Here is a 288358-nt window from a genome sequence, read left to right as displayed (position 1 = left end):
ATTTTTTCTATTAGACTCAAGTGACCTTTTCAAAACACACCCCTGAGCAAATTTCACAATAAGGGTCTCCCATTTACATTCTAATACAGCATATATTCACCTAATAACAAGGAAAACCAGTGATTAAACATTTGGAAATGGATTCTATATCACTGCTGGGCATGACCCATCCCTTGACGCACATCCATGATAGACTTTCAAAATAAGACTCCTGGGACTCTACAAAATAAAAGCCTCTTCCTTATACACACTTATTCATGGTGGCATATGGCTCATAGCCATGACCCAAACTAAACCACTTTCTTTAAATTATACTACAGGGCCTTTTCACAAGAAATCTCATTGTGCATTTCTGAATAAAGCTCTTCTATTTCCTCTGTAGTAAAGCATCTGCTAACCTTGTAAAATGCAGCCTAAGCCTGCCAATTGTGCTTTCATCACTATATTGCTCTTAGCATGTGGGCTTAGCCCACAAGTGGTGCTTTCATCCCTACATTGGCTAGTAGCATGTGGGTAGAGCCTGCCAATGGTGATTTCATCAATGCAATGGCTCGTAGCAGACGGGCAAAGTCCACCAACGGTGGTTTCATCACTGCGATGGCTCGTTGGAGGCAGGAGCAGCCCGCCAACTGTGCTCTTTATCCTGCAATTCAATATGTACAGCCCAAATAACCCTTGTGCTTCATGCGCTGTGCATATCTATTTCCCAGCTTTCAGCCAAAGTGGCGCACAGCTCTCTGTGCCCATAGGCTTGCCCTCTTTCCTTCCTTCAGCAGCCCTCAAAGGCATAAGCAGTCGGTCTGGGGAGCCCCGAAGTCACTTGTCAGGGCCGTACTGGCCGGGTTCCCCGACAGGGCAGTAGGTGGCCCCCCTCAAAATTTCTTTAGAAATTTTCTAGTTGTAACTGATGTTAACGTCTTATTTTATGTTTTGGAAATGAAGTAAAGCTACCAATGGATTGGTATCTGCAAATCTTGTAAATTGGATAAATTAATAAGTCTATAACATTTAGTAGTTCAAAAACCATTTCAGTTGGAAGAAAAAAATATATTTTCAGTTGGCGATTGACTGGAAAGGGACATTTTGAATGGCTGCTACTTTAAAGGCTGACTTGTACTCAGAAACCAGGGCGTCTGCGTGCTCTTACCCCCCTATCCAACAGGGGACAGTCATGTCGTTACACACCCACCAACAGGGGACCATCCGGGAAAGAGATGACATTTTTTAGGTCCCAGAGGATCAGGAAGAACAGAAACCTCATGAAAACCTGAAAATCTTTTTCTTTTCATGACTGCATATATAAAATCAAGAATATGACCTACAAACAACATATCATTATCCTCATTAACTCAGAAGTGTATGAGACAATCATTTTTATCTTATAAAGTATTTTTAATTGCTTTAATAATAATTGAAATCATACTTCCTTCAGTTATTTCTGTCACTTGAGCTTAAGGCAAAAAACTTTTGTAAATTAAATGGCAAATTTTCTTTCTAGCTTTCAACATAACCTTTAAAAAAAAAAAACCCTTCATTTGAAAATATTTTAATGATGGTATATTTCTGAGCACATGGCAAAATTACTGAATAATAACACTACGCATCACTTACAATCTTACAAAATAAGATTTAAAAGAAACAAAATAGGTTTTACAAACAGAAAGACTGACAAAGAGAGCTAAGTATTAACATACATACTAGAAAAAGTTATTATGTAGAGTGTCTGATCTTTGTAGACAGACAGATAGATAAGTGGCATTTAACTCTTTATAGGTGCCCAGCACACTAAAGCTTCCAAGACACAAGAAAAACATATACAAACAAGCTGACAGACATCAAAATACTTTGAATATACATGTTATGAACATCCAATACTATAAAGCAGGGGGGCCCAACCTTTTTTAAACCAAGATCTAATTTTGAAGCTGATGTCATGCCGAGATCTACCAAGCCAAACACAATGGATGGGCAATAATGTTTTTTATTTGCACAGATGGAGAATAAACAGTAAGTCCAGCAAACAAGGAAATTATCAATTGTGTCAAAAAAAATAGTTTGCAAAAACAGAACTTAACAATCTCATAAGAACTTCACAGAATATCTCTCTCTCACTCACTCACTCACTCACTCACTCATTAGACTCACCAAAACTACAGAAAAGAGCAGTCATGGTCTCCAGACCAAGGCTGTGCAGTCAAAAAAAATCTAAATAAACCAGTTGATACACACACACACACACACACACACACACACACACACACACACACACACACACACACACACACACACACACACACACACACACACACAGTCCAGTAGATATGAAGAAAAAAAACAAATTTAGAACTGTAAATTTACAGTCATATGTTTATATCACTATTTTTATATGTATATATATATATATATATATATATATATATATATACATATATATATATAAAAAAAAAAAAAAAATATATATATATATATATATATATATATATATTTTTTTTTTTTTATTATTTTTTTAACTATTTTACAAGGCTGCACTTTAAAAATAGATAAAATATTCCAGAGATCTGTTCCAAACTAAATTTCTGTTTGTTTTACACAAAAATGACAAATAAAGTCTGTCTAAATCTAAGATCACTTCAAAGCAGGAAGAAGGAGGAGGGAAGTCCACTATTTCAGAATGATAAACTTCACTGAGCATTGGCATTGGCAAAAATACTGGCAGATGGAATAAAATGCAACAGGAAGACAGATAAAAATTGGAAAATACTAAGAACAAATTATGTGGATGTGAAGATGTAACATACAGCAGAATGAGTTGTTGACTGTTTCAGAAACTCTTTAATTTCGGGTAAAAGTTCCACAAATCTTTCGAAGAATCTGCCACGGCTCAGCCACCTGACGTCGGTGTGCAGCAACAGATCAGTGTGGTCTGCAGCTGCCTCCTCGAGCTGGGCATGGAATAAACGCCTCTGAAAACTCCTGGCCTGAACAGAGCAAGCGATCTTCATCGTAACGTCCATGACATGCTTCATATTTAAAATATTGCCGCACAGCTGTTGCTGGGTGATGCCGCATTAGCTCCAAAAATCCGGGAAAGTTTCAGACAGCTTGAACAGAGCAACGAATGCAGCAGTGCGCCCAACCATAGATGGAGCCCCATCAATTCTCTTTCAACATTCGTTTGGGTATCTCACTATGGGACACGCCCCCAGCGCTGTCTCCAGAAGCACTATAACATTACGCCAGTCCTGACTGGCTTAGAGAGGTGACGTCTGCTACTGGGGGAGGGACTTATCCCCAGTATAGGAAGCTGACGTCACGCTGGTGATCCTCAGTCTAAAACCTCTTCTCGCTCCCAGAATCTTACTTGGACGGCTAATACAGCAAGTTTTGAGCTAGCTTAACTGTTCAAAGAGCGAGCTAACAACTTGGTCAACGAACGCTACTCAGTACAGTATTCGACTGTTCCGAGTTCTCTTTCCACTGCTGGTCTGTCACCAAACAGCAGCAGCGGAAACTAGTCACCAAACTAGCTGCTTTCTAATTTTCGGAGCTTATGAGGCAGCTTGAACTTGTTCTCACCATGGACAAGAGCTTGCACATGCGGCAACCTTATAGCTGGGGCAGACACCCACCTTGTCTGCACTTCGTGTCTGGGGCTGCAACATGCCCGGGACGGAGTAACGTCGCCAGCTAGCTGTGAGCACTGTGCTCGGCTCTCCCTCAAATCCTGTCGGCGCAGGCTAGCGTGCCAAGCTAGCCTGTCGGAGGTGGACCCTGTGATGGAGGTAGCCAACCCTCCACCACCGGTGCTCACTTTCACCGAAGAGGGAGAGCCCCTATTCACCGGACCCAGTTGGGCGGACCAGCTCGACGCTGTCGCGCCACTAACTGACCCGGAGGAAGATGAGGCCGCCCTCCAGGATCTTTGCGACCCTGCGGGCGCAGAATGTAGTTGTTTAAAATGTAATTCTAAAGGGACACTGATACACTGTATGTGGGAATGCAAACAAATTAAAGCATTTTGGACAGAGGTGAAAGATATAACTGAAAAAATTATTTTAAAACAAGTCTCACTGGATCCTAAGTTGTTCCTGTTAGCTTTATACCCTGGAGAACATAACTTTAGTAAATCAGAATGTACTTTTATAGATATAAGCTCGTTAGTTGCAAAAAAATGCATTGCTTTAGCTTGGAAGAACATCAGGAGACCTAACGCCACTCAGCGGTTAAAACAGATGTTGTCTAGTTTGCCGCTAGAAAGAATTAACATATATTAAGAAATCCAAACGCTATCTTTTCGAGAGGATTTGGGGGCCTTTCATTAATTTTACTTTTACTTTCTTACATACCCCTCGTTTTTGAGAAGCTGTGTGTGTGTTTTTTTTGTTTTGTTTTTTTGTCTCTCCTTTTCTCTTTTTCCCCCTGAGTTGAGTAAAATAACTGCTGTCATGCCATAACTACAAAGAGAACTTGTTCAGATAATGACATGTTTGTATTTTCAAAATGAAAAATCTCAATAAAAATATATTGGTAAAAAAAAAACAGTAGGGCAGCACCCACTGGTGTGCTCAGGAGCAGACCCAGAGATAACCGCCGACTGCGGTTCAGGAACTGAGGAGACCACCGACTGTGGCTCCGGAATAGGAACAAAGGAGCCCGCCGATTGCGGCTCCGAATCAGGAACAGAGGAGCCCGCCGACTGCGGCTCCTGGACAGGAACAGAGGAGACCGCCAATTGCGGCTCCGAATCAGGAACAGAGGAGCCCGCCGATTGCGGCTCCCAGACAGGAACAGAGGAGACCGCCGATTGCGGCTCCCAGACAGGAACAGAGGAGACCGCCGATTGCGGCTCCCAGACAGGAACAGAGGAGACCGCTGATTGCGGCTCCGAAACAGGAACAGAGGAGACCGCCGATTGCGGCTCCCAGACAGGAACAGAGGAGACCGCCGATTGCGGCTCCGAATCAGGAACAGAGGAGACCGCCGATTGCGGCTCCCAGACAGGAACAGAGGAGACCGCCGATTGCGGCTCCGAATCAGGAACAGAGGAGATCGCCGACTGCGGCTCCCGGACAGGAACAGAGGAGACCACCGACTGCGGCTCCCGGACAGGAACAGAGGAGACCGCCGACTGCGGCTCCTGGACAGGAACAGGGGTCTTAGGAAAACACCGAGCGGACTCAGGGGTCTTCAGACGGCTCTCTAGTTCCTGCAAGATGCGATTCGTTTCCTCATAACATCTGCATGACCGACGGATCAAATCCATCCAGGGTGGTTCCGTTGGGTTAGTCCGTTCGTCCTCCAATATCCTCAGGAGTGTGTCTACTGGGCTAGTCTGTTGGCAGGATTGTTCTGTCATGATCAGGTTGTGTTACTAGCCCAAATGCAGAACACACACAGAGGCAGAGGGAAAGTCCAAAGGTTAATTGTGTACAGACTGGGTTCTTCCTGGAAGGCAGAGAGGACGAACAGGTTAGGTTCAGGTTCCAGGGGAAGTCAGAGAGTCAGACAGGCAGGCTTGCTCAGGCTTGCTAACCATAAATGGATCAACAATCTGGCGAGGAGTGAAGCTCTCCTCCAGCTTAAGTAGGACCTCTTAATGAGTCGATGGGGAACAGCTTTCACAGATGAGCACAAGCTCTCAGAAAAGGATCTACGGCGCCCTCTGGTGGGCAAACCTCTGGATCCCAACAGGTATGGAGGAACAGCTCTCCCATGTATGAAAATAAATACATAAATAAATACATGCTCAATAAATAAATAAGCATTTAATTAATTACCCTCAAAATACAATGAATAAATATGTAGGTAGAAATTAAATTATACAGTGAGACATAAATGTATATATATCTCTTAATTAGCTTCTTTATTTTTTCACCTTTTTTGTAAACAGTTTCATTTGTTACTTGAATCGACTGTTTAATTGAGGTCTGAAGAAGTTTTCTCTAAGGGAGACCCTAAAGAAATAAGATGCCTTTTGTAGGGTTTTGTTTTCCCTAGAGATGTCCATTGAATGCAAACTCATAGCCATGTCTCGATGTGTAGAACACTACACCGTACCTTTAATTTGGTTCTAATAACAGCAGATTGTTTATTTTTGTGTCTACTAGTAATTACTTTTGTTTATTTTATTATGCTGATCATAAAGCAATGTTTACACAGTGTTATGTCATTGGCTGATCTTTAATAAATATTTTAACCAGTGCATCAGACTAATTTTGAATTGATATTAGCTTGGTACAACGTTAAGTAGCTGCTGATGTAGTTAAGCTACTTTTAACACATTAGTGTAACTTAGCTTGCTATAATTCTTTAGGTGGTAGCTTTGGTGTAGTGAAGCTTAATTTATTGTTGAGTAACTGATAGCTTAGCTCACTACACTGGACAAGTAGCTTGCCTAACACTGCTATCTCATTATCTCTTCAGATTCCTCTTTGCGCTTTAGAGTCCCTGATAACAACCTAGCAACCGTGGCAAACCATGCCCAGCAATCAGCATGCATAAAAAAAAAGGTTCCCTGCATACTTTTTATTTTTCATTTTATTATTATGAAAATACACATTGGCCTCTCGTGATCAATGATTTGATTAGTGTTTTTTTAAACTTTCTTTTTGTCATAGCCATAAATAGGTCTACATTGTATAACTTCTCACGATCGACTGAAACTCCGCCCACGATCGACTGGTGGACCGCGATCGACTGGTTGGGCACCTCTGCTATAAAGTATTTTAGTAAACAAATCATTTGTCAACCTCAAGTACAAAAGACATTAAAACAAAAAAGCGAAATTCACTCTCAGTTTCCCCCAAATCACAGAAAAACATCTTTGGTCTTCCTCTGGGACTGAACGATAACATCCAGTCTTCAAAGCCAAAGTGTCAGGTCTGAACTGGGCACACATGGACCGTCATTTTTTCATGATGCATATGGGTCAAGACCATATAGGAAACTTTAGTAAAATATAAGTACGTAATTTTTGTTTATATAAGATATCAATTGCTCACTAAACTTCAAAATAAAGCCATTTAATCTGTTCAATATTACATCTTATCTTAGCCTTTTTAGGAGTATTTCTATGCATATATAAGGAATATTACAAGGCTCTATACTGAGCTTTTTCACTGGGAAGTTGTTGACAGTAACCCCAGACTCCAGAACCATAATCTAATCTGGACAAAGACCTATGCAACTCAGTATACACCTTATATCAATCAATCAAATTTTATTTTGTACGGCCCATTTCAACAACAATGCATTTCTTGGCAATTTCTTTAAAAATGATTAAAAGTCAAATCTTAAGTCATATTATGTTAATAGAGCTTTAAAGTACGTTTCATTTTTGGTTTTTGCTTTTTCAATGTGTGTGTGTGTGTGTGTGTGAGTGAATGGTTGTGTGTCTCTGTGTTGCTCTGTGATGGGCTGGCATCACTGGCGTGTTCAGGGAGTGGCCTTGGGTGGCAAAGGCCACCCCTGAAATCTGATTGGCCACCCCAAGTGCCACCCCAAAATTTTAAAATATGATTGGCTATATGCCCAGTCAGAGGCGGGCCACTGCACTGAACGTAAAATGTGCTCTTGTTTTGATTTGAAGTTGAAGAAGATGCGAAGAAGACGTTGATGAACCTACAGGTGAATACATTCTCCAGTCTATCAGAAAGCAGCACGTCTCTGGCGCGACGTTGGGAAATATGTGAGTAGCCTACATTTTACTACACTTACTGTGCCTGTAGTTAGAAGCTGTAACGGTAATAAGCTAAACATGCTAAACTGTCTTGTTTTATTTGTTTTATTGTAATTGGCACACGGCTGTCGTCTCCTCATCTCGTTAGAAAACACTGTTTTGACTGTCAACGATGCTAACGCTAACATTTAGCTATTCTGTACTGAGTAAAACTGTTATATTAGACCCCTATAACATCATTTACATGTCATTTTCATTCTTGTGTGTGCACAATTATTTATTGTACAACATACTGTATAAGAATGTCGTGCATTATGGGACTATTACAGTATGAAAAGAAGTCAGAATATTAAAGATTTCTTCGCAAGGAAGAAATCTAAGATAGAGCCAGAGCAGGGGCAGAGCAGTCAGTCACAGGATGAGAGCCAGCCTTCAGCCTCAGCTGTACACATTGGTATGTGAAATCCTGATAGTTCAAGTTTGTTCTCATGTTTGAACTTACTAATTTGGTTTGATTGTACCATACCTCTTAGTTTACTTAGGAAAGGCTGATTGTATTATCATTCTAATCACAGCTTATGTATTATTATAGAGTCACCCTCAACATCACATACACATCAGGGTACGTATGAATTTACCTTCTTTAAAACATTATGTGCATTGATTCGAACTGAGATATTTCAAATATACTACAGTGTCATATGCTGTCATTAAGTGTGTAGACAATTTTTAAACAATACTGGTGTGAAAAGCCTAAATGTGACAATTTGAATTATAATGAACTGATAAAATCTCTGTATTGCTACAGGTGTGTCCAGTGCTGAGGTTCTTGCAGGCCATCCACAGGGGGATAGTGGTGTGGAAGCCTCTTATAGCCAGCCGGGACCTATTGGTATGTCTTAACAATTCATTTTTCATATGAAGTATAATATACTTAGGCACATTTTCATTCTAATGACAACCTATGTGTTATTGCAGAATCAGGTGAAGATTCTTGTGATGAGGGCCCTTCACCATCACACATGCAGCATAGTATGTATGCTTTACCTTTTTTTAAATTAAAGGTATACTATGCAACCGGTGTTGATTTTCCAGCGAGGCTCCCCCCAGAGTGCGAAAGTAAAAGTGCACTGTCGTAAATATGCACAGCTGTTCTCCTGGTTTCTCCATCAAGCCAGGCGCGGTTGTTTTGAGCTTAGCAGACAGGCGAACGCAACCAATGACTAAGCATCTGACGCGCGTGACGCGCAGCAAACGCGCTGCTGCTCGAGATGGAAGAATTTAATTTTTGCTGCTCGACGCGCCGCGTCAACCAATCAGAGAAGCTGATTTGGGAGCTGGCTGGGAGAGAGACACAGCGCTGAGGATCAGAGCGCTATGATCACTCCTCTTAAACGCCTAAATTAACTTAAAATGCAGAAATCTGCCGGCAGAATATGTTCGCTTTTATTATCCTGCTGCCTGCAGTTTGGATTATTTAGATGAAAAACACCTACCAGCTGCCGCGGTGAACCGCGAGGAGGCGACCCGGCCAGAGGCTGCTGATGAAGGGATCCCTACTGTCGGCGCACCGCTGGTATGTGGGGGTCTGAGCGGCTCTGACAGAAAAAATATAGTAAGGCAGGATGATAATCTGAATGAACTGACTGCACTGATTACGTTTTCAGGTGTATTTTCTCACTTAAAAACATATTAAAACTACTTTATTCCCACTGATCACAGCAAATATAGCTGCAAGGCAGAGAAAGGATAGTGAAGCTCCGCCCAACGCGCCTCAGACACACTTTTGCACCGCGCAGCCAGAGCAGCAAAGCTGCTTCAGCCGCGCGTCAGAACTAACTGGTACAAGCAGCAAAAAGGAAGCAGCAGACGCGATTTTGCTGCTTTTGCTGCGTCCGGTGTGAAAGCAGCGCTGCACAAAGATCGCCACTGTGCTAGCAACGAGCATGCTTTTATCTGGGGGGTGTAGCAGTTCTCGCCGTAAAGCAAGACTGACTCTCGCGAGACTTCTGAGCCTGTGGGTGCGGGTCGGTGCTCCTGCAATTGCAAGTGCAGTAATTCCCCCACAGACCACCAGGGCGGCCGAGAATACCTTTGTTCAACCTGAAATGACTCATTTAATCATCCAAAACGTTATGGAACACATTAATTAACTGAAAAATGTTGCATAGTGTGCCTTTAACATCACAGTATCTGCTTTTATTTAGATCAGGATAACAATAATACTGGTGTTTAAAATCTAAATGTGGCAAGTTGAAATATATTTAAATTAATAAAATCTCTGTATTGCTACAGGTGTGTCCAGTGCTGAGGTTCTTGCAGGCCATCCACAGGGGGATAGTGGTGTGGGAGCCTCTTATAGCCAGCCGGGACCTATTGGTATGTCTTAACAATTCATTTTTCATATGAAGTATAATATACTTAGGCACATTTTCATTCTAATGACAACCTATGTGTTATTGCAGAATCAGGTGAAGATTCTTGTGATGAGGGCCCTTCACCATCACACATGCAGCATAGTATGTGAGCTTTACCTTTTTTTAAATTAACATCACAGTATCTGCTTTTATTTAGATCAGGATACCAATAATACTGGTGATTAAAATCTAAATGTGGCAAGATGAAATATATTTAAATTAATAAAATCTCTGTATTGCTACAGGTGTGTCCAGTGCTGATGTTCTTGCAGGCCATCCACAGGGGGATAGTGGTGTGGGAGCCTCTTATAGCCGGCCCGGACCTATTGGTATGTCTTAACAATTCATTTAAGTTAGTGACTTATGTGACACTAAAAGGTCCTGATTCCCATACATTTGTCACTTACAGATATTTCACAGTCAAGAGCAACAGGACCCACTCAACCCCAGTTAAAGCTGTATCCAAAAACCATGCAAGGGGAGAAGAGGAGGGCGTTCAATCCATCCTGGTACAACAGGTTTTCATGGCTTGAGTACTCAATAATGAAAGACTCAACGTACTGCTATGCATGCAGGCAGTTCTCTTTGCCTAGCACGTCAGAATCTGTGTTCACCTCAGAATCCGGCTTTTCACATTGGAAAAAAGCAATGTATAAAGATGCTGGCTTTAAGTTGCATGAAAAATCAGATTCTCACATTACTTCCATGTTAGCTTGGAGTGAACACAAGAGGGCTGCACTTACAGATGCTTCTGTATTAAACATGATCAACAAAGAGTACAAAAAGAAGGTCGAAGAGAATCGCAGTTACATTAAAACTGTTGCAGATGTATTGCTTTTGACAACCACACAAAATATGGCACAAAGAGGGCACTGTGAGTCTGAGCAGTCTGACAACAAAGGGAATTTCTTAGAAATTCTTGAAATGATTGCTAAACACAATCCTGTGGTAGCCAAAAAAATGAAAGCAAAAGGCAATGCCAAATACATAAGCAATACCATACAAAATGAAATTCTACAGTGCTTAGCCAGTATGGTGCAGGATTCCATTGTGAAAGAAGTGAAAGAGAGTGAGGTATTCTCCATCATCGCTGATGAAACCAAAGATCTCCAAAAAAAAGGAACAGCTGTCATTAGTACTTCGATATTAATATAATGGGGCTGTGCATGAAAGCTTCCTTGAATTCCAGCACGCACAAAATCTAGATGCTAAGGGGCTTAGTGACATGATCATCAAGTGCTTAGAAAGCTATGGCCTTCAGTACAAATCGAACCTTGTTGGACAGGGTTATGATGGCGCCTCAGTAATGAGTGGTAAACATTCGGGTGTGGCAGCCAGAATCAAGACAGAGGCTAAAACTGCGTTTTATGTCCACTGTAATGCACACTGTCTAAACCTGGTCTCGGTTGACACTGTGAAATCAGTTCCAGAGGCCGATTGTTACTTTTCGCTACTTGAGAAGATCTATGTATACATGTCAGGCTCTTATGTGCACCAGAAATGGCTTACAGTCCAGAAAGAGATGTATGGTGGCACACCTAGAGAGTTACAAAGATTAAGTGACACAAGATGGGCATGTAGAGCACTAGCTTGCAGGAATTTGATGGATAGATTACCAGCTGTGTTGTGTGTTCTTCAAAATATAAGTGCAGAAAATCACAGAGACAGGTCCATTGATGCTAGAGGTCTGCTTGCACAGATTGACCTCACATTCATAGGCCTCCTTGCAACCTTCCGAAAAGTTTTCGGTGACACAAAGCTGCTTTCTGACCTGTTGCAGTCACCCTCAGTTGATTTAGCTATGGCAGCAGACATGGTGGAGTCACTTCTTGATACTTTTCATGAGTATAGGACTGAGGCATTTAGTGATAAACTGTGGAATGACATAGTAGAGACAGCCAAACACTGCAACATAGCTGTTGAGAATGTTGAGAATAAAAGAGCACACAAAGTCAGCACCAAACTTTGTGGGTCGTATGTGACATGCACTATAGGCCTGTACAACAGTAATGCAGACAAAGATGCATTCAGGCAGAAACTACTCTACCCCATCCTTGACACCTTAGTTGCTGAAATAGAAAGAAGGTTCTCAAAAATGAACTGTTCAGTAATGAGAGGTATACAGGCCTTAAATCCTAAAAGCAGTACATTCCTTAAAGATGATCAGGTCTTTGACTTTGGAAAAATATATGAGTGTAATGAGGAAGATCTTACTCATGAGCTTCACCAGGCTAGAAGAATTTTGTCAAGGAAAGCTGAGAGTGGGACAGCACAGTTGGGAAACATCTTAGATTTAACTGTGTTTTTGGAACCATACCAGGAGGTGTTTGTTGAGCTCTTCAGGCTATGCAAAATAGCTATAGCCCTCCCAGTCAGCAGTGCTGCATGTGAGCGAAGTTTTTCAGCTCTAAAGCTCATTAAAACTCATTTGAGGACAACTATGCTAGACAACAGACTAAGCCATTTAGGTTTGCTAAGTATTGAGTCAAGAAGAGCGAGGGCACTCCACATGGATGATTTTATCACAGTGTTTGCAAACAAACACAAGAACAGGCGAATTGCACTGTTTTGACCCTCCTGTTTTCCTTAGGTCAGGGAAGGAAGAAGGGAGTAAGGGAGGAAGGAAGGAAGGAAGGTTTGGTTAAATAATTTGTTCATAGGCATATGTATTTTAAATATGTTTGCACTTTATGGGTGGACTGTGTTTTTTTTTTTTATGTGCATTGTTTACTTATGTTGGCATGGTAAGGTAAGCTATATTTGTTTTGTACAGTCTGTACCTCTACCAAGTTTTGCACAGTTTCATCAAGCAAATATCAATATATAAATATACCAAAGTCTAGGTGTGGGTGTGTATTTTCTTGTGTGCATGTGTGCGTGCATATGTGAGTGTATATGTCTGTGCGCAGGCGGTCCTGCTCATACTTCATGCCACCCCTGCATAAATCAGTGCCCCACTGGTGCCACCCCTATCAAAAATGTCTGGACACGCCCCTGGCTGGCATCCTGTTCAGGGTGGACCCCGCCTCTCGGCTGTTGATCGGTCTTTGTCAGCCACGTGACTGACACGCCCCCTAGCGCCATTTTTGTGGTGAGCGGAAGAAAAACAAAACAGCAGAAAACAAGAGGAGAGCGCTGCAAGCCAGCAGCGAGGATTATCAGTTAAATGGAAAAGAACAAGAAAACTGAACGGATACCCTACCCAGACAAACTTTCTAAAGCTGCTAGGGAACGATATTATATATTATTATTACAGTGACAAGGCAGATGTTGTGGGCAGTTGCACAGATCGCTGCAGTTATTAGAGTAGTTTGTGCTGCTCATCAGACTGAACGGAAAAACTCGTCCGAATTTTTGCACATTGATAAGTTGCACACTGTATTTGCTGTTCACTTTACCCAGGCCTGTTTTCACTGGGATCTGCAGTCTTCTTCACAGATATCACCTGTTAGGTCATATCTCTACGGAAGACCACAGTGAAAACAAGTCCAGGGAAAATGAAAATCTTCTAATTTAATCTAAAGAGCAATCTGCTATATACGAGGGAGGAAGACAAAGTAAAACATTTGAAGCTTTGCACTGTTCTGCATTATTTATGTATTTGAGGTTTTGTATTGCATTTTCATAAATTCTCTGCTTGATTGAAAAGATAATAACAACGCTTGTTTCAAATTTCAAACTCCACTCTTTATTGTACACACATTTTTACAACTTCAGAAACATTGTTAATATTTGAAGTGATGGTGAAACTTATATTTGTTTTGCTGTTATTTTTCAAAAGTAACTTCAAAAAAAGCAAAATTCTATTTGTGTGAAAAGAAGAATAAAAAAAGAAGAAGAAAGTTGAAACAGTACTTGATCTGGCATTCATTTATTAGCTGGTTTCTCTGTGAAAATTTCAAAACAGTCACTAATCACTGTGACTCTATGTCCAAAGGCCTCCACAAACGGATGAGGCATAATTTTGTGCAAGATGTCTCTATCTGGCCACACAATTGCACGCTTTAGATTTGCATATAAAAATGACACCATTTCATTGAATGTTCTGTACACTGTCTTTGGTGAAACACAGAAGAGATAAGCAAGGTGTTGTGAGGGCAGATCCAATCTCAGACGCATGAAGGTTAACAGAAGCATTTGAAATGGACTGAGAATTTTATTTTGAGCAGACATGAGAGGCAGCATAAAATTAAACAAAGCCATAAAGGTCACCAAGTTTGGTAGACCCGTATAGTACTGGACTTTTTCATTAGTGTCTCCAAAGAAGCCATCAGAGATCCGCAGCTCATCAAGTTCACGCCGCAGCTCTCTGTTTTCTTCCAAAAGATGGTTCATCTCTGCACACCTGAGCACACACAGGTTACATTCTGTCTGTCCTTCCTGACGACCACCTTCTGTGTCATCCTTGGTGTTTGGCCGGCCAACGTTTTCAGCAGCCTTCTGCGTGTCAGTCTGTTGCTGGTTAGGGTTCACTGTCGCCTCATGTGTTACTTCATCCTGTTGCTCAAGGATTTCATCAGCCCGATGGAGCCCCGTTTCAGTTGCTTGCAGGGCATTCTTTTTCAGCTTTTCCCGATAACCACGTCTTAAAGAGCGGTCTGTGTCTGTTGGTCTGATGTCAGTGTGGCCCAGATGCAGGGATGGAGCCCAGTCTGGGTCAGTCTCCATCATCTCATATGCGGGTTGACCTGCAAAGTAGATGAAAGGTTGAGTGTTTTACACATCTATTCAAAACACTATATAAAGCACCTAAATAACAGAGCCCATTAGATTAGATGAGTTATAAAATAAGATATGCTTATGTTTCCCACAGTGGGGAAATTTGCTATACCGAAACAGCACAAGTACATCGGACTAGTAAGGCCAGAGGTAAATAAATAAACTGAAAAGCTTACAGACGAACAAAGGATTATAATATACTTAAGTAGATTGCACAGGATAAATAAATACAGTGAGTTGGCTGACGAGTGGGTATGTACAGTGTTTTTATATGTACAGTGTATTTACATATATTTATTCATTAAAAAAAAAAATTGTATTGCAGATTGTGTAAATGATTATATACAGAGAATGCATTATTTATTAAATTTTAGCGGTCTAAAAAAGAAATAAACAAAACAAACATCACTTTCCGCTTCTCTTCCACAGCATGTTTCAGTAGGTTTAGATGAACTCCTGCAACTTTATAAGCAAACCATTTCAGCGTGTTGATTTCTATTAGTGTATATTTATAAGGACTTACCTTTTTGAAAATGCAGAGAGCAAACACGAGCATGAGGAGATATTTTATGGAACGTGATGTCTTTCCTTCTTACAGCAGCGACCCATGCAGCCCGACGCCTCTTTGTTAAGTCCTCTGTCTGCGGTCCGTATTTTTTTTTCCAAGTGTGGAATACGAAAAACCGTACCAGCACCCCTCGGGACCCCACTTGGGATAAAGCGTGTCCATTTATGATGGATGGATAATAAAATATTATTAATTATAATATATATATATATATATATATATATATATATATATATATATATATATATATATATATATATATATATATATATATATAAAAAAGAATAATGAACACAATTCTGGAGAAAATAATGACAAAATCTCTATTTCAGTTTTATTTCAATAACAAATACCATATTAAAAATCCATTTGCTTGTTAACATTATCAGTCTTTTAGATACATTAACATTTTTTTTCAAATTATATTTTAAAATAAATAAAAATAAATACATAAGTAAACATACTCAGTAAAAATCATTTTTTACAAAGTCAATCCATGTTATACATACTGATGAGCAGCGATGTGACACCAAACACTTTCTCTTAGTTTTTTTTATATTTATTTTAAAAAATATGAGTAGAATTTTTGGAAAGGTTCCTCCAGTTTGTATTAAGATCAAAGTAATGCTTCACCACCATCTAGTGGCGGTGGACGTCATTGGTGTTTCAGCAGCATGTAGTCTAGTTGCAGAGCTGCATGCATGTGGGGGGGATAAAGGGCAGCTCCCCTAAGTCTGCTCAAAGGAGATACGACTCCAGAAAAACGGAACATTTTAGATCCAAGCATCTTTAAAGCAGTCAGTCAGGTTCTCCTCCACCCATCTAGGAACAAATGAGGGGTGGAGGACAGCCTGTGTTTGAGTTATGGGCGGTCCTAGACAGGGGCCAGCGGGGGACAATGCCCCTGTGGATCATGTCCTGGCCCCTGTACTGAAGACATAATACTCAAAGAAGTTCTGATGATGATCTGCGCTGGAACAGACAGGGCTACTGATAGGTCCTTTGGATCTATCACATTTTTTTCTTTACAAATTCAGTTTTACTAATTATTTAAAAACAATAAGATTATAGCTTCAGTGGTACTGAGATAGGATCCCAGTTTTCATCTGCTAAATGTTTTTTTCAAAACAAATAAAAAAGAAAATGCTCTAATTCAGATTGTATAGAAAACTGTAATTTTAACTTAAAATATATGTATATGTGAAATTCCTAAATTCGGAATGTATATTGACCCAATAAGAAATAAAATTTTAATTAAACTTAATTGAATAGCAGTTTGGCTTCATGCAGCCATCTTAATATATTTTAATCCCTTGCCATGTTTTTTTACTTCATGCTTTTCTGTACCCCCATGAAAACACTCCTCCTGGCCCACTGGTACATTTGGTCTAGAACCGCCACTGGTTGAGGTGCTTGTCAAACACAGTAGCTGAAGCATAAAGGAAGACATACTTTACTTAGATTGGGACACTATCAACGTGAAATTCTGAAAAGAAAACACTGAAGGAGAAGAAAAGCACAGTTGCTCTTGTCAGAATAGTAGAAATATTAACATCATTGTAGTCAAGGAATGGTTTCCATAGTGTTTTAAAGGAATCAGACAGGTGAGAAAGTCCACAGGTATGTATTATTAACCTAAGCCAACCCACCACTCACAGACCCTTACCTAGGATCCACTGCTGAAGAATATTTTTCCTGGCATAAAATGTCAAAATACTGTAAAATTTCTTCAGAACTGCACCAGTTATGTGGCACTGGGGAGACCCAAAGAGGGAAACTGGGTCAGGTTCAAGTTCCTTATGTAGAACTTTCTGGAATTCAAACAAGACATCAGCTGTGGCGCCCCCAGGGTGGCAAGGCTGTGCAATGCCCTGCCCCGCCAGCGTAAATAGTACCATCAGTTTAGCATTTTATCCCGTTATGCACAGCCAGCGACGTAACATTAAAATTGGCACACTAAACCAAGATATTAGTAGGTTTTTATTTAAGTCTTTATGATTTCCACAGGCAGGTTTAGCACTATGGCGTATTAAAACCCAGACATTATGGCTTTAAGTTTCAGTGGCCACCCCAAGATCTTTATTGGTCCCATCTGGCCCCCCCATGAAACATCTTTAGAGGCGCCACTGGACATCACTCCAGTACTTTTAAATTGGAACAAAAACACTGAGTAAAATTAGCAGTTTCTGTCTTACATTTAAGACAAAACGGAGAGACATCCTTCGATTCAGTTCAGTTTATTTCTATAGCGCCAATTCACAACACATTTAATCTCAAGGAACTTTACAGTTCAACCAGATCATAAAGTTAGATTGATTCAAAGTTTTCTGTCTAAGGAAAATTAGTTGATTGCATCAACTTGAAGGCAATTCCTCACACTAAGCATGCTTGTAGCGACAGTGGAGAGGAAAAACTCTCTTATAACAGGAAGAAACCTCCAGCAGAACCAGACTCAGTGCGAGTGGCCATCAGCTGAGGTCGACTGGGGTCCAAGAAGAAGTTTTTAACCACAACATACTCTGTGCAGTATCTTAAATTTCATTACTCGATTACAATCAGTTATTTTCCTTACATTATCCCAATTCTCTTTACTATATATCGGTGATTCTTTAACTATGGCCACTATTGGCCTTGCAAACTTGAAGAGAAAAGTACAATAAAATATAAATTCTTACAATGTAATCGGTTAGCATAACTAGTCTAGTTTGAAGATTCATAAGATAACACACTGATTTTTTAAGACAAATTGGTGTTTTTTAACAGATTTCCCAACTTGGCTGGCAGATATGTAATTTCTATCACATATAAATAATATTATATATAATATAAATTTGTCATTTATTCAAAAATACTATGATACACATAATGTTTTTCACTAGAAGAACAATTTCATATATAGTTTTAACTGTTTATGTCTTTATTGTAAATTACATACATTTATAGATTAGGTAAATTAATTGTGATGAGGACAAGACGCGAATCTAAAGTCCACCATATCCTGAGATATACAGTGCCCTCCACAATTGTTGGCACCCCTGTTTAAGATGTGGTCGAGGCCTTCAAAAAATTCTCCTTTTTTTTTTAAACAACAAAGAACCCAAATGCAAAAAAAGGGGAAAAATCCAACCTTTTATTTAAGTACATTACTTCGGTGGTAAAAATAAAATCATACATTTAGAATACAAAAAATGTGAAATCATGTGTTCCACTCAATAACTAGAAATGTTGGTTATCTAATCTCCATAGTTACTTCTAATCCTTACACCGGTGAGGATTCTCAGACATTCAGGTCATAGTCCATCCTGTTGTAAGAACTATGACCTTGCTTCTATAACCTTACAAGGGGAAGGAATAAAAAAAATTACTGGACTTTGTTTTAGACTTGGACTTTGTTAAAAAACAAAGTCCAAGTCTAATGGACTAAAGTAATACCATAATATTAGTCAGTGCATTTGTTACTTCAAGGCTGGACTATTGTAATTCTTTACTATCAGGAAGTCGACAAACTGTAGTTAGAAGCCTTCAGCTGATCCAAAATGCTGCAGCCAGAGTTTTGATCAAAATTAAGAGAGATCATATCTCTCCTATCCTGGCATCTCTTCATTGGCTTCCTGTTAAATCCAGAATAGAATTTAAAATCCTCCTTCTCACATATAAAGCCTTAAATGGCCAAGCTCCATCTGATATCAGAGATCTGATTGTTCCTTATGTTCCTAACAGAGCACTTCGCTCTCAATCTGCAGGTTTACTAGTGGTTCCTAGAATTTCTAAAAGTAGAATGGGAGGCAGATTTTTTAGTTATCAGGCTCCTCTCCTGTGGAACCAACTACCAGTTTTAGTCCGTGAGGCAGACACCCTGTCTACTTTTAAGGCTAGGCTTAAAACTTTCCTTTTGGATAAAGCTTAGAGTAAGAGTGGCTCAGGTTATCCTGAGCTATCTCTATAGTTATGCTGCTATAGGCTTAGACTGCTGGAGGACATAGGGACTCCTACTTCATCATTCTATCTCTATTCTCCCATTCTGCAGAATCTATTAGTTCAATCTCTAACATTCTGCTCTCTCTGCTTTTTCTCATGGTAGCTTCATCTGGTCTGTTCCTGTTTGTCTGTGACTCAATCCTGGAGAGAAATATCAGCTGTGCTGCTGTCACCCTAAAGTAACAAATGCATGGACTAGTTTCTCAGCATCACACCTGGACAGGATATTTCTAATTTTTGCAATATTCTGCAGATGAAAGAAGGAAATTCTAGAAACCTCTTTGATATGTGATTTAAATGACAGGTCCTGATAAAAAATAACACCAAAATGTTTTACTTTATTATCTGAAATCAGTTTAATCCCATCCAAATGAAGTGACTGGCTAATCAGCTTATTTTTCAAAGACTCTGGTCCAAAGACTATAACTTCTGTTTTGTCTGCATTCAGAAGGAGAAAGTTAAGAGTCATCCAGGTTATTATGTCTTCAAATTTGCCTGTAATCTATATAAAGGGTTAGTTTAATCTGGATTAATATACAAATATAGCAGAGTATCATCAGCAAAACAGTAGAAATTAATCCCATGCTGTCTAATAATTAATCCGATTGGGAGCATATATGTAGTAAAGACAATTGGTCCTAGCACTGATCCCTGTGGTACTCCACAGGTAACCCTTGAGCATCAGTAAGATTTTTTGACTTTCACCAGAGCTGTTTCAGTGCTATGATGAGCTCTAAAGCCAGACTTAAACTCTTCAAAAAGTTAATTATGGTGTTAAGTGGTTGCACACTTGTTTGGCAACTACTTTCTCAAGAATGTTAGATAAAGGAAGATTGGATATAGGTCTATAATTGACCAAGTCATCTGGGTCATGAGACAGTTTCTTAAGCAAAGGTTTAATTACAGCATCCTTTAAAGCCTTAGGTACATATCCCTGTAACAAGGATAGATTAATCACATCTAAATCACATCTGTTTTGGGTGTACTATTCCTTTATTGAGGAGAAATATGCTGCTCTTGCTTTACAAAGGGTCCTCTTATATAGCAGTAAACTATTTTTCCAGACTAGGTAGGATTATCCTAGGCCTGTGGACTCCGATTTTCTCCTCAGTGCCAAGCATTTTTCTTCAGAGTGCGTAGCTCTGCATTAAACCAAGGAGCCAGCTTTCTATTTTTTATGTTTTTCGTTTTCAAAGAGGCTGTGTTGTCTAAGGCAGTACGCATAGAACTAGCAACCCCTTCAACAAAGTCATCAACTTGTGAAGGGGAATTAACTAAGCTTTTGCCCTCTGCAGCACTGCCTAGCAACACAGAGTAGAGAGAAAGTGAAAAAGGATACTTAAAATGTATATCTGCACTATCTGATAATGATCTGCTAAAGTGAAACCTTCTTTTGGGGGAGGAGAACTCTGATAAAGTAATCCTGAAGGTTATTAAAAAGTTTTTAGAGAGGACAGGGTTGTGAGGAAATACTGTTATTTCTTCACATTCAATGCCATGTGTCAGCACAAGGTCCAAAGTATGAAGATGAGAATGTGTGGGACTATTCACATTTTGAACAAAGCCAATAGCATCTAAGATGGCATTAAAGGCTGCTCTTAAGCTATCGCCTTCAATGTCAGCATGGATGTTAAAATTTCCCACTATGATGACCCTGTCAGTATTTAATACCAAATCAGAGAGGAACTCTGAAAACTCATCTAAAAATTCAGAGTAAGGACCTGGTGGGTGATACAAAGTTAGGAAAAGAAGAGGTTTTCTTGCTTTGAAATTTGGATGAGGGAAACTAAGGGTTAAATATTCAAAAGAGTTGTAATTATTAACTGCCTTTGGAGTAATCAGTAAGTCAGACATTGTTACTGCACCCCCTCCTCACCAAGAACTTCTGGGTATGTGAAAATTTAAATAACTAGAAGGAGTTGCCTAATTTATTCTCACATGGTCCTCTTGCTGCAGCCAGGTCTCTGTAAGGCAACATAAATCAATGTGATTATCACAAATCAAGTCATTAACTAACAGACTTTTTAATCTTATGTTAAATAAACCATATTTAATCGTTTTAACTTTTCCCCAATTGGAGTTATTTTAATTTTAATTAGATTATCATGATTTACTCCTTTAGGAATCTTTTCTAATTGATTAGATTTTGGTCGTGGGCAAGACACTGTCTGGATAGTTTAAAGAGTAGGTAACAGTGGAGAAGATGCAGAGACATGTGTTAAACTACGACTCTGCTTCCTGGTCTGCCGCCTGGGTTGTCAGGGTTTTGGAGGGCTAATAAATTTGGCCAGATTCCTAGAATCTGTGCTCTCTTAATCCTCTACCATGATAGCCGGCTCGGAGCTCGTCTGCCTGGCTATGTGTTTCCTGGATGGAACCGCCTATGGAGCTGGTCGACAGTTGCCTTTTTTATCTCTGCTTCTTTTTCTATGTCTGCTTCTGTCTCCTTGAACCCCAGTCGGCCTCAGCAGATGGCCGCTCACACTGAGCCTGGTTCTGGTTCTGCTGGAGTTTCCTTCCTGTTCAAAGGGAGTTTTCCTCTCTGCTGTCGCGAAAAGCATGCTTGGTGGAGGGATTGCTGAAGTCCTTTTAAATGCAAGTGAATATTGTCACTCCAAGCTAAACTAAGAGGGACAGGTCTAAAAGTCAATGACTGGAATCAATTATCTGTCTTTTTTCCTTGACAGACACTTTGAACCAATCTGGCTGTAGTGCATTGAGAAGACATGTTGGATAAAAATTATCTGAATTGAATTTATGTAGATACACAGTTTTGGAATCTTTTTGGACTAATGGTCTCATCTTTCATCCAGTAACAAAACATGGGTTTAGGTCCTTATGCAGATACAATTCATATTTATCTTCTTTCCTAGAAAAATAGCTGCTTGTTGTGACAACTTACCTTGGATCTATTTCCTGTTTTTATCCTGATAAACCAACAGTGTTATAAATATGTTCCTCTAGTTATATTGGAACAGGATCACAGGTTTCATCTGTTATGTCTGGAAGCATCTTAACATCTTACAAGCAAATATTGCCTTGTTTGGAGAAATGCTGCCCCCACCTGGCAAACTAAATCTAGGACCTCTGAGGTCTCAAAGTGTTTTAAGAGCAGTCTTCAGTGTTAAGCATCTTGAACTTATATGTTCTCATGCTGCAATGTCAATAGAAGATGGCCGAATAGTTTGCACTCTTTACTATAGATGTATAAAAGATATGCAGCATCTTCCCACTAAGAAAGAAGGTCCTCGCTGGACCAATCCATAGTGCCAGCATGCTTCAAGTCTGCCAACCATCATTCCAGTCCCAAAGAAGCCTCAGGTCACCTCATTCATTGATTACCGGCCTGTTGCACTGACTCCCATCATGATAAAATGCCTCGAAAGGCTGGTTAAAGAACACATTTTCTTCAGTCTGCCCCCAACATTTAACCCGTTCCAGTTGGCCTACCGACGAAAACGCTCCACTGAGGACGCCATCTCCTCTGCTCTTCACCTGAGCCTGGCACACCTTGAGAAGAAGAACACCCACGTGCGGATGCTGTTCCTGGACTTCAGTTCAGCTTTCAACACCATCATCCCACAGCATCTGATGGGCAAACTGGAACAGCTGGGATTCAATACACCCCTCTGCTATTGGCTGCTAGGCTTCCTCACCAACAGAACTCAGTCAGTCTGGGTTGGACAGAACACCTCTGATGTCATCAGTCAAAGCACAGGCTCCCCTCAGGGCTGCGTCCTAAGCCCCCTGCTGTTCACCCTGATGACACATGACTGCGTTCCCAGGTTCTCCACCAATCACATCGTCAAGTTTGCAGACGACACCACAGTGGTGGGCCTCATAAGAGACGACAACGAGCAGGACTACAGAGAGGAGGTGGAGCCGCTGGTGGTGCAGAGACAACAGCCTGATCCTGAATGTGGAGAAGACGAAGGAGATTATCTTGGACTTCAGGAAGAACCAGCCTAACCACGCTCCACTGCTCATCAACAGCTCAGCTGTAGAGGTGGTCAGCAGCACTGCATTCCTGGGGGTGCATCACAGACACCCTCACCTGGAATGTAAACACCACCTCACTGGTCAAAAGGGCACAGAATCGCATGTACTTCCTGTGGAGGATGTGGAGAGCCCACCTGCCCCCACCCATCCTCCCCACCTTCTACAGAAGCACCATAGAGAGCGTTCTGACCAGCTGTCTCACTGTGTGGTGTGGAGGCTGCACCGCCTCAGACTGGAAGAAGGTGAGGAGAGTGGTGAGAACACAAGATAAGATCCTCAGGGCTCCTCTTCACTCCATAAAAGACATTTCATCCCAGCGCAACATTACTGTTTAAGTCTGATAGTGGCCTTTAGCTCATCTAATATGCTTGCATCCTTCTGTCAACATTAAGCTTTCTGTATGGAAATGTGAGTTTGCTGACCAGTGAAGCCCAGTAAGGACATGGTCTTTAAAATGTGTATTGGTACTTGTGGCAGTGCTAGCAGCTGCCAAGTCTTGCTGGAATTGCTGCTAGACAACTCAGCTTTCATTTAGCTTTAAAAACATTAGACCAACAGCAGACGACTACATGCATTTCTAAATAATCATTGACTGTTTGAAAACACTTGACCTTAAAAAAACAGGAATCTGTTCCTGTTTACTTGTTTAAGATCCCAAACTCTGGGGGCCTTTATTGCTAATTACTTTTATGTGAAAGGTCGACTATGGGCCGCTATTCAAGTCTGTTTCCTCCATAACACGGGTCAGAAGTAATGCAAGGGATGCAATACTTGTAGGACATGTTCTGTCTACCACAGAAGGAACTCTAGAAATCACAGCCAAGCATTGAAACCTTCCCTGAAGTCATCCGTTCTCCTAGTAATGGGGTTAGCCTTTTCTCCATTTTCTAGCCCACTTTTATCCTCCTTTGGGCAGTGGCGCCTCCAGAAATGTTTCATGGGGGGGCAGATGGGGCCACTAAAAATCTTGGGGTGGCACACTGAAACTGAAAGCCATAATTTCAGGGTTTGAATATGCAATTGTGGTAAACCTGCCAGTAGAAATCATAAAGACTTACGGTAAGTAAACACCTACTCATATCTTGGTTTATTGTGTGATTTTTAATGTTGCGTCACTGGCTGTACATAATGGGATGGAATGCTAAACTGATGGTACTACAATTTACACTGGCCAGTGGGGCGGCCAGCAGGGTGGCCCTTGGCCACCCTTTTGCGCCACTGCCTTTAGGAAAACTTTAATTTGGGGTGCTTTTACTATTAGCGTGCTCTAAACTGTAGATATTCTAGTAATGTTCAGTAATGCAGTTGCAGTTTCCATTAGTACAATAATGTAATTAAAGTCTCAGGTGAATAAGTTTGTTCTGGAAATAGCTCATTCAGAAACACGTCTTTTTCTTCTTTGCCAGTTGTAACATCTGGGTGTTGATCAGCTCATCCCAGAGCATTTGATAAAAACACTGACCAAGTTTTGCATGATTTCAGTGATTCTTGCATGTAAAAAGCTATTCAGGTGTGAATTTAATTCAATTTTTAATGAGATGTAATTTTGCAACTGCTTTTTCTTTCAGACAATAGCAGCATATCTACCAAGTTTTTTTTTTTTTTTTAACAGAGACCCCTTTCAACAGAGAAGGGCTGGTTATACTTCCGCAGCAGTGTGTCGCAGTGAGCTTGTTGCAGGTATGATGCAGATATTTTTGATTTATGTCCAATATTGAAGCGTGGTCTGCGCTATGTTATTCCACGCCACAACGCAAGAGGGCCAATCAGGAACTAGCTGTGGGTCTGAGTGGGATCCAGGTGGAAAAAGGGTCCCAGCGTTCTCACACATCTCGCTCTTCTAGCTGGTTCATCTTCCAAGTCGTCTTCCACAATGGCGGTCATACAAACTAAACAAGCCGGTAAGGTACCAAACAGGAAATATGCATAGTGTAGAGGGGATGTAGATTTGACCAATCAGAGGCCTCCTGTCTGTGGTCACCTACAATATTGGAGAGCTGCAGCAGAGTGTCTGCGGAAGGGGCGGGGCATATCTGCAGTAACTGCAACACACATGCAGACGACCTGGTTTCTCAGTATAAACTAGAGACTGACAGGAGTGGATTTTCACTCCTGTCCCGTCCCACTCCCACAGAAAAAAATGGTGTCCCGTCCCGATCCCGGGCCAGAGTAGAAATCTAAATCCTGTCCCATCCCACTCCTGGTGAAATTACTCCCACTCCCATCCCGCTCCCATTCAGAATGACTTCCACTCCTGCACCACTCCCATTCTTGTTTTTGAGCACGGGTGAAAAACTCAGAGCGGAAGTTACTATTGTTTTGCTCCCGCTCCCGTCTGCTCCCGTTAATGTTTAATCCTGTACCGTCCCAATCCCGTGATCGTTACTAATACTGACTCCCATCCCACGGGAATCCCACGGGAATCCCGTGACCCGTGGGATTCCCGAAAAAATGTCAGTCTCTAGTATAAACCTGCCTTTAGCTGTGGTTTAAATGCTTCATTCTTCTGCAGGCCCCAAACAGGGAATCCTAATACAGGTCATGTAACTTAAAAACAAAGATATTTCATTGAGATCATGAGAGAGATGCAGGACACCCACCCTGACTCGAGCCTCAGTGAGGTTGGTCCAAACAGCAATCTCTTCTCTGGTGCTCATGTCTGGGTAGCGGTTTCTCTGGAAGGTGGCCTCCAGCTCCTGGAGCTGTTGGCTCGTAAAGTGAGTCCTCTGCCGTCGCTGCTTCTTTTTCAGAGAGCCGTCGTCAACACCTGGCTCTTCCAGCTTATTCTGTTGGGATTTCTCAGTGTCTGCAGAGAAACAACAGGAAGGCAGTTTGTTTACGTCTGTTACTGTGGAAGGAGAGATTTAAAGAAATGGCCCAAACCATGCTAGATTAAACATTGATTTTCTCAGTTATCAGTGACGACAGAGATCAGCTGTGAGCCACTGCTTAGCTATCTATAGAAAAAGACAGATGGGTAAATCATAGATGTCTAAAAACGTCTAAATTGCTGGTTTTGTCCTCAGAGACTGGCTGATATTGTTGCTTTTTTACTGGCAAACATCTAGCGCAGTGATTCTCAAATGGGGGTACGCGTACCCCTGGGGGTACGTGGAGATACTGCAGGGGGTACGTGAAGCTTTTCAAAATATATTTTAATAATCAGTAGGCTCCTCATAATAAGTCTTGGGAGAAATTATTCTGTAAAAAGTTCGATAGAATATAAATGTGTGTTCATGCACTGCATTTTATATTCAGTATTTAGTTTCAATATCCTTTAAAATAAAACGGACCCCCCACCAAGTTAGTTTGACCCACGGACCCAGCGCACTTGTCAACGACCTGTCGTTAACATGGTTACGCTCTAACTATGGAGACGTGGCTAAAGCGTTGCAGCAACGCTGCTGAAAGTGCAGATGAAGTTAAAAAGAAGGCAAAACCAGAGCCAATGAAGTACAGAACGTACATGGAGAAGTATGCTTTAATGGGATTTACGTCCACGATCTCTGACCCCCCCCAGGCACTGTGTTTTTTTTGCGGGGAGAAATTAGCCAACGCTAGCATGAAGCCAGCGCACCTCCAGCGGCATCTCACAACAAAACATGGATGTCACGTTGGTAAGCCACCGGAGTTCTTCAGGAGGAAACTTTCTGAGTTCAAGTCATCCCAAGCCACAATGCGAAAAGCCTCCACTACATCAGCCAAAGCCCTGGAGGCTTCTTACGCGGTGTCTTTGCTTGTTGCTAAAGCCAAAAAACCGTTCACCATAGCGGAAGACCTACTGCTCCCCGCTGCTGTTGTATTGGCCGAAACTATGCTGGACAAAAAATCAGCGGATACATTAAAAACTGTGTCGGTTTGCCGCAGAATAGATCACATGGGCACAGACATTGTCGAACAAGTTGTGGAGAAACTTGGCGACTCATTTTCACTGCAGCTGGATGAATCCACAGATGTGAGTGGAAATGCGCAACTTGTTGCATTTGTAAGATACATTGACACAGACGACATCTGTGAACACATCCTATTCTGCAAAGAAATGGAGGGGCGAACAACCGGAGAGGACATTTTTAATGTCGTTAACATGTTTTTCACTGAAAACGCTATCAGCTGGAAATCCTGCAGCAGCGTCTGCACAGATGCGGCTGCATCAATGACGGGCAGCGCGAAAGGGCTCATAGCGCGGATTAAAAAAGAAAATCCCCTCATCAAGTGGACGCACTGTGTGGTACACAGGGAAGCGCTAGCGTCCAAGAAAATGAGCCCTGTGTTTCACGATGTTTTGAACGACAGCATTAAAGTTATAAACTTCATCAAGTCAAGGCCAATTAACGCATGTTTGTTCCGCAGCCTCTGTGAAAATACGGGAGCTGAACACACTGAACTGCTCCTGCATACTGAAGTGCGCTGGCTGTCTCGTGGAAAAGTACTGAACAGGCTATTTGAGTTGCGAGCTGAAGTGCACACCTTCCTGAAAAAGCACGGATCTCCCCATGCCACCTTGTTTGAGAACACGGACTGGCTTGCTAATCTTTGCTATCTGGCAGATATATTCAGGAAACTGAATGAACTGAATATGTCCTTGCAGGGCAAGGGCACCAGCATCCTGAACCTGTATGACAAGGTGGGTGGTTTCCTGAAGAAAGCAGAGATGTGGAAAAGGGCATGTGATTAGGAGGATTTCACCTGCTTTCCTCAGCTGGATGCTTTTCTCTGCAGTGAGGATGTGGCGACAGCTTCGGTGAAGTTAGTCATAGTGGGACGTTTGGCTAACTTGATCAGTGGTTTTCACTCCTACTTTGCTGACATGGATGAGAAATCTGCACAGCTGGATTGGGTGATTGTCTGAAGCAAACAGAAGCAAGCTTCCTGTCAGTCATCAGGAAAAACTAATGGAAGTAGCATCTGACCGTTGCCTGCAGATGAAGTTTGGTGCATCCACGCTCACACAGTTTTGGGTGTGTGTGATGCAGGAGCACCCTAAGCTGGGACAGAAAGCTTTGGAGCAGCTGCTACCCTTTGCATCCACATATTTATGTGAGGCCACCTTCTCTGCAATGATGCTGATCAAAACAAAGCAAAGAAACAGACTGTGCCTGGAGAAGAGCTTGATCACTGCAGTTGCCTCCCTGCCAATAAGAATGACAAAGATCCTCAGTGAGGTGCAAGCCCATATTTCTCATTAAAATGTATTGAGTAATTTTTTTCCTGTTCATAAATCACTGCCTGTTACATACTGTTCAAATCAAATCAAATGTTCAATGCAAAGTGATTAAAGTGCAATCTTCTTTTTTTTATCCTAAAAGATGTAACCTTTATTTTTTTGTAAGCAAATCTTTATTTAAGTTAATTTATTTTGTAAACAAAATATAATTTATTTATAATTAAGTTATAGATTTATTTCTGTGAACACATTTTAGTTATTTATGTAAATATTCAATTTTGTACCATTACAGAGACCATTATAAATTAGCAGCGTTAGCAGCATATTTCAGTTTTGACTGGTTTTATGCCTTCCTGGTGGTCACCGTCTTCTGTTTTTCTTTTTTTTTACATGCAATGGTTGGAGTATGGATCAGTTGTTTGGCTTTAATAAATAAGACAGTGATTTTACAGCACTGTACCTCTTTTTTCTTCCAAAAATGTTTTGCCTGTGTCAGGGGGTACTTGACTAAAAATATATTTTTAAGGGGGTACATCACTGAAAAAAGTTTGAGAACCACTGATCTAGCGTATTTGATTATATAATTTTTCTACTTCTTTCACAGTAATATATCATTAGATAATTATCTTTTAATATTGACAGTTGTGTTTAATGTTAATTGTTATCAATCTGTATAACATTTAAATTGATATCAACTTTAAAGTAGACATTTTGAATTGAGAAAGTTTCCTGGATTGGAAGCTGTTTTTAAACTTTTTTTAATTTTGTTGGAAAAACTTTAACGTTAACCCAGAAAATCTGTCTTTTTTTCATGTGAAAAATTTTTTGGATTGTATATCATCTGTGCTGCTGCCCTCAACACCTTTGTTTCTAGATGATGGAGATCGTTTTTCAGTGTAGTCCTGTTTCACTGACTCTGACTAGCTGGATGTGCTCTCCTCATCCTCTGACATGGGTGCTGGCTCGGAGCTCGTCTGCCTGGCTGTGTGTTTCCTGGATGGGGCCGCCTTTTACAGTTGCCTTTTGTATCTCTGCTTCTGTCTTCTTGAACCCCAGTCGGCCTCAGCAGATGGCCGCTCACACTGAGCCTGGTTCTGCCGGAGGTTTCTTCCTGTTAAAAAGGAGCTTTTCCTGTCCACTGTCGCTACTAGCGTGCGAGATTGCCTTTAAGTCGATGCAATCAACTGGTTTTCTTTAGGAAGAAAACTTTGAATCAATTTGATTGTCTGATCTGGTTGAACTGTAAAGTGCTTTCACTGGAAAAACGATCGAAAAATTTCTTAAATTAAATGTATTTATCCTTAATTTGAGTAGGTGATAAGATAGTTTGATGATGGAATGACTATTTTTTACTCTTAAAATAAGATAATTTGATCATATCCACTTGAAATAAGACAATGCAATTGTTTTTTCTTATTTTAAGTGTAAATTGTCCATTTGGCAAAGTGTCTCTTTAATGTACTCAATCCAAGAACAAACAGACTTATTTGAAAAAAAAAAATATGACATCTAGATTTCAAATTTTTCCAGTGTTGAAATTACATGTTGTGCATTGGCACTCTATAAATAAACTGAATTGAATTGAATTCTGAAATCCACGAAATATTCCTGTTGCGGTGTCAGCTAGGTTTCTAGAATCCTAAAAATCTGTTTGAATAATCCTACACTGACCTAGAGAGGACCAAGGATTCACTTTAACCTCAGGAATTGGTTTCAACAGCCTGCAGAAAAAAAACTTATTTTTTTAAGAACCTGCCTGTAATTGGATCCTTCTCATCAGAACCCACATAGCCTCACTCTACAGGGATGACATAAACATGAGAGCTATATATGAAGCTATTATTAAAAACCATAACACTTCGTATCAGAGCATAGTGAGCAGCGCATGGACCCTAAATTGTTCAGTTTGTGCTCAGCATAGCAAACTATGACACTCAAGTTAGGTTCATCAAGCTCCTAATTCAACCCATTTCATTCATCGTTGCTTTTATTGCTCATAAAACATGAGTGACTGATCTCCTCAGTATGATTTAATTTCTTGAAAGGTATTCTTGGAGGAATCCTGAGGGTCATCTGGTGTGGTTCTGTCATCATCCAGAGAACAGGTGCAATAATGGGGCATAAAGCTCTGTCTGTTCTTTCCCTCAGTCCCTCAGACATTCCTGACATGACCAGGAGGAACATTCCTGTTTGTTCCCACTTTAAGGAAAGCTGTGGACATAGCTTAACACATACCGTAATCACCATTAGCAACAGTAGCTCTCCGCCTAGGGACGTCATGGATGAATTTTGTTCAGTTTGGTCCAAATCAGCTGCCAATTTTAAAACTTTAAGATGTTATGAAAGCTCAGATTTCATGCATCCAGCTTCATTAGAAATATTTTTTATTATGTTTCCCTCAAAAACATGAGAAGAACGATTAATTTATTCTCAGTCTGAAGGATGAGGAAAGGATGAGGAATATTAGACTGAAAAGAAAACAAACATCTGAAGTTTTTTTTCTGAGGGACGCAGACCATCCATTGGCGCCTCTCCTCAGGTGTTTCAGTAACAGAAACAGTTTTCTGTTGAATCAGCGAAAACACGGAATAATGTTATTCCTGTATGGAACCAAATGCTGCAACATGAACTCCTCATGTATTTTAAGATACTGCATTTAAATGGATCCATGATCCCATAGGATGTCATAAATAGGCCCAACCCAACATTATGAGGCATATCAAATTCAATTATTAATATTTTTTTTAATTATTGAACTTTATTAATCTCACATTGGAGAAATTTACCTCTGCAACCCATTTGCACTCTGAAATTAACCCATTGTGTGTCGCCTGGGGAGCGGTGTGGGGTTAGGGGTCTTGCTCAGAGGGCTGTGGGGATCGAACCTTCTCAGAGCACAAGCACACTGCTCTAACCACTAGGCCAACATCCTGTTACTGGACCCAACAGGATGCATGTTTTCTCTGACTCAAGGCTTATATCCAGTGTTTGAAGTTTGTCTTTTTATATCTGTACCCTCTTGATATTTGAGGCATGTAGCAAACCTAGGGCTGCCCCTCCTTAAATGTGGAACACACGCTGTGCGCCGGGCCTCATCTTCCAATGGAGACACATTCTGCTCAAAGGATGAACATGTGTGCTCTGTAAAGCAAAGGAGACTAAAGAAACCATTTATAATCTGACATTCAATGATTGTCAGCACTTGACATCAGACCGATCAGATGTCAAGTGCGAGTGCAGGCAGGCTCTCTCTTGCAGAGCTACAGAGGATGAGATCATCATTTCATCCATGCGACGTCATGAATCTGGCATAAGCGAGAGAAAACACAAGGAAACTTGTGTTTTGCTTGAAGGTGAGAATGTTGTTGCACACCTAATTTTCCACTCTTTAGATAAAATCTCTATTTCTGTCTACACTGCAGTTTTGTTGTTTCCTGCAGCCCTGATTAACTTTCATTGAATGCCTTCTTAAACCTCTGTTAAAAAAAGAGGGGTAAAAATTACTTTCAATTCAGTTAATTACTATGACTCCAATTCACATTATGTCATCTCAGGTCACTTTACAGAGATGATTGAACCAGATCATCCAGTCAAACTGATTACGTTTTTTTATCGATTGATTGATTGATTGACTTTATGGATCTCACTGAGGAGAAATTTACTCGTTCCATCAGCTCAAATAGTCAAAAGAGAAGAAGGAGGTGCCAAAGGAAGAAAAAGGTGCATGGGATATATACAGTATATACAGCGCGTCCATATATGACAGCTTTTTTTTTGATAGCAGGATTATATAGAGTTATTGCACAGGGTGTTTACAAGGGTATTTATATAGATGGATATTTATATATATAGTTATTGCACTGGGTGTCAAATATAGAAAAACAGGTTATCGCAAAGAGTGTCAAATAGTATTTGCACATTAATATATTGCACAAGTTATTGCCGTTGAAGTGTTGCATTGTAGAGTCTGGTGGCAGCAGGGATGGATGACCTACGGTAGTTCTCCTTTTTACAAACAGGGTGTAAAAGTCTTTCACAAAAGGAGCTGCTCAGTTCCTCTACAGTATGGTGCAGAGGGTGGAAGGTGTTGTCCATGAAGGATGGAAGCTTGGATAGCACCCTCCTCTCAGCCACTTCACTGAGTCCAGAGTGCAGCATAGGACAGAAACGGCCTTTCTCACCAGTTTGCTCAGTCTCTTTCTGTCCTCCTCTGCGCTGCCCGGGGTCCAGCAGATGAGAGCGTAGAGGTGGGATGATGCCACCACAGAGTCATAGAGGGTTATAATCAGGGGCCTGCTCACTCCAAAGGACCTCAGCCTCCTCTGGAAGTGGAGGGACTCTGGACGTTCTTATACAGAGCGTCAGTGTTATGATTCCAGTCCAGTTTATTGTTGACGTGAAAACCCAGGTATTTGAAACTCTCCAACGTTTCTTTCTTATGCTACGTTCACACCGGACGCAGATGCTGTGCACGCACCAACCTGTTATGTCAGCTCTGTGTTCTCCTTTCCTACATTCTCAATTTTATATTGTTTTTTGGATTTTTTTTCTATTGGTGAATACCTTATCTGATATTCTGAAAGAATGTACACAGAGGAAGCCAAATTCTGGGACTATAATTCTGAACTTTCTCCTTCTTTCCGCACTTTTTGTTATTATGTATTTATTATTATTTGGTCGGCAACTCTTAACCCATTGTTTACACCCTGCTCCACAACGTGCTGCACGACCAGACATCCATGGCAGAATCAGCGGCTGGCTAGCTCAAGTGGTAAGTCACCCGTCCTGCAAACGGGAAGCCTGGGTTCACTGGGGGGAATAAGCTGCCACTGTGGGTCCTTAGGCAAGACCCTTTGGGGAGTGGTGGCGGCCTAGTGGCTAGGGCATTGCACTTGGAATCCTGAGGATCTGAGTCCGAGCCCTACTCCCACAGACTGCCCTCAACCCCACACTGCTTCCCAGGTGCCGCACAATAGCAGCCCACTCATCCTCAAGGGGATGGGTCGAATAAAGAGAGTTAATTTCGTTGCTCTGTGCTTTTGACAGTATACTGACAGTAAAAATAAAATTTCTGACTTCCGGAAGCAAATGGAGTAGACGGGTGTGTCAGAGCCTCTCTCCCACCTTAATTTCAAAATTCTCCGTTCAAAACTCGTTAATCTGCTCACTATTTAGATAAAATAATTTATGAACGGAAGGAGAAACATGTCGAGCCACAAAAGATCGACAAAAATGCCCAAAGCTCAGGATAAAAGTGCCCAAGCAGCTCAGGCTAACATGTGTCTGAAGCAAGCTAGCGACAACGTGGCTAGTTCGGAAGCTGAGAGCCCTGGAACGAACATGGACTCGGAGGGAATAATTAAGGCTATCGACGATTTGAAGACTGCTTTAAAGGGTGATAATGCAAAGCTGCAACAAAATATTGACCATCTGGGTCATGAGATCAACGGTAAGCTAGACAATATTGCTACCGAGGTCCAGGGCTTGACAGAGCGGGTTGACGAGGCGGAGGCCCGCGTTCATCAAGTGGAGACCTGGGCAAAGGAGGCAACCGAGGCGCTGTGCTTTTGCATCGAACAACAGAGGAGAACACAGCTTAAGGTGCTTGATTTAGAGTCTCGCTCCAGAAGAAACAACGTCCGTGTATTTGGGGTACCAGAGGGAACGGAGGGGAACTCAACTACACAGTATATCGAGACGTTTCTGAGAAGCCAGTTACAACTACCGGAGGACCTGGACTTGAACATACAGCCCGCACATCGCACTCTGGCAACTAAACCCCCACCCGATTCACCACCGAGGGCGATTATTGTCAATTTTTTGGAATTTTCCACAAAGGAAAAGATCTTAAGAGAAGTGTGGAAAAAGGGCAAGATCCAGGTGGGCTCTTCTATTATTCACTTTGACCACGATTATGCACCTCAGATAGTGAAAAAGCGCAGAGAATATAACGTTATCAAGAAAGCGCTCAAAGCGAAAGGCATCCGCTTCCAAACACCGTTTACCAACATGAGGATCCACTGGGAATCAGGAACCCGCACATATGCCAGCGCTCGGGAAGCCTACAACGAGCTGAAGAGACGCGGAATCCAGTCGGAGGAACCCGTAACAGCTGATGGTGGATCCAGAGCGGAGTGGAGTCTCCGGGAGCTGCTGGGCTGGCAGCCGGCGGATAGCAGCGGCGCTGCGGTTGCGCTGAGAGCCAAGAGCAAACTGCAGGATTTCCAGCGGAGCATAGTCGAGTGAAAATAGGCAGAATAACATAATATAACGCAGCATTATTTCGACTGGGCTCTGATTTACTACTTGGTGGGAGAGGACACTGTTTTTTTTCTACGTTGGACTAATAGGATGGACGTGTTTTTTCCTAAAGGCGCTTCTACTGTCCTTTTTGGGCCCTCTCAGTTTGAGAGGTTTAACCCTCGACTTGCCAACGGGGTCACGAGTGAGAAGAGGGAGCTTCTCCTCACCTTGGAAGTCAGTTTGTTAATGTTTTGTTCTGTTATTGTTCGTGTTCTGGATTCAGGGGCCAAGTCAGTCAAGGTATTTCTATACATTACTGTCATATAATTTAAAAATTGCTTCCTTGAATGTAAACGGTTTGAATAATCCAGTGAAAAGAAAAAGGGTCTTAGCTAAATTGAAGAAAGATGGGATACAAATCGCTCTTTTACAAGAGACACACATGTCTAGACAAGAATACGATAAGTTTAAGTCATTCGGTTACCTGAACACGTTTTATAGCTCCTGTAGAAATAGTAGAAAGAGGGGGGTGATCACCCTAATTTCTAATTCATTGAATTTTGAATTGATATCTGAGAAGAGAGATAAAGAGGGCAGATTTGTTATAATAAAAGGGAGAATTGATGATGTTGTGGTCACAATTGCTAATATATATGTACCGCCAGAGAGCGACAGGTCTTTCTTGAATACGTTCTTTGACACCATTATCTCATTTAGTGAAGGAGTTCTTATTTGTGCTGGAGATTGGAACACAATCCCTAATTATACCCTAGATACAACAAGCCATAGGAAACAAAAATCTGGTCGGTCAAAAGACCTAAATATCCTAATTAGGGAGATGGGCCTGTTTGATGTTTGGAGGGACCTTCATATTAAAGAAAGAGAATTTACTCATTACTCTTCTACCCACAAAGTCCACTCCAGGATTGACCTGTTTCTGATGAACACCATTGATAGATCTAAAGTGAAGGAATGCTTAATTGGAACATCGGATATTTCAGACCACAACATTATATATCTGACCATCGGTTTGTATAATAGGCCTAAAACAACATTATGGCGTCTAAATATAGGCATTCTTAATAATGAAACCACAACAAAGGAGATTAGAAAAGAAATAACGGAGTGTGTAAAAGACAATAGTAATGGGCAGGTAAATCCCACCTTAGTCTGGGACACTGTCAAAGCAGTAATGAGAGGGAGACTAATTTCTAGAACTGCTTATCTGAAAAAAATAAAAAGGTTAAAGCTACAGTGTGTAATAATTACAGGGATATACAGTCAGAAATGTAATATATTATACATAATTATGTTATTTATCATCATCTACGAGCTCAGCCTCTTAACCTTAATATTTGCGTTGCCTTAGAATTCGTTATTTATAATTACATAGGAGCGGGTCTCGCAGCCATGGAGGCAGACATCTTTGCGCTACGGCAGCGCACAGCCAACAAACTTCACAGCCAAACGTCACAACGATGTAGAAAAAATAACGGGTATATTTATTATCTTAAGTCTACATGAAATCTATACCCTACACAGACAAATGAAATACCATCTGTAAAATTATCTATGTAAACAAACCTCATCACTTGAGAAGGTAGGTGATGCGGACGTCGTGGAAGACATTTTGTCCCGTAACGCTCGCCGTACTGTTGGGGGGGAGAAGCGGTGGGGGGGAGATGTTCATGTTGCTGCGGTCTGCAATCTGGACACTAGATGTCGCTGAAAATTACACACTGTAGCTTTAAAATACGATGAATTGGAAAAAACATTGAGGAATTTAGAATTAAAACAGCAAATGACTAATAATGGAGGAATTTCAGAACAAATAACAAAAACTAAAAACAAAATAAATGATATGATACTTGAAGAACTTGAGGAAAAATTACGATTCTGCAAACAAACATTTTATGAATCAGGCCCAAAAGCTACACGGATCTTTGCTAGACAACTTCGTAAACACCATTTGAAGCATTCGATTACCAAAATTAGAGAACCATCAACTGGTAACTTAACCTATGACATGGATAAAATACACAAGACCTTTCAAAATTACTTTAAAACACTATATTCTGCTCCAGGACCAGTTAACGTAACCTCTATTGATGATTATTTGGCAGCCTTGGATCTACCTTCACTTGGTCTAATCCAAAACAAAACTCTATCTGCTCCCATTACGCAGAAAGAATTAGATACAGCTATTGGACAATTGAAAAGTAATAAGTGCCCAGGCAGCGATGGATTTCCAAATGAATGGTACAAGACATTCAGGAAGGAGCTTTCCCCTGTCCTGCTTGAATCTTTGAACTGGACATTGAGCAGAGCTGAGATCCCACCATCTTGGAGAGAGGCTGTAATATCTGTCCTCCCTAAAGAAGGGAAAAATGTTGAATACTGCGAATCATATCGCCCAATCTCAATTCTGAATGTCGATTATAAAATTTTTACATCAATAATTTCTCGGAGAATGGAGTGTTACTTGTCAGACCTAATACACGAAGACCAGACAGGATTCAGCAAAGGACGACAAACTCATGACAGCATAAGACGAACATTACACATCATAGACCAATCCAAAAAGCAGGGCCTCAACGCCGCATTAATTAGTCTAGACGCAGAAAAGGCCTTTGATCGGGTCAACTGGACCTTTCTATATAAAGTACTAGAACGCCTAGGCTTTAATAACCAGTTTATTAGGTGCTTGCAGTCACTTTATGATAAACCACAGGCCAGGGTCAAAATCAATGGGCACCTAACAAACAGCTTCCAACTATACAGAGGAACCCGTCAGGGATGTTGTCTAAGCCCAACGCTTTTTGCAATATTCATTGAACCCTTGGCACAGGCCATTAGTGTCATGATGGGCACTAGGGAGTCAAGCCCAAGATGCAGAACACATACACGGGAAAACTGGGTTAAAAGTCCAAAAGAGTTTATTAAGAACACTAACATGAAAGTGACATGGGAACTGGTTCAGTCGGGGGGGCTGGTTCACTGGGGTCCGAGCAGGGAAAGGGAGATGGCTGGTAGCTGAGCTTCCAGCTCAATGCAGGGAGACAACGGGGAAAATCCACATGGGAACCTCTAGGGGAAAACTCCACAGGGAAGTCAGCAGGTTGCATCCACATAGGATTCGTGGGTTGGCTCACCAGGGCAGATTAGCTAGTAGCTTTCCTAGAGCGTCAGGCTTGGGACTGGCTTCCTATGATGCAACTCTCCCAGAGCTGCAGGCTAGAGACAGGTTGCCAGAGAGACAGTTCTTCCAGAGCTTCACAGGGAAACAGGAGGTTAAGCTCTTCCAGAGCTTTCACGAGGAGACAGGTGGTTAAGCTCATCCAGAGCTTTCACGAGGAGACAGGTGGTTAAGCTCATCCAGAGCTTTCACGAAGAGACAGGTGGTTAAGCTCATCCAGAGCTTTCACGAAGAGACAGGTGGTTAAGCTCATCCAGAGCTTTCACGAGGAGACAGGTGGTTAAGCTCATCCAGAGCTTTCACGAAGAGACAGGAGGTTAAGCTCATCCAGAGCTTTCAAGAAGAGACAGGTTTCCTGTGAGGCAGAGACAAGGAAGAATTAGAATCTGATCTCTCAATGGAGATAACTAAGATTCATCTGAAACTGAGGTTCAGGAAGCTAACCAACTAAGATCAACACTGCGGCGTGGGATCAAGGTCAGGCAGGAGCTTATAAAGGAGAGGTCTTCTAATGAGAGGATTAGGAACAGGTGTGCAGGAAAGTTCCAGCTCCAGAAGACCCACAGCGCATCCTGCTGGAGACAGAGGGTAATCTCCAGATCCCCACAGTAACTCCAAACCTAAGGGAAAAACAAAGAGAGCAGAAGAGGATCCTCGGCGCCCTCTGGTGGGCAAGCCTGAGGATCCCAACAGAGCCCCCCCCTCAAGGGCGGATTCCAGACGCCCCCTGAAAAAAAAAAGTCCAAAAAACAACAAAAAACAACCAACTCAGGGTGGGCGGAGGGGGCACTAGGGTGAGGAGGGCCAGAGACAACAGAAAATAGTCCAGAAAACAAAAAACAACCCACCCAGGGCGGGTGGAGGGGGCACTAGGGCGAGGAGGGCCAGAACCAACAGAAAAAGAGGTCCAACAAACAAAAAACAACCCACCCAGGGTGGGCGAAGGTGGAAACAGGCCAGGAGGGCAGAAAACAAAACCAGAGTCCAGAACAAAAAACGATCCACTTATGGTGGACGAAAACAAATGAAAACCCAAAAACCTTCTTGGGCAAAGTCTCTGGTGGGCAGCCGAGGGGCCGGCAGCAGGACTGAGTCTCAGATGACCGGCCAAGGGACCGGCAGCGGGACAGAGTCTCAGGTGGCCGGCCGAGGGACCGGCAGCAGGACACAGTCCCAGGTGGGCTGCCGTGGGGCCGGCAGCAGGACAGTCTCAGGTGGCCGGCCGAAGTACCGGCAGCAGGACACAGTCTCAGGTGGCCGGCCGAAGTACCGGCTGCAGGACACAGTCTCAGGTGGTCGGCCGAAGTACCGGCTGCAGGACACAGTCTCAGGTGGCCTGCCGTGGGGCCGGCTGCAGGACACAGTCTCAGGTGGCCTGCCGTGGGACCGACGGCGGAGGCGTAGTTGCTGCTCAGGAGGTCGACCGTTGAGATGAAGGTGGAGCAGCGTCATAGGGGGACCACCGCCGGGCCGGAGACACGGTTGAAGTTCAGGAGACCGGCCTACGATCCGGCAACGGAGCAGAGTCTTAGGTGACCGGCAGCAGGGTTGAAGGCGACGCTGACACTCTGGGGGTCTGCCACGGGGTCGACGGTGAAGATGATGCTCCGGGGGTCTGCCGCGGGACCGGAGGCGAAGCTGACGCTCTGGGGGTCCGCCACGAGGCCGGAGGTGAAGCTGCTTATCAGGAGGAAGACGCCCAAGCTTCAGCAGGTACCCCCACGGGGTACCCCGTCCCCTCCTCGGCAGCTCAGGAACAGTCTCAGAAACGGCCGCCGACTGCGGCTCAGGAGTAGGCTCTGAGGAGAACGCCGACTGCGGCTCTGGTGGAGGCTCTGGGGAGACCGTCGAGTGTTGCTCTGAAGGAGGCTCTGGGGAGACCGTCGAGTGCGGCTCTGAAGGAGGCTCTGGGGAGACCGTCTAGTGCGGCTCTGAAGGAGGCTCTGGGGAGACCGTCGAGTGCGGCTCTGAAGGAGGCTCTGGGGAGACCGTCGAGTGCGGCTCTGGAGGAGGCTCTGGGGAGACCATCGAGTGCGGCTCTGGAGGAGGCTCTGGGGAGACCATCGAGTGCGGCTTTGGAGCAGGGGAGCCCGCCGATAGCGGCTCCCGGTCAGGAACAGGGGAGCCCGCCGATTGCGGCTCCCGGTCAGGAACAGGGGAGCCCGCCGACTGCGGCTCCCGGTCAGGAACAGGGGAGCCCGCCGATAGCAGCTCCACCACAGGAACATGCGGAACCACCGAATGTGGTTCAGTCTCTGGTGCAGGCGATACCACCGACTGTGGTACAGCCTCAGGAACTGGGGGGGCCACCGACTGTGGCTCCACCACAGGAACAGGAGACATCACCGACCGTGGTTCAGCCTCAGGAGCAGGTGGGACCACCGACTGTGGGTCCACCTCTGGAAACGGAGGGACCACCCAAGGAGGTTCGAGTTCAGGCTCAGAGGTGGCTTGAGGCGTAGGTGGAGGGCTCTTGGTGATTAGTGGCCTCTGCTGAGGGAACCTTGGAGGCACATTTTCACCAACACTAATTTCAGTCGCCCTCTTAAGTGTATGCTCAGGGGTCTCAGGGCGGCACAGAGCAGGCTCAGGGGTCTCTAGACGGCACAGCGCAGGCTCAGGGGTCTCTAGACGGCACAGAGCTGATTTAAGGCGACGCCTCTTTTTACGCCGAGGGATCTTTGGAACTAAACTGACGGGTTCACTGATTGAATCTGGCGACAAATAAACCGGTTGAAAAGTAAGAGTACCAGAAAGAATGACATGATCAGAGGCTAAGGGATCAGGCACGGAGTCGGGTTTAAAACTATCCGGGTAAATAACTAATTCAGGATCAGGATCTGGCTGGCGTGGAACTCTAACTGATGGTCTAATCTTGAGTCTTTTAATAGATGGGATTAAATGGTGGTCTAGGACATGGGAACTGAGGCTAACCCGGCGCGGAGAAGAACTCAAACTGATTTGTGATGCTGGATCTAATCCTATGTATTAAGGAGAATCAAATTGGATGCTAATCCGTATGGAATATGCAACAACCAGGATGGGTGTCGGTCAGGACACAGGAATGAAGAGCAAGAGTTGGTTTCCTTTGCAACAGGCTTCACTAGCTGTGCACTTTATTGTGAACTTCGTGTTGGAACAGTTCTGAAACAAATAACAATAATAAACAATATATTTAAATATCAGGTATTTAAACAGAGTTTGATCAATAAGCATACAAACAGGCTATACATCATAATTATCCCTTTTCAGTCAGGACATCTATATTCAGCAGCTTAGGTGATCCAACAGCACCATCTACTGGTTCAACAACACATCGCAGAGGCAGGTGCTCTAATACAACATGCCGTCTCTCCCCGCTCCCCCCTCCCTCGCGGAGAAAGAAACCGTACATGCGCTATGGCTGGCGACCGTGATACACGTAACTAAAAAAAATGTTTACATCAAGTGTGCTTGCTTGTAGATAATATAAACAAATAAATTAGGCTTTCAGGAAGAAGTAAGGGAAACATTTAAAGCAGATAGAAACAATCAGTACTTACTTTTTTCATTCACTCAACACCGGAAGTATCACAATAAGGCACCCGCAGGGAAACATAGATGCGACACTGGCTCAACTGACAAGCTGCCAACGGAACGAGTCAAAAATAAGAGTCCCCAAAGAAAACAGAACAATAACTTTGCAGTAATTCTTACACTCTGGAATATTCAGCAACACACGAAGTAGAAAATACAGGAACTCGCGACCGCTCCCTAGCGGCAGGAAGAATTAAACATTTACTGTGTCTTTTGAATCCCAGCCTTTTATACAGCCGCCCCCAAATGTGCAGGGCACATTTGCACGAAATAAAAGGCTCACTTGGTTGTAGAATGGCCAGCACTCGAAGGCGTTTCTTCTCCTGAAGGGAGAGCAGGCAGTGTTACAAGCCGGGCTACTGGCCGGGTGTAAATGTGTCCCTTGATGTCAATGTCAGCTGATCTGATGCGTCCATCATCGCTGCGATGAACCATGATGACACGCCCAACGGGCCATTGAGCTCGAGGCAGATGCGGTTCTACTAACATGACAACTGCTCCATTGAGTAGATCGGGAGGGGACGATTGCCATTTCTGTCGTGTCTGCAATCCAGGAAGGTATTCTCTTACAAACCTGGACCAGAATTGATCTGCCAAGATCTGAGAATGTCTCCAGCGTCGCCGACTTAGAATCTCAGATTCCGGGTACACCACCAATGGGAGTGAGCCATCCGGCCGCCCCATGAGCAGACTGTTTGGGGTCACAGGGTCAGGGTCTGCTATATCCGTTGATACGTAACCTAACGGCTTCGAATTTAGGATGGCCTCTACCTCCAACAGCACTGTAAGTAACACTTCTTCTGGGACAGGCTGAACCCCAACACATGTGTAGAGAGCAGACTTCACTGACCGTATTTCTCGCTCCCAGGTGCCACCGAAATGGGGAGCAGCAGGAGGGTTGAAGTGGAACTTTATCTTCTGACAGGCCAACTTCTGTTGTAATACAGGTACCATAGCTCTGAAAGCCTCCCTAAGCTCCCTTTCAGCACCCTTAAAATTGGTCCCCTGATCTGACCAAAGCTCTGAGGAAGTTCCTCTCCTAGCAATGAATCGTCTCAGGGCCATTAAATAGGAGTCTGCATCCATGTTTGGAAGAAGGTCTAAATGAATTGCTCGGGTGGTTAGACATTTGAAAATAATGCCCCACCGTTTCTCCTGATGTCTGCCAACCTTCACCATCATGGGCCCGAAACAATCCACGCCTGTGGAGTAAAAGGCCGGTTTATGTAACCTAAGTCGAGCAGCAGGAAGATCTGCCATCCTCGGAATAGAAGGTTTACCTCTCCACCGCTGACATTCAACACACGCTCGCTGATGCCTGCGGATCGCTTCACGACCTCGGAGGACCCAGTACGATCTACGCATCTCAGCGAAAACCCGCTCCGGACCAGGATGACACAGATCCCCATCATACTTTTGGATCAGGAGCTGGGTAGTTGGATGGGAAGGATCGAGAACCACAGGGTGAAGAGACAGGTCTAGGCTTTCAAGCCGGCGAAGACGGCCGCCCACTCTTATCAATCCAGAGGTCGAATCAAGTACAGGGGCTAAGGTAAGTAAACGACTTGAGGGTGACACTGGTTTCCCGGCAGATAGCAGCTTGTAGTCCTCAGGAAAGGATTGTCTCTGAGCTTGCTGCAAAACTCTGATTTCAGCCTGCTGATAGTCTTCTGCTGTGAGGGAGCTACTGAGGGCTGATTCTCCCTTAAGTCCTTTTGCCGTATCATCCACAAGTTCCTGCCAGGAGCCGTAATTCTTCTTTCCTGGTTCGTCAGGTGCAAGTGATGTGGCTATGACGCCACAAAAAGCCATCTTTTTTATCTCAGCTTGGTCTTCTTGCTGTTCCATGCTGGGCATTACAGGCCAGCTGTCTGGGCTCTGTAAAAGGAAAGATGGGCCCTGGGACCACCTGTTTGGATCCTTAAGCTCTTTCAGTGTTTTACCTCTCGTCAGGTCATCGGCAGGATTTTGGTGTGAATCCACATAACGCCAGTGGTCATCCTCTGTCAGCTCCTGGATCTCTGCCACCCTGTTTCCAACAAACACTTTGTAGCGGCAGGACTGGGAATGAAGCCAGGTGAGCACAGTAGTGGAGTCTGACCACAGAACGACACGGGCTATCTTCAAGGTAAGCTCTCTCTTAAGGAGACTGTCTATCTGAGCAGCTACCAGGGCTGCGCACAGCTCCAGGCGAGGAATAGAGTGGACACGTTTTGGAGCTACCCTGGATCGAGCAAAAAGGAATGAGATATGTATTTGCCCCTGTGGATTCTCCAACCTCAGGTAGGCAACGGCTCCATATGCCTTCTCCGAAGCATCTGCAAAGATGTGTGCCTCGTATGTGACACCCTCAAGGTCAAAGGTAGGGGGCACATAGGCTCGAGGATAAGCAAGGAGAGGCAAATACTGAAGCTCATCTTCCCAAATGGACCAGGCCTGGAGTAGTGCGGCAGGTAAGTTTGGATCATCCCAACTTCTTTGCTTCTCCCATAGCTCCTTAACAATACACTTAGCCCTAGTTGTGAAAGGCAACAAGTAACCCAAAGGATCATACTGTGACGCAAGGACCTTGTAGATGTTCCTAAGGGTAGGGGCAGCATAAGATACTGGTCTCTGTTTGTAGCTAAGAGAATCTCTCTCCCAGTTCCAACTGAGGCCAAGCGTGCATTCCTGTGGGTTGACTTTATCTTGCGCCAGCCACATGTCTAGGCTCTGCGATCTGGCATCAGGCGGTAAATGGTTAAGGACATGGGGCTCATTACTGGCCCACTGCCTCAGGTCAAAACCTGCAGAGGACAGGAGACTTCTGAGATGGTCCACCAGTTGTTTAGCTTCGCTGGCTGTGCACACACTCTGTAGACAATTGTCTACATAAAAGCAACGTTCAACAGAGAATCTCAGAATATCCTCTGCATGGCAATGGTCTGCAACATGGCGCTGCAGGGCATATGTGGCACAGCAGGGACTACTGGTGGTGCCAAAAGGAAGGACTTGCCACTCAAATACTCTAGGGGGCTCATCCAGCTTTAGATCACGCCATAAAAACCTCAGCAGGGGCCGATCTTCAGGTAGGAGACGAACCTGATGAAACATCCCTTTGATGTCCCCACTGACGGCAATGGCGTGTTCGCGGAATCTCAGTAATACTCCGACCAATGAGGCCCCCAGGGTGGGGCCTGGTAACAGGTACTGGTTTAAAGACTGCCCTTGGTATTGGTGAGAACAGTTAAAAACCAACCTATTCTTACCATTGTGGGAGACTAGGTGATGTGGAATATACCAACACTCCTTGGAGGGTTCTTCTTGGCTTACTGCCTTTACAACTCCAGAGCTAATGAGCTTCTGCATTTCTGTTACGTAGATCTCTGCTTGATCAGGATCCTTCAGGAGCCGGCGCTCAGTGCTACGCAGTAGAGACATCACTGACTCTTTGGAGGCTCTGAGTAGGGGCATGGCTGCATGACGTAGTAGTGGGGTTGCATACCTTTTGACTCCGTCTACCTCAGTACGGACCGTTTTGGTTTCCAACAGGGAGATCGCCTGATGATCCTGTTTTGATCGAATCACCTCTCTCTCAGGTCGGTGAGGCACAGTGTCGATCTGCCAGAGCTTCTCAACATGACGATATAACTCATCTATCTGTTGGGGTGATGAGGTAAACAAACACTGTACTGCATGAGCTGGCCGCCCCATCACACTTATGGGACCTTGAAGGGTCCAACCCAGCCTCGTATGAACAGCCGCAGGCCCCCCACGTGGCCCAAATCGGACTGGTTCTACAGGAGTTATGAGATGTGCCTGATCAGAACCAAGGAGGAGCCAAGGTTGTGCATCTTTTAATGCAGGGATGGGAAGACCGCTGAGGTGCTTGTATTTCCTCTGCAGCTGTTTTATAGGATACGAATGCTGAGCTAAGCTCAAACGGTTGGCAGTAAAGGCACCGTTAATCTTGAACTTAACCTGGGGTTCAGAAGCTGAAGAGACATGGAAGGATATTTTGTGTCCATGGAGCACCTGAATATCCTGCCGAACCGTTCTCAGAGGAAGGTTTTCAGGGATGCCCTTTAATCCCAATAATTTGGCTGCAGTTGGTAATAACATAGATCGCTCTGACCCATCATCCAAGAGTGCAAAGGTGCTTAGCCTGCGGCCTTTGTGGTGTAAGAGTATTGGGATGACTTTCAACAGAACTCGATTTCCTGCAGCAGGCCGGTCAAGGTAAAGGGATTCTGAGGCAGAGTTAGTTAAGCAGCTCTCCTCTTTCTTAGCTGTTTCCTTGGTGGATCTCTCTGGCCTTTGATTTATCTCATGAAGAGCTAAAAGGTGTATCCCTTTACAAATACTGCAGGGCTTCTTCAAGGTGCATTGAGCAGCCTGATGGTTCGGTGCACAACGCCAGCATCGTTGGTTGACCTTAATCCACTCTTTGAGCTGCTCCTTAGTAAGTTTGGCGACTTCTTCACACTGACTTAAGTAGTGTTCTTTACTTTGACAGTATGCACAGAAGGCTTTAATCACAGGTTTCTTCTTTACTGAACTTAGTTTAGCTGTGGAGCCATCTGTGAGAGGTTCTTCCAGGCCATGTAAAACAGTCACCTGCTTTGCTGACCGAACATCAGGCCTGTTAGGTTGTCTGTCCTTGCTGTTCTTAACTCCAGCCTGACTGTCAAAGCTTAGACACCATGACTCATAGTTCAGCCATGCTGACAAATCATACAGTGTGTGAGATGTCCCGGGCTGCTTAAACTGGTGGCGTCGAAAGTTTGCTCTCTGCTCTGCAGGAAGTTTGCTCAGAAGGCGAGCGACATGGGAGCCACAATTCAATTCAATCTCCCCTTCTGGGCCCAAAGTCTGCAGTAAACCAACCAGTGACTGGATCTGCAAGGAAAACCTCTGAAAGGCTGAAACATCTCCACGCCTCACTTCAGGTGCTTCAAGAACTGTAGCTATTTTTCTTAGAGCTAGCTGATGAGGCTGGCCAAATTTGTCATACAGGGCTCTCATAGTATCACTATAGGGGGTTGTTGAATTGAGATAAGCATCAGCTATTAGTTGGGCTTCCTCCAAGTTTAGATGATCCACAAGAATCTGATACTTAAAGAGCTCTGTAGCATCTGCAGGGAGCAGGTTTTCTAAGGCGATGCGAAGTCTGGCAAACTCACTTGGATCTGGATGGCTAGGTATTGTAGGTTTTTAGGTATTGTAGGTTTGGGACCTCTATAAACATGTTCTGAGACAGAATCTCTAACAGGAATGTTAGGAGGAGGTGGATTAGATAGAGGCCTAGTGTGTGCTGGAGGACCTTGTGAGCTGAGAGGGGTAGGATCAGAGTGAGAAAGCGCCTGCATGGGCTGAGCTGGGAGATGAGATAGGATCTGGTTGGAAGGAGTGGGATACTTAAACTGATTAAGCGGTGAGACAGATCTGGGAGGCTCCAGAGAAGTCTCAGCTTTGTTCTGCTGATACTGAGGAGAACACCTATTATGTGTATCTCTCCCTACCAGATTAAGACCACTTACACTAGTAGACAGCTCGTCATCTAGTGCTGGCCAGGGAGGAGGATCAGGCCAATCCTCCTCCTCTTCTTCCTTTGGCTGGTTTGGAGTGCTGTAGTAATGATCTGGGGCAGCAGTGATCCCCAAGGGTCTGTAGCTGCTAAAATGGGAAGATGAACCAGAAGGCTGAGCCATATTTTCTTTCAATAAGCGAGCTTCTGTGATTTGCTCCTTCATCATATTTCGGGCTTCTTTCAGTTCTTTCAGGGTGGACTGCTGTGATTGAAGCAGCTTTGCATTCTCCTCTTGCAGAGCTCTGATGCTCAGGAGAGAAGAGGAGTCTTGATAGTAGCCCCCATGGAAGGACGGAGGAGCTCTAGGTTGGGCTGCTTCTAGAGCTGAATAGCCCATCTGAAGGTGGCCTGGGATCAGCTGAGGTACAGCTGGATGTATAGCGTTTCCATAGAAACCACTTAACAGAGGCTGAGAAGGAGAAAAGCTAGCTGGAGGAGCTGAACCATCTGGAGGAAAGAGTCCATCCTGCTCTGGATGAGGTAGTGTTGGTCTCCCCAGTAAAGAGTCTCCAGCATAACCAACCTCAAAATCCTGAAACCTGGTAGGTCGACGTCGCTCACGTTTAGGTCTGGCACCAAGGTAAACCTCTTCCTCTGACTGCATCTTGAATGTTGCATCCGGCTCGAAGGACCAATTTTAAGGAGAATCAAATTGGATGCTAATCCGTATGGAATATGCAACAACCAGGATGGGTGTCGGTCAGGACACAGGAATGAAGAGCAAGAGTTGGTTTCCTTTGCAACAGGCTTCACTAGCTGTGCACTTTATTGTGAACTTCGTGTTGGAACAGTTCTGAAACAAATAACAATAATAAACAATATATTTAAATATCAGGTATTTAAACAGAGTTCGATCAATAAGCATACAAACAGGCTATACATCATAATTATCCCTTTTCAGTCAGGACATCTATATTCAGCAGCTTAGGTGATCCAACAGCACCATCTACTGGTTCAACAACACATCGCAGAGGCAGGTGCTCTAATACAACATGCCGTCTCTCCCCGCTCCCCCCTCCCTCGCGGAGAAAGAAACCGTACATGCGCTATGGCTGGCGACCGTGATACACGTAACTAAAAAAAATGTTTACATCAAGTGTGCTTGCTTGTAGATAATATAAACAAATAAATTAGGCTTTCAGGAAGAAGTAAGGGAAACATTTAAAGCAGATAGAAACAATCAGTACTTACTTTTTTCATTCACTCAACACCGGAAGTATCACAATAAGGCACCCGCAGGGAAACATAGATGCGACACTGGCTCAACTGACAAGCTGCCAACGGAACGAGTCAAAAATAAGAGTCCCCAAAGAAAACAGAACAATAACTTTGCAGTAATCCTTACACTCTGGAATATTCAGCAACACACGAAGAAGAAAATACAGGAACTCGCGACCGCTCCCTAGCGGCAGGAAGAATTAAACATTTACTGTGTCTTTTGAATCCCAGCCTTTTATACACTATGGCTAGATTAATAAGATCCTCGAGGCTAGGTGGCTCGACGTGAAAGAAAGCTCGGTTCTGACCGATTCGTTTAAAGCTACAAGGAAAGCTGACTTGAGTGCAGACTCGTTCCACCCGGAAACGGCTGCTCTACTCAGGAACTCGGAAGAAAATTCAGCTATGGACCTATTACCCTGTTTTGAATTCAGAAGGTAACTAGAAACGGAGAAACTAGAGGACTGTGTAAAGGTTTTTTCTAACTCTCGGATGAATCTTTCATATGTGCAGTTTGTTCTGGTTATAAGCGGAAATTTGGTCTCCGCCCATTCAAAGGCTTCACCAGACAGAAAAGAAATAATAAAGGCTAACCTATCCTTATCAGAACGAAAATTAGAAGTGTGAAAACTAAAAAATAACCGACACTGAAATAAAAATCCTTGAGCTTACTTGGGTTGCCAGAAAATCTCTCAGGTAGAGGAGGACCGGGTGACGAAAACGATGGGATGAGTTCAGACCAGAAAGGAGGGTTATCATCTTGACTCGGAGGTGACGGATGGAATTCCGGAAGTGACGAATCCGGAACCGGAAGTTGAACTGGCGCCATCTTGTGATTCCCACGAAGCTTGTGGGATCTTGAAACGAGTGTTTACTTAGAGTCAAACGGGGATATATAACTCACGGAGGGACTGAGTTTGATCAGGAGTAGGAGCGTCCTGTTACTCAGAGCTACGACGGAGGTGATCTGCTGGGCTTTGTGTTTGGCCGCAGTGTTCTGTCATGATGGGCACTAGGGAGTCAAGCCCAAGATGCAGAACACATACACGGGAAAACTGGGTTAAAAGTCCAAAAGAGTTTATTAAGAACACTAACATGAAAGTGACATGGGAACTGGTTCAGTCCGGGGGGCTGGTTCACTGGGGTCCGAGCAGGGAAAGGGAGATGGCTGGTAGCTGAGCTTCCAGCTCAATGCAGGGAGACAACGGGGAAAATCCACATGGGAACCTCTAGGGGAAAACTCCACAGGGAAGTCAGCAGGTTGCATCCACATAGGATTCGTGGGTTGGCTCACCAGGGCAGATTAGCTAGTAGCTTTCCTAGAGCGTCAGGCTTGGGACTGGCTTCCTATGATGCAACTCTCCCAGAGCTGCAGGCCAGAGACAGGTTGCCAGAGAGACAGTTCTTCCAGAGCTTTCACGAGGAGACAGGTGGTTAAGCTCATCCAGAGCTTTCACGAGGAGACAGGTGGTTAAGCTCATCCAGAGCTTTCACGAAGAGACAGGTGGTTAAGCTCATCCAGAGCTTTCACGAGGAGACAGGTGGTTAAGCTCATCCAGAGCTTTCACGAAGAGACAGGTGGTTAAGCTCATCCAGAGCTTTCACGAGGAGACAGGTGGTTAAGCTCATCCAGAGCTTTCACGAAGAGACAGGTGGTTAAGCTCATCCAGAGCTTTCACGAGGAGACAGGTGGTTAAGCTCATCCAGAGCTTTCACGAGGAGACAGGTGGTTAAGCTCATCCAGAGCTTTCACGAGGAGACAGGTGGTTAAGCTCATCCAGAGCTTTCACGAGGAGACAGGTGGTTAAGCTCATCCAGAGCTTTCACGAAGAGACAGGTGGTTAAGCTCATCCAGAGCTTTCACGAGGAGACAGGTGGTTAAGCTCATCCAGAGCTTTCACGAAGAGACAGGAGGTTAAGCTCATCCAGAGCTTTCAAGAAGAGACAGGGTTCCTGTGAGGCAGAGACAAGGAAGAATTAGAATCTGATCTCTCAATGGAGATAACTAAGATTCATCTGAAACTGAGGTTCAGGAAGCTAACCAACTAAGATCAACACTGCGGCGTGGGATCAAGGTCAGGCAGGAGCTTATAAAGGAGAGGTCTTCTAATGAGAGGATTAGGAACAGGTGTGCAGGAAAGTTCCAGCTCCAGAAGACCCACAGCGCATCCTGCTGGAGACAGAGGGTAATCTCCAGATCCCCACAGTAACTCCAAACCTAAGGGAAAAACAAAGAGAGCAGAAGAGGATCCTCGGCGCCCTCTGGTGGGCAAGCCTGAGGATCCCAACAATTAGAGAGGATAATGGGATAAAGGGAATTAGTTTTGCAAATACTGAACACAAAATTGCCCTTTTTGCAGATGATGTAATCACATACCTCCAAAAACCAGATATAACGCTCCCTAGGGTTATGTCAGCTCTAACTGAATTTGGTCAATTATCGGGCTACAGTCTAAACATCACAAAAACACAGATCCTGGCAATTAACTACTCCCCTAGTAAATTTATAAGAAAGACCTATGGACTTAAGTGGGATGCCAAAAAGCTAAAATACCTGGGAGTATTTGTTTCTCAAGATTTGGACGAGTTATTTAGTTTGAACTTTGATAACCTTACTAAAAACATGCAAAAAGACTTGACAGCCTGGTCAAGGTTATTGTTGGACTTCACAGCTAGAATGGAAATAGTGAGGATGAATCTGCTTCCTAGATTTTTATATCTTTTCAGGTCATTGCCTATTAGAATATCTAACGCACAGTTCCATGCCTGGGACAGATTGATCTCCAGATTTATTTGGTCCGGAACCAGACCAAGAATAAAATTTAAAATACTCCAAATTAATAGGGACCAGGGTGGTCTGGCCCTTCCAAATCTGAGGGAATACTATTATGCATCTCAGATGAGATTCATGGTCTGCTGGTGCTCCCCAGAAATGGAGACTGGATGGAAACAGATAGAACTAAGGCAGGGTGGGGCCCAACCCCAAACACGTCTGGGAGGTAAAATAGTCACAGACAAAAATGGGAATGGTATAGTTGAAGGCACATTGTTAATCTGGAAGGAAGTGGTTGATAGATACAGATTAGCGGATGTCACTGGACTCCTGATGTGGCCCTCCTGTAACTCGAACTTTCGGCCAGGAGAATTAGATTCTTCTTTTTTGGGCTGGAAATATAGAGGACTTGTGGCTTTGAGCCAGTTTGTAGAAGGTAACACCTTCAAAACATTTGAGCAACTGAAAAGGGAGTATAATCTTGAGAACAGAGATTTATTTAAATATTTCCAGGTAAGGCATTTTTACAATACGAAAATAAAAAAAGGTGTTCCTCCAGAAGGTAATACTATTGTGAACATTTTTACGAAAGCTTATACTCACCTCCCTTGTAAAACTGTTTCCAAACTATATAAAGGGTTGCAGGAACATAATGGAAATAACACCTTAAACATTAAGTCTAAATGGGAAAGAGAATTGGGAGTTATAATTACAGAGGATTGATTGGCTTTCAATGTGTGTGACACAACAGACATCTACTAGTTCCAAAAGATGGAAGGAATTCGGATGGAAGTGCTTAATTAGATACTTTATTACACCTCAAATTACTAGTAGATATAGAGGAGAAGAACAGCAATGTTGGAGACAGTGTGGTCATCAGAACGCCAATCACTCTCATGTATTTTGGTCCTGCCCAAAGTTGGCAACTTACTGGGATGGAATCTGTCAGACAACTGGGATAATTTTGGGGTATGCCATCCCCAATGACCCTAGAATTTTTCTGCTGGGATTGATGTCTGGAAAAGTGTTTCTAAAAGAAGATCAGTACCTTTTTAGAGTTCTGTCAATTGCAAGCAAAAAAGCAATTACACGGTCTTGGCTAAAGAAACTGCCACCCCAGCTGGACCACTGGCGAGATGTCGTGGAGAAGATTCACTCTATGGAAAAACTGACATATCTTTTACGTATGAAAGGTCATTCATACAACAAACGCTGGTCTAAATGGCTGACGTACAAGAGCAAGGAAGCATAACTAGGTGTATCATCTTGTAATGTATTATTTTGTTTCTGTCTTTCTACTTATCTAAGTATCAGTGCCCCAAGTTCTGTGTGTGTTGTATGTTTTATTGTAATGAAAAATGTTAAATAAAGAGTATAAAAAAAAATAAATAAATAAAATTTCTGCAGGAAAAAAAATCCTGGAGACGCTGCAAGGGTGGGAGGTTGAAAAGGAGGAAAAGATATTTACCATTGGTCCCAGTGTCGCTGCCCCACCTATCTTATGATCCCTCTGGGTTTTTACTGCGAGGCATTCCCAGTTGGTCTGGCAGAAGGCTTCCATGTTGTGCCGGGTTCTGCCAGTGCTTTCTTCTCAAGAGGTTGCTCATGATGAAGGTTCACATGAATCTGCACTTTGGACATGCATGCGGCGCAGTGGTTAGTGCGCATGACCCATGTACGGAGGCCTTAGTCCTTGACGTGGCCGACCCGGGTTTGAATCCGACCAGTGGTCCTTTGCCGCATGTCTCCCCCCTCCCATACCCCCTTTCCTGCTGGCTACTGTCGAAAAAACAAGCGACTCAAAAAAATAAATAAATAAGAAAAAAGAACCTGCGTCTTATTCTAGCTGGCATCCATCTTCGCTTCTTTCCCTGTTTCACCACCAGTTGAAACATCAACTGGTGGTTTCAACATCAGCACTGAAATTTTTTGAAGAAAAAAGTGGAGAGCACTGATGTTTCCCACCGAGTTCTCTGTGCATTAAAAATGCTGCAAAAGGTTTTTTTGTGCTAAATATATTTAATAAGACTAAAATGTGTCCAAGATTTTCTTTAAGGTTTCTCCTCTTCCTCAGTGTGTTTCAGGTAGAGATGGCAAAAGTACTCACTTTCTGTACTTGAGTAAAAGTACAGATACTTGTGTTAAAAAATACTCTGGTAAAAGTGGAAGTACTGATTAAACTTCTTTACTCAAGTAAAAGTAACAAAGTACAGGCTTGTAAATTTACTTAAAGTATAAAAGTAAAAGTAGAAACCACTTTTTTCATGCCGTTGCCTACATTTTAAATGGATGTCTGCCAATAGGACTAGATCTCCGTTGTGTTCATTTTCAATCATCTCGTCGTCCATGCTACTATGCTAACGCCACCGCCACCAAGCTGCAAATGAATACCGCCGAATCTGTCGATTCATCTCGTAGTGGTGCGTCAAATGCAACGTAGATTCCCATCCAATTAGATTGAATTTGGTATCGATGACGTGAAAAATAATAACGGTAACTCCATTGAAATGATTCAAAACTAAAGTAACGAGCCAATTTTTAAAAATGTAAGGAGTAGAAAGTACAGATATTTGTGTAAAAATGTAAGGAGTAGAAGTAAAAAGTCACCATAAAAATAAGTAGTAAAGTAAAGTAAAAATATCAGAAAAATCTACTTGAGTACAGTAACGAAGTATTTGTACTTCGTTACTTCCCATCTCTGGTTTCAGGCTTATTGTCCTTTGCTCTGCTTCACAAGTGAGGTGAAATATTCATTCACTCTTACACAAGAAAAATGGTGGAAAGAAATGCTTCTGGTGGAAAATCCCCTCAGTTTGAAAATAAAGTGGCCCGTTACCATCTATTTCAGGAGTATGACAGATATAAGAGCAGCAGAGAGAAGCTTTCTGGCACAATGATGAAGACATTAATGACAGATTCACCTTTAAATCTAACCTCTTTGTAAAACAGCCCCCAAATCATCTAGATTTAAAAAAAATTTAATTCTAAAGGGAAAGCTGTTTATATCCTGAGACAACAAACAATTTTTGTTCCTATATTTAATCTTATTCATTAAAGCTACAATACATTTAATTCAGAGATTGAATCAGGGGATGAAGCTGAATGTGGATCCACTAGTGGGTGCTGCTGTTGGTGAGAAGTATGGTGTTCACTTCCTCTTTTGACTGCTCACCTACATTCTGTGGTGCTGCTCATGCTCGGTCCCCTCCTTGATCAGAGATCATTGTTCATGGGAACAATGGTGACATGTTTAGCTGCATATATAGTGTCATGATGGGTGCACGGAGAGTGACCCAATTATGCAGAACACCACTAGACGGACACAGGAGTAAAAGTTTAACAAGTTTATTTGGTCACAAGCACACTGATATGACTGGTTCTGGTTCGGGCCTGGAAACTGGTTCACCGGAGTCTGCGTAAGAGACAGTTCAGTTAGCGTTGCACTTTGGAGCTTGCTTTCTTGATTGTTACTGAATGTACCTTGAGGGTTCTTATAGATAGCTTTGAGAGGGTCACTGTTGGATCTGGAGAGGAGTTGATCAGCAGAGTCCGCAAGCTGCTTCAGCGTCTTACTTCTATTTTTGAGCAGACCTTGGCTTTGAGTTTTCCAGCTCTTAGTCCTGAGCTGCATGGAAGTTCACTGTGGTTCTTCAGGTTTGGCTCTGAGGGTAGGCTCGGCAGGCTAGCTCTTCCTGAGCTCCACAGAGGAGAAACTGGTTTCCTGGAAGACAGAGACAAGGGTTAGAATCCAGGTTGGATTCAAAAGTCACAAAGATTCACTGAGAGTCTAGGCTTAGGCGCTGACCAACTGGATCAACACTGCGGCGTTGAGGCAAGGTCTGAAGACAGCTTAAGAAGTGGATCCTCTGATGATCTGATGGGCTGCAGCTGTGCAGAAGGCTCACTCAGGAGGATCCACGGCGGACTCTGCTGGAGAAAGATGGAATTTCTCCAGCTCCCAACAGTACCCCCCCCCTCAACGACCGCCCCTTGGCGGTCCGGAAGAGGTCGAAGAGCAGGAACGCTCGTACTCCTCGATTAGGGCAGGGTCGAGGATGTACGAGCCCGGAACCCACTGGCGATCCTCCGGTCCGTAGCCCTCCCAGTCGACGAGGTACTGCCAGCCGCGACCTCGTCAACGGGAGTCCACTATGCGACGGACGGTGAAGGCGGGATGACCGTCGACCTCCAGGGCGGGTGGTGGGGAGTCGGAAGGTGGGCACAGAGAACTCGAGACGACAGGCTTCACTTGGGAGACATGGAAGGTTGGGTGGATTCGGAGAGACTGAGGCAGTTGAAGACGGACGGCAGATGGATTGATGACCCGGGAAATCTTGTATGGACCTATGAACTTGGGTGAAAGTTTTCGAGACATTCCCTTGAGGGGAATGTCTCGAGTGGACAGCCATACCTCTTGGCCTTCAGAGTACTCGGGGGCGGGACGTCTCCTGGAATCTGCAAAGCGTTTGTTTGTCTCAGATGAACAGTTGAGGGTTGCGATGGTATCTCTCCAAACTTTCTGACAGCGTCTGATGTGGTGGTTGACTGACTGGACCGAAATCTCTCTCTCGTCTGCGGGAAAAAGTGGAGGTTGATAACCGAGACTGACCTGAAAGGGAGATTGTCCAGTGGAAGCAGATCTGAGGGAGTTGTGAGCATATTCGATCCAGGTTAGATATTGGCTCCAGTCGACGGGATTGTTGGAGGTGAGGCAACGAAGGGTTGATTCCAGCTGCTGGTTCATCCTCTCTGTTTGTCCATTGGATTGAGGATGATAGCCGGATGTCAGAGAGGATTTACAGCCAAGTGCAGAACAGAATGCCTTCCAAACTTGGGATATGCACTGGGGACCCCGATCCGAGAGGATCTCCTGGGGGATACCATGTAAGCGGAAGACATGTTTGACTAAGAGCTAGGCTGTCTGGAAGGCCGTGGGAAGTTTCCTAAGTGGGATGAGATGACAGGACTTCGAAAAACGGTCAACAATGGGGAAGATTGTGGACATACCTCGAGAAACATGGAGGCCGGTGACAAAGTCAATCGCTATATGGGACCATGGACGCGAGGGAACCGGAAGTGGCTGTAGCAGGCCAGAAGGAGGTTGATGTGAGGCTTTATTTCGGGCACATGTGGAGGAAGCCAACACATACTCCTTGACATCTCTATGGAGGGTTGGCCACCAGAAGCGTCTTGAGATCAAGGCGACGGTTCTACTGACCCCCGGATGGGCGGAAAACTTGGCAGCATGCATCCATTGGATGAGACGGGACCTGACAGAAGATGGCACATAGGTTCGGTTAGCTGGACCGTTACCTGGATCAGGTTCTGTAGCCAGGGCGGAGTTGATTAGATCAGTAATCTCCCAGGTAACCACTCCTACAGTGCAGGAAACAGGAAGAACTGGTTCAGGCGTCTCAGGTTGATCGACGGAGTAAAGACGAGAGAGAGAATCGGGTTTGACATTCTTGGATCCGGGTCTGTAGGAAATAATGAGATTAAACCGTGAGAAGAAAATGGACCACCTGGATTGACGGGGATTGGCTTGTTTGGTTGACTGGATGTAAGCCAGGTTCTTGTGATCCGTCCATACAAGAACCGGGTGCTCAGCTCCCTCCAGCCAGTGTCTCAATTCCTCCAGCGCCAATTTGATGGCCAACAGCTCACGGTCTCCCACATCGTAGTTCTGCTCTGCGGATGAAAGTCTACGAGAGAAAAAGGCGCATGGATGGATCTTTTGATCCGTGTCAAGTCTCTGGGATAGGACCGCTCCAACACCAGAATCTGAAGCGTCCACTTCGAGGATAAACTGTTTAGATGGGTCAGGCTGTATTAACACTGGTGCTCTGGAAAACAAAGACTTCAATTTCTCAAATGCAGATTGTGCCTCTGGTGTCCATTGAAAAGTGCGTTTGACAGAGGTCAGTGAGGTTAAGGGAAGAGCTGTCTGGCGATAGTTCCTGATGAATCGACGATAAAAGTTTGCAAAGCCCAGGAATCTCTGTAGCTGTTTGCGGTTCTCTGGAACTGGCCATTCTAACACAGCTTTTATTTTGTCCTCAGATGGTTTAACCTGGCCGCCCTCGAGCACAAACCCCAAAAAGGTGACTGAAGACTGATGAAATTCGCACTTCTCTGCTTTTACGAACAGCTTGTTGTCCAGTAGTCTCTGCAACACAAGGCGGACATGTCTTTTATGTTCAGAATGGTTCTTCGAGTAAATGAGTATGTCGTCAATATAGACGAACACAAACACATTTAAAAAGTCTCTGAGGACATCGTTCACGAGGGCTTGAAAACAGGCTGGAGCGTTAGTTAAACCAAAAGGCATCACCAAATATTCGACTTGACCCAAGGGGGTTTTGAAGGCTGTTTTCCACTCATCTCCATCTCGGATCCTAAGAAGATGATATGCATTCCCCAAATCCAGTTTTGTGAAAACAGTAGCCCCTTGAACAGGTTCGAATGCTGAGGCGAGTAGAGGAAGTGGGTACTTATTCTTTATTGTAATTTGGTTCAAACCTCTGTAATCGATACATGGTCTCAGGGAACCGTCCTTTTTGCCAACAAAGAAGAACCCGGCACCCAATGGAGAGGAAGATGGGCGGATTATTCCAGCAGCTAAGGATTCATTAATGTACTTCTCCATGGTTTCTCGTTCAGGTTTGGAAATGTTGTATAATCTGCTGCTAGGTAGTGGTGCTCCAGGTAATAGCTCAATGGCACAGTCATATGGTCTGTGTGGAGGTAGGGACGTAGCACTGACCTTACTGAAGACAGGAGCCAGGTCATGGTACTCGGAAGGAACAGAAGAAAGGTCAGGAGAGTCCATCTCCCCCCCACCTCTAGGAGACCCCACCAAGGGGGCAGCCGAACGGAGGCATGTTTCATGGCATGAAGTAGACCATGATTCCAGGTGACGATCAGTCCAATTAATGTGTGGATTATGTTTCTCCAACCATTCGAAACCAAGCACCAGGGGAGAGCATGCGGAGGGAAAAACAAAAAATGTTATTGTCTCTCGGTGGTTACCTGACAGAAGTAGCTCGAGGGGTTGAGTTTGATGGGTGACTTGGTGGAGTCTTTTCCCATCAATGGCAGAAACACAAAGAGGTTGAGCCAGAGGAATAGTTTCTATCTGTAGTTTTTGGACGAGGTTCAAATCAATTAAATTTCGTTCACAGCCTGAATCGATGAATGCAGAGAAAGAGAGGCTTTGATTAGCACAAAACAACGTGGCTGGAAGCAACAGTCGAGGAGATTTTTTAGTGTTAGTTTGGCCCGCCAGACTCCTCAGATCCTCTGGGGGGCCCAGGCTTTTGATTTAGCCGGGCAGGAAGCGATGAAGTGTCCACTCTCACCACAGTAGATGCATAATTTACTCAAAAAACGTCTTTGTCTTTCCTCTGGGGTGAGCCTGGTGTGTCCCACCTGCATGGGTTCGACATCTCTTTCACCAGAATGAGAGGCCTGAATAGGCAGAGGGAGTGACTGGGCCTTAGGTCTCTGTATGGGCAGCTGCTCTGTGGGGGAAGAACAAACAGTCACGTTATGTGAGGCAGAGGAAAGTGTCCCCTGACTTCTTGATTTAGAACTGTTTCTAGCACGGATTCTATTATCCAATCTGATCGTCAAACGAATTAATTCTTCGAGGGTAGCTGGTTCGTCGAGAGTTGCGAGCTTATCCTTAATGTGCTCATTTAATGCCATAAAATAGGCTCCTTTCAGAGCGCTTTGGTTCCATCCGGAAGCTGCCGCTTTAACCCGGAAGTTGATGGAGAATTCTGCCACAGAAGAATTTCCCTGCTTTAGATTGAAAAGAGCTCGAGAGTCAATAGTTTGATCAGTTTCCTGATTGAATACTTGGGTAAATTCAGAAATGAAGTCAGAGTAATAGCAATTGGGGCTATCATCGGAGGCAAATCTTGCCTGAGCCCACTCCAAGGCTCTTCCTGTAAGCTGAGAAAGGATGAAAGTTATCTTTTTATAATCCGTGGAAAAACTGCCTGGAGAGTTCTGAAAAATTAAACGACATTGAAACAAAAATCCTTTGCAGTCTTTCATGTTACCAGAAAATCTCTCTGGAAGACTTGGGCGGAACTCGGATGACGTCACTGCTGGTGACCTCGGAGGAGGAACTGGACCCGGAAATGGTTGAGGTGCCGGTGCAGCATTAGCGCTGTTCAAGTAGTTAGCATAGCTCTGAAGCATATGATTATGAGTATCAACCAAGCAATATAACTCACGGAGCGTTTGGGTTTGTCCTTGAATTTGGGCATCCTGCTCCTCCAAGCGACGGGTGAGGTGATCTGCTGGGCCTTGAGTTTGGCCGCAGTGTTCTGTCATGATGTGTGCACGGAGAGTGACCCAATTATGCAGAACACCACTAGACGGACACAGGAGTAAAAGTTTAACAAGTTTATTTGGTCACAAGCACACTGATTTGACTGGTTCTGGTTCGGGCCTGGAAACTGGTTCACCGGAGTCTGCGTAAGAGACAGTTCAGTTAGCGTTGCACTTTGGAGCTTGCTTTCTTGATTGTTACTGAATGTACCTTGAGGGTTCTTGTAGATAGCTTTGAGAGGGTCACTGTTGGATCTGGAGAGGAGTTGATCAGCAGAGTCCGCAAGCTGCTTCAGCGTCTTACTTCTATTTTTGAGCAGACCTTGGCTTTGAGTTTTCCAGCTCTTAGTCCTGAGCTGCATGGAAGTTCACTGTGGTTCTTCAGGTTTGGCTCTGAGGGTAGGCTCGGCAGGTTAGTTCTTCCTGAGCTCCACAGAGGAGAAACTGGTTTCCTGGAAGACAGAGACAAGGGTTAGAATCCAGGTTGGATTCAAAAGTCACAAAGATTCACTGAGAGTCTAGGCTTAGGCGCTGACCAACTGGATCAACACTGCGGCGTTGAGGCAAGGTCTGAAGACAGCTTAAGTAGTGGATCCTCTGATGATCTGATGGGCTGCAGCTGTGCAGAAGGCTCACTCAGGAGGATCCACGGCGGACTCTGCTGGAGAAAGATGGAATTTCTCCAGCTCCCAACATATAGTTGTCAAACAGTGTGTGTGACCACTTACACCATAAAGAACTCTTGGTCTCTTGACCCAGATGACTTGGTCAATTGTAGACCTAGAACCAATCTTCCATTCCTATCTAAAATTCTTGAGAAAATAGTTGCCAAACAAATGCGCAAAAACACCAACTTTTTGAAGAGTTTCAGTCTGGTTTTAGAGCTCATCATAGCACTGAAACAGCTCTGGTGAAAGTCACTAATGATAGGTGCTAGGACCAATTCTCTTTACTATATATATGCTACCAATCTGTTGAATTATTATACATCATGGGATTAATTTCCACTGTTATGCTGATGATACCCAGCTATATCTGTCTATAAATCCAGATGAAGCTAACCCATTACATAGATTACATTTCTTGAAGACATAAAAACCTGGATGACTCTTAACTTTCTGCTCCTGAATGCAGACAAAACAGAAGGTATAGTCTTTGGACCACGGTCTTTGAAAAAGAAACTGATTAGTCAGTCACTTCATTTGGATGGGATTAAACTGATCTCAGATAAATGAGTAAAAAATCTTGGTTTTATTTTTGATCAGGACCTGTTATTTAAATCCCATCTCAAAGAGGTTTCTGGAATTTTCTTCTTTCATCTGCGGAATATTGCAAAAATATTCTACTTCTACTGAAGTAGAAGTATAGATGCTGCAGTTTAAAAACACTCTTTTAAAAGTTGAAGTATTAACTTGACCTCTTTACTCAAGTAAAAGTGAAAAAGTATGTGCTCCAAAAACGACTTAAAGTATAAAAGTATAAAGTAACCTTTAAAAAATAACAGCCAGATGCCAATATATGAATTGAAAGCTCAATTGTTCGACTATTTGGAAAAATTCTCTGAGATAGGACCAAGGATGAGGCAGGTCTTGTTGGTCTCCATCTCCAGATACGCTCTCGCCTGTGTCGGACCTTTCAGACATTTCAACATCTTTTTCTGAATCCTACATTGTAGCATGGCATACAAGGGCTGGCCGATAATTCAATAACTATATATATCGATCGATAGACGTGTGGCGCAATAGAAAAAAAAGAGTGTCGATAAAAGTTCGATAAAGAAACACAGTTTTCCTTCCTTCTCATTGTAGCCTATCATGTAGGTTTATGCTAGTCACTACTTCCTCCCAACCAATAGCAATCGCGGACCCAGGCTCGCCATCATAAAGACCCGCCCTCTCAAACCACAACACAGAGCACATGAAGATGTCGCAGCAAGGAGAGGTGGAGGAAATTGTTCCAAAGAAGGGTTTTTGTAGTTCGCCAGTTTGGCAGTATTTCGGTCATGGCAAGTTGGACAACCAAATTTTATTTTATTTTTTATCATCTCAGCCGCTCACACCGCAGGAGTACGAGCTGTATACGCCCCGGCGCGGTTCTCCTCCGATGAATCTTCGGGAATTTCGGGGAAAAAAAAAAAAAAAAAAAAATATATATATATATATATATATATATATATATATATATATATATATATATATATATATATATATATATATATATATATATATATATGAAATAAAAAAAAATAGCAATTGCCAAAAATGGCATCCCGCCCTATCTCAGAGGAGTTGACAGAAAATGCAAATTCTCACTGTAAAACTATGACAGCGTAATTCTCGCTGTATGATCTAAAACCTTATTTGGAGCTTTTAAACAGGCTTTTGAAAAACTTTGATATTTTGCTGATGTAATATTATAGATTTTTTAGAATAAAAAGCAGATGCTAGCAGATCTAACAAGAAAGTAAATAACTTCAAAATTGTAACAATCTTGGTTCTTTTGGTTTTCTCTAAGATTACAGTTTCATGTTTATCCATGTTTTCTTTGTTTTCTAGCTTTATTGGTGTGTTGTGGATTTATTTTAGTTTCTTAGGTCTTTCTTTGCTTGTCCTCTGTATCCCCCTTATGTTTTCTTTTCCCTTGTCTTCCTCGTCAGCTCAACTCACACCTGCTACCAATCAGCTCGTTAGTCCTGCCTTTTTCAGTCAGCCATAAATACACTCCCTGCTCAGTCCCTCAATGCTGGTTCCTCGTCTTACTTCATCCTACCCTGGCTCCTCATGATTGTTTTCCCCTGATGTCTCCATAATTCTGGTTTTTGTTTAATTCTTATGTTGTTTTGATTAACATTTTTAAGCTGGATTTTTTGATTACTGTTTGGCTGCCTGTTATGCTTTCAATAAACCTTCAAAGATCTCACCCCTGCCTCTCAGCTTCTGCTTTTGGGTCCTCACAAAAACCTTGAAAACAAACCCTGACAAAAATAAAACAAGCAAATCCTAATCGGAAAAAAGACATGAAATTAACTTAAAAAAAAGGAAAAAAGTCCACATTACCACATTAAGATCTCACTATTGAGTGGTGAGAGCTGGTGTTAATGCTTTCACAGTCTTCAATAATGTTTCATGATCTGCTGTGATAGCTGGCCTTAATTACTCATGCCGTTCACCTCCTTAACTCTTTCCAGTTCCTAATTATCGCTCATCTCATCCACCTGCCAGTTGCCCTTATATTGGGCTCAGTTTCAGCTATCATGGCCAGATCATTAGATGTTGTTTTCTGTTCAGTCCGTCTGTACTCTTTATTCCAGGGTTCATATCCTGGATCCTAGCGGCCAGTTCAAAGAGGGTTTTGTGTCTGTCTCGTCTCCTGCTCATCCACTGTTCCTCCCCTGCTGAGCCCACTGGGTTTTTGGCTCTTTACGCAGGGAGGATCAGTTTTATTCCAATAAGCCCGGCTCCAAGGAGAATACCAATTTAAAGGTCCGCTTAAGTTCTGGTTCCATATCCTGTCTCTTCTGCCCTCTACCACTGAGCCTGCCCATCTGCAACTGATTCTGTCTGCTCCTGTGCGTGTCCGCCTGGCCATGCTTCCGGACTCTTTCGGACTCTGTACCTGCCTGGGAGCCCTAGGATGCCTGGAAGCCTGGACCCTACCTGTTCTGTCTGTTCCTGCCTGTTCTGAATCCCTGTCCAGGATGGGCTTCCTGCAAGTTCTCTGTGGTTTCTGCACCGGGGACACTCTGGGTGACGCATGCCGCGTTAATCTCAGTCCAGCGGCTGGATTGCGCCCCTTTCCAGGGATGGACTGAACTGTTGAACCAGTTAAGTGACTCACTGAGATCATCATCTTCTGTCAGATGATCTGACAGATCACTTACCTATGTTTCTCCCACAGAGTGTCTGAGATTGGGCGGTGCCCCGTTCCCCTTCTGCAGCATCTGCGAGCCGCAGATCCTAGCAGCTCCACTTCAGTTTCAGTTTGTTTATGTTTTTATATTAAACGTTTTGAACTTTCCTACTGACTGTCTCACTCTGAATACTGGGTCCATCTGTCCCGTTTTATGACATAATGGCTCTAAGTTTATTCTCATATATGTGCAAAATGACTGTTATATTCAATGCCCACCCCGGGACGGCAATTAATGTTGTGATTTTATGTTCAATGCCCACCCAGGTAGGATGCCATATTAATATCGTGGATTTATATTTTATTCAATTCTATTCCGAGCCAGCTGGGAATTTTCATTTCTGACACTTCAAGATGTTTATTGCCCTCCCCGGTAGGGGTGGCAAATATCTTTTTTAATCAGATATTATTTTGGCTGTTATATATTGTTTATGAACACACGCCCTTCTACCTGTGTGTTAGAACAATGAATGAAAGAGTGATTCGAGCACTAATCATGGTCAAACAGTTAATTCTGCACATACATGGAATAAATTCACCACAACTTCTGTTCAAAATATGAGTTTATTAACAAAAATCATTCAGCTCCAAATCAAACATATTTCAGTATAACACTCTTAACTAAAACTAGTGAAACTAAACTACTATGTACAAAGAGTAAGGGGAAACATGGTTGAAAACCATATTACAGTTTAAGATGGATTTTGTGTTTGAAAACCAAAGTTTATCTGGAAGAATTTGGGATATGATCAAATTAGCTTTTCACTAATTTAGGGAAATTGGAATGTTTTCAGACCAATTCACAATGTAAGTCAATGAGGTGAATAAAACATTATTTGGCCAAATAATGCTTTACTAATTTATTTGCTTAATCAGGAACCAATAACCTTTAGGTAAAGATTCTTGTCCCTCTTTGAAATAGCTAGCAGCGAATAGACATGAGGATTCCAGTGTAAGACTCTTGGTCACACTTGGTAATCGAAATGTAACGAGCATATGAGGAACACGTTAACACTAATGTTATATCAGTATTTAAAGCCTGAATTTAAAGCCACTAATGTTATATCAGTATTTAAAGCCTGAAATAAAGCTTGTCCAAGCTTCAACAGCTCAAAACATTTACTATAAAATAGCGTGCAGTCCATCCTGTTAGCTTTGTCTTTACTCATCAGTAAACACATGAAATGATCAACATCATCAAAAGACATTGTTTGTTCTATCCCTAATTGTGCCAGACCTGCAAGCCTTTTTGTCCATGTCCATTGGAAGGCTTGGGTTTCAGCCAGCAGCAGCTTAGCAGTTAACAGCCACCATGGGTTGCTTTGTCTCAGGCTCACACCAGGGGCCCTTCTCATCCTGTCTGGCTCTATAAGTTCTGAAACTCAAGAGAAATGTGTTGCAGAAAGTCACTTATGCAGCAGTTTGGTTCTGAAAGGTCACCATGATGACTTATCCTTGATGATTCTGGAGACCTGGGTCCTTTTGAGCTTGGTCTCCATTTTGACCCTGCTGAAGTGGACCCCAGCTTCTTGGGAAAGAGAGGAGGGAAAAAAGAGAACATTCTTTATGTGTTCTTTGGTTTTCTCTGTCATGTCAAGATTAAACATGGACACTGGTTCCAAATGTCCAATAAGAATGATCATGGCACAACAGGCTCACAAGGTTCGTCCAACACAAGGAGCTCAGTCATCCGTCCTCCCAGATGACTGAGCTCCTCACCCTATCTCTAAGGGAGAGCCGAGGCACACTGTGGAGAAAACTCATTTCAGCCGTTTGTATCCGGGATCTCCTTCTTTCGGTCATCGCTCAAAGCTTATGACAATAGATGAGGGTAGGAACGTAGATCGACCACTAAATCGATACTTTGCTTTTTGGCTCAGCTCTCTCTTCACCACAACAGACTGGTACAGTGCACTCTTCACAGCAGATGCCACACTAATCTGCCTATTGGTCTCCTGCTCTATCTCCACTAGGGGGAGTACATCATCCCCAACCCGGAGAAGGCATTCTACCCTTTTCCGGCTCAAGAAAATGGTCTCGGATTTGGAGACACTGATCCTCATCCCGGCCGCTTCATACTCGGTTACGAACCGCTCCAGTGAGAGTTGTAGATCACGCCTTGGTGAAGCCAATAGAACCACATCATCTGTGAAGAACAGTAAAGCAATCCTAAGGCCACCAAAACAGATCCCTTCAAAACCTTGGCTGCACCTAGAAATTCTGTCCATAAAAGTTATGAACAGAATCAGTAACAAAGGGCAACCTTGTCGGAGTCCAACCTTAACCGGAACCGAGTTCAACTTACTGCCCGGCAATGTGGACCAGGCTCTGACACCGGTCATACAGAGACCCAACAGCCCTTATTAAAGTTTGGTACTCCATACTACCGGAGTACTCCCCACGGAACCCCCCAAGGGACATGGTCGAATGCCTTCTCCAGATCCACAAAACACATGTAGACTGGTTGGGCAAACCCCCATGCACCCTCCAGGATGCTGCTGAGGGTGTCGAGCTGATCCAGTGTTCCACGGCCAGAATGAAAACCAAACTGCTCCTCCTGAATCTGAGATTCGACGGACCTTCCTTTCCAGAACCCCGGAATAGAACTTACTAGGGAGGGTTAAGAGTGTGATTCCTCTGTAGTTGGAACACAACCTCCGGTCCCCTTTTTTAAATAGAGGGACCACCAGCCCAGTCTGCCAATCCAGGGGAACTGCCCTCATGTCCCTGCAATGTTGCAGAGTCGCGTTAACCAACAAAACCCCACAACATCCAAAACCTTAAGGGGCTCAGGGCAAATCCAATTCAGCCCTGGGGCCTTGCCACCAAGGAGTTTTTTGACCACCTCAATGACTTCAGCACCAGAGATGGGAGAACCCGAGCTGAAGCCCCCAGGCTCTGCTTCCTCAATAGAAGACATGTTGGTGGGATTAACGAAGTCTTCAAAGTACTCCGCCCACTGACATGCGACATTCCGAATTCAGCAGCACACCACCCACACTATAAATAGTGTTGGTACTACACTGCTTCCCCCTCCTGAGACTCCTGAGATTGTGGACCAGAATCGCTTCAAAGCTGTACAGAAGTCTTTCCCCATGGCCTCTCCAAACTCTTCCTACACCCGAGTTTTTGCCTCAGGAATCAGCCGAGCCAACTGCCGCTTTGACTGCTGGTAAACATCAGCTGCTTCTGCGCATAAGCACAACCAACAGTCAGAACCCGTCCCCCCACACGTATGCTGAGGGTTGCAACCCTCTCATTCAATAGGGTGAAACACAACGTACAGGTACCAAGATGAGGTGCAACAAGGCCAATTATCTCTAGTCAGAACCTTTCAACCTTGCACACTAATTCAGACTCCTTCCCCACTAGAGAGGTGACATTCCATGTCCCAAAAGCCAGCTTCTTCAGCCAATGATCAGAACGCCAAGGTCCCCGCCCTCGACTGCCACCCATCACACATTGCACCCGACCCCTTTGGCCCCTCCTACAGGTGGGGAGCCCATTGGAAGGGAGACCCATGTTTCCTCTTCGGGCTGTGTCCGGCCGGGCTCCATGGGTTAAAGCCTGGCCACCAGGTGCTTGCTAGCGTGCCCCAACTCCAGGCCTGGCTCCAGAGTGTGGCCCCAGCGAGGAAACACTAGGTCTATTTATTTTATTCATGTTAAGAGGTCTTTAGGATGAGACAAAGACTAATTGTGCAATCATGCCACGTACAACGTCAATAACTGAGGTTTGGTATGCCGTAGACGCATTAATTAAGCCGTTAAGTTAAATAACAAGCGGCCAAGCTCCATCTTATATCAGATATGATTGATTCTTATGACTTAACAGAGCACTTCGCTCTCAATATGCAGGTTTACTAGTGGTTCCAAGTATTTCTAAAAGTAGAATGGAAGGCAGATCTTTTAGCTATCAGGCTCCTCTCCTGTGGAACCAACTACCAGTTTTAGTTCGTAAGACAGACACCCTGTCTACTTTTAAGAGTAGGCTTAAAACTTTCCTGATAAAGCTTGTAGTTAGAGTGGTTCAGGTTATCCTGAGCTATCTCTATAGTTATGCTGCTATAGGCTTAGACTTCTGGAGGACATAGGGACCCCTATTTTATTATTCTGCTTCATTCTATCTTTATTCTCCCACTCTGCAGAATTTGTTATTTTAATCTCTAAAGTTCTGTTCTCTATGCTTTTTCTCATGGTAGCTTCTCCTTGTCTGTTCCTTTTTGGCTGTGACTCCATCCTGGAGAAAAGTGTCAGCTGTGCTGCTGCCATCAACACTTTTGTTTATAGATTTTCGACATCGGCCTGTTTTTCAGTGTAGTCCAGTTTCTCTGACTGTGACTGGCTGGATGTGCCACCTTCGTCCTCTGGCATTGGGGCTGGCTCGGAGCTCATCTGCCTGGCTGACTGTTTCCTGGATGGGGCCTCCTTGTCCAGTTGCCTTTTGTATCTCTGCTTCTGTCTCCTTGAACCCCAGTCAGCCTTGGCAGATGGCCGCTCACACTGAGCCTGGTTCTGCTGGAGGTTTCTTCCTGTTAAAGGGGAGATTTTCCTCTCCACTGTCGCTACAAGCACGCTTATTGTGAGGGATTGCCTTCGAGTCAATGAGTCGATGCAATCAACTCGTTTTTCTTGGATAGAAAACTGCATCAATTTGACTGTATGATCAGGTGAACTTTAAGGTGCCTTGAGTTTATATGTATTGCAAATTGGCGCTATATAAATAAACTGAATTGAATTGAATTGAATTAAATGCCAACTTCCACACCCCCTTTTTAGTTGTGTACAAGGTTGTAGGCAGTTCTTAGGCCGAGATTGATTTAAAGAAAACTTAGCACCCTGAACCTAAACAAATGCTGAGTCCATTAGGAGTAAAGGATAGCGATTCTTGATAGTGATATGGTTGAGACCTTGATAGTCTATGCATGGTCTCAGGTAACCATCTTTCTTGCCTATAAAGAAAAGCCAGCACTGGCAGGTGAAGAGGACTGATGAATAAAAATTACTCATTATAACTTTTCATTGCCTGCTTCTCAGGGGATGAACAGTAGCGGTGACCCTGGAGGGTGATAAAACAGGTAGCAGGTCAATGGCACAATCATAGGGCCTATGGTGATAAGGAGGAGTAGTCTGAAATTTTTTGCAAACCTTTAAGTCATGATAAACCCAAGGAACTTAGGACATGTCATGATGGGTTCTTTTAACCTCATTCATAGGGGCAGATGAGGTACAGGGAGCGGATAAACGTGGCAAAACAAGTACTAGACCATCCCAAAATTGCCTTTGTCTGCCAATCAATATGGGGTTTATGTTGCTGTAACCAAGTGACATCAAGGATGACAGGGATGGTAGAAGAATGAATTATATTAAAGGAAAGCTCCTTCAGACTGTTTCCCCCAAGGGTCAGACCAACCTTCTCTGCTACCCGTTGAGATTTATTGAGGTTGTGCCCATCCAGGGCCAAAATTTTTGAGAAGCGTGAGCGGGAAGTAGCTTTTTATGGCTCTTGGTGAATTATTTATCCATAATTCTTTGTACGCTCCCAAGTTAATGAATACTGACATCTAGTGGTATAGGAGACAAAAAGATTAGCTGTAAAAATCAGTGTTAGGAGTGTAAAAGTTGGGAGAGACTGAATATCAACTATAGCTCAGCAGGTATCTCCTCCTATCTACTGAGCCTGATCTTTTTGTGGACACCTCAAGGCTCTATGTCCCATCTGTCTACAATTGAAACACAAGTTCTGCTGCCTTCTCTGGTTGTGTTCCTCCTACATAGCTGCAAAGGTTCAGGATCAGAGCGGCTGGTTACAAGAGAAGAATCAGATTTAAATTCACAGGTTGAACTGACTCATCTGGAAGAAACCAGTTGTGCTTCATTGTGATGTCTCTCTCTCTCCCTTTCCCTCTACTATGCCCAAATCATTTAAGCAGCTAAATCTTCCAAATCTTTCAGCGAATTAGGTTAATTATGAGTAGCAAGCTCATCCTTAATATTCTCATTCAGACCTTGCATGAACTCACCCATCAGTGCTTCTTGATTCCAAGAACTATCTGTTGCCAGAAGATGAAAATCAACTATGTATGCTGTCACTGACCTGGAACCTTGTTTGAGGGAGAGTAACCTCCCTGGCAGCCTCTCTTTCAGGGAGAACCAGGTCAAAAACTGACAAGCTACTTGGCAAAGCTGGAATAACTGGAAACAGATGGGAAGTTATTCTGTCAATTGGCTGTGCCCTACTGTTTAACCTTGACAGAGAGAAAATACTTAAAAAAGGCAACCTTTGAGCATTCTGTAGGGAAAGATTAAGGGGGGAGGATCAGCAAAATGCATCTCGCATTGGGTGAGGAAAGTTCTACACTGTCATGATGGGTTTTAGGTTCCTAACCCACATCCAGAAGACACACAGAGTCAGGAGGAAAGTTAGACTGTTTATTGATAAACACGAGGTTCAGACAGGTGTTGGAAACAGGTTCGGGGCTGGTAACACAGGATTCTCTGTCCAGAGCTTCACGCTGAGCGTCAGAGGGAGAGTACCGGTTGGGTCCAGAGACAGAGGATTTGCAGAGCGCTTAGCAGCGGCAGGAACTGGCTTCAGAGTTGTGTGGTTCATACCTTGAGTGGGTCTCCAAGTTCTCTCCAGAGAACTGGCAGGGAGATGCAGGCTGAGGTTCTTCAGGTTAGGCTTCTCAGAGCAGGCAGGCAGGTTTCCCAAACATGAGCTCCACCAGAGCTCCAGGTTTCAGTCAGGATCTTCCTAGAAGAACAGAGAGGACAAAAACTGATCAGGATCTGGTTCTAGGTTTCAGGGGAGTCAGAGAGTCAGACAGACTGGTTGGCTCAGGTAGGCTACCGTGACTTAAACAACACTCTGGCAATGAAGGGAAGCTCAGCCGCTGCTTATAAAGCTGATCTCCTGATGACCAATGGATCTCAGGTGTGGTCCTCAGCTCAGCTCCAGGAGACCAAGGGGCGCCCTCTGCTGGAGGAAGGGGGACAGACCTCCAGATCCCAACATACACCAGGGGTGGGCAATTCCAGTTGCTGACTTTTAGATTCATCTTTGGTCCAACACACCAGAATAAAATGGCTTAGTTACCTCCTCAGTTTGCAGTCATTTCCTCCAGAGTCCTCTCAATAATCTCATTACTTGATTCAGGTGTGGCCTTTGGTTCAACAAACCTGAATCAAGTTGCAGGATTCTGGCCCTAGGGAACCGGAAATGCCCACCCCTGTTCTACACTGATTGAGTTCACCTCTAAAAACCTCAGGAGGGTTTAGATGAGGCAGCCACGGGTAAAACAGGAGGAGGGATGTGCTGTGGAGGAACCTGGCCTTGGCTGAAGTTAGACAGTTTATGTAGCATTGAAATTATCTCATTCATCCAGTGGCACCTCCATAAATGTTTCATGGGGGGGCTAGATGGGGCCACTAAAACCTTGGGGTGGCACACTGAAACTAAAAGCCATACTTGCAGGATTTTCATCTACTATTGTGGTAAACCTGCCTGTAGAAATAATAAAGACTTAAATAAACACCTACTCATATCTTGGTTTATTGTGAGATTTTTCATGTTGCGTCACTGGCTGTGCATTATGGGATGAAATAGCCAGTGGAGTGGCCAAGGCATTACACAGGGTGGCCATGGCCAACCCCGGTGGTACCACTGCATTCATCCCTGTACCAAATGTACCAGTAGAACTGTTAACAATGGCCAGTGTTGGGATCTGGAGGTCTGTCCACTTTCTCCACCAGAGGGCGTACGAGATCTCCTGGAGCCGGAGCTGATTGCACCACCTGTCGCTCGTCTGCTCATCAGGAGATCCGTATTTAAGGAAGCAGAGGACTTCTCTCCAGTGCCAGAGTGTTTGCCAGTAACAGTTAGCAAGCCTGGGCCAACCTGCCTGTCTGAACCTCTGACTCCCTGAAAGCCTGAACCTGACCTGATCTGTTTTCACCTCTTTGCTTCCTAGATTGAGCCTGCCTGAAACCTGAAACCCTGAAGAGTATCTCTATCAGAAATCTGCCTGTCCGTTCTCTGAAGAACCCTGGAGAATTATTCGTGTCTAAAGATCTGCCTGCCCACTCTCAGAAGAAACTGGAAGGAAAACTCAAATCTGTTATCTGCCAACACTCAAACCAAGCTCTGCCTCCGCCTAGCCCTCAGCCTGCCGACAGCCTCTGGACCCTCAAGGTTCCCCCTCACTCGTGACCAGTCCTGGATCTGATAACTCTGTGTGCTTTTCAGAACCCACTCGTGACCAGACAAATTCCCCTCTGGATCTGTTCATTCATTGTGCTTAAACATTTCAATAAATCTTTGAACTTTTCTCCTGCCTCTGAGTGTTCTACATGTGGGATAGGCACCTTAAGCCAAACATGACAGCAAGCCATTATTATGGTGATGGATACATTTTTGGCTAGATTTTACTGAATGGTATCAGACTTAGGACCCAAAATTCAACCAGACACAGTGGTCAGCTGTTAAAGGATTTATTCACTGAGCTCTGAAGGCAAAGCAGGGAACTGATCAGCAACAGGTGTGGGAACCTCTGGAGAGGAGAGATAAGGTTATTGGCTGAACTGTCCTTAGGTTTAAATGCATATATAATAAAATAAGCCACTAAGCCTCTCAAAGTCTCAAGGGAGGGAAGGGGAGTACATGTGGCCTCCCTGATAAGTCTGAGAGAGACTTGTATGGAAACTGAAGCACAGTGATGTGCAGAGAGTCGCTAAGTAAAAGTTTAACCACTTTGGATTTCCAAGGGAGAGACTTGGTTTGTTAATCCACTAACCTAAACAATAAATAAACAATAAAACTCTGTGAACATTCTCAGTCATTTAGGTCATGGTCATAGGCAGCTTCCACACGGAGGTAAATGTGTTTTGAGATTGAACGGAGACATACCTCTTCTATAGGCCTCCTCCTGTTTGAACCTTACAGACCCAATCACATGGGAAGTAGTGTAAGGAAGCCTTTGACTTCATACATATGTGAAGACGACGGCTTGAGGTGGGACAGTGGCAGGGGCTTCTCCAATGTTTTCGGTACGTGGGTTAAAGGCTGATTTATACTCAGAGAACAGGTCATCTGCGTGTGTGTTGCAGTTAACGCAGATATGCCCCTGCCCCCTCTGAAGACACTCTGCTGCACCTCTTCGAAATGTAGGTGACCGCAGACAGGAGGCCTCTGGTCAAATCTACATCTGCTCTACACTATGCGTATTTCATGTTTGGTACCTTACCGGCTTGTTTTGTTTGTATGACCACCATTGTGGAAAACGACTTGTGAAGATGCTAAAAGAGGAAGGTGCGCTGAATGCTGGGACCCTTTTCCCACCTGGATCCCCGTTCTTTTTTACCCTCATGTCCCTCCGCTGTCGCATAAACTTGCCCCCACTTCCTCACCACGTCGGCCGTTTCCAGACCCACAGCTAATTCCTGATTGACCCTCTTGCATTGTGTTGTGGAATAACATATCGCAAACCACGCTTCAAATCAAAAATATCTGCGTCCTACCTGCGACAGGCTAACTGCAACACACTGTTGTGGGAGGATAACCAACCCTTAAGTGGTGTCAGTCAAAGGCTTCCTGACACTACTTCCCATGTGATTATGTCTGCAAGGCCCAATCAGGAGGGGACTAACAGAAGAGGTTTGCCTGCACCCAACCTGTCACAACACATTTTCCTTCTTGCAAGGAGAAAATCAGTCCGATGGCAGAGACTTTTTCGAGAGAAAAACAGCCATCCACTGGATGGAAAATCTTGCTGGCCTTTTGCGTTCAGTTTACACAGTGAACGAGTTATCACTCAGGTTGGATTCACTCTTCTTTCAGTAGCATCCAAATGAACAGAGACACATTTATTTGGTTGGTGATTAATAACGTTGCTAAAAGCCATAGCCTAGATCAGTGGTTCTCAAACTTTTTTCAGTGATGTACCCCCTTAAAAATATATTTTTAGTCAAGTACCCCCTGACACAGGCAAAACACTTTTGGAAGAAAAAAGAGGTACAGTGCTGTAAAATCACTGTCTTATTTATTAAAGCCAAACAACTGATCCATACTCCAACCATTGCATGTAGAAAAAAAAAGAAAAACAGAAGACGGTGACCACCAGGAAGGCATAAAACCAGTCAAAACTGAAATATGCTGCTAACGCTGCTAATTTATAATGGTCTCTGTAATGGTACAAAATTGAATATTTACATAAATAACTAAAATGTGTTCACAGAAATAAATCTATAACTTAATTATAAATAAATTATATTTTGTTTACAAAATAAATTAACTTAAATAAAGATTTGCTTACAAAAAAATAAAGGTTACATCTTTTAGGATAAAAAAAAGAAGATTGCACTTTAATCACTTTGCATTGAACATTTGATTTGATTTGAACAGTATGTAACAGGCAGTGATTTATGAACAGGAAAAAAATTACTCAATACATTTTAATGAGAAATATGGGCTTGCACCTCACTGAGGATCTTTGTCATTCTTATTGGCAGGGAGGCAACTGCAGTGATCAAGCTCTTCTCCAGGCACAGTCTGTTTCTTTTCTTTGTTTTGATCAGCATCATTGCAGAGAAGGTGGCCTCACATAAATATGTGGATGCAAAGGGTAGCAGCTGCTCCAAAGCTTTCTGTCCCAGCTTAGGGTGCTCCTGCATCACACACACCCAAAACTGTGTGAGCGTGGATGCACCAAACTTCATCTGCAGGCAACGGTCAGATGCTACTTCCATTAGTTTTTCCTGATGACTGACAGGAAGCTTGCTTCTGTGTGCTTCAGACAATCACCCAATCCAGCTGTGCAGATTTCTCATCCATGTCAGCAAAGTAGGAGTGAAAACCACTGATCAAGTTAGCCAAACGTCCCACTATGACTAACTTCACCGAAGCTGTCGCCACATCCTCACTGCAGAGAAAAGCATCCAGCTGAGGAAAGCAGGTGAAATCCTCCTAATCACATGCCCTTTTCCACATCTCTGCTTTCTTCAGGAAACCACCCACCTTGTCATACAGGTTCAGGATGCTGGTGCCCTTGCCCTGCAAGGACATATTCAGTTCATTCAGTTTCCTGAATATATCTGCCAGATAGCAAAGATTAGCAAGCCAGTCCGTGTTCTCAAACAAGGTGGCATGGGGAGATCCGTGCTTTTTCAGGAAGGTGTGCACTTCAGCTCGCAACTCAAATAGCCTGTTCAGTACTTTTCCACGAGACAGCCAGCGCACTTCAGTATGCAGGAGCAGTTCAGTGTGTTCAGCTCCCGTATTTTCACAGAGGCTGCGGAACAAACGTGCGTTAATTGGCCTTGACTTGATGAAGTTTATAACTTTAATGCTGTCGTTCAAAACATCGTGAAACACAGGGCTCATTTTCTTGGACGCTAGCTCTTCCCTGTGTACCACACAGTGCGTCCACTTGATGAGGGGATTTTCTTTTTTAATCCGCGCTATGAGCCCTTTCGCGCTGCCCGTCATTGATGCAGCCGCATCTGTGCAGACGCTGCTGCAGGATTTCCAGCTGATAGCGTTTTCAGTGAAAAACATGTTAACGACATTAAAAATGTCCTCTCCGGTTGTTCGCCCCTCCATTTCTTTGCAGAATAGGATGTGTTCACAGATGTCGTCTGTGTCAATGTATCTTACAAATGCAACAAGTTGCGCATTTCCACTCACATCTGTGGATTCATCCAGCTGCAGTGAAAATGAGTCGCCAAGTTTCTCCACAACTTGTTCGACAATGTCTGTGCCCATGTGATCTATTCTGCGGCAAACCGACACAGTTTTTAATGTATCCGCTGATTTTTTGTCCAGCATAGTTTCGGCCAATACAACAGCAGCGGGGAGCAGTAGGTCTTCCGCTATGGTGAACGGTTTTTTGGCTTTAGCAACAAGCAAAGACACCGCGTAAGAAGCCTCCAGGGCTTTGGCTGATGTAGTGGAGGCTTTTCGCATTGTGGCTTGGGATGACTTGAACTCAGAAAGTTTCCTCCTGAAGAACTCCGGTGGCTTACCAACGTGACATCCATGTTTTGTTGTGAGATGCCGCTGGAGGTGCGCTGGCTTCATGCTAGCGTTGGCTAATTTCTCACCGCAAAAAAAACACAGTGCCTGGGGGGGGTCAGAGATCGTGGACGTAAATCCCATTAAAGCATACTTCTCCATGTACGTTCTGTACTTCATTGGCTCTGGTTTTGCCTTCTTTTTAACTTCATCTGCACTTTCAGCAGCGTTGCTGCAACGCTTTAGCCACGTCTCCATAGTTAGAGCGTAACCATGTTAACGACAGGTCGTTGACAAGTGCGCTGGGTCCGTGGGTCAAACTAACTTGGTGGGGGGTCCGTTTTATTTTAAAGGATATTGAAACTAAATACTGAATATAAAATGCAGTGCATGAACACACATTTATATTCTATCGAACTTTTTACAGAATAATTTCTCCCAAGACTTATTATGAGGAGCCTACTGATTTTTAAAATATATTTTGAAAAGCTTCACGTACCCCCTGCAGTATCTCCACATACCCCCAGGGGTACGCGTACCCCCATTTGAGAATCACTGGCCTAGATTACTAAATTGGTGAAAGACAACTGGATTTTTAACAGCCTGATTCAGGAGTCTAACCCTTTTAGCAAAGGGGCTAAAACCCTGATCAGTAAGGAAGTTACAGTTATAATCATTCAACTGATAATAAATAACTAGCTTTATCCTTGATTTGAATGACCTCTTAATTAACTAACTTCCAGTTTTAGTTATTTAATATATTCATTATCTTCTGTTAAGCTGAATGGCACAACACATCCGTTCGTCCATCCATCATCCATCCTTCCCCCCGTCCGTCCATCCATGATCTGGCCATCCATCCGTCTGTCCATCCATCTATCCATCATCCAACCTTCCCTTCGTCCGTCCATCCATCCATCCATCCATCCATCCATTCATTTGTCCATCTATCCATCGATCATCATTCCGCCCATCCATCCATCAATCCATCATCTGCCCATCCATCCATCCATCCATCCATCCATCCATCCATCCATCCATCCATCCATCATCCAACAATCAATCCATCCATCCATCCATCCATATCCATCCATCTATCCATCCATCCATCATCCATCCATCCATCATCTGCCCATCCATCCATCCATCCATCCACCCATCATCCAACAATCAATCCATCCATCCATCCATCCATCCATCCATCCATCCATCCATCCATCCATCCATCCACCCATCATCCAACAATCAATCCATCCATCCATCCATCCATCCATCCATCCATCCATCCATCCATCCATCCATCCATCCATCATTCATCCATCCATCCGTTCATCAATCCATCCATTGTCCGCCCATCCATCCATCCATTCATCATCTGCTCATCCATCCATCCATCTGTCCTTCCATGCATCTGTCCACCAATCCATCCATCCGTCCGTCCACATCCATTCATCATCTGCCCGTCCATCCATCATCCATCCATCATCCAACAATCAATCCATCCATCCATCCATCATCTGCCCATCCATCCATCATCCATCCATTCATCATCTGCTCATCCATCCATCCATCATCCAACCTTCCATCCATCCGTCCGTTCATCAATCCCTCCATTGTCCGCCCATCCATCCATCCATTCATCATCTGCCCATCCATCCATCCACCCATCATCCAACAATCAATCCATCCATCCATCTGCTGGTCCATCCATCATCCATCCATCCATCATCCAACAATCAATCCATCCATCCATCATCTGCTCATCCATCCATCCATCATCCAACCTTCCATCCAGCCGTCCGTCCATCCATCCATCATCTGCCCATCCATCCATCCATCCATCATCTGCCCATCCATCCATCATCCATCCATTCATCATCTGCTCATCCATCCATCCATCATCCAACCTTCCATCCATCCATCCATCCATCCATCCATCCATCCATCCATCATCTGTCCATCCATCCATCATCTGCTCATCCATCCATCCATCCATCCATCCATCCATCCATCCATCATCTGCTCATCCATCCATCCATCCATCCATCATCTGTCCATCCATCCATCCATCATCTGTCCATCCATCCATCCATCCATCCATCCATCCATCATCTGCTCATCCATCCATCCATCCATCCATCATCTGCTCATCCATCCATCCATCATCCAACCTTCCATCCATCCATCCATCATCTGTCCATCCATCCATCCATCCATCATCCATCCATCCATCATCTGCTCATCCATCCATCCATCCATCCATCCATCCATCCATCCATCCATCCATCCATCCATCCATCCATCCATCATCTGCTCATCCATCCATCCATCATCCAACCTTCCATCCATCCATCCGATGAATAATTTCCCTGTTCTGGTGTGTCTGCTTATCTACTGGAAGTCAGGATCACATTACATGTAGCTGGGTGTGTGTGTGGGTGGGTGGGGGCTGTGATGGGGTGGGGTGGGTCTGGTCTGTGTGGGTGTGGGCTTCGGGTTCAGGTCCCCTGACGCTCCTGGGCCCCTGAGAAACTCCAAACAGTGTTCTTGTAGACTCCCCCTCCTGACGTCGCGTCTGCAGTCCTCCCCTCAGCTCCTCTGTCTGCACACCGAACCGGACCGGACCGAACCGAACCGCTGGGAGACTGACGGCTCTGCTCGGCCCCCGGCTCTTCGTGTCCTGCTTGATTTGAAACTTTCTCTCCAGTCAGGAAGGACCTGGGTGGGAGGTCGCTGCTGCTCGGAGTTTTTTTTCTGAATCCAAAGTTTTCTCTTCTCGCCTAAAGTGAAAGCGCCGGAACAAACGGACTCCTCCGAACTTTCTTCGGTTCCGGATCGCAGTGGACATGGTTTGGGTCAGATGGGGCCTCCTGCTCTCCTTCGGCTTGTTTCTCTCGCCTGTCTGTAACTCGGCGGAGCGACAGCAGAGTCGGAGCGGCTTCAGGAGGCTGTATGTGCTGCAGCCCGCTCCCGGGCCGGGACCGGGACAGCGGCCCGGTTCGGCTGCTGGGGAAGGCGCAGTGCGCCTCAGCTCCATCTCTACGCGCCACGGCCCGTTTGGAGACAACTTGGCATACAACGTTGAAGTCACAGGAGAGTTCGGCGGCCAGGTTCGCAACCGCAGGATGGGGAACCCAGCGGCTGCAGCCCCTCAGCAGCAGGACCAGAACCAGAACCAGCTCATGAATCTGTCCGGGTAAGAGGAGCTCCAGAACTTCCCTGGAACATTTTACCATCCAATAAAAAGCATGAAACGGTTCCCATGAAGTTGGGTTCCCACTGAAGCAGAGCAGGGAGGAAGTCCAAAACCCCAGAACCCTGTTAACATGCGGAAAGCTGTTTAAGTTAGAGAAGCTGAGAGAAGGAGCCTAATAAACACCTTCAGGGTCACCAGGTCAGATATCCTTCTGCTCAGAGCATCACACTGATTTGCAGGTGATGAAGATTCTCAGTCATCCAACTTATAGACATTCCAAAAAAGTAAAAAAATAATCCACTGAAATGTGTTTCCATATGATGGAGTATTAGGGTCAGGATAGAGATTTTTTTATTTTTTATTTTGGGAATAAAGTCATGAAATTAAGAGAAAAAGGTTGTAATATTACGAGAATAAAGTCTTAATATGAGAATAAAGTCGTGTTATTACGAGAATAACGTTATCTTGCGAGAATAAAGTCATACCATTACGGAAATGAAGTTGTTATATTACGGGAATGAAATTGTAATGACAAAGTTTAACAAAGTTGTAATATGACAAGAAAAAAGTTGTTATATTACGAGAATAAAGTCATAACATTACGAGAATAAAGTCGTAACATTACGAGAATAAAATCGTTATATTAAGAGAATAAAATCGTTATATTACAAGAATAAAGTCGTAACATTACGAGAATAAAATCGTTATATTAAGAGAATAAAATCGTTATATTACAAGAATAAAGTCATAACGTTATGAGAATAAAGTCGTAACATTACGAGAATAAAATTGTTATATTAAGAGAATAAAATCGTTATATTACGAGAATAAAGTCATAACATTACGAGAATAGAGTCGTAACATTACGAGAATAAAATTGTTATATTAAGAGAATAAAATCGTTATATTACGAGAATAAAGTCATAACATTACGAGAATAAAGTCGTAACATTACGAGAATAAAATTGTTATATTAAGAGAATAAAATCGTTATATTACGAGAATAAAGTCATAACATTACGAGAATAAAGTCATAACATTACGAGAATAAAGTCGTAACATTACGAGAATAAAATTGTTATATTAAGAGAATAAAATCGTTATATTACGAGAATAAAGTCGTAACATTACGAGAATAAAATCGTTATATTAAGAGAATAAAATCGTTATATTACGAGAATAAAGTCATAACATTACAAGAATAAAGTCGTAACATTACGAGAATAAAATTGTTATAATAAGAGAATAAAATCGTTATATTACGAGAATAAAGTAATACGAGAATAAAGTCGTAACATTACAAGAATAAAATTGTTATATTAAGAGAATAAAATCGTTATATTACGAGAATAAAGTCGTAACATTACGAGAATAAAATCGTTATATTAAGAGAATAAAATCGTTATATTACGAGAATAAAGTCATAACATTACGAGAATAAAGTCGTAACATTACGAGAATAAAATCCTTATATTAAGAGAATAAAATCGTTATATTACAAGAATAAAGTCGCAACATTATGGGAATAAAATTGTTATATTAAGAGAATAAAACTGTAACATTACGAGAATAAAATCGTTATATTACGAGAATAAAGTTGCAACATTACAAGAATAAAGTCATAACATTACAGGAAGAAAGTCGTTATATTACAAGAATAAAAAGTCATCATACAACAACCCATTTCAGAAAGAAAGCTTCGAGATTCGACCAGCAGATGACGGCAGACCAGCTCCACCAATCAGCAACCAGAGTCCACTTTGACATCCTGCCATATTTGATGCTGGTGCTAAAAGATTTCCTTATTTGTCAAACCAACGCCAAAGTTTAACTTCACATAATGCTCAACATTCCTCATTTTAGGGAAGAAAGTGCTTCTTGTAATAGTTGTCATAAAATACAACTTGTTTCTCGTAATTTTAGGACTTTAGTCTCTTAATATTATGAATTTATTCTCGTAATTTTATGACTATTCCCATTGTGACTTTATTCTTGTAATGTTATGACTTAATTCTCATAATTTTATCACTTTATTCTCGTAATGCTACGAGAGTGTTTTAATGGACGCCTAGAATTCTGATCCTACTAGATCTCCCACTGGCCGTCAATTTTTCCCATTAGAACTTATGAGTAGTTATGATGTCATCAACTGAAATGGATCTAGTGTGACATATAAACCCATTGTGGATATGTAAACCTTAAAAAACGTCCAATAGTGTATGCTATTATTATTTGTGGTATAAATATGTATTGAAAATAGATCAGTAAAATAAATAAGTCTGTTTTACCACACAGGTTCAAAGTTTGAAATTAGAATTTTATTTACAGAAATCGATCAATTCCCCTCGGACATTTCCCCCAGACCAATCAGTAAACATGTCTGTTGAAGCACATATCATCATCAGAATTTCATCAGAGTATTATATCTTTGGTACAGGGCCCAGGACATGATCTAGAGGGGCATTGGCCCCCATCGGCCCCTGTCTAGAACCGCCCATGGTGATGAAGCAGTTACACTCCTCACCAGGAGGTGGTAGTAGTGCAGCTGAAAGTTGTTTGCATACAGCCTTTAAAGGAGAAGAGGAAATCAAACTGATTATGTTGAAAAGAGCATTTCAAAACCAGATAAATCATCAGATTATTAGCTCTATTTTGGTCTCCTTCTCCTCAGTTAATTGCAGTTAGTGATCAGCTATTAAGCACATTACTGCCACCAACTGGTAAGGAATGTAACGGCTTCATCAGAGGTTTTAACATTTTAAATTCTACTTACAATATTTTCCTTGCAGCCATAGCTGTCTCTCTTCCAAGAGCAGAAAGAAGTGTTAGAGCTTTCTTTCAGACAGCTTTCAAGCTTTGGTCAGCAACAGGTGGGGGAGGGACATATGTGTAGTTTTCTTTTCTGCATACAGCTGGAGAACCGCCAGCCACTTCCCCACTTTCTCAAGCATTTCATTTTGTAACCACAACAGCTGCAGCCAAGGGGAAGCAGTAAAAATGTGAAAAGCAGCTTCATTCAGCATTTGGGTTGTTCTTTTATTTCTGATATATACTTTAATTCTGCGTAAACACAGGAGGTCATTCCTCTCATCCCAGGGCAGCGAGGCATACTGAGATGCTAACATGAGGTCTTTGAGACCGTGTGCTTGGGCTGCAGCTGCAGGTTTGGTCACGGCGGTCGGTGCTCAGAGTTTGGCTGCTGCTGCGGTGCGGTGCTAATTTAAACTAGCTGCCACGAATAGACGTGCTGCCAGAGGACTACATGGCGCTCAGCCCGCACAGCCGCACACAAACCATGACGATATGACAACTGCCTTTGGCACACACTCTCATTTCTATAGATTTATGAATACAGAGCTAGTTTCATTATCATATATTTTCCTTAAAGGAATCCTCAAAAGCAAAGCTACGAAAAAACTGTTTTCCTAAGTTTGAGTTTCTAAAATTCAGAGACTGTTTCTAGTGATCAGAGCTTCCCATAAAAGTCCGCCTGTGACCCCAGAATTAACAATGATACAGAATGGGGACCCCTTTATTCATAGACAAGCATGCTTAGTGTGAGGGATTGCTGTAGAGTCAATGTGTTGACACAATCAACTGGTTTTCCTTAGAAAACTTTGAGTCAATCTGACTGAATGATCTGGTGAACTATAAAGTGCTTTGAGATGATGTGTTGTGAATTGGTGCTTATAAAGAAACTGAATTGAATTGATATAGAATGAAGTAATTATATTATTTTTAAAATAAATTTTTAACTGACATTTAATTGTTTAATTTTGATTGTTTATTTGGATGTTTATTTATTTACTTGATGTGAATTTTCAAATTTAAAGTCATAGGGAAGTCATATTTAAATGTCAAATCATTCTGGTTTAAACATGTATATAAATGTACTCTTTTTTTAGACCATATCGTCCCAAAATTTTGAGAATTTCTATTTTAAAATAAATCCTGTCTTAAAATCTGTGTTCTTTTTCATTATCTTATGCAGGCCAGTTAGTTATACGTCAGCCTGGACACCTAAATTCGGCCAATCCTATATCAGGGGTCATCTGTCAATCAAATTTTTTCAGTCATAGCATCTTGATTCATATGTGGCGGCTAATATACGCAACAGTTGAAATAAGAAAAAAGAATAATTTCCTTTCTCATTGAGTTCCGTCCCAGTGTTGACGGGGATGGACGTCTGTGTCTTCTAAATAAAAAATGGATGATGGAGGAGACTCATCAACGACCTCCGACACTAAACTCTCCTCCTCTTGCATGTTTCCTCTGTCCATAGCGTTCCTTGACAGCGTCGTTTCTAAGTCACCACTTTAGTGCTACTTGGTCCCAATGGAATTTCCCATTGGGAACCTACTAGCACTAAGTTGCTAACTGGTTAGCGACATGCTTCAGACAAACCGGCCACAATCAAACTTGCTTGGGAACCTTCCGCCACAACAATCCCGCCCCCTTGATAAACGACCAATAACATTCACTTTATTCACCCGTGTAAAGGTGGGTACCACTCAAGAGAATTCGGAAATGCAACGGTTGGAATGACCGCTTCCCTACGACTTTAATTGTAAATTTAATGTTTAAATAATGTAATAGATTAATATCACAGGTAGGGATGGGTATTGGCAAAGAAGTCACGATTCAATTCGAATCATGATTCACATGCCACAATGCGATTCTATCACGATGCATCACGATACTTGAAATATTGCGATGCATTGCGATATTTTCACTGAACACTGTAAGAAAAGGATACAGCCCTTACCAGTGGCTGACTGGCTGGTATGATCTGGATAGTGTCTTCAATTGATACATAACTGAAAGCAACTGAATTCATACATAGCTGTATTTATTAAAACGACTTTTGGAGGTGTTGCCATGAAAACAAATACTGGACAGAAATATTACTATTACTGGCATGGACACACTGACAAAAAGATCTTAGGATTCATCAAACTTAAAATAACAAAATAAGGATAATCAGTGCCGCTTACATGGCCTCAGTGGTCCTTTAAACCAATGAAATGAAAACATTCAAATGTATATTTCCCCTTTTGCAAATGACGTGCGTCATATTAATTTAATTTTTACCTTCTTTGTTTTTAAAGCCTAAATGCATCCAAGCATCTGACTTGAAATGTGATGGAGCCGGGGGGAAGAATTTTCTCAATGTCCTCCATGTTTTATTTCATATGACTCGTCTCAGTATCCCACGGCTGGACATGCTTGTGACACCAGGCAGCGGGCGTCAACACATCCGCAGCGACATCTACTGGACTGGAAGTTGTATTCCACTTGGTTTGGCTGATGTGCGCCAACCATTCATGTATTTTATTTGTTCTTTGTTTTTTTGTTTTTATAATCGATTCTTGCCTTCAAGAATCGATGCAGTAGATCACAAAAATTAGAATCGCGATGCATCGTCATGACGATTATTTTGCACACCCTTAATCACAGGTGGAGATATACTATTACTTTCCAGTTATTTCTTCCAAAATCTAACAGTCAGCAGTGATGGGAGTAACGGCGTTACCTTTTTTTAGTAACGAGTAATCGAACTAATTACTTTGACTGTAACTAAAACACAGTTACCATTGCAGACACCCCGTTACTGCATGTTACTCAGGTCGCACAATGAACCTTTTTTCATGATAGGACTCGTGCGCGCCTTGTCATGATAGAGGGGAGGATGAGATTGGCTGATGTATAGTGAGATTCCGTCTGTCAGTTGGGTAGGTGGGTGTTTCTGCTGGCGGGTGTTAACGTACAGCACACACAGAGAGATGGAGAGTGAGGATGACTCCAGCAGCAAAACAGCGTTTTCAAGATGGAAATACTGGTGTTACGTCGAGCTGCGTTTCCCCATCAGATACGGTTTCCCCTGCATCTCCGCACAGCGCAGGCGGCACGATTCACCACGCAAGCGACAGGAAACGCGCATGCTCGCTAAAGGCGCGCCACAGTCGCCCTGTGCTCGCGCCACAGGAGAACTATGGAGAGCGTGAACGATCAAATGATAGCCTATATGGAGAAAGAGAGAAATCTGGATGGATGGAATGAATGATGGATGGATGAATGGATGGATGGATAGATAGATAGATAGATAGATAGATAGATAGATAGATAGATAGATAGATAGATAGATGTTGCAGTATCTATAGCAACCCAAACACACAGGATTTCAGAATTAGACATCTCCAATTATTAATTTCATACACTAACCAGATCTGAATTTCCTGTTAAAAAACTTCACACCCATAAGTAGAGGTAATGCAGCCTGATGATATTTACACCACATCAGATACCTAAACCCCATGTTATGCTAAAGTCTCTGCAGGTTCTTGTCTTTGTCGTCCGCTCTATTCAGCTGGCTTTGAAACATACCGCAAGAAGGTGGGGGCTGGGTGGTGAGGGTTACGGGGGCGAGAAACGCAAAAGTAACGCAATAGTTACTTTTACTAGTAACTAGTTACTTTTATTGTAGAGTAACTAAGTTTGTAACTCAGTTACTTTTTGGGAGAAGTAACTAGTAACTATTACTAATTACTTTTTCAAAGTAACATGCCCAACACTGACAGTCAGTAACTGAGTTACATTATGAAAGGAACTTATCAGGGTGACTAATACCTAAAAAGCATGTTATCAAACATGTAAGAAAATGTAACATTTGATCCCCAATTCACTGAACATGAATAATTCTTTATAATGAAGCTGAATAAAAGATTAAAAACATGGACACCCAACAGAGGCTACGGCAGACATGAAGCCTTGTGAACTGATCCCAAATTTGACTTAGAATTAAAGATGGATTTATATCCACAGTTTTAAAAGTAAAACAATTAAACCATTTAGAAGTTGTAGCACCTTTGGTATAAATGCAAAACAGCTGAATTATTGAGATTGGTTGAAGTTATCTTATTGTGTCATATGGGCTACCTCTGATCCACATACATTGTGTCAGAACTCAAACTAATCCATTCTGTCTCCATTTTCCATGAAAACAATTTTCAAGAATTGAAATAGAATGAATCAGAGAGTAAAAGGGCTCCCTATGTCCTCGAGCAGTCTAAGCCTATAGTAGCATAGCTAACCTGAGCCACTCTATAAGCATTATCAAATGGAAATTTTCAAGCCTAGCCCTAAAAGTAGACAGGGCGTCTGCCTCATAATAACACAATTTACAGATATAGGAAAGTGTGAGTAGGCGGCTGAAGCCTTGTTAATGAAACTAATGAAGACAGGAAGTGGAACTTTTAGTTGTGTCAAGGTAGGGAGGGGTCAGCTGCAATCCTTCCTACTCGCCTCTGAGTCCTGGCAGGGAACACTTCCTGAAATCTATGAAAATTTCAGCCAATCACCCTTTCTGTAGAGGGAATGATATGCCGCAGTGTTCCCTGGTCCCTCATGGTAGGGGATGGAGGGGAAGAGTATGGTTTACCTGATACCAGAATATTAGTACAACATTTTGGCCCATTTCCAGTACTCATACTAAACCTTATGTATGAAGTTTGCACCTGGAGGAATTGCACTTAAGCATTTGAGAGCACAGGTCACAAGTGTTCAAAATCTGGAGAATAGGGATGGCCCCTGCACCCCGCGATGTAAAAGAGATATCGAAAGTGACAGGACCAGTCCCTGCTTTTGCTTTTTTTATTTTATTTACAAATATATAGTAAAATGTGAACTATTTTAATAATTACTCTTGAAACCACATATTTCCTTCAACACAGGCCCTGGAGCAACCTCATTTTCACAATAATCGAGTCAAACTCACACAAAAATATTAGCCATGTAGAGACACATCCTAATTAAGGAGAGATGGTAGACAAACATTCATTAGAATATACAAAAAACATTTATTAAAAGATGGGGGCATAGGTGTTGCTGGGTCAAAATGTTTGAAGAATGTAAAAGAAAATAAGGGAATGTTGATTTGGTGTTATCAGTTGGATGCAGAGTCTGTGACTTGATTTAGAGTTTTTTCATACAGTTAACCTGTCTGATGGAGGCGGGGAAGAAGCTGTTGCAGAATCTGTTGGTCTTGCAGTGAATGCTGCGAAGCCTCTTCCCAGAGGGCAGCGGGAAGAACAGTCCATGGTGGCGGTGTGAGGGGTCATTGGTGATGTCACTGGCTTAGGACATGCAGCGCTGGGATGAAATGTCTATAATGGAGGGAAGAGGAACCCCTATGATCTTCTCAGCTGTTCTCATCACTCTCCTCACCTTCTTCAGGTCTGAGGCGCTGCAGCCTCCACACCACACAGTGAGACAGCTGGTCAGAACCCTCTCTATGGTGCTTCTGTAGAAGGTGGTGATGGGTGGGGGCAGGTGGGCTCTCCACATCCTCCACAGGAAGTACATGCGCTTTTGTGCCCTTTTGACCAGTGAGGTGGTGTTTACATTCCAGGTGAGGGTGTCTGTGATGCACCCCCAGGAATTTGATGCTGCTGACCACCTCTACAGCTGAGCTTTTGATGAGCAGTGGAGCGTGGTTAGGCTGGTTCTTCCTGAAGTCCAAGATGATCTCCTTCTTCTCCACGTTCAGGATCAGGCTGTTGTCTTTGCACCAGTCCACCTGCTGCTCCACCTCCTCTCTGTAGTCCTGGTCGTTGTCGTCTCTGATGAGGCCCACCACCGTGGAGTCGTCTGCAAGCTTCACCATGTCATTGGTGGAGAACCTGGGGACGCAGTCAGGTGTCATCAGAGTGAACAGCAGGGGCCTCAGGACGCAGCCCTGAGGGGAGCCTGTGCTTAGACTGATGACATCAGAGGTGTTCTGTCCAACCCGGACTGACTGATGTCTGTTGGTGAGGAAGTCTAGCAGCCAATAGTAGAGGGGTGTATTGAATCCCAGCTGTTCCAGTTTGCCCATCAGATGCTGTGGGATGATGGTGTTGAAAGCTGAACTGAAGTCCAGGAACAGCATCCGCACGTGGGTGTTCTTCTCCTCCAGGTATACTAGGCTCAGGTGAAGAGCGGAGGAGATGGCGTCCTCAGTGGAGCGGTTCCATTGGGAGGTAAACGGGAACGGGTCAAATGCCGGAGGAAGACTGGAGACGCTGTGTTCTTTAACCAGCCTTTCGAAGCACTTCATCATGATTATAGTCAGTGAGACAGGCCAGTAGTCATTAAATGAGATGACCTGAGGCTTCTTTGGAACCGGAATGATGGTGGCAGACTTAAAGGAGAATTCCGGTTTTTAACACTTTTAGCCCATTTTCTGTAGTGTCCAGGATGAAATAGAATGATCGACAGCAAAATTTTGACAATTGGTCCTGTCTCTGCTTTTTGGCTCATTTAGAATCCACCCCTGGCTGCTTCAGAATGGCTTCCATACTGCATGTCAGATAATGTCCTTAAAACAACCTTAAACGTTCTTTTTTTAAAATATGCTACTCACCGGGTCGTCAGCGCTGTTCAATGACGTTCCAAAAAAAGTTTCGTAAAGAAAAAACGTTCCTGTAGTGTTTTATTTAGCATTTTGTACTCCGACGTCGAGGTGCTAACGTCTCTGTTAAACACTTTAAAAAACTCTGAAAATGGAATACGAAAGGTGGATTCTTGATTCTCGACGTCGGAGTACACAGAGTGAAGCGAAAAGACTACAACTGTGTAAACAGGCCCCATTTCCGTTTCCGGTGGCAGGGGAATATTGACTATTCCAACAGAACTCAACGTGCTTTTAGTGATTTCCGAAACTCACCATTCATCCAGGGTAGTTGGTTGGCCCAGGTGGTGATGTTCTTTGTGATGCTGAACTCATCAATGCATTTGTTGATGTAGGCTGACACAGTCATGGCATACTCATCCATATTTATCTTGTTGTCATAGGTTGCTGCAGCCTGGAAGATGTTCCAGTCAGAACATTCAAAACAGTGTTGGGGTTTCTCCATAGCCCCCTCAGTCCACACCCTGATCTGCTTCACTGTTGGATTTGCCCTGATTAGCTGGGCTTGTATGCAGGAATTAGCATGACAGATAGGTGATATGATGACATCAAATATGCTCTGAATGCATCTTTGATGTTAGAGAAGGCTAAATCAAGAATATTCTGAACCCGAGTTTCAAAGTCCACATGTGGGTAAAAATGTGGGTGCACAGTCTTTAAGCTAGCCTGAATAAAATCCCCAGCGATGATGAAAATGCACTCTGTGTATGAAGACTGAAGCACAGAGAGTCTGGTAGAGAATCTTCATGGCCTCTTTTGTTTTAGCGCTGGGGGGTACATACTAGGGCTGGGCGATAATTCATTAACGATATATATCGATCGATAGACGTATGGCGCAATAGAAAAAAAGAGGGTCGATAAAAGTTCGAAAAAAAAAGAAACGCAGTTTTCCTTCCTTCTCATTGTAGCCTAGCATGTAGGTTTATGCTAGTCACTACTTCCTCCCAACCAATCACAATCGCGGACCCAGGCATGCCGTCACCAAGCGCCGCCCTCTCAAACCACAACACAGAGCACATGAAGATGTCGCAGCAAGGAGAGGCGGAGGAAATTGTTCCAAAGAAGGGTTTTTGTAGTTCGGCAGTCTGGCAGTATTTCGGTCATGGCAAGTCGGACCAAAAACAAACCACAGTCATCTGGAAAATGTGTCGGGAACCAGTGAAAACCAAGTCTGATAACACAACCAACTTTTTTTTTTTTTTATCATCTCAGCCGCTCACACCCGCAGGAGTACGAGCTGTGTAGGCCCCAGCGCGGCTCTCCTCCGAGGAATCTTCGGAAAATATATATATATTTTCAGTTCTGGGCAGTTTCCCACATAGTTCTAACAATTGAGATAAAAATGCTGAGGGGCCAGCAACTTCAAAGTAATAATTCAGGTTAAAGCAGGAAACGGGGGCAGCGGCGGTGGGGGGGCATTTATTTATTTGTTATATTTATTTTGGTCACTTTTCTGGTCACTTTAATTTATTCTTTGTCAGTATTTAATAACATAACTCAGGTCTCTTAAGTGATTTTTCTTTAAAACAATTCTGTTATGGTTAAAAAAGTTGGTTAAATAAAGATTTAATTCGAAGTCTGTGTTTGTGTTTTTTATTAAAATTAAATCATTTAGCAATATTATAAAAAGTCCAGGCAGAGCTGCACATAAAATATGGTTTCAAATTTTTTCAATAATTATCGATATCGATCAATATGCTTTTTTTTTTATCGATAAGCTTTTTTTCTATATCGCCCAGCCCTAGTACATACTGTTAACAGCAGTAATGCTAACCATGGTAAACTCTCTGGGCAGATAGAACGGTCTGCACTTAAATGTCAGAAAATTGATGTCTGGAGAGCAGAAGCTGGCGACTGAGCTAGCATTTTTACGTCACAGCCTACCTCCTCTAGTCTTACCGCTGAGTTCGCTATTTATATCGGCACAATATAATGTTAGCTCCTCCAGGCTAATAGCATTGTCGATGAATGAAGCCATGACTCAGTCAGGGTGATGACATGTCAGTTCCTAATAGGGATGCACGATATTGGGATTTTGGCCGATATCCGCTATGCCGATATTTTAAAACTCATGTAGCCGATAACCGATATCGATACCGATGTTAAAGCTGGACAAAAATAAGTAGTCATTGAAAATAGCAGTTTTGTTATCCATTTCTGACACTTTGAAAAATAATATACTCAAATATATTTTCATATGCTGATATCAAATTGATTTTTAAAAACGTGGTATCGATGTATTTTACTTTCAAAATCTCGTGAAATTTCATCGTTCTGTTACAAACTCTCGTGATATTTTGCAAATTCTTGTGAGATTTTGTTAGTAAAATAGATCGATACCGCGTCACTATATCAACATATAAAAATATGGCAAAATTTCGTGAATTTTCGGGGGATTTCGTAGCATAACGATGACATATAGCAATATTTCATTAGTAAAAGATTGATATGGTGTTTTTAAATGGCAATATATCAGCATATGAAGATATTGTGATATTTTAATGTATCAATATTTTTTCCCTCGTCTTTAGAAGTTTTTAAGTCTGTAAAAAAGAAGTTTTTGAGGAAGAAGAAGAAGTATGTAAGTTTTTTGTTTTTTAGACTTTAGAAACTCAGAAGCTGATCAAATATCGGGTTAAATATCGGTGGGGTGGCCGATTTCCGATATTCAGTTTTAAGGCCGATACTGATAGTGGGCCGATTATATCTTGCATCCCTAGTTCCTAATCTTCTTTTTGAAGAGAGTTCGAGTTGGAGATCGGAAATGAAAAATTTGTATTGGGACACCCCTAAATATTATTGAAGCTTGATATTAATAAATGTTGCATTTTTTTCTATACAAACTCCTTATCAGTAATTGTTGAATAGAAAAGATTTTCTTGAAAGACTAATTATTAAACCATACATTTATTTGCAAGTATGTTTTATAAATAGTGTATTTTGAAAGGTTAGAAAAACAGTAATTAATTTAAACTGAGTGACCTTGATCATTTACATTAAAGAGCTTTGGAATAGCTTTGGATATTTAATTGTATTTTGATTCAGTTTATGTAAGGTTATGTTTATTTAGATTGGTTAAGATTCGGGACAAATTATGCCCAATGTGAAAAAAAAACAAGCTTGTGGAGAAGAATTATGGATTGAATATTAATTTAGGTAGAAAAACCCCATCTGTGATTGAAAAATTATATACAACAGGGTTTTAAGCAAGATCAATTGTGGAGGCTTTTTGCTTAAAACGTAACATGCAGTAATTATTTGTGGGCAATGCACCTCATTGGTAGCATGGGGGCGGGGCTAAAGACCGCCTTGAAGGATTGGGACACATCACACACTAAAACCCTCCGTGGGAACACATATGTTGGTATGCAAGGGCACCAGTGCAAGTAATGGGCCTTAGTTTTTGGCATATGGAACTAGTGCAGTTATGGTGCCCAGGAAGTGGAAGGAGTCCATAGCGGCGACTGAGGAGTTACACAGGATTATGGGGGAGGGTTGTAGATTAAAGTAAATATCAAAAAAGAGGTTAATATAAATTGTAATCACAGTTTAAGACTGGCTGGAAATGTGTTCAGTATTTTGACTCTACCTGATTCTTCTTTTTCTTGCAAAGTGCAAGTGTTCATAAATTTGTGAATAAAAACCATCGGCTTCTTCTCTCCTTTAACTCCGTATTGATATAGGTAACTATGAGCAAAGTAAGCAAATTACAATAATGTAGAATATGCCTTTGGTTTCTTTAAGGCTTTAAGCTTTATGGGGGGTGGGGTCCCGGTTGAAAGTCATGAACGCTGACCAGTCAGGCAGAGAGTTATCCCCTTGAACACGGAGCCAAGGCACATGATCAATGGGAGGCATAGTGACAGGACCAGACTGCCACAAATCCTAATTCCCAACATTGTTCTCCATAACATCCTTTTCAACAAACTCAGAATCAACAAGTGTTCACAGATATTCAAACCTTCAAAGTGAAATGAAATAACATTATAAGTTTCCCCAGACTCTCCTGCATCTGCATTACATGAACAACAGTAATCTTCAAACTTTTAGGACATTTGATATGGAAACACATTTGAACTTTGGCAATTATGATATTACAAGGGCTAAATATTCAGATTTATTTCATATTTCATAATATTACATTTCACAAGAGGGTTTTGTGTTTTTACTATTTACCTTTAATACTAAAAATCAGGCTGCAACTAAGGATAATTTTGAAAATTGATTAATCTGTCGATTCTTTTTTCGATTAATTGCTTAATGTTGGCCTAGTGGGTTAGAGCACTGCACTTGTGCTCTGAGAAGGTTGCAAGTACCTGGTTCAATCCCCACAGCCTCTACTCTTTGTGCAAAACCCTTAACCCACACTGCTCCCCGGGTGCTGCACAATGGCAGCCCACTGCTCCCCAAGGGGATGGGTTAAATGCAGAGAGTAAATTTCTCTAATGTGAGGTCAATAAAGTCAAACTATTAACTGTCTGGGCAAATAATTTCATCTTCATTTCTAATAATCGGATAGCAAAATGTTTCTTGAAGAACAGTGTTTACCAAATTTAACCATGTGAAACGAAAACTTTTCCACTTGAGTTTTTGATAGAGCAGATTGACAGAGGAAAAACATGTTTTTTAAATCTTTTTCTGCTTGTTTGTTCACTCCATGTTTCTTCCAAACTAACAGGAGCAATAATCCCATCATCACTGCTGGTTTAACATTAGAATAAAATGGTCGTACTTCTGATCCTACAGAATTTATTATTCCTTTAATGATTGGCCTCAGCAGATGGCCGCCTGATTCTGCTGGAGGTTTCTTCCTGTTCAAAGGGAGCTTTTCCTCTCCACTGTCGCTACAAGCATGCTTAGTGTGAGGGATTGCTGTAGAGTCAGTGAGTCAATGCAATCAGCTGGTTTTCCTTAGATAAAAAACTGAATCAATCTGACTGGATGATGTGGTTGAACTGTAAAGAGCCTTGAGATGACATGTGTTGTAAATTGGCGCAATATAGATAAACTGAATCGATCAAATTGAATGAGAAATCCAACCTGTCAATTCATGGCTGCTCTACAGTCCCTCTGACTCTGAGGGGCTACAAGATATTCCCATTTCTGTGGCTTTGCATCACTTTATTATTTAAACCAGTGGTTCTCAAACTTTTTTCAGTGATGTACCCCCTTAAAAATATATTTTTAGTCAAGTACCCCCTGACACAGGCAAAACATTTTTGGAAGAAAAAAGAGGTACAGTGCTGTAAAATCACTGTCTTATTTATTAAAGCCAAACAACTGATCCATACTCCAACCATTGCATGTAGAAAAAAAAAAGAAAAACAGAAGACGGTGACCACCAGGAAGGCATAAAACCAGTCAAAACTGAAATATGCTGCTAACGCTGCTAATTTATAATGGTCTCTGTAATGGTACAAAATTGAATATTTACATAAATAACTAAAATGTGTTCACAGAAATAAATCTATAACTTAATTATAAATAAATTATATTTTGTTTACAAAATAAATTAACTTAAAGATTTGCTTACAAAAAAATAAAGGTTACATCTTTTAGGATAAAAAAAAGAAGATTGCACTTTAATCACTTTGCATTGAACATTTGATTTGATTTGAACAGTATGTAACAGGCAGTGATTTATGAACAGGAAAAAAATTACTCAATACATTTTAATGAGAAATATGGGCTTGCACCTCACTGAGGATCTTTGTCATTCTTATTGGCAGGGAGGCAACTGCAGTGATCAAGCTCTTCTCCAGGCACAGTCTGTTTCTTTGCTTTGTTTTGATCAGCATCATTGCAGAGAAGGTGGCCTCACATAAATATGTGGATGCAAAGGGTAGCAGCTGCTCCAAAGCTTTCTGTCCCAGCTTAGGGTGCTCCTGCATCACACACACCCAAAACTGTGTGAGCGTGGATGCACCAAACTTCATCTGCAGGCAACGGTCAGATGCTACTTCCATTAGTTTTTCCTGATGACTGACAGGAAGCTTGCTTCTGTGTGCTTCAGACAATCACCCAATCCAGCTGTGTAGATTTCTCATCCATGTCAGCAAAGTAGGAGTGAAAACCACTGATCAAGTTAGCCAAACGTCCCACTATGACTAACTTCACCGAAGCTGTCGCCACATCCTCACTGCAGAGAAAAGCATCCAGCTGAGGAAAGCAGGTGAAATCCTCCTAATCACATGCCCTTTTCCACATCTCTGCTTTCTTCAGGAAACCACCCACCTTGTCATACAGGTTCAGGATGCTGGTGCCCTTGCCCTGCAAGGACATATTCAGTTCATTCAGTTTCCTGAATATATCTGCCAGATAGCAAAGATTAGCAAGCCAGTCCGTGTTCTCAAACAAGGTGGCATGGGGAGATCCGTGCTTTTTCAGGAAGGTGTGCACTTCAGCTCGCAACTCAAATAGCCTGTTCAGTACTTTTCCACGAGACAGCCAGCGCACTTCAGTATGCAGGAGCAGTTCAGTGTGTTCAGCTCCCGTATTTTCACAGAGGCTGCGGAACAAACGTGCGTTAATTGGCCTTGACTTGATGAAGTTTATAACTTTAATGCTGTCGTTCAAAACATCGTGAAACACAGGGCTCATTTTCTTGGACGCTAGCTCTTCCCTGTGTACCACACAGTGCGTCCACTTGATGAGGGGATTTTCTTTTTTAATCCGCGCTATGAGCCCTTTCGCGCTGCCCGTCATTGATGCAGCCGCATCTGTGCAGACGCTGCTGCAGGATTTCCAGCTGATAGCGTTTTCAGTGAAAAACATGTTAACGACATTAAAAATGTCCTCTCCGGTTGTTCGCCCCTCCATTTCTTTGCAGAATAGGATGTGTTCACAGATGTCGTCTGTGTCAATGTATCTTACAAATGCAACAAGTTGCGCATTTCCACTCACATCTGTGGATTCATCCAGCTGCAGTGAAAATTAGTCGCCAAGTTTCTCCACAACTTGTTCGACAATGTCTGTGCCCATGTGATCTATTCTGCGGCAAACCGACACAGTTTTTAATGTATCCGCTGATTTTTTGTCCAGCATAGTTTCGGCCAATACAACAGCAGCGGGGAGCAGTAGGTCTTCCGCTATGGTGAACGGTTTTTTGGCTTTAGCAACAAGCAAAGACACCGCGTAAGAAGCCTCCAGGGCTTTGGCTGATGTAGTGGAGGCTTTTCGCATTGTGGCTTGGGATGACTTGAACTCAGAAAGTTTCCTCCTGAAGAACTCCGGTGGCTTACCAACGTGACATCCATGTTTTGTTGTGAGATGCCGCTGGAGGTGCGCTGGCTTCATGCTAGCGTTGGCTAATTTCTCCCCGCAAAAAAAACACAGTGCCTGGGGGGGGTCAGAGATCGTGGACGTAAATCCCATTAAAGCATACTTCTCCATGTACGTTCTGTACTTCATTGGCTCTGGTTTTGCCTTCTTTTTAACTTCATCTGCACTTTCAGCAGCGTTGCTGCAACGCTTTAGCCACGTCTCCATAGTTAGAGCGTAACCATGTTAACGACAGGTCGTTGACAAGTGCGCTGGGTCCGTGGGTCAAACTAACTTGGTGGGGGGTCCGTTTTATTTTAAAGGATATTGAAACTAAATACTGAATATAAAATGCAGTGCATGAACACACATTTATATTCTATCGAACTTTTTACAGAATAATTTCTCCCAAGACTTATTATGAGGAGCCTACTGATTTTTTAAATATATTTTGAAAAGCTTCACGTACCCCCTGCAGTATCTCCACGTACCCCCAGGGGTACGCGTACCCCCATTTGAGAATCACTGATTTAAACTATATAACATTAAATTTTGCACCAAATCGTCACAAAATACAATTACTGTGTAATTAACGTGTTCAGTGGAAAGTCCAACATCAAACTGCATTTCAAGTTTTAAACTGCGTGTTACTAAAAAACCTGCCAAGAGCTTTCCTCTTCTTAATTCTGCTGTTCTTCGTGCCTCCTCTGCTCCTTTATTCTCCATCTTTCACACCATTGACCCAGCCGAGTGCACTGGAAAGTTAAGTCAGGAAGCACAGAGGAAAAAAAAAAAGCTGCCAGTTTAGGTGGAGGCAGCCCAGAGGCTTAACCATGAAATAAAAGAATAAATAAAATAAATAATCAACGGCCTCTGTGGCCACAAAATGAGACCGGCCCACCAGAAATTGTCCAGATCCTCCCGACCAGCCACTCTGGGCCTGGTTTCCGCATTTATCTACATTTTGGATTTAAGCTCATTAGGTAAGGTAGTTTTAAAATCCCATGTGCGTATTATGTTAACTTAGGTTAGGTAATCTAAGTCTGTAATTATAATAAGGTCAAACTAATCTACTAATTTTCGTCGCGATCATTGAGTCTGGAAGCGGCCATTTTTTGCCCAAATATAGTAACCCCTCCCTCCTGCCATCTTCCAGCAGTGACGTCACGGTGAGGTAAGCCTAGCGCCATTCTCCCCGCTTTACAAGCAAAATCAATGGGAACTACTAGACACATCTGCAATCAACAACAATTATTGAAGATTTCCAGAGGACTTCACCATTGAAATTCACCAGAGCTATAGTGAAACTGACAATGCCCACGTGCATGGCAGCTGGATGCTGGAATGCATCGGGTAAAAGTGAAAAAAAGAGTAATTTCACCTTTTTGATTCTTGATCCTGTGTGTCACAGTAAGCTTGTCCCAGATATTTTTGATCTATGTCCAATATTGAAGTGTCCCAGCGTTCCTACACTCCTCACTCTACTAGCTGGTCCATTTTCACGAGTCGTTTTCCACAATGGCGGTCATACCAACAAAACAAGTCGGTAAGGTACCAAACAGGAAATATGCATAGTGTAGAGAGGATGTAGATTTGACCAATCAGAGGCCTCCTGTCTGCGGCACTGTCTGCGGTCACCTACAATTTTGGAGAGGTGCATTGGGGGGGACACATTTGCATTCAGCGCTACACTGGTTTTTGAGTATAAATCAGCCTTAACTGTGACCGCTCTTCACTGATGATCTATCTGTCCAAAGTTACCAATCGTTCAGTCACAGTAAGGGAATTCACAGGACAGGGGGCCGTTCTGCATCAGAAAACCCTTTCTCCTCTAAAAGGTTGTAAAAACCGGCGTGACCGCTGGGAAATCCCGCTCTCAGCCAATCAGAGCAAGAAGATACCGTTTAGACTCTGATAATTATCTGATAATTATCATTACCTGCTAGTTTAAGGAGCTTTGAAGCCAATCGGGGTCTAAGTCTTTCAATAGAAGCAAATGTTGCATAAAACCTGATCTTGTGATTCTGGAGTAAAATGTTTCCATTTTTGTTGGTCAAAATTAAAATGAAACAAGAATAAAATCCTAATCAGTAAAAAGTCAAGCATAAACCTCGTCAGACTTGAAAACAAATGATGAAGATAACTGAGCATAAAAGCTGATTTAAACTCTCCCAGCGTCTCTAAATGATCAGAGTCTCCACAGCCACCCGGGTCTCCATGTTGTCTGATGGTGTGTAGTTGTTGGTTTTACAGGGTGGTCCTCAGTGTGTGTTCTCATCACAGTCCAACAATCCGTTCCTGCAGGATCCTCCGACACACAAGAGAGTCTGATTACTGTTCTTATCGAGATCTGCACTGCCTTTAGTGACTAATTCATAATTTACTGTAAGACCTAAAAACCTTTATCTGACGTTTGAATGTGTGGTCGGCAGAATGTTTCTTGTTTTAATGAGTAGACATCAAACATGTCTTACCTTTCACTGCCTGGCAGGTGAAAGTTCTCTGTAACAGAATATAATCATCATGCACATCCTATGCAGGTTCGTGCTCATTATTCTATAAACTCAACATCATTACTTTTAATACAGATAAAAAGTGATTAACAGCTTGGTGCTGATTCTCCCCTCAACAGCCTTAGTAGCCTGTTTTACATAGATCTGTGTGAGCGGATCTATGTGTGGGAATCTGCTCTGTTCCTGGGAAAGAAGGTTTGATCCTCTCCAGCACGCCAAAACAGTTTAACGTCCCTGTTAGGCTGAGTTAATCATGCAAGGTTTCCATTGATTCCTCTGCTACCACAGCAGCTTTGAATCATGGGAGGTTTGGGCCCAGATTGTCACCACCACAATGTCTTTACCGGGGTTACTGTAGCCTTCATATTAGAGGACTGTACCCCAGCTGGGTTCTCTGTTCACAAAGCTCAGCAGTTCACAGCTCCATAGAATCGACTCCGTCTCCTCTATCGGAGCATCCAGCCACAGTCCAATAAAATGGTCATTCAATGTGCTAGAAAATCTCTGCTGCATCCTGTGTTTATACAGCAACTGCTCAGTGTAATAGCCCTGATAAAATGCTTCACTTTGAAGGAGGAGTCTGATCACTGAGTCTGGGAGCGGCCATTTTTGTCCAAATATAGTGACACCTCCCTCCTGCCATCTTCCAGCAGTGACGTCACGGTGCGGTAAGCCTAGCGCCATTCTCCCCGCTTTACAAGCAGAATCAATGGGAACTACTAGACACATCTGCAATTAACAACAATTATTGAAGATTTCCAGAGGACTTCACCTTTTAAATTCACCAGAGCTATAGTGAAACTGACAATGCCCACGTGCATGGCAGCTGGATGTTGGAATACATCAGGTAAAAGAGAAAAAACATTGTTATTTCAGCTTTCCTGTCTGGCAATGTGGCAACAAAAATACATGTAAGGGCCCAAAAGATTTTACTTTCACAAGTGGAGAAGCACAGCACAAGAACAGCAAAACCAACGGATATAGTATAAGAGATACAATAAAGTAAAACCTTGATACTATTGCTGAAGTATCAAGGAGTAGTATTATTTAATATGACAAAAATACTGTGGAAGCTGAAGATGTAAATATGGGCTTTCTGTATGGAAATGATTCCTGATCCTCCACGGACGGGTTTGTCGTTGGATTGCCAACTTGAAGAGGGAGGATTTGCCATCGAACCTCTGGCCAGAGCAAAAACACGTAATATGTAGCCAACATTTGGAAGAAGAATGTTTTCAAGATGACTTGGATAATAGCGCGTTGTGACAAACACCAGATACAGCACTGGGACTTGATCAACAGCCGATACCGCACCGTGACGTCACAAACCAGTAGGTGGCAGTAGTGTTCTTTGACAAACATGGATGCCTCAAGTAAAACACATTCAAAGGAAAATTGCTCTCAATTAAAAACAAATGTTAAAAACACAAATGTTTTCTTGTTATTCTTCTGTTTCACCATCAAACTTTCACATCGCAGTACCTTTGTCATCTCAGCATCACCTTTTCAATTATTTTTGTTAATGTGGTAAAGCTCATGCTCTGCTTTTCACCATCATTTCTCAGTTTTGATACCATTTTTGACACCATTTCTTCTTCCTTTACGATTTTTTTCCTCATTACTCTCTCTTCTTCTGAATTATTCTTCTCCAAAGCCCTGAACATAATGGCTGCGTAAAACTTTTTAATCTCTGATCCAATTTTTTTCCGTGTCACCCTGACTGCGTATAGAGAAGCTTGACTAGGCAGGGTGAGCAGATCTGAGCAGATTGTTTTTACTTCCATCTCTGTGTTCCACACACATTGAAACAATTTCCCACATTTGACTTGGACAGATTATGAAAAGTAATTAAAAATGAATAAATAAAAAACACTGGTGCATTCTATAAATCAAAGCTCTACTTAATGAGTCTTTTCAGCATCTAAACCCAAGCCAGAGAATGTTCATAAATTAAAAAACAACATGACATCTACGTCTGAAGAAAAGAAAAACACAGCAATAAACGCTGTGGGATGGTTTCTATGCTGACTGAGGCAGAGAGGTGATTCTCAGAGAGAGAACTGGGAAGTTTATCAAAGTTTTTCTTTCTCTTTTTTCATAAAGAGATGAGAGAGATACGCTGCATTTACCTGCTCTGTCTGATCCTCGTTATTATGGTTTCTGTGAGGCTCAAAGAGGATCACTACTTTATCCGTTTTCTGTCCTCCTGAACTCCTATCATGGGGAAACTTTTCTATTTTAATGTTTCATTGGTTGTTTTTGCACTAATAGGTCCTGCTTACTATAAACACGATGCTTGACTCCAAACTGACTGTTTCCCCGTGAGATTAACAGATTTTATTTAGTATTTTCCCCAAAAGTCAATGTGTTTTTCTTTGTAATCGTGTGTTTCTTCCTGTCAGACCCATGAAGTTGCTGCTGAATTGCTGCGTAGTCCGACTAAAATAGAGTCCTGAATCTTTAGACACAATGCAGGCAGTTTTCATTTCTAGAGATCATCAGGCGAGACTGACTTTGCCAAATAGTAGGTGTGTGTAGAAACGTACTCTATAGAGTCCTCCTGGTCATGTTTAGGTAGGGTTAGGAATTATTGAAGAGCAGGTGACCTTAAATCTGATTTCTTTCCAAAGCTCCAACTGTGGTAGAGAAGGTAGAGAATGAAAACTGCATACCTGCATGTTCCACTGAGCTGCCACTGAGTTTCCTGTTTGCATCGATCCAACTTCCTCTGCTTGTCTTTGCAGTGTGAATGTCTGTGGAGGACAGTGCTGCCATGGATGGAGTAAGACTCAGGGATCGCAGAGATGCACCAAGCGTAAGTTTCATCAGATCCTTCTTCATTTGTTTTGCACCATTTGTTTTAGATCAACCAAAGCAAAACGTTTTTGATGTGGAAGACATTTTTGATGTGCAACTCACAGAACACAATTTGTGTATTGTACTCAAGAATTTGAAGAGGTGTAACTTTTTTTTGTAAGTGGGACAGATAAAAAAATTACAATCTACAATTACAAAACACCGAAGTTACAATGCACAAATAGTTTTGCAACAATAGTTCTGGACCATTTAAAGCAAAACTGAGAATGTAAGAGGTTTTTGATTTGCAAAATTGTAGAACAGAATTTGTGTACTTGTTCTTAATTTTTTTTTTTACAAAACATTACATGTAACATGAAATTGTCTAGCTATTAAACCTATTAGTTGCCATGAATTTTATAGAAGTTGCAGAAAAGGAAAAAGCAGACCAAATAAATATTTTGGACTTAGGACTCACTTTACTGATTATTTCCTACGAGAATTTATTTGGAGTTGTTTATGTTTCCTAAAGAATTGCCTTAATAATAAGGTAATAATCTCTGCATTAAGGCAGGACAATATATCAATGTCCTTTCATTTAATATTGATGATGTGACTTTTAAACACATTTGCAATACGTATGTACATATGTTTAAATCAATATCTACATATTCCAGTCTATGATTACAGCTTTTTTCACTGATTTGGGTTCAAGGTTTTATTTGCTTTTGTTGTTTAAAGCCAAAATTTCCTAAATCTTATGTTAGGGAAGTTTTATAAATGTGGCAAAGTAATTTTCAAAAGTTTTTACAGGCAGCTGTTCTTGGCTGGTTTTCTGGGGCTTTGATGTTTTTTATATCAAAGACTAAATGACATAATATTAACTTAAATTGAGGAATGTATCAGGAAATAAGTTTTGGCCATATTGTCTAGTCCTACCCTGTATGACTTGTTTCACCTATTCCCATTGTATCATCCTACAGCTGCTTTTCCAAGCAGGCTTAAGGCTGATTTATACTTCGAAACTAGGTCCCCTGTTTAGGTGTCGCAGTGAACAAAAAGCCGTCCCCGCCCCCTCCGCAAACACTCTGCTGCACCTTTCCCAAATTGTAGACCGCAGATAGTGACAGACAGGAGGCCGTCTTGTTTTGTTTTTATGACCTAAATAGCAGAAAACAACTCATGAAGATGGACCAGCTAGAAGATCGAGGTGCACAAGAACGCTGGGAACCGTTTTCCACCTGGATCTCCGCTCATTTTCGCCTTCAGATCCCTCCGTTGTTGCACAAACTCATCCCCACTTCCTCGCATCCTCGTCCGTATCTAGACCCACAGCGTATAGCGCAGACCATGTGCTAGCTGTGGGCATAAATCAAAAATGTCTGTGTCAAGCTCACTGTGACACACTGCTGCAGGAGTATAACCAGCCCTTTAGAGCAGGATCAATACCTTTAACAACAGTAATGCATTAATTATGGCCTAATCAAAGCACAGACCTGAACCCAACATTAAGTCCACCTAGTCTGTGTTATGATTTAACTAAGGTCTGACCCAAAAAGCAGAAAAACAATTACAGAGAGAAACCAGGGGAAAATTTTAACAGGTTTATTGAGGGGATTGTGGAGAATCCAGTGTAGCTCTGAACACTGCTCAACCGGAACTGGAAAGTGAGGGGAAGACACTGTGGTTAGTTCAGGCTCAGTGGGAATCTTGATTCTCGAACTTGAAGAGGAGAAATAGATTGTTGACTCATGTTTCCAGATAAGTGGTTGACTCTTAACTCCAGTCGGTGTGGGGTGTTCCAGTGTTTGTCTCATTCGGTGGAGGGCAGACAGGGTTTACCCAGAATATGTTTGTAGGTGAACAGAGAAACTGACTGCCACTTAGATTTCCTGCGGTACTTGAACAGATTGTGGTGCAGATTAATCCCTTGCTCAGTGCGAAGCTCAAACGATCTCTTGGAGGAAAGTAGATCCAAACCACCAGTTTGAATCCTCAGCTCAGTTTGAAGCTCAGTTGATCCTTCCAGGGAGAGAAGGTCCGAAACATCCAGTTTGCAGGATGACTTCCTGTCGAGAGGCAAAGACAAAAACAACAAGGTTAAGAATAAGGTTGACAAAAACTCAGTTTGACTCAGCAAAACTCAGCTTGGCTAGAGTACCCAAAACTGGCAAACACTCTGGCGTCGAGGTAGTGGCAGTCAGCAGCTTAAGAACACTTCGTTAATGAGGTAACCCTCCGCAGGTGTGTGAGGAGGCGAACCAGGACCAGGCGCCTCCTGGTGGAGGAAGGAAGACAAACACAAAAACACAAACCACACTGACAGGAATCCCAACAGTCTGTCTACGCCTCATCTGCTTTGCAAAAAGGACTAGGCAAAGATTTTAATTTTAATGGTGGTGCCCGTCTTTACACGAGTAAATAAAGTGAATACTTGTCATTTATTAACGGGGTGGGAATGTTGTGGCGGAAGGTTCTCAAGCTTTTTGATTGTGGCCGTTTTCTCTCCCTCATTTTTACCAACATGTGGACTTTGCAACTCGGAGTTAAAACATTTTAGACCTGGTTTACTCTAATATCAAAGATGCCTTCAGAGCAGCCCCCTGCCCCCACCTCTGGTCATCAGATCATCTCTCTGTCATGTTTATTCCTGCATATAAGCCCCAGCTGATCAGGGCTAAACCGACAGTTAAAGAGGTCAGAGTGTGGTGTGAGGAGGCCATGGAGAAACTCCAAGACTGTTTTGAATGCTCTGACTGGAACATCTTCAAGGCTGCAGAAACATATGACAACTTATTGAATATTGATAAGTATGTTATGATTGTGTCAGCCTACATCAACAAATGCATTGAGGACGTCAGCATCAAAAAGAACATCACCACCCGGACCAACCAACCACCCTGGATAAATGGAGAGGTTCAGGTTATTATCTTCCTACGGGCGATCGACTTGAAGGCACAAACTAAACTGTTCATAATTTATCATTTATGGTACGCCAGCATTCATAACATGTAGGTGAATCACTATCAATAAAAAGCATTAAATTAGAGTTACTCATCCCTGTATAAACTCTGTTTTAACTCCACCTTGTTTTTCATAATTTATTGTGATTTTTTGTCATATCTTAAAAATCACCTAATTTTGTGGCCTCGTTAGAGTAAAGAAGAGCTTTATGCATATATTTGTAATGCAACTGTTAGCTGATGTGAAATAAGCTTTTCCTACAACCAGGACTGTGATGAGACAGAAATTCTCTACAGGCTCCCTTTTTGGGGGATTTATCTGAGCTCTTGGGGGCCGACAGTGACTCAGATAATAAGGAATTCGATACCTCATATACTGATGTCATATTTTTCCCCTTCTACCTACTTTGAATTCAGCAAACATCTGTCCTCACTGCATGGAAGGTGAAACAGGCTTTCAAAGTCTGAGCATCTTCGTTTTTCTAACAGGCTTTTTAACAAGCTCTTCTACCAAGGCAATGGCATCACAAGGCTCGGATGGTTTGATGTATTTTCTGTCCTAAGCACACAAGGAAATTACTTTAACCCCCGTCACCAAGCAGAGGCTGCACTCAGTCAGAGAGACGAGAAAAACTGAAGCCCAAAACAAACAGGTTAAACCATAAGAAAAGTCAGATGTCTGGGTGATGACGCCTTTACATGCCTTAGGTAATGTGTTTTACTACTTTGCCAGTAAAACCTTTTTGCATTTTTCTAAGCTTCTATTTACATTGACTTGTTTGTGGAGCGATCCAACTGTTGGTATTATCTAATTTGAATTTCAAACTGGTGAATCTGTTATTCGACCTTGTGATTTAGTGATTTGTATCATTTAACATTTATACTCTCAAACTTGTTTTTTTTTAAATCATAAATCTTCTCATAAAATTTTGATTAGTGCTCGTTCATTTGTGATTCAAACTTGTGCGTTTTTTTTTTAGCAAACTTGTACAGTTGTGACCCTTTCTCCTAACTGTATACTCGTAAAACTGTTTCTTACCTTTATACTTCTAAGTTGTATATTTTTTTAATTAAATTTCTGTAGCCAGGCATAATCTGTAAAAGTGTAATGTCACCAATGAAACAGCATCTAACAAGACTTAGAAAACATTTATTTTCATTTTGTACAGATCTCATGACATTTCCATTCCTTAAAGTGCAGCGGTGATATAGCTGTTATCTTTGCACCAGTCCACCAGCTGCTCCACCTCCTCTCTGTAGTCCTGGTCGTTGTCGTCTCTGATGAGGCCCACCACTGTGGTGTCGTCTGCAAACTTCACCATGTGATTGGTGGTGAACCTGGGGACGCAGTCATGTGTCATCAGGGTGAGCAGCAGGGGGCTCAGGACGCAGCCCTGAGGGGAGCCTGTGCTTAGACTGATGACATCAGAGGTGTTCTGTCCGACCCGGACTGACTGATTTCTGTTGGTGAGGAAGCCTAGCAGCCAATAGCAGAGGGGTGTATTGAAGCCCAGCTGTTCCAGTTTGCCCATCAGATGCTGTGGGATGATGGTGTTGAAAGCTGAACTGAAGTCCAGGAACAGCATCCGCACGTGGGTGTTCTTCTCCTCCGGGTGTACTAGGCTCAGGTGAAGAGCGGAGGAGATGGCGTCCTCAGTGGAGCGGTTCCGTCAGTAGGTGAGCTGGAACGGGTCAAATGTTCTTTGACCAGCCTTTCAAAGCACTTCATCATGATTGGAGTCAGTGCGATAGGTTGGTAATCATTGAGTGAGGTGACCTGAGTCTTCTTTGGAACCAGAATGATGGTGGCAGACTTAAAGCATGCTGGCACTATGGATTGGTCCAGTGAGGTGTTAAAAATGTCTGTGAGGACACCAGCCAGCTGATCTGTTCACTCTTTGTAGAAATCTAGAAAGCATAAATAGCATTATCTCCTTCAGGGTTGACGGTTATTTTGCTTAATTAATGTGTTACAAAAATCAGTTTGCATGTATTTAAGTTCAGTTGGAAAAAATAGAACCACAAGGTAAGAAATCAGACAGAAAAGTGGGAACTGGTCCAGACTCTCCAGTAAAACATTAGCATCCTCTAAGCCAAGCAGTTTTCCTAGAGGAAAGGCAGACTTCCAGGAGGTGTTGCGGCTGTGGACCTCCTCAGAGAGCTCTGATGTGTCATGGCTGCATTCTGTGGCTCCTCTGCGTGAAACTAATTCTGCCTGCAAACCCAGGGTGGGGTTTCATTTCTAAATTGTAGTGGAACTTCCAACCAGCTTGTGGAGGTTTCTGCTGTTTAACGAAGGAACGCTCAAGTATTTGTTTTACACTTTGAGTTGTGAGGCTATGGTTCTGTTGTGGGCAGCCAGCCAGGGGGGAACAAAACGGTTGTTCTGGGTCTCAACATGATCTTCAGCTGATGTGCCATGAGTGAACACAGCCTGAATGCCTGTAGCCAGATGACCTGCACCCATGCAAATCAACCAGTCTCCATAGTGTGGAAAGACTGGAGGAGATTTCTACGTTTTTGGCTCTGATCAGGGTCACGTCTCTGAAAAGGAGGAGCTGTGGGAGGAAGTTTGCTCCTATGCCAGATGGCTCTCAGCTGCTAGTTATATTTCCCTTCATCAATCATTTTCACCAATCTCAATTCCACCAATTAGATTAACAAGCACAGTGTGTGTGTGTGTGGGGGGGGGGGGGTTCCTCAGGGGCCTTGTGGAAAGAGAAAGGGCCAATCTCTTTAAGTCATTTCTCAAACATGTAGGAATACCCCTTTTTATAGTTGCTGATAGGAAGTGTGTTCAGTCTTCATTAGAAGAGTTAGGCTCTGGGTGGAGAGCATGATCCCTGGCTGATAAAGGATAGCACAACTTTACAAATTTGCACAGACTGTAGCTATATGCCTGTTTTATTGCTTTATTCCAGTATATCACCCAAACACTGCCTGCATATACTCGTATATGTTTGAGTGCAGCGTGCAAACGTCTGCCCTGCCGTCTCTGGAATCGGCTTTGTAGTTGAAAATGGATGCCCCTGTAATCTGCCTGGGGAGAGTAGTGCTGTTAGTAATTACAGGCTCCTTTGCTAGTCTGCCATGACACAAAGATGCACACATAAGCCCAAGATTTCATAACAGGCACTTCATAGCTACAATCAGTTAATTGCAGTTGTTATGATCTCCTGTAAGGGCGGGTTTAAATGCGGCTTTGAAGCTGTGAGATCCGTGCGTTTCATTGATTGGCTGATCTGGAGTCTTTAGGAGATGTTTGCAAAAAGAGGTTTAAACTACACTGATACAACTTAAATGTTTTATTCTCCTCTGTTGTTCACTTATAACCCCAATAGATGACATACAGTAGGAACTCTTATACAAATATTCAAGGAAAGATTATTTTATTTAGCAGTCTAATTCAGTTAGTGAATTGCATGTAGATAAATTGCTGTTTTCAAACTTTGATTTTCCATCTTTAACCAAATAAAAAATAATTTAACCCTCTATAGGGCAGTTTTATGTCAGTTTTATGTTGCGAAAAAAAGTTAACCTTTGCAAATGCAGATCTATTTCAACACATCATATTGGTTAATATAGCAGACAGACAAGCTAACTCTGTATCAAAAAATAAACAGAATTTAATGAACTATTTTTTTGTGTATAAGTTAGGGATTCCTTTTGGTAGAAATTAAAGAATGTTTAGTTTCACCGATTGTAAGCTGGAAGAAATAGAATCTTGATTGTTAGACAGAAGAAGGATTTTTACCAGAGGATGATCAGCCACATATAGTTTATTAAGTAGTGAGAGCAGGAAGAGCCATACTGCTGAGAGCGAACCATCAGCGCACGTGCAAAGACGCATTTCTGCACACGCACATATGGAAGATCAGAGCAGTTTGTCAGAGTTCAGCGAGTTCCCGGATAATTTTCTCGGACTCTGCCGCCACTGCTGCTTCCATGATCAAACTGTGCCGCCGCAGGATTGGCACCGCTGGGTAGCAGGTGGGCGGCAGGATCAAACAGGACGCAGCTGCGCGGCTGATACTGTTTAGCAGATTACAGCACAATGATGCATTTAAAACGTCTGACCAACGACCCGCAAATTCTTGTCTTGTCTCATTGACTAAAACTCAAACCTATGATTAGTCATGTTTTCATCATCAAAGATCCAAGTTTAGCTCGTCAGTGTTCGTTATCGTCATAAAAAAAAGGAAATGATTTAATCATCCTCATCGTTGAAGAAAACAACACTGCTGGGAATCCCGTTCAACGGCCGCCTCTGGCCCAGTCGCCTCTTTGGGGGTTTCCGCTGATGTTTGTTGCAGCTGGAAGGCGTTTTTCACCCACATAATCCAAACTGCAGACACCAGGGTAATAGAATGAATGTTTTGCTGGCAGGTTTTGACATTTTAAGTTAATTTAGGTGTTAATAAACTTTTTCAGAGGGGTGATCATAGCGCTCCGCATCAGCGCTGCTGTGTCTGTCTCCCTGCCAGCTTCTCTCATTGGTTCATGTGGCACCTCCAGCAGCAAAAGTTAAATTTTTCCAACTCTTGCAGCTGCCACTTCTGAAGCATGTGTTTCACGTGTCAGACGCTCAGAAGCTCATGAAGGGCCGATCAAAACGCGCTGCGGGACCTTCTGCTGCACCTTGATGCGTATCAACCATTGACCTGGCATGTAAACTAGCTGCTTCTGCTGCGTCTGCTGCTTGCAGTCTGAACGTAGCATAAGGTGCAACTAATACGTCAAGAATTCTGCTGGTATTAAGATCAATTAGTTTGTAAATACAGAACATCCATTCGTCACAATGTGTTGTGGTTTTCAGTAAAAAGGATACTTTAAGTAGAAATTAAGAGTCACAGATTGTAAAGGATGCATCAAATAATTCTGATACTGGTCTAATCGTATTTTTCTCTCTCTCTGTAGCAAACTGCTTCCCTTCCTGCCAGAATGGGGGAATGTGCCTGAGGCCGCAGCTCTGCGTCTGCAAACCAGGCTCAAAGGGGAAGGCATGTGAACAGACCACGGTGGCGGTGCCCTCCAATCCGGTGATTCCTGGGAGAGAAACCAACGGCGGCCACACTAATGGAAACAACGTGGTACCGCAGAGGCCCATACCTCAGCAGGTGCCCATACCTCAGCAGGCGCCCCCTAATGGTTACACCTCTTCCAATAACTTGGCCCACATGAAGCTAACGGTCAAGGCGGCCCCCCAGTTTGTGAGACCCCATTATATCCAGCAACATATCCAGCAGCAGTAAGTACTGGCCTTTGGTTTACGCTTTACTCTGTCATGTTTGCAATTAAACTTTTGAATCAAGCTCTAAAAGTTACTTTGAAAGCTGCTTTGTCTCTAAAGTCAATATATTTTTTATTTAAACTATGGACCAAATGAGATTTCTCTGGCTCAAGGAAGAGCAGCGGAGACGAAGCTTTGGTAAATCTGACAGCAGATCTGGGTGAAAAGGACAAGGGTCCGACCCTCTATATAACGAACAGCAAATCATCGTCCTTGGTAAAATCCAGGTTCAATATAGTTTTCCTGGACAAAAAGCATTGGCAAGCCGATGGAAGCTCCTCTTATTTGATGAATAACGTAGAACATTGGGTGGCGAGCCAGATCACAATTGGATTTGGGAATTTTTTAAAGGAAAAGTCTGGTCATATGCAGAACTCAAACTTCTGAAAGTACTTTAAATATGAAATTATTACATCCTGTTCAATAAATGATACGTTTTTTTTTTAATTGAGAGTATCTTCATTTGAATGTGCTTTACTGGAGGCATCCATGTTTGTCAAAGAACACTACTGCCACCTACTGGTTTGTGACGTCACGGTGCAGTATCGGCTGTTGATCAAGTCCCAGTGCTGTATCTGGTGTTTGTCACAACGCGCTATTATCCAAGTCATCTTGAAAACATTCTTCTTCCAAATGTTGGCTACATATTACGTGTTTTTTCTCTGGCCAGAAGTTCGATGGCAAATCCTCCCTCTTCAAGTTGGAAATCCAACGATGAACCTGTCCGTGGAGGATCATGAAAATTTTTTTTCACTTTTACCCGATGTATTCCAACATCCAGCTGCCATGCACGTGGGCATTGTCGGTTTCACTATAGCTCTGGTGAATTTCAATGGTGAAGTCCTCTGGAAATCTTCAATAATTGTTGTTGATTGCAGATGTGTCTAGTAGTTCCCATTGATTTTGCTTGTAAAGCGGTGAGAATGGCGCTAGGCTTACCGCACCGTGACGTCACTGCCGGAAGATGGCAGGAGGGAGGGGTTACTATATTTGGGCAAAAATGGCCGCTCCTGGACTAAGTAAATGTGACGAAAATCAAAAATGATTACTTTTATTTTATTACTGATTAACGCTAAATTCATGAAATTATTGCGAACGTATTAGTTTTAAGTAGAAATAATGATCCACTGATTATTCCTTGCTTACCGGACCTTTCCTTTAAATACGTTACCTCTTGCTTTCATTGAGCATAAACCTTAGATTCCAGCATGATGTCTCCAGAAGGATTGTAAATACTACAGATAGCAAGGCAGTCTCACATCCGGTCCAGCAAGACACTCATGAAGAGCCCTTTCTCAGAGAATGCAGGATGCATGTCAACAGGCTGCAGCTGACGTCTCTTTCTGGGCTCAATTTATAAAAGGCTTGTCTGTGTCCCTGAAACCTGACTCCACTCTGAGCAGTATGTTAATGTGCACCATTAGGCCAGAAGTGAAAGATAACAGCTGCTGTTCAGTTAATAGTTTTGCATTATTGAAATAAGGAGTTCTGTTTGTTTTCAGATTGGAGAAGTGGATTTAATTTTTATTCAACACGTTTAATTTGATTCAGTAAAAAATTCCGATCTTTTGGCTCATTTGTCTCCGGTTCTTTATCCTGTTCCAAAGCTAGTTACAGTTTTTCATCATCTTCTTTCCAGACACCCAGGAGAAACAAAGTATGTTTTACTGAATTATGAATTTTACATTTTTTCCTTCAGTTTCAATAAGGATATTATAGTTCTTATTACAAAAAATAAACAAAGAAAATTTTTGTTTGGCTACAGATGTTCTGCAGAAAACATTTGGACGATGTTTTAATCAAACCAACATTTGTTTTCCTAGAGGAAAGGCAGAAACGTTATTTTTGTAAAAATAGTTAAAATAAAATAAAACTGACAATATGCTGGTCCTGTCACCATGCTTATGACTGATGCTGCCTCCTGGCTACTTGGCCACAGGGACATCCTTTGGGCTGATTCTCCACTGGGCAATACTTTGACCTGGGAGTTTGTGGGATCTAATGCCACTCTGGCCCTCTGTTGCCATCCATCCTAAACTCCTTGTTGCAGGTCCTCAGTCCATTGCAACATTAATTCACTTAAATTCTTACCTCAGTGCTTTATTTCCTAACGAATAGTGGGATAGATTGATGGTTCAATTCAATTCAGTTTATTTATATAGCGCCAATTCACAACACGTCATCTCAAGTCACTTTAAAGTTTACCAGATCACCCAGTCAAATTGATTCAAAGTTTTCTATCTAAGGAAAACCAGTTGATTGCATCGAATCATTGACTCGAATGCACTCTCTCACACTAAGCATGCTTGTAGTGACAGTGGAGAGAAAAAAACTCCCTTTTAACAGGAAGAAACCTCCAGCAGAACCAGGCTCAGTGTGAGCGGCCATCTGCTGAGGCCGACTGGGGTTCAAGGAGACAGAAGCAGTGATACAAAAGGCAACTATTAACCAGCTCCACAGGCGCCCCCGTCCAGGAAACACACAGCCAGGCAGACGAGCTCCGAGCCAGCTCCAATGTCAGAGAATGAAGAGAGCACATCTGGTGCATAGCGGCCGCTACAGGGGACAGCTGTTTAGAAGTAATTGTTTCCTAAATGTCCTTAGAATGCTCTCTACTGCTCCCCTCCACTGAGGTTAATTTAGTGGCAAGTTGTTGTAACTACAAGTTATTGTAATCGGAGTCCAAGATGGCCAGCAGACAGACACCCTCAATGACCACTCCTGGAATATCCTCTCAATCCTTCTAAACGAGGAGAATCATAGAGCTAAAAAAAATATGCTGATATGCAGGAGTATCTAGGTAACAATATTATTAACTTACAGGTGCTGGTCATAAAATTAGAATATCATGAAAAAGTAGATTGATTTCAGTAATTCCATTTAAAAAGTGAAACTTGTATATTATATTCATACATTACATACAAACTCATATATTTCAGATGTTTATTTTGTTTAATTTTGATGATTACAAATGACAACAAATGAAAATCTCAAATTCATCATATCAGAAAATTAGAATATTGTGAAAAGGTTCAAAATTGATGGCCCCTGGTGCCACACTCTAATCAGCTAATTAACTCAAACCACCTGCAAAAGCCTTTAAATGGTCTTTCAGTCTAGTTCTATAGGCTACACAATCATGGGGAAGACTGCTGACTTGACAGTTGTCCAAAAGACGACCATCGACACCTTGCACAAGGAGGGCAAGACACAAAAGGTCATCGCTAAAGAGGCTGGCTGTTCACAGAGCTCAGTGTCCAAGCACATTAATAGAGAGGCGAAGGGAAGGAAAAGATGTGGTCGAAAAAAGTGTACAAGCAAGAGAGATAACCGCACCCTGGAGAGGATTGTGAAACAAAACCCATTCAAAAATGTGGGGGAGATTCACAAAGAGTGGACTGCAGCTGGAGTGAGTGCTTCAAGAACCACCACACACAGACGTATGAAAGACATGGGTTTCTGCTGTCGCATTCCTTGTGTCAAGCCACTCTTGAACCACAGACAGCGTCAGAAGCGTCTTGCCTGGGCTAAAGAGAAACAGGACTGGACTGCTGGTGAGTGGTCCAAAGTCATGTTCTCTGATGAAAATAAATTTTGCATTTCCTTTGGAAATCAAGGTCCCAGAGTCTGGAGGAAAAGAAGAGAGGCACTTCATCCACGTTGCTTGAAGTCCAGTGTAAAGTTTCCACAGTCAGTGATGGTTTGGGGTGCCATGTCATCTGCTGGTGTTGGTCCATTGTGTTTTCTGAGGTCCAGGGTCAACGCAGCCACATACCAGGAAGTTTTAGAGCACTTCATGCTTCCTGCAGCTGACCAACTTTTTGGAGATGCAGATTTCATTTTCCAACAGGACTTGGCACCTGCACACAGTGCCAAAGCTACCAGTACCTGGTTGAAGGACCATGGTATCCCTGTTCTTAATTGGCCAGCAAACTCTCCTGACCTTAACCCCATAGAAAATCTATGGGGTATTGTGAAGAAGAAGATGCAATACACCAGACCCAACAATTCAGAAGAGCTAAAAGCCACTATTAGAGCAACCTGGGCTATCATAACACCTGAGCAGTGCCACAGACTGATCGACTCCATGCCACGCCGCATTGCTGCAGTAATACAGGCCAAAGGAGGCCCAACTAAATACTGAGTGCTGTACATGCTCATACTTTTCATGTTCATACTTTTCAGTTGGCCAACATTTCTATAAATCCTTTGTTTTTATTGGTCTTCAGTAATATTCTAATTTTCTGATATGATGAATTTGAGATTTTCATTTGTTGTCATTTGTAATCATCAAAATTAAACAAAATAAACATCTGAAATATATGAGTTTGTATGTAATGTATGAATATAATATACAAGTTTCACTTTTTAAATGGAATTACTGAAATCAATCTACTTTTTCATGATATTCTAATTTTATGACCAGCACCTGTAGTTTGGAAAATTTTATTTCACAAAAGTAAGAAAATGCGATTAACCATGTTTCCAACACAGTGTAAATTATGAATTGCTGACTATATTTATAACATGAGTCATGTAGTTGATTTATCTTTCATTATAATTTTTTTCCTTGCAATTAAATTCATTTTGAGTATGACTGTTATTTTTAAAAATTTATTTTTTAATGCAGATCATTTTTAGTTTGTGTCAGTAAAATTAGAATTATTCTCATTCTTTTAGACCACAAGTGCAACAAAGGATAAGGAACACTAAAGAATAGTCGAGGAAATCCCCTCTGACTCCTCTGGTGAGCGGCTGCCAGAAAACACTAGAAATATTGGAGATACGGATGATGAAGGAGATGCAGACAGTCAGGATGATGAAAGTCAAGAGGATGAGGGCCAGGATGATGAAGAACAGGATGTAGAGGGATGTCAACACGATGAGGGAGCTGAGAAAAATGTCCACATGGTGCTTGCTTATATGTCTGGAAAGTCCAAGACAATAAATTTGATGGAGACTTGCCACTTGCCAAGGAGAGTAGATCTTGATGGAAGAGAACCATTTGATTTTTTTAGGTATTTGTTCTCTTTAGATCTCATAGAAGGGATTATGCATAAAACCAGCATGTAAGCGCTACAGAAAGGGAAAGAAAATCTTGCAGTGACAATCAAAGAAATGTTAATTTTTTCTAGGGATTGACATGGTCAAGGGGTACATTTGGTATCCTAGGACACGGGTGTACTGGTCCAGTGAGGAAGGCCTTCGTCTTGGAATAATTGCAGATGCTATATCTGTAAACAGATATGAGCAAATTCTGAGTTATCTGCACTTTGTGGATAACTATACCCAGCAGCCAGCAAACACAGACAGGCTCTTCAAAATAGCACCAGTGCTAAGTACTCTTCAGGAAACATTCCTGATGGCAGCAAACCCTGAAGAATACCAATTGATGAGAAAAATAATTCCCTTTAAAGGCATACTGTCAATCAAACAATACATATCCCAAAAGCCCAAAACCTGGGGCGTGAGAGTGTGGGTCAGGGCAGGGTCCTCTAGCCTAGTGAGACCATCCTGATCTCACGAGCTTTCAAGGTTTCACTCGCAGATCAGTCTGGAGACTCTCCGTTAAAGAAAATTTGGAGCCGTTCACCAAACGAACGTCCAATCAGCGTTGGCTTTGAGGCTGGTTGAGGTGTGACGCAACGAGAAGCGCGACAGTTCAGTCTAAAGAACATGGCGGCTTCAGCCGATGAAACTAGCGTTAGCGTGGCTATCGAGCAAGTTTTAGCGGAATTACAGAGTATTTCTTCACTGAAAGAAGAGCAAAACACTGCTCTGGAGGCTTTTCTCAGAGGAAAAGATGTTTTTGCTCTTCTCCCGACTGGTTTCGGCAAGAGTAACCTGGCTTGTGGTTGTGTTTTCGTCGTCGCTCTGTTAGTATGTCATGCTTCGTTGATCTGATTGGTTTATTTGGCCCGTCTATCACCAACATAGGCCAATCAGCTAACCAGTCTTTTCGCCCCTTCCCAAAATTACTTCAGCGGAAGGTTTCCAGATGGATATGCGGAGCAAATCCATCTGGCGGAGTCAGGTTAAGGGTCCTCAGGTTATATGTACAAATTTGAAATATACCCAGTCTCAGCAATTATGGGTCAGAGCAGTGGTTTGGGAATGGCTGGGGACATAATGATGCACCTTTTTGATGTCATAAAGCATAAAACCAAAAGATGATTTTTGAAGACTTCTTCTGCAGCGTTCCACTCCTTGAGGCCTTGAAAGATCGTTGCATCTATGGCACATGTACATGCAGAGCAAACAGAGTGAAAGGAACAAGTCGGAAACTTAAGAGTGAAAAACAAATGAAAAATGAAGGCAGAGGAGCCTGCTCTGTTGTCAGCACAAACAGTAACATCACTGTCACACGTTGGCTTGACAGCTGGTCATCCACATGGCATCGACCTGTGCAGGTCAGTCCCCTGAATGGATGAAGAAAGAACAAGCCAAGATCAGTGTCCAAAGACCCTTCTGGGTGGCCCTTTATAACCAACACGTGTGGGATTGATCTCGTCGACCAGTGTGTTGCAATGTATCCCTACAGACCTAGAAACAAGCGGTGGTACATCAGAGTGTTCTTTCATTTTTTGGATGTGATTGTTGTAAATGCCTGGCGACTCTACCTGATGTCTGGGTTGGAAAAGATGAAACTCCTCATCTTCAGTGGAGCCCCACCTCCAGCAAAGTGCAGATGTTTGACCAAAGTACCCAGTAAAGTCAGGTTGAGCGCAGGAAATCACTGGCCCAAGCTCACCCTAGTCAAAAATACAAACAGATGCCATGATGCTGCATACACAAGGAAGACCAAATACATCTGCATGCAGAGCCATGTAGCACTGTGCCCTGGGTGCCATTTTTCATGTAGCCTAGGAGTTAGGAAAATGCGTTAGGAGAGAAGTTAGAAGAGGAGTTGTGTGATTAAGATTATTCTCTTAGTTTGGATTACCAGAAGGGCTATAGAATGCTTGAGTGAATGAAATTCAATTATTCTTCAGTTAAGTTTATGCTGTGCTATGTTGAGAGCTGAAGCGCATGTAGTCCACTGTGGTGGACATTTCTGTAACTTCCTGAAAAAATGTAATTTTTGAAAAAAAAAAAAAAAAAATCATGTTTGTTTTTTCCATGCCCTAAGAAGAGTAACATAAAAAAACACTTGACTCAGGAATTCATAATCATGCATCAGAGGGTTAACCCTTTATAGGGTGAAAAGCTTTGAAAATTTCAATTCAATAGTGTTATTGGAGTCCAGGACAAGACCTTATTACCATTGTATCATCCCAAAAATATGGATATTTTGATGGCAAAAATTAATGTCAATGTAATAACAAGAAATGCCAACTTGCCCGAATATATTATGAAAAATAACAAAAGTGCTTCTAAAAGAAATTTATAAAACACTTTTTTGGGGGGGACAACCTTAGAGGCATTAATGCTGATACTGGCACTGACATTTTTTAGTTTATAAACCTAAATATAATTGTTAACCAGACTGTTGGGAGCTGGAGAAATTCCCATCTTTCTCCAGCAGAGTCCGCCGTGGATCCTCTGAGGGAGCCTCATGCACAGCTGCAGCTCGTCAAAGATCATCAGAGGATCCACTATATAAGCTGTCTTCAGACCTTGCCTCAACGCCGCAGTGTTGTTCCAGTTGGTCAGCGCTAAAGCCTAGATCCTCAGTGTATCTCCATGACTTTGAATCCGGTCTGGATTTTAACTACTGTCTCTGTTTTCCAGGAAACCCGTGCCTCCTCTGTGAGATCTCTGGAAGACCTAACCTGCCGAGCCGACCCTCTGAGCCAAACCCTGAAGATTCACAGAGAACCCCCAAGCAGCTCAGGACTAGAGCTGGGAAATCTAAGCCAAGGTCTGTTCAAGCTAAGACGTGAGACGCTGAAGCAGCAAACGGACTCTGCTGACAAACCCCTTCTCCAGAACCAACAGTGACTCTCCCAAGTTTAACCTGAAGAACCTTCAAGGTACAATCAGTGAACCAGTGGAAATCAAACCCTGTCAGCAGTCACTAACTGTGCTGTCTCTCACGCAGACTCCGGTGAACCAGTTCCCAGGCCCGAACCAGAATCAGTACATTCTGTGTGTTTTGTGCTTTAATAAACTGTTCAACTTTTCATCCTTGTGTCCGTCAGTGGTGTTCTGCATAACTGGGTCTCCTTCTGTGAACCCATCATGACACAGACTTATTAACTTTCAAACTTTTCAATTAGCTTTTTACCTTTTTTTTCTTGACTTTTTAACTTTTTTCAATTTAATTTACAGTAGTTAATATATCATTCAAGGGCCCAGCTAATTGGTCAAATGCCAAAATAAGATGTGCACCCATGTAGCAGCATCTTTGCTGAATGGCTGGATATAGATCTTAAGTATGAATAAGTGAGCCAATTTCTGCTTTGCAGCGATTAGACATTGGATCACTATTTGGATAAAACTTAGCTAATTTTCCTGTGGAAATATGTAGACCGTTAAGAACCTTGAATTGTAGGAGCCCATGCCTGGCACAGATAGATGACGAGTGTACCCTTTGCAACATACAATCCCAAAGATCAGCTGAGATGTTCATCGCCAAATCTTTTTCCCAGTGTGATTTTATAATGGAGAGAGATGGAGATTGTAAATCCAGTAATAAACTGTAAATTTCTTTAATCACCCCCTTTTTGTGAACATTTATATCCTCTAATGCGTAATTTAAAATAAAACTACAGAAGTGGAGAGAACCGCGGCAACCAGCATACCTCGTAGGGTAATGGCAGCGTGGTCTAATCCTAGCCCGTCTGTAGCAGCTCTCTCTCAGCATAGCCATACGTGAGGGACCGCTGGCTATGATGACGATTTTTTTGTCTTATTTGGCAAAATGTTCATTTGCTTTATGTTTATCTGACTGTGTTAACTATTATTCATATTCAATAAATGAAAAAAGTAATTTATTAATTATTAAGAGACTATTAATAACAGGAGGTGAAATGCAGCTCCAGAAAGAGCCAAGCGTGTGGTGATGTCATCAGTACGCTTCTGTTCCAGTTGACCCAGATTTATGCTGCATGCTCCTGTTCTCCCAGAGTCCACACTTTCCTGTGTTCTTCTCAAGAACATACTTGGCGAGAACACAAGTCCTTACTTCTAGTGAATTGAGAAACGGACATAGACAGGTATCAGGTATTACAGACTAACCAAGAACTCAAACGACCCCCATTCCAAAGGGGTGGACCCGTTGGTCCGGTTCAATTTGCATGTTTTCTAAGCCAAAACAAGGCCTTGTGTTGGTCCACTCTATAAAGCCTCAAACTCAATGCTATTTCTGACACTTTGGATTGAAAAAGCTTCCTGGATGGGAAGAGAAACGTCTTAAAACCTGGAAACAAAGTCCAGTGGATTGTTTCCTTTGTCAACATTTTTTTCTCTACCATTTTATTTTTAAAAACTTGTCTCCATTTTTCCTTCACTAAAACAGTGGGCAACTCATGATACATATCTCCTAATTCTTGTACTTCCAATATTAATGTATGTAAGACTACAGCTCCCAGAATCCTTATTGGTTCTTCTGCTATGTGGATGTATTATTGAAAGATGTATCTTTTTGAAAAGATTTGTTGCTGTGACCTTTAAGTGATTTTTTTTTTTTACTTATAATTGTTATTATATTTGATAACTTAGGCCCTTTCTGATCTTGCCTGTCACAACCAGAAGCAGACTTGCAGAGTTAACGTGGGTTTGCTATTTGACCTTCAGTTTATCTACAGGCTCAGTTCTTTGGTCCACTTTCTTTTTTTGCTGACAATTCTGTCCTGTGACAAAGAAACAAAGCAAGTTTAAAAAAAAACGTGAATAATTTGGCAGCTCTTGAGATGGTGTTTGAGTGGAAAATATGCGTGTAACACTCGTGATATTGTTTGGTGAATAACATGAACTGTTCAATTCATTCGTGCTCAACTTGTTTTTTCCAGAATCCATCCTGCGCCAATACACCCTGGACAGAGTCAGCAGTACGTCATCAAGCCTAAATACTACCACACACACACCACACACACACAGATGCGTGTTTATCCCCAACCTGAGCGGCCAATCCCTCTGACAGTGGGACACAACTCCCTCCATGGTGAGTAGCTCCAAAAGCTTCAGCTTTTCTTTGTTTTACAGTTTGGATTTCATGTTGAAAAACTAACCAAAAGATTTTATTAAGGAACTGCAGGTCATGAGGGCAGATTCTCAGAATTCAGTCCTTTTGATCGCTCTACAGGAATGATGACAAGCATTTTTAGTTTGTCTTAGACTGATGTTTATAGATCAGACTGCTAAAAAGAATTACAGACTGAATCAATGAACACCAACATTGCCAACTAGTGTATTAAAAATTTAACCCAGCTCCAAAAAGACGATGTTTCTTATGGAACATATACATATATGTGCAGAGTACATATGTACATTTAGCCACTCCCAGGCACAAATACTTACTTATTAATACCCAGAACTCTAAGCACTCCTTCTAATTTTTTACCCACCAAGCTGTGGCTGCCCCAGAACCACAGTGTCGCCTTTTGTTCCAAAAAACTTGGCTTATTGATTGTAAAAGCAAAAACAAAATAATTACTAAAAATGTCTTGCAACTTAGCAGAAACAAAAAGCAACTATTTAATGTCTGAAGCTCTAAGACAGTGTTAAAAAAATCATTTTACAAAACCTCCCGTCCACACCAGACATTTACCAAAAAAATGAATAATTCCACCACACCGGGTGCTGGTGGAATTATTCAATTAAGGGGAGGGTCTAAGTGTGAACAACTAAACAATTTTAAATGCTGTGATTTTTTGTTCAATGCCAATCCAGGTTCGAGGCCACATTAATGTTGTGGATTTATATTCTATTCAATTCCCTGCCAGCTGGGAATTTCGGATTTATTTCTGATACTTTCAGATGTTTATTGCCCTCCCCCGTTGGGGTGGTAAATATCTTATTTAATCAGATATTATTTCAGCTGTTATATATTGTTTATGACACACAGCCCTACTAACTATGTGTCAGAACAATGAATGAAAGAGTGATTTGAGCACTAATCATGGTCAAACAGATAATTCTGCACATACATACACATACCCAGATGCAAAACCTCTTTCGGTCAATCAGCTTTCACTGTACAAGGCACCAAAACATGGAATACATTACCTGCAGAACTGAAGGGAGAGTCAAACTGGGTCCTTTTTAAACATAAACTTAAAAGACTTTTTATTGAGAGGTCAGACATGTGAACATTAGTAATCTAACTGACCAGATATTGTTTCTGTGATGTTTTAGTGTGTAATTTGTTCTGTTGTTCTTGTGTACAGTCACTGCGTTTTGTGTAAAAGCCTAACTGGGGACAGGCATTGAGAATTAGTCTTAGCTAAAATGTTGTAGTGTGTGACATGATTCATGAAACATACTTGTCCCTATCAAATAAACGAAAAAAAAAAAAGAATTCACCACAACTTCTGTTCAAAATATAAGAGTTTATTAACAAAAATCATTCAGCTCCAAGTCAAACATATTTCAGTTTAAAACTCCTGACTTAAACTAGTGAAACTCTCTAAACTACTATGTACAAGGAGGAAGGGAAGTATGGATTAAGATGGATTTTGTGTCATGTTGGGCTTCAATTGCCTAACCCACATGCGGAAACACTCAGAGACTGGGAAAAAGTTCAAAGATTTATTGAAGTTAGAGCACAATCAATAAACAGATCCAGGGGTTATCAGATCCAGGACTGGTCACTAGTGGGTTCACTACAGAGGGGAACAGAGGAGTTAGTGGATGTCCAGGTAATTTGCAGGATGAAAGTTTGCAGGTCTGTACCTGTTCAGGAGTTTGAGCAGAGGGGGGAACCAGAAGGGTCAAGAGGCTGTTGGCAGGCAGAGGGCTAGGCGGAGGCAGAGCTTGGTTTGAGTGTTGGCAAGTTCTGATTTGAGTTTTCCCTTCCAGTTTCTTCAGAGAGCGGACAGGCAGGTCTTTGACAGGGATTATTCTCCAGGGTTCTTCAGAGAACAGACAGAGAAACTCTTCTGGGTTTCTGGTATCAGGCAGGTTCAATCTAGGAAGCAGAGAGGAGAAAACAGATCAGGTTCAGGTTTTCTGGGAGTCAGAGATTCAGACAGGCAGGTTGGCTCAGGCTTGATAACCATAACTGGCAAAACACTCTGGCACTGGAGAGACGTCCTCTGCCTCCTTATATACTGATCTCCTGATGAGCAGATGAGCGACAGGTGGTTGCAATCAGCTCGGGCACCAGGAGATCTAGTACGCCCTCTGGTGGAGAAAGTGGACAGACCTCCAGATCCCAACATTTTGTGTTTGAAACCAAAGTTTATCTGGAAGAATTTGGGATATGATCAAATTAGCTTCTCACTAAATTAGAGCATTTGTAATGTTTCCAGACCATTTTACAATACAAATCCATGAGGTGAATAAAACATTATTTGGCCAAATAATGTTTCATTAAATTATTTGCTTAATCAAGAACCTTTAGTTAAATTATTCTTTACCCTCTTTGAAATAGCTAGCAGTGAATAGACATCAGGATTCCACTAAATGACTCTTGGTCATTCTTGGTAATGGAAATGTAACGAGCATCTGAGGAAGACATGAACACTAATGTTATATCAGTGTTTAACCCTTATGGAATAAAGCTTGTCCATAGCGTAGCATGCAGTCCATCCTATTAGCTTTGTCTTTACTCATCGGTAAACACATGAAATGATCAACATCATCAGAAGACATATTGTTTGTTCTATCCCTAATTATGCCAGACATGCAAACGTTTTTGTCCATTTCCATTTGGAAGGCTTGAGTTTCATCTAGCTGCAGCTCAGCAGTCAGGCCAACAGAAAGGGGTTTCTTTGTCTCAGGCTCACAGCAGGGGTCACAGCTTGGCTCACACCAAGGCAGGCTTCTCATCCAGTCTGGCTCTGGAAGTTCTGAAACTCAAGAGAAATGTCATGCAAAAGGTCTGTTTTTAAAGAGACAATTCAATGATCTGGTTGAATCGTCTCTTTAAAGTGTCTTGAGTTGGCATGTGTTGTGAGTTGGTGCTATGGAAATAAGTTCCATTCAATTGAGCTCTTTCTGCAAGAAGGACGTGGAGAGAATGAGGAGCTTTCAGGTAACAGAACTGGGCTTTACAAACATTTCAGCTTGTGACTCAAAAAATAACACAACTGACTGAAGAGCCTTAATTGTTTATACCTAAAAGGTGATGTGATTATATTCATTTATAATTATATTGATTTTTTAAGGACATTTAATAATTTATTTGTGCATTTTACACTCTGATAATGTAGATATATAAATGTTACTCCTACTGGTACAGTCACATTTATGTACATTTATGATATGTTTTATGTAACTCTCAGATCACAAAACCTCTTAATTTTGAGGATGTGTTCAGACTGCAGGTCAGTGGCATTATGCATTGAGGCGGTCCTAAGAATCACTTTCATTTCTGATACAGTTTTATTCAACTTTACTAAGTGCATTCTCATCATCAACAAATCTGACTATGGAAAGAAAGCGGAGAGTCCTTGTCTCAAGTGGAGGAGCTCAAGTGAGGGACGGATGGAGCGTGAGATCGATAGACGGATCGGTGCAGCATCAGCAGTGATGCTGTCGCTTTATCGGACTGTTGCGGTAAAGAGGGAGCTGAGTCGGGGGGTCAAAGCTCTCGATTTACCAATCAACCTACATTCCCACCCTCACCTATGGTCATGAGATCTGGATAATGACCAAAACGACAAGATCGCGAATACAAGCAGCTGAAATGAGTTTCCTTCGCAGGGTGACTGGGTGAACCCTTCGAGGTTGGGTGAGGAGCTCAGTTACCCAGGAGGAGCTTGGAGTAGAGACGTTGCTCCTCCACGACGAGAGGAGCCAGCCAAGGTGGCTCGGGCATCTGTTCTGGATGCCTCCTGGTCGCCTCCCTTGGGAGGTGTTCCAGGCATGTCCCATTGGGAGGAGGCCTCATGGAAGGCCCAGGACACGCTGGAGGGACTATGTCTCTGAGCTGGTCTGGTGTTGCCTCTGGGTCCCCCCAGAGCAGCTGGAGAAAGTGTGTGTGGATCAGGAAGTCTGGGCATCTCTGCTTAGACTGCTGTCTACACGACCTGGCCCCGGATAAAGTGGAAGAACATGGATGGATGGATGGATGGATGGATGGATGGATGGATGGATGGATGGATGGATGGATGGATGGATGGATGGATGGATGGATGGATGGATGGAAAAATAATGCAGGGGGGGACAGCATGTAAATAAAAATAAATTGGATATAATATTGTATTTACCCACGACCTAGTTGTCCCTGATGGACCTATTTTTATAATTTTCTGAGTGTTTAATTACCGTCTTCATCCTAAACTGTGCAAATCAGTAACCTCAGAAACCACTAGCATTAGGAAGTTAACTAAGATGGCACTCAAAATGGCGAAAATAACTGAATATGGCAAGAACTATAGAAAATAATATACAAAAGATAAAGTGCTGAAAGAATCCAAAATAAAAAAAATCAGAAGTCAAAACCTACAGATCATCACACCCGTGATAGTTTCACATTCACTGATGTTGCAGCTCTGTTCCCATTCTCTGTCATTTAAAGCAATGTTTGGTTTAATTTTCCACAACATTTTATCATCACTTAAATGTTATTTCCATCACTGCAAAAAGAGATTAAACTACTAATGAGCCATCATAGATCTACAATTATATATTCCACTGAAAGAGCGCTCTCATTTTACTATTTCCACTGCTATAGGGGCCACCTTGGGTATCTGTTAGATCCAGGTTATTTCACGTTTGTTAGAAAATCCATAAAAGATTTTAAAAAAAAAATGTCTTCCTCTCTTCTCTCTCCTCACTTTAGATTCCGTCCAGACTGGCGAATCATGATCTTTTCTGGTTTTAACTTGATTGATGTCTGTGTTTTTGTCTGAGTGCCGCTGACTTCCTTCCCATATGCTCCAAAAGACTGAGAGTCTGCAGCAAGCATGTGCAAACCGACATAGGCACAGATGTGAAATGTGTAGAGCGGGGAGTTTTCATGTAGCTGTGCAGAGGGAACTGCTTCTAAGTACATGCGACATGCTATTGTCTTGGAAACATGAGCATTCTTGGAGAGCCAGTCACTAACCGATTAGGAACATTATTAATGTAGGACATTTTTAAGAGAGATTTTCGTTTTCAAGATAACATGTTTGTTTTCTGATACTTTCTAACCAGCCATTGTAATCTCCTGAATCCCAGAGCGAAGGAACATAGATGCTGTTAAAGGTTCACATATTCTGGCACTTTAAGTTCTTAGCAGTAGTAGGCCTTTAGAAAGGTACTGCCTCTGTGGCGTGCTTTGGTGGTGCAATGATTAGTGCCCCCTGTATGGAGGCCTTAGTCCTCAATGCGGACGACCCGGGTTTGAAACCGGCCTGTGCTCCTCTCCCTCATGTCTCTCCCCCTCTCTCATACCCCCTTTTCCTGTCAGTCTACTGTTCATTAAACAAGCCACTAGTGCCGAAAAACAAAAAAAGTTATTGCCTCCTTATAGATTAAATCTGTGAGATCCAGACTCTCTATCCTGCCCAAGTTTACTCCTTGATTACCTTGTGAAACAAATGGAAGCTTTCAAAGCAGAAAACACAAACATTTTCCCACGCAATCCTTTCACTGCATGAAAAGTGAGATTTTCGTCCCCGTAAACTCCCGCAGATCTTCCTGATTGTCGTCAGTTTCCAACAATTTGCAACCCCCGCTTGTCGCCGTTTGTCAGTGCCACAAATTGTCAGAAACAGACTCTGACGTATGTGGAGAGCGATCAGCTGTACTAATGGCCCTAATTAGCATATGAATGCAGCAAACCCGCGCGGCTGGCCAGGTCTGGCTTGAATAACCTTCTCAGTATTGGCTGAAACCACTATTCCATTGACTACATTCATTTCTTTGGTCTAACCCTCACCATTACCAACTCATACCTCACCCTAACCAGGGGATGATCTAGCATTCTGGGAGCTCAGGGGCTTAGCCCTCAGGTTGAAGATGAGACTGTAGACTTTCTGGTAAATCCTGTTCTAATAAATATGACATATTACTGGATTAAAGACATTTCTAGAATACTACATGCTATCACACATCACAATTCCTCTCCATAACACAGAAAGAAATCAACTTACCTGCAAGTCTTTAACTTTGTTTATTCCTCGCTTCATGAACACCAAACTCTGTAGATTTGGTGACATTTGATCATAATTTAAGTTATAAGAGGGAAACCAAATATTTTAGCCACCTGATATAATCCATTCCCCCATAACATGGGAAAAAATGAACAAATCCTGTGAATTTTGAAACTGTCATTATTTTTTCTATATTATTTTTGAAGCATCTTTTATTTTGTATTTTGAAATCCAAAATAGGTTAAATAAATATGACAATTGGTTTTATGATCTGTATTTTCAATTCTCAATTCGAGCAATGCTACTCCAGACATTTTAAATTGAGAAAACGTTTTGTATGGAGAACCAAGCATCTTTAAACTGGGAAAACAAAGTGGTTTTGTTTGGTTTTTACTTTTTTTGGAATATTTGTAAATTGTTAGATGAACATTTGAACAGAAAAGGGAAACGGATTATATCAGGTGGTTAAAATTTATGATTCCCCTCTCATAACTCTGGCAAATAATGATTAAATGTCACCAAATCCACAGGGTTTGTTGTTGAAGAAGAGAGGAATAAACACAGATAAAGACTTGCAGCTAAATTAATTCCTTCCCATGTTATTGAGGGGGAACGGATTATTTCAGGCAGCTGAAATATCTCTCCTCTCCTCCTCCCATATCTTTGGGAAATAAAGAGCAACTGTTTTCAAATTCTCAACAATTGTTTATGTGTGACATCATGATACTAGAAATTCCGTAAAAGTTCAGAAAAAAGTTCAAAAAAATCCACTGGACTTGGTTTCCAAGATTTGAAGACGTTTCGCCACCTCTCCAGGAAGCTTTCTCAATTCCTGGAGAGGTGGCGAAATGTCTTCAAATCTTGGAAACCAAGTCCAGTGGATTTTTTTGAACTTTTACAGAATGACTATGACCTGAATGACTGAGAATCTTCATCAGATACTAGAAATGACTATAATCCAGTATTCTGTCATATTGTACATTAGAAAGGCATTTACCAGAAAGTCCACACTCACATCTTTTGAGGAACTCTTAATTTTTATGTCCTGCTATCAGCCAGTTTCCATCCTCTTATATCACCAATGAGAAATGATAAATACTCACTACATGTTGGAAAATAGTGTTTGGTGACTTTTATTTCTGTCAGGCTGAAGTGACAGAAGTTGGAAAAAGACAGATTCTCCTGGCGTTTAAAAAAACAACACTAAACAGCTTAAAAAGGACCTCGTTTATTTATTTATTTGACAATTTTGTAAACAACAGTTGGCGATTAAACTGGATGTTACAACCTTGACATGATTATATGAGTTGTTTTTACTAAGAAATCGATCTATCCGCCAAGTCGGCCTGTGTGGCTTCAAAGCGTGCTCCCGACACAAGGGAAACATGAAACACCGGGACAAAGAACGTCTGGAAGTCGGTCAGAGCTTCATATTGCTGAGACATCGGCTCTGTTCGAAAACCTAGGACGCATCCTCCAAGGACGCGGTCTACCTAGACTGGATCCTTCGAAGTCCTTGAAAATAAGGAGACCGGAAGAGTTCTGGCTGTATATTCGAACAGGTCCACCCTTCGGCGGGTTTTACCGCCGTATGCTCTGTTGCTTAGCAACCGTAAACGTTGACACACAAAGCAGAAAAAGAATGAATACAGAAGTTTTCAAAACTGTTTAGTTATTTCTTTTTTATTGTAAAGTGAACAAAGACTACACTCACAAGAATCCAGAGTGGAATAAAGGTTCCATCCACCGGGAGCAGGAACAAATAAAATCAAATGTAATGATAGAAACCTTAGTCAGTTAAATAACATGCTGCTGTCATTTTGTTCATCTCTGATGTTGCTGCTATTTTCAAATATCCATTACTGTAAAAATGTCCATAGCTGCATGTTGGTTATTTATTCTCCAGTTTTATATTGTTAAAACACTTTACAGAATTGTATTGTTTATATTTTAACTCTTCCCTATTATGTTATTCTTATACATTTCTCTAAGCTCCACATTTGTGTGACCATTTCAATAATCTTTCTGCTGCTGTAAATTTGCCCATTGTGGGACAATAAGGAGATTTTCTATTCTATTCTATAAAAGGGGTAAAAAGATATAAGTAAATCTAAACAATGTATTTATAAAAAATATATCTGAAAAATCTCTAATATTCAAAAACAAAAAATACGTAGTTAAGCATATTGTGCAAAACAGCAATAAAAAGATAAAAATCCTATCAGATTTACAGTCCCCACACTGCAGATCTATTAGAATCTGTCCTTAAATTACAGCCAAACCCATTTACACAGTAACAGATAAAAACCTTTAGATAAATCGAACACTACCGCCACATATCTGACTCAATAACCATTAAAACAACAATTTTTCAACTGAACTTCCAATTTTCACCACTGTTCGGCGCCAAGTAACCTTTACTCTGATCACAGCTTGCTTGGTCTCGCAATGAATCCTGGGATATCCAAGGATACCGAGGATACATCGGACCCGTCCTTCAAATCGGGAAAAAGAAGGACGCGTTTTAAGGGCGCATAACGAGGACTCTTGGAATCCGACCAGACCTCGGCGCCGCGCTATGACGTAATCAGCCTTCGAATCCGGTCTTCTAAGGATGCGTCCTAGGTTTTCGAACAGAGCCATGAGTCTCAAGAAGAAGTGACAACTTCTTCTTCTGCGTGGTAATGCTACAGGCTGCTTTCCTGCACAGCCTGCCACCATGTGGTGAATTCCAGTACTGCACATTTTACTCAGATCAGCTCAGAAGTGAGATCCGGGGCTCTTGGGGAAACATTCGGGGCTGTAGCCCAAGTAGCCGCCTCCCTAATCCACTACTGACCCTAACCCTCATTTCTGTGGTCTTACCATTACCAACTCATACCTAACTCTAACACTTACTCCAAAGGACTGGGTATACCCCTGTAGCATTGTGTCGCAGTGACCTTGATGCAGGTATGATGCAGATATTTTTGATTTATGCCCAATATTGAAGCGTGGACAAGGGACAATCAGGAACCAGCTGTGGGTCTAGACACGGCAGAGGCAGTGAGGAACTGGGGGAAGTTTGTGCGACAACGGAGGGACATGAGGGCGAAAAAGAGTGGGGATCCAGGTGGAAAAAGGGTCCCAGCGTTCGCACGCACCTCGCTCTTCTAGTTGGTCCATTTTAACAAATCATTTTCGACAATGGCGGTCATACAAACAAAACAAGCCGGTAAGGTACCAAACAGGAAATACGCATAGAGTAGAGTGGATTTAGATTTGACCAATCAGAGGCCTCCTGTCTGCGGTCACCTACCATTCTTGGGAGGTGCACCAGAGTGTCTTTGGAAGGGGCAGGGGTATATCTGCGTTAACTACGACACACACGCAGTCCACCTGGTTTCTGAGCATAAACCAGCCTTAAACTAGGATTTTCTGTCGGACCAGAAACATAATCGGATTCGGTGTGTTCTGGCCTCAAGATTAAAATAAAATGATTCAAAGTAATCCAAGACTAGTTGAACATGTTCGCTAAAGAACAAACATTACAGTTATAGATTCCTAAGCTTCAGCAAAGCAGAGTACATGAAAAGCATTTGTTGAGATTTATTTTTTCATGTTTAGCAACTTTACTTGGAAAAAAAAGATCCGAGAAAAAAAAAAAAACCCATAGAGAAAAAAATAATTATATCAGATTAATTTGTGATTGGTAAGTTCCAGTGAAAATCATGCATTTCATTAACATCTTCCTGTAAACTCTCATTTTATCAGGTCCTGTTTTGTAAAAGGGAAATCTGCAGCAGCCTGTCCGATTCTACGCAGTAAATTCTTCTGCTTTTGAGGTCCATAAAATCCTCTGCTGGCTCCTTGACTTTATTCTATAATTGAGGCGTGAAACAGCTGACAGGCACAGACAAAGCTGCACACCATGGAGACGCACAGAGATGCAAAGAACCAGTGCACGGTGATCACACATGGCATTAGGCAGAGCTGAAGGAGTCGGATAGAAGTAGCAGAGAAGCCTTTCTAGGAGTATCACTCTGTGAACTAATGGATAGTATGCAGTGTAGTGAAGGTGTCTGCTACTTCCTGCCTCCTATTCTGTGGGCCTGAGGGTGTGGAAAAGACGCCTTATAGGGAGAAGCTAGTTAAAGCCCTATCGGGTCATATTTCTGGCTTCCAGCAGTGGATTACGTGGGAGGTTTCATCTTTATGTGAGGTCAAGAAGTTCTGAGGATAGTCAGCTGAACATGAGATAAAAGTACAATTGAAAGGCAGACGCTCTGTGCGCACAGAGCCAAAAGTAAGCTCCATGTTTTGTCTGCTGTGAAATAAAGTTAGCCTGTGATGAAGAGCTGTATAACATCCCAGAGTTTTGTTTGCTAACCTCACCCACATGTTTTTTTTTTCTTCTTCCTAGTCATTCACATTTCAGAGCTGCTGTCGGATTAAAGAGAGGGGGCGGGGGAGGAACAGATAGGCAGGAGCTCTTTGAAGGAGCACACAGTCTAAAGTTTCTCAGAAATGTTAATGACGGCATAGTTTTTCTCATTGTTTAGACTCGAGTTCCAGCTTTTCGTTTTCACAAGATTCAACCTTAAGGAATTTAAACTTCCAATGGATCTAAGAAGACTCCATCTGCTCTCAATCCTGTTGGTTTTTGCTGTTTTATCTGCAGCACTGGGGAACCAGACAGGAAGGATCAAGGTGGTCTTCACACCCACCATCTGCAAGGTGACCTGCATAGGAAGCAGATGTCACAACAACTGTGAGAAGGGAAACACCACCACCATCATCAGTGAGAACGGCCACACCACAGACACGCTGACAGCTCCAAACTTCAGAGTAGGTAAGGGATCCTCACAACCATTGCTTTAATCTTTAAGATTTTATGCTTTTCTACAAAACGTCCTAATGGTTTTCTAATGACTATAAAGATGGTGGAAACTTAATTCTTGAGAAGCTCACAACAGAGATATTTACAATTTAGAGCCAAGCTTGACGTCTGGATTATTAATTTTTTTGTTTGTTTGTTTTGTTAGCATTATTTTCAGTTTTGCTATATATGCTGGAAATGAAGCTAAATTAAAATGTTGATTCTAAGTAGTCTTGTGCCGATGCCATTTTTTGGCCCCGATATCGATACCCGATATCTGGCTGTGCAGTATTGGCCGATACCATCTGTTTGAAATTGATGTGTGTGTGTGTGTATATGAAGAACTGCATGGATGTAAAATAATTGCCATCATGGCTTTGTCAAGCTGCTGCCTACCTTTGTGAAGCAGGAAAAAGACTAAAACAAAGTGAATCCAGTAGAACTTTTTATTGCCTACCTGGAATGGTTGATAATAGTTGATTAGCGTTTTGGCTCTCAAAATGGTATTAGTGTCCTATTTGTTGGTACTCACCGTTACCGATACAACACTAAAACAACACTAAAACCTACAAAAGCAGTTAAAGCAGTTTGTTTTTCCTAAAATAAGTATATTTCCCTCATTTGATCAGGTAAGACAATGTCCCAATGGAATAAGATGATTTACAATTAAAATAAGAAAAATGAATTAGTTATCTTCTCCCAGCTTTTCTTACAACTTATCTTATTTACCTGCACATTCAAGAAACCTTAACTGCTTTTTAGATCATTCTTTACAGTGGAAATTACTAAATGGGGATTTCAATAACACAATATCAGTCTTCTAATATCCATTTACAGTAATCTAATCTAATTCTATAATTTCAGTAATTTTTCTTTTGTGGAGACTTAGGCTACACTTAGCCTAACACTGAAGGCCTCGATGCTCAATTCCGATTTTTTTCATGAAATCTGATTTGTTTGTGTTGCCGTTCACATTTCCAAATATATGCGACTTGTATGTGATCTCCTGTGTGAACTGCAGTCATACAACGCAAGTATCCCACATGCGCAGTAGAGGATGCAATGACATCACAAGCCAGCGTGCTCTGTGCTTAGAGAAGTAAACATGGATGGTAGTGCCGGAGAGCATCTAGCGATATTTTCCAACCATAAAAACACAATCTTTTCAAGATGGTTAAACATAATCGTCTGTTTTTCTTGCTGATCCTTTTTGGAATGACCTTGAGCAGGTCGGGTATTAAGGGCATTCAGGTTGGATGAATGCGACCTGGCCATTCAGACACAGGTCGCATTTCAAAAGATCAGATTCGTATTGGATTCAGGACCACGTAGCAAAGTGGCCTGGGTTTGTTCAGACAGCCATGAAAAGATCAGATACAGGTCGCATATGGGCCAAAAAAATCGGATTTGGGTCACTTCAGGCTGTAGTGTGAACGTAGCCTTAAAGCAGCAGTTTGTAACTTCCAAACCAAGTACTTAATTAGTTGAAAATAGCTGAATTAAGGGGTTTTCTGTGGCCTTCAGTGGAGCTGATCCTGGAAATTATAGGTCTAGCGCCCCTTGTGGCTAAAAGTAACGCAGTGCTGCTCAAACCCCTGTCAATGTTATTCAGTCCTCAATAACATTTTGCACTAATATGATTAAGCGTTTTTTTCTTCTTCTTCTTCTTGCATTTCAGTAAATAAGGTAAAAGCTTGGAAAAAGATTTATGTCTCAGGCCAGGTAGTTAAGTCAGGGCTCAGGTTTAAGACAAAATCTAGTCAAGCTTTAATATCTTTTAATTTTGCAATTAACTGCAAAGCGAGGTGCCATATTTGGCATCCAGGGCTTGACAATTAACTTTTTTACTTGCCACGGTGGCTAGTGGTTTTCAGAGTTACTTGCCAGTTAGCATTTTTGCTAGCCACAATTTTGTTGTTAGAAAATTTGGTTTCATTTGATTAAACCTGTGGCTGTATGGTGGCTCAGTTTCTATAACCTTTGCCTTACATAAGATGGATTCCTGGGCTGGGGTCTTTCTGAATGGAGTTTGCATGTTTTCCCTTCTCTCTGGGTTCTCTCTGGGTACCCCAGCTTCCTCTCACAGTCCGAAAAAAACATGACCGTTGGGTTAATTGGCTTCTCTAAATTGTCCTTAGGTGTGAGTGTGTGTGTGTGAATTGACGTATGGCTTTGTGTTGCCCTGTGATGGACTGGGGACCTGACCAGAGCGGACCTCGCTTTTTACCTGTAGTCTGCTGCATCACCCCTTGAGCGCCAATGTGACCTTGTTTATTTTCCCGAAGAGATAGGAGATGTAAAAAAATGTCAAGGCGACAGGACCCCAGCTGAGCCTTCAAGGATGTGCACCTCTGTATGGAGCCGACCATTGAGCTGTTATGCTTTTATTTCGTTGATTGCCTTGAACGCAACGTCTAGGGATTGGTGGAGTGATGGGGATACGTTTTTTGGCCACCATGTTGTATCTGCCAGCCATAGTTGCCACTCCACCCTTGGCGCAGGCAATAATGTTCATCATACCAGGATTTCCCTCTTCTGCAGGATCTTAGTCAAGTCGGAGTCCATGGTTTCCCCTTCCTCTGTCTCTGGTAAGGTATTCCTCGGAAGAAAATTCTCAGCCAGGCCCCTCCTGCACACATAATGAACATAAGCCATCAGGAGGACATTGTTGTCGACCATGTTGGTCTCATCTACCTGGACACTGAAGGGACAGTTATGCAACATCAGGGTTTCCTCACTATTACCCAGTTGTGGAAGTATCGGACTCGGGTTCTTCAACTGAGACAGCAGCTTTATTTTGTGTGGGGAAACTATGAAAGTAAAAACTTTAGAGTTAAAACTAATTTTGTACAAGCAAAATGATGGCACCCCAATACCAGCCCTAACACATCTACCACCCCCCAAAATGTTTATAATGCCCACCATGCTCTAGAGGGTCTGAAAAGTCGCTTAATATAGGGTTGGACAGTGCTTTAAACTGCCATTTTTTCTGTCTGCTCTGCAGACTGCGGCTTTGAATGTGCTGAAACAGCTTCACAACTTTTTTCTCTGCAGGAACCGCCTTTCTGAAGTGTCATCGGACATGAACAAGCAAACACTGTGCTCAGTGGGTGCTCATGGAACATCTAGTGCCACAAAGTCCCATTTTGTTTTTTTCTTATTGGTTTAGATGATGTTTAAGAAAAATACAATTAAAAAGTAAATATAATCCAACCTGCCAAAGTGGCAAGTACCCAATATTTAATGCCCTAAAATTAAATTTGATTCGTAATCAGTGGCTATGTTGATGAATTTTCTCAGTCATTCAGGTCATAGACATTACAACAAATTGTTAAAAAAAACAATCCACTGGACTTTGTTTTCCAAATTTGAAGTCGTTTCGCTTCCCATCCAGCGCTGAGTTCCAGGCTTATAGAGTAGCCCAACAAAAGCCTTGTTATGGCTTAGAAAATCTGCAAATTGAACCGAAAACAGGTCCACCATCTAATAATGGGGAGTCATTGAGGTTGTTGTTGTTTTTAACTTTTTTGAAAGAGTGGCTAAAGGTCAATTTATGCTTGGCTCTCTCTAACTGCTTCTGCATTGGACGGTCGCAAACCTGCGCAGACCTCAAGCAGAAGTGCGCAGACTAACAGTTGTGATTGGTCCCTGGTATGCTTTTCCGGCTGTCTGTGTGGCCATCCTTCTTGATTCGTACCGGGGCGCACCATTTTTAAAAACAGAGTAACAAGTACAATGGGGGACAAAAGGTTAATCGAGGAGGTTCGGAAGTACAACCACTTGTACGATGCCTCAGAAAATTATATAAATACTGTTATTTATATAAAGATGCCAACTCCTGGAGGGAGATCAGCCAAGTCCTTGAGCGGGATCCAAAGGATTGTTTACAAAGGTGGAAGAGACTTAGAGATAAATACGTGAAGTTCTTGTGAGTTCTCGAATAGGCTCCCACCTGCGCTTTGGCGGGAAACTGCTGTGTGTCCCTATAAATTCCATACCGACGTTGCAGAAGCATACCAGCAAAAGACCCAAGCTACATTTGATGTGTGCGGATGCAGAAGTATAATCTGCCCTTTAGAATACAGAATTTCATCCTGTTACAAAATACTAATTTGTTCCTTAATACTAATGCTATGTTCACACCACAAGCAGCAGAGGCAGCTAGTTTAAATGCAAAGTCAATGGTTGACTGGCATCTTGGTGCACCAAAAGGTCCTGCAGCGCGTTAAGAGAAGCTGAAGCGGCGCGTTGTGAGCTTCTGACACATCAACCAATCAGAGGAGCTGATCTGGGAGCTGGCAGGGAGACAGACTATGATCCCTACTCTGAAACAGTTTATTAACGTCTAGCGTTTAACGTTTATCGAAGTACCTGTTTTATTCTGGTGCCTGCAGTTTGGATTACATACATGAAAGACGCCTTCCAGCCGCTGTGAACAGTAGCGGAAAACCGTGAAGAGGCGACCGGACCAGAGGCTGCTGTTGAACTGGATTCCCAGTGACAGCGCTGCGCCAGTGTACAAGTGTCTGAGCGGCTCTGACAGAAATAATATTTGAAGGCAGGATGGTAATCTAGATGAACTGACTGCAGAGATGAAGTTTTCAGGACTTTCTCAATTAAAAAATATTCAAACTACTTTTTACCCACTGATCACAGCAAATATAGCTGCCATTGTTACAGGCAAAGAAGAATAGGGTAGCTCCATCCAACACGCATCAGACCCACTTTTCTACCGCGCAGCTAGAGCAGCAAAGATGCTTCAGTCGCACGTTTTTGCTGCTCCTGCTGCGTGCGTTCTGAACGTAGCTTAATTAAAACAAACTCTGCTAAACTATGTGTGAGATTGTTAAACTAATACTTCATCTACTGCGGGCACTGGGATTAGGATCCGAGGTGAATTCCCATTGTGTGCGAGCCAAAGCTGAGGGTTGTTCTTGATTCATGCAAATTTGATTTATGTACCAGCTAACGCAGGAAGCATTCAAACCACTGAGGATTATCTTTGGTTTCATAGTCAGAGAGGTAGGGGCGGAGTTGGATCTGGACGGCATCCAAGCTGCTCCCTTAAAGAATATCTGATGATGTTGATTGAAGTTAAATGGTTGCTGGACAGTCAGTCAAAATCCTGAAGATGACTTGTTTCCCCTAAAAGCTAGAAGTTTAATTAAGGATCTCATGTAAAAGGTTCGGTGTTGTGGATGCCATTACATGGGTGTGCCGTTGTATGGATTCAGAAAACTGTGTCTTGACCTGCCTGTTTGAACAGGGGATGTCTCTCAGGGTAGAACAAGCTACATTTTCCTCTGATTCAGCTGAACAAATGTTTGGGAGTGAACTAATGCAAGCTTTGGAAATGCTATTAACCTTGCATGAACCAGTGACTGACTCACAGGTTTAGGACTAGCACAGTAATAAAGGCAGGAAAATGTAGAAGAACAGATCAAAGGAAAACAAGGCAGATGAACAGAAGAACCCAGCAGGTATCTATGACAGCCAGAAAGCCTATATGCAGGGGGAGAGTGTGAAACAGTGATTGTAAAGCAGATGAGGGCTGCATTAATGTGGAGATGAGAGATTGCTGAGGCTGCTGAAGGCAGAGTAAGCTGAGGGAAGGAGGGTTGTATTGAATTTTCACAAGCATTTATTGAACCGCAAAAGAACATACAGTACACCACAAGGTGGCAGCATTAACCATCCTGACCTGCATTGTAAAGTCACTGCATTCCCATTTAATTTTACACAGTACAAAGTCCAATCTCTCTCCTGAATTTGTCCTTACATTCTCTCAGATTGGTTTCCAGCTCAGGGAACACCTCCTGTCTCTCTCTGAGCTTCTGATTCTGCCCCTCAACCTTCTTCTGAGCTTTGTGAAGTTCCTGCTGTTTGTCCTGCAGTGCATGCTGGGAAGCCTTCTCCTCCCTGATGGTGAACTGAGTGCTGAACTCGCTGACTTGACGTCTCCAGGGTGTGATCTCCGTCCTAGGCTGAGCAGTGCTGAGTCTTCTGCTTTGGGACCTGTTTGTGAAGGTTATCCTGGGCCTTCTTGTTGCTCTCTGATCAGTTCTTCAGCTTGTCGGTCAACTGTGCGACTTGTTCATGCAGAGCATGGTTCTTCTCTTTGAGCTGGTTAAGCACAGCCATCTCTCCCTCCCCAGCCTGGGTCTTGGCACACAGGTTCTCCCTCTCAGCTCCCAGCTGGCTCATGTCTTTAATTTTCTGAAGTAAAGCCTCCAGGTTCGGAAAATTCTGGCCATTATCGCCAATCTGACTCAGCTCCTGCTCAAGGTCATTCTGCGCCTCCCTCAGTTTGCCCTTGGTGTTCTGCTGCAGCGCCTGCAGCTCCTGGTGCTGCTGCTTGGCTCTCTCTAACTGGTGCTAGTTCTTACTGGAGCTCTCCTTCAGCTGTTATTCTGGAGAGTTTGAGCTGGAGGTTTTGATGCAGAGCCAATGTCTATGACTCTGCCGTAGAAGTTGGACTGCAGCTTTGTGAGGTTTTCCTGGCTTCTGCACCTCCTTCATCTAGCTCCTCTCAGAGGACACATCCTGGCTGAGCTGTGACACCTCAGCGTTTAGTTCACTTGGTTCATTTACACTACGGACATTGGCATAAAGTTCATAAGTTCCTATGTCTGCAAACTCATCATAGCCATAACCTTTTGGGGGCTTTTTGACTCTGCCACATTTCCTCAGAACTTCATTGAATGGTGTTACATCAGCTGATGCTCCTCTCTCACCAGGACCACTGCCAGCATCACTGACACTTCCACTTTCTGTTTCCATTCACAGTCTGTTCCAATGAAGATGACATCCCAGCGAATCAGAATCCTCCTTTTCTCCTAATCGAACAGACAATAGCCCTTGGCATTGTTGGCATATCCCACAAAACAAAGCTTTACCGCCTTCTTGTCGAGCTTTCTGCTCTCTACGTCTAGAACATAAGCATATGCCACACAGCCAAACACCCATGTGACTAATGTTCAGCTTTCTGCCACAACATCTCTCGTACGGGGTCTGTTGCTTCAGTACTGAGGTGGGTAACCTGTGCTACACGAAGGCTGCTGTTGCCACAGCCTCTGCCAAAACATCTTTGGCAGCTTTGCATGAGACATCATACTCCTTGATGCTTCAACTGAAGTCAGATTTTCTCTTTCAGCTAAACCATTTTGCTGTGGTTTATGGGGTACAGACATTTCGTGGCCAATGCCTTAAGCTTTCAGGTATTCTTGCAATTCTTTTGACGTGTATTCCCCACTGTTGTCTGTTCTCAATCTTGTAACTTTTTGTCCACATTCTTTGGAGAATGTTTCTCGAACACTTAGAAGTTGCTGAGCACTTCATTTTCTGTCATGAAGTATACATTGCAGCATCTTGATTAGTCATCAGTGAATGTCATAACGTATATTTTTATCCACCTATGGATTTAGTCACATTCAACACCATCATCCCACAGCATCTGATAGGCAGATTGGAGGAGCTAGGCTTCAATACACCCCCATTACAATTGGCTGCTAGACTCCTCACCAACAGACCTCAGTCAGTCCGGGTTGGACAGAACACCTCTGATATCATCATCCTAAGCACAGGCTCCCCTCAGGGCTGCGTCCTGAGCCCCCTGCTGTTCACCCTGATGACACATGACTGCGTCCCCAGGTTTACCACCAATCACATCGTGAAGTTTGGAGACGACACCACTGTGGAGGGCCTCATTAGAGACAATAATGACCAGGACTACAGAAAGGAGGTGGAGCAGCTGGTGGACTGGTGCAAAGATAACAGCCCGATCCTGAACATGGAGAAGACGAAGGAGATCATTGTCAACTTCAGAAAAAAATGGCCTAACCACGCTCCACTGCTCATCAACAGCTCAGCTGTAGAGGTGGTCAGCAGCACCAAATTCCTGGAGGTGCACATCACAGACAACCTTACCTGGACTGTAAACACCACATCACCAGTCGAAAGGGCACAAAGGCACTTGTTCTTCCTGCGGAGGATGAGGAGAGCCAACCTTCCCCACCTGTCCTCACAAACTTGTACTGAAGCTTCATAGAGAGCGTTCTGACCAGCTGTCTCACTGTGTGGTGTGGAGGCTGCAGCGCGTCAGACTGGAAGAAGCTGAGAAGTGTGGTGAGAACATCAGAGAGGATCATCGGGGCTCCTCTTCTCTCCATAAAAGACATTTCATCCCATTGCTAAGTGTCCCGAATCCGTAACTTCATCAATGACCCCTCACACCCCCACCATGGACTGTTCTCCCTGCTGCCCTCTGGCAAGAGGTTTTGCAGCTTTCGATGCAGATCCAGCTGATCCTGCAACAGTTTCTTCCCCATCACCATCAGACTGCTGAACTGTTGAAGAAAAAAACAACAACTGTGAATCATGTCACAGACTCTGAATCACACTGATAACACCAAAGCAAAAATACTTCCTATTTGCACCATACATATTATTGCTCTGACCTTCCATATCAATGTGTTTTTTTGCACCACGTTTTTCTCCCACACTGTTTACATTTGATCACTGCTGCATTTTATGGAATGTGGGAGAAAAGACATGGTTCTTTATAAACCATCCATAACCCACCTCCCTGTCTACCCTCTATCCATCACTCACCTCCCTTTCTACCCTCTATCCATTACCCACCTCCCCGTCTACCCTCTATCCATTACTCACCTCCCCGTCTACCCTCTATCCATTACCCACCTCCCCGTCTACCCTCTATCCATTACTCACCTCCCCGTCTACCCTCTATCCATTACCCACCTCCCTGTCTACCCTCTATCCATTACCCACCTCCCTGTCTACCCTCTATCCATTACCCACCTCCTTGTACACCCTCTATCTACTACCACCTCCATCCCCATGCTTTATCCACTATCCACCTCCCTGTCCACCCTCTATCCATTACCCACCTCCCCGTCTACCCTCTATCCATTACCCACCTCCCCGTCTACCGTCTATCCATTACCCACCTCCCTTTCTACCCTCTATCCATTACCCACCTCCCTGTCTACCCTCTATCCATTACCCACCTCCCATTCTACCCTCTATCCATTACCCACCTCCCCGTCTACCCTCTATCCATTACCCACCTCCCTTTCTACCCTCTATCCCTTACCCACCTCCCCGTCTACCCTCTATCCATTACCCACCTCCCTTTCTACCCTCTATCCATTATCCACCTCCCTGTCTAACCTCTATCCATTACTCAGCTCCCCGTCTACCCTCTATCCATTACCCACCTCCCTGTCTACCCTCTATCCATTACCCACCTTCTTGTCCACCCTCTATCTACTACCCACCTCCATCTCCACGCTCTATTCACTATACATCTCCCTGTCCACCCTCCATCCATTACCCATCTCCCTGTCAACCCTTTATTCCCAACCCCCCTCCCTGTCCACCCTTTATCTACTACCCACCTCCCTGTCTGCCCCTCAACCACTCCCGACCTCCCTGTCCATTCTCTATAATGTCACTTCTTACACTAGAACCTTGCAATTTCCAAGGGTTTTTCTATCCATTATGACTTGAATTGCTCTAGTATGTTATGCTTTTTAAAGGGGCTTCAAATAGTTTTGGCACATTCTTAAGGTCTTTGTGTATTTACCACATCACCACCACATGATTGTAGGTACAATATTGTTCATTTGCACAATGAATAAAAATGGAAGTAATGAAAAGAAGCAAGTATGTGTTTTCTCAGAGATGCAAAAAGAAAGGCTAAAATTCCAAAATCAAGTATGAAAACTTAAAATATTGGATGCCAAGAAGGATAAGAGTAGTGCTTGGTATACCAATGTGCATTGGTGTTCATCGAGGCAGGAGGCATGAATGAATTCTGCCAGCAGAGGGAGACAGTGTACAATATTTATGTATGCTGATTGCAGCTCATCAAATCTGTTTTTTAGGTTCGAAAACGGGTTGATGAACACTATCAAGATGAATACTAGATGTATCTTTTATTTTTTAAAGATTTATAAATGTTTTCTTGGTATTTTTATAGGCCAATTGTGTAAAGAGGTCCCTTTAAAGATTTTTTTTTACATTATTGAACAGTAATATTTTAAGGTTTAATTCAGTGGCTAAGTTTCTTTGTTTGCTATTCCATCCGCCCACAAATGGTGGTTCTCATGGGGATTGTCAATATACAAAACAAAAAGTGAGTGTTTTAGGTCATGTAATCCATTGACACAAAGTTGTCAAACCATTATACCACAGGTTTGTCTGCTGTGTCCAAAGTTAGCAGCAGCATCAACCCAGACTGACAGCTCATTGGCTAATTTATATCATGTGCAGCCTGGAACCGGATGCTCCGGAGGGCTTTACCATATTACCAGGAGAAGTGTCTCAAGTGAAGTTAGACACTGTCGTCGGACAAAATGCAGTAATTTATAAATGTCTTTAATCAGGTTGGGTCTGGATCCAGACCCCGGTCCGCTATTCCATGACCTCTGGGCTATAAGAAAGTAATTTTTATTTAAATTATATCACATCCATTTACTCTTCAAGCAAGATTTTTTAAATTCACAAATTTGTGAAATTATACGTTGTCAGAGCCAGTAGATAAATTAGCCTCGAATACAGATATGGTTTAAACCAATGAAATGCAGCGACTTGGATGACATCAACATAAGTGGAAGGCTGAATCAAAACCATCATGGCTTCTTCGATTTTGGGTGGAATACCCTCCATCTCTTTTTTTAGAAGAGCTAGCGATTAGTGCCTTTATGGATGGGAAAGATGTTTCCATGTGTCTCCCGCCCACTTTGGAGGATTTCAACAAATGTGCATTAAATTAAAATAATGCCTGGTACACAGACAGCACCCTAGTACATCTATTCGGTTTCGGTTCTATTCCTCAAAATTTTATCTCAATACATTTAAGAGCTGTATGTCAAGAAATCTTATTGCAGAAACGGCAACATTTGATGTAGCGATGCACAGATAAATCCAGTTTTTTCTTAGAACAATACTTGGACTAAAATCTCGGCCGATATCCGATCTGACTCAACTGTTGATTGAATGAACATTGAATATATCTGCCATGTGAGTGAAGGCTTTAGCCTTGACATAAATATTGTTTAAAAAGTAAACATTTACCACTTATTTAAATGTAGCTTAGCTTTACAAATAAGCTGTAAAGAGAAAAGAATGTTTCCTTCCAATTCCATATAAAGTAAACTGAACTGATCTCTGAAACCATTATCAAATTACTGATATCTGATTCAGCTATTCAGTCGATATCTGTGCCAATACTCAATCCATGTATTGGATTGGTGCATCTCTCATTTCATGGACTGTAACTGAGATGTTCCCGCTGGGTTTTCCCTCCAGGTGAAGTTAAACCTCTCTCTGTGTCGCCCAGGACACAGATGCTACCTGCTAATGTTTGATTGTCATTAGGATCAGCAGATGTGCTAAAGCAGAGGTTATGGCTCGTGTTGCTGCCCTTCCCTTTAAACCCTTCCTCTCTTTTCTCTGTTTAGTTTAAAAAAAAGAAGTGAAACCAAATGATAGTTTATTTAAAGTCCAAACTGGGGTTGTAGGAGTGTGACAGACTAATTCTTTTATCTTGAGAAAATAAAGTGATCTGGAATGACTCATGTTGAACTGGGAATAAAAGGTGAATTTGTTTGCACTCTCTAACAGTCTTTGATGTCTCGTACACCTCTGAACAGACTTATCGTTTCCAGAACACATGGTCTGAGTTTCACCATGTCTCTAAACACTGGAACATTCAAACTAATGAAAGTGTAAACATGGCCAATGATTTCATGTTCACAGCATTCCTTTATCCAAAAATAACAACTCAACAATGATACAAACGCTTTTAACCAGATGTAATAGAAAGTCTAAGATATGCAACCTACTAATAGAATCAACATATAAATCCTAATAGTTTGGATAAAGGTATAAAAGAAAGCACAACCTTTAAATTCAATTCAAAAATTAAATTCTACTTTAGTCACTAGTGAAGAAATACATTTCAATTCTAGCTCAGTTAAAACTGTCTGTTTTATAACTTCTTTTTAATGAATTTGACTATGATCTTGTGAACTGTTAAGCGCCTTCAGATGACATGTGAATTGTCGCTATATAAATAAACTGAATTGAATTTAAATGGAATTGTTTTGATAGATGTTCACAGTGATGGAAAAAGCTAAAAGCTTTAAGTCGAACACCTTCTAAATTGAGTTTTCTTTAATTAAAAAACGATCTCTTTTGTTGTTATGGATTTTGAGCACCAGACTGTTACTAGTTGTATTTCCATCATTGTCCTAACCCTTTACTGGTCGTAGAACACCTGACAAGCCCTACACCCTCAGCAGGAGGCAAGAGTTTCATGGGAGCCTGCTAGGGGTGTGCATTGGCACTGCCCTCACGATCGATTCGATTACGATTCACCAGGTAACGATTCGATTCAATTCGATTCTATGATGCATCAAAATCCCATTGACTTCGTAAAATCCGAAATGTGCCAAGACATCCGCTTTCCAAGCTTTTGGTGCGTTTTTAATTAGGCCTACCCGTCTATTGCGGTCATCTCCCTCCGCCTCAGCCATCTTGATTGTTGTTGGTATGCCCCCGGAAGTAATTGTAACTTCACAAGTTGTCCATTTGACGCCAGGAAATAAACAGTGACATAATCGATTATGGCACGTTGCCGCATCGACGCTGAATCGTGCATGCCCCGCATTGCAATGCATCGCTGAATCGATTATTGTTGACACCCCTAGAGCCTGCCCAACCAGTCCATATGTGCTTTGTGGTTGGGGAGGGGGTGGAGGGTTGGGGTATTGGGTACAAGGCCCTTAAATAGTGGATCTTAGTTTCCTGTATGACCGGTGCTAGAGCCTGGTCCGCATTGTTGGCAGTAGGTTGGGCTCATTTCCAATGAGACTTGGACTCCACGAAGGTCACCCTTTGTCACAAATTCAGCTTTTAACAGTTATGGCCAGAATTTCTAGGCCCAGTCCAAGTGTTTGAGGGAATCCGTTATGGTGGCCTTAGAAATGTGCCTCTACTGTTCCCGGATGATGTGGTTCTGGTAGCTTCATCAGGCTGTGATCTACAATCAGCTCTGATTAAGGAGGAAATTCAGGCCAATGGTGTTGAAACACACTTCGGGATTGCGTCCCACTTGTTGATTTTTCCTAAAAAAATAAAATTTTATATCTTTATTTTTGAAGCCTGAAATGTGGCAAAAGGTGGAAAATTTCAACCGGGTTGAATACTTTTGCAAGGCACTGTTTCTGGTCCTGAAGTTCCTAAAACCAACCAATAAGCTTTAAACTGCAGATCTGACTTCATGTTGCGTTTGGGCTTGGGGACCTGGTCCTGTGGCTCATTAGGGTAACGCGGTCACAGCTTTGAAACCCATCTGGTTTCCTGCCGAGTATTGCTTCCTTCTACATCCCTAGATTGACGGTTAGGCAGGTGGGACGTATGACTAACCGGTCCGTGTCCCATTCTTTTTTCTTTTTTTTGTCTGTGTGGCAATAAGAATAATTGTCTTGATGCCAAAAAAGGGCCCAGCAGATTTTACTTTCACAAGTGGAGCAATACGGCTATCGCCATAGTGTTCCGCTTGATTTATGCATGTGAATAGCTTTATTATAATTCATGCAGGGAGTATTGCAGAGCACTGAGTCCAGCGACGGGAGACCGAAAGCCCCAGACGCTCAAAGGGACCCCAAGAGCGAAGGCGCCAAAAAGGGGCCAATCCAGGAAATCCGACTCCCACCAAGGGAGGAGGAAAGACAGCCCAGAGGAAGTCCCCAAGCCACCACAATACCGGAGTGCCCGGGAGCCGCGGGGACGAGTCCCCATTGTGAATCCAGCCATGGGCCCCATGGATCCGAGGCCCCAAGAGCGCCACACCCCCCGGCGGGAGCCCCAACCGGGCATTCACCCCAAAACCCCAAGCTCCACCAGTGCACCGGCGAGCCCAGGCACCAGCCAGCAGAGGGAGAGCAGGACGGAGGGAATGGGCTCCGCACTTGACGGAGACTTGAGATGTGTTTGGGAGAGGGAGCAGTTCAGACCCCAACCTGACAAAAAAAAACACAAAAAAAACAGTGTCCATTACACCTTCCCACCCTAGTGCTCCCACTTACACCACACAGACTCTGTAGAGATAAGCCAAAAAAAGCGGACACACATTCACACATAACACTCACATCCAGTAATACCAGGACCAAAGACCCGGCGGCACTGGTGGTTGGTCCCGGGATTATCAGATGACCCAATAAGTGAACCCAAAATCCAGATGGGAGGGAGAGGAGCGGTGACACCGCCACAACAACCCATCTCGTTCCTGCTTCGAGCCCGGCCCCCCACCCCGCACCAAGACCAGACCACCCCCAGTAAAAGCTCCCCCGGGATCGGGGCCCACATGCCCCGTGTGAGCTGTGATTGACACTCCATCAGACGCTCCTCTGGCTGTGATTGGTTGTTTTGACTCGTCCCGAATTATTCTTTCCAGATTGAAATACAGGCAGTAGGCGGGACCAATTGAAGCAGTTTTTTTCACAGGTTACATATCACATGTATTGCTGTCTGGGCATAGGGACAGTTTTAGCCAATATGACAAAAAAGTGATTTTTAAAAACTTACAGACTTCAGCTTTAAATGTTAAGACTTGTAGGTGAACAACAGAATCTAGAAATGTGTATTACAGAATGCAGAAATGCCTACATCAAGAATCAGAAATGTGTAAACCAGAATCGGCCAGCAGGAGGTCAAAATTTCTCTGCTTTCTTCTGGTTGTTTTCTATAATAAAGACCAAAAAGAACAACTGAATGGATGTATTCTGTTCACTGTTTGCTTAGTGACCCTTTATAAAGATCCGCTTCTGTCTTTGACTTTTTCTGTCCTCTTCTCAGTGGTGTGTCACCTACCGTGCATCAATGGGGGTAAATGCAGTGCCAGGGACAAGTGCCAGTGTCCTCCAAACTTTGTGGGAAAGTTTTGCCAAATGCCAGTTTATGGTGGATCCCAGCATCATCAGCAGCATCATCAGCAGTCCTCAGCAGCCTACAGCCAGTCTCAGATCCTCTCTACTCATAGCCTGCCGCTAACATACAGTCATGGACAGAACCCTGGTGAGTAAAACACTCAGCTTTGCTCCTCAAACATAATTTATTTAATCTGTGATTTTTTTTTTTTTATATATATAGTTTTTTATTTAGAAAGACAGATTTCCATTACATCAGTAATCATAGCTTCATCGATTCAAGATTATAACTGAAGATATAGGCAGAAAGTCCAAGTGATTTTGTCCATGTTGCCTTTCTGGTATTTTTAACAGAATATCACTAACTTAGTTGTAAAGATAACAAAAAATGAACAGAATTAAACAGTAATGGGGATTGCACCAATCTGTGATTATTAAACTTTGACATTTAAAGTTTTATTTTTTTGGATGTAGTGAGCAAAGAGATGTTCTGCATCAGAAAATGGAAGAAATTATGATTTAATGAAAGGGTCTTGTCAGAATAGATTCAACATTTATTAATGCAGCTGTAGGAGATGCAAGAATAAAATCTCCATTTCAGATTCTAATTAATTAACTACTTAATTAACAAACATACTTTATTTTTATTGTTTTACTAAAAGATGCACTGATCCGATAAATGGATCCGATATCAGCCGAGATATTGACTAATTAGCCGGATCAGATTCACTCATCAATTAATCGTTTTTTTTTTCTTTTTGCTGCTTATTTGTTTATAAATAATATAAAGTAAATTTATATCTGTGCAATTTTTTTTTTTACCTTTTTAAACAATGGTTATGTGGAGGCTAAAGTCTTTACTCACGTTGCGGCTGTATGGTTCATTCAATCAACAGCTGAAACCGATCGGATATCGATCGATGGATATAGAATACAATAGAAAAAAATAGAATAGAAATATACCTTTATTTTCCCACAATGGGGAAAATCTGGATATGATATAAATATTGTTTAAATAAGGAGGATTATGGGTAGTTTCTTTTAAAGCTTTACTATTTGCTCACTCTGACTCCCTTTTTTTGCATCAATCCCCTAATTAACCCTGGATTGTATGAAAATATATAGATACATGGAACTAAAAGGGTTTTGGATAAAATGTGGCCTTAATTAAGATTTAATTAAGTTATTTTTGTTATTATCTTATCTGAGCCAAATTCATTTTATTGTCTGTTCCACTATATGTACAGTTCAGACCCTTGTTGCAGACAAACAACGCTAAAGACAATAAGTACTTACTAGTAGTCATTATAACCAATTACATAATTTACACAAAACTGATCTAAATGACTTGAAATAAGTGTTTTGCTCTTAATTTAACCAGCTGCAAATCAAATAAAGGATTTCTTTTTCTTAAAATAAGATAATTTATTTTTATTTCATGTGTAAAGCATCTTATTTCGTTGGCAAACTTTGTTATTTAGCTGCTCAAATGAAGAGAAAATCCCCTTATCTGCTTTTGTCTCAGTTTGTTCAGTGCAGTAGTGAGCAGACAGCACATCGGTGTTTCACCAAACTCTGTGACCCAACATATGTTGAGTCATATGAGGGAGGTGCTGTTGGAGATTTTCCCCACCTGTGACACTGGATTGGAAGGGATCATTCCTAAAACAAACAAAAAAAGCAGAAATGTATTTATTTCTATTATTGCTGCAGCAGGAGTGCGGCGTGTCCGGTGCTCTAAAACAGGCCATCTTATCTGTGGCACTTTTCTGCTCCAGCTCACATTGCTAAATAAAAATGTGTGGCAGGTGTTTTCCCAGGATCCAAAACTTTTATTCCGCTTTGAGGGAGGCTCACCTGGACAAGAGACGTAAAGCGAGGCTGAGCACTGGAGCTCAGCAGGGGGGAAAAAAAGCCTCCCACAAATTTTCAAATAGTATTTGTTAATTCATCCTTTGTCAACTGTTTTTTTTTTTTTTCCTATTTTCCATTTTGATCAAAGCTTATTCTCTCCTGCGCTTCTATGTCCCTGATTGTTTGCTGTGCTCCTGAATGTTCCTCTGAGCTAACCTGTTAAGCAGGGCATACACTGTACGATTTGTTCCCCTTTTTTAGGCTGATTTTCCAGTCATGCAAGAGTTTTTTGATCGGGCCGACTTTCAGCCTGATAGTGCGTCATGTAGTGTACAGGGGGAAATGAGGGGCGATCAGCCTCCCACCACCGACTCCCAATCAGGAATCTGGGCCAGCAATGTCACCTGTGATGAATCATTCTGCCTCTAATCCCTCTAATCTGGAAAAACCTGCGATTTTAGGTTAATTTACTCTCAGCAAAGTCTGGATCTGCTTCCAGAGGTAGGCCCAATCCTCCAAGGACTCGACTGGACTCTGCTGGCTTTTCATCCAATTATTTACCCAGAATTTTAGTTAAGCTGGGCGAATTTTTTTTTGTGTGCTCTTTTTCGGGCTGATTCTCCAGTCGTGCAAGAATTTTTCAATCAGGCTGACTTTCAGCCTGATGGTGCATCGTGTTAACCTGACTCCGCCAGATGGATTTGCTCCCCATATCCATCTGGAAACCTTCCGTTGAAATAATTTTGGCAAGGGGCGAAAATACTGGTTAGCTGATTGGCCTATGTTGGTGATATACGGGCCAAATAAACCAATCTGATCAACGAAGCATATGACGTACTAACAGAGCGACGACGAAAACACAACCACAAGCCAGGCTACTCTTGTCGAAACCAGTCGGTAAAAGATCTTTTCCTCTGAGAAAAGCCTCCAGAGCAGTGGTTTGCTCTTCTTTCAGTGAAGAAATACTCTGTAATTCCGATAAAACTTGCTCGATAGCCATGCTAACGCTAGTTTCATCGGCTGAAGCCGCCATGTTCTTTAGACTAAACTGTCGCGCTTCTCGTTGCGTCACACCTCAACCCGCCTCAAAGCCAACGCTGATTGGACGTTCGTTTGGTGAACGGCTCCAAATTTTCTTTAAAGGAAAGTAGCCAGACTGATCTGCGAGTGAAACCTTGAAAGCTCGCGAGATCAGGATGGTCTCACGAGGCGAACATCATGTAGTGTACAGGGGGTAACGAGGGGCAATCAGCCTCTCACAACTACCTCCCCATCAGGAATCGTAAGGTCGGGTTGGCCATCATAAGATGGTTGTGGACGAATCGCTCAGTGGGTAAACAAGGATTCTCCTTCTTCCTCTCAGACTAAAACACAGAAGCATGGCGGGGGTGTGAGTGAAATGGAGTTCTTTCTGTCAAATTGACAGACTGTAGTAGCTACGTTTGCTCAGCCATGTCTTTGTCCAAATACGTTGTCGCCTTTTCTTTTTAGGGCTTCATGTTCCTCTGCTTCTCGTTTGGCTTCCGGACACACGAGTCCAAGTAGCGCCATCTCACTGTGGAGCTGAGTACCACCTGGTTTTTAGACGTTCAGTGTGAGCAGGTAGATCGCATCAGAGCGTCGGCTCGCACAGTGTGAGAACAAACATAGTGAGCTGGGAACTTTTAAACCCTGAGGTTTCGTCGTACAGTGTGAGCTGTAGCTGCGTGTAATGATTGAAAAAAAACTTGAAGTGTACGCTTTAAAATCCCATTAGTTAAGAGCTACCTTTGACTGTTGGAGAAACTGTTAACAGGAATCATTAGTTTAAGGTTGTGATCCAACTGTTTGATTTGCTTTACTACCGGCTTTTAGCATGCTTTTATCTTTAATTGCTTTTATTCTGCTTTTCTTTTCCTTCTGTTTTATTGTTTAATTCATTTATAGCACTCTGCATTGTCTTTCTACTGTATGGTGCTATAGAAATAAACGTCGCTTTCCATCCACCAGGAAAACACTAGAAGGTGGACATTTGTTCATATGAATTGTGTTTGGTGTGAACCAACATTACAGGTGTTGGTGTGTGAGTAACATGTTGTGGTCATTATGCCCCCCAGTGTTCAGCTCAGGAACGGTCAACATTCACATCAAACACCCTCCAGAAGCCTCGGTTCAGATTCACCAGGTATCCAAGCTGGACAACTACTCCATCAACGGGCAGCACGGGTCCAGCTACAACTATCACCACTCTGAAAGCAGCCAGAAGATCCAGCAGCATGGCCACCCTAACCAGCAGGGCCAAAAGGTTCTCCAGTACCACCAGCCTGCCACCTCCAAGAACACACTGGGCCGCTGCTTCCAGGAGACCACAGCTGGTCAGGTAAGCTAGTTGTCTTCTCCCTCCACCAGGGGGAGGGATTTAGGAAATGTGGGGCCCTAGGCAAAGACCTGCAGAGGGCTCTCTGACTTGAGAAGACAACACATACAACAGACCCATTATACAGGCACAGAACTTTTAATAGAATAGACATCCATTATTTTTGCTACATTTTGTCCCTCTCTTCTTGTTCCCTTCGTTGTTGTTTTTGTCATGCTTGGATGAGGTTTTTGAGGACTCAAAGGCAGAGATCAGGAGGCAGAGTCGAGTCTTGTAGATTTAATAGTTAACTGAGGCAGAAATACAAAAATACTGAGAACCAAAATACAGATAACCAGATCGTCAGGAAGAACTCACGTAAGGAAACAAAGATGAGGAGGCAGCGAACACAACAAACCAGCACTGAGTGACTGCAGAGGTGAGGTATATATTGGGAGACGGAACCGAGACAAGCTAATCAGCAGATATGGAGCAGGTGTGGACAGGACCAACCAGGAGGAAACCAAGGGGAAAGGAAAACAAGCACAAGGGGGGCAACAGATGATAAATCAAGAACTCAGCACTGGTAGAAATAAACTACAAAGTCACAGAACACAAATAAACTTAAGAATAAACCCAAGCAGAGGGCAGAACCCTGACAGTTTTCCTCTGTTTTGTACTCAGCTGACTTTTCATGCTGTCTCTTTCCAATCACTAAGCTCACTTAGCTGATTGCTCCTTCCTGTGTTTCCAAAAAGGCCAAAGTAAATAACCCAGTCCTTCTTTTCACTGTAGACAAGCCATGATCTGCTTCTCTGTTCTCCATTTTTCATTTGGATGAAATAATAGCTGCATGAATCATGACAGCAGACAAGATGGGGGAGAGCAGGAGGCGGGCTCACCAATCTACTGGCTCTGGGGAGCAGAGTTCGCTGCTTTTAGATGTTGTCTCCAAAGTCTCCAGTAGCAGAAAAAAGTCCCTAGATCTGCCGCTAGGTTTTTAAAAGAAATAAAAGTGCTAGAGGGGATCTAAAAATTTGCCAATTTACCCCCTGGTACTGATCATTATGAGCATCATGAGCAGCAAATGCAGGATTGACTCAGTTTGGGTTTGTGGAAACTGCTAAATGCGACCACTGTAGGCTAACATAGTACGCTGCACACAACCTGACCTATATTTCAGCACACATATCTTAGACGATGGGTGTATATAATGTGACATCTTTGGGGTTCATATGTAGTGCTTTTTAATTGTGTAAAGATGATATTCTTATACTAAATTCATAATGTTTATTTTCTAAGCGTGAATGACAACATAAGATACAATTAGTTACTAAGTTGTTGCTTTCACATTGTGAATTTTGCAGTTTAGTCTCTCATGCTACACTCAGACCGCACTCAGCAGGAACTGCTTCATTTTCGATGCTTGTACAAGTTTAGTTCTGACGCGCTAAAGGATCTTTGCTGCACCAGCTGTGCTGTTGAAAAGTGGGTCTGATGCGCGTTGGGCGGAGCTACCCTATCTTTTCTTTGCCTGCAGCTCTATTTTTATGTGATCAGTGGGTAAAATGTGGTTTTAACATGTTTTTAAGTGAGAAGGTCCTGAAAACATCATCTGTGCAGTCAGTTCATCCAGATTACCATCCTGCCTTTTATTATTATTTCACTGTCGATGAAGGGAGAGTAAAGTACAGAAGCCCTCAGTGCTTTACTTGATGAATTAAATTATTTTTATATCTTCTGCAGTGTGGAAAGGCTTTGCCAGGACTCATCAAACTGGAGCAGTGCTGTGCAACCATTGGCTCCTCGTGGGGCTTCCACAAATGCCAGAAGTGTCCAAACAGACCCTGTAAGTAAAGCAGTTATTTTCAAAGATCTGTAGTAAAAGGCCTTTTTGATCCCAGCCCGTAACTAATTACGGAGTAGTTTTATGTAATACGAAAATAAAAAGCATTTGCAGATTTAACAGAATCTATTCCAATTAAGTACAATTGACAGGTTTATTAAACCTGACAGGGGACACCTGTGAAGTGAAAATCATTTCAGGTGACTATCTGCGGAAGCTCATCAAGAGAATGCCAAGAGTGTGCGAAGCAGTAGTCAAAGCTAAAGGTGGCTACTTTGAAGAACCTAGAATATAAGACATATTTTCAGTAGTTTCACACTTTTTTGCTAAGTATATAATTCCACATGTGTTAATTAATAATTCTGATGCCTTCAGTGTGTATCTACAATTTTCATAGTCATGAAAATAAACAGAACTCTATTACCCCATTTACACTACCCTTGAAAAACCGTGCCGAGACCGGTCCGAGCTCTGTAACTGAGATAACTTATCGTGTGTAAATGGAAAGCAAACTAAACTGAACCGAGCTAGACACAACCAGACCGCGCTAACTGCAGACCAGTTCCAGAGGTGGGCTCGGCTCGGTTTTTTCCTGCCTCGGTTCTCTGATAACAAGAGCGCATGAGCAGAACGTGTCATCTCCGTCTGGCTGCACATCCCGATTCACACTCCATTCTGTCATGTTCGGCTTAATTTGCCTAACCCACATGCAGAACACTCGGAGGCAGAAGAAAAAGTTCAAAAAGTTTATTGAACAATAAATGTGCTACAATGGATCAGGTTCAGTAGAGGCTTGACTGGTCACGAGAGAGTTCTGTAAAACACACAGGTTATTCAGATCCAGGAAGTGGTTTGACTGGTCACAAGTGGGTTCACTGCAGGGGAGGACAGAGAAGTTTAGCGGAGGTCCAGGGAATATTGCAGGTTGAGAGTGTGTCAGGGCTGTACCTGTTCTTGAGTGGAGCAGAACTGCAGAGGGGGGGAACCTAGAGGGTCCAGAGGCTGACGGCAGGCAGAGGGCAGAGGCAGAGCTTACTGAGTGCAGGCAGATCACAGATTGAGTTTCTGGTTATCTTCTGAGAGCGGGCATGCAGATCTTTGACAGAAACTGCTCTCCAGAGAACTTCTGAGTACGGACAGGCAGATTACCAGCCGAGAAAACTCTCCAGAGTTTCAGGTTTCAGGCAGGATCAATCTGAGGACCCCTCTGGTGGAGAAAGTGGACAGACCTCCAGATCCCAACACATTCTAGTAGTTGGCGGTAATGCCTCTCAGGAAGTTGCTTGCCAACCAACACAAAACAGTAGAAGACCAACAACTATAAACAACAATCGAAATCTTCTCCACACAACATTTTTATTTGCTTGATTCCCCCCTTCTTCGTCTTCTTCTTCTTGTGCTTTATGGCAGTTGGCAAACAACTTTCGGTGCATTACCGCCACCAACTGCTTGATTCCCTCCTTCTAAACTGGCAGTAATACCGCAGATCATCACTAGGAGGCGAAGAGTCGAGGAACCGAGATAGCGTGATGTGTAAACGTTCGTCAGAACCAAGCTCGGCCTGGTTAACTGATCCGAGCTTGGACCGGTCTCGGCATGGATCGGTTTTTCAAGGGTAGTGTAAATGGGGTATTTGAATGAGAAGGTGTGCTTAAGGTTTTGGTCTATAATGTACATATATGCATTTGGTTTGAGAGTCTAATGTTCTACAGGTAGGAGGTAACAGCCAGATTGCACTAACTGTAGTTTAAGCACACGTGTCTTAGACACAGAATGTTTAGCTACATGCTTAAAGGTATAGTGGAGGATATTCTTTTTCCAGGTGGATCAGTAAAATAAGTGGTCCTCCTAAATGTTAATCATTGCAGTGACATGTTTACGTAAGGCCGTCAGTTCTCGTCCCCATTTTCACTTACCGGTACTGAGTCTGTATATAGTGGAAAAATCGCAAATATTCTTCTGGAAAGTAAGCTTGTATGGGCGGTGCAAACAGCCCATATAAGCTGCACTCTGGCTGCCCTCCTTTTCGGTCTGTGCGAGACATGGGCACTGGCAGTTTTAATTCCTTCATTAATCAGATGAATCTAATCTTTGCAGAATGAACACTAGTATCGTTCCTGCGCATTTCAGATACGGTGAATCAACAGCCTCATTAGCTCATATGTTTCTGCACTGTCAGAGATTTGCAACATGCTAGCCAAAGATTTTCCAGTCTGCTTCGGACATCATATGAACACTGATTGATCCTAAAGGCTGGTTTATACTCAGAAACCAGGTAATCTGCATGTGTGTCGCTGTTAACGCAGATGTTCCCCCACCCCTTCCAAAGACACTCTGGTGCACCTCTCCAAAATTGTAAGTGACCACAGACAGTGCCGCAGACTGGCCAAATCTACTTCCTCTCTAAACTATGCGTATTTCCTGTTTGGTACTTTACCAGCTTGTTTTGTTTGTATCAAGGGCGTAGGTTTGATTTCAACTTTGGTAGGGACACTATTCTTCAGTTTCATTGGTCCTTTGCGAAAAATATGCATGCTCTTTTTTATGCTTAATGTGAGCTTTAGGGCTCATTTTGTTAAAGGAGAACAGCAGCATTTCTTGCTACATTAATACAAATCTTATAAGCAGTACATGCACTAGATGCTGTTTATCAATATTTAAAGCATAACTTGCTCTGATGAATGTGGAATTAGGACTTTTTCCACTTTGAAAAGGATTGCATTTAAATTTACGTGCGACTAAGACAGTGTCTGTTTAACCAAATATAGTCTAAAATATGTGGATTTATCCTGTGTTTTCTTCTGAAGATATAGAATTTTGCAGAGGTAAACAGAGGTAAAACCCACTCTTATTTTTTTTATCTAATACGCTCCATCTGGATCATGCAACATAATACATTCAAAGGGACAGCAAATAAATGTATTGTATTTACATATGCACTGGAACTATAAGAGGAACTGACACTGAGCATTTAAAATATTAATATTAGAAGTTGTACATCTGGGCTGTAGTTACTCTGTGTAGCTAATTTCATGTATTTTATCTATGGCTGAAACAATTAATCATATTAACAAATTATTTAAATAATCGTGAACTAATTTAGTAATTGACTAATCGTAAACTGGAGTATAGAGCCACTAAAATGTGCCTTTAGCCGACAGAGCGACCCACTTAGAGCAGGAATTATACCAAGATTGTAAAAAAATATGTAAACATTTTGCATTTTAAAAAGTAAAAAAAAAAAAAAAGTTTTTGTCTGTCAATATTCTCCATCCAGAACTCCTCCAAAGGAAACGTTTAAACGTTTCTGTTTCACCTGGTTTCATTTCATAAAAGATCTTCTTTAAGGAGCCTTTGGCTATCTGATTAAAAGATAAAATAAAAGAAATCATAACGTTGTTAACTTACATTTCTCAAGTTCCCCAAATCAAAAAACTCTCTCCTGCTTCTTTACAGAACTCCAATCAGAAGCGTTCGCCTGTTTTAGCGTAGATAATATTTTTTTTTATTTGGACTAGTTTCGTAGCCCAATATTAATTTATTTTAGCGTCTTTTTTTTCGCGCTCCAAGCACCCGCGCGCGCACACATACAGACTAGAAAACACGCAATCAGAAAGAGAGAAGGCGGAACTTAAGGCAGAATAATCAGAGAGTTAAACCGCGCAGCACAGTTGATGTGCTGCTATGTGAAAGGGACAGGAAAGAGCAGGCAGCTGCAGCTACCAGGCAGAGAAGCTGCGAGAGGAAAAGAAGCGGCTGCTGTATAGTAAATTATAAACATGTTGTTTACATCCAATTATAGGTAGGGACATGTCCCTATGGTCCCTATGCAAACCTACGACCATGGTTTGTATGACCGCCATTGAGGAAAATGACTCGTGAAGTTAGACCAGCTAGTAGAGTGTGGTCCCTCCATTGTCGCACAAACTTGCCCCCACTTCCTCAGCGCCTCGGACGTATCTAGACCACAGCTACTTCCTGATTGTCCCTCTTGTTTTGTGGCATGGAATGATAAAGTGCAGACCACGCTTCAATATTGAACATAAATCAAAAATATCTGCGACAAGCTCACTGTGACACACTACTGCTGGAGGATAACCAGCCCTTAATGCTCAAATGGCTATCTTTGTCTTGCTGGTGAAGATTCTCAGTCATCCAGGTCATAGTCTTTCCAAAAAGATATAAAACAATCCACTGGTATTTGTTTCCAAGTTTGAGGATGTTTCGCCTCCCATCATGGAAGCTTTTTCGATTAAAAATGTCAGAAATAGCGTTGAGTTCGAGGCTCTTATACAGTAGCCCAACAACCTCTCTGCCTTTCGTAGACAACTTTTGTCCGTTGCAGTAAATGCATGTTTTTCTTCAACTACACTGAATATTTTAATATCAGATATCCACCACTTATTCCAGTGCCTCCCTTTCTGCCCTTGCTTCCTCAGCTATCCCTCTGATCAACTGTCCTCCAGGATATAAGAGGATCAACAGTTCGCATTGCCAAGGTAAGAGTCTGTTTTAAAAAAAAATTGTTTTTAACTAGTTTAGCTTTTGGATCTGTTTTCCAGCTATGAACCAATCTGTGCAATCCAGAATGGATGACCTAGCAATTTATTTTTTAACCTTGTCTTCTAAACTTGTGTGGAGTTAGGAAGCTGAGACAGAGGCATTTCTTACAATAAAAATGGTTAAAATTTATTTAACATGCTCAGACAGAGAGATAGGGCTCTCACTGAGGCAACCTTAGTACATACATTTATACCTTACAAAAATCCCAACACACACACTCCCCCCAGGGGAACCAACCTGTCCCCCTGCATAAAGAACTTCCACACACTTTGAGTTCATCAAGGCCATTCCCTGTTAGGTTAAAGGGGTCATAGAATGCAAAGCCGAGTTTCCATTGTTATAGATGAATAACAATAGTTCAGTGGGTGAAATGGACGTACAGAGAAGTTCAAATCCCATCAACACCTCCTTTCTCTGCAAATATCTCAATTCTAAACTTCCACCATCAAACGGGCTATTCCAAACGAAACACCGAATTGAGGTCAAGGTAAGGGGCGTATGAAGTGTCAACTGCTGCTGACTGGACCGGATCTCAGCAGAGAGCCATGAGCCGCCCGTACTCAGCCGGAGGAGGGGGGGCTGGTAACAGACATCCCAAATCTCCCGGAAGTTCCAGGAATCTCCTTGATATAGGTAGCTGTTCATGGATGCCCGCGAGTCGGATAAATTATCCCAGACTTTAGACTTCGTGAGGTGGTTTTTTTTTAATGCGAGTGGGAGCGTGCAGGCAATAAAATAATTTGTGCACCATGTGTGGATTAGATCTACTAGATCAATTGCGCCGACAACTAAAGAGAGCAGAGTGTGAGGAGGAGGTTCCCTGTGAAACCTGTGCATGTCTGTCCAAAGCATTGCTCTGTTCAACGAGCATTCCAAGGCAGGCGGGGGGAAGCACAGGACCACCTGTGTCTTGTCTACTGTCACCGGGTCGGGCTCGGTCACTCCGTACCCAGCTGGCTCCCTGCCCCCCTCCGCCGGGGTTCCCGGATCAGCCCCGGAGCTGACGGCTCGCTTTGAATGCCCTGTGTGTTTCGACCACGTGCTGCACTGTAGTCGACCAAAATCCTGGGTGATTTTAAAATTCCCTTTGGATTTTTTTAGAAAATGAAAAGTAGGACATGTCCGGGAAAAAGAGGACATCTGGTCACCAACAATTTGATGTTTCAGTGAGTGAGTGCTTGTTGCTATGATGCGTCTTTGCTCAGCAGCTTCGCTCGTTGTAAACCAACCAATCTAAATATACCTGAGAATACCATAAAGGAAGAAAACCTGTCGTTTCATTCTATAGAATGAAACGACAGGTAAAAACGACAACTCAAAATTGTTCACCTTACTAAGATTTTTGCATTCACTGACAATAAAATTGCCAGTTGGAACTTGAACTGTCTTTTGTGAGCCAGTTGAACTCACTTTCATAAGTTTCTGATGAAAAGTTCATCTTATTCTATAAATTAAGTTGAGTTTACTTAGAAGTTGTAGTTGACACCCAGTCCGAGCGAGGTCAACTTATCTGCGCATGCTCATTTCAAATTTGTCATGGCAACCGGCTGCTACAGGGTTTCCATGGATTTTCCCAGGAGCTCCCTTCTAAAGTTTGGTTCAGCCATCTGGTCGCTCTGCTAGCGGTAACTTTCCCTGAGGACTCGTCAAAGAGAAGACTAAGACTGGTTTCCTGTCATCTCTGGCAATATTGCATTATTTGTAAGGTTTTAACAGGAGTTGGAAAGTAAAAAAATATATGCTGAAACCTGATTTGCTTTAAGCATAAGATTACTTGTTTACATTGTGGAATTGTAAACCTGTTTTTGCCAAAGTGGTTCAAATAAACATGGAAAATTTAACTGCTTTACTGTCAGGGCTGCTCAGTGCAGCAACTTGCAGCAAGAAGGTTCTGGGTTTGATTCCTGGCCTGGGGTCTTTCTGCATGGAGTTTGCATGTTCTCCCTGAGCATGTGTGGGTTCTCTCTGGGTACTCCGGCTTCCTCCCACAGTCCGTCTCTAAATTGTCCTTAGGTGTGAGTGAATAGTTGTTAGTCCTGGTGACCTTTCCAGGGTGTACCCCGCCCCACTTGGGACAAGTGTGTAAGAAAATGGATGGATGGTTTACTGTCAGTGGATGATTTAATGGGGGGGATTTAAACTAAAAAATCTAAGTTATTACAGGGGATGGTAATCTGAATTTAAAATAACATTTTACAGATAATCTGAACTTAAAATAATAAGTTTTTACAGACTTGAAAGTTCCAGTAACTTGAATTAAAAAACTTAGCTGACACAACTTAATAAATGTAGTTCAACTCAAAAATTCTGTGCAGTTGGTTGCCTTGAAAATTTGAGTTGAACTAACTTTCGTTTTTACAGTGTAGGGCTTTTAACCAGGCTCTCATTAGGGCTCATAGAACAGTAAATATAACATTTTCAGCCCAACCAATTTTACACACCCTATTCAGAGACCTTAGGGACCAGCACCAAATACCCTATAGAATCATTCTATCACCCCTTTAAAATATCTTTCACTGGCCAGATGAATCTCCTCAAAACAACAGTCCACCCCTTCATGCCATGAAGGAGGCTGTGTAACTCATTCTTATCTCTCAAGACCTTCGTTTAGAGCCTGTGAGGCTAAGAACAGACATAGCTTGACATGTTTTACTCCACACATGCCTGCAGTCGACTTAACAGGTGGGATACATTGGGCATCATTTTGACCGATCAGAAGTCAGATCCATATCATTAAATGATATGATGTTTAAATTCATCCCATGTTGTTTGATATTTGACTGGATGATCTGGTGAACTGTAAAGTGCCTTGAGATGACGTGTTGTGAATTGGCGCTATATAAATAAACTGAATTGAATTAAGAATTTCATGACCCACTCTGTAACAGTAAAGGCAATTGTTTCATCATATATATGCCTGTAGATGATTTTCAAGGGTTAAATAGAGGTTAAAAAGATCTTTAAGGAAGTAAATCTTTTGATTTCCTCCCATTTTGAATAAGTAATCCCTAGAACAGGGAAATGGACTGCAGAGGTTGAGGTCGCTGTATTTCAGTTTTCTATCTAAGGAAAAGCAGTTGATTGCATCGACTCATTGACTTTAAGGCAATCCCTCACACTAAGCATGCTTGTAGCGACAGTGGAGAGGAAAACTCCCTTTTAACAGGAAGAAACCTCCAGCAGAACCAGGCTCAGTGTGAGCGGCCATCTGCTGAGGTCGACTGGGGTTCAAGGAGACAGAAGCAGAGATACAAAAAGCAGCTGTAAAAGGCGGCCCGGTCCAGGAAACACAGCCAGGCCGACGAGCTCCAAGCCAGCTCGCATATCAGAGGATGAAGAGAGCACATCCAGTTAGTCACAGTTAGAGAAACAGGACTACACTGAGAAACAAGCCAAGCTTGAACATCTACTTACAAAGGTGTTGATGGCAGCAGCACAGCTGATATTTCTCTCCAGGATGGAGTCTCAGCCAAACTGGACCAGACCAGATGTGTGTGTGTATATATATATATATATATATATATATATATATATATATATATATATATATATATATATATATATATATATATATATATATATATATATATATATATATATATTGGCTTGTTTTTCAGTGTAGTCCTGTTTCATATCATATATATATACCAATATTCAGCCCTACTTTGGCATTAGAACAGGGGTCTTCAATGTTTTCCAGGCCAAGGACCCCCAAACTGATGGCAAGATGGAGCGGCGACCCACTAATTATATATATTGTAAGAAATTATGTTATATATACATAGTCACTCTATTACAGATGGAGTAATGTAATGAAAGTAATTTCTCCCTGGGATTATTAAAGTATTTCTGATTCCTGGTTGATGGGACAAGTGTTGTGAATGAAACGGTGCCCAGCTTGAAAGAGCTCCTGTGTGTCGCTGAATGTGTGCATTGATGACTGAAAGACATCTGCTGCCTCCATTTATCTGTTTACCACAGTGTGTTGAATTCATGAAAATGTGGATTTAAAGACATTTCAGTTAGGGGGAAAAAAATTGCAGGGGGGAATATTAAAAAAAGTCTAATCAACCAAAACATTTGTGACCCCATGCAGTTCCTCCGTGGACCCCCTAGGGGTCACGGACCCCCTGTTGAAGACCTCTGCATTAGACAAAGGCCGTAGCTTGAGTGATGGGCTGCTACAGATGGCTCTGGATAGCGTATATCCCCTTTTTACATCATCAGGGGAATTCTCTTCAAACAGCACTTTTAGCACACATTAGCTAAGAGCTGGAGACCGGCAGTGATAGAGGTGAACGGATGGTTTTCATTTGGGAATCTCATACACAGGCTGCAGGACACACGACTGTTACAAAATGTTTGGAATGTGAATTTTGCATAATATGGGATCCTTAATAACAATTAGCAGGCAATAAGATATGAAGTTGTTGTTAAGAACAAAGCTTAAAAACGAAAACATCTTTTTGAAAACCAAAAGATCCTGCTGATTTATATCCAATCTGTCACTTTGTAATGCAACTGCATTCTTTATAATTATTATGTCTTCCTTTTTAAATAATTGACAGATATGGATGAATGCCAGCTGCAGAGTGTTTGCTCTAATGGAGAGTGTCTGAATACGATGGGCAGTTACATGTGCACATGTAAACCTGGCTACAGCCCCGACTCCACTCTCACCTCCTGCATACGCAAGTCCTTCACTCAGGAACTCTAATAGTTTACTTAATCAAACCTTTTTATATTCACAGTAATCACTGATACACAGGACCGCATACTGAGCTTTGCTAGTTTACATACTTTCATTTGGATATTTCTGTCACTGAAACTGGAACAGTGTTCACACAAGGTAACGACAACAAACCTCTGTTGATCAAATTACAGACAAATATGCATAAATAATATAACTGTCAGTAATTCTCATCAGTCATGTCAGTAGTGCAATGTGGAGTAAATGTCTGTAGGTGTTGGCTACAAAGAGTACCGTATTTTCCGCACTATAAGGCGCACCGCATTATAAGGAGCATAGAATAGAAGCTACAGTAGTGGCTGGCGTTGCATTATGCATCCCCATTAGAGGCCGCTGGGCTAAAGAGAATGACAGGTTTTCTTGGTAGTCTTTTGGCAGTTGTTACAAAATATATATATATATATATATATATATATATATATATATATATATATATATATATATATATATATATATATATATATATATATATATATATATATATATATATATATATATGAGAGTCATGGGTACTTGTTGATGCATTAAAATGCATTAAATTAGCATCAAAAGGCATTAAATTAGAGTTACTCATTCCTGTATAAACCCTGTTAAAGTACTTTCAGGAGTTTGAATTCTGGTTATGACCGGACTTTTCCATTAACCAAAAACAGCTATATTGTTTGAATGATTTAAAGCGGAAGAGGAAAAGTCATTATTAATGTTACATTTTTGCACCAACCAGCCCACAGGCTCCCTCTAAAGCTTTTCTGAGGACTTGGATGGCTGGTAGGGTGAGGCTGATAAACGCCTTTTACTTCTCTATGTAAAGCAACACGTCTTTATTTTAAATTTCGTCGTACTTCAAAAAGTCATAGAGACTGTGCTGAAACCACTGTGTTGTGGTTTTCTAAAAGCTTGTTGCTTAGATAGAAAATTCAAAAATACTTCCTTATTCCCAAAGGAAAACTAAATGTTCAATTAAATTTCAATTCAGTTTATTTCTATAGCTCCAATTTACATCATGTCACCTCAAGGCACTTTACAGACAATTCAACCAGATCAGATGAAGATCATGAAATGTTGCTGAAACTCAGGTTTGTTTTTATCCAGGTTTTGTAGGCCTTTATAGCTGTAGTAGGAAGGAAAGATCTTCTGTTGAGATCTGGAAAAACTTCTGATTGAAGACGTTCACACCGCAGGCCTTGATGTTCAATTCTGATTTTTTTGTGGAGTCCAATATGTCTGCAAGGTCGTTCACATTTCCTAATGTGGTGAATAACTGTTATATTCAATTCCCAGCCAGCTGGGAATTCATATTATGTTGTGATACTTTAAGATGTTTATTGCCTTCCCTGGTAGGGGTGGCAAATATCCTTTTTTAATCAGATATTATTTGGACTGTCATATATTGTTTATGAGTACACTCCCTACTAGCTGTGTGTTAGAATAATAATTTGAGCTCAAATTATGGTCAAACAGATAATTCTGAACATACCTGGAATAAATTCACCACAACTTCTGTTGAAAATAGAGTTTATTAACAAAAATCATTAAGCTGCAAGTCAAACATATTTCAGTTAAAAACGCTTGACTAAAAAACTAGTGAACTCTATGAAACTAAACTACTATGTACAAAGAGGAAGGGGAAACATGGTTGAAAACCATATAACACACCTCTGGGAGGGGTCCTGTGGAGCCAGTTGGCTGAGAGGGGGTTGCAGAGCAGAGAAGAGAGGTCTCACAGCTGTTTTATGGGTAAGACAGCATCATCTTCTCCAGTGATCATGTTAAGAGGAAACGTGGACATTGGTTCTCAATGTCCAAAATTATGATCATGGTTTATGGCACAACACTAATATATGGGACTTGTTTGTGATTTCCTGTTTGAACTGCATTCATAAAACTTAAGTGTCCCACTTGCTCAGTAGAGGACGTAATGATGTCACAGGAAGCGAGCATGCTCTGTGTTTATGGAAGTAAACATGGATGGTAGTGCCAGAGCGCTCTGGGCATTATTGACTTTTCCTTCTGCTTCTGCGTAGCAAGATGCAGAATAGTGACCTTTGTTTAATATTAATGCCATTCAGGCCATTCAGATACAGGTTGTTTCTGAAAAGATCAGATTTCTATGGGATTCAGGACCACAGAGCCAAGTGGCCTGGGTCGCATTGGAAGAAAATCAGTTTTGTTCAGACTGTCATGAAAAGATCAGATCCAGGTCGCATATGGGGAAAAATAATCAGATCTGGGTCACTTCAGGCTGCTGCCTGAACGAAGCCTCAGTTGGTCTGATGAAGAGGATGTTCACTGTTATCCCTCATCATCTTCACTTTATGAAGAATCCTTCTCTGTGAAATCATCTCCAAAGGTTCTAGAGGAGTTCCTAGAACAGAGCTTGACTTCTTTATTATCAAAAATCAAACATTACCATTACGTCACATTTTTTAAAAATCATCTCAGTGTTATATATATATATATATTAGGGATGCACGATATTGGGATTTTGGCCGATATCCGATATGCCGATATTTTAAAACTCATGTAGCCGATAACCGACACCAATACCGATGTTAAAGCTGGACAAAAATAAGTAGTCATTGAAAATAGCAGTTTTATTATTCATTTCTGACACTTTGAAAAATAACATACTCAAATATATTTTCTTATGCTGATATCAAATAGATTTTTTAAAACGCGGTATCGATCTATTTTACTTTAAAAATCTTGTGAAATTTCATCGTTCTGTTACAAACTCTCGTGATATTTTGCAAATTCTTGTGATATTTTGTTAGTAAAATAGATCGATACCGCCTCAATATATCAACATATAAAAATGTGGCAAAAGTTTGTTAATTTGTGGGGGATTTCGTAGCATAATGAGGACATATAGCAATATTTCATTAGTAAAAGAGATTGGTATGGTGTTTTTAAATGGCAATATATCAGCATATGAAGATATTGTGATATTTTAATGTATCAATATTTTTTCCCTCATCTTTAGAAGTTTTTAAGTCTGTAAAAAAGAAGTTTTTGAGGAAGAAGAAGAAGCAGTATTTTTTTTTTTTTTAGACTTTAGAAACTCAGAAGCTGATCAAATATCGGGTTAAATATCGGTGGGGTGGCCGATGTCCGATATTCAGTTTTAAGGCCGATACCGATAGGGGGCCGATTATATCGTGCTTCCCTAATATATATATATGTATATATTTTTTTACGTAGTATAAAATTGTTATAGAAGGTTTAGAGTTTGACATTCATCACCTTGATGGCTGTATGTACTTTATTGAAATTCTTAAAGACAGTAATTCAATTCAGACATCAATCTCGTTGATAACTGAAAAGAAATGTAACCTTTTTATTAAAAACATAATTTGAGTGTTGATTTTTACCCGATAGTGAAATAACTGAAGTTTTCGGTCGTACAAAAACATATTGATGCGTTTTAGAGGAGAGATCCAGGCTGAACCTCCTGCATTCTTTGACCTTAGCCCAGCCTTCTGTTTAGTGCATGAAGTATTTGCTTGTTTCCTTTCAACTTGTTGTGTTTCCATACATTTATCTTTGCTTAGATGCCAAAATGTTGTTGTCATTCATCTAGTGGTATAATGGCTGTTTATGTGCTGGGGTCAGTTTTGGGGTTCCTATTTAGGCCCAGTCCCAATAAACCCCCTACTTTCAACCCATAGCTCTACTTGCTATCACTAGTCTTTGCCCACTACCCACACACCCTGGATTTGTTAGGGATTGGTCATCTTCCCTAGGAATTGGGACAGCCCTTGACCTTCTGGTATGTAAATTATGCATATACATAAGATAGGTGCCACCATAAGAGAGGAGAGGAGACAAAAAAAACAAAAAACAACCATTGATCCTGAAATTGTTAAAAGGGAATTAGGTTGTGCTTGATTAACTATCCTTTTCCTTTGTCAAGTATAATAAGATACTGTGCTTCTCCACTCTCTTCCTGTGCTGGATACAGCAAGCTGTTGCCTTCTCTAACCGCTCTGGTGTCCTGTTTACACAGTGGGGTCCTCCGACCTCTTGCTGTCATTCCTTATTTCCAGATGGGGGCATGGTTGGCAGCCTGTTTCCGTTTCAGGGGCTTTCTCTGCTTGCGGTCTCATTCTGATTTTCAAAACACCGTTTCCCTTAACATCTGTTGTATGAGAGAATCAGGGGAACCCAGAAGGCAGACGCTAATGGATTTGTTTTTACTTTCAAAAGTAAAAAAAGCAAACAAAACTGTAAGTCGATTCGAAAAAGCCATGTCCTCCATGTTTTCTCTGAACTCCTTGTTTTTAAGGGCTAGGTTCATACCCCTATCCCGTATATCCACTAGCCATACATGTAAAGAGGAATTGGGACACCACTGCCCTCAAAAGAATGTGCAACATTTAGGGTTAAGGCTAAAAGTAGGGCTAGGGTGTGTATTGGGATTGGGTCTTAGACTCTGGCTGGGGAATATTAACTTTGGTGATGGGAACTGCTTTATTTCTCCACTTTTTGTTCTCCCTCTTCAATATGTATCTTCTACACTTTGGCCTACCATTTCCTCCGCCCTCTTCGTCCTCCTCCTGCACTCGTCTTCAGCCAACACACCCACCATCCAGGAAGAAAAGGGTTCTTGCTTCCGCTTGGTCAGCTCGGCAAGGCAATGTTTACACCCGGTATCTGCCCAGCTGAGCAAACAGCTTTGCTGCTGCAGTGTGGGCAAAGCCTGGGGCCCTCACTGTGACAAATGCCCCCATCCTGGATCAGGTAAGGCTCCTAGCCTCACTGAGTATTTATCATTTCTCCAAAATAAGCTGACCTTGCCTGGTGGATGGTTTGGCCATGTTTAAGGGAGCTTACGGCATTGATAGAGGTCAAATAGCAAGCCGAGAGCACATCCTGTAATGCATTTTCATAAAAACTATATTAACTAGAAATAAAAATAATAAAAAATTTGTTAACAAAAATAAAATAAACATAATCTCACTCATTATGATCAAGCCTCATGCACTTTTCCCTTTAGCTAAAGGAACTAACCAGATGAAATACATTGCAGGGCTCCCATCTTTAGTTAACATCAAATTCAAGAATATTCAAGGATTTTCCAGACTTATTTTCTTTAAATTCAAGGACCAATGGCTGGAACTTCTGCCTCCCTTTGCTACTGAAAATATAATTAAAATTGGTTTTAGCACAATCCAAATTGATATGAATACATTCATATCCATAACACAGATATGATTAGGTTTTGTTTGGCTTGTAGCAAACATGATGTAAAGTTGTTCACTGTCTTTATCCTTTTAAAAATAATCATAACCAATGACAACAAGGACAATAAACCCAAGTTGTAATTTTTAGGTCCTTTGAAAACCACACAAGACATGCCTCCTGAAAATGTGCATGCAGTCTAAAGCCTGGTTTATGCTCAGAAACCAGGTTGTCTGCGTGTGTCGCAGTTAATGCAGATAAGCCCCGCCCCCTTTGCAGACACGCTGGTGCACCTTCCCAAAATTGTAGTTGACAGCAGACAGTATTGCAGACAGCGGGCCTCTGATTGGTCAGTTCTACATCCGCTCTATACTATGGATATTTCCTGTTTGGTACCTAATGGCAGAAACTGTGGCTGTAGTGCCATCCACAGCGCCTGGCACACCTCGGACACTATCCCAGACACCGTGCAGGATGCTAGTTTGTAGCTCTGTGCGACGGTCTGTTGGTTTGCAGCCGAAGCCAAAACACGCAGTGCCATGGCCAGTCATTAGGGAACACTCACGGGTGAACTGTGTGTTGTCTGGCATTGGATAAGGGGCTGTAGACGGTGAACAAGCTCTTCAAACTGACACGCGGACACCCACAATCCTAGCTAGTTCCTGATTGTCCCTCTTGCATTGTGTTTGATATCAATTCAGTTTATTATTCAGTCTATTTCAATAGCGCTAATTCACATCATGTCATCTCAGGTCACTCTACAGAGATAATTCAACCAGATCATCCAGTAAGATTGGTTCAAAGTTTTCTATCTAAGGAAAACCAGTTGATTGCATCGACTCATTGACTTTTCCGCAATCCCTCACACCAAGCATGCTTGTAGCGACAGTGGAGAGGAAAAACTCTTTTAACAGGAAGAAACCTCCAGCAGAACCAGGATCAGTGTGAGCGGCCATCTGTTAGTCACAGTCAGAGAAACAGGACTACACTGAAAAACAGGCAGATCTCCAACATCTATAAACAAAGATGTTGATGGCAGCAGCACAGCTGATAATTCTGTCAAGGATGGAGTCACAGCCAAACAGGAACAGACCAGATGAAGCTACTATTAGAAAAAGCAGAGAGAGCAGAACATTAGAGATTGAACTAATAGATTCGGCAGAGTGGGAGAATAGTGATAGAATGAAGCAGAATGATGAAATGGATCCCTATGTCCTCCAGCAGTCTAAGCCTATAGCAGCATAACTATAGAGATAGCTCAGGTTAACCTAAACCACTCTAACTATAAGCTTTATCAAAAAGGAAAGTTTTAATCCTAGCCTTAAAAGTAGACAGGGTGTCTGCCTCACAGACTAAAACCAGTAGTTGGTTCCACAGGAGAGGAGCCTGATAAAGATCTGCCTCCCATTCTACTTTTGAAATTCTAGGAACCACTAGTAAACCTGCAGACTGAGAGCGAAGTGCTCTTGTTAAGGAAAACATATGAAGACGAAATAATAAACCTTTCTTAACAATGTGGAATGAAGCAATGGAGGTAAAAACATTTCTAAAACACTGTATTTTTGTTGTATTGTAAACATTGCATGGTTGCTAACGTGTGACTGGTCATTGGTAGAACTCAGCAAAGGGTCAATTTTTGCTTTCTTGAACAGTGTCCTGCCATCAAGATAGTCTTGATTTTAATTTGAATTACTGTCTGTATCCAGGTTTACGTTTTCTATATTCAAAGTGAAGATCACACTTAAAAAATCTTAGGTATTTGGACTGTAAGCTAAAGTTTAATTGGATTTTTTTTGTAGAATATTTGAAGTTTCCTCACAGCCTTAAAGTAGCTCTGTAAAAATTATAAACAGTTAAACAGTCTGTCTTATTTCTTTCCAGATTTTATTGATAAATGTTTCTCCAAATGTGGTAAAAGCAGCTAAATTTACAAAAAATTGATTCATAGTTTAATCTCTAGAGTAAATTTACATACTTTCTTCTCATATTCTGTTGACAATGAGTCCCAGCATTCCTGTAATTTTATTTATATTTGTTTATTTGCTGCATTTAGAATACCTCGTTTCTTCTTTTACATTCAGTCTGCACCCTAATGCTTCAAAAAAAAAGTATTGATATGTTATCTGTGTTTTTGTCATTTTGTAGCTAAGTTTAAAGAAATCTGCCCTGGTGGAATGGGCTACACCATTTTACCAAACCCTCCTGTAAACAAACCAGTGACTGTGATTACGGAGCCGCAGGATTGGTCATCCTTTCAACCCCTCCCAACACCAGAGAAACCAGTGGAGGCTTTTGGGACAACAGAGGAGATTCTACCAGGTCAGTCTTTGTTTCAGTTTTATTTATTTTTTGTTTGATCAGGTTTATTCTGTTACACTTTTGGCACAGGACTGGAAATACTATGTTTCTGATGCTACTTTTACTTTTTTTCCCCCTTTTTGGTTTAGCTGGTTTTCAAATATGTAGCAAAACTTTATCAGTCAGTTCTGTGTTACACCTTTTTAGTTAACTTAACTCCAACTCAGTACCACCAACTGTACACTTATTTATGGAATATAAGGTAGACAGACCCCGTTTACATAGCACCAGCCTCTTCTTTTTCAATTTTGAATTGAAAAAGCTTCCTGGACGGGAAGCAACACATCCTCAAACTTGGAAAACAAATTCCACTGGTTTGCTTTTAACTTTAACTTTTTGGAATTACATTTTCAGGAAAATAAATACAACTTGGTTCAATACTAGGTCCCTTTTCATACACCTTTTTATGATATATATGATACCATATTCTCATGTTTTACTGCTTAACATATTTTTCAATAATTCCATCCTTTGTGTATGTTTTATTTGTAGAAACATTTATTTCTTTTTATCATTTGGTAGAAGTTGTTGAAAAGACGTCTCCTCCTGCACCAGTGAAGATCCTCCCATCCAACGCAGGGCAGGACATCGCACCCACGCAATTTGCAGGTCAGTCTCACATTCCTGACTCACCTTTTTTTCTCCAGGTTTCATGTTTTCTCAGTCTTCATCACATTCCAACACTGTGAGGCTGCCGTCAACTGCTGCTTGCTGGATGTTATTGGAAGTTTGTTATGACAACACACTGTAGGGTCTCATTGTGTTTTTTAATGCTGTCAATATTCCTCTGCTCCTTTTCTCTTCTCTCAGAGGTGGATGAATGCCAGATCAACCCTGACATATGTGGACAAGGGGTTTGTTACAACACAGTGGAGGGCTACACCTGCCACTGTGACGTAGGATACCACCTGGATGACAGCCAGGCCACCTGTGTGGGTAAGGATGGAGAGACAGAAGTCCTCTAAAACATGCGTCAAGGGATGCAAATACGGTAGCAGCCATTCAAAATGTCCCCACTTTCCTTGATGGGCCCTTCTCTGGTCCTTGGATGGTCCCCTACAATTGCTTTTTAAACATCAGTCTTTGTAATAAACTTTTCTGTCATGATTTGTGGACATTAACATCTAAGGAGAAGCATCATCTCCTGGTCAGACCCTGTAATCCAGTGAAAGTGTGGAGTTTGAAGTTGGAAGAGATTTTGCAGTGAAGTGGGGCTGCCAGTCAGCTGGCTTTGACTGGGAAGGGCCATTTTACATGGTTGCTACTGTATAATAAGAGCACTAAGAAACTATTGCATGAGGAGACTAACAGATACATTTGGGTTTCCTAAATTGTCTTTAAGATCAGTCCTTCTAATCTAAAAACCTTCGGCAGCCGGTCAGATAAAAAATGTCCTACTAAATGAAAGGTTAGGTTGATGTTGGAAAAATAGGAAGCAGGATACTTCCTACTAATATTGTGTCACACTGGAGGTGGAGGTTTGACAGGACCCAGATGTAGACAAAAGCTTGACGTGGTTGCTTTAATGTTTTAATGACGAAAGTTTGACAGAAGCAAAAATCCCAAAATGCTCAAAACCAAGAATACTCACAACAAGAAGGGGACAAAGTAATGAGGGAAAACCAGTAAAGAGTGACTGAACAGGAGGAGAATATATGGGAGAGAGAAAAAAAGCTTTTTGAGTGGATTACAGAGAGCAGGGGACAGAGAGAGAACAGAACTGTCTGAGCTCCATAGACAGTTCAGGGTCAAGGACAATTTCACATAGCACAGGTGAAGAGCTTGTATTTGAATAGTAAGCACGTTCCTACGGGTCACCAAGGGCCAGTGGACCTTTCAGCCCTTAAATAATGACTGGAATTTGCCAGCGGGTGTAACTAAACTAATGGCGGAGGAAACACTGGCATTGAAATTTAAGTCACATTGGCAGAAAATCACAAGTTAGGAAAAAAGCTACAAGACGTCACTGGGAAGGACGTCTTTTATAATTTTTTTAAAATCTTGGCCTCCCTTCATTAGCTGCCTGTGCGTTCTAGAGTTCATTTTAAGATTATTTTATTTGTTTTTAAGTCTTTAAATGGTTTGGCTCCTCTTTACATTGCTGATCTTCTCCACCTCTTCCCTTTTATGTGGTTTTATGAGGTTTTATGTATTTAGTTTTATTCTTTTAAACTTCTATGTTGTTTTTATATATTTTGAACTTTCCTTTGTATGTAAAGCCTTTTTTTAGAGCTGTAGTTGTTTAAAGGGCTATAAATATAGTTGACTTGAGTTGAACAAGTAAATTTATTTTTCAGAAAAGAGCAAATGTTTGATGTCATGTCAACCTGCACCACAGGATTTCACTATGTTGCTATAGCAACTGCTCTCCTTTTGCAGGGGACGGACGAGAACATCCCATTCTCATTTGTGCACCCACCAGAAATTACAGCTGGGGTCAAAATAACAGCTGACTGTTTTAAATCTGGTCTCCTCTTCACAGATATTGATGAGTGTGAAAACAAGACGGTTTGTCCTTCAGGGATTTGCTACAATGAGCCAGGAGGCTATAGCTGTGGCTCCTGTCCTCATGGGTTTGTCGGCCACGAAGGTCACTGCATTGGTAGGTCTGACCCTGTGCATAAAGTCTCTGTCCAATGAATGTTATCCTGTGCTTTCCTGTCATGTTTGCATCTTACTGACAATGTGGTAAGATAACCTTTGTACCACTTCAGATATAGACGAGTGCCAAGATGAGCGAGTGTGTATCAGAGGCCAGTGCCTGAACACCGAAGGCTCCTTCCTGTGCCGCTGCTCGCCAGGCTTCCGGTTGTCCTCAACTGGAGACGAGTGTGATGGTATACTAGTTCTTACACTGACCTGAATGTTGTTAATTTTTATGTATATTGTGCCCTGACTTTTGGCTAATTTATCTGTTTTTTTAGTTCAAAAGTATAAACTCATGAATTACACAGATTTATTAGTTTATTTATGTAAATGCCTATTGGAAATAACAATTAACTCTTTGTCTTTCTCATAAATTTAAGTGTTACATTAGATTAACAAAGTTAAATGGACTCTAGAGAAAAATGTTGTGTATGACAATGCTTTGATCCTATGGAAGCCAACTCCACTGACAAAAGCCTCCACATTTACTTAGCTAAGTGTGTAAATAATAATGGAAATGTGATTTATCTTTTTTTCTCTTTTTAACCACTTCTGGAGGACATAGAGACCCCATTTTCTCATTTCTGCTTCATTCTATCTCTATTCTCCCACTCTGTTCCAGTTTGGCTGTGACTCCATCCTGGGGAGAAATATCAGCTGTGCTGCTGCCATCAACACCTTTGTTTGTAGATGTTGGTTGATTGCATCGACTCATTGACTTGAAGGCAATCCTTGACACTAAGCATGCTTGTAGCGACAGTGGAAAGGAACAACTCCCTTCTAACAGGAAGAAACCTCCAGCAGAACCAGGCTCAGCGTGAGCGGCCATCTGCTGAGGCCGACTGGGGTTCAAGGAGACAGAGGCAGAGATACGAAAGGCTACTCTAAAAGGCGGCTCCATCCAGGAAACGCACAACCATGCAGACGAGCTCTGAGCCGGCTCCCATGTCAGAGGATGAAGAGAGCACATCCATTTAGTTACAGTCAGAGAAACAGGACTACACTGAAAAACAGGCAAAGCTCCAACATCTCTAAACAAAGGTGTTGATGGCAGCAGCACAGCTGATATTTCTCTCCAGGATGGAGTCACAGCCAAACAGGAACAGACCAGATGAAGCTACTATGAGAAAAAGCAGAGAGAGCAGAACGTTAGAGATTGAACTAATAGAATCTGCGGAGTGGGAGAATAGAGATAGAAGGAAGCAGAATTATACTTAGGGGTCCCTATGTCCTCCTTTGTAATGAGAAATAAAGCAGTTTGTCCTTGTAAGGCTGAATCATCACTACATGTGAAAAAGTTGTTGAACTGTGAATACCTTCCAGATGTGGATGAGTGTCAGGAGGAAGCCTCTCCTTGTCAGGATGTGGGAGAGTGTGTGAACAATGTCGGCTCCTACACCTGCATCTGCCCTGAGGGTTACAAACAGATCAGCAGCACCAATTGCACAGGTGACTTGTCCCACTCTGTCAGACCTACTGCTCCTGATCAACCACCACTGGCTTTTATATGTGCTTGTTATGGTTATCAGTTTGGATATTTAAAGTTCCAGCTGTCCCAATATTCTGGCTCTCTGTCCCAACCGCATCCTCCCTTGGCTTCCTTAACAGATGTGGATGAATGTGTGGAAGAACTTTGCTCCCCTCATGGAACGTGTCTGAACACCGAAGGCTCCTATCTGTGTGTGTGTGACAGTGGATTCGCTGCCAGCCTTCATTCGCCTTCTTGTGATGGTAAGAAGCAGAACCACAAGCTAGAGTTCAACTCAATGAAACCTTGTCAAATACTGTATATTTGACCCCATAAGCCCAGAGGGTCTTAGGAGCAAATTCTGCCTGAAATTACTTATGTGAATTAAAGCAAGTACAGCTCCCAAACTAAATTGGAAAAACAATTGTTTTTATCAGTGTGACAGAAAGGTATTGAGGAATATTTTTTAGGTAGAACCATTATTTTAAATGTCACCATGTCTGATTTATAGGTAATTAAACAAAGAAAAAATGAAAAATATTTAGACTCGGCAGAATTTTTTCCAAAATAAACGCTGCAAAACACCATGAAACCCCATTTGAAACTCTGGATGATCCCTAAGTCAAGCAAATTTGAACTGAATAAGTTGAAGCATGTTTGTTCCACAAAGTTTTTAGTGGGCAGTGTGATAGGCGCAAATATGATTTAGACATAGCGGTGCCAAAAGTGGCCAAATGCATTTTTCCACCCATAAAAGGGAATCTGGCCTGACAAATATACATTATTAAAGACCTTCTACATAAAACAAAGCCTTTTCTCCTAAGAGTTTTTCATAGAAATTTACCAATAATATCACCAGCCTGAATAGAAAATAAGAATAACAGAACAAGCTTATGTAACGCATGCCGGTTACATCACATGAAATGGTCGCACAATTACCTCTGACACCTCCTAGGAAAGCCACTAGTTCGCATTGATGATTGGATGATCTGGTTGAAGTGTCTTTGGAAAGTGACCTGAGATGACTTGATGTGAATTGGAGCTATAGGGGCGACAGTGGCGTTGGATGGAGGAGTTTGCCCTGTAATCGAAGTGTTGACGTTTCAAGCCCCGACTCCGACTTTCATTGTCGTTGTGTCCTTTGGTCAAGTCTCCTAACTTGAATAAAGGCGCTATATAAGTACATGCCATTTACCATAGAAATAAACTGAATTGGAGAGGAATTAACATAGATTTAGAACAAACATGAAAGCTGTAAACACAACATCCTAAGGAAGATTGCTGAGATGCTTAAAGGTGTCCACCCTTATTCTTCTTATCCTTGTCTGTTTCGCTTTCCCTCTGAGGAATAAGATGGGTAGAAAAATATCTGCAATATCTTAACAGTGTGCTGCTCCAGTTTTCACTTCCTCAGAGAGAGTTTGCTGCACTGTGTCAAAAGCTGCTCCATGCCTCAGAAAACCAGAGAGAACAGAAGAAAAACAACAGGAAGAGAAACAGACAGAAGACTTTAAGCTCGCTGTCTAGACTTTAAGGAATATTTGTTACCCTCTCACTCATGATTTCTGCAAACAGCATCTGGAGCGCTCTCTGGGTATATTTATGTGAAACCTTGTAGTATTTTCCTGTTTCACGTTAGGGTCCATCAGTTTGGAAAGTATGCTAGCATTCATTAATTACATTACGGTTACCTTTATACACTGAATGTCACAGATTAAATTTGTTTCTGGAGGGATATTAAAAAGAGAGATATTTAGTCACAAAATGAACAGATATTCCCCTGTGGTGTTGTTTTTCAGACATTGATGAGTGCGGGCTTAACGAAACACGGTGTGGACCCCACGGTGACTGTGAGAACAGACTGGGCTCTTTCTATTGTCATTGTGACCAAGGCTACCAGGAGTCTCAGGATGGCCAGACCTGTGAAGGTGAGTGTTTATCACAAATTCAAAATGTTTGGGCTTAAATTCACAGATGAATGGACAGTTAGAACCCTAGTTTGTTTTTTTACACTCCAAAGTATTGTCAAGTATTTATTTTTTTCTGGTAATCTTTAAAAGGATCTTGGGGTTTTAAAAATATTTTGGGGGAGAGGCTTATTTATTTATTAAGCACATTTCAATTCAGTGTTTAGGATTTGAGTCTGATTTTGTTAAACCTGTTTTGCTAAACAGGCCTTTGGTTTAAAGGATTGCTGAAAGTGTTGACTGTTGATTTAATAGCTGCTGCTTACCAATGTGGGAGATTCTAGCAGCAATTCTGCCCAAATGTGAATAATGATGTGTATGACTCTACAGAGCATTGTTAACCTGCATGTCTAGAATCTGTACACTGTCCATTTGTTGTGTTTATTAAATTTAAAACTCTCTTTCTGTCCTTTCTTCCCAGATGTGAACGAGTGCGAGCTTCTGAGTGGTGCGTGTGGAGAGGCAGAGTGCATGAACATGGACGGGTCCTTCCTCTGTGTGTGTCCCAAAGGACAGGAGTACAACGTTGTGATTGCCAAGTGTGAGCCCATCCAGACAGGTAACCCTGGAGCTGACAAGCTGGTGGCGGTAAGGCACCTGGAGGTTGTTAGCCTCCAAACCCCCTGTAATTGAGAAGAATAGGAAAACAGAACCATCGATTGGATGTTATATCTGTGCCAAAATGTTTTCAATGCACTCACAGCATCATGTTCAATCAGTAGCTCTGTTTTGTCGTTTCATCCTCTTCTGGTTTAAAAAACAATTTGCAAGCATTTTTTAAATTGCATTGCTGCCACTTATTGATAAGATGTGCAATAGCTTAATCCGTGTTTTAGACTCTTAATAAATCTGTCATTTTTACTGTTTTGTTTTAACTTCATAACTTTTATTCATAACTTCCAAACTTGTAAGATGTATGTATGATCCGACAGGAAACAAATTCAAATCTTAAATGTTTTCACACTCATTGACTTAGATTTACAAAATCGGACAAATATCTTACCTTACACAGCGTTTTTTAGTTAGTTGGGTGCTAATGACCTTTTTTTTTTTTACTAAAATCTATCTTATTTATAAAGAATCCCATAAAATCATATCTGCTTAGAGCAGGTGGGATGGATGGTTCAACAGAGCTATGGCTTTAGGTGAGTTTGGCAACTGTATTAAAAAGATATCTAGGATTATTCTTATTCTCCTCTATTAATGAGGAGAGGTATGCTGCTCTTGCTTTACAAAGGGTCCTCTTTTACAGCAGTAAATTATTTTTCCAGACAAGGTAGGATTCCTGTAGGCCTGTGAAGCGCCATTTTCTCTCCAGTTTCCTAGCATTTTGCTTCAGAGTGTGCAGCTCTGCATTAAACCAAGTAGGCAGCTTTCTATTTTTAAAGTTTTTCTTTTTCAAAGCTGCACTGTCTAAGATAGTACGTCTAAGGCAGTACGCAGAGAACTAGCAACACCATCAACAAAATGATCAACCTGTGAAGGGGAACAGGCTAAACTTTTGCCTTCTGCAGCACTGCTCAGCGACACAGAGGAAAGAGAAAGTGAAACAGATTCTTTATTATTTATAACTGCATTTATCTGACAATGATCTGCTAAAGTGAAACCTTCTTTTGGTTCTCCTTGCCCAGAATTTCTGGGTATGTGAAAATTTAAATAACTTGAAGGAGTTGCTTCATTCATGCTCACGTAATCCTCTTGCTGCAGCCAAGTTTCTGTAAGGCAACATAAATAGATGTGATTATCACAAATCAAGTCATGAACTAGCAGACTTTTAGAAGAAAGCGATGTTAAAAAAGCCACATTTAATAGTTTTAATTTTTTCCCCCAATTGGAGATATTTTAAGTTTAATTAGATTATTCTGACAGGCTCAGAACAAAAGGACCTAGTTTCGAGGCAGAGAGACAGGTTTAACATTTTTATTATTATTTAATATTGAACTGCAGAGAACAGCGTCAACAACTAAGGCAGGAACCTTTGCAGTAGGAGAACACAGGTTAGTGACCACGTCTATCTGGCGGAGGATGATAATGAACGTGTGAGTCACTAATCTGATGTTAAAGTTAAGTGTGTGCCCAGTGGATGAGGTTGGTTCCAGCCGCTAGGCTGCCAACCAGACATGGCGGGCGCCGCCCAGATGCTCCCAGAAGCTGAAGTCCTGAAGGTCCGAGGACAGGCAGGAGTTCAGAACTGAGCAGACGAAGGAAGGCAGGATAATCAAAGTCTAAGTCTAATCAAATAAGTCTAAGTCTAAGTAAGCTAAATCTTGGTGTCATGATGGACTCAGACCTGAACCTTCAGAGGCTCATAAAGGCAGTTTCTAAGTTAACCTTTTATCACCTGAAGAGCATCTCCAGGATTGAAGGACTAATGTCCAAGCAGGATCTAGAGAAACTCATTCATGCATTTATCTTCAGTAGAATTGATTACTGCAGCAGTGTCTTCATAGGCCTAGAAAGTCCATCACACAGCTGTAGCTGATCCAAAACGCTGCTGCCTGTGTCCTCACTAGAACTAAGAAAGAAGAACACATCAGCCCGGTTCTAAAGTCCTTCCACTGGCTTCCTGTAGCTCAAAGGATAGACTTCAAAATCTTTCTTTTAGTCTATAAATCACTGAATAGATCAGCACCTCAATCCATAACAGATCTGTTGTCAGTAGATCAACCTCCTAGACCACTCGGGTCTTCTAGTTTCAGCCTACTCTGTCCACTCAGAACTAGAACCAAAGATGAAGCAGCATCTATGCTTCACTGATCTGGAACAAACGGCCAGTGTGAGCATGTAGATTGCATCAGAGCGTCGGGCCGCAGTGTGAGAACATGCATCGTGAGCTTTGAACTTTTAAACCCTGCAGTTTTGTTGTACAGTTTGAGTATTATTATTGTACTATTGAAAAGATCGCACAGTGTATGCCCGGCTTAAGAAGAGATTGAAATCTTCCTTTTTAACTTGATTAAGATAATTAATTTATATTCAATTTTTCTTTATTTCTTTATAGGCCCTTTGGTGGAGCGGAAGGATTGCTACTACCATCTTAATGATGAGAACCTGTGCGAGAGTGTGCTGAGCAGCCATGTCACGCTACAGGAGTGCTGCTGCACTCTGGGAGCAGGGTGGGGGGATAACTGTGAGGTATACCCTTGTCCTGTTAACGGTACAGGTGAGTTGGTGGATTCAAAATGTGTGCAAGCCTCATATTTCTAATCTCTGTCTACATACAGTAAATGGGTTTAGGATGGTCAGCTTTAAAATCCAAAAAGAAAAACACAGGGGAACCATTCTGTTGCGCTGGATGGGTAACGGTTAAAGTTTTTAACCAAGACATTCAGCTAAGCATCAGGCATATCCAGCTTCACTAAAAAGTGTTACTATGGAGGATGGATTATCTAATGTATTGATAATGGTGGCCATCTTGTTGTGAAGTAATAAACCAAAGTAGGGCAACTCCAGTCCTTATAGGCTGGTAGCCTGTAACTCTTAGATCTGTCCTTGGGTTAACACTCCTAAATCAAGTAATTAGGCGACTAGCAGGAATCTGGAGCAACGGACTGCATAGTGAGGAGGAAGCTTAGGCATATCATTCAGATGTGTTAGAAGATAGATACATGTAAGTGTTGCAGAAGGGGGCCTTCTAGGACTGGAGATGCCCACTTCTAGTCTACTGCTTCCCAACATTATGGTCACTGTCATCAATACAACATCAGACAATACAAATCTTCAGAAAGAGCAAAAGAAACATCTCCATTATAGAGCACAGAGGTAAAAAAAAATAATAGGAATTTTTCTGGGAATAATCATGCTGCCATCATTGATTCTCATATTTCAGGTTATGACCCCACTTAGAATGTAAACTACCCAACATCTATGTTAAACTGCTTCAAAGAATCATATAGAATGGACCAAACCGACTGCTTTGTTTGCAGTGTTGTTAGCTGATGATAGCGGGAAGGGATCAACTCAGTCGCTCCATTGTAGGTGTTTGAAAGCTTAAATCTGAGTCCACCCCCTCTCATTAAGGTTGGTTTTTCTTTCTTAACATAGCACCAGAATGTTCACATTTTGGACAAAGAAAATAGGTGGTTTGAGAGGGGCCTGAAGGAAGCCATCTATGTTAAGAAAGGAAAACCAAACTTAAACGGGGTGGGGGGCGGGGTCAGTCAACCCCACCCACCCTCGCCTATAGACTACCAGAGATGGCCACTGCTTGGATTTCAGTTTTTAAAATACCTACAAGGCAGTGATAGAGTTGATTCCTTCCCGCTATCATCACGACCCCGACCCCTTTACAGGGGAACACAAGACCTCGCCTGTTCAGCCAGGCCAACAATCCCTGTGAGCTTAAACTGTCAAGGTATCAGCTCATTTCCAACACCTTTCTAACTTGAAATGGTCTGGTTAAATACACCCCAAAGGATCTGGGGACAAAGCTACAAATGTGACTCAGTCTTTATTTTTTATTTCCTTGATTTGGTTGAATTGAATTGGGCTGAAAACCTTAAAGACACAAAAGAAACAAATTACTGGTAGTTATAAATCAAAGTTAATCATAATCCCACACATTTAGCACATTGACACTCAAATGACCATCTCAAGTGAGTGTAGAAATTTTTTTAACGATTTTACCATGTTTTTTACAGTTTTTTTTCATTTCTGCCATTTCCATCAATCTTCTGATGTGATATTTCAAAATACGCGTAAGACAAAGCTGATGAAAATGCACCTAAAGTAAGTAAGGAAATGAGGCCTGACTGTTTTGAGCAATTTAATATTGAGGGTGACCAATAGATCCTATGTTTAATGTCAAGCTATTCTAAATCCTGCTACTGGATCATCAGGCGGAAAACATTTCTTTGCAGTATTTACAGAAGGTTTTTTTTTTTTTTTTTTTTTTACACTAACAACTTAAGCTCAAGTCCTCTCTATCTGCTCTCTTTCAGACCAGTTCAACCAGATGTGTCCTTCTGGAAGAGGTTTTATTCCCAATGAAGATTTGTTATATGGAATAACCCTCCCTAACAGTTACAAAGGTAGGACAGATGTAAATGTTTTACCATGATATTATTTGACTAACAGAAGTTCTGTGGTATGTTAGACGATAAACATGACTGAATGAAAAAAAGAGACAAACTGATTATTAATATAAAAATTATCAGTTGAAAAAATGTTATTCTGGCCAAAGGCAGGGGACTGTTTCACAAAGCAGGTCAAGTGAAAACACAGAGGAAAATTCAGGTAAATATCTGAATACCCTGGATATTCAGTTTCAGAAGACAGGTAAGCAATATCACTGAGCCTGGTTCTGCTGGAGGTTTCTTCCTGTTAAAAGGGAGTTTTTTCTCTCCACTATCGCTACAAGCATGCTTAGTGTGAGGGATTGCTGAAGAGTCAATGAGTCGATGCCATCAAGTGGTTTTCCTTAGATAGAAAACTGGATGATCTGGTGAACTGTAAAGTGCCTGGAGATGACATGTGTTGAATTGGTGCTATAGAAATAAACTGAATTAAATTGAGTTGAATACCATGTGTCAGTTGTCACAGCAACACATCCAACCCTGCTCAGTGGCAGGGTTTATTAAACTTTCTTAGCCAAGACTTATCAGAAGGGAAGTGTTGGAAAAGGATATGTACTTGCCAATGACAGTGGACAGAGTGAAAATGTTCCAAACAAAAAAAACATCTGTGCGGCTGATCCAAACGTGACTGGATGTTGTAAAAAATGTAGATTAAACTGTTTTAGATTTTTTAAATTTTTTGCATCCGTCTATCTAGGGCTGGGCGATATGACCTCAAATAAATATCATGATAAATTGGACAGTTTTACCTCGATAAAGATAAATGCACGATAAATGCTTCGGCTCCTCTATGAGAAATAAGGACATAAACACAAAATACAACTGATCTATTTATATTTTATTTATTGAATATATCACATTACATAATATTTTCAATTAGATATTAAAGTATTGCACCCATTCAAGTTTAAACATTCAACAATGTCTTAATGTACAGCAGAAAAATTTTTAATAAAACACAATTGCATTGTCTCATTTCAAGTGTATTTTATCTAGATCTCTTATTTTAAGAGTAAAAATACTAATTCCATTGGCAAATCATCTCATTTACCTACTAAAATTTAAGGTAATTACACTTTAATTGAGAAATCTAGATCGTTTTTCCAGTGTAGGTGGTGGAGGTTCGATGTGTTACTCTGTTCGATGTGTTACACAATTTTCAGGCATATTTTGTATTTCGTGTTCTTTTGCTCAACATCTATGGCGTAGTTTTGGTGCCAGAAAACTGAGCGTGCAGTGAGAACAATGTCATTGTTTAAACTCGTACACCTTTTCTAAAATCCGGTCTTCCGCATGCTCAACTCTGACAACGCCCTCTCCACTTCTCTGCGCGCTCAGCTTCATCTCTGCTCTCGGTCAGCTCCCCAGGAATAACTGATGTTATTTCGTTTACAGCTGTGAGACGCTTCTTCAGTGGGCTCATCCACTATTCTCTTGGTTTACGCTTCTGACTGAATCGGTGGAGTCATGTGATTAGACACACGCTGCTGTATGCTGGTGAAATAAAACCAAACTTAAACAGAGGGGTTGGACTTCAGCTTTCAAAAACCTACAATGCAGCGATTGAGTTGATCCCTTCCAGCTATCATCACAACCCAAAGCCCATTACAGGAGAACAGAAGACCTCGCCTATTCAGCCAGGCCAACAATTCCATCTAAAGACCCCCCTTTCAGAGATATAGACAGGTATGGGGCATTGGAGGCTAACAAAAGAACCCCATTCCTAAGGGACGGAACTGTTTGTCCCTTTCAATTTGCATGTAAATGGCCTGTACTTATATAGCACTTTTTCCACCAGAAGTAGACAATGCAGGTGAAGTGTCTTGCCTAAGGACACAACAACACTGAAAGTCAGAGCCGGGGTTTGAACCGTCAACCCTTCGATTTCAGGGCAAACTCCTACATCTTACGCCACTGTCACACCTACCTTCTAAGCGAAAACAAGGCTTTGTTGGCCTACTGTATAAAGCTTCGAACTCAGAACTATTTCTGACATTTTGAATTGAAAAAACTTCCTGGATGGGAAAAGAAACGTCTTTAAACTTGGAAACAAAGTCCAGTGGATTGTTTTTTTTTTTTACTTTTTTGGAACCTACTGCTGTGTCTTAAAGGGGAAGGAAATACCAGCCACCAGCGCACACAGGAAAAATGGCAGAATTTAGAAGTTTTTTAAAAACCTCGCCTATAGACTAGATAGTGGGATACCAGACAGAGTGAGGTTGCAATTGATCAAAAACTACCCATCCATCCATTCCATCCATCTATAATTATATTCAGATTACAAACATACACATTAATTAATTGTGCTGGCAAAAAATGACTTACCTTAGATTTAGGGTTAGGATTGCTGAATCCATTCTATAGGACTGAGAACCGCTAATAACGGCCGTTTAATGGATTAATAACATCCGAAATGGCTGGCTCTGTCTAGAAAAAAAAACAGATAACCTCTGAGACAGTTTTCATGGGTGAAAAAAGGTTGAAAGAGCATAGTCACTCACAGTAAAAGCTGAGCCCATAGAGAAAAGAAGGACTAAAGACTGAAAAACAGGCCCAAGTCTATCATCTCTAGTTGAAGGTATAAAGGGCTTCAAGCTCTGAGACAATTTTAATGTCAGCAGCAGCCAGGCTGATGCCTCCCTCTAGGGTGGTGTAACAGGGGAACAGTACCAGACCAGAGAACAGAGAGCAAAATTTAGAGCTTCAATTGACAAAAACTGCAGAATGGGAGAATATGAAGCTGAATGATCGAAAGGGGTTCCTATGTCCTCCAGAAGTCGAAGCCTATAGCAGCATAACTATAGAGATAGCTCAGGATAACCTGAGTCACTCTAACTATAAGCTTTATCAAAAAGGAAAGTTTTAAGCCTAGCCTTACAAGTAGACGGGGTGTCTGCCTCAGGGACTAAAACTGGTAGTTGGTTCCACAGGAGAGGAGCCTGATAACTAAAAGATCTTAAGGGGAGTGTTGGCCTAGCACGGGGAGTGGCGCCCTAGTGGTTAGGGCATTGTGCTTGAAAACCAGAGGTTCTGAGTTCAAGCACCACTCCCACAGACTGCCACTGTGGGTCCCTGAGCAAAGACCCTCAATCCCACACTGCTCCTCTGGCACCGCACTATGGCAGCCCACTGCTCCCCAAGGGAATGGGTTAAATGCAGGGAAATCATTTTGTTGCTCTTTACTTGTGACACTGTAATGACAATAAAAGCTGGGGTGGGAGAAATCTGCCTCCAGACAGAGAGCGAAGTGCTCTGTTAGGAACATAAGGAACAGGACAGTAGGGCCCAACATACTAAATAAATATAACTGTGGGTAACTAGAGTTAGAGTTTAGTAAGCCAGTTGTTACCAGCTGTTCTAATAAAGACAACCCTGAGTATAACAGAGTGATGTAGTTCTACTCAGGGTATCTTTCTTGTTTTTGAACTGATGAAAGAATGTTCTTCTAAACACATCAGGGAGGATTTACTACAATCTGGTTTCAGGCATACTGTAGCTGTTTGGTGGTGACAACCAATCCAAAGTCAAGCAGGGTGGATGGGAAATTCGGTAATTAAGAAGGAACTTGCACAAGGGGGCAAATAGAACGTTTAATGAACAGAAATGCTCTGTAAAAGTTTTTTGGTGAAATAAAACGTTTACATGCAGCTGATAAAAACAGACCATTTATTCTTATATGTAATTGGTGTGAGGAATTTATTTTGAGTTAATGAGTCAATGCAATCAGCTGGCTTTCATCAGATAGAAGACTTTGAATCAATTTGACTGTATGATCTGGATGAATTGTCTCTGTAAAGTGCCTTGAGATGACATGTGTTGTGAATTGGCGCTATAGAAATAAACTGAATTGAACTGAATCTGTCTTGATTCTTCCAGATGTAGATGAATGCAAACTGTTTGATAAGGAGGTGTGTAAAGGTGGCTACTGTGGGAATACAGAAGGAAGCTACGAGTGCTACTGTACCAGCGGACACTACTACGATCCAATCAAGCTGGAATGTACAGGTCAGACAAAGTAAAAGCTAAATGGTGTGTCAAATAGATTGTCTGTGATTCACTGTCAAACTGATAAATGATGTTTCTTTTTGAAATACTTGTCTATTTCTCTGTAGATGTCAATGAGTGTTTGGATGAGTCCATTTGTGGAGGGGAAGAATGTTTGAACACGGAAGGTTCATACATTTGCTTATGTAAACCCCCAATGGTGCTGGATCAAATCTCTAATCTCTGTGTCGAAGATCTCCAGCTGCCTGGTGAGTTTTCAGTTTTTTGAAACATGGTTAAAAAATCACTATATTGTCTAATAAAAACAAATAACTTGCACCAATCAGAGATTTAATGTTTGTTTTTTTAACTCATATTTTGTAAAGCTCTGATTTGATAATAGAGCTCATAGACAATTGTGATGTCTGTGAATAATAAGCAGGAGTCCATAAATAAACAATGAGATATCTCTAACTTGTTCTTTGGAGTCAGTCTGCTTGTTTCCCAATGAGCAATGGAGAAGGATACACACAGACCCACGCCAAACCTGGGAACACTCCCCTAACCCTAACCCAGCCCCTAGAAATCAGTTAGCAAGTCCCCAAAAATGTAAAGGAACAAAAGATAACTAACCCCCTCAAGTGTTAATTGACCAAGTAATAGTTGTTACAAAATCATCTTAAGTTCAGTCCATCGTAGTATAATCAAAGTATGTCTTTTTTACTAGGGAAGTAATGTAATGTTGGTGATATGGTACTTGCTGTACGGTTGTTGGCTCTGTTATTTAGCAGCATGACATCTTTTCTTTTTTGCTTTATTTCATTTATAACTTAAAGCAGAGGTCTTCAACAGGGGGTCCACAGAGGTACTGCTGGGGGTCGCGAAAGTTTTGGTTGATTAAATTTTTTTTTTTTATTCCCCCTGCAATTTTCTTCCACTAATTGAAATGTCTTCAAATCCACATTAACATGAATTCAACTCACTGTAGTAAACAGATAAATGGAGGCAGAAGATGTCTTTCAGTCATCAATGCTCACATTCAGCGACACACAGGAGCTCTTTCAAGCTGGACACCGTTTCATTCACAACACCCGTCCCATCAACCAGGAATCAGAATCAGAGATACTTTAATAATGCCAGGGAGAAATTACATTCATTACATTACTCCATCTGTAATCGAGTGACTATATGACCAGTTTGATAGAACACAATTTCATACAATATATATACAATTAGGGGCTCCACGCTCCATCTCGCCATGGACGTTGAAGACCCCTGACCTAAAGGGTTGTTTCTGACATTTTAAATAGGAAGTTTCAACTGGCACCTCCCGAAAATTGGGGCTACAAGTCGTTCAGTCAAAAGGACATTACATGACTTGTTTTTTCAAGATGGCTGTGACTTGAGCAGTTGCTAAGAACTGCTACTTTGTCTGTTTTAGCATTCTATATCGTCTGTGTAACAATTACACATGCTAGATTTTAGGGTCCATAAGAAATCTTTTAATGCTTTTCTTTTTTTTTTTACTCAAAATATATGGCCACATATGGCCATTGAAGAAATAAAGCATCCAAAAGACAGGAACTCGAATGCCATTATCTCAGTGTTCACATTACTCCAAGTTGCCAGTTCAAAACCCTGAGGTAAATGGAAGCAGCATAGGGCCTCCGAATCCCAAATGCTTGTTCTAAACCATTGGGATTAAGTAACAGAAACTCAGCAAGAATGGATGGAAGGACAGATAGATGAAGTAGTACCTGCATAAGCCAAAATTGCAGCACATGTAGCTGCAGCCACAAAGAGCTCACTATTTAGCAAAGGCGGCACACTGAGAAGGACCTATATGCAGTCTTTAAACAGTACTGGTCTGGTTTGAACCCAGATGGTTTCGACTTGTTCTTCTAGATAATTTACTTGACCATGGTGCCAAAGCAAGACAAACCAGCCAGCATTCGGGCTCATCTAACTGTCGATCGGTGAGATCGAGCAATATATGTGACATGAGCAAGTGTTTAAACAGTGGTAATATGGTGAAAATTAGGCCATGGCTGCATCAAAATGTCCCCAACCATTCTGCAGAATTAAAAGGCTGTGCTATCTTCAAGGCTGACTGCCCACCATGCTCCATTAAGATTAGAGGAAGGGAGGGTGTGTCTATAACAAGAACTCTTGGTGTATGCCTGCTGCTGGTATTCACAAACAATGCTGCCTAGATCTGGGACATTTACTTTTAAAATGCAGACTCTCTCTTCAGTCTAGGGAAATGTTTGTCGCTGCTGTGTATGGAAAGCCATGGTTCAACGGTACCTTAGCCATAAACAAGCTGGAGGAGACCATTGTGGATTTGTAGAAAACTGACCCACACGGTGCGAGAAATAGCACAGATTTATTTTTATGCCTGAAGACAGAGAAAAAAAGCTCTCTGCCTGGGGCAAGCCCAGTACACACATTTATACAACGACTCCCAACACACACTCCCAGGGAAACCATCCCACCCCAACCAAGGACTTTATCTTTCACTGGCCAGATAGAACATCTCACAACAGTCGCCCTCCTGTTCATGCCATGGGGGAGGCTGAGGAAAGCCCCACCACTCCTTCTTATCTCTCATGACCTTCTCTTTCACCCTTATTAAGCTCAGGAAAGACATACTTTAATATTTTTTATCCCACACCATCATAGAACAAACAAACTCCCAGAGGGCCTTTTCATCTAGATGAATGCTTACAAGTCAACAGATAAGGCTGTCTCTATTTAAACTGATCAGGAAGTCCACAAACTGTAGTTAAAAGCCTTCAGTTGATCCAAAATGCTGCAGCTAGAGTTCTAATGAAAATTAAAAAGAGAGATCATATCTCTCCTATCCTGGCTTCTCTTCATTGGCTTCCTGTTAAATCCAGAATAGAATTTAAAATCCTCCTTCTCAAATATAAAGCCTTAAATGGCCAAGCTCCATCTGATATCAGAGATCTGATTGTTCCTTATGTTCCTAACAGAGCACTTCACTCTCAATCTGCAGGTTTACTAGTGGTTCCTAGAATTTAAATAGAAAATAGAATGGGAGTTCAGATCTTTTAGTTCCTGTGGAACCAACTACCGGTTTTAGTCCATGAGGCAGACACCCTGTCTACTTTTAAGGCTAGGCTTAAAACTTTCCTTTGTGATAAAGCTTATAGTTAGAGTGGCTCAGGTTATCCTGAGCTGTCTCTATAGTTATGCTGCTATAGCCTTAGACTTCTGGAGGACATAGAGGACCTTTTCATCATTCTGCTTCATTCTATCTCTATTCTCCCACTCTGCAGAATCTGTTAGTTCAATCTCTAACGTTCTGCTCTCTCTGCTTTTTCTCACAGTAGCTTCATCTGGTCTGTTCCTGTTTGGCTGTGACTCCATCCTGGAGAGAAATATCAGCTGTGCTGCTGCCATCAACACCTTTGTTATAGATGTTGGAGATTGGCCTTTTTTCTGGTGTGGTCCTGTTTCTTCCTGTTAAAAGGGAGTTTTTCCTCTCCACTGTTGGTACAAGCATGGTTAGTGTGAGGGATTGCTGAAGAGTCAATGAGTCGGTTTTCCTTAGATAGAAAACTTTGAATCAATTTGACTGTATGGTCTGGTGAAATTGAGATGACGTGTTGTGAATTGGCGCTATAGAAATAAACTGAATTGAATCAGTAAACTGATCAGTAAACTGCACAAACTACAACTTGGGTCCCTCCTTTGTCTATGGATCAAGGACTTTTGGACTAACCTCAGCACCTCCATGTCACCTACTATCTTGTTCAATAGTGTTTTGAGGTCTCCCCAAAGGTAACTTGAGATCTCCTAAAAGGTAAGAGGTCCAAGTACTATTAGCTTGGTGCAGTAAACACTACCACAACTCAGGATGAAGAAGACTAAAATAAATAAAAAGGCCCAAGTATCGAAGGGGAAGTAGGTCACAAACTTCAAGTTCAAAGTATTGCACATCTCAGAGGACAGTGCTCTGAACAATAACATTACTTACATTGTTCTAAAAAAGCCAATCGGACCTTTTTTTCTTTAAAAACACAAAGAAGGACCAAACTCCCTCGAACTCTGCACAATAGACTATGGTCTAACTTATGGATATACAGTGAGGTACAACAGTGGCAGTTCATAGGTCACTGAGACTGACTGTTCCCTACTCATACCACAAGGGCAGATCTGTCAGAGCCATGGCCATGGAAGCTGCTTAAAGAGATGCAGCCAAACAAAATGTTGTTGTATCCTGCTCCACAGTAAAGCTTCTTTTGCAGATAGTATCTTTTCTCCAGCTGATGACATAAATTTATATTAGATCCAAACAAAGTCTCTCTGGATGTGTTTTGTAGAGCAACCAACGATGGAGATGCAGAATTATGAGGAGATCTGCTGGCAAAAAGTAACAGAAATCAAGGTGTGCATGCATCCTCTGAACCCCTACAAAAAGACAACCTTCACTGAGTGCTGCTGTCGGTACGGAGAGGGCTGGGGATTGGACTGTGCCTTATGTCCGGACCGAAACTCAGGTGCAGAACAAAAACACACACATGCTGTTACAAGTCTGTGGCACACCAAGTACATTTACTCCTTACATACATTTATCTAAATGTAACAAAGACGTTTTTCAAAACAGCTGCAAATTTAGAAAAGCTACAAACTAGCATATATTGGCTAAATGCACAAAGCTGCGTTATGCCGTGGCAGGGTGTAACGAGAGGCAATCAGCAACACATGACCACCTCACAATCAGGAATCATGAGGTCGGGAGAAAATCAAACATGTTTCAAATTCAGTTGGCCGTCATAAGGTCGCATCAGATCTTAAGAGCACAAAGTGTGAGAAAATACATAGTGAGCTGTGAACTTTTATACCCTGCGGGTTCGTCATACAGTTTGAGCTGTAGCTGCGTGCAGCGATTGAAAATATCACACAGTGCATGCTCGGCTTTAGGATTAGGATTTCTACAGGGATAACAAGCTACTGAGCCTTCTTAAATTAAGTGTATTTTTCTTTAATATGAGCAGGTAAATAAGTTGATCTGCCAATGGAATGAGTATTTTTACTTTAAAATAGGATAATTAGATAATATGCACTTGAAATAAAACAATTTTCTTATTTTAAATGTAAATTGTCAAGTTCCATTGGCAAAGTGTCTCACTTACCTCCTCAATTCAAGAACGAATAAACTTAGATAATTTCAGATCTACATATTCCTATTGTTACCGGTTCTTTTTTGTATTATTTTGACAAAGAAGAAATATATTTCAGATAACATAAATACATATTCAGCCAAGATGATAAATGTCTGAATGGCCACTTGGTATATAAAAACTTAATTCTTACACGTGTATTTTTTTTTCCTGAAATTTAGTTTCTGCTTCAAAAATGTAATTTAGAAAATAAAGGATTATAGCTCAGTCTAGAAGTGTGATTTTGACCAGGAAGAGTCTTATTTTAGTGACCTGCAAATGGAACAACAGAGAGGAGAGTGCTTTTAATATAAAAGCGACCTGCTGCGCAGCGACATCTTATAAAGAACAGAGCTAAAATTTAAAGCCTTTCTACGTGAAGCTCTGTGGAGTTACCCATAATACTCCAACATTTCATCATACATTGTTTACCCACACTTTAGGAATCTTGAGTAAACAAAGCAAAGCCACTGTGCTTAAACAGAAACGGAAGTTTCAATGCCATCTGACACAGAATGTAGAAGTGGTTCTTGCATATAGCCAATAATGGAGGTGTGCCTGACCACTAGGGGGAGATGATCACTAAGGTATTTTGGACCAGAACACAGATATGACTAAGAATTCATGTTAGCTAAAACTAAAAGGGGAAGCGGTCCAAAGGAGGGAAGGGTGCAAAGTTTTAAATATGTTTTTAATATTTAATTTGTGTAAACTTTCTGTCTATGGGTCTGGTCCCATATGAGTTGCTGATGGTCTCATCTAGTGGTCTGGATCTCTTCCATTGTGCTACTTGCAACATTTATCCTTTGCAGGACTTTGAAACCAGGTATTTACACAGGTTTTGCACCTCTTGGCCTTTGTAAGAATCAGTACCTCTGAAATTTCTTTACATTTCATTTATGATCATGAATCCTAAGTTGGGAAATCTTAACCAAAGTTTTAGATTTAAATTAAATCCAATTAGTAATCTTGGGAGAGAAAAAAAACACCCTTTACAAAGAAAATAATGACATTAGTCTTAAATGTACGTATGTCAAACCTCCCCCTCCCTCATTACCCATCTACCAGAAGTCAAAAATAATACATTTTTGTTTGACTTCTCTGCTTTCTCTTTTTTCTCTTCATAGATGACTATGCGTCCATGTGTAATATTCCTTTGGGTGGGAGGCGGCAGCCATACGGTCAGGACGCCCTCGTTGCCGGTTCAGTCCATGAGTACGAAGTGGACCCAGACTACTTGACTACAAGTGATGAGAAGACTGTCCAAAACTATTATGAAAATGAAGAGTGTAAGTATTTGCTTGTACCTCAACCTAGAATGTCAAACATTAACTTGCTTGATCAGATTAAATAGTTATTAGATGTCTGAAGGGACTTCTAATGAAGAAGAGGCCAGAAGGTATACAAGTCATGTTCAACCCTTTCTATGCCCTAACCCTAAAACTAGCCCTAAACCTAACCATTACCAATGAATACCTCACCATAATCCTAACCCAGTTGACACCTTAGCCCTAAACCTAATCGTTAGCAAAATATAGATAGATAGATAGATAGATAGATAGATAGATAGATAGATAGATAGATAGATAGATAGATAGATAGATTGATTGATTGATTGATTGATTACCCTGTGTAACATAAAAGGGTCTTTTCATAGATATTACAAAGACACTCAGACTGCATTTCATCCCCCCAAGCTCAGCATGTCACCCTCAGCCTGATCATAGCTTGAGTTCATACAAAACTTCATACAATAGTCTGAGATTCATTGAACCTTTGTTCTATTTTGCCATCTTTAGGGACCCACTTTTACTGGTGGTTTCAGTCAGCCTCTAAACAGGCCATTGTGGTTTTATTCAGGCATGAATACACGTATTTCTTTGGACTTAGCAAACCAATATAGTAGTAAGCATAGCGTCAAAATCCTGCCAACTTTGCTGTCTGTTACTGATCTGCCTCAGCTTGAAGGGGCTATCGATCTCCCGTTTCATACTCCCCTAACTGGTAAGCAGGACCCCAAGATAATTGAACTCGTCCACTTGAGGCTGGAACACTCCTCCAACTTGAAGGGGACAAGCCACCTTTATCCGGTTGAGAAGCATGGCCTCGGCTTGGAGTAGCTCATCTTCACACTCAGCTAAGAACCGGCCCATTGCATGCTGTAGGTCTTGGCAAGAGGGAGTCAGCAGAACTTTGTTATCCATAAAAGCAGAGATTAAACCCACTGCTCCCCAAACCGGAACCCCTTTGGTCTTTTGCTGCCCACATAAATTCTGTCCATAAAGATTGTAAACAAGACAGGTGAGAGAGGGCAGCCCTATGATTAAGATCAGAAACTTTCTAAATGTTTTATTTTAATGTAAAAAAAGTGATTGCCAGAGAAAAATGTATGTTTCTGCATCTGGCCTCTATGACTGCAGAGTATGAAGCCAGGCCTTCTGAAATCTAAGTCTACCATGTAGGTCTGACTGAGAAAAAATAATTAGCGCTACAGATACAGCTAATTCTAGGACTGTGATGGTGGGAATGAGTGCCTTGTTGCCCAAAGGTAAGCTCAATGATGGAAAAAAGTTTCCCCTAATGTTCAAGATGTGTAAAGGGGCAGTAGAAACAGCCTTGAAATATGGACAATTCTATGCAGAGTCAAAATGAAAAAGATATTTGCCTGTAGTGTTCTCTTTAGTTCTGTGTCACAGTCTTGAATAACTAAATGAAAAGGAAGTTTAGATGATCTGTGAGCAGATTCATTTAAATGCGGCTTTGACTTTGTACTTAAAATGTTTTGGACTTGGAGGAGAAGCAGCTTGTGGAGTTAGGAAGCTGAAGAAGAGGCATTTAACATCCTCGGATGGAGAGATAGAGCTCTCTGACTATGGCAAGCTCAGTACATACATTTATACCTTATAAAATCACACACACACTCTCCCCCCAGGGGAACGAACCGGCCCCCTGCATAAAGACCTTTCTCACACTTCAACATTTGGTTATTCCCAGGAAAAAAAAAACTTTGATTCATCAAGGATATCAATTTTAGCCAGATAAACACTCAGAACAGGTCTACCCGTTCACGGCATGAAGGTGGCGTTCTTATCTCTCATGACCCTCCCTTCACCCTTGTCTAGAGTAGGGAGGCATCTCCTTTCTGTAATCCCCAATCTTAACTCCATAACCTCACTCCAGCATGCAGACTTCTAACCAATCACCCCTATTTAGGGAGAGGAAAGGCACACTCAAAATATTTATCTCACAAATAGGCCAAGGAAAAATATGCTTCCACAATCTCTACTCAGAACCTTTCATCGGTGATAAGTTCCTCACCCTATCTCAATGGGAGCTTAGAGATGAAGCCATATTCATCAAAACCAAATAAAACTGTTTTACCTCTATTGTAGGGGTTTTAGATTCCAGGAATGTGACAGTAGGACCGATGACATCACATGCGGCTTGAGCTTTTATAGACTTAGACCAGGCTAATCTCACAGCTTGAGGGCAGAAACAGTGTCTGACCTGTGAGAGCAGAGACAGGCATATTAATTAAAGGGGCAAACCAATGTTCGGGGTCCGAGGAAAGGTCCAGAGTCAGAGACAGGTGTTCAGAGATCCATGTATAATCCAGAGGAGAATCTGAGAGTGGGGTCAGGGCACAGAAAACAGTCAAGAGATCCAGAAAACTCACAGTGACCGGTCCGATAGGGTTCAGGCAGGCTCAGAGAATCAGGAAGCAGTATCAGGTCAGAATCAGGCAGGCAGATGGGCGTAACGCTGGAAATATACTGGCAAAAGCTTTCAATAATCTGGCACTCTAAATTAGTCAGCAAGTAACATACTGTATATAGGTGGGAACAAGTGGAGGGAATGAAAACTGATGAGGCAGAGTGGGAGCTGCACCATTTAAACTGAATTAATAATCAGGCATAAGGGTTTAAACAGACTAGCTGACAGGCTCGAATCATAACATTTATGAGATTGGCAAAAGTAAAACATACTCTGAGAGGTTAAAGTGGCAAACTATTAATCGGCAACCTTTTTGAGGTATGCGATGAAGTTAGAGTTTAATGTACTAATCTTACTAGGACAATTTCTGGCTTCATTTTATTGTTATAATTATCTGCTTTATCAACTCTGTATGAACTGTACCATTCTTTAAGTATGTTTACATTATGAATTTTTATAATTGTGCATATGTTCAGGTATATGTTAGCATGTATGCATGTATGTATATATAACCCAATTAGTGTACAGTGTCATATCTATTTAATTGTTTTCTTTTGTGGAGAAAAAGATCTGATCTTTTTTTTGTCTCATTATTGATACTACTACTTAATTTGTTCATTTTCTTTGGGTGGGGACTGAATGTTGTTGTAAACCTATGTTGTATTGTAAAAAAAAAAAAAAAAAAAAAAAACTCAATAAACCAAAGAAATCAATCCAGGTTTGGGACAAATCTAAGAACTTAATGCGTTTCTGCCGTTTTTGTGCTACAGATCGTTACAGTGCATTTGAGGGCTTGCAATCAGAGGAATGCGGGATTCTTAACGGATGTGAGAATGGCCGGTGTGTCCGGGTTCAGGAAGGTTACACCTGCGAATGCTTTGAAGGATACACACTCGACCTGTCCCGTATGGTCTGCGTCGGTAGGAGAGCTCGTCATTATGTAAACACTGCCACGATGTTGTTCTGCTTTATACCCACTATGTCTCTCTGTCTGCAGATGTGAACGAGTGCTTAGAGCTGAACACCCGGATGTTGCTGTGTAAAAACGGAAAATGCATCAACACCGCGGGCTCCTATCTGTGCGAGTGTCTCCCAGGCTACAAGGCTTCTGACAAACCCAACTTCTGCGTGAAGTCAGACACACATCAAACATCCACACACACTCAGTGAGAGGAGGTGGAGACCAGTGGGGAGTGAGGGCCACAAAACCTTCACGCACAAGCTCCTTATTGTCATACTAATGAGGACATCCATCAGTATCCACAGCACTGAGTAGGAGAAGCAACAGTTAGCTTTCCTATTCACATGGTTCATAGGATTTCAACATAAAATCCCTAATATTGCTTTTCATTTCTATCACCATGGACGGTTTAATTATGTTTTTAACTGCAACATATAAACAAACAGAGAACCAGCTGCACCTTCTATCTTTGTAAAATTAAATTATTATGCCTGAAAGATAAATTGTTGTTCAGTTAAGTTTAACAAATAGATTTCTTGTCATTTCTTATGGTCAGATATGGTGAAAATTAACTCTGTTCACCAAGGCTTTAATATAAAGGATGTTTCTGATTTATTTTTGTTGGATTTTCTGTTAAGTTTAAAATTGACTTTGGTTTAACCAGTTTATGAGAAACGACGGAGAATTATGAATAAAGTCGTAATATAATGACAATAAAGTCGCAATAATATTAAAGTAAAATTGCAGTATTTTCAAAATAAAAAGTTATTTTAATAATACCAAAACTTCAACAAAATGATCAACTAAGATTAACCAAAATGCAGCCCGAGGAGAGCATTTTAACTCAGGGGAAGTCAGAGACTCTCTATATTACAGCTTTATTACATTAATGTTATAACTTTAATCTGATAAACATTAATCTTGCAGGGTCATGATATTTAATCTCGAAATTTTTTTATTTTAATCTTCTGATGTATTTTTGCTGTTGAGTTACGACTTTTTTCTCATAATATTATGACTTTTTTTATGGTACTACTTTAATCCTGTAATGTTATGATTTTGTAATCATAAGATTCCTATTATGATTTTATGCTCATAATTTAAAAATGATATATTTCTTATGATGGCCCTTATATTCTGTTGTAATGGGATTTGCTTGACCAACAAATCTGATTTTCTCTGTTTTGAAGTATCCTGTGAAGTTATCAATTAAAAACACAAATTTTGATGCCAAAGTTACCTAAATGCACAGGCTGTTGTCAGAATTTGTATTTATTGAAGACCTGGCTTGGCCTGGTCAATGAGAAGCTGTCTTGTAGAATTTCAACCAAAAAAAAAAAAAGCAAAGAGTTAAAGTGAGTTTTAGATCTGAGAGAAGCAAAAACACATCCAGCATGTTTTTCTGTCTTTCATCCTCTGACTTTGACCCAAACCTTCATGCAGTTCAGCATTTTTCAGAAAAGGCTTTGCAACACACATGCACGCACACATGCATTCAATGACACTATTCAGCACTGTATAAAGAAAAATGGCCAAGTTAAACTATAAAGTTAGGTGCTTGCAGAAAAAGTTATATTCGGTTTATTCTTTTCTAAATCCTTCCTCAGTGGTGCTTTATGAGTCAGCAGATCCAGTTTGGGACTTATAGCTTCTTGACAAACCCAGCAAATGAATTAATGCTGGGGGATCCTGTTGTATTTTGCCGTCCTTCACAAGCATTGTCCTTTTTTTTTATTCTGCAAGGATTCTCGCTCTCCATACAACCTCCTTCTCTTTTTAGGAATTCTGGGAACAAGCTATTAACTGTCACACCACAGTCATTGGGTCACTTGATCTGTAAGGATCTCTCAGCTTTTGGGAACAAGCTTTTCTTGGGGTTTTCTCTTTGACGTGTATCAACAGTCAGACCAACAATTAGACGACTGCAAAAGATGGGATGAAATTAAGCTTCATGATTCCCACAAAGAGTTCAAAGAGCTCCCGATCTCTCTCCCAGAGACTGAGACCATTTTTTTCTGACTGTTTTTTACTGTAAAATGTTGCCAGGTCGCCACATCCGGTGACAGGAAAAACTAAGCAAGTGTACATTTAAACTAAAGAGTGGAGATAATAGCTTATGTATTTGTAATTTGTACATGAAAAAGAATGCATTTCTTGTGAAATAATAACAATGTAAGATAAAACTGTTGGTAATAAATGTTGATTTATAATGGAACTTCGTTTTTCTTTTTTCCCCATTTGAACTCAAAATGACCACGTCTTTAGTAAATGTCCTCAAGAGCGTCTGTGGTCATTAACGTCTTTATCAATTAACATCTGTGATCATTAAAATCTGTAACCTGTGACATTTGTGTTATTAACACCTTTGGTTATTAAGATTTTAATGAATTATCAGCACAGATTCTGTGTTTGCTATCTTAGGCATTGGTATATCAATGTTTATCAATTATTATTTACTGTATTTTTCTCGTCAGTTTATTGTTATATACGCCAACATGTCAAATAAGTCAAGACTTTTCACTTGAGAGTATCACTGTATCACTGCTGCCACCGTGTGGTTTAATGCAGAACTGCTTATTACCCAGGTGGTGAATTATGCCCAGATGAGAAAAAGGGCCAATCCCAAACTGGCCCCTAAACACTACCCTTACGCACTAACCCTACATTTGTGTGTTCCCGTGGAGGGCCGTCATATGAAGGGCTGTCCCAAACCACAAAGTGAGTGGGACGAGTGGACCGTTCAGCCCTTAAATAGTCTGCATCAGTGCAGACTGGCTGGAAACCTGCATTTAAATTTAAGTTACCAGGTTTGCTGCACCTTTGTCAAACAAGTTAGGAAGAAGAAAAAATGAACCATTCTTTCAGAAAAGGAAGGCGCTCTTTAAAACAGCTTTATTTCACTGGGTAAATTAAATTTCAAGAAAGGGGCAAATGTTTGATTAAATGCCAGCCCACTGAACAGCATTTCATGTGTTTGTTTGGAGAATAAAGGAGCTGATGGATTTGCAGGTTTGCATTTCTATCTGTTTCTCATGGTTTTTTTTGTTTTTGTTAGAATGACAAAATCTGTTAAAACCTAACTCATACCTGTCCCCTACATTCCCACACAGTTGGAAGGTGTAGAAGCTTAAAGCAAGTAACATGGAGGTTGTCAAATGTTCCTTACCTCTTGCAACCTGCCCTACAGAGCTACAGCCATGCACATCTGGTGCTTCAGTGTTGCCATAGCAATGACTTCTTTCCTTTTCTGGAATCAAATTAAGATGTCTTAGCTTCTGAAAAAAAAAAAACCTAGAGATTAGATTTGATTAGAATAATTATCTCTTGATTAAGAGATAATTAATCCATAACTAAACCATTTTCTCTCTTGTTCAGCTCTCATATGGTGCAGCTTTTTTCAGTTTTATTTTTAGTAGTTCATGTATGTTATAGAAGTTCAGATTGTGACAAGATGTTTGGGATTTTATATTTCTGAGACTGTAGCATCTACCTTCTTTATTTATTTGCAAATCCATTAACGGTTATTAGTCTGCTAATAAATGTAAATTAGTGATGCTATTTGAGTATTATTTATGTATTTTTATAATCATATTCATGTCAAGCATCATTTTATTTTAAAAAAATTACATTTTCAATTATTTCCATTTCCATAGCAACCATTAACAACATGTCATCTCAATGCATTTTACAGAGACAATTAAACCAGATCATACAGTCAGATTGGTACAAAGTTTTCTAAAATCTGAAAAGAATATTCATCTAAAGCAATAATACATGCAACAAATAAGACATTATGTGTGAACAAACAAAATAAAACATGTGGTTACAACTGAACTTATTGCCATCAGTAAGGTCTCCAGACAGGCTCCTCCCCCCTCATGTTAAGACACGCCCCTTCTATGTAATTGGACATGGTAGCAACAATGTTGCGGTCCTCCCCTGTGCTTTGGAGTGGTTGGTTGGACCCGTAGTAGAAACTGCCTGGCTGGAAGGGACCACTGTGGCTCAGCGGAGGGGGACCAGAAGGAGCAGAGGACAAATAGGAGGCGTATGGAGGAGGATGGGTGGAGAAGGGGCCAGAGGGCAGGTGATGCAGTCTGGGAGCAGGAGTGAAGGAGGATGTCAGAGATGTGACCTGACCAAGAAATGAGGGCTCATTGTTCCACAGGGAGGAGGAAAAGGACCTGCAGTCTGAGGACAAAATGACATCATTTTATTCAGGGAACTTTCAAAGGTTCCTCTCATACTTTAAAATAGAACTAAAAACAGATTATTCTGCCGCCGCTTTGCAAATGCTTTTATTTTATTTGAGAAGGTTTTAAGATGATCTTAGCTTAAACGGTTTAAAAGAGGAAATTTAAAAACAAATTATATTGGTCTGCATGGACATTAGCACAAAGTGAGCGTTTGTAGTGGGCTTGAAGTGAAAAGAATATAATTTCTCTGAAAATATAAAATCTAAGTAAAACAGCAAATTGGCTCTCAAAACCTTTTTTTTAATTAAAAATTTCTTTAGAGTTTGACATCAGACTTTTACTGGACAGGATTAGGGCCACTGGGGAAAAAAAGTTAACTGGTTTTTATATTTTATTTAGGTTTAATAAAAAAAAAGTCAGAATACCATATTAAACTAAAATAAAATAACATTTTTTATTTTTTTTTTTTCAGTGGCTCTAATCACCTTTCATAGGATTGCATTTTTCTCCTCACATTTAAAATTTTATATATTGTATATTTTCATGTCTGTATATAATACTGTATATTATTATCTCTGTATTTCTTTTAAAAATAAAATATGGATATCTCTCTCCAAGGGAAAACTATAGCTCTCCCTTTGTGCTTTTAAAAGATAATAACTGTTTAATTATAAATCTACTGTCAAAGAAAAGATCATCTAAAAAGGAGCATTTAATCATGAATTTAATGACAATGAAAATCTACCCTTTGCTTTTTTCAGGAGTTAAAGTAAAAAACAAAATGTATTCCTGCTACTTGGAGAATTATTGTTTAGACCAAATTTGCACCATTGGATTCTCATTAGGAAATAAAATTAAATCCAGATATCCTAAACCGAGTTGTTAAGAGATTTCACCACCTACACTTTAGGTTACTTGATATTTAATAACAGTAAATTTCAGACTAACATTTCAACAAAGATCGAAGTAACTATTTAAACTTTCCCGTACCTATTGGGGCAGAGCTGCTGATGCTGCTGGGAGGCCGGAAAATTCCTGACTTCAGCTCTTTCTGTCTCTGACCTGAGGAAAGCAGAACATCCATAAATACCACCTTTATGAAGGTTCTGCCCACGAAGTGTTAAACCTTTGGGTGTTTCTTTCTAGGGTTTACTAACGTCTCGGCAGACGGGGTCCATCCACAGTAATCTTGATTGCTCTGTGTACTGTGGCTATTTGAGGAGGTGAGGTCAGCACATTGATTGATAGGGTGAAGGTCTTCCCTAAAAGGAAAAAAAAAACATAGATGGAAAGAAAAAGATCATAGGCAACGAGGAGGAAAATTCACCAACATGTTTCTGTTTTGACACATTTTCTTTATTCGAGCTTTAAATGGTGGTAATTCAGTTTAAATTTTGTTTATTTATATAGCACTAATTCACAACACGTCATCTCAAGGCACTTTACAGTTCACAAGATCATCTAGTCAAATTGATTCAAAGTTTTCTTTCTAAGGAAAACCAGCTGATTGCATTGACTCTAAGGCAATCCCTCACACTAAGCATGCTTGTAGCAACAGTGGAGAGGAAAAACTCCCTTTTAACAGGAAGAAACCTCCAGCAGAACCAGGCTAAGTGTGAGCGCCCATCTGCTGAGGACTACTGGGGTTCAAGGAGACAGAAGCAGAGATACAAAAGGTAACTGTAAAAGGTGGCCCCATCCATTAAACACACAGCCATTAAAGCAAATGGAGTACCTCTGCCACTGCGACCAATGAAGCGAAGATCGTTGAACTGGGCATAACCTTGCTTCATGGTTGTTGTGGCATTGCGTAGCTCAGCGCTGCAGTTGTCATCATTGCCCGCCATCACCGTCACAACCACCCCGTCTGGCACGTCGTTACCGACAGCAACCACCTGCAAGATGCAAAACACTTTTAACACCTTTACAGACATTATACCATGGACTAAGACAGATACAGAGAGAATGGCTGACAGAGTGGTTGCTCACTGTGAAAGCTCTGGGCAGGGTCTTGTTACATCTCCAGTGCTGTGGCAGGATGCTGCAGAGGAAGTTGGGGCTGTCAGTGTGAACCAGGCCTCTTTGGGATGCTGTGCTGTGCTGCTGCAATGGAGCTCTCACATCCTGCTCATCCAGCTGGTGAAGTTTAGGGGATGGAGCCGGCCGACATTTACCCACGGTGTCTGAGAAAGGGGAACAGTTACAAGAGGCTTTATGCTTTCCGTTCTTTCATGTAATTACATAGTAAAATATTATATAATTTTGTTGATTTTTTTTATGAAAATGCAGTGTCTAATTTAATTCCGGCTATAAATTGCATTTTGTGGTCTTCCAAATATGTTTTTCAAGGCTCTAGTGACCTTTATTTGTTACTTTTGAAAATAACAAATAAGAGCGTGGGTTAGGAGAGAGGGGAGAGACATTCTGCAAAGGTCAGCAGGGCCGGGACTCGAACCTTTGACATTTTGTGGGTTTTTAAATCCTTGAAGGTATAATTCAATCAGCAGAGGCCAATTGGGGTTCAGGGGACATAAGTGGAAAAGAGAAAAAAAAAAGCAGAGATACAAAAGGCAACTGTCATCTAGCTCCACAGGCGGCCACGTCCAGGAAACACAAAGCAAGGCAGACAAGCCATGAGCCAGCTCCGTCAGAGGATGAAAGAGAGCACATCCAGCCAGTCACAGTCAGAGAAACAGGACTGCACTGGAAAACAGGCCAAGAACCAAAATCTATAAATAAAGGTGTTGATGGCAGAAGCTCAGCTGATATTTCTCTCTAGGATGGAGTCACCGCCAAACAGGACTGATATTGTTCTTCCAAAACTGCTAAAGAGTGATTGATAATAAGCAGATTTTAGAGTCAGCCATGGTTTTCAGCTTAAATGGTTCAGGTAATTATTAATTTGTTTATTTATTTGCTACGTAAATTACATTGCAAGAGTAAATATTTTTTTTATTTTAAGCTCTTGTCCAAACTCCATTTCAGCTGGTGGCAGTAATGCACTGGTTAGTCTGCCAACCACCATAAAACTCAAAGCAAAAGAAAAATAGTGAAAAATTTTGGCTGGTTGTTCAGGAAGTAAATAAAAGTTTCCACATTTCCATGAATAAAAACTAGGCTTAATTAATTTACTGTACATCTGTTGATAAGTAATGCTACTATTATTTCCTAATCTGAATTTCTCCTTGACTTTACTTTGGCCGCACTGTGGCTCCACCTTTATTATACAACATCATACAAAATACTCAGGTTATCCTGAGCTGTATTCTCCATTTGTAATGCTATAGACTTAGACTGCTGGAGGACAAAGGGACCTCTTTTCATCATTCCATCTCTATTCTCCCATTCTGCAGTATTTGTTACTTTAATCTCTAAAGTTATGCTCTCTCTGCTTTTTCTCATGGTAGCTTCTTCTGAAATGAACTGGACATCCTGGATATCAACTGTGGTGCTACCATCATAAGCCTTTGTTTATGGATGTTTGTGCTCTGCTTGTTTTTCAGTGTAGTCCTGTTTCTCTGATGGTGACTAACTGGATGCGCTCTCTTCATCCTCTGACATGGGAGCTGACTCAGAGCTCGTCTGCCTGGCTGTATGTTTGCTGGAACGGGGCTTCCTTTTACAGCTGCCTTTTGTTTCTCTGCTTCTGTCTCCTTGAACCCCAGTCGGCCTCAGCAGATGGCCGCTCACACTGAGCCTGGTTCTGCTGGAGGTTTCTTCCGGTTAAAAGGGAGTTTTTCCTCTCCACTGTCGCTACAAGCATGCTTAGTGTGAGGGATTGCATTCAAGTCAATAAGTCGATGCAATCAACTGGTTTTGCTTAGATAGAAAACTGAATCAATTTGACTGGATGATCTGGTGAACTGTAAAGTGCCTTAAAGGAATAGTACACCCAAAACATGATTAGCCTTCATTTTCTACTCACCTCCATGCTGAACAACACTCTGGAGTACTTTTTTGATATCTCAAATGCATCTGGAGATCTGGGAGACTTCTTGCTGTCTGCTGACATTCAAATAATGGAGGTCTATGAATCCCGAGACAGAAAGGTCCACAAAAGTCCACAAAAACTTGTCAATATTCCTCCATACTGCTCGTCCAATGTAATCCAAGTGTCCTGAGTGGGTAGCATCCAGAATTTACTCGAAACGAAGTCATTTAGAACGTTTTAGAGCCTAAACAGTAGTGTATAGGATTTCCTAATAGCGCCCCCATGCGCGCTCACGATTCTACGGAAGCCGGCAGACCAAACCAGCGCATTCAGCTCGGCAAAGAACTCATGCTCTTCCTCAACACTGAAGTCCTCAGACATTTTTCTTTCGTTGTTTCTTTCTTTGCACAGGTAAACAGCACATTTCTTCTTCTACGCTTGCATTATCGGCAGACCAGACGCTGAATGCGCACTTCCTTCCGGTTTGGTCTGCCGGCTTCCGTAGAATCGTGAGCGCGCATGGGGGCGCTATTAGGAAATCCTATACACTACTGTTTATGCTCTAAAAACATTCTAAATTACTTCGTTTCGAGTAAATTCTGGATGCTACCCACTCAGGACACTTGGATTACATTGGACGAGCAGTATGGAGGAATATTGACACGTTTTTGTGGACTTTTATGGACCTTTCTGTCTCGGGCGCCATGGACCTCCATTATTTGAATGTCAGCAGACAGCAAGAAGCCTCCCAGATCTCCAGATGCATTTGAGATATCAAAAAAGTACTCCAGAGTGTTGTTCAGCATGGAGGTGAGTAGAAAATGAAGGCTAATCATGTTTTGGGTGTACTATTCCTTTAAGATGACGTGTTGTGAGTTGGCGCTATAGAAATAAACTGAATTGAATTAAGAACTTTCTCAATTATTTTCTATGGTTTGTACGATGTTTGAGCCTGTGACTCAAAAGGGATCCTGTTCCTCCATGATTTTTTCAAGGTGAATAATCTTCATTTGTAACTGAACCCAAGTTTTCACTGGACATTGTTGAAACCCGTTGGATAACTACATTTCCCATAACCCTCCAGTCACCTACGTCATCACATCGCGTCAAAATACAACCGATTCGAGAAAATCAACAGCTGGAGCTTACAGCTGAGTGTTTCTGATAAACTCCGGTGAGTCTTTCCTTTCCTTCCATCAGGTCTGTTGTTTTTCCCTCTTCCGTGTCCTCGGCGCCTCTCTCCCTCCTGTCCACTTTGTTTCTACATTGTGTTTCGCTCGCCGCAGTGTTTGAATAGGAGGGAGCTGCGCTGCATTGTTTCCACCGGGGGAAGTTAGTGCGGTCACAGCACCTGTCCTCACTGTCTGCCCCGATTTACTCTCTTTGTCCTTTTATTCGCCTCACGACTTTTCTGCTATCTTGTTGTTTTAGGCTTTTGTCTGAGTCTGCGTTCTTCCACATGAGAAATCACCTCCCCTCCATCTTTCATTGACTGCAGCAGAGTTTTAGCGTTTATAATGTTTTTAACTCGCCCTATGGAAAACCAGAAGGTCATTTTATTGCTTTTTTCTCTGCTCTGATGATCTAGATCAGGGGTAACTAATTAATAATCAGCAGAGTCTGAAAATCATCAACCAGTAAAGGTCCGGATTTTTATTATAATCTGTTACTTTAAACAGAATTTACCACTGAAATAAAATGAGGTGTTTATGCATCCATGTTATACATCAAATAAAAAAAAAAGTAGAGAACAACAATCTTTCAGTTTGGTATTTAGACAATTTCCTGATTCACACGTTTTATAAAACCCCTAAACTGACCGTTTTTCTTTCTTTTTTCTGTCTTATGCTGCCCTGCAAGGCTTTAAACCTGGGGTTGAATGGAGACTAAGCCATTCTAAAGCACATATCAAGGAGCTCATTTTGAGCCTGGATCCATATTTATTTTTGATTCTGTTCATGGTGGAGAATCCTGCTTCACAGCAGCAGGTTGAGCCAAACATCCTCTAAATGTTCAGGGTCATCTTTGAGCACAATTTCACTTTTCTTTCACCAGTTCCCCACAGTTCTTCCAGCAGTCCACACTTTCTCTGCTCTCTTTTTCTCATCATCTTCTCCTTCTTTCCCATCGCCCGGCTCGCCACAGGTTTACCTGCTGTGTCTAAAAGTAGCAGCAGCAGCAACCCAGACTGACTGCAGCTCATTGGATCATTAGTATCACATGCAGCCTGGAGCAGGACGCTCCGGAGAGCTTTACCGTATTAACAGGAGAAGCAGCGCAAGTGAAGTTAGACACTGTTGTTGACAACATGCAGTAATTTATAAATGCTTTAAATCAGGTTGGGTCCGGTAATCCCTGACCTCTGATCTATACACTAAAAACCTCTTTGGTATCTTCCTGTTTTGTTTTTTCTCAAATTCAACAAGTAATAAATGATTAAACTTGCAGCTTGCAGCAAGACCCCAAAGAGACAAACATCAAACAAGGAAGTAAAACATATGTTTATAAATCTTATGAAAGTTAAAGGGATTGTATCGACTGATTCACACTAATGCAATCCTTCACACCAAGCCTGCTTGTAGTGACAGTGGAGAGGAAAAACTGAGTTTTAACAGGAAGAAACTGGCAGCAGAACCAGGCTCAGTGTTTGAAAAATAAAACCTTCTTGTGTTTCTTTTCTGATGCTGTGGATTCTGTAGTCATTTCTTAGTACGTTATGTTTCCTAAAAGCTAATCTTTTCTTTTTTTTTTTTTATGTGGGTCAGCAGGTGGTTCGAAGTGGTCCCATGGCGGGCTCAGCCTCCTCCAGTTCTAAAGAGCGCCCATCCTCCAGGACCAGTTTCATCCCAGAGCTGCAGAGCATGATGTAGGACACACAAACACCCCTGGGTTTTCCAGACACACTGAGGACGTCTCATTAGCCTAATATATGTTCAAAGCGTTCTACAGCCTGACCTTAAAGGAGAAGTTCGGTTTTTTACACTTTAAGCCCATTTTCTGTAGTGTCCAGGATGAAATCGAATGAAGGACACCAAAATTTTGACAATTGCTCCTGTCTCTGCTTTTTGGCTCATTTAGAATCAACCCCTGGCTGCTTCAGAATGGCTTCCATAGAGCATGTCCGATAATGTCCTTAAAACAACCTTAAACGTTCTTTTTTTTAAATATGCTACTCACCGTGTCGTCAGCGCTGTTCAATGACGTTCCAAAAAAAGTTTCGTGAAGAAAAAACGTTCCTGTAGTGTTTTATTTAGCATTTTGTAAATCCCATTGAGTTCTGTAGGAATAGTCAATATTCCGCTGCCACCGGAAACGGAAATGGAGCCTGTTTACACAGTTGTAGTCTTTTCGCTTCACTCTGTGTACTCCGACGTCGAGGTGCTAACGTCTCTGTTAAACACTTTAAAAAACTCTGAAAATGGAATACGAAAGGTGGATTCTTGATTCTCGACGTCGGAGTACACAGAGTGAAGCGAAAAGACTACAACTGTGTAAACAGGCCCCATTTCCGTTTCCGGTGGCAGCGGAATATTGACTATTCCTACAGAACTCAATGGGATTTACAAAATGCTAAATAAAACACTACAGGAACGTTTTTTCTTCACGAAACTTTTTTTGGAACGTCATTGAACAGCACTGACGACACGGTGAGTAGCATATTTTAAAAAAAAGAACGTTTAAGGTTGTTTTAAGGACATTATCGGACATGCTCTATGCAAGCCATTCTAAAGCAGCCAGGGGGGGATTCTAAATGAGCCAAAAAGCAGAGACAGGACCAATTGTCAAAATTTTGGTGTCCTTCATTCGATTTCATCCTGGACACTACAGAAAATGGGCTTAAAGTGTTAAAAAGTGAACTTCTCCTTTAAAGCTGACCTTTATTGGTGCATCCCTAAACTAAATCTAATCAACATTTTATGCTGCGTTCACACCCAAGGCGTCCATCTTGAATTCTATGGCTCATTGATGCAGTCTGGGAGAGAATATCTTTGTTTATTTAGATGGTAAAAACTTCAAGTGTCAGGATATAAAACTGAACGTTTCAGTGCCAAGTGTTGATGTTTTATGAACGTATTTATAAACTGTTTCGACACAGTTCAGTGTCAAAATATTTCATTAGAGTGATCAGAGTGCCGCTCATCCTCCTGACTTTACAGGTGCTGGTCATAAAATTAGAATATCATGAAAAAGTAGATTGATTTCAGTAATTCCATTTAAAAAGTGAAACTTGTATATTATATTCATACATTACATACAAACTCATATATTTCAGATGTTTATTTTGTTTAATTTTGATGATTACAAATGACAACAAATGAAAATCTCAAATTCATCATATCAGAAAATTAGAATATTGTGAAAAGGTTCAAAATTGATGGCCCCTGGTGCCACACTCTAATCAGCTAATTAACTCAAACCACCTGCAAAAGCCTTTAAATGGTCTTTCAGTCTAGTTCTATAGGCTACACAATCATGGGGAAGACTGCTGACTTGACAGTTGTCCAAAAGACGACCATCGACACCTTGCACAAGGAGGGCAAGACACAAAAGGTCATCGCTAAAGAGGCTGGCTGTTCACAGAGCTCAGTGTCCAAGCACATTAATAGAGAGGCGAAGGGAAGGAAAAGATGTGGTCGAAAAAAGTGTACAAGCAAGAGAGATAACCGCACCCTGGAGAGGATTGTGAAACAAAACCCCTTCAAAAATGTGGGGGAGATTCACAAAGAGTGGACTGCAGCTGGAGTGAGTGCTTCAAGAACCACCACACACAGACGTATGAAAGACATGGGTTTCTGCTGTCGCATTCCTTGTGTCAAGCCACTCTTGAACCACAGACAGCGTCAGAAGCGTCTTGCCTGGGCTAAAGAGAAACAGGACTGGACTGCTGGTGAGTGGTCCAAAGTCATGTTCTCTGATGAAAGTAAATTTTGCATTTCCTTTGGAAATCAAGGTCCCAGAGTCTGGAGGAAAAGAAGAGAGGCACTTCATCCACGTTGCTTGAAGTCCAGTGTAAAGTTTCCACAGTCAGTGATGGTTTGGGGTGCCATGTCATCTGCTGGTGTTGGTCCATTGTGTTTTCTGAGGTCCAGGGTCAACGCAGCCACATACCAGGAAGTTTTAGAGCACTTCATGCTTCCTGCAGCTGACCAACTTTTTGGAGATGCAGATTTCATTTTCCAACAGGACTTGGCACCTGCACACAGTGCCAAAGCTACCAGTACCTGGTTGAAGGACCATGGTATCCCTGTTCTTAATTGGCCAGCAAACTCTCCTGACCTTAACCCCATAGAAAATCTATGGGGTATTGTGAAGAAGAAGATGCAATACACCAGACCCAACAATTCAGAAGAGCTAAAAGCCACTATTAGAGCAACCTGGGCTATCATAACACCTGAGCAGTGCCACAGACTGATCGACTCCATGCCACGCCGCATTGCTGCAGTAATACAGGCCAAAGGAGGCCCAACTAAATACTGAGTGCTGTACATTCTCATACTTTTCATGTTCATACTTTTCAGTTGGCCAACATTTCTATAAATCCTTTGTTTTTATTGGTCTTCAGTAATATTCTAATTTTCTGATATGATGAATTTGAGATTTTCATTTGTTGTCATTTGTAATCATCAAAATTAAACAAAATAAACATCTGAAATATATGAGTTTGTATGTAATGTATGAATATAATATACAAGTTTCACTTTTTAAATGGAATTACTGAAATCAATCTACTTTTTCATGATATTCTAATTTTATGACCAGCACCTGTATATGTGAACCAGTGGAGTGTTACATCTTTAGATATTGACCACCTCCTGTTATCATTGATGGTTTTTCTGCAGTTCGAACGCACCTCAGGCCCTCTCCACGCCCCTCGAGGCGCGTTCAACATGCACTGCAGGTCAACTGGATATCTCTGATGCCTTTAGTACTGAAACTAACCTCTAACTAAACAAAGGCAGGAGATTTTCCTGTCCTCACTTTGTTTTTAAAGACCAGCAGAGTCAACCGAGTCCTCACTCAGCATCATGAACAGGAGCAAACACACACTTATAAAGAGTTTAATAAAATGTCTTACCCCAGTACAGCATGGGGCTGGAGCTGCTGAACAGACTGTTGGAAGCCATTAAAAAAACCTGAAGAAGAAATAAAACATAAAACACAGTAATGAAGTTCTACTTTAATCTAGCAGAGATCTAAACAGGCCACAGCTCCTCAGATACAGCATCTGATGGAAGAGATCAGGGCTCAAACAACCATGATTGATTGATTATTAAAGTCATCTTCAACTCTTTTAGAAATCGGTTCATCTTTAACTGGAGTATAGAGACTAAAACCTTTCTTTAGGTGACAGAGCGACACGTTTAGAGCAGTAATTATACCAACATTAAAAAAAAAATGTAAACATTTAGTGGTTAAGATGGAAATCTTTTCAATCTGTCAATCTGCTCTATCTAGTGGAAAAGTTTTAGTTTAACCTGCTTTGATTTTGTAAAAAAATAAATCTTCTTTATTGGCTATCTGATTATTAATCGATTAATGGAAAAAAAAAATAAGCAGATGAATCGATTTGCAAAATAATTAGTTGCAGCACTATGATTCTGCTTCTATCACTGGACCTTTGCTTTTGCTAATGAAGGTTTATATAATTGATGATATAAAACTGTTAGTAGGATTCATCTTGATTAATGGATTGTTGGAATAATCGTAACTTAACTTGTTAATTAAATCATTACCCAAAACATGTCACACTGCGACCCCAAAAACAATGCAATGAACTGCTTACCCCCCATAGAGACACATTATTATTCTACTATATCGTTATTTATACAGAATAAAACCAGAGTCATTGTTTTCCGTTTAAAGTCATTAAAAAAAGACATTTAACTTTTTAGTTCATCTTTTAAAATGCATTTTTAATTGACAGAAAAAATATGTTGTGATTTTTTTTATTTATTTATTGGTATATTTAATATTTTAATCATACATGACACTAAACTATATCTATCTATCTATCTATCTATCTATCTATCTATCTATCTATCTATCTATCTATCTATCTATCTATCTATCTATCTATCTATCTATCTATCTATCTATCGTTATATATATATAGATAGGTATAGATAGATGTATAAAATTACATGTATAAATTGGTATCTGCCATTTCTAATTTATTGAAAATGCCTAAGTTTTTTTTTCTTTTTTTTTTCAAAATCAAAATATATGTAAATTTTGAAATTCTACGTTTCTAAAGGTATATACTTTTAAATGAATTGAATATAAAAAAAGATGGATGGATGGATTATTAAAATAATCCGTCGCTGCAGCCCTAAATGATTCCTGTGATAATATTCACCAAAACGTAGAAGATCAGAATAGCTGCAGCTTTAAGCAACTGATGAGTTTGTCGGTAATTTTAAATATTTTTTGGAAATTTGTGATGTTTTTTTTTTTTTTTATTATAGATAAAAGGAATATAATTATCTTTACTGCAAAAATGCTCCAGAAATATTGTTATTTTAGCAGGTTTTTGGTTTAGTTTGAACCCCAGAGTTGATGTATAATGAGGAAAAATTCAAACTGCTTGTAGAAGTTGATAGATTTAGTCACAGAAGAGCAGAGGGTTGCTGTTTTTTTGTATTTAGATGTTTTTCAAATTAATTTTCATAACTAACTTCCCAAATCTGCTCTGCTTTCAGCTCCTTAAATAAAATAAACTATTTTTTTCAGTTTTCGTCCAAATCAAAATGCTTGCTAGTCTGTTATAAGCTTTAAATGGCTGTCCACCTTCTCATTGCTGAGAGGGAGTCAGGGTGCAGCTACTCACCTGTTTGGTGCGAGCAGCAGAGCAGTGTTGGTCGGTGGCGGTCAGAGAGGCTGAAACCCAAATAAACCCCAAAACCTAAATCTGTCAGTGCACAAAGCCGACGTCCGAACCCAAGGCCAGGCCTGTCCGCAACCCCAAACCAGAACTCTTCTCACTTAGCGTGACTGACAGCTGCAGGCAGCCAATCAGAGAGCAGATAAAGGAGGTGGGTGGGGTCTGGCTTGTCAGGTGTGAGGGGGTCTTTGAGAAAGACTAGGAGAAGAAATGAGAGAAGGAAAGAGGTGGAGGATGTGGCTTCAGGTTGGTTTGTCAGCATGGAAGTGGCCTATCTGGATGCAAATTGAGGTCTTACCAAACCGTGTGTGCTGATGTGTATCGTGGTCAAACCGTGTGTTTGTGTGCTGTGCATTGTGGTCAAACTGTGTGTGTGTTGTGTTACCTATTGACCCCGAGTTTGTGTGCGATCGTTTGCAAGCTCTGTTTTTTATCCGAGATGAGACTTTGAAGGGAGTCCATTTGTTTGGACATGCAAATGGTTCTATGAGCATAATTCAATCAAAACCGCCAGAAGTAAAGAGAAGAGAAGCCGTCTGACAGGAACAACGTCAGAGGAAAGGCTTTCATCAAATCTTGATCACTTTTGTACTTTAAGACAAAATATATCCAATAAAATGTAAAATTGTTTATAAATCCAGTGAGGCAATCTGCCTTTTTAAATTTATAATCCATGCTGTACTATCAATCAGCTGTTATACTTTAATTAAAAGAAATTGAATAATTCAGTTTATTTCACTGTATTTCTATAGCGCCAATTCACAACACACATGGCACTTTACAGTTTACCAGATCATCCAGTCAGATTGATTCAAAGCTTTTTATCTAATTAAAACCAGTTGATTGCATCGACTCATTGACTCTTCAGCAATCCCTCGCACTAAGCATGCTTGTAGCGACAGTGGAGAGGAAAAACTCCCTTTGAACAGGAAGAAACCTCCAGCAAAACCAGGCTCAGTGTGAGCGGCCATCTGCTGAGGCCGACTGGGGTTCAAGGAGACAGAAGCAGAGATAGAAAAAGAAGCAGAGATACAAAAGGCAACTGTCAACCAGCTCAACAGGCGGCCCTGTCCAGGAAACACACAGCCTGGCAGACAAGCTCCCAGCCAGCTCCCATGTCTGAGGATAAAGAGAGCACATCCATTAAGTTACAGTCAGAGAAACAGGACTACACTGAAAAACAGACTGATCTCTTACATCTATAAACAAAGGTGTTGATGACAGCAGCACAGCTGATATTTCCCTCCAGGATGGAGTCACAGCCAAACAGGAACAGACCAGATGAAGCTACTATGAGAAAAAGCAGAGAGAGCAGAACGTTAGAGATTGAACTAACAGATTCTGCAGAGTGGGAGAATAGAGATAGAATGATGAACTAGGGGTCCCTATGTCCTCCAGCAGGCTAAGCCTATAGCAGCATAACTATAGAGATAGCTCAGGATAACCTGAGCCACTCTAACTATAAGCTTTATCAAAAAGGAAAGTTTTAAGCCTATTTTAGAATAAAGTGCAGGAGTATTTTGTCTTGTTACAGAGGAGCCACTGTCAGAACCAAAGAGGTCGACCAGTCATGGCAGATCTGTGTGCTGCTGAAACAATTACGCCACTTTGGTCCCGTTTGATTTAGTGGTAATTAGGGCTGAAAGTAACTACCGGTATTATTTTGCAAATCGATTAATCGGTTGATTACCTTTTTTTATTAATAATCTGATAGCCAAAGGTTGCTTAAAGAAGATCTTTATGAAATCAAATGAAGTGAAACCAAAACTTTTCCACTTGAGGAGTTCTGATAGAGCAGATTGACAGACGGAAAATATTTTTCATCTTAAATTTATGCAAATGTTTCGATTTTTCTACAATTTGGGTATAAAAACTGCTCTAAGTGGGTTTCTCTGTCAGCTAAAGCCATAGTTTAGCGTCTCTATACTCCAGTTAACAGTAAATCGATTACTAAATTAGTTGATTATTTCAATAATTGATTATTCCGATTAATTCAGCCCTGATCTTGATGCCTCGGCTAAATGAAGGGAAAGCCTTGAGACGCTTCATCTCACCAGTTAAACCCAGTTCTGTTCATGGGAGGCTCTGTTTGCTTCAGAGAGCTGAATAAGTTTGTGTTTCAGGTTTGCTCTTGGAGACGCCCGCAGGCCTCTGTTTGAGACGGCTGCCCTGGTAGAGGACATCGTCCACACACAGCTCATTAATATGGTAACTTTAATGGGGGTTAAGTCTGTAACTAGGGGCCCTAGTTTGAACAGTCTGATCCTGATGTACGGATGGTTTTACTGTACGGAACAGCTGCATCAGGCCTGCGAGGGAGCAGCACTCCGCGGCTCAAGGGTCATTTCAGCCGAGGACATCCTGTTCCTGCTGAGGAGGGACAAGGTAGAGAAAAGGCTTCATCTGTTTAGCTAAAGTCCTCTTTGGTTTGAACCTCTGAGTGAAGTTTATTCCTCTGTTTTGTTTTTTGTTTGTTTCTTTGCCTGAAACCAGAGGAAGCTTGCACGATTATTAAAATATCTGCAGTTCAGAGATTTTAAATTCAAGCTGCTGAAGACTGTGGAGGAAGAGGACTTGCAGCAGGAGTCGGGTAAACGCTCGGACTCGGTCAAACAGCTTTTAACATAATCAGACCTACGTCTGACCTATGGCTGCGTTTCTCCGGTCAGCTGGTTCGTCTGCAGGTGGAAACCAGCGCAGGCAGCGACTAGCTCTGGACTTCCTGGCATGGATGGATCAAACCGGGGAATTCCTTTCATTGGCCGAGAAGCAGGAAGTGGACACGATTAAACAGGAGAGGATGGAGGTCAGAGGTCACAGCAAAGAACTCAGCATATCTAACGTTGATGATGATGATGTTGTTCACTGTGTTTGTTGTCTGAATATTCAGCGTCTGGAGCGACACACTCGGAACATGGACACGGCTCAGTACACCGAGTTCTGTGAGAGTCGTCAGCTGAGCTTTGGTGAGACTTTTCATCTGCCTCTATGGAGTGACTTTTGTTCCAATATTTTGTTCCATTTTGTAAACTAAAAAAAATATAATCCAGAGAGGAAACTTTAAAAAAAACCCTTTGTCATCCAAAAATGGTTTTGAGAGTGATTTAGCTGTTTTTTCAGATTTTATTCCATACAGATGATATATTTATCAAATGGTCTCTTTTAGGTTTAATGATTTATTTTTTTGTATTTTTCTGATTTTCAAATTACATTCTTTTCTGTGTTTCACAGATCTAATTCTCTTCACTTCAAGCCCAATACAAACGTTTGCTTTTGACCAATAAAAAATGCTCCAATAAAAAGCTCGCCCCCAGAAAGGAAGAGAAAGTGAGCCTTTGTTCTGTAATGTGGGCAGCATACCCATAGTCAATACCCATTTATCCCATTAGTTCTGTCCGACAAATAGACTTTAAAACTACCTCAACGGGCGTGTATCCCTTTAGTCATGTACAAAAAACTATTTAATTACTGAAGCGTTTGGCGATCTGACCTTTAATTTTTTTTTGTACTTGACTACAGGGATACATGACAGTCGATGTAGTTTAAAGTCTATTTTTAAGGGATAAACGCAAATCTGACGTCTTGCGCATGTGTATTGACTATGGCTATGCTGATCCGACAGAACAAGGGAAAACGTGTTTTGGAAAGGAATGAAATTCTTTAAATTTATGTAGAAAAGTAGAAATTAAAAAGAAATTTATAATGTATATAAATGTATAATGTGCGTATATGTATGTGTATATATTAGGGATGGAACGGTTTATGAAAACCGTCCGAACTGTTCGGTTCGACTGTCTCGGTTCGGTTCGCGTGTGTTTCGTTCGGTTCATGCGCTGCTCTTTTTTCTCACAGGCAAAGCGTTTACACTCCAGAGCAGAAGGTGGCGGTACTGCGACCAAAGCCAACCACCAGTAGTAAACAAGAAGAAGAAGCGAAGCAGCATAGCCGTAGCAGAAAAAAATCACTTGTTGTGGAGAATTGTGTGGGTATGGCGAGTGGGAAAGAATAGGAGTTGGAAGACGCGCCAGCAGCACTTTATAGGTCTGCTGTATGGGACCTCTTTGCATTTAGAGTGACCTACGATGACGGCGGAAAGAAAGTTGTGGATAAAAGTGCAACAATGTGCAAGCATTGTGCAACACGTTTTGTTTATGCTAACAGCAACATGTCATGCTAACCCCGAAATCCCTCATACTCCGTCAGCGCTCTGCCCCGCTGCGCTCCAGACCGCCTGCACAAAGCAAAGCCTACAGCCTCCACTGTGGCTCCCGTCCGCTCCGCTCTGAGTTTCTTGGAGATGTTAGAGAGCATGCGCCAGATGATTAAATTCAAAGCAGCAAAACATGCGGAAATGATCCAGGGTTTCCGCGGATCATTAAAAATAATTACAATTCATAAATTTTGGGGGATTTTTTTCATTAATTTCATAAATTTTTATTTTTTCATAAATTTTTTTCAATTTTTTTTTATTTTTTATTTTTCGGTGTAACAATAAACATATACTGAACAGAACCGAAAACCGTGACCACGAAACCGTGAACTGAACCGAACCATAGATTTTGTTAACCGTTCCACCCCTAATATATATATACAAACCGGATTCCAAAAAAATTGGGACACTATACAAATTGTGAATTAAAACTGAATGCAATGATGTGGAGGTGTCAAAAACAAATATTTTATTCAGTATAGAACACAAATCGCAAATCAAAATTTTAAATTGAATGTATCATTTTAAGATAAAAATATGTTATTTCCAAATTTCATGGCGTCAACAAATTCCAAAAAAGTTGGGACAAGGCCATTTTTACCACTCTGTGGCATCCCCCCTTCTTCTAACAACACTCAACAGATGTCTGGAGACAAAGGAGACCAGTTTCTCAAGTTTAGAAATAGGAATGCTCTCCCATTCATGTCTAATACAGGCCTCTAACTGTTCAGTCGTCTTGGGCCTTCTTTGTTGCACCTTCCTCTTTATGATGCCCCAAATGTTCTCTATAGGTGAAAGATCTGGACTGCAGGCTGGATATTTCAGTACCCGGATCCTTCTCCTACGTAGCCATGATGTTGTGATTGCTGCAGAATGTGGACTGGCATTATTTTGTTGAAAAATGCAGGGTCTTCCCTGAAACAGATGACGTCTAGATGGAAGCATATGTTGTTCTAGAACCTGAACATAGGTCTCTGCATTTATGATCCCTTTCCAGACATGCAAGCTGCCCATGCCACAAGCACTCATGCAACCCCATACCATCAGTGATGCAGGTTTCTGAACGGAGCGTTGATAACAGCTTGGGTTATCCTTGTCCTCTCTGGTCCGGATGACACGGCGTCCCAGTGTTCCATAAAGAACTTCAAATCGTGACTCATCTGACCACAGAACAGTCTTCCATTTTGCCTCACTCCATTTTAAATGATCCCTGGCCCAGTGCAAATGGCTGAGCTTGTGGAGCTTGCTTAGAAATGGCTTCCTCTTTGTACTGTAGAGTTTCAGCTGGCAACAGCAGAAGGCACGGCGGATTGTGTTTACTGACAATGCTTTCTGGAAGTATTCCTGAGCCCATTCTGTTATTTCCTTAACAGTAGCATTCCTGTTTGAGGTGCAGCGGTGTTTAAGGGCCCGGAGATCACGAGCATCCAGTGAAGTTTTACGGCCTTGACCCTTACGCACAGCGATTGGTCCAGATTCTCTGAATCTTTTGATGATGTTATGCACGTTTGATGATGATAACTTAAAAGTCTTTGCTATTTTACGCTAGGCAACACCATTCTGGTATTGCTGCACTATCTTTCTGCGAAACAATGGTGGAATACGTGATCCTCTTACCATCTTGGCTCCAGAGAGACAATGACACTCTGAGAGGATCTTTTTATACCCAATCCTGTTGTCAATTGACCTAATTAGTGTTAGTTGGTCTTCCAGCTGTTCGTTATATGCTCAATATCCTTTTCCCAGCCACTTATTGCTACTTGTCCCAACTTTTTTGGGATCTGTAGACACTGTGAAATTTTGAATCAACATATTTTTCCTTTAAAATGTTACATTTACTCAGATTAAACTTTTGAGCTGTCATCTATGTTCTATTACGAATAAAATATAGACATTTGCCATCTTCACACCATTGCATTCAGTTTTTATTCACAATTTGTTTAGTGTCCCAACTTTTTTGGAATCCGGTTTGTGTGTATATATATATATATATATATATATATATATATATATATATATATATATATATATATATATATATATATATTTATAAAATCTGTTTAAAAAATTTCTAAGATGAATAATGATTAAACAAAATCTAAGAAAACAAAGGTTCGTCTCAAAATCTTTTTTTTTTTCTTACTAAAATGATTTTCACAGTTTAACTTCTGGATTTCATTTTTCTTTGCCCCAAATAATGGAGCTAAATACACTCCATATTCTAGTCACAGAATGAACGGGATTAGAAATCCTCCTTAAATGCTGTCAGATATTAATGCTTTCTATGAATCAGGGCGGGTTTGTTGTTTTTTTTTACTTTTGCTGGTGGATCTGTGGTGTATTATTGTTCAGCTGCCCTCTCTGTACCGTATTCATTTTATCGCAGCCAAAAAAGCGTCAAAGTTTCGGGACTGGCTGGACTGCAGCAGCCTGGAGCTGAAACCTAACAGCATGGCCACAGAGATCCTCTCATATCTGGCCTATGAGACCGTTGCACAGGTAACGTCCTCAAAGAGCTGGTTAAAAAACGACAGCGTAACGTGTTGTAACAGCTTCCTCCTCCTCTGTAGATCGTAGATTTATCTCTGTTAGTGAAGCAGGAGATGACTGTGAAGATGAACGCCGTCAGCCATGTCATCTCTGCCAGCTACATCCACTACAGCACACACACCGAGGTACCGCAGGAGGGCAGCGCATTCAGTCGCTCCGCCCCTGAAACCTCACATCTAAGCTCTGTCAATGTTCGGCTGCAGGTAAAGAAGGATCCAGATTCGCCCGAGGCCACGCCCCCATCCACTCCAGGCTCCTCCCACTCCTCCAAGCCCCTCCTCCAGGGGAACGGCAGCGTGGACAGCCGGGCAAGACAGAGGAAACGGAAGAAGGTGTCTCACTTCTCTCCTCGGTGGCTGTATGTGCCTTTCCTGCAGAAATAACGCTCTGCTGTGTTTTCAGAGCTCTCCGGTCACAGTGGAGCCCCCTAGTGGAGCCATCCAGCCGTGTCACATCAGAGAGGCCATCAGAAGATACAACTACAGACACACAGTGGGTACACAGACACAAAACCACACACTGAGGCTAGCTTAACACCTAGAAATGTGTCGATGGTTTCATTGGATTTAGATGTAAAGCCCCTGTCACACCTTGACGAAGTAGACCAGCGTGATGTACGAAAAATCTGGTAAAAAATGCGTCCATATGTTGGATAACTTATGGGAACGCTTATATAAGTTAGCAGCTGAAACACGCTGGAACGACATACGGCGAGAATGTTGAGAAATTACCCGTTGTATGCCAGCGTGGAGCATAAGTTCCAGGTAAGTTATCAGATGGTTGAGATACATTAAGGATCAGTTACTCAGAAGTCTTGGTGTCTAGTTTATCCAAAAACCTCTGAGTAACTTCTGCATAACTTATCAAGAACTTCTCTCCAACGCGTATCAACATATCAGACATGTTCCAGACGAGCGCTGAACATGTTTCTAACTTCCAGCTACTGTATAATGGCGTATTGGCAGCGTTTTTGTATAAAGGGGTTCACAGGAGGAAACCATCAGTTCTCCTCCAGGCTTCATCCACATCATAGGGTGAGTGTGATGGATCCTCCCTGCGTTTACGCCCACCAACACACTTCCTAGCAGACATGACACTGAATCTACTGCCACTGCAAACCTTCTTTCTTTTTATTTATTTTCTTTTTTTTTTAGGGGTGGGCGACAAACATCGATGCGGCTGAGGGGAGCAGCTTTAACTGATGCTTTAAAATTATGTGCATTATTTCATGGGCATTACGCTGCCGTGCATTACGCATAAGTTAGGCTGTCGTTGGACATAAGGTCTGCACTCGTTATGAATACGCTATGTATACGCCCAAAAAAGAAAAAATACATAGAAAGTTCAGCATATGCCAGTGTTTTAGGGGATTCTGGGACATCAGGCATACGCTGGCTAAATCGGCAAGGTGTGACAGGGACCTATACCAATATTGTTGCTATTAATTAACACATTTTTCACTGCAGGGATTAATCAGCGACCTACTTTGCATTTAGGGATGAATTTAGGGTCTGAAAAAGCTTAAAAATGTTCAGAAGTGTGTCTGTCTTTGATTTAAAGGTTGAAAGCAGGTAAACTGGAAAATCTGCTGAATGAAAATGGAAACAATAAGCCCAGATAGACGTGAAGGATGGAAACAAACCTACAGAGAATGATCAGGGACGTCCTGTGGTCAGCTGCTGTATCCTGACTGCAGCAGCTAAGATCCAGGATTATAGATCAGTTTGAATACATTAGCATTAGTTTGGTTTTCCCTGGAAGGATAAATATTCCAACATTTTTCCATTTCTACAGTACAATTCTGAGTTTATAAAGGAAAAAAAATCTAAAAGGCTCTAATCCCTAATCCCAGGAGGCCAGTGATGGGAATAACGGCGTTGAAAGTAACGGTGTTACTAACGCCGTTACCTTGTTTTAGTAACGAGTAATCTAACTAATTACTTTGACTGTAACTATAACGCAGTTACCATTGCAAACACCCCGTTACTGCACGTTACTCAGGTCGCACAATGAACCTTTTTTCATGATAGGACTCGTGCGCAGCTGCGTGAAGCTGACACCCCACCCACGTCAAAAAACTCTCTAAATAGACTGAATGGTTAGTGCAACGTTAGAGCAGATTTGTGCAGAAAAAAATATTGTTTGTGCTACTTTAGTTTAAGAGATATTAAAGATTATTTTTAGGTCATCCAGAGGTGCGCGCCTTGTCATGAGAGAGGGGAGGATGAGAATGGCTGATGTATAGTGAGATTCCGTCTGTCAGTTGGGTAGGTGGGTGTTTCCGCTGGTGGGTGTTAACGTACAGCACACACAGAGAGATGGAGAGTGAGGATGACTCCAGCAGCAAAACAGCGTTTTCCAGATGGAAATACCAGTGTCACGTCGAGCTGCGTTTCCCCATCACATACGGTTTCCTCTGCATCTCCGCACAGCGCAGGCGGCACGAGTCACCGCGCAAGCGACAGGAAACTCGCATGCTCGCTAAAGGCGCGCCACAGTCGCCCTGTGCTCGCGCCACAGGAGAACTATGGAGAGCGTGAACGGTCAAATGAAAGGGAGAAATCTGGATGGATGGATGGATGGATGGATGGATGGAGTCTGCCTTTCCAACCTACTGTATTTTTTTATTTCAAACATTATTTGATGGCCTTTGTGGCAGGGATGGAGATCCATATTTTATGTCACACCCAGAGTATACATATAGATAGATAGATAGATAGATAGATAGATAGATAGATAGATAGATAGATAGATAGATAGATAGATAGATAGATAGATAGATAGATAGATGTTACAGTATCTATAACAACCCAAACACACAGGATTTCAGAATTATACATCCCCAGTTATTAATTTCATATACTCACCAGATCTGAATGCCCTGTTAAAAAACTTCACATTGCGTTCCCCCCTGATGTCATTTACGTTGAGTTGCAATAAATGCAAAACTCTCTGCAGGTTCTTGTCTTTGTCGTCCGCTCTATTCAGCTGGCTTTGGAAACACACAGCGAGAAGGTGGGGGCTGGGTGGTGAGGGTTACGTGGGCGAGAAACGCAAAAGTAACGCAATAGTTACTTTTACTAGTAACTAGTTACTTTTATTGTGGAGTAACTCAGTTACTTTTTGGGAGAAGTAACTAGTAACTATAACTAATTACTTTTTCAAAGTAACGTGCCCAACACTGCAGGAGGCACAGCCTACCAATACCAACACTCTTCCTCCAGTAGGGTCTAAAATGACCCCTATTAAAATGAATGTTTTTGCAATAGTCAATTCTCTTATTTTGGTTACGATTATATATTTTGCTCAAACAAGAGTCATTTTATTTTTGACATATACATGTTTTTTACTCCTCATTCATATTTGATGAATCAGTCCAAACTACTTGCTTCTGGCTGTGAACGCTGCACACAGGGATGCTGCATTTCCAACAGCAAACAGTGGCGTCGCCATCTTTGATTCTTGGACACAACTGGAAACTCTTCCTCTTCTTCTGACCCTTTGTGCTTCTCTTTGGCTCCTACATCCTGCAGGGAAGTTTTCTAAACCTGAAATCAGGGAAACTGATTTTTCCGTTTCACAGAAAGAGTTTCTTCAACCCCTGTTTCAGTCGCCATAGTAACATCCTCCCAGAACTAACCTGGTCAGCAGCAGGTTTTCTGCAGTAAACTCAGGGTGTCCTCTGTCTCCTCTATCTTTACAGCCAATCAGGCTGTTTCATTTCCTGATTATTTAGTCACATTTGTGTTGTAGATTTGTTCATTAAAAAAAAATATATATATATGTATATATACACATATGTCATTCCATCTATAACCAACATTAGGTTTTAAAAACATTGCATGTCCATTTGATGAAGATCGTATTAACGAAAGATCGGCACTTTTTCACAGAGAATTTAATATTTTGCTGATTTTGGTCTGGAAGACTCTTATTTTAGTGAGAGTGCTTCTAATAAATGTGAAAACAGCCTGCCATAGCCCACTTCATAAAAACTTGCGCAATAACCTTCTCCTTCACCATCTTCCTCTCCTTTGTAGCTGCCTTTTAAACACTTATTTTTTTATTTTGCATTTCTGCATTAAAATCTCTAGTTCCACTTGGGGTGAAATAGGCACATCTGTTGCCATGGTGACTCGTCGAATCGGTGCTCCACTGATGATGGCTTTTCATACTTATTGCACACATGTTAAACTGTGAATGGACCTAGTAAACATTGATTGAATGAATTCATAGCAGCCATTGTGGAACTGAACACTCAAGAGTTCCCCACTTTAGTCTAGATAGATTTAGAGTTGAGAATTTGAATCTGAGTTTGTTAAACGGACCCCAGAATGTGTTCAGGTTTGCAGTATTACCTGTACATTGTGAAGTTTCATCTTTTTAAGACTAATCTTGAAGTTCTTTGGACTTCTTGTAGTATTTGCTCTGGAAGTTAAATTTTGGGCTTGCCATGCGAAAGTGGACAGAACGAGTGATTGTCGAGCTTTGAACCAGTTATTAATTTGTGCCCAAAAAGCTAGACTAAAACACTTTCTGGCCCAACTCTCAAATTAAGATCTCAGCTGCCACTGAAAGAATGAGGCCCTTTGAGAAAAAGTGACATGTTTTCATTTTAAACTGAATCCAAGTCCTGATTTGTGGAAATAATTGACCACCTAATATTCCTAACTTAACACCGTTTTTTTTGTCTTTTTCCCCCAGAGTGCCTACAGGAGGAGTGGGATGGCTTTCCTCGCCTGCTGATGTAGCAGATTACTGACATTTTCATTTGGTTCATATTTTAGCAATAAAAACTGCACAAAACTACATAAGTTGATGGTTTTTATTGATGAAAAAACTTTATTCAAAACTTAGAGAAACAAGGACGATTAAGCTCAGAGCGCAGCTTTGGGAATCACAGCATCATCAGCACATAGAGGCAGAGCGACTGGGAAGTGATGAGGGACGAGCTGTTTCAGTACGACGTGGTGGAAAGTTACTGGAGGCAGATTTCTTGTTTTAGATGCGAATCAAACTGATCATAACTTCTGAGTGCTGCTGAGCAGAGACTCCCTCTCCATCAGCAGCTCTCCGTATCTCTGCTGAAGCTCCTTCTCCCTCTCCATCTGCCTGTCCACGTCCTCCCGCAGAGCCTGGAAACACAATAAAAAAAAAGGATAAATACATTTATATCAGAAACTTTGTTAGATCTAATAAATAAAAAAATTGTGATTTTTGTTCCATATTTGTTGCAAATAACATCTTTTGGAAAGAATAATAATAAAAAAGCTATCCAGAAATTAAGCTGTGAAGAGCTTAATTATTAAAATGTTTTCAGAGTAACTTTGCTGGTTTTGCTAGGTTTCATCTCTAGTTGACATTTTTTCTCTCCATTTTCTTTGCCAGCAACAGCATTGTATCAACAGATACTCCATTAAAAAACAGGCAGATTTATAAACACCAAAATGCACTTTCCTCTCCAGCATCCGTATCATTAGCACATTTTCTCAGGAATAACATTAACCTTTAACACACTACAGTTTAGTACGTTTAATAAACGAAATGTAGATCTTTTTAACAAACTAAAATCGAGGGCGACCCGGATGTATATCTGGAAACGAGCTGGTGGAGCATGCGCAGAACGGATCGTGCTTATGGGACGGACCGGGTAGCGACAGTAGGTACCAGATCTGCCCAGCAACTCCCGTCAAACTATCGTTTCTCCTCAACATATATTATTTTTAGTATTCCCTATATTTGCTATTTTACATTTCATTGGTGATCTAGTGTAGTAAATAATTCTCAATCTTGTAGAAAATTACTGTGTTCTAAAACTGAGCTTTTAATGGCAAGGTCTTTTTGTTAAGGTCTGAGGGCAGAGCAGAACAAATGAAGCATCTTAAAAATGACTTTTGTAAAGATTTTAGACAAAACAGTTATTCTACTTTCTACAATCAGTTGTTGACATGAATTTAAAAGTAGCGTAGCTTAATATGGTTAACTGACCAAGCTAATAGAGGCTAACCTGTTAGCTACTGAGCTAGCCACAGCGCTACCAGCTCTCCCCCCTTTATATTCTGGTCTAACAGTTACTTTGTTCACCATCAACAGATTTAGTTTCGGTTTTGTTATTAATAAGGTAAAACTTCAGTCATTAGACACGCTAATGATACAGATGCTCCAGACTATGGAAAGCCATTTGGTTCATTTACTTCTAACATTAACAACACGTCAATGACACGTATTTTTTGCGTTAACTTCTTGTCTTCGCCTTTCATAACCTTTGTTACATGTTACCTACACCCTTATCCCCACATTATTCTCCGGGCGCCCCATGATGGCAGCCCACTGCTCCCCAAGGGGATGGGTTAAAATACAGAGAAAGAATTTCAGTGCTCTGTACTTGTGACGGTTTAAATGACAAAGTTGACGACTCCTAAAATCTAATTCTATGTATCAATCCAACCCACAGACAGTTCTACTTTAAAAAAGAAAAACACACTATGGATTTATTAATTTTATTAATCTTAAAACACTACTAGTGTTAAGAGATATATTCCTGGCTTTTACGCTTGATTTTTGTTATTAAAATATTAATATCATTACTGTCCCTTTTTCCTAATTTAATCTTGAAGAAATGTACTTTGTTTTTATCTACGAGTTGGAAATGTCCCCAGATTTGATTACAGAAATCTGGTCACCTTATTTTACATCATGAGGCAACGTTCAGCCAATCATGCAGCGTAACATCACTGGCATGAAGCAGGACCCGAGCAGATCTGCTACCTACAGCGGATATTTTAAATCTGCGTCACGTTTGTCTCATTTCCAGTATTTTCTACTTCACCACAAGGTCTCACTTCCTGGCTGAATGGTAGTTTAAATAGACCCCAGGGTCCATCTTGGTTGGACTGTCAGAATCGCAATACGGACAGGAATAAATCGGATTTATATTGTTTTGAAATATAAAGGGTCGGATCCCTTCACTGAAATTATGCAACGGTCCCACTTCAAAAGGAACGGAGATGTCAGATACATGAAAAACACATCAGACATCCACCAATTCACGGATATGGAGGGAGTTCACATGGAAAAATCTAATACGATTTTTCATCACGCCTAAAGTCAAGAATAAATGTAAGGATAGAAACACGGGGTGTTGATGGAATTGTGGATCAGTGAACGCCGACCACTCTCACATATTTTGGAACTGTCCTAACATTTTTTTTTTTAAAACTGTACATGAAACTGTGAAGAAGATTCTGGGATATAATATTCCTATGAGTTGTGTGGTACTATATATTAACAATTTGAACAATAAAGTAAGAGTAAAAGACAGGTATCCGATTAAGATATTGTTAATAACTACTAGAAAAGCAATTACGAGGAAATAGGGAAAGGCAGACCCCCTTTGTAAAAAACAATGGACTGGAATAATAGAAGAAATCTACGTCATGGAAAAACTGACACATCTTCTAAGACTTCAACAAACTCAATGGAAGAAAAATGGAGAAAAATTGGACAACATTCAGGACAAAAGACAGCGACAAAGCTAAAGAACTAATTAAACTTGACAAAGGTCAAATAGAGGAATAGCTCCCAACTGAAAGTTTTATGTTATATAATATATATATATTTATATAATGTGAAATGTTCATGTACACTGTATATTAAAAAAAAGGTGAAATATAACAATAAAAATTTAAAGGATAAATAAATTTTAAAAAAGGAACGGAGACATCGATGCCAGCCGTGACAGAAGCCTCTCTTCCCATTAATCACAGAAACCTTTCATCTCGTGTTTTCACAGAGTTTAAATAAACAGAAGTACTGAGTGTTTTACCGCTTGTCTCCTGGGAATGGCCAGATCCTCCTGCTGCTTCAGCTGGTTGAAAGTCTGCAGCTCGGTGGCCGCTTGCTCCACCTGGTGGACAACACAGACATTACATGGCAGCGACCGCAGTATTCATTCATTTCATGATGATCATTTCTTACATCCAATTAGAAATTATCATTAACTTATTTTTCTTTCTATCCAGAACTACTCATGTCACAGTTTAAGCCTCACTTGGTTTAAATTCTGCATAAAATCTTAAAGCCATTTTTTAAATTGAATCTATTCATCGGAAAAATTTTTGACAGACAAAATACACTTTACTACGATATAAGAACTGGTTGTTCTTTACGGAGGCATATTGCATTCACCAAAAAAAAAAAAATCTAACAGCGTAACTACGAGATAAGATCTCATAATTAGGAGACATGTCATATTTATGGGATTAGGAAGGACAGGCATTGCTGAGCTATGCTACATGAAACCAACGAGTGGGTTGTCTGATTTAACCTGCTGTTATTTCCTTTAAGGTGTGGGTCACTGGGAAATACTTCAGATTCAATGTGGATGGAATTAGTTTTAGTTTGTCAGCATTGCACAGTAAGTCCTTAGGATTGTTTAGGCGCTGGAAGTCGCACCGTTCCTGCAGGAGAAATTAAACCAGTACGGGATGCTTTAAGGTTATAATTAATGCATCTGAAATGCATTCCAGCTGGCTTGGTGATGTCCCAAAGAGCTATTCGATACCTTCTCCAGGGTTTATACAGCCATGAGTAACTCCAGTTCAATGCTTTTTAATGCCCTTTTAATGTTCTTATCGAAATTATTTTGATGCCATCAACAACCATGACTCTCCTATAAACACAGAAAAATCCTTCAGCATCTTTAGCGTTGACAGGCTGCAGCCATGTCCTGAATTCCTCGTTTTTCAGGCTCTTATGTTGAAATTTTCCTTTCCCCCCCCATTCTCTTGCTTTTTCTTCACTTCAAGCTTCTTTTTGGAACATACAGCTTTACAACCAACCGTAAGCATCCAGTTGATGCAAGATCCGTATCCAGTAATTGTGAGATGCAATTTACTTCTTAAATCTATCTTTGTGCTGTAAACTATCCAGAAGTTTTGCAATCTCACTTCTCCTCTCACTCCCAGCTTTGTGATCGGCTGCATATTCAGCAGCCTTCCCTGGAAACACCTTTCCAAGTTTCCCAACCCACTTCGGGTTGCTGACCCCAGCTCTAAACAAAAAAAAGGACTGAAGGTCTTATATTTTGATCTTGAATCTGTAAACCTTTGTCTTGCGCCACGGGTCACACTGAGCTGTGAACATGGCGACCCTCTGCGATGAAGCGGAGAGCGGCTCATCAGAACCTCCTACCTGCTCCCACAGTTCATTGTGCTGCTTCAGGAGCCCCAGCGCTCTGGACTGGAATCCTCCCAGTAGAATCTTCAGTTTCTTCTCCAGCTTCGCTGCTCTGCGGGCCTCCGCCGTCATGTGGCCGCGGTTCACCTGGACGGTTCACAGAGGCGGGTTTGGACCAGAACTCTCACAGCCACGTTGATTTAACTGAACTGTTCTCTGCTTACCTCCAGTTTCTTCTCAAGGCTTTCAATCCGATCCTTCTTTGATGCCAGGTTAGCTCGGGTGTACCTGTTCTGACCTGCTAGATACAGAACCTGTGCAGCAGGAGAGACGGTTAAATGCTGAGAAAAGCTGGGAGGATGAGGAGGATGAGGAAGAGGAGCCCATGCTTACCTGCCCGTAGCATTCCTCCCACACCTGGGTGTAGGCCTCCATGCTGAGATCTCCGTGGCCCATCCCCGCTTTCACCACCTCCATCTCCGCCGTCAGGATCGCCTTCGCCTGTTCAACACGCAACATGTGAAACCCTCCGCCTCCTTTGGTTGCCAGGTAACGGCATGCGGACGGCGTGTCTGACCTGTTCCATGTCCTCCGTGCTGATGGGCTTGTAGGGGTGAGTTTCCAGGTAGGAGATGTGCGAGGCGTTGTTGGACGTGGAGGCGGGACCTTTGGCTTTGCCGCGCAGCAGCTGATTGGCTGCGGTGGTGGATGGATGGTGCAGACAGTCGTGATGCAGCATGGTGATCATTTCCTGTTTGATGAGCTCCTCTGCGACCTGGAGGTCGGTGAGCGGCTCCATGGAGGAGGGGCGGAGCACCGACTCGTTTACCTGCAGGGAGAACCACACATCACCATCCAGCGCTTCAAAAATCTGGCGCTGTGAGCATGGAGGAGCGAATCATACCTCCGTCGGTCTGGGGAGGCTCCTCTGAACGGGGGTGTGTCGAAGTTTCAGCTCCTTCTCCCTCTCGGCGTCCCGCTGAGCCTGAGGAAACCAATGTTTTAATTTAACGCCACGGCGAGGAGGGGCTCGTCCTCAGGGCTCTTTCTCCTCCTTACCTGTTTGCGCGCCTCTATGTCTGCCGAGTCCTCGATGAATCCGCTCTCCATCTCCGTCTCCTCCAGCTCCTTCTCTGCATTTTCAGGAAGAACGATCTCAAAGTCGTTCTTAGGAACAGGAAGTGACAGCAGGCCCTGTCTCAGCTGCTGCAGGCTCTCCTTTTGCTGCGATGAGAAAACAGCTTTTCTTTAATGACTCTTTGACAGAAAACGTATACCTGGGTAAGACAAGTTTTTTAAGATTTAAGAGAAATCTGAAAAGTGAGGCATGTCCTTTATGAATTGAATTATCCATGTACTGAATTGTGCTTTACAAATAAAATTGACTAAAACAGCCACTGTGATTTTATCTATTTAAAAAAATCAGAGTAATCATTAAAAAAACATTTAACAAACAGGAGACTATTATAAAATAAAAACTGAACTTTATTGATCTCACATTGGAGAAATTCACTCTCTGCATTTGAACCATCTCCTTGGGGAGCAGTGGGCTGCCATCATGTGGCGCCCAGGGAGCAGTGTGGGGTTAAGGGTCTTGCTCAGGGGCCCAGAGTGGAGGCTGTGGGGATCGAACCGGGTACTTGGACCTTCTCACTGCTCCAACCACTAGGCCACCACTCCCAGCACTTAATGTGATATATAGTGCATTACTCAAAGCGTAGCCTTTCTGGTATTGGCGATGCAAAATAAATATTTTAATCTTTGCGCGTTTGTGTTCATGTAGCCATCAGCACCTTCACAGCCAGTCTTCCAAAAAGCCCCATTTTTAATTAAACCTTCTCTTTATAGCGTTGTCCCTCAGAAGGCTCGGTTGCTCCAGCTCTACACCGCCACAGTTTGCCTAGCTGTTGGTAAATGTGGGGTGTGCTCTCTGTATGGGTCTCTGGGACAGAGGGGAGACCTACCAAAATAAAAGCTGAAAGGACCTGACTGAAGAACAACTGTGCTTCTAACTAGTGATGGTTATTGATGCATCGAAGCCAAACTGTATTGATGCTGCGTTGATACTGACACCTGCTGGAGATTTAAAGACACTACAGGCAGATTATTGGACAGACTAAAATGAATTGATTTGATGACCTAATACAATTATATAATTTAAGTTATTGTACGTTGTATTGTAATATTTCATATCTTTGTTTAAATTTTAAATATCTTTGAAATTTTTAGTTACAGCCAATAAATAATGTAAACATTTATCATATTGTGAAAATTTAGGGGAAATATGAATGAAGATGCTTGTGAACTAGGACTTCAAGTCTTTTTTTTTTTTTTTTTTTTTTAAACAATAAGTACAGTAAAAACAGTAACTCAGATGAAAGGGATGACACAACGAGAAAATTTAAATAAAAAAAAAGACTGAAACCTTCCTATTCCTTTTAGGCTCCAAAGTTCTTGATAATTTTAATGATTAACCGCAAAAAGATGAGAAATTTTTTCAGCAGATGCATCATGTTGACAGATACGTTTTTAAACAGAGTTTAGTGAGTCGGTCAGTTAGAAACGGCTCCTGTATCGGTCACATGACTTTCTGGAAACGACACGCGCACCGATGGTGTTTTGCTATATGGGCTCCACGCATGGGTGTTACTAGATCCATCACTAGTTCTTACATTAACTCGCCTTGTGGCGAATGGCGCTCTGGCATTTATCTCACCTGATAAAGATACTAGTTGCATTTGGCGAGTGGTCATTTCGGACCCTGTTTGCTAACTGTGACGTAGTTCCCAGAGAAATCCAACAATTTGCTGCTTTTTCTTCTGGTTTCTTTTAGAAGAAAAGTTAAAACTCGACTCCATGAAGTTCTTTACATTAGAGATATCCAGATCAGCAAACAAATAAATAATATCAGACCACAGCTAAAACCTCCGTTATTATCCTGATAAAAACACTCTGCTTCTGTCTAAAGTTATCTCACCTGTTGGTTAATAATTATTAATAACAGGTCAGTTATTCTCATACCAATTATAAATGACTAGTGTTCTGGGTTTTTTATCCCTTGATCAAAGTTTTTCTAACATTGAAATAAGTACTAAGTGTATGTCTCCATGCAAGGTGAAACAGCTGAAGGCTTTTAAAGGTGAATGTTTTTACCACGTGTTTGGCAAACGCCGGGTCAGCCAGCTGGTCTTCTGCGTTAATGTTCAGTTTGTCCCTCAGAGGCGTGCGTGCAGGGGTCAACCCTGGAGTACCACGAGGCGTCAGCCCTCCGGCCAGAGGCGTCATCCCATCAGAGGCCTGACCGGGTCCAGGAGTTCTGTCCCAGAAAGGTGAACAAACAGATCAGGTTGATAGCATTTCATTAAGGAAGCGAGGAACAGGAAGATATGTTTAGGTGTCAAAGAAGAAGAAGGAGCAGCAAGGACTGAGCATTAGGGCAAAACATTTTCATAAATTTTTACATCAGATAAACTGCTTTTATTTAAACCTTCCACTCCACTGAGCTTAATGTAAAGGAAAAGTCCGCTCATATTCAGAATTAAAACTTCTGAAAGTACTTTAAATATGAAATTATTACATCCTGTTCAATAAATGATCAGTGTTTTTAATTCAGAGTAATTTTCATGTGAATGTTCTTTACTGGAGGCATCCATGTTTGTCAAAGAACCCTACTGCCACCTACTGGTTTGTGACGTCACGGTGCGGTATCGGCTGTTGATCAAGTCCCAGTGCTGTATCTGGTGTTTGTCACAACGCGCTATTATCCAAGTCATCTTGAAAACATTCTTCTTCCAAATGTTGGCTACATATTACGGGTTTTTTCTCTGGCCAGAAGTTCGATGGAAAATCCTCCCTCTTCAAGTTGGCGATCCAACGACCAACCCGTCCGTGGAGGATCATGAATAGGAAAGGTGAAATCATTCTTTTTTTTTCACTTTTACCCGATGTATTCCAACATCCAGCTGCCATGCACGTGGGCATTGTCAGTTTCACTATAGCTCTTGTGAATTTCAATGGTGAAGTCCTCTGGAAATCTTCAATAATTGTTGTTGATTGCAGATGTGTCTAGTAGTTCCCATTGATTCTGCTTGTAAAGCGGGGAGAATGGCGCTAGGCTTACCGCACCGTGACGTCACTGCTGGAAGATGGCAGGAGGGAGGGGCTACTATATTTGGGCAAAATGGCCGCTCCCAGACTCAGTGATCGTTTTTTAATTTCATTTATTTAGAGTAAGACTACAGGTATTTATTATCGTTTTAACATGTAAAGGGAGGACGACGAAGCAACAGTCGGCTTCAATAATCAGCCCAGCCGGATTAGACTAACGAGAAAATAATTGGTATTAGTCGACCTCTAGAAGGACTCCTGGCTCCACTGCTTAGAGTCTAAATATTCATCCGTTTGCCTTAAAACATAAAATGATTCCTCATCTTTATCCTTTTTATTGTTCAGTTTAATTTGGGAGAAGGACTTTAGGAAAGCATCTGGGATCACCGGGTCTCACCTGAATGGCGTGCTGAGCACCGTGTTCGGGGTCTGAACCTGCTGCCGCTGAGGCGTCACGCCGCTGAAGTCGCTCTCGTGCAGCGGGGTGTTGAGGCCTCCTTTCAGGGGCGTGTCGATGTTGGTGAGAGCCATCAGGTTTTGGGCTTCCTGAAAGGGAAAACACTCTGGGTTTACTGGGAATCTGCATTATGTGATAAAAAACCCCCCAAAACAACTAAAACGATTCATCGGATCAGCTATAATTTAGGAAATAAATCTATACTTTCCTTCATATTTGTGTTACATCCATTAAACACTGATGGATTTCATCAAAATAAAAAGGTTCAAATGCAAAGGACTCACACATTGTGCTGGTGAAGATTCCCTGTCATCTAGGTCATAGTCATTCAAAAAAAGTTAAAAACAATCCACTGGACTTAGTTTTCAAGTTTGGAGATGTTTCTCTTCCCATCCAGGAAGCTTTTTCAATTCAAAATGTCAAAAATAGTGTGGAGTTCCAGACTTTATAAAGTAGCCCAATAATGCCTTGTTTTTGTTAAAAAAAAAAAAAAAAAAAAAAAAAAAAAAGCAAACTGAAACAGACGAACGGGTCCACCCTTTTGGAACCTATGTCTCTGAAAGGCGGGTCTTAAAGGGAATTGTTGGCCTGGCTGAGTAGGTGAGGTCTTCTGTTCCCCTGTAACGGGGTGGGGTCACTGATAGCGGGAAGGAATCAACTTAATTGCTACACTATGCGTATTTCCTGCTTGGTACCTTAGCGGCTTGTCTTGTTTGTATTACCACCATTGTGGAAAATGACTCGTGAAAATGGACCAGCTAGAAGAGTGAGGTGCGCAAGAACGCTCGGACCATTTTTCCACCTGGATCCCTGCTCTTTTTCGCTCTTTTGTCCCTCCGTTGTCGCAAAAACTTGCCCCAACTTCCTCACCGGCTCAGTCGTATCTTGACCCACAGCTAGTTCCTGATTATCCATCTTGCCTTGTGCCGTGGAATAACATAGCGCAGACCACGCTTCACTATTGGGCATAAATCAAAAATAACTGCGACACACTGCTGCAGGAGAATAACCAGCCCTTAAGGTGGGTTTTTCTTTTCTTAACATGGATGGCTTTCTTCACATTCCTCTCAATCCACCTACTTTGGGCTGCTGTGTAAAGCTTTGAACTCAACGCCATTTCCAAACATTTTGAATAGAAGAAGCTTCATGAATGGAAGCAAAAGTCTTTAGATTTAGAAACATAGGACAGTAGATGGTTTTTTTCAACCTTTTTTGGAATGACTTAAACATTACAGATAAAAATTTCACATTTTACCACCAACAATCACCGATGTCCAGGAATATTATTCTAATTTGGCTTTTATTCATCAGTCCTTATTATTAGCGGATGATTTCTATAGCAACAGACAAATACAGATTAAAGACCAGAGGCGGATTTCAGAAATCTGGCTCAGAAAAGCAAGACATGTGGCCGCTGTTCAGCATCCAGTGAAGAAGAAAAGCTGAAGAATCGGGAAGCTGTGCTCCAATCTAAGCCCGTTTTATCAAACGTCCCTCAGAGACCTTAGAAGCTGATCAGTCACCTGCAGGATCCTGTCCTGGGCAGCAGGGGTCCGCGGAGTCCGAAGCCCTGCGGTCATGTTGTTGGTGACGCTGTACTCTGACAGCAGGGCGGAGGAGGCCGAGTTACCGCCTTCGCTCTCCTCGGCCGCTTGGCGAGCGACCTCGCTGGCCACGCCCATTTTGACCACTTCCTCTAACTCAGCATCACTGATCTAAAAGCAAACATCACAGAAACAAGAAACAGAGTTAATATGCTCTAATAAACAGTGATTTAACGTTCCTTATTAAAATCCCTCTTTTCAGATCCATAGTTTCTGCTTTTATTTTAATTTTTATGATGAAAAGATATTCCTCGAAAGCACTATATTTGGACAAAAAAAAAAAAAATAAATAAAATTTCGGATTAACGCTAAATTCATTAAACCACTGGGAATGTATTAGTTTTAGGTATAAATAAAGATCCATTGATTATTCCCTGCTGACTGGATTTTTCCTTTAATGAATAGATGGAATTGAAAGCAATCTTTCAATTCCAGGAAAATATTAAAAACAATTTCCTATAGGATCCCTGAAAGTGGTAGAAGACGGCGGTGACCTGTGGTGCAGGCAGGACCAGTTTGGAGCGTTTCTTGGTGAACTCTGCAACGCCGCTGGTCTGCAGGATGGCAGAGGGCAGATCGCTCTCCTTCTTCTTCTTTATCTTTTGCTTATCCTTCTTCCTTTCCTTCTCTTCGCGTTCGCTGCAAACCAACCAGTCACACATCGTTTTTAGTTTGAAGTTAGTTCTTCAGAGGAATGTGAAATGTTTAAAAACAATATTTCTCTGTAGATCCAGAGCATGTAGAGCTGGAAAGCGTTTCTGACCTGCGCAGTTCTCCGTCCAGGTGCTGCTGCCTGAGCCGTTTGAAGTTTGGCTCCAGAGCGTCGTACTGCTCCATACTGATGTCATAGAAACCCTTCATGGAAACACAAGCAGAACAACCTGGTCATCACACCGGTTTACCTGGGGATCCACACAGTTAACGGTGTATAAATAAATACCGCTGCAGGCTTTTTTTCAAAGGGGATTTCAGCGTTGTAGTTCACGCCTCTCTTATGCTTCCTCTTCTTCTGCACATTGATTCCCGCTGCACGCAGCTCCCTGCGTTTCTGCAGAGCAGCCAATCGCCTGTAGTCCAACAACAACATTAACATGCATCAGCAGCTTTCATACGAGTTCCCTTCGGACTAAACTCAGCCCATCAGTAATGGGTGGATATAAAAGGATAAAAAAGGACCTGGCTTCCTCCAGCTGTTTCTCTCTGGCTTTCCTCTTGGCTTTTTTGCCCTGTGTGTTGGCCAAACGAGCTCTGGCCTCTGACAGCATCTCCAGCTCATCTGCACATAGAAACAACTCACTGTTAGTCATCAGGCCTTCCCTGCTAACAAAGCATCTAATAAATCACATATTAATGGTGTTAAAGCTAAAATAATTGTTTCATTGAATAAAGATGGATTATATCTTTACATATTTAGACTTAAAAACGTTGTCATTTTGTGTACACAGAATGTATACACAAAGACATTTCGATACCTAAAGCTGCTGTGTTTTTGTCTGAGGAAGAAGAAGAAGAATCCTAATTTGCCACTTGAGCGATTTGCCCATGACCACCTTACAACAGCCGAATGAATTTCCAAAATGTTTGATTTTCTCCCGACCTTACGATTCCTGATTGGGAGGTGATCGTTAGAGGCTGATGGTCCCTTGTTACCCCCTGTTCACTACATGACTCACGACGCAATATCAGGCTGAACGGCGGCCCGATCAAAAAATTCTCACATCACTGGAGATTCGGCCCAAAAGGGCAAAAAATCCTACAGTGTGTGAAGCTTTAGCGGTGAAATGAACATTTCCATTTTTAAAGTGCAGCAGTGATCAAATGTGGAATTGTTGAGAGCTGTGGAGGGCCACTGCCTATAGGTGGCGCCATTTTTAGCCTGTTTCATTACAGAGTTATTGCCTAGAAATACATATAAACCAGTTTTCATTTAACAGAAAAGGGTGATAGATGCAAAGATCCATCATTATTATTTTCTACAGTTCTTGACATTATCAGTTTTTTTTTTTAAATACGATATTTTGAAGCTGATATTCAAAGCTCCCACAATATGTTTAGCAAGTAATATCCAAAAAAATTAGGCAAAGTAATTATAATTTAAAAGGAAATATCTGTAAAACGGAGGTTAAAAACTACAGTAACGGATTTAGAAAACGCATAAAAAGTTTGACACAATGTTGAACGGGGTTCAAATTCTCGAGTTTTTTGCGCTTGATGTTAATGTTTGAAATACCTTCATACACCAGCAGCTGGTTTTGTTTCAGTATTTATCAGGTAAATATGAAGGTTTTTTTAGTTTGCATCATTTGATCGGACCACGTTTAGTTTGCCAATCACCTTCGTCCATGTCCACGGGGTCGGGTCTGGCAGGTTTGGTCTCAGGGTTGGGATCGATCTCTCCTGGTTTTAACTTCCTGGGATCATCTCCCACCTCTTCCTCGTTCTCCCTCTGGGCGGCTTTGTCTCTAAACCAGCAGAGAAGACAGAGTGGGATGAAGGAAGCCATCTAAAAGGAGGAAGTCTGCTTTGGACTGAGCGGAGAGCGTCTCATACAGCAGGTATTCGTAATGCTCGAGACACTGGGCCGCGGTGCGTCCAATGATGGGAGCGATGGTCCTCCACTGAGTGGGCATCAGCTTGGCCAGGTGAAGCAGCTTCTCCTCCTCTTCTCTGGACCATTCCGTCTTTTTGATGCTGGGATCCAGCCACTCGTACCTACAGGCACAATGAGAGCCACGTTTATGATTGATTGACTTTACTGATCTCAAATAGTCAAAGAAGAAGAATGTGCCAAAGGAAGTAAAAAGTGCATTGGCAGGTCTAGACAGGGGCCAACAGGGGGCCCCTTTACTGAAGACATAATACTCAAAGAAATTCTAATGATGATATTGGTTTAAACAACGGACATCCTTTGGATCCATTTCATTTTTTCTTTACAAATTCTGTTTTTCTAATTATTTAAAAACAATTAGGCGATAGCTTCAGTGGTATTGAGATAGGATCCCAGTTTTCAGTCATCTGCTAAATGTTTTTTTTTTTAAACAAATAAAAAAAAGGTCTATTTTTAACAGCTGAATTTATCTGTTTTTCTTGAGTTCTAATTCGGATTTTATAGAAAACGGTCATTTTTACTTAAATTAGGTAAAAAATATGTAAAATTCCTAAATTCTGAATGCATATTGACCTAATAAGACATAAAATTTTTATTAAACCTAATTGAATAGAAATTTCACATCATGCAGCTATCTTCATTTATTTTAACAGGAAGAAACCTCCAGCAGAACCAGGATCAGCGTGCGCTCTATATATTGCTATATTTTTCCCAGCTATCAAAATTAAATGTTTAGATAAAAAAGCAAGTTCTGCATACAGTAGCAGCTATTCAAAATGGCCGTTCCCAGTCAAACGCCAGCCGAATGGCAGCAGACTCCCCTGCACTCCCTGCAAATTCCCCTGAAACTTCCAGCCACTGCAATAACCCCCCCCCCCCCCCCCCCCCCTTGCATATTTTTTTTACTCTGACCCTTCCTCCAAATTACAGGGAGATTAAGCTTCTCTTTAGATCTTAATGTCCACAAATCATGACAGAAAGAATATTTTAGTACAATTATTGATGTTTAAAAATAAATTATAGGAGACCAGCCAAGGAAACTGTGGACATTTTGAACGGCTACTACTGTAGGTTCATTAAAAGATAAAGATCAATCAGTTAATTTGGTATCCATGTTATTTGGGATTTGAATCAGTACTACAGATGTGGAGCTGCCCCACACAGCAAAAGGGCTCCACAACTCTATCTGTGGCGCTACAGAGGCAAAAATGTTTTGTTTTTGTAAAATCGATGCTGGGAACTTAAAGATCGATATATATAAAATCCCAACATATTACCAAATCAATTTCCCCCCACATCCCTTGCGCCTACATATGACAGCTTTTTTTAATAGTAGGATCATTATACGGGGTTATGTACCTGTATTTACACTAAGCAGCATATTCCAGATGAGTTTTTACTGAACAGAGTGATTTAGTGATCAGTGTGTCGGTTTGATGACTCACCAACGGGCTTTGCACTGTTTGGCGGACTTGCGATGGAGCAGGGAGGCGATACGCGACCACTGATTTTTCCCATATTTCATCACCGCCGCCTTGAGGATCTCATCCTGAAAACATCAAAAACAAACAATTAATTTATCTAAAAATGTCTTCATAATTTAAATCAATAGGGCTGGGTATTTTCGCCAAAGTCCTGAATCAATTCGATTTTGGTTAATAAAGTTCTAAATCGATTAATTTCGATTCGATTTGTTTTTATAATAATGAAAGTGGTTCTACTGTGTTTCAAAATACTCGTGTATTTTATTTTTTCCTGTCATATATTACACACAAAGTGCAAACTTGTAAATCAGAGAGTTTAAACTTGAGATGAGAACAAAACTGTCTCATAAGTGCAAACTTGTTTGTGAAAAGTGAAAAAGTGAAGCCTCACTCACTCAGACATGCATGAGATGCATTATCTCCTATCTTTAACAACTACAGGGTTTTTGCTGGTCAGCCCCCATTTGTTAATGTCTTCAGTCAACCTATTAGCTATATTTAAAGCTGTCTAGCCTCGGGATGATAAAATAACTAATAATGAGTAACATCCTCCCATCCTTAAAAGGAGCGGGTGGCTGTAGAGTTTTGCTGCTTCCGCATCCATGCTAAGGTAAACGGGCATCTAAACAAATCAAAATCCACAAAATACACTTGTCCTGCACTACATAAATATTAAACTCCCTAAAAAAAAGGATCTGGAGTTCAATAAGCTTGACTTTAATTTTCCATTGTGTTTTGAGACCCTTGAGTTATTCACGATTGTGGAGCTTTAATTAATTTAATCAATCAACCCTTTATAGGGCTAGTTGGCGCTTTTGATCACGTCCATACCCCTTATAAATGGAGTCATGAGGTCTACAGTCATGGCCAAAAGTTTTGAGAATGATTCAAATGTTAATGTTTACAAAGTCTACTGCTTCAGTTTTTACAACAGCAATTTGCATATACTCCAGAATGTTATAAAGAGTGATCAGCATAACAGCAATTAATTGCAAAGTCAATATTTGCCTAGAAAATGAACTTTATCCCCCAAAGCACATTTCAACATCATTGCAGCCCTGCCTTAAAAGGACCAGCAAACATTGTTTCAGTGATTGCTCCATTAACACAGGTGTAGGTGGTGATGAGGACATGGCTGGAGATCAATCTGTCATGATTAAGTAAGAATGACACCACTGGACACTTTAAAAAGAGGCTGGTGCTTGACATCATTGTTTCTCTTCTGTGAACCATGGTTATCTCTAAAGAAACACGTGCAGTCATCATCGTAGCTAGAAAGATTGCACCTCAGTCAACAATCTATCGCATCATCAAGAACTTCAAAGAGAGAGGTTCCAGTGTTGCCAAAAAGGCTCCGAGGCGCCCAAGAAAGACCAGTAAGCACCAGGACCGTCTCTTAAAAGTGTTTCAGCTGCGGGATGGGGCTACCAGCAGTGCAGAGCTTGCTCAGGAATGGCAGCAGGCAGGTGTGAGTGCATCTGCACGCACTGTGAGGCAGAGACTCTTGGAGCAAGGCCTGGTCTCAAGGAGGGCAGCAAAGAAGCCACTTCTCTCCATGAAAAACAGCAGGGACAGACTGATATTCTGCAAAAGGTAGAGGGAGGGGACTGCTGAGGACTGGGGTAATGTCATTTTCTCTGATCAATCCCCTTTCTGATTGTTTGGGACATCTGGAAAACAGCTTGTTAGGAGAAGACGAGGTGAGCGCTACCATCAGTCTTGTCTCATGCCAACTGTAAAGCATCCTGAAACCATTCATCTGTGGGGTTGCTTCTCAGCCAAGGGAGTCGGCTCTCTCACAGTCTGACCTAAAAACACGGCCATGAATAAAGAATGGTAGCAGAATGTCCTCCAAGAGCAGCTTCTCCCAACCATCCAAGAGCAGTTTGGTGATGAACAATGCCTTTTCCAGCATGATGGAGCACCTTGCCATGAAGCAAAGGTGATATCTAACTGGCTCAGGGAACAAAACATAGAGATTTTGGGTCCATGGCCTGGAAACTCCCCTGTTCTTAATCCCATTGAAAACTTGTGGTCAATCATCAAGAGACGGGTGAACAAACGAAAACCTAGGAATTCTGACAAAATGCAAGCATTGATTGTGCAAGAATGGACTGCTATCAGTCAGGATTTGGTCCAGAAGCTGATTGAGAGCATGCCAGGGAGAATTGCAGAGGTCCTGAAGAAGAGGGGTCAACACATCAAATATTGACTTGCTACATTAACTAATTCTAACTCATTAAACGCTTTGGTTACTCATAATATGATTGCAATAGTATTTTGTAAGTGATGACAACATCTGACATACACACATGAAAACCAGAGGGCAGCAGATTATGTGAAAATATAATATTTGTGTCATTCTCAATACTTTTGGCCTGACTGTAGAAGACGAGATCTATCCAGCCATTCAGCAAAGATGCTGCTACATGGCTGTACATCTTATTATGGCATTTGACCAATTAGATGAGCCCTTAAATGACATATTACCTACTGTAAATTAAGCTGAATAAAAAAAGATAACAAGTCAAGAAAGAAATGTGAAAAGCTAATTGAAAATTTAATAAGCCTAGTTAACAATTCTATGTTGGTTTATAAACTAAAAAAGATGTCAGCAAGTTGGCGTTTCTTGATATTACATTGACATTCATCTTTGCCATCAAAATATCCATATTTTTAATGTTACAAAGGTAATAAGGTGTTTTTCTGGATTTCAAAAACACTATTGGCTTTAAAGTATTTCACTGATTGCCCTATAAAGGGTTAAAAATAATCAACGTCAAATCATCTGAATCAACTATAAAACCCAACAGAACGCTGAAATATGTTAGCTGTTTTGGCAAAGTTTATTTTAAGGCAAAAGCTAATATGTAGCAATTTAGCCCCATAATCATAATAAAGGTTTGGTTTATGATGGCTCTTCCAATATTTGAAAGAAAAACGACATGAAATACACACACAACATATACTAGTTTTAAATGTATATATAGAAAGACTTTTGTGATTTTATATATATATATATATATATATATATATATATATATATATATATATATATATATATATATATATATATATATATATATAAAAATAATTTTTTTTTTTTTTTGACTCGATGAGTAACACTGCATGGTCTAAAGGCTTCATTTTCCAATTAGGTTTTCTCTTTTAAAATGGACAACCCGATCAGTAACCGATGTTCAATAATACATTAAAAGACAAGTCAAACAAAAAAGAAAGCATCTATTTGAGCTGGATTCCGTTACAATAACGTCCGGCTTCATGCTAACTTTCTGGCTTACAGAAGATAGCACCAAGCTAATCATTTAAACACGTACCTCGGTGTTGCGCCAAACGCCTCCTTTTATCATAATTCGCGGCATCTTGACGGTCTGGCGATTTTCTCTCCTTCAAGAAATGAAATTAAGTAAACAACTCTCCTCAAAAAGAACGTGAACTGTTTATTCTTTGAAGAAAATGTCTACTTAACGCGGAACGCTACGAAAAACAACCATGCACCGGAAGCACTGAGTTCCGGAAGGTGTTCAAAAACTAGTTTCCGTCCAAATTAGTTCCCCTTTCAACTACGGTGACACTAATCCATTCTGGCTGACAGTGCCGCAGTCAGAAGGCAGTGATTAAAAATGTCTTAAAATGTTTATTAGCTATTATGGCTAACTGCAGTTCCTTAAAAACATTACTTAATACATTTGTGTATATAAATGTATGGGAAAATTACAAAACAGTTTTTATGTTTACATCCTGAATAAAGTCAATTTATCAATAATATGTCCTTTTCCATTGAGGATTTATATGTCATATAAAATAATTTAAAGGAAAACTCTGGTCATATTCAGAATTCAAACTTCTGAAAGTATTTTAAATATGAAATTATTACATACTGTTCAATAAATGATAAGTGTTTTTAATTAAGAGTAATCTTTATTTGAATTTTTTACTGGAGGCATCCATGTTTGTCAAAGAACACTACTGCCACCTACTGGTTTGTGACGTCACCGTGCGGTATCGGCTGTTGATCAAGTCCCAGTGCTGTATCTGGTGTTTGTCACAATGCGCTATTATCCAAGTCATCTTGAAAACATTCTTCTTCCAAATGTTGGCTACATATTACGTGTTTTTTCTCTGGCCAGAAGTTTGATGGTAAATCCTCCCTCTTCAAGTTGGAAATCCAACGTCGAACCCGTCCGTGGAGGATCAGGAATCAGAAAGGGGAAATAACTTTTTTTTCCCCTTTTACCCCATATATTCCAACATCCAACTGCCATGCACATGGGCATTGTCAGATTCACTATAGCTCTGGTGAATTTCAATGGTGAAGTCCTCTGGAAATCTTCAATAATTGTTGTTGATTGCAGATGTGCCGCTAGAAGAAGTGGTTGTGGAGAGGGAAGTCTGGGCCTCCCTTCTTAAGCTGCTGCTGCTGTGGAGGAAGATGGATGGATGGATACTGATTGAAGGCCCATGTTTATTACAACGATCTGAATAAATCACCTTGTACGTCAGAAATTTCTACTAATGCTGAATCTGCACTTATAGACAGTTTTGTCCTAAAATTGTTAAATCAACTCCTCAGTTTTTGTGGTCTCGGTATCCCTTCAGTGAGACAGCTCAATGGGATCCAAATTCCTCAGAGTATACAAAAAATTATATTTGCAGTTGACTTCTTTCAATGAATAATGTGGTTAGAGATGAAATGAGTTATCTGATCTCATCAACCAAGTAGCTGCATAATACAATGAGAACAACATAGACCCAGACAGAAACCTTTATTTAAACACAGGAAAATTAATGTAAATACTTTCCAACTTAAAATTGCCTCTAACCAAATCAAATGAAACCTTCTCGGTAATCCACTTCAACAGCTGCAGTCTAAATACTAACTTTGAAAGCATCAAAGACTACTTAGATCAGCTTAATAATCTATTTAAGGTCATTGCTATTTCTGAAACTTGGCTAAATAATAAACTGAATGACAATTTCGTATTGAACAGATATATGTAAACAAAAAACCGAACCTCTAAAATGGGGTGGAGTAGCACTATATATAAAAAAATACCAGGCTAAGTAAAGTAGTGGATGATGTCTGTTGATAGTGTGATGGCATGCATAGCAGTTCAACTAATCACAAAAAATAAAATAAATATATTAACAAGTTGCACTTAAGCTGAAGCTAAGGCCCAGGCAGCTCTATGTGGCTACCACTTAAGTTTGCCATCACATGTTGAGTTTAAGGTGCAGCTCCCTGTTATGATTCTTCAGACTCAATCTCCAGCATAAGAGCAGAGTTGTCTTTCAGCTTATCACTGGAAAACAAATGAACACATTTCCAATAAATCCATTATTAATAATAAATGTGTTGTACATGCACTGCAAAAATTGTGTAAGTCCCACTTACATGTGCTGCCTCAGAATGCTCTCGGAAGCCTCCCACATTTTCACTTTCTCATCTGGGATAATGTTTCCTCTTCTCTCCCAATTCGCTGCATCCATGGCAGTGTCCCGGGTGTGTACCCCCCACAATGTGGAAAAATCTGGGGCTGAGATCTTCCTAAAACCATACCAGGAACATGGTTAGAACAAATATAGTTTAAAACAGATTAAAAACAATCCACTGGACTTGGTTTCCAAGGTTTAAAGACGTTTTGCTTCCCCTTCAGGAAGCTTTTTCAATTCAAATGTCTGACATTTTTTAAACTTTTACGGAATGACTATGACCTGGATGACTGAGAATCTTTATCAGCAGTTTAAAACAGAGATTTCAGAAGTAAACAAAAAAAAAGGTTCTGATCAGTCTAAGACGAGAAAAGTTATGACGGGCTGATAATTACATAGTTATCTATTTCTCCTAACACAATAAAGATGTTTACATACAGATTTCTTTGTAAAAAAAAATTGTATTCAAGCTGTACTTTAATGACTAAATAACATTTTATTTATATATTAACTAAGTAGAAGAAGTCTTTTTATTAGTTGCTTTATTTTACTTGGCTTTATAGAGGACGATGCACCCATCGTAGTACGCAATTGGTTTACTTTAAACAAACAGTGCTATCCATGGTGCTGTGACTCTGATCCAGCTATGGTTATTCATGCACACTGCTGCTGCTGGTGGGAAAGCGATTCCTTGTCTATCACTCACAGAGTTGTAATAATTTGCCTTGGTTAGTGCAGTTAATTTTAAAGATGCAGTTTTTGTGCAGATATTTAGACAGGAACATGGAAACCAGCAACCAGGGGTGGTGGGGTTGAAGAAAGCTCAGGTGTGTTGCCATGGGCGTGTCTACTTACTTAATGTAACTGCTGTGAAACAATTAGGAAATTACTTTTTTATTTATCTAATTAATAACAGCTTTAGAACCGCTGACACTCACTCTCTGGTATTGTTAATCTATGCCTCTCTACCAAAGTTTTCATCGGACACACAATTTATGGTGTAAATTATGAGTCAGATTTAGATTGAAAAGCAGGTATATGAAATAAGCAAAGTGAGAACACACGCAGGTAGATTATCGGAGTTTAGTTCATGACTGCGCCTTTAGAGACATTTACGGTTTTCTGTAGGGGTTAGACCCATCTGAGTGTCTCTTTCTTTATAATTGACCTTTATTGATCTCACATTGGAGAAATTTAACCTCTATATTTAACCAATCCCCTTGGGGAGCAGTGGGCTGCCATCGTGGGCACCCGGGGAGCAGTGTGGGGTTAAGGGTCTTGCTCAGAGACCCAGAGTGGCAGTCCGTGGGAGTGGGACTCAAACTTAGAACCTCAGGACCCCAAGCTCAATGTCCTAACCACTCGGCCACCACTTCCCAATCCCCCTCGCTGCATATGAAAATCCTCAGGATCCTGTTGCGGACGTCGTGTGTAACTTCATTTTGATTTAATTCCGATTCACTTCTAATATGATTTCCATAATCTGTGTTCTAATAATGGGGTTGTGTTATTTTTATTTACATTTTTTTCTATTATGCATTTTCTGGTTATTTGAGCATGAATAAACATGACGCCTTTAATATCTTACTATTTCTTTAGGTCTGGTTGAAATGATATGACATAAAACACACAAAATGGACCATGCAGAATGTTATTGTGACACATGCAATGAAATAACCCACTTTCTGATCCACACTGAATGGACACTAAGTTCATAATCAGCCTAGATTGCAGTTTATTGCACAGACTGAGCCTCTGGTCTTACATAGACGGCAGTGCTTATGACTATGACGCTCATAATATAAACTGTTTAAGTTAGATAATTTTTCATTAACAGTCTTCGAAGGTAATACTAGAAACCCAGAAGATATTGGCTCCATGTTTTGATATCCTTATGTTGGTTTATTATGGAATGATCCTCCTGAACCCAATCATAAAATACAAGTCATGATTTCATACATTTCTGACTTTTGGAGAGAAAGAGACAGTTTGATGAACTTAAATCTTATTTCGAATGTTTATTTTCTTCAGAGATTTCAATTAACCCCCAGATTCCACATACTCCGTCAGCGCTCCGCTCCGCCCCGCTGACGTACGTCGTGCGGAGCGCTTGTTTTTCATGGAAATCAATGAGAGCTGTTCCACATCCACCGCGTACTCCTCCGCACGTCTCCGTCCACGTACGTCTTCTCCGTCCGTCACCGACAAATTACGGAGCCGAGCTATTTTTTGCTCCGCTCCGGTCCGGCCAGGTCAAGATCCGCAATGTGATATAATATATCGGACGAAATTGTTTTTATAAGCATTTTATTAAAGAATTATGAATACTTCGATAAACATATTTAAATAATTTTAGTGCCAATTAACCTCTTACACCCTAAGGGAGTATAAATAAATTTCTGCCTGACAAAAACACACAAAAGTAAATAACTTATAGCCTCAAAGCTATTAGATTTAAGAAGAAACTTTTGGTACGTCTGTAAAGGTAAGATGGCATAGAATGGTTTTCTGGTGTCAGCACCATTGTAGCTTTGACCCTGCCTGAAATATTAGGGACAAAATACAAAATATTTTGCATTTTTTGAACCTTGCCAAAATTTTCTTTGAAATAAACATTGCAAAACACTACCAAAATATTATTTATAGCACAAAAAGTAGTACAGACTTTCAAATCTAAATGTTGTGTAAAAATATACCAAATTTGGACTCAATCAGATGAATCATATTTATTTTAGAATGGTATTAGTGAGAAATTTCTTAGGCGGAGAGGCCATTTTGGCACATTTATCCATAAATGTCACCAAAGTGTGCCAAATATGCTTTTTACATCAATACTGGGGGTTTGGTAAAATTACGAGGTCATGTAGCAGCTGGACCCACCGGTGGGTCCGTAGGGTTCAAGGGGTTAAGGCCTTGATTTAAAGAAAAAATGAATGAATTGTAATTATTTTTAATGATCCGCGGAAACCCTGGTTCATCTCGCGCATGCCCTCTACGATCTCCAAGGAACTCAGAGCGGAGCGGACGGGACCACAGCGGCGGCTGTAGGCTTTGCTTTGAGCAGGCGGTCTGGAGCGCAGCGGGGCGGAGCGGAGCGCTGACGGAGTATGTGGGATTTCAGGGTAAGCCATTAGATTTAATGTTTATTTGTTGACGTAGTTAACAGTGAAAACATTGTAGTGTGTTTACTAATCGATTATTTTGATTATTAAAGCTATTAGAGCCAGTAATTCAGTTTACTGTTAAAGTTGGAATTTTGAGATTATGATAATGATATATTTTCATAATCTATTGCTCCAGACAAACAATTCATCATTTGGACTGATAGATTTTTTAGAGACTGAATAATTTAGAGCAAATATAAGATACACAAAATAAATCCTCCTTCAGTTGGAACTTTATTAAGACTGGGACAAGTTGTTTCTTTTAACTTCTGACTGATTTCTAATACTTTAAATAGCCCAGCAGTCTTACCAGATCTGGCGTTGCTCAAGAAAACTTTTCAGAGCAGAACGTACGATGTCAGGGGGGATGAGCTGCAACGAAGAGCTTGCAACACTGGGGGAATAGGCATCCTAAAGAAATAACAGATAGTTTTCAGCACGGTCAGTGACAGAGAACACACACAACCCACTTTTGCTCACCTCAGTCTGCTCGCTCTGCTGCTGCTGCTGGTACTTCAACAAGTAATCAGTCAACTGAGGCAAATCCTCTATCTCTAAACCCAGAGTCTAAATGAGAAGACGTGACTTCTTGTTTATTTTATGGACCAGGTTGGAAGATTTCTTTAAAAAGGCTTAAGACATGCTTACATAAAGAAGAGATCCCAGCTTCACAATAGGCTGTCCCTGTTCTACCAGAGGACCTAGCTGCTTCAGGCCTTTCTCACCCATCCAGAAGTCCTGAAGAGGGAGCAGGAAAGAAGCCGATCAGTGTTTGCGTTTTCACTTATAATACTTTAAAGATTATATTTTTTTGCTAAGATAAAAACTGAATTTTTAACAAACCACTTCATTGCACAGCAGCTCACTCAATTCTTTCAGCGTGTCGTTAGACTGGCTCTGTGCCTCCCAGTCAGGAATGCTATACTGTTATGGTTCTTATTTGTTGTTTTCAGTTTTCTGTTATCAGTTGTTTTGTTTTTATTTTCCATTATCTTCAAGCATTCTTTAGTTACTCTCTGTTGCCCCCTTGGATTCCCTCTTGCCAGTTCCACCCACACCTGCTCCCCATTCAGCTCGTTAGTCCATCCTTTTGTTTGGCTCTCCTTAAATACTCCAGCTCTGCAGTCACTCAGTGCTGGTTCCTTCTTGTTGCTTTATTGTCTACTCAGCTGATCTCTCCCTGGCTCCTCAGACTCGTTTTTCCCCTGATGTCTCCATGGTTTTGGTTTGTTTAATATTTTAAGTTGGATTTCTGCCTCTGCTACCGATTGTCTGCAATTAGACCTCTCAGAACTCATCTCTGCTTCCCTTGTCTCTGCATCTGGGTCTTTGAGCAACCTCACCACCCATTGTTGACATATACAAGAACACTGCTTCCCCTTTGTTTTTTGCCATCATGTCCAGACATCCAATGTCAGGCTGAGAGGAACCATCCCTTATCCCCTGCCTGCTCTTTTTTGTTTGAAATGCTTGCTGTTTTACCTCTTGAAATGGCTTACAAGGCACCATGGGACCTGTGAGCTCCAAGAGGCCCAAATAAGGCTACTTTCTGGGTAAGCCAGAGAGGTGCTGGGAGAGTTCTGAATCTATATCCAAAGCCCTCCCTGCTAACTTCTTTGTCTCATCATCAATCACCTGCCATACGTCCTCAAAAAGCTTAGCATCTGCCACAGCAAAATGTCTGCATTAAGTAAACACACAAAAATTAGAGAAAGAACTCAGCCTGAGAAGGCAGAGCGGCATTCAAAAATCGAGAGATTTTACCAACCTCCATTGCTCTTTTAAGCGTTCATATTTTTGGATGGCTTTATGTATCGGCTCCGACCTTTTCTTCTCTGAACTTTCTTTCCTCTCATTGTAGCCTTTAGGCTTTGTATTTCAACCTTCTGCCTGAAATGAAAAGCAATCATTTTAACATTACACACTATGAAACTGTAAGTTCATGTGTGGAGAAAAAGCTCGCCTACCTCCAGATCGCAGTCTTGATTTTTTTCTCATCTTTATCCCAGTCCCAGTGTGATTGTTCAAGACATTTAGCATACCTTTGCTTATCCTCTTCTCTTTTCTTGGCCTGTAAAGCCAAGAACATGCCCAGTAAGATCTTATTTACTCTCCTAAATTATTTTGCAAAGGCCTTAACTAATACTTGGGTTGTTGAAATACTGTTAATTTTTGCCCTAAATTTTTGCAGCTCCCCCACTTGAAAAGGATGCGAATGTTTACAAAGTTATAATCAGATGGATTCCACTCGAAGACCAACAAGAGTCCTACTTTTCTCGTCTTGTTTTTCTAATATTATTGTAAAAAACAGGTGATCATATTGGTCCGGATGCAGGTAAAAATTTTGAAGCAAACCCACAAACTACAAAATCATGTAAAGAATTCTCATGTAAACAAACGCATATAAAGAATTCCCCATAGATCATCAATATTTACAAAAGAAGAAGAAATAAACTGATTAAATTCAAATATCACAACCTTAAAGAAATTACAGTAAATGTAAGTTTCTCTGCATGTATCCAACAGATAATAAACACCACCATGAAAAACTTTGCAGTGCATCATTGAATTTCTAAATTACTAAATACCTTAATTTTTAATCATAAATAATTATCCATCCTTTGTTTTATTAATCTAGTCATTTATATAACATGAATTGTAATTGTTGTATACTGATGTATTGTATTCCTTTGGAAATGATAAATGTTATATTTATACTCCAGATCATGATCCTATCATACATTAACTACTTTTAAAGCTCTTAATCCATGAGATACGTTTAAATTGCTGCTAAAAATCACACAAAAATGGCATTTGAAAAACAACCATCATATTTCATAATAAATCAATTCATCTACACGTCATTTAACTAAATGATATTTCAGATATATTTTTTAATAAACTATACGCACACATTTCATACAGAATAAGGTATCCAAAGTACCTGCCTGTCTATCTGTATATATATGTGCTATCATCATTATTAGTATTTGTTGGAGCTATTTATTCTTTATTTCTTTATCCTTTTGAATTGTGTAAATTTATAAATTTATATTTTTTGTATTATTTACCAAAAAAAGCTTTTTTTATGTCTACTTTGGTTGTCTGATGTGTTCTTTTTGCTGTTATGCTCTCCTCTCATCTAATACAGGTATGGAAGCAGACCTCTAGGGGTTATTGCATGTCTTCTGTGGTTTTTTTGGGGGTTTTTTTTCCCCTTTTCTTGCACTTTTTCTTTCTCTCTCTCTCACCTTAGTTCTTAACCTCTTTTTTTTGCCTCCCTTCCCATGTCAGTGTCTATTGTATATTTTACTCTCCTAAATAATTTTCAATAAAGTTTAATCTAACCTTATAGTAACACTCATAATGGCCTGCTTATGAAAGCAAAGCTGTTGGGCTAGCTCTGGGAGATCTATTCCCTAGAGTCATATTGGCTAAACAGGACACAGTACAGGTGCCAGTTACATAAACTGAATTTGTCAAGCTTGACCAAGACCTGGATGACAGAGAATCTTCACAGATACAGTGACAGAATGTGTCCATTGGTGCTAGGGTCCATCTGATTGGCAAGGATGCGGGAGGCAGCTGTGGAAAATCATTGCCACAGATCCCTCTATGGTCTCTGCGGAAGAGTTCTGCCTCTTCTGATGGGTCTGAAGGCCGGGGAGGTACAGCCAGAAGACCAGAAATGGTCGGCGAGCACCTGTGAGTGCTTGCACTTCCAGCAACTGAGAAGACCCTCCTAACGGTAGACCAATTGAGGGAGAGATCCATCTCGCCGCCCCATCGAAAGACAATTTGGGGTCATGGGATCAGCATCAACATTTTTTTAGATAAGAAAAAAACAACATGTCCGGGAAAAAGAGGACGTCTGGTCACCTTACCATATCGACAACTTAGGAACTGGTAACTGTAATCTCTAACAGTGATATTCAGGTTATGGAAGCGACAAACTGCTTCTTGTCCTCTCCAAATCCAACACGACTGGCAGAGACAAAGACGGTCACCTACTCAGATGACTTCACTGACTGTTTGAAATCAGGTGATAGGGTTAGGAGACGGCTTCTGCACGGTAATGATTAGTTTATTTTAATTTTAGATAAATACATTTAAATTACATTTGATTTTTACATTTCTTAATTTCAGCGTATTTGTAATTTAATGGGACATTGAATTGTGCATTTTACAATTTAATGGTATATTCTATATTTGAACTACGTTTTAGATACATTTACATATACCTATGGCAATATAGATTTATTTTTTTTATTCATATTTATGTCTTTTATGGTAGATTCTAGCCCACCTTAGACCTCAGGGATCATCTCACCATGATAATGAAAAACCATCTCGTTACCCACATTGGTGTCGAGATGGAGTGTCCAGGAGACACTAAGGTAGAGCTCTGAATTGGGAGTTCTTTCAATAATATTCAGTTTGAAGCTTATTTGGTTTATTTTTAATTATTTTTTTTTGTTTGTCACCAGAGTGTGTAGCAGTGTTATTAGATATAAATTATTACCTTCTATTTAAGGTTCAAGGTCAATACTATGATCCTTTGAATAAATATTTATGTAAGTTTACTCATCAGCAATCTTCCTTTTTTTTCCCTTTGGGATTCATATTCCGAGACACACCTGCAGTTTTGTTTGCCTGGCACCGCGCCACGCTGGTTCCAACTTGTGATCACTGATCTCTATGGCTTTGACGCAAATTATTGTCTACATTTAATTATAATACAAATGTTTAAAGCATTGGAAAACATTTAATTTTGTTTGCAACCTGCACACCATATAAAAAAAAAAAAAAAAAAATCGATTTTCATAAATTTTTGAAAAAGCTCCAGGGAGCCACAAGGGGGAGGCTAAAGAGCTGCATGTTAGTAGTTCCCATTGATTTTGCTTGTAAAGCGGGGAGAATGGCACTAGGCTTACCGCACCATGACGTCACTGCTGGAAGATGGCAGCCAGGAGGCAAAAATGGCAGCTCCAGACTCAGTGATCGCAACAAAATTATTGTTTTGAATTTTTAACTAATTAATGCTAAATTCATTAAATCACTGCAAACGTATTAGTTTTAGGTATAAATAATGACCCATTAATCATTCCTTGCTGACCGGACTTTCCTTTTAGCAGCATAAACATAATAGCTATATGGTTTTGGTTGTATGCTCACAATATAAACAACACTTTCTGTCTTAACCTCATCTGCAGCTGAGGGATCTTCCCTCAGACCTGGATGAGGGCATCAGTTAGCACTGAACAGTCTGTGGTGCAAAGTGGCACTGATGGATGTGACCTAAACATGATGTCCCAGACGTTCTCAACTGGATTCAGATCAGGAAAAACAGGCAGGCCATTCCATAAAACAGCATCATCATGCAGGAACCAATGACACGCCTCAGTCACATGAGGCTCAGTGATGTCACACATAAGAAGGAACCTAAGGCCCACATGGGTCTGAGGATTCATCAAATCCTCAGCTCTGGCTACTTCATGGAGGGCTGTCTGCCCATCCAAAGAAACGCCTCCCTACACAATTACTGACCCAAAACCAAACTGGTCATGCTGGATGATACTGCAGTGTAACTTTCTCAGACTCTCCTATATGCTCAGTGTCAGCCTCTTTTCATCCGTAAAAAGCACAGGATGCCAATGGATTATCTGCCAGTTTTGGCTAAAGCTAATCGACCTGTACTCTATTGGCCTGTAAGTAGGCCTGAAATGTGGGTGTCGGGCTCTCAAACCACCCTCAGTTTGAGCAGAAACATTCACATTATTCAATTCAGTTTATTTACCTAGTGCCAATTCACAATACATGTAATCTCAAAACACTTTACAGTTAATCAAATCATCCAGTCAGATTGATTCAAAGTTTTCTATCTAAGGAAAAAACCAGTTGATTGCATTGACTCATTGACTCTTCAGCAATCCCTCACACTAAGCATGCTTGTAGCGACAGTAGAGAGGAAAACTCCCTTTTAACAGGAAGAAACCTCCAGCAGAACCAGAGTCAATGTGAGCGGCCATCCTCCGAGGCCAACTGGGGTTCAAGGAGACAGAAGCAGAGATACAAAAGGCAACTGTCAACCAGCTCCACAGGCGGTCCCAACCTCTGACATGGGAGCTCCACGAAGAGAGCACATCCAGTTAGTCACAGTCAGATAAACAGGACTACACTGAAAAACAGGCCGATCTCCAACATCTATAAACAAAGGTGTTGATGGCAGCAGCACAGCTGATATTTCTCTCCAGGATGGAGTCACCGCCAAACAGTAACAGACCAGATGAAGCTACTATGAGAAAAACCAGAGAGAGCAGAACGTTAAAGCTTGAACTAGCAGATTCTGCAGAGTGGGAGAATAGAGATAGAATGGAGATTGATGAAATAGGGGTCCCTATGTCTTCCAGCAGTCTAAGACTATAGCAGAATAACTATAGAGATGCTATATACAATAGTGGCCAGCCACTAGAATGCCGCAGTTACTACAATTAATATTGGGCTACAAAACAAGTCCTAATTAAAAAAAAAAGTACACAACAAAAAACTTTTTTTTCTTTTATAAAACGAAATATTCTGAGTCAGCCAGGAGTTCTGAAGACTGCTGGAAAAATGGGCAAATAAAGGCTGTAAGCCATCAATATTTCTGATTCTTAGCCACTAAAAAAGAAAATGTGAGGGTTTCCTTTTTTTACCAATATTTCGTTGCTATTACTGTTTTCATTTTTTGATGACTCTTCGAGGAAGTTCAGGTATAATTATTAGCAGGTGTTATTTCTTTTATAGAGTATGACAAGAAGAAATGGCATCTAAACATCTGCTATTTTTAGTTTAAAAAGCATAATTAGGGTTCAACATAATAATAGTAATTTAATTGACTATTTATACTTCTAGAAATAGGATAAAGACAAGAACAAACAGAGGAAGAATATTAACATTCATTTTATCTTACATAGATTTCCACACAGTCTATAAGTAAATTCGTATAAACATTAATGTCTGGTAAAAATGCTTGAATCTGGCTGTTTATATATATATTTATATATATTTATATATATAAATAAACACATTTTACATTTATATTACTGTATGTTTTAGAGTCTCTATTCTCCAGTTAATGATGAATCAATTACTAAATTAGTTGATGATTATTGAAATAATCAATTAATACAATTCATTTTTTTCAGCCCCAGATGAAATACATGAAATGGGCTACACAGAGTAACTAAAGCCCAGATGTTCAACTTTTATAGTGAAGTTAATATTTTAATGAATATATTATTTTGCTTGATACAGAGAGAGAATAGTAGGTAAAATTATAAGAGTGGGGTTTAACTCTGCATAATTCTATATCTTCAAAAGAAAGAACTGTATTTACCTTCTGTCTTAGTCGTTCAAATGAAAGCATTTTCAAAGTGGAAAACAGTCCTAATTCCACATTCATCAGAGCCGGTGATACTTCAAACATTGATAAACGGCATCTAATGAGTGTAGTGCTTATAAAATTTTTATCAATGGAGCAAAATTATGCTTTTCTCTTTTAACAATGAATTCCTCTTATCAGTACAGATGCTCACATCCAGCATAAAAAAAGGCATGCATATTGCATAGCACTAATGACACCCGACCAATAGTGTCCCTACCAAAGTTCAAATCAAACCTACGCCCTTGACAATGGACATCCCCTTTACATAAAGGACCTTGTAGCAGCCCTGCTGCTGTAACCCTCCATGTCTCCGGGGACTTATTCCGTGCTCTGGATACTGAAAATGTTTCTACCACCTGATTATCTGCAAGCTGGAAAAAAAAAACGCTTCTTGAGGCTGACTAAAAGTTCAACCAAAAATGACGACAACAGAGAAATGATCTGCAGAGTCTGCTTTATTGGGGTTTTCTGGGTAGCTGCCTCTCGTTTCCACCTGCTGGTGAAACTGATTCACAACGAGTGTTAATATCTGACTGGTGACAATCGATTCCTTAAAGATGTGACTGATTTGGTGATAAATTGTTTTGTTCAGGTGTTCACTTTATGTATTCATTCTTTCAAGAGGTGACATAGTGTATAAAATCTTAAAGAACTCATCTAAATTGAACAATAAACAACCACATGTAGAGTGATGATGTTTTATTTCAGCTCAATATCTGAGGTACATATTTACTGATTTCACATAAACATAACAGGCTACACATAGTTTTCTACATGTTAGCACAACACAGAACATTTACAGCAACTCAGACATGCACAATGACAGCAGCGACAGAAGCTGGCTCTGCTAGCTCACAGCGCCGCCCTCACAAGAACTGACCAATCACAGAGCTGGGTTTTTACGGAATTAGTCGTTAGGAAAACAGAGGAGGAGATTAAAAGGGCTAAGACCTAAAATATTAAGACAAAATTTTGACACTGAGCACAATAATTAAATTATATTTTCAGTATTGACAAGAAATATGAACAATTTTTTTAAATAGCATTTCTATATAGTTTAGTTTCATATATTTGCACACTTCATGAAAAAGTAGATTTGATCCTATTGGAGCGGACGCGTTCTCTTTCACCTTTTTCTCTTCTGGTATAATACTTTCCAGTGTTACGGTGCAGGACGGGGGGATGGGGACACAGGGGGGTTTAACAGTGACTTAAAGCGGGGGCTAGTTTGACTGGGGTCACATGCAGACTGATATGTACATTTGTAAACTTTCTCATCTCCTCCTCCGCGTACTAAACCCAATTCATTTTTCTGTTATGTTTCTCCAGCCTAAAACCCCTTTTCTCACCCCCTTTTCTCTCTGCATCCCTCCCTCCCTCCCTCCCTCCGCTCCTTTATGTTCCTCTACTTTAAGTCTCCAGCGTCTCCCTGGATGGTCTTTTTGATGCGGAGCAGCATGGTGGTCAGCCACTGGTCCAGACGGGACACCGAGTCAAACTCCTTGACGGCCTCTGTGAACGCCTCGCTGTTCTGTTCCTCATGGGCCTCCAGGAGTTTCTGTTGAAGCAGATTTCAAAGCTTACATTTCATACAGTCACGGAAAGAAACAACCGGTTATCCATCCGCAGCAGTATGTCGCAGTGAGCTTGTCGCAGATATTTCTGCGACTCTGAACTTGCCTTCACGGTCTAAGTATTCCCAGAAGCCTGGATCCCCCTGTTTCCTGTTTGGGTTGGAATCTCTGATCCTGCGGAGAACTCCTGTATCCCTAAACTGTTCCTGCCTGATCTGTTCTCCCCTGTCCTGGATCGTCTTCCTGCATGTTCTCCGTGGCTGCAGCGTCAGGGACACTCTGGGCGGCTCAGGGCCGCATCTCGTTGGCAGTGCATCGGCTGATCCTGCCTATGATTGGGGTTGGACTGAAACATTTAACTAGGTAAGTGACTCACGCTGATAATCATCTACTGTCAGATGATCGTGGTCACTTACTTGTGTCTCTCCCTCCAGAGAGTCATTTTGAACTTTCCTACTGTCTGTCTCACATTGAATACTGGGTCCAGCTGTCCCTGTTTTATGATATATACAGTTATAATCTTTATTCTGTATGTGGCAAAGATTTGGGAATGGAATGAGACCAGCGTCCTTCAGCTAAAAACAAATTGTGATATTTTGATTAGGCTGGAGCCATGGATGTTTCCTCATCTGCAAACATGTATGATGTGATGATGTGACACACTGGAGTTGTATAGAATGCTTCTCCAACAGTTAATCGGGGCCACTTCCCGAGAAGTGAGCCCAGTTGGTAAGCAGCTGCCTTCTGTAACCCTAAGCAACTTTTCTGATCTGGGTAAGATTAGAATTTCTATCACAATCTTTTGTCATGTCTCCTGGTTATTTAATACATGTACTACGTTATAAAGTGTTATTTCTAGAGTTTGTCCTGAGTGATCTCTTTTCAGGAAAACAAATTGGAGAGAGAAAGATTCAAGGTGTAGACACAGAGCTTTCAATTTAACAGCTCTCATAGCTTAGAATCAGTAGTTTCTAAGTGCGTAGGGGGCGGTGCATCCAATGGGAGACGCCATGTTGTGTCGCTATTTTTAATTAAGCATGCCAAAAGAGGTCCCCTTTGGGATGAATTGTGTCTAACCCGTGATTTTTTTTTGTTTTTTGTCAGTGTGACGAAGATGCAGCAAACCAGTGGAACTTATGTTTGAAGGACAGCGTTTCCCCCACCATTAGTTTGCTGTTACACCTGCTGGAAACTCCAGCGAGCCTTTAACTTTTTATTTATAAATTTTTTATTTATTTTTATTTATTTAATCAGGACAGAGCACATTAATGAGCAATCTTATACTTCTGTACAGATTGTAAATGAGCCAGATTATAGCATAGTTGCTAATTTACATATGTCGTCCTGATTCAGACTTGCTTATTTAAGGTTAGTGCGGATGGATGGTTGGTGCTAACAGTTAGTGTTTAGGGGCCAGTTTGGGATTGGGCCATGGAGTAACTCCCTGAGGATGTACACCTGGCATCTTGACTGTTCTTTTTTGATAACAAAGACCAACTTTACACCTTTAACCAGAGATCTGTGATGTTAAATCAGCCACTTAGGCATTGAACCACAGGGATCACTTAGTTTGTTTCAAATGACTCTATGGGGAATTAATTGAACCAAAAATTAGTGATTGAAAAAAGAAACTCACCTTTAGCAGTTTGAGCTCTCTGGAGTCTGAGAAAGCAGGAAACATCTCCTCATACTTCTCTATGGCCAACTGCAGATCAAAAGTGACAGGTCAACTCATCTGCTGATGTGAAAAATGAAGCAGTACACTGCAAAAAAAGTCAACTGAATATCAATCATTTCATATCATTTTCTAGAAATAAGTGTGTTTGCACTTGATTTGAGTAGGTAAGTAAGATGATCTGCCAGTGGGAGAAGTTTCTTTCAAGTAAAATAAGAAAAACAATCTGCATTATCTCATTTATTGGGCACTCAATAAGTTTACCTTATTTCAAATTGACCTACCTGCTCAAATGAAAGACAAACACATTTATTTCCGGAATTTTGGACTCAAGTTTCGACCAATTTTTGAGGTGTAGAACAATCGATGGCCACATGCCGGGTAATGGGATGTTTGTTACCTTTGCATTTAACTCATCCACAATGAAGTGGCACAAGGAAGCTTTGAAGAAATACTCTTTAGCGTTGTACTTCAGCAGAGGATTGTCCATAGTGCTCATGGCAACCTAAAACACACAAACATTATATTACATATACTTTTATGCAATCATGCCTGTAATCTACGTATATTAAAGTCTATAATTGGGGGTTTGGTCCTTGAAGGAGCTTTCTACTTTGCAGGAAAAGATAAAGAATCATCCCACTCAGACTCCTCTGGCAGAGCAGGAACCAACACATCTGAACTGAAACAGCTTCCCAGAGCTGCTGTTTACCAAATGCTGGTACCTGTTCGTAGATCTCGATGGCTTTCTGATACTGTTCCAGCTGAGCGCTGTAGTGTCCGACCTTCAGGAGACATTTGTTGGCTGAGCTGAAAGAAAGAAAACCATTTGGTTCATAGGCGGATTACTAAGGTTCAACAACAGAGGGAAAATTACACAGAACATCTCCAAATAGGGGCTGCTGAGTGGAGCAGTGGGAGAGGAAAGCTTTTGAGCAACACTTTTAAGGCAATAATCAGTGAAATTAGGTGTTTTCTCTAAAGTTCAGGCAATATATTTAGTTAGACTTTAGTAGTACTTTAAAGTACTTTATTTGGCTGGGATAGTTTGTTTCTTTCGAGTTATTTTTCAAAATAAAAAGTCAAAATCTATATTTCGTTATTATAATTTAGTAATTTTATTATAACTTTTTCAGTTTTGTGTTATTTGAATTGCTAGCATGAAATGATGTAAATCTTCAAGCGCCACTGTATGTCTGTCCCATGTACTTGAGCTGGCAGGTTTCTGGATACCTATTCCTACCTTTCTGATGACCAATGCCTTCCTTTCGCACAATGCAATGGCGTCATTGGATGAGTTCTTACCTTCTAGCTTTACAGAAAACATAAGAAAATAGGTCTAGTTCGGAGCCTTGCATCTCTTCTCCAACTGCCTATATATATTACTGAGGAGGACAGAGCGTGTTCTTACTACCGGTTATGTGTTGCTGCAAGCAGGGGTGGATTTAGCAAATTTATTTGTTCTAGGTTGTGTCCCTCTCTTCTTGTCCCTTTTCTTCTTGTTTTCCTCTCTATGTTTTGTACTCAGCTGACTTTTCATGCTGTCTCAAAAGGAATGAAAGATTTTTTCCAAGCACTAAGCTCACTTAGCTGATTGCTCCTTCCTGTGTTTCCAAAAAGGCAAAAGTAAATAACCCAGTCCTTCTTTTCACTGTAGACAAGCCATGATCTGCTTCTCTGTTCTCCATTTTTCATTTGGATGAAATAATAGCTGCATGAATCATGACAGCAGACAAGATAGAGGAAGCAGGAGGCGGGGTTACCAATCTACTCACTCTGGAGAGCAGAGTTCGCTCTTTTAGATGTTGTCTCCAAAGTCTCCACTAGCAGAAAAAAAGTCACTAGATTTGGCACTAGGTGCTGTTGGGATCCAGAGGTTTGCCCTCCAGAGGGCGACGCGGATCCCTTCCTGTGGGCTTCTGTTACTGTTGGGATCCAGGGGTTTGCCCTCCAGAGGGCGATGTGGATCCCTTGTTGTGGGCTTCTGTTTATCTGTTGGGATCCAGAGGCTTGCCCACCAGAGGGCGCCGTGGATCCTTTCCTGGGAGCTGGTGCTCAGCGCTCTCAGCTGATCCCCATCAGCTCATTATTAAGCTCTCCCTATTTAAGCTGAAGGAGAGCTTCCCTCTGAGCCGGATTGTTGTTCCCTGTTGTGGTTAGCAAGCCTGAGCCACCCTGCCTGCCTGAACCTGTAAACCTGTAAGCCTGTTCTGACTCCGTGAACCTGTACCTGAACCTAACCTGCTTTGTCTCCTCCGCTCCCCAGGAGGAACCCTGTCTGGTTTTTCCAATAAACAATTGGACTTTTAACCTGCCTCTCTGTGTCTGTGAGTTCTGCGTTTGGGCTAGAAATCCTGCCTGACCATGACAGAACAATCTGGCCAACTGACCAGCCCAGCAGACTCATTTGACGCACTCCTGGGGGAGTTTGATGACCGACGGACTAATTCAACGGAACCACCCTGGACGGTTTCGTTCCATCGATGGCTGGAACTTCTGGACCGTCTAGAGACCCCTTGAGCCCTCTTCGTTCCTGTACGTGGAGCCGCAACGGGCGGTCTCCTCTATTCCTGAAGTGGAGCCACACCCCAGGCTCACACCGACTCCGGTCTTACCGTTGCGGTGCGGTGGGTGCGGCGCCGCAGTGATTCCAAGTCATTAAAAAGACGTAAACCTGCTGAGCTGTCCGGCTGCGGTTACTGAGACACTCCGGCGCTGCAGAAAATTCCGCAAGAAAGCTATCCTTGCGGCGTGCCGGAGCCCTCCGCAACAAGCTCTCGCAAATATCCTTATTTGGGCCGTGTTATCGCGTGAAGTTACGTGAACCCAAGTGAACTTCTGTTAAATCTCCGGACCCGTTGCCGGAGCCGCAGAGCCGCACCGCACCGTAGTCAAAAGGGCGGTGTGAGAGGGGGTGTGCGGAGGTCTCCGTCGGCTCGGTAACCGCACCGGAGCCAGTGTGAGCAAGGGGACAGTCGGTGGTCTCCTCTGTTCCTGAAGTGGAGCCACAGTCGGTGGTCTCCTCTGTTCCTGAAGTGGAGCCACAGTCGGTGGCCTCCTCTGTTCCTGAAGCGGAACCGCAGTCGGCGGGTTCCTCTGCTCCTGATGTGGAGCCGCAATCGGCGGTTTCCTGTGTTCCTGTTTTGGAGCCGCAATCGGCGGTTTCCTGTGTTCCTGTTTTGGAGCCGCAATCGGCGGTTTCCTGTGTTCCTGTTTTGGAGCCGCAATCGGCGGTTTCCTGTGTTCCTGATTCGGAGCCGCAATCGGCGGTTTCCTGTGTTCCTGATTCGGAGCCGCAATCGGCGGTTTCCTGTGTTCCTGGTTCGGAGCCGCAATCGGCGTTTTCCTGTGTTCCTGATTCGGAGCAGTAGTGGGCGGCCCTGTCTGAGCCTGTTGCAGACCAGCAGATGCTGAGACGGCGTTCTCCTCGGAGCTTCCTGCAGAAGCGGAGACGGCGTTCTTCTCGGAGCTTCCTGCAGAAGCAGACACGGCGTTCTCCTCGGAGCTTCCTGCAGAAGCAGAGACGGCGTCTTCCTCGGTGCTTCCTGATGAAGCAGAGACGGCGTCCTCCTCGGTGCTTACTGCTGAAGCGGAGGTGGCGTCCTCCTACACGGTCCCCGGAGTGTCTGCCTCTGCTCCGGTCCCGCAGCCGGCCTCCGGAGCGTCGGCCTCAGCTCCGGTTCCACGGCCGGTCACCTGATACTCTGCCCTGCTGCCGGTCCCACGGCCGGCCACCTGAGACTCTGCCTTGCCTCCGGCCCCACGGCCGGCCACCTGAGACTTTCCCCGTCCTCGCCCACCCTGGGTGGGTTGTTTTGATTTCTGGACCCTGTTCTGTTTCTGTACCTGGCCCTCCTTGCCTGCTTCCCCCTCCGCCCGCCCTGGGTGGGTTGTTTTTGTTTTTGGGTTTTTTGTTTTTGGGCGTCTGGTATCCGCCCTTAAGGGGGGGGTACTGTTGGGATCATGAGGTTTGCCCTCCAGAGGGCGACGTGGATCCCTTTCTGTGGGCTTCTGTTACTGTTGGGATCCAGGGTTTTGCCCTCCAGAGGGCAATGTGGATCCTTTGTTGTGGGCTTCTGTTGGGATCCAGAGGCTTGCCCACCAGAGTGCGCCGTGGATCCTTTCCTGGGAGCTGGTGCTCAGCGCTCTCAGCTGATCCCCATCATCTCATTATTAAGCTCTCCCTATTTAAGCTGAAGGAGAGCTTCCCTCTGAGCCGGATTGTTGTTCCCTGTTGTGGTTAGCAAGCCTGAGCCACCCTGCCTGCCTGAACCTGTAAACCTGTAAGCCTGTTCTGACTCCGTGAACCTGTACCTGAACCTAACCTGCTTTGTCTCCTCCGCTCCCCAGGAGGAACCCTGTCTGGTTTTTCCAATAAACAATTGGACTTTTAACCTGCCTCTCTGTGTCTGTGAGTTCTGCGTTTGGGCTAGAAATCCTGCCTGACCATGACAGGTGCTTTGTTGAAATAAAAGTGCTAGAGGGGTTTCTGAAAAGTCGCTAAATATAGAGACAAAAGCGCTAAGTTGGTAACACTGCTCTTTGTATAGCAAAAAAGAAACCTATATCAGCCCTGAATATTTATTTTATTATTTTTCTTGAAAATTAAACATGGAGAAGCTAGAGGCTCAAAATCATAAATAAAAAGGTCTAATTTAACTGTATAGGTAATATTGGTCAATATTTCTGAAGATGCATGCAGAATATAAGAAAACAATATGAGCCAGTAACTGTTGTTATACAGTACCAGTTGAATTTTAAAATTACTTTCATCCCACTCTTTGTTACATCCAAGAATGATCCAACCATTTTTTTCCACTGTTTATTGATCTATGAGTCAAATCAATTAATGTCTCTAGATGTTTATATACAACGGACTGCACATATTGCAGTATTTGCCTTCAAACAACGTGCCAGAATGCTCAAGAAGGCTTCAATGAAAAGCTTTTTAATTCTCAGTTAAATTACCCTAGATCCCCCTACATTGGAACTTTTTTTTAAATTATGAACTAAATCAGTAAATGGGTTATATAGTGAAGCTTAAAGTATAATGTTGTCGCCTCAAATGATCTTAAAACGAACTGTTATAGAACAATAGCAACAGAAAAGAGAACTTTTAACTTAATACTTTGAGCTCTCTGAGCTCGAAGATGCTGCTGCTGCAGTGCATGCTGGGACAGCTGTTAAAGGGGTCATAGAATGATTCTATAGGGTGCTGGTCCTTAAGGTCTCTGAATAGGGTGTGTAACATTGGTTGGGCTGTAAATGGTATATTTGCTGTTCTATGAGCTCTAATGTAAGCCTGGTTAAAAGCCCTAGAATGAAACGACAGGTTTTCTTCCTTTTATGGTATGATCATGAATATTTAGATGAGCTGTGCGCTGATTGGTTGGTTTACAACGAGCAAATCTGCTGAGCAAAGACGCATCATAGCAACAAGCACTCACTCACTGAAACATCAAATTATTGATATGGTAGGGTGACCAGACATGTCCTACTTTTCATACCTAAACAAATGTCCGGGGGAATTTGAAAATTGTCCGGGATTTTGGTGGACTACAGTGCAGCAGAACCGAGCCGTGAGCCACAGGGCTGGTCCAGGAACCCCGGCGGACCGTGACGGTAGCCTGGACACAGCTGGCCCTGCGCTGCCCTCTGCCTGCCTTACTAGCCCCCCTCCTCCTCCCATTCAACAAGTGTACCAACTTCATCTGAATTTGCCTGTTTTATGGTGGAAGTTTAGAATTGTGAGATTTGCAGAGAAAGGAGGTGTCGCTGGAGTTTGAACTTCTCTGTACGTCCATTTCACCCACTGAACTGGCGTTATTCATCTATGACAATGGAAACTCGGTTTTGCATTCTATGACCCCTTTAAGGGCTGGTTATCCTCTCGCAGCAGTGTGTCGCAGTGAGCTTGTCAATGATATTTTTGATTTATGTTCAATTTTGAAGCGTGGTCTGCGCTATGTTATTCCACACCACAACGCAAGAGGGACAATCAGGAACTAGCTGTGGGTCTAGATACGGCTGAGGCGGTGAGAAAGTGGAGGCAATTGTGCAACAACGGAGGGACATGAGGGCAAAAAAGAGCGGGTATCTGGGTGGAAAAAGGGTCCCAGCATTCTCGCCCACCTCGCTGTTCTAGCTGGTCCATCTTCACGAGTTGTTTTCCACAATGGTGGTCATACAAACAAGACAAGCCATAAGGCACCAAACAGGAAATACTCATAGTGTAGAGCGGATGTAGATTTGACCAATCAGAGGCCTCCTGTCTGCGTTCACCTACAATTTTGGAGAGGTGCAGCAGAGTGTCTGCGAGGGGGGGTCATATCTGCGTTAACTGTGACACACACGCAGATGACCTTGTTTCTGAGTATAAATCAGCCTTTAGTCTGGACAAGTCTGCTTTAATGCATGCTGGGTAAAGAGGGAGGGGTGAGAACAACATCCGGGGACTTTGTCCGTTCTCGGTCTGCTGTTCTTGTGAATTGGAACAGTACCTGGGCTGAGGATGATGACGTTTCACAAGCACATGAGAATGCACAAGTAAGATCCCACTATACTAATCTAAGCGTCAATCAAAACAGAGTGGGATAATTGTGTGTCTTTCACATTTGTTCCAACATGTTTACCTGTTGGACTCCTCCCCCTTGTAGTAATCTGCTGCTTGCTCATAGTGAGCGATGGCCTGAAAAAACAAACACAAACACGTCCAGTCAGGACCAGTCAAGCCACGATTATAGGAGGAGAAGAAAATCCCTTTACCTTGTCAATATCCACCAACTCTGACTCATAAACCTCTGCTATGGTGATGTGATGTTTGGCTGCGATGGTGAACCGACCCTGCAACAAACACCAACATTAACCCACAGTGTCCCTCACAGAGGAGCGTAAAGGAGGAGAAAGAGAGGATTACCATGTCAGTGTAGATGTCAATGGCCTGGTTTAGACAGTTGATGGCCTCTGGAAAGAGATGGAGAGAAAAGAAGACTCTCAGGAGGTCTATTAAGCCCAATTAACAGTCTTTAATCAGAATTAGCTTCCTTCTGTGACTAACACGCTAACCTAGAGTGGAGCTCCTGGAACAAACCCAGATATCAGGATCTTTTTTAATGCACTGAGGGGAAGCAGTAGTGAACTTTCAGTCTTCTTAAGAGGGATAAATCCTGTTTAATTAAACAACTAAATGGATGCATGGAGGTCAAGTCGGCTATGAGAACTTATTATCAAGTTCTGGGTCATTTCTAACCCTTCGCTGCAAAAACTGAAATCTAAATAAGTCATGTTTTCTTAAAATAAATGCATTTTTTTAAATGAGGAGGAAAGTGAGACACTTTGCCAATGGAATGAGACAATTTATATTTAGAATAAGAAAAAAACCAATTGTATCTTCTTTTAAGTGCATATAAAAATATATCAGATATACTCATTCCACTGGCAAATCTTTTTTTTAACCTACTTAAATTAGAATGTTTTAACTATTTCTAGATAATTTTTGCAGTGTGTGCATCCCCTCTACAGTCTACACTGCAAAAAATTAATCTAAATAAGTCAATTTTTCTTAAAATAAGGGAATTTAGGATTTAGGTTAGACACCTTGCCAATGGAATGAGACAATTGATATTTAAAATAAGAAAAAAACGTGCATATTATCTAAATATCTTATTTTAAGAGTAAATATGCTAATTTCATTGGCAAATCATATTAAAGGTAAATACACTTAATTTAAGAATTTTCTACTTTTAGTCTGCATCCTGCTCAGTCCTGGTCCTGGTTATACAAGTCTTAAAAGCTACGATTTGGACAAAAAGCCAAAAACAAAGTGTGCAACAACACCATTGAACTTCGTAAGACTTATTTTTATTTTTTTAGAATGTTTATGATTTAAAGGAGTTTTAATAACTCCAATACAATAGAAAGAACCCAACTAAGAACAAACCCCAAAATAATGACACATTAACAGATATAATCATCATCATCATCATCATCATCCCTGTAAAATTTCAAATCCTCCAAAATGTTCAAGGATGTTGTTTTTTTTGACATGTCCTGTTTGCCAATATAGCCCAATTGTAAATATTCAAGTACTTTTACACTAGAAAAAAGATCTAGAAATAAGTAAAAAAAAAAGTAAATTAAGTGTATTTACCCTTAATTAAAGTAGGTAAATTAGATAGTTTGCCAATAGAATGAGTATTTTTACTGCTAAGATAAGATATTTAGATAATATGCACTTGAAATAAAACAAATTTTCTCATCTTAAGTGTAAACTGTCTTGTTCCTCTGATAAGATGTCTCTTTTACCTCCTCAATCCAAGAACAAATTCACTTATTTTAAGAAAAGGTGACTTATCTAGTTTCGATTTTTTTTCCAGTGTAAGGTAGGTATCTTTTATGGCAGTTTGCAAAAACCTTTTACAAAACCTTGATTTTTTGTTTTTTCCCAAGTTCAGAAAATATCAAGGATTTCAGGCACCCTGATAAACCTGATCAGGTCATGTATTTGTCTCTAACCACATTATGAAGTTTCTAGGTAAACAATAACGACAAAAGATATTCGTCTCTGATTTGTGAGATTCTCTGGATTGAAGGTTTTATGGCATCGGCTCACCCTGCGGGTCGGCCTTCTTGTAGGCGTTTCCTGCATCGACAAAGCTGGTGGCGGAGTCCAGTTTGTTCTGAAGCTGCATGTGGAGCCGGGCGGCCTGACAGAAGGCATTCCCTGCAGCTGAACGCACACAGCCAGAGGAGCACAGCGTAAAGGAGCAGAAGCAGATAGATAGTAGACATTTTACACAATCATTAATATGATGTCATAGGTCATTTAAGAAGGGGGATAATTTTTTCAAGATTTTTTTAAGAAGGTGGATGCCATCCCCCCTCAACTCGAGTACTAAGTGCATTTTGTTCCATTAATGACAGAAACAAAGAACAGGTTTTGGAAACTAAACTTAAAAAAAGTTTGCAAATTGAAATTTGAGAAGAAACATTTTCAGTTAAAAAAAGGCTTAAGAGTAATTTAGCTGTTTTCTCTGATGATGTATTTTTTATTTTTTAATTACTTTTTTCTAGTTGATTTTTTCTTTCAAATTCCCTTTTCATGTATTATTTTTCAAGTTTTATTTTTTTTATAAACATTCCTTACAGATTTTATATTTTAAAATTGTATTTTGAAATTAAAATATATCTAAATGTGATTAATAAAAACAAAAAAAACAACTTGAGCTTAACAAATTGCTTTCTTCACAAATTGTGTTTTCCAGATCAGATTTTCTTCACTTCCTGGACAGGCTTTCCTTTGGAGCATTTCTATTGGTCTGCTGGACGTTGGCATTTTTATTGGTCAAGAGTCTTTTTAGAAGGCTGAATCGAATTGGATCTGTGAGACACAGTCGTAAAAGCATGTAAAAATAAACCTTAAAAAGAGAAATTTGACCCAAAAACTATTGAAAACATAAAATCTGTAAAAAAAATATTTTTGTAAAATTTTGAAAAAAGAATAATCAGAAACATCAGAGAAAACAACTTTTAAAACTTTTTGTTCTGTTAATAATGGAACAAACTTCACTCCATATTTAAATGGGGAAGGAAGCCTGCTTCAGTCTGCATGTATAGGAACCTGTGTAAGAAATGACATTTACCACTCCAGTTCTTCGCCATCTTAAACATGTTGGCGGCTCTCGCGTACATTTCACATGCATCCTCCACCTTATGGTTCCCCCTGTAGCATACAGGAAAGAAAAACAACCAAACAAATTCAATTCAATTTAGTTTAGTTTATTTCTATAGGGCCAGTTCAAAACACATGTCACCTTAAGGCACTTTACAGTTCAGCATATCATACAGTCAATGTATGGTTACTGCATTTAACATTTATGTTGCAGCACTTAACATTTATATCATATTTTAAATGTGGTTTAAAATGGAGAAAAATGTCCCCCATGTTTCCACTGATCCACAATATCGTCACAGTACTCCACTGAAAAGAAACAAACTATAGCTCAGCCTGCAGGACGCATTTCAGAGGACAGATCAGGATGCATAACTCCTCCAGCAAAAACACAAAGCCAATAAATTTTGTTTCCTAAGGTGACATTTTTAGCCTCTTAGTTATCAGGCTCCTCTCCTGTGGAACCAACTACCAGTTTTAGTCTGTGAGGCAGACACCCTGTCTACTTTTAAGGCTAGGCTTAAAACTTTCCTTTTTGATAAAGCTTATAGTTAGAGTGGCTCAGGTTATCCTGAGCTATCTCTATAGTTATGCTGCTATAGGCTTAGACTGCTGGAGGACATAGGGACCCCTTTTTCATCATTCTGCTTCATTCTATCTCTATTCTCCCACTCTGCAGAATCTATTAGTTTAATCTCTAATGTTCTGCTCTCTCTGCTTTTTCTCATAGTAGCTTCATCTGGTCTGTTCCTGTTTGGCTGTGACTTCATCCTGGAGAAAAACATCAACAGTGCTGCTGCCATCAACACCTTTGTTTGTAGATGCTGGAGATTGGCCTGTTTTTCAGTGTAGTCCTGTTTCTCTGACTGTGACTAACTGGATGTGCTCTCTTCATCCTCTGACATGGTAACCGGCTCGGAACTCGTCTGCCTGGCTGTGTGTTTCCTGGACAGGGCCGCCTTTGGAGCTGGTGGACACTTGTCTTTTGTGTCTATTCTTATTTTTCTATGTCTGCTTCTGTCGTTCAACAACTGACTTACCCTTAAAAAGGACAGATCAGCACAAAAATGATATAAAATCTGCCTTCTTATTTGTCCCCAAAGTCTAATCCTATAGGACACCTTTGGACCGAGCTGAACAGAACATGGATCCAGAACTGATAGATCTAGTCAGATTTTAGGAAAGGAAATAGTGGGCGATCTCCCTTCACAGAGAAGCTTTCTTTGAATGTTTCTGTTTGAGATGAAGCTGCTATAGTAACAGAAAAGCTGAAAATTTTTGTGTTGCCAACGCCATTCTAAGCCACGTCTGAGCCACATCTGTGATGGAGCCACGGTTCCATTACAGATCCACTAATTTGGCCTCTTAACTCCGAACAGGAGCTCATTAAATAAACATGTTTTGTGCTTAGATGTGAAAGTACAGATGTGACCCAGTTAACATCTTTCTAGGACACAGATTCATTAGAATGTTTTTTTTTTTTTTTTTTTTTTTGGTGTAGAAATTAGTTCCGTGTTGATTTGTTTTAAAAAAGCATCAATAGCTATAAAAAGCTGCATTTTTAACAATACAATTTTCTTTAATCTGACAGTAAGGATCCAGACTACAGAATCAGGAAATTGTCTTTATACCAAACTGAAAGATTGTTGTTCTCTACTCGAAAAAAACGTAAGATTTTAAAATGGAAAAATATTCAATTTTTTTGTACTTTTTTTAATTCAAAGTTCAATGTATAACATGGATGCATGAACACCTCATTTAAAATTGTATTTTGAAATAAAAATATATCTAAATGTGATTAATAAAAACAAAAAAACAGCTTGAGCTTAACAAATTGCTTTCTTCACAAATTGCGTTTTCCAGATCAGATTCTCTTCACTTCCTGAACAGGCGTCACTCCTTTCTGGAAGTTGGCAACAACATTTTTATTGGTTAAGAGTCTTTTTTACTGGGCTATATGTATATTATATAACCCCTGATCTAACTAATTAATTTCAATTATCTTCTTATATAATTTATTTGTATTTTATGTAATACACAAACACAAAGTTTGCCATGTCGAGTTGCAGGTATTTTCGAGGTATGACGCTGTAGTTCCAAATGAAGAAAATATTTTGCTTGAAGCTCTTTGCAAAGAATCTAAAGTCATGGATTTAGATGAGAACTTAGCCATTCTAACACGTTTTAAATCCAGACCCTGCTGCTGTATCTCTGGCTCTATATCAGGGTTATTGTCCTGCTATGAGGTGAACCTATACTCTTTTGACCAGTTGTCCTCAGAATGACCCTGCCACCACTATGCTTCACTGTGTGAATGGTTGTACAAGATGATGTAGTAAAAAAGAGAAATGTATAACAGAAAATCCAAACAAACTAAATCCAATCTTTTTTTTCTTTTTTGTGTTCCACAATGTTACATATAAAAAAAAAAACGGAGCTAGAAAAAATCTGTTAAAATTTGTGTGTGTTTTTTTTTTTTTGTCTATTTGTAAAAAGTAAAGAACAGAATATTGGGAAATAAAGGATTTACTGGGAAATAACCATCAGAAAGACCGCAGTTGGTCGATCAATAATCCATATATGTTGGTGCCTACTTTATGTTAAAGCGTTTTTCTTTCTGCTAACATCCGCCCCTCCCGTCCACAAACACAAACAAAAAGAGCCTTCTTCCTCCTCCGCAGCATCACGGCCCCTCCGCGGCTCCCTGCATCCTCCCTGCATGGCGGCCCGCTGTCATCCGCAAAGGAACAGCAGGCCCCGAACACCACCGCAGCCACCAAACCATTTCAATACATCTGCTGCGAAGGAATGACTGAAATAAAACCAGGGCCCCTCAGTGCAGAAAGCCCCCTCCTCCCCCTTCATCGGTAAAAATAAGCGACACTTAAGCATCCGTTACCCGAACATCCCTCCCAGGAACGATCCCGACGCTTTGACCTTCTTGTCGGCCTCCGCCATCAGCTGCATGGCCTCCTTCTCTTTGCCGGTGTTGTCCATGGTTCTGAAACGGCCCGATGTTCCGCAGTGGGCAGAGAAGATGGGGATGAAGCGTCTGTGGTGGAGCTGTCAGTGGTGCTGATGCTGAAGGAGGCTGTCGTTCTTCTTCAGCGCAGAGACGTGACGAGGTTCCGTGCGCACGAGGGCACCATCTACAGGCAGACGCAGCAACTGCAGCAGGCAGAAAAAGGACTTCTGTCCATATTTTTGCAAAACCATCCACTTCCTTAAACCATTTTTACCATTTTAAAATTAAAATAGTAAACAGCAATGTTTTTTTAAATCAAATTTAAGAGAATATAGAATTGTATTTATTGATTAAGTATCAATGCATGTTCCTCCTGTGCTCAAGAACACAATTTTATATAAATTATTTTACATTAGCACACATTAGTGCAATATGTTACACAAGTATAAACCAAAAAAAGATGTAGTGAAAATCATGAAAGGTAAAGTCCGGTCAGAAAGGAATAATCAACGGATCACTATTTATAACTTAAACTAATACATTGGTCGTGATTTAATAAATTTAATGTTAATCGGTAAAAAAATTATAATAATTTTCGTCGTGATCACTGAGTCTGGGAGCGGACATTTTTGCCCAAATATAGTAACACCTCACTCCTGACATCTTCCAGCAGTGACATCAGGGTGGATGGCCCACATGGATCCTCAGACCCATGTGGGCCTTGGGTTCCTTCTTATGTGACTGAGGCGTGTCATGGTTTCTGCATGATGATGCCGTTTTATGGAATGGGCTGCCTCTTTTTCCTGACCTGAATCCAGTGGAGAACGTCTGGGACATCATGTTTAGGTCACATCCATCAGTGCCACTTGGCACCACAGACTGTTCAGTGCTAACTGATGCCTTAATCCAGGTCTGAGAGAAGATCCCTCAGGAGAATATCTGCTGTCTCATTAGGAGCATGATCGGGTTACACAGGCACACAGAAACCACACACACTAATTCAAACTTTAGGAATATTCACTGAGGTGGAATCCCCCTCTCGTGTTCTCTTACACTTTCATATTGAGTATGAACTCAAATCCAGATCTCCATTTGGATTTATGTTTTTTCCTCTCAATCAAAGAATAATAGTTTTTCAAATGTGAATATCTATTTGAGTTCTAGAATGTGTTAGTTTAGCTCCAATTTACAACACATCTCAAGTGTTATAAAATAGTGCTAGATTAATAAATAAAGTAAACAATCAAAGCCTTGTGATGACCTTGTGAATTGTAAATTGTCACTATAGAAATAAACTAAATGAAAGGCAATGTCTGCTTTAATTTGTTCAATTTCATGGAATTGTTATTTATCATTACTACTTTTGTCAAATTCAAGCAATTTCTGTGATTATTGTGGGTTTTTCTCACTTTACCAACAATTTTGTCCATGTATGTATGAGTCCACCATCATATACGGAAAATGCAAAAAGAAAGAAAAAAAATAAATCACTCCTTTTTTATGAAACATTTTATTCTTTTTTTATTTGCTTCCATGTAGCATTCATTTAAACTAAGAACCAGTTTCTCCAGAGGTGCAGGAACAAAGGAAAAGGAAGCATACTCAGTGTAACTGCTAAAGCTGAAGAGGGTTTCACAATTTAACCAGAGGGTCAATGTGACATATTATCAGGAACTCTTCAACTGTATTTTACATTTGCTAAAAGGGATTCCCTTGGAAAAAAACAAACAAAAGTTTAGCCTCCAATTTATAAACTTGTTAAACATTGTTCTGGAGGATGACTGTACAAAGAGGAGCAAGTTGGGCTCATTGCACAGTTTTACAATAAAGAAGTCAAAACTGTGGCATGGTTGTTTACCTTTACTTAATATCATGAAATAACATCTAAGCTAACACATCATCAGCTCGTAGAGCATAGAGGGGGTTTACAGCAAATCCCATCATGCACTCTTAAGAAACCAAACATTTGACCTTCTAATCATTGTGCAGCAGGAGCTTTGATGATGTCACTGTTTTTGGGGAGGGAAACGCAGCACATTCTATTCTATTCTGTTTAATGTTAGCTGTAATTTTTTACCAGATTAGAGCAAAACTCCCAGCAGCCTGAGGAAAGAGGGAAATATGACTTTAAATATGGTTTATTAAGGTTACATACACCAAGCATCCATCCTTAGTGTTTAGGTAGTCCTTTTTGAACTTAAATAGAATTTCAGCACCAGGCATGGTGAGCTGACATAAAACCCAGTTTATAGGAGACAAACTTAAATACCATGCTATTGATGTGATTAACAGAAACTGTAGAAGAACAGAACAAACGTGAGTGCATTTTGTCTCAAACAAAATGCAAAATGTGGTTTAAGAGCAAATAAAAAACAAAACTTTGAGGGGGTTGAAGAGGCTATAAACCACAATAACAAAGTAAAGCAACATTTTACCCCATGATTGCAGAGATTTTCTGGATTTTTCTTTAATAAACAGCATTCAGAATTCTCTAACCTCATAGAATAATTATTGGAAACTTTACTGTATGCGATTGTTTGTATTTAGACTGTAGTGACTAAAAACAGCATTGCTATTACTAGTATCAGTATTCCAAAAAAAGAAAAAAAAAAAAAAACAACAACAATCCACTGGACTATGTTTCCAAGTTTATTAAAGTACCTGCTGGTAAAATATGCTAAATTTTACCAGCAGGTACTTTAATAAACGTTAAACGCTAGTCTTAATAAAGTGTTTCAGAGTAGAGATCACAGCGATCTCGCAGCCAGCTCCCAGATCAGCTTCTCTGATTGGTTGATGTGGCGCGTCCAGCAGCAAAAGTAAAATTTTTCCAGAAGTACGTGAGGCGCTGCTCCTGCTGCTCAAAACACGCAGCGGGACATTTTGCAAAGACTTGATGCGCGTCAACCATTGACTGCATGCAAATTAGCTGCTTCTGCTGCGTCTGCTGCTTGCGGTGTGAACGTAGCATCAGTCTCATCTGACCAAAGCCATGATACCAGGTGAAGTTCCATTGCTGCTTAGACAACCTCCTGATGTTTAGGTTTGTGATTGTTAGTGAGAAAAGGCTGTTTCCTTGCATGCCTCACAAGCAGCTTGTTAGCATGTAGGTGCCAGAGTGTAGAGCATCAGCGTCGGCAGACCCTTTTCGCCGTGGCACGTGCCCCGTTGTGGATCTGCGGTGCCTGGGGCACTGATTTTTTTAACTAATTAACTAATATTCCACTTTCAAAGCTCATCTCTCGCAGCGCTGGCGCATCCCGAGCTGACAGGAAGTGTATTTGCTCACCACCTCCCGTCACAGCACAGACGTTTTTGCGGGTGATTGACAGGTGGAGTGCGAGGGCTGGAGACGCATTGGACAGAGAGGGAGAAATAGGTCAAGAAACATCCTTTTCCAGGACCTGGCTTAGAAAGAAGGCTAGGCTAACTGCATGTAGCTTTGTTCTGCTTTCCTGCCTCCTTATTTAAATGTTAGGATCTGAGCCAGCATGGATAAAGACAGGAAGGACTGATTTAAAGCACTTTTTTAGAAAAGGCAAAGAAGAATAAACAACCTGGGATTCACAAAATAATAGAATATAGTCTACTTTTTATAGATGTTTGTTAATCTGCATAGTTGCTCATAAATAAACACATTGTCAGAAAATAAATAGTTTGTATATGTTTAAAAAATATAAAGCTGACCAATAGATTCTGCATTATTAAACTGGTACAGGTCTGTGACGTCATATTGGACCGTGCATAACACAGATTTACCTTCACAAAGCCTCAGAAGGACAACATTTATGTACAAAAAGTAAAGCTGTTCATGAAATTATGTTTTGTTTTTATAATGTTTTTTGTTGTCTGCATTCATATAAATATACTGGTGTGATAACTTACTATACGTCTGACTGGTTTTTAGTATACGTCTAGCTTGAATTTATAGCGCCCCCTGGAGGAAACTCCACCAGCCGCCACTGTCCAAGACGCTACCGTTTACTGTTAAAAAAATTAACTTACAGCTCTCCCATCTTTCTGGCCAGGATATACACACCTCATAGGATCATCACCATCCCACCATCATAGGATGGGCCCAAATAGAAATGATAAACACAGACATGTAGGTATGTAGAGGTGTATTTTTGTTTTTCCTTTTACAGTTGCAAATTTCAAGTTTTCAGTTTTTAAGAATTTAATGAAGATAAATTGTGCCTTCATCAGCAGTGGATTAGAGATATACAGTTAAATTCACAAGTGGCCCAGTTCAATTTAGTTTTGTTCAGATAGATAGTTAAAGCTACAGTGTGTAATTTTCAGCGACATCGAACGTCCAGACTGCAGCAACATGAACACCCCCCCCCCCACCTTCTTAAGTGATGAGGTTTGTTTACATAGATAATTTTACAGATAGTATTTATTAGTATCTATAGTATTATTTTGTATCTATTGTTCAGTACCGTCTCAGTTCATCTCTCTCAACTTGCCGTAGTTACTTTCAAGCGTAATGGGAGATCTCGCAATCGCTAGTTTGTTGGCTCTGCGCTGCCGTAGCGCAAAGATGTCTGCCTCCATGGCTGCGAGACCCGCTCCTATGTAATTATAAATAACGAATTCTAAGGCAACGCAAATATTATGGTTAAAAGGCTGAGCTCATAGGTGATGATAAATAACATAGTTATGTATAATATATTACATTTCTGACTGTATATCCCTGTAATTATTACACACTGTAGCTTTAATGATGCAGAAAATAACAATCTAATTGTACAATTTATTTATGACACTTTATAATAATAAATAGGTGCTCTAAAATATTTGCTCATGCTTGTATTAATTATCTGTGCCCATGCTTTTTAAAAATAAATAATTGCTTAAAAGTGTTTTGATCACATTTTATTTGGTGCCCTATTGTGCTCCTGTATAGTATTGGGTCAGCTGACGCCCCTGTAGATTCTGATGGTTGTTTTGGTGACTTTTTGACCCAGAGATTCCAGTCATTGATGTAATTCTGTGACAGTGAGCTTAGGACTTGTTTTTACTTTTCTTAGCATCCTCCTCACTGCATGTTATGGCAGGATAACTTGGGACCTCTTCCAGTCTTGTTTGTCACTGTTCCAGTTGTTTTTCTTAATGGCTCCTCTGACTATAGAAACGGGCAAGTTAAGGCAAGTGGCTTTTTCTTGTAGCCATTTCCTGACTTATGAAGGTCGTCACCTATCTGCTTTACTTAAACGGTGTCTTCTCTTGTCTTGGCCAAGTTGGCAAATGGGTAAAAGAATTAGGCCTCTGTATCTGGGTTATAAAGACATATTTATACCCCAGGGAAACAGGAAGTCATGAATTACAAATTAAGAGTTCCTAGATACCCTGATCAACTTTAGCAACTACAGAAAACCATATTTAAAACTATATTTAACAACATAATTGTTAGGGGCTCATTAACAGTGGGACACATGATTTCACTTTTTTTTTTGTGTGATTTTACTTTTACCATCAAAGTAGTGTACGTTAGTAAAATGTTGGAATGTTCTCTTTTTTGCATTTGTTTTAATGTTGTTTTAAAAAACAGAATTTTTAGAAATCCTGGTCATCATCTTTAACAGGGGTGCTACTAACTGTGGAGGGCACTGTAGATGATAGAGCTGCGCCCGAGTATGGGCCAGGCTGAGATTTCTTCATTTTTATTTTGAAAATAAAGTCATAATATTACGAGAATAAAGTTGAAAAATAATGAGAATGAAGTCATCATACCATTACCCTTTTTCAGACAGATAGCTTCGAGCTCTGAGCAGCATATCACGGCCGACCAGCTCCACCAATCAGCAACCTGAGTCCACTTTGACATCCTGCCCAATTTGATGCTGATGCTAAAAGATTTCCTTGTTTGTCAAACCAGAGCCAAAGTTTAACTTCACATAATGCTTGACATTCCTCGTTTTAGGGAAGAAAGTGCTTCTTGAAAGAGCTGTTATATAATACAACTTTTTTCTCATAATGCTACAACTTTATTTTCAGAATTTTACGACTTAGTTCTCAAAACAAAGGAATTTTTTTAAATCTCTAGCTTTGCCCTGATGTTCCATCACCCGTCTCTTTCATCCTTTAATCTTTTATAGGGCATACCCCTTACAAATGGAGTCTCTCCCGTCCTTCAGTGAGGTCTACAAGCACAAGATCTATATCCAGCCATTCAGCAAAGATACAGCTTCATGGCTGTACATCTTATTTGGTCATCTGACCAAATAGATGAGCCCTTGAGTGATATATTACCTACCGTAAATTAAGTTGAAAAAAAAAAAGTTAACAAGCCTAGTTAACAATTATATTTAGATTTATAAACTAAAAAAATGTAAGTGCCAGGATCAGCATTAATGCCTCTAAGGTTATGTTGGACCCAAAAAAAAATCTGTTTCTTTCACTCCCAGAGTTGTTTTCATTAATTTTTTATAGAAGCACTTTTGTTATTTTTCTTAATATATTGGGGCAAGTTGGCTTTTTTTGTTATTACATTGACATAGTTTTTTTTCCCATCAAAATATCTTTTTGTATGTTACAAAGGTAATAAGGTCTTGTCCTGGATTCCAATAATTTTCAAAGTATTTGCGAGTGCCCTATAAAGGGTTAACATTAAAACTGTCTCAGAGCTCCTCTAATTAACTTTGTGTTTCCCAGAGAGAGCCAACTGTGGAGCTGATTTACTGTTAGCTTCTCTAACATAGAAATTATTTGTAGATCAGCAATTCTGTACTTTGTTTTCTATATCTGCTTTGGCCTTGAACCTCAAGAGTCTGTTTCTGCAGGAGGTTGCAGCATATAGTGAGAGTAGAGGGGAAAGCAGTACAAAAAAAACTCCCATCAACTATTTATGTTCGAACTGTTTTATTTGGGAAACAGACATGAAATTCAAACATCAGCAATACAAATTTGTCCTCTTTTTTATGTGAACATGAAACATAAAGACAAGGCAAAATCAAAACGAAAGAAAAGTGGCATAAATAAACAGGAACCCTCTCAGGACCCCCCTCAATTTCCCCTAAGACTTGTTCAAACAGAATTATCAATATATTGCCGAAGGGGTTGCCAAGTTCTATTTAATCACTTTAATGAAAACTGTATTCTTTCCAGATGAGACAGCCTTACCACTTCCTCTAGCCACAGTTTAACCGATGGGACTTCTGATTTTTTCTAGAACATCAACACTAGCTTTTTTCCTATGACAAAGGCATAAGATAGGAATAAGAACTGCGCTGGAAAAACGATCTACAAATAAGTACAAATTTCTTAAATTAAGTGTATTTACCCTTAATTTGAGCAGGTAAATGAGATAATTTGCCAAGGGAATAAGTATTTTACTCTTAAAATAAGATATTTAGATAAAATGCTACTTTTCTTAATTTAAATGTAACTTGTCTTGTTCCATTGGCAAAATGTCTCTTTTACCTCCTCAGTGCAAGAACTTATTTTAAGAACAAATTTTAGATTTTTTTAATTTCGATTTTTTTCCCCCAGTGTGTCATTGTCATTACTTGAGTTGAACTCCTCCCCCTTCTTAAATGACCATCCCCCCAAACCATCCCCTGTGACATTTTATTACAGAATGTGTAAAATCTTCTCTAAATATTTACTGTAATGGCAGTAAATATTGCCATTTGAACATCTGGCAGGCTGTGGGCTTATGAGTTGCCTAAGCAAAAATTAATATAAAAAACAAAAAAAAAAACAAAAAAAAGTGTCCTACCATGACTATGAAGTTGATCCCAGTGGGAAATACAGGTGCTGGTCATAAAATTAGAATATCATGAAAAAGTAGATTGATTTCAGTAATTCCATTTAAAAAGTGAAACTTGTATATTATATTCATACATTACATACAAACTCAATATTTCAGTGTATGTTTATTTTGTTTAATTTTGATGATTACAAATGACAACAAATGAAAACTCAATTACCCAAACATAAAAAAAAATACCGACAAAATTAGAATATTACTGCGAAGAACCAAAAAAAAACAGAAGGAATATATAAATGTTGGCCAACTAGAAAAGTATAGAACATGAAAAGTATGAGCATGTATCAGCACTCAGTATTTAGTTGGGCTCCATTGGCCTGTATTACTGCACAATGCGGCGATGGCATGGAGGATCCGAATCAGCTCTGTGGCGACTGCTCTCATGTTACTATATAATTCACATAAAATAAAAGAACGGATTTCCGACAGTTTTGGGGCCCAGACCACGAAGACGTCCACACTTCTCCAATAGAAATCCAATGAGAGCTCTCTGAAATATATCCGAACTGAAAATTCAAAAAAACAGATTTTTTTCGTACGCTCGTCCCACCCATTCGGGAACCAGGTTCACGCGGAACCAGGTTGCTCTAATAGTGGCTCTTAGTCATACTCACATGCGAAATTCTGTGTATGGTACCCTCGATGTGTTAGCGATAGATGCGCTGCGATCTAATACTTCTTCAATCTCTACCCAGCCAAACTAACTTTCTCTCTTAATGGGGGCTCAACAAGTACTGGCACAGTTTAGCACTGTGGCCACAAGTAGATCTACAAGGATCAATCGAACGAGTGATACACTCTTCCACTCTCATGCTCTCATTCCAAAGCTAGAAAGCGAGTACAACGTTGAGAGTGATACTTCTTGTCGAGATGGGGTGCGAGTGGATGGCCAACACTAGATCTGGTCCCGAATCTCCGTTGCGCGAAACAAACTGAGCAATACATATCCTTTAGCTGAAGCTCACACATTCACAATACAGTTCGCGCTCTCTAGTTTACTGCAGGAACGCAACTGAGACGCTCGCGCTCCCATATTTATTAACGTGTTTGTAGCGACCTCTAGATAGCGTATTGCAAACAATATTGTATGTAAGCAGCAACAGTCTCTTTGAGACCAGATTTTTGTCGTACACTAGCGAAAAGCAGTATCGACAGATTTCTGACGCACGACCCCGAGATGGATGGCTGACACTAAAATCTCCACGGTGTACATATGACAATGTGGAAATTGTTAAATGCATTAAATTCTCTTTGTTTTATCTCAGAACTGATCTACGCGATCCGTGAAGATTGACAGTCTAACTCTGAGCAACTTATACAAAGTAAGAGAACTCACTCGGCGACACGTTTGAAGTTATTTGTGAAACTGGAGGTATTATTTTATTGATATTATTAAGAGTTATATGTATGAAGGGTGTGAGGAACATAATTCAAATTATAGTGCATATCACAACAGACTCGAGACGGTCTATGAACTTAACAACATGGAGTCTAAATCTCATGGAACTACTCACATGAGATAGTCACATGATAGATGGGAGACACACTGTGAGGGTGTGCGGGCTACACATGTGTCGGGCAGGGACCAGAGATGGAGACAACACGAGAGACTACTTCATGAACTGTTCTTTCATTAACTCACCGATGGCACGTAGGCGTGTAAGTAGGATGCGTGGGAAGGAGGAGAGCACAGATGGGTGATCCTGATTCAATACACACATAGCCATGTACAGAGAGAGATGAAATTACTAGGAGTAGCTGGGGTATGAGAAAAACAGGGCGGTATGGATGTGAGACAGTAAGGACTCAATTGTTACAACACAGATCACAACACAGGGGGGCGGTTTAGACTGACACATGGGGACAGAGGTTTAAGTTTCGCTATAGGTACAGTCTCTCGCTCTATAGATTCAGCCACGATGGGACAACACATGGTGGAGACGAAGTATAGCTGCAGACAACAGTGCGGATCGTGTGAGGGGTAATTGTTTTACTGTGTGTGAGATCAGGGGGCATGTCTACCATTACGACGGTAGATATATTCGAGTTCAATCAGTGTGAGTCGAGAGTGATCAGTGTGGAACACGCAAGTGACAAATGCTGGATTCGGGGAGAGTGACATGAGACTTGGGCAACTGGATAGGTGTATGCGTGCGTCACATGGATTCAGAGGTGACATGCGCACTGTGGACATAGGCAACGCACACAGCGACTGGTTGGCGTCGATGTGGTGTGACTAAGCGTGCTTCAAAGATGGTGTCTTATATTATTTATTATACCGTTTGTAATGGGTTCCATCTTGGAGCGCACTAGGAAGATTAGGAGGGAGCTCATGGTTCTGGAGAGTCTCAGGTGACAGGTTGAGTTGTGGTAGAGGATCAACTTGAGAGTGGAGTCGCATGTAGTACATATTTCAGCTTCAAAGCTGTATGCATTACATTACATACATTAGATTTATAGGGCGCGACACACGGGAGTTAGCGCAATATGTGTGTGTGATCTTAGCGGGAGGTTGTAGCTCAGTATGGACATCGGGGGCGCGTTCACTTCTGTATGATGGGGGCATTGATGATCATCTATGGATCACACTTATATTATATGAGCTCTTCTGATGGTTGGGGGGTGAGAGCTTTCTGGAGTTCAGTTCAAGTGTCTCATGCAATAAGGTAGGTACAATATATATGGCTCTCACTCTTCTATTAGAGAGAGTTGCCGTAACTACATAGATCTCTAGAGTACGAGCGAGCGATGATGGTCATGTATATGTAGACTATTTACGTCAGTCTAACTCAAAAAAGGGTTGAATAGTGGATGACGACTCACTAGGGCATGATGTGTGATGGCATGACATCTTATTCTGAGAGCCATAAACGGTGCGTATGCAAGAGGACACATTATGACTCTCGATTAGATACGAGGCAATCGTCGGTCCATGGGTGAAAAACTTCTCTACACACACATTAAAATGCCACACTTGGTGCCACAGTGACTGTCGAACATTTAGTTCTGACACATCATAGCGGATTGGATCGGTTCTAAGAATGGGACAACGAGCGTGAGTTGAGGATAACACGAGAGGGATAGTCTTTGGTGGTATATGAGATGGGCAACACTATGGGAGATGAGTCTTTCAACATATCATGACACAATTTGTGCTGGGTGGTGCTGAGGCGACTGCGCTTTGAATGTTTCTATAGCACAATCGTTACAACCCCTAGAATTGCGCGTAGTTGAAGGTCGGGTCTGTGCGAGAAACTCTAAGTCACATCTCCTCAGAATCTAGATCCGCACACACTATAGTAGACACATATAGAGAAACATAGTCGGGCTTCGTGAGGACATTAACTGAAGCTTTGTTCAATGACAGTGATAATGGAGATGGAACAGACAGGCCATACTTGATGTGTCTCACGAGGTATGATGGGATATGAGCGACTCAAACTCTACCAGCATGATATTAGATGTGCTACAGTTATATGAGGAACATCGTACATCTGGAGGAGGAGTCGTATTTTATTGATTCTGAAACATAGGCGGATCGCGGCGAGAGTGATTGCAAGAGAGAAGTTATCACACATTATGAGAGTCGTAGTGTTGGTTGTTCTTCCACCGACAATGCTAGATTTACTGCTGCATAGGCATCATACAGGGCGATATGAATATGAATGCACTCTGTCGCGAGACATTTGAAGGCTGCACATAAGGAGATCTGAGACACAGTCTGATTCTTTCATGAGGCTTTTCTTAGTACAGGAATTGGAGTGCTAGAGGATGGCGATCGTTCAGACCACTGTACGACAAGAGGGGCATGAAACCCGCTCGAACTTGCCCTTAGTGATAAGCATCACTATATCGATGGGAGATCAGATCGGTCTGTTGATACTATACATATGGAGCGTAATGATCAACAGAACTCATGCATACAAAATAAAAGCACAGCAATCATACACATGTGTTTCAGTAGAGGTGTCGCGTGGAGTAGTTGGTGCGCATTCTCAGGTTAGTATCTGGTGGGAGTGACACACCAGCTACTATAGCAATTGGCACATCGGGTCTTGACAACTCTGGTAGGTTTACTATCGATCAAGTGACTATACCGGCGGAAGATGGTGTGTGTGACACTGACATGTATATAGAGACAGCATGGAGTATTGGCTCACACGGGGATCTACATGTGTTCGAATGGAACTGTGTGCAGCTATGTTTCACTATCGAATTAGCTAGAGCTTCTCCAGGAGAGATTTGATGCAACGATCAGTTGAGTAATGGTGCAGAACTAGCGACACTTCTGACAGTAACAACCGTTTGAATACGCATCAGGATTCACGGTACATTGAATGAGCCATCTCATATTACAAGCTAGGATGTGGCTAGTGACTCAGGAGAGCGACTTCGACAGCAGACTTCGTTGTAGAGTCGCATATGCACTATGGTGCGAGAGATATTGATTGGATCAGTGACTAGAGTCGAGACTCCTGTATGTATTATATTAAGACTATTGAGCACAACTCGATACTTAGCTATCTTCTAACGAGAAGCCATCTCATCTGTCCCTTCCTCTGCATCTCATGTGCATATTTTCTTGTTACAAGGTTTTGTAGATCTCAACCTCAAATGATGACACTGTTTTCCTTATATTTTAAATCATTTCAAATTGTTTTGCCAAGTCTTGACATTTCCACATATGATTTCAAAATTTTGATACTTATTCAATAGCATCTTCCTCTACATTTTATTTCCCATCCTTAAGCTACTACCTTTTTCTTCAACCGGATAAGATATAAGTTTTTCTTTGTAATTTCTTTTCTAATTCAGCTAATTTCATACTTTTCAGCTTATGTTGTGAACGTTGGCTTCATTCTGCTCTCTTTCTGGACAGGAATTAAGCTTTTCTGTTTGCTGCTAATTCATAACACGCCTGACATGTTTCTGGAAAGTAGGTGGACCCCTTCAAAATTTCTTTAGAACTTTTCCTAGAAACTTGGGAGACATTACATTTAGACTCTTCTAGTGCCCACATTTAAGACATTTTTTGATATCATGTATGGTTTGGCTGTGCAGCTTTTAAGATGAGTCTGTTTCTACCATTTTACTGCCAAATGATTCTACCCTACAAAATCTTCAGATGATTCAAATCTTTTCTGCAGTTTGAAGTTTCTGATGACTTCCTATCACATGTTCATATGTTCCTCAGCTAATTTGTGCTTCTTTTACATCTTGCAGTTTCTTTTGCTAATTTTAATTATTTCGTTCAGCAAAAAAAGCATTCCCACTTTGCTGTTTCTGCGAAACAGCTTTTTCTAGTAATATATTCATGTTATCACCATGACTCATTCAGTTTCTCAGATCTAAACATTGTCAATTCAGCCTCTTATATTTTTAAGTTGACTAAACTGTATTTAAACACATTTTATTGCCTGTATATGTTAGCTATTTTTCTCAAAATCAAATATATTTTACTGTATGATTCAAATAAAAAAATATTCAAAAGACAATTTTACTGCAGATTCCATTTATTTATGAATTCCATTAGAATTCAGAACAATGTCCCCAGCAATGGGGTTAATACAGAAAATAAAATAAATAACAACCACATTTTCAATAAAAATGCTGAATAAATACGGTTTTGTTTATTCAGCAAATAAAACCGTAAAAGATCTTTTAGTTCCCAGTGACTTCAAGGCAGACCAAAGCATTTCCGTACGAAACTCTGGGACCTCAAGCCAAACACTGAAATGATCAAGTCAAAAACAATTACAAATCTGCAGGTCTGTTTAAAGCTGCCTTCTGAAACATCGACTTCTCTGTATCCACAAAAAACAAAATATTGGCCAACATAATAGGCCGATCCAAAAATAATAGGCCAACAATAATAGGCAAACATAAATAAAAAAGCGAAAACAAAAAACAAAGACAAAATGGTTGCTTGGGTATCACCATGCTAATAGTAACAACGACATATTTTACCGTATGGTTTTAGCACTACCAAATATCTTTTATCATCCGTTTCTGGTGTTAAGCGTACTACTTTGGCCGCGAAAGTTATAGCCAGCCAGACGCCAAAGCAATATTTCATAACTTGAGCCTATGATAGGAAGCCAAGTTGTATCCAAACTTGCCGACAATAGCCTAGCTTAGCATGATCACTGTCAATGTGTCTGATTCTGATAGGCAGTGTTAGGCAAGCTACTTGTCCAGTGTAGTGAGCTAAGCTATCAGTTACTCAACAATAAATTAAGCTTCACTACACCAAAGCTACCACCTAAAGAATTCTAGCAAGCTAAGTTACACTAATGTGTTAAAAGTAGCTTAACTACATCAGAAGCTACTTAAAGGTACACTATGCAACCGGTGTTGATTTTCCAGCGAGGCTCCCCCCAGAGGGCGAAAGTAAAAGTGCACTGTCGTAAATATGAACAGCTGTTCTCCTGGTTTCTCCGTCAAGCCAGGCGTGGTTGTTTTGAGCTTAGCAGACAGGCGAACGCAGCTGGCGCGACAGAAGCAGCGAGTTTACATGCAAAGTCAATGGTTGACGCGCGTCAAGGCGCAGCAAAAGGTCCCGCGGCGCGTTTTGAGCAGCAGGCGCAGCGCGTCTGAGCAGCTGAAGCAGCGCGTCGGGCGCGTTTAAGCATCTGACGCGTGTGACGCGCCGCAAACGCGCTGCTGCTCGAGATGGAAAAATTTTATTTTTGCTGCTCGACGCGCCGCGTCAACCAATCAGAGAAGCTGATCTGGGAGCTGGCAGCGAGAGAGACACAGCGCTGATGATCAGAGCGCTATTATCACTCTTCTTAAACAGTTTATTGACGCCTAAATTAACTTAAAATGCAGAAATCTGCCGGCAGAATATGTTCGCTTTTATTATCCTGCTGCCTGCAGTTTGGATTATTTAGATTAAAAACACCTACCAGCTGCCACCGTGAACCGCGAGGAGGCGACCCAGCCAGAGGCTGCTGATGAAGGGCTTCCTACTGTCGGCGCACCGCTGCTATGTGGGGGTCTGAGCGGCTCCGACAGAAAAAATATTGGAAGGCAGGATTGTAATCTGGATGAACTGACTGCACTGATTACGTTTTCAGGTGTATTTTCTCACTTAAAAACATATTAAAACTACTTTATTCCCACTGATCACAGCAAATATAGCTGCAAGGCAGAGACAGGATAGTGAAGCTCGGCCCAACGCGCGTCAGACACACTTTTGCACCGCGCAGCCAGAGCAGCAAAGCTGCTTCAGCCGCGCGTCAGAACTGGTACAAGCAGTAAAAATGAAGCAGCAGACGCGATTTTGCTGCGTCCGGTGTGAAAGCAGCGCTGCACAAAGATCGCCACTGTGCTAGCAACGAGCATGCTTTTAACTGGGGGCGTGTAGCAGTTCTCGCCGTAAAGCAAGACCGACTCTCGCGAGACTTTTGAGCCTGTGGGTGCAGGTCGGTGCTCCTGCAATTGCAAGTGCGGTTTTTCCCCCACAGACCACCAGGGCGGCCGAGAATACCTTTGTTCAACCTGAAATGACTCATTTAATCATCCAAAACGTTATGGAACACATTAATTACCTAAAAAATGTTGCATAGTGTGCCTTTAACGTTGTACCAACCTAATATCAATTCAAAATGAGTCTGATACACTGGTTCAAATATTTATTAAAGATCAGCCAATGACATAACACAGTGTAAACATTGTTTTATGATCAGCATAATAAAAAGACTAAAGTATTTACTAGTAGACAAAAAAATAAACAATCTGCTGTTATTAGAACCAAATGAAAGATACTGTGTACTGTTCTACACATGGAGACATGGCTATGAGTTAACATTCAATGGACATCTCTAGGGAAAACAAAACCCTACAAAAGGCATATTCTTTCTTTAGGGTCTCCCTTAGAGAAAACTTCTGCAGACCTCAATTAAACAAGTTTCGATTCAAGTAACAAATGAAACTGTTTACAAAAAAGGTGAAAAAATAAAGAAGCTAATTAAGAGATATATATACATTTATGTCTCACTGTATAATTTAACTTCTACCCACATATTTATTCATTGTATTTTGGGGGGTAATTAATTGAATGCTTATTTATTTATTGAGCATGTATTTATTTATGTATTTATTTTTATATATGGGAGAGCTGTTCCTCCATACCTAAAAAATCTTATCTGTGCAAATAAGCCTTAAAACAGATTTATGTAAACATCCTGTCAGGTAAACTAGGCCATGAAAATACAATATGGAAGTTTCACTACTACTCTCTAATTAGAGTATCTTAGTGGCACTCATCAGACGTAAGAAACTACTAATTTGATTATTTGCTTCGATGTCGCAATACATTATACTTTCATAAAATCATGCAACATACTCTACCCTATCTGTGGACATTGTTATTTGCAAAGTAGGTGCTGGATAAACAAATAAAAGTGCTTTAATGTTGCTTTAAAGAAACAGACTTATCCTCACTAAAGATACCTGTAGCAGTTTCCGTTATCAAAATCAGACATGCTCTACAGCCAATAATATTTAGCAGTGTAGCCACCCCTCAGGAAGTGGTCTAACACACACACCCAGTTGTGAGGAAGTGCCATGATTTTAGCATAATTTGACCTATGGGTAGTGATGCCATGCTGCAGCAATATATAACTTAATGTCATTGTGACCAATTTTCTTTTTGCATTTTCAGATTTGTACAGAATTCCATCGAATAACAAATATAAATTTGAAGAGTACATTTTATTCTGCATTTGATAAGTACATGCCACGGCTAATGACGATGTACCGTGAGAAAGCGGCCCGCACTGGCAAAACTTCTGAATTGCTAAGAAACATCTTCAGGACCTATGATCTCCTTGTATGTAACATTTCCTACCTCATGACAATTTGTACTATAGTATTATTTAATATATGCATATGATTAATATTCTGCTTATTCTGCAATTCTGTCTTCCCGTTACCCACAACCCCTCTGTCTTCTAGGAAGATGTTGATGTTAACAGCAGACGCACAATTGCTCTGCAGGCACTTCCCATCTTCCTGCGTGAAGATGCTACTGGATTTTTTAAGACCTGGAATGTAAGTTTATGATTCAACTGTGTGTACTCTTTTACTCTTTCTTTTTCTTAGTTTGTGTTCTCTATAAATATATATTTTTTTCTATTTAACCCTCTGTTACTGCCAAAAGACAACAACCACAACCCTCTTCCTAGCCACCAGAAAAGCTATTAAATCATACTGTACTACAGTAATTCTCCAAGAATGTCATATTTGGGAATTTTACCTAAACTTTTCATTCACTGTTATTTCATATTAAATACACATGTAGTGTTTTTCATTGACTGCTCTACTCATTAACTAATTACTGTCATGTCATCTTTAGGCAGAAGACATTGACCTGCCACACCTCTCGGATACAACTGTAGCTGTTCTCACTGTCTCGAATGATACAGTCTCCCTTGTGAAGTTTGGTCCTGCAATACATTCTATAGTTCTTGAGGGAGAGATTGTGGTATGTGATATACTTTAGCACAGTTAACAGAGACATTCATTTTGCTTTTTGGCTTGATTTATGCACTACATCTACAGTATCCAAAGAAATTGACATATACATTCAATTTTATTCAGAAAGTTGTAATGGGTTTGGATGACCTGAAGCGGTTACCTCCGAGACTGCTTAGCCTTAAAAGTGATCTGATGATGGATGAGTAAGCAGTCTGCTTAAAAGATGTCGTTGTTACTACCAGCATGGTGATACTCAAGCAACAAGTTTGTCTTTGTTTTTTGTTTTCGCTCTTTTTATTTATGTTGGCCTATTATTGTTGGCCTATTATTTTTGGATCGGCCTATTATGTTGGCCAATTTTTCGTTTTTTGTGGATACAGAGAAGCCGATGTTTCAGAAGGCAGCTTTAAACAGACCTGCAGATTTGTAATTGTTTTTGACTTGATAATTTCAGTGTTTGGCTTGAGGTCCCAGAGTTTCATACGGAAATGCTTGGGTCTGCCTTGAAGTCACTGGGAGCTAAAAGATCTTTTACGGTTTTATTTGCTGAATAAACAAAACCGTATTTATTCAGCATTTTGATTGAAAATGTGGTTGTTATTTATTTTATTTTCTGTATTAACCCCATTGCTGGGGACATTGTTCTGAATTCAAATGGAATTCATAAATAAATGGAATCTGCAGTAAAATTGTCTTTTGAATATTTTTTTATTTGAATCATACAAATAAAATATATTTGATTTTGAGAAAAATTGCTAACATATACAGGCAATAAAATGTCTTTAAATACAGTTAAGTCAACTTAAAAATATAAGAGGCTGAATTGACAATGTTTAGGTCTGAGAAACTGAATGAGTCATGGTGATAAGGTTTTAAGTGTAACGAGCTTGTCTAACTAATGTAGTAATTACTTAAAACATCTTTTTCTCACATTATTCTTTTTAATTTTATCCTTGTCCTCAAAGATTTTGAGCACTAACAAAAGTCTCATTTTAAGTAGAAATTACTTAAAATATTCTTTAACATAGCTAAATATTTTGAGGTAATCAGTTTCATCAAATATTTTGAGTTCATTGGACCTGTTGGGGTTTACAGTGTAGATATACTGGTATGATAACTTATACATTTGATTGGTCTTTGTTATACGTTTATTTCAGCCCCCCACCCCCCGCCACCTTGAGAAAACTAGTTTGTATACACCCAAACTGGAGTTCCTCAAGAGCTCTGAAATTTTGCTTTCACAAAATAAAGAAAAACTTTCTAAAGTAGGCAAAACTGATCCCTTGTTGATTCTAATAAAAAAGGGTAATTCAAAAATAATGATGGGAAGATTTCTTTGCTTTGCTTTCAGTGTTGAATCCGGTGTCGTAATTTAAAGGAATTTTGACTAGTCAAAATTTAATTTAAGATATCTTGAATTATTATTCTTCCTAATCAGAATGTAAATATAGATATCTTAAATTACCATTCCAGATAGTCAAAATGTGGTTTTGTCTAGTCAAAGGCTACGTTCACGCTGCAGGCCTTGATGCTCAATTACGATTTTTTTTGTGAAATCCAATTTTGTTGTGTTGACGTTGGCGTAGCAAGACGCAGAATAGTGACCTTTGTCAGGTATTAATGACTTTCAGGTCAGATGAATCCGACCTGGCCGTTCAGACACAGGTCGCATTTGAAAAGATCAGATTTGTATCAGATTCAGGACCACACAGCCAAGTCAGTGGCGGCTGGTGAAAAATGTTTTTGGTGGGGCTGATATAGCCTAGTGTTTGTCTCCAACTAATCCGGAATAAGAATTCAAATAAACAATTGGAAATGAAATACAATTTAACAGTAATGATTTAATTTACTATATAATAACAGTAACAGTGATGATTTGGGTCACTGTGACGGGGTTCTTTGGCCTCCAAGAATCCAGGCTCAGTCGGGTTACCGGTGTTGGTGATTTATTGTGCTCAAAAACTCAAAACAGGGTGCAAAAGAAACTAAACATACAGGTGCTGGTCATAAAATTAGAATATCATGAAAAAGTAGATTGATTTCAGTAATTCCATTTAAAAAGTGAAACTTGTATATTATATTCATACATTACATACAAACTCATATATTTCAGATGTTTATTTTGTTTAATTTTGATGATTACAAATGACAACAAATGAAAATCTCAAATTCATCATATCAGAAAATTAGAATATTGTGAAAAGGTTCAAAATTGATGGCCCCTGGTGCCACACTCTAATCAGCTAATTAACTCAAACCACCTGCAAAAGCCTTTAAATGGTCTTTCAGTCTAGTTCTATAGGCTACACAATCATGGGGAAGACTGCTGACTTGACAGTTGTCCAAAAGACGACCATCGACACCTTGCACAAGGAGGGCAAGACACAAGAGGTCATCGCTAAAGAGGCTGGCTGTTCACAGAGCTCAGTGTCCAAGCACATTAATAGAGAGGCGAAGGGAAGGAAAAGATGTGGTCGAAAAAAGTGTACAAGCAAGAGAGATAACCGCACCCTGGAGAGGATTGTGAAACAAAACCCCTTCAAAAATGTGGGGGAGATTCACAAAGAGTGGACTGCAGCTGGAGTGAGTGCTTCAAGAACCACCACACACAGACGTATGAAAGACATGGGTTTCTGCTGTCGCATTCCTTGTGTCAAGCCACTCTTGAACCACAGACAGCGTCAGAAGCGTCTTGCCTGGGCTAAAGAGAAACAGGACTGGACTGCTGGTGAGTGGTCCAAAGTCATGTTCTCTGATGAAAGTATATTTTGCATTTCCTTTGGAAATCAAGGTCCCAGAGTCTGGAGGAAAAGAAGAGAGGCACTTCATCCACGTTGCTTGAAGTCCAGTGTAAAGTTTCCACAGTCAGTGATGGTTTGGGGTGCCATGTCATCTGCTGGTGTTGGTCCATTGTGTTTTCTGAGGTCCAGGGTCAACGCAGCCACATACCAGGAAGTTTTAGAGCACTTCATGCTTCCTGCAGCTGACCAACTTTTTGGAGATGCAGATTTCATTTTCCAACAGGACTTGGCACCTGCACACAGTGCCAAAGCTACCAGTACCTGGTTGAAGGACCATGGTATCCCTGTTCTTAATTGGCCAGCAAACTCTCCTGACCTTAACCCCATAGAAAATCTATGGGGTATTGTGAAGAAGAAGATGCAATACACCAGACCCAACAATTCAGAAGAGCTAAAAGCCACTATTAGAGCAACCTGGGCTATCATAACACCTGAGCAGTGCCACAGACTGATCGACTCCATGCCACGCCGCATTGCTGCAGTAATACAGGCCAAAGGAGGCCCAACTAAATACTGAGTGCTGTACATGCTCATACTTTTCATGTTCATACTTTTCAGTTGGCCAACATTTCTATAAATCCTTTGTTTTTATTGGTCTTCAGTAATATTCTAATTTTCTGATATGATGAATTTGAGATTTTCATTTGTTGTCATTTGTAATCATCAAAATTAAACAAAATAAACATCTGAAATATATGAGTTTGTATGTAATGTATGAATATAATATACAAGTTTCACTTTTTAAATGGAATTACTGAAATCAATCTACTTTTTCATGATATTCTAATTTTATGACCAGCACCTGTATACAAGATACTCTGGGCCTCAGCCTCCCTCCAGTTACCAGCAATGTAACAAAGAAACAGAAAACAAAAATGGCCGCTCTTCTTCCCACAGCCCTCATTAAATAGTTTAAGCCCCTACCCTCAGGCTCTCTTATTTCTGATTTCTTCTCATAAATCAGTTTTGTCCATATATTACCTCCACAAACAATTGATGTACAAAAACAAATAATTTTTACAACTTAATTCCTTTACACAGATTCATTGACTTATTCAATTACACCAAACTGGGTTTGAACCCAGCAAAGACGCAGCCAGACTGAAGATGACAAGTCCCCGTAGCATAAACACGTACACACCCACACCCCCCACACACTAACATTTCCCAAGAGAAACACTTTAGTTAATCAAAGGACAGGGATGACATCTGTTTTCCCTTCACACCAGGACGTGAGAATCTTTTTTAAATAAAAAATGTTTTAAAAAAAGAAACATTTTCCATTTCAAAATCTAAACTGTTTTTTGAAGTAGAGATCAACAGTCGTTCAGTTTGGTTTATAGATAATTTCCTGATTCCCATATTTTCTCAAACCCCTGAACTGAGCGTCTTTCTTTTTTCTGTCTTCGTGTTTAAATATATTTATTGAATTTTTTTTGCAAGAAAATACA

At 41.3% G+C, this 288358-nt stretch overlaps 7 protein-coding genes across 9 annotated transcripts; 2 read left to right on the top strand and 5 right to left on the bottom strand.

The window, feature by feature from the left end:
• Positions 1-74309: 74309 nt before the first annotated feature.
• LOC119796182 (protein FAM200A-like) lies at positions 74310-75308 on the bottom strand. Its single transcript, XM_038304614.1, has one exon. The coding sequence runs from the start codon at positions 75306-75308 to the stop codon at positions 74310-74312; it is 999 nt and encodes a 332-aa protein (XP_038160542.1).
• A 2544-nt stretch (positions 75309-77852) lies between these two features.
• Positions 77853-194064, top strand: ltbp1 (latent transforming growth factor beta binding protein 1). The gene is made up of 28 exons (XM_038304601.1): positions 77853-78552; positions 100518-100588; positions 108450-108780; positions 118776-118927; positions 129670-129840; positions 144754-144972; positions 148775-149037; positions 150760-150862; positions 155299-155358; positions 159991-160113; positions 164745-164912; positions 167499-167672; positions 168234-168320; positions 168522-168647; positions 170194-170313; positions 170426-170548; positions 171681-171806; positions 171966-172088; positions 173625-173753; positions 174214-174351; positions 176794-176955; positions 178733-178822; positions 182744-182872; positions 182980-183120; positions 187201-187377; positions 189168-189329; positions 192525-192674; positions 192752-194064. Exons 1-28 carry the CDS (start codon positions 78203-78205, stop codon positions 192922-192924), a joined length of 4341 nt encoding a protein of 1446 aa, XP_038160529.1. The 5' UTR covers positions 77853-78202; the 3' UTR covers positions 192925-194064.
• Positions 194065-196317: 2253 nt separating this feature from the next.
• On the bottom strand, positions 196318-208795 carry runx2a (RUNX family transcription factor 2a). The gene is made up of 7 exons (XM_038304606.1): positions 208671-208795; positions 206919-206976; positions 198901-199094; positions 198647-198806; positions 198069-198173; positions 197902-197973; positions 196318-196906 (listed from the first exon to the last, which is right to left on the bottom strand). The coding sequence occupies exons 2-7, from the start codon at positions 206965-206967 to the stop codon at positions 196560-196562; spliced, it is 927 nt and encodes a 308-aa protein (XP_038160534.1). The 5' UTR covers positions 206968-206976; positions 208671-208795; the 3' UTR covers positions 196318-196559.
• Positions 201930-220295, top strand: supt3h (SPT3 homolog, SAGA and STAGA complex component). Of its 2 annotated transcripts, none has more exons than XM_038304603.1 (12): positions 201930-202016; positions 203611-203708; positions 210848-210932; positions 211023-211109; positions 211218-211314; positions 211394-211530; positions 211615-211690; positions 215321-215433; positions 215505-215609; positions 215688-215816; positions 215887-215976; positions 220189-220295. In XM_038304603.1, exons 2-12 carry the CDS (start codon positions 203629-203631, stop codon positions 220228-220230), a joined length of 1041 nt encoding a protein of 346 aa, XP_038160531.1. In that variant the 5' UTR covers positions 201930-202016; positions 203611-203628; the 3' UTR covers positions 220231-220295. The 2 variants fall into 2 exon arrangements, with proteins under 2 accessions (XP_038160531.1, XP_038160532.1); XM_038304604.1 differs by having other exon boundaries at positions 201938-202016; positions 203608-203708.
• Positions 220296-238455, bottom strand: cdc5l (CDC5 cell division cycle 5-like (S. pombe)). The gene is made up of 19 exons (XM_038304602.1): positions 238260-238455; positions 234883-234986; positions 233380-233541; positions 233164-233291; positions 232006-232105; positions 231770-231896; positions 231593-231684; positions 231324-231468; positions 230749-230940; positions 229166-229314; positions 227815-227977; positions 225721-225885; positions 225566-225646; positions 225239-225490; positions 225055-225162; positions 224886-224975; positions 224677-224808; positions 223310-223390; positions 220296-220619 (listed from the first exon to the last, which is right to left on the bottom strand). The coding sequence occupies exons 1-19, from the start codon at positions 238302-238304 to the stop codon at positions 220506-220508; spliced, it is 2430 nt and encodes an 809-aa protein (XP_038160530.1). The 5' UTR covers positions 238305-238455; the 3' UTR covers positions 220296-220505.
• Positions 238456-240187: 1732 nt separating this feature from the next.
• Positions 240188-245537, bottom strand: LOC119796181 (dynein regulatory complex protein 1-like). The gene is made up of 9 exons (XM_038304613.1): positions 245507-245537; positions 245308-245401; positions 245086-245220; positions 244383-244458; positions 244188-244277; positions 244020-244106; positions 243850-243950; positions 240338-240490; positions 240188-240245 (listed from the first exon to the last, which is right to left on the bottom strand). Exons 1-9 carry the CDS (start codon positions 245535-245537, stop codon positions 240188-240190), a joined length of 825 nt encoding a protein of 274 aa, XP_038160541.1.
• Positions 245538-251649: 6112 nt separating this feature from the next.
• Positions 251650-267003, bottom strand: napba (N-ethylmaleimide-sensitive factor attachment protein, beta a). Of its 2 annotated transcripts, XM_038304630.1 has the most exons (10): positions 266784-267003; positions 263856-263935; positions 262826-262942; positions 261131-261177; positions 260980-261057; positions 260847-260902; positions 254940-255024; positions 254615-254719; positions 254176-254244; positions 251650-252523 (listed from the first exon to the last, which is right to left on the bottom strand). In XM_038304630.1, exons 1-10 carry the CDS (start codon positions 266879-266881, stop codon positions 252371-252373), a joined length of 888 nt encoding a protein of 295 aa, XP_038160558.1. In that variant the 5' UTR covers positions 266882-267003; the 3' UTR covers positions 251650-252370. The 2 variants fall into 2 exon arrangements, with proteins under 2 accessions (XP_038160558.1, XP_038160559.1); XM_038304631.1 differs by lacking the exons at positions 261131-261177; positions 263856-263935; positions 266784-267003 and having other exon boundaries at positions 262826-262933.
• Between the last annotated feature and the right edge of the window lie 21355 nt (positions 267004-288358).

The sequence above is a fragment of the Cyprinodon tularosa genome, unplaced genomic scaffold (genome assembly GCF_016077235.1).
Source record: "Cyprinodon tularosa strain WSP-4 unplaced genomic scaffold, ASM1607723v1 ctg539, whole genome shotgun sequence".
Lineage (NCBI taxonomy): Eukaryota > Metazoa > Chordata > Actinopteri > Cyprinodontiformes > Cyprinodontidae > Cyprinodon > Cyprinodon tularosa.
Note: the sequence above shows the minus strand (reverse complement) of the source record. Positions and strands in the feature narration are given on the sequence as shown.

Bases quoted from the DNA above. Each gene is read 5' to 3' on its own strand.
- LOC119796182 (XM_038304614.1), bottom strand. From the start codon at position 75,308: ATGCGAAAAGCCTCCACTACATCAGCCAAAGCCCTGGAGGCTTCTTAC.
- ltbp1 (XM_038304601.1), top strand. From the start codon at position 78,203: ATGGTTTGGGTCAGATGGGGCCTCCTGCTCTCCTTCGGCTTGTTTCTC. The intron at 170,314-170,425 runs GTAGGTCTGACC...GTACCACTTCAG, and splicing joins CCACGAAGGTCACTGCATTG to ATATAGACGAGTGCCAAGAT. The intron at 176,956-178,732 runs GTGAGTTGGTGG...GCTCTCTTTCAG, and splicing joins TTGTCCTGTTAACGGTACAG to ACCAGTTCAACCAGATGTGT.
- supt3h (XM_038304603.1), top strand. From the start codon at position 203,629: ATGGCGGGCTCAGCCTCCTCCAGTTCTAAAGAGCGCCCATCCTCCAGG. The intron at 203,709-210,847 runs GTAGGACACACA...TTTGTGTTTCAG, and splicing joins CCAGAGCTGCAGAGCATGAT to GTTTGCTCTTGGAGACGCCC. The intron at 211,691-215,320 runs GTGAGACTTTTC...ATTTTATCGCAG, and splicing joins GAGTCGTCAGCTGAGCTTTG to CCAAAAAAGCGTCAAAGTTT.
- runx2a (XM_038304606.1), bottom strand. From the start codon at position 206,967: ATGGCTTCCAACAGTCTGTTCAGCAGCTCCAGCCCCATGCTGTACTGG. The intron at 199,095-206,918 runs GTAAGACATTTT...CCCCTTTCTCAG, and splicing joins CAGCCCCATGCTGTACTGGG to ACACCGTGGGTAAATGTCGG. The intron at 197,974-198,068 runs GTTAGTAAACCC...TGCTTTCCTCAG, and splicing joins TGGACCCCGTCTGCCGAGAC to GTCAGAGACAGAAAGAGCTG.
- cdc5l (XM_038304602.1), bottom strand. From the start codon at position 238,304: ATGCCGCGAATTATGATAAAAGGAGGCGTTTGGCGCAACACCGAG. The intron at 225,886-227,814 runs GTAAAAACATTC...TTCTCATCGCAG, and splicing joins CGGCGTTTGCCAAACACGTG to CAAAAGGAGAGCCTGCAGCA. The intron at 225,647-225,720 runs GTAAGGAGGAGA...TGGTTTCCTCAG, and splicing joins ACATAGAGGCGCGCAAACAG to GCTCAGCGGGACGCCGAGAG.
- LOC119796181 (XM_038304613.1), bottom strand. From the start codon at position 245,537: ATGAGAAAAAAATCAAGACTGCGATCTGGAG. The intron at 245,221-245,307 runs GTTGGTAAAATC...TACTTAATGCAG, and splicing joins CGCTTAAAAGAGCAATGGAG to ACATTTTGCTGTGGCAGATG. The intron at 240,246-240,337 runs GTAAGTGGGACT...TTTGTTTTCCAG, and splicing joins AGCATTCTGAGGCAGCACAT to TGATAAGCTGAAAGACAACT.
- napba (XM_038304630.1), bottom strand. From the start codon at position 266,881: ATGGACAACACCGGCAAAGAGAAGGAGGCCATGCAGCTGATGGCGGAG. The intron at 263,936-266,783 runs GTAACGGATGCT...TGTATGCTACAG, and splicing joins TTCCTGGGAGGGATGTTCGG to GGGGAACCATAAGGTGGAGG. The intron at 255,025-260,846 runs GTAAACATGTTG...TCTTTCTTTCAG, and splicing joins AAGGGGGAGGAGTCCAACAG to CTCAGCCAACAAATGTCTCC.